The 274,482-nt window shown below is 37.7% G+C and overlaps 11 protein-coding genes, 2 long non-coding RNA genes and 1 pseudogene across 16 annotated transcripts in view; 5 read left to right on the top strand and 9 right to left on the bottom strand.

The window, feature by feature from the left end:
- Positions 1-2,058: 2,058 nt before the first annotated feature.
- LOC125230396 lies at positions 2,059-7,493 on the bottom strand. The gene is made up of 2 exons (XR_007177514.1): positions 5,523-7,493; positions 2,059-4,571 (listed from the first exon to the last, which is right to left on the bottom strand). It is a non-coding gene; the product is annotated as an uncharacterized LOC125230396 (long non-coding RNA).
- Positions 7,494-7,576: 83 nt separating this feature from the next.
- On the bottom strand, positions 7,577-13,861 carry LOC125230395. The gene is made up of 7 exons (XM_048135535.1): positions 13,668-13,861; positions 12,397-12,508; positions 10,924-11,025; positions 10,245-10,358; positions 9,036-9,184; positions 8,347-8,524; positions 7,577-7,759 (listed from the first exon to the last, which is right to left on the bottom strand). Exons 1-7 carry the CDS (start codon positions 13,755-13,757, stop codon positions 7,584-7,586), a joined length of 921 nt encoding a protein of 306 aa, XP_047991492.1. The 5' UTR covers positions 13,758-13,861; the 3' UTR covers positions 7,577-7,583.
- A 3,454-nt stretch (positions 13,862-17,315) lies between these two features.
- Positions 17,316-27,214, bottom strand: LOC125230607. The gene is made up of 3 exons (XM_048135819.1): positions 27,058-27,214; positions 18,862-18,992; positions 17,316-17,962 (listed from the first exon to the last, which is right to left on the bottom strand). The coding sequence occupies exons 1-3, from the start codon at positions 27,121-27,123 to the stop codon at positions 17,854-17,856; spliced, it is 306 nt and encodes a 101-aa protein (XP_047991776.1). The 5' UTR covers positions 27,124-27,214; the 3' UTR covers positions 17,316-17,853.
- Positions 27,215-84,751: 57,537 nt separating this feature from the next.
- Positions 84,752-86,512, top strand: LOC125230326 (transcription elongation factor SPT4). The gene is made up of 4 exons (XM_048135457.1): positions 84,752-84,951; positions 85,033-85,139; positions 85,845-85,900; positions 86,324-86,512. Exons 1-4 carry the CDS (start codon positions 84,877-84,879, stop codon positions 86,440-86,442), a joined length of 357 nt encoding a protein of 118 aa, XP_047991414.1. The 5' UTR covers positions 84,752-84,876; the 3' UTR covers positions 86,443-86,512.
- LOC125230327 (TP53-regulated inhibitor of apoptosis 1-like) lies at positions 86,482-87,299 on the bottom strand. Its single transcript, XM_048135458.1, has 2 exons — positions 87,067-87,299; positions 86,482-86,980 (listed from the first exon to the last, which is right to left on the bottom strand). The coding sequence occupies exons 1-2, from the start codon at positions 87,211-87,213 to the stop codon at positions 86,882-86,884; spliced, it is 246 nt and encodes an 81-aa protein (XP_047991415.1). The 5' UTR covers positions 87,214-87,299; the 3' UTR covers positions 86,482-86,881.
- A 370-nt stretch (positions 87,300-87,669) lies between these two features.
- LOC125230243 (ESF1 homolog) lies at positions 87,670-99,574 on the top strand. Its single transcript, XM_048135345.1, has 9 exons — positions 87,670-88,367; positions 88,587-88,710; positions 89,650-89,752; positions 90,548-90,668; positions 91,083-91,273; positions 95,094-95,180; positions 96,321-96,441; positions 98,157-98,360; positions 98,894-99,574. Exons 1-9 carry the CDS (start codon positions 87,917-87,919, stop codon positions 99,550-99,552), a joined length of 2,061 nt encoding a protein of 686 aa, XP_047991302.1. The 5' UTR covers positions 87,670-87,916; the 3' UTR covers positions 99,553-99,574.
- Positions 99,575-100,127: 553 nt separating this feature from the next.
- Positions 100,128-112,719, bottom strand: LOC125230454 (DNA (cytosine-5)-methyltransferase PliMCI-like). Its single transcript, XM_048135592.1, is given in 12 exon segments — positions 100,128-100,336; positions 100,976-101,157; positions 102,630-102,801; positions 103,519-104,229; positions 104,657-104,806; positions 105,173-105,299; positions 105,301-106,864; positions 106,867-107,294; positions 107,412-107,625; positions 110,494-111,016; positions 111,570-111,669; positions 112,514-112,719. Coding segments are annotated over 12 exon segments (4,347 nt in total). The 5' UTR covers positions 112,603-112,719; the 3' UTR covers positions 100,128-100,249.
- A 252-nt stretch (positions 112,720-112,971) lies between these two features.
- LOC125230544 (serine--tRNA ligase, mitochondrial) lies at positions 112,972-115,773 on the top strand. Its single transcript, XM_048135725.1, has 4 exons — positions 112,972-113,693; positions 113,944-114,131; positions 114,752-114,919; positions 115,451-115,773. The coding sequence occupies exons 1-4, from the start codon at positions 113,097-113,099 to the stop codon at positions 115,764-115,766; spliced, it is 1,269 nt and encodes a 422-aa protein (XP_047991682.1). The 5' UTR covers positions 112,972-113,096; the 3' UTR covers positions 115,767-115,773.
- Positions 115,774-115,775: 2 nt separating this feature from the next.
- LOC125230545 (KRR1 small subunit processome component homolog) lies at positions 115,776-117,451 on the bottom strand. The gene has a single exon (XM_048135726.1). The coding sequence runs from the start codon at positions 117,310-117,312 to the stop codon at positions 116,269-116,271; it is 1,044 nt and encodes a 347-aa protein (XP_047991683.1). The 5' UTR covers positions 117,313-117,451; the 3' UTR covers positions 115,776-116,268.
- Positions 117,452-118,659: 1,208 nt separating this feature from the next.
- On the top strand, positions 118,660-164,859 carry LOC125230550 (NFX1-type zinc finger-containing protein 1-like). 3 transcript variants are annotated; one of them, XM_048135732.1, is made up of 27 exons: positions 118,660-118,770; positions 119,053-119,111; positions 122,882-123,022; positions 126,445-127,125; positions 130,752-130,974; positions 131,959-132,004; positions 137,661-137,886; positions 138,581-138,751; positions 140,968-141,930; positions 142,005-142,157; positions 143,212-143,359; positions 144,451-144,534; positions 146,456-146,724; positions 151,142-151,288; positions 152,127-152,301; positions 153,623-153,765; positions 154,237-154,388; positions 155,000-155,192; positions 155,970-156,098; positions 156,924-157,046; positions 158,353-158,511; positions 159,580-159,823; positions 160,709-160,871; positions 161,759-161,870; positions 163,084-163,304; positions 163,678-163,961; positions 164,044-164,859. In XM_048135732.1, exons 4-27 carry the CDS (start codon positions 126,847-126,849, stop codon positions 164,778-164,780), a joined length of 5,544 nt encoding a protein of 1,847 aa, XP_047991689.1. In that variant the 5' UTR covers positions 118,660-118,770; positions 119,053-119,111; positions 122,882-123,022; positions 126,445-126,846; the 3' UTR covers positions 164,781-164,859. The 3 variants fall into 3 exon arrangements, with proteins under 3 accessions (XP_047991689.1, XP_047991690.1, XP_047991691.1); XM_048135733.1 differs by lacking the exons at positions 118,660-118,770; positions 119,053-119,111; positions 122,882-123,022 and adding an exon at positions 123,936-123,960; XM_048135734.1 differs by lacking the exons at positions 118,660-118,770; positions 119,053-119,111; positions 122,882-123,022; positions 126,445-127,125; positions 130,752-130,974 and adding an exon at positions 131,050-131,384 and having other exon boundaries at positions 164,044-164,858.
- Positions 164,860-171,042: 6,183 nt separating this feature from the next.
- LOC125230306 lies at positions 171,043-212,162 on the bottom strand (annotated as a pseudogene).
- Positions 212,163-219,181: 7,019 nt separating this feature from the next.
- On the bottom strand, positions 219,182-219,629 carry LOC125230586. Its single transcript, XR_007177535.1, has 2 exons — positions 219,437-219,629; positions 219,182-219,346 (listed from the first exon to the last, which is right to left on the bottom strand). It is a non-coding gene; the product is annotated as an uncharacterized LOC125230586 (long non-coding RNA).
- Positions 219,630-232,353: 12,724 nt separating this feature from the next.
- LOC125230585 (tropomyosin-1, isoforms 33/34-like) lies at positions 232,354-236,320 on the bottom strand. Of its 2 annotated transcripts, none has more exons than XM_048135780.1 (2): positions 236,127-236,320; positions 232,354-235,762 (listed from the first exon to the last, which is right to left on the bottom strand). In XM_048135780.1, the coding sequence occupies exon 2, from the start codon at positions 235,746-235,748 to the stop codon at positions 233,889-233,891; it is 1,860 nt and encodes a 619-aa protein (XP_047991737.1). In that variant the 5' UTR covers positions 235,749-235,762; positions 236,127-236,320; the 3' UTR covers positions 232,354-233,888. The 2 variants fall into 2 exon arrangements, with proteins under 2 accessions (XP_047991737.1, XP_047991738.1); XM_048135781.1 differs by lacking the exon at positions 236,127-236,320 and having other exon boundaries at positions 232,354-234,949; positions 235,382-236,047.
- Positions 236,321-268,640: 32,320 nt separating this feature from the next.
- Positions 268,641-274,482, top strand: part of LOC125230313 (NFX1-type zinc finger-containing protein 1-like) — a 5,883-nt gene continuing 41 nt past the window's right edge. The window contains exons 1-6 of the mRNA XM_048135442.1: positions 268,641-268,701; positions 269,572-269,734; positions 270,915-271,026; positions 272,168-272,388; positions 273,233-273,516; positions 273,599-274,482. The exon at positions 273,599-274,482 is cut by the window's right edge and continues 41 nt beyond it. Of these exons, the coding sequence (XP_047991399.1) occupies positions 268,692-268,701; positions 269,572-269,734; positions 270,915-271,026; positions 272,168-272,388; positions 273,233-273,516; positions 273,599-274,335 (1,527 nt within the window). The 5' untranslated portion in view covers positions 268,641-268,691 and the 3' untranslated portion in view covers positions 274,336-274,482. The remainder of the gene's footprint in view (positions 268,702-269,571; positions 269,735-270,914; positions 271,027-272,167; positions 272,389-273,232; positions 273,517-273,598) is intronic.

Genomic DNA, 274,482 nt, shown 5'->3' with positions numbered 1-274,482 from the left:
ACATTATTGATCTTAAATTCAAAGTCAATCATGTTTGGCTGTGTTGAACAAAAAAATACATAACAAACTTTTCTTCCAAGATACTATGAGGCAGTTTAAGTATTTTATTTTCTACGGCAAAGCCAAGTGGAAACTTCTTAGCATAATAAACGACCTATAAGTTAGCGTGCTATTTTATAATATTGTATTTTATTGGAAAATTATGATGTTGTATGGACCTGACACATCGAGCATAAGAATTTATGTTAATCAATTCACTGTTAGTTCTAGACGACTCGGATTAATATTATCCATACAATTTAATGACATACAGGTCGATTCATCGAAGAAAATTAAAAACTTTAATTTTCTTTAACTACCTCGGGACTGTATACACCGTGTTTTTATTGAATTCCGTTAACTTCGGCATATCGTCACTACTTTTAAAAAAACTTGTATCTTCGTCTGTCAATGAAAAGAAAATTGTAGTAAGTATGTATGGAATGCATATATACTGCAACTAAGCAGCGTGAGATACGAGATTTTTTCAAAGTAGTGACGATATAGTTAGGTCCATTGGGCAACAGAATAGCATAGTTAGTTTTTTGATTCGTAACTTTTTTGAAAATCACCATACACCTGCGATAGATGTTACATCGATTTCTGTTAAGAAACGGGCTTTGTGTGTTCGATATGCGATGGACATGTCATAATTTTGACACTTACTTAGTATGAGATAATTGTAAATCTATCGCAGGTGTATGTTTTTTTTAGAAAAACAATTACTAATTAAAAAAACTAAATAAGCCATTCTGAACCATCATAATGGACCGAACTATATGCCGAAGTTTGATATTTTTGAACAACTTTTGTACACTTAACTGTACAATGGTAGATGTCATTTGTTTATCATTCCTTCGGTGAATTGATCTGCCGATCCCATGTCTCTGTCACATCACACAGTTAGAACGAGACAGCACTATAAACTTTAAACATAAGTCTGTTATCACGGCGTTGCCGCGTTGTTGTAACGAATTTAGTGCCACCAAATGTAAACAAAGTCGGTTTAGGCTCTATATACATGTTTATACATATAATTATACACTTTTTTATAGATTTAATGCACTTTATCAGTTTCAATTTCTTTTAATAACTTATAAGACTAGAATCACAATACCAGACTCCAGAGGATAAATGTTTTTGAGGAAATAATAATTCGAAAAAAAAATTGGTTATTTTCGGTCCTTCATAAAACGTTGTGCTCGGACTTTTCGGCGACAATCTTCGCTTTGTTTTAGTGACAATGTCTAAATCGCGTCTTAAATGTTACTTAAACATCCGGTACTTTACGTATTTAACTCTAAGTGCGTTTTCACATTATGCGATCCGATATTGGACGTAGGACCGGTATTCTATACAATAAAGGCGCTATCTTTGATTGTTGCCTTCCTACCTCCTATATATGATATTAAAACGTAAAATACTACGTCCTAAGTCCCTACAAAAACATGGCGTGTAAGCTTATTGGAAGAAATTGAAACCGACGTTAGAAATACTATAGCATAATTTATAAGTATATATTAACGGGCCATAGTTAGCCTAGCGCGGTAAGTGCGTGCGACTTTCGTTCCGGAGGTCGCGGGTTCGAACCCCGGCTCGCACCAATGAGATTTTCGAACTTATGTGCGAAATGTCATTTGTTATTTGCCAGTCGCTTTTCGGTGAAGGAAAACATCGTGAGTAAACCGGACTAATTCCAATAAGGACTAGTTACCCTTCGGGTTGGGAGGTCAGATGGCAGTCGCTTTCGTAATAACTAGTGTCTACGCCAAATCTTAGGATTAGTTGTCAAAGCGGACCCCAGGCTCCCATGAGCCGTGGCAAATGCCGGGATAACGCAAGGAGGATGATGATATTAAAGGGCCATAGTTAATATAATAAAGGTTGGCTTGTCGAGATACTGATTCTGTAAACCAAAGATATTATTGGTTATTTTGGGATAAAAAAACGTATATTGATTAATTAAACTTATAAAATCCTAATGCTACATATCCGAATAGTGTCACACTTTTGCCAATGTATTTTGTGCATGGACAACCAAATTATATAATTTGGCAACCAGAAAAAATACTTAGTATTACTACTGTATGTAACATTACATAATTATGCGTTATACACCGTGGGCCTGAATAACCCGAACAATTTTAACAGTATCATACTTAGAGACCATATTTAGAGACTATAATGTGAAATATCTGGATTTGGCTTAGATTCAGAGATAATTTCATCTTTCTCAAAAAATGTTTTTCGTCATAACTCGGGCAAAAACGCATTTTTGACTGAAGTTTACACCACAATGTATTCTAGGCTTTTCATACAAATTGACAGATATTAGTAAAAAAAGAAAAACTTAGCAAAATCCTCTTACTCAAAAAAATATGAAAGAAAAAAATCCAGAACTTTTTTAGTTATATATGACTTATCAAAAGCCCATAAAAATGTATTTTTTTTTCTCTAAAAAATTACGAGTCAGTTTTTTTGCTTGTTATTTTACATCGAAATTGCGTGGTTAAAATCTTTCGGGTTATTCAGGCCCACGGTGTATATAACACTCGTGTGATCTTATATTGAAACTGACTTCGTTCGTTTTATAAACTTACACTCTTGTTTTAATGCCTTCCATTATGTAACGGTCACATAAATTACCTATTTTGAAACTTATTCCCAAATTAGTTTGTGGGTATGTTTGTTGTTATCTAATTCGTTTGATATGATCATGATCATTCCTTTTATAATGAATAAAAAACTAAATCATTCATAAAATCAATCATTCCTAAAGCATTTCTGTCTAAATATACAACGTGTGGCACATTTAGTTAATCGAATCTCAATTTACATTTAAGTGAGGTTTATTTTTTTATATATTTTTATTTATAATCCTATTTACATTAATCTTGTATATAACTAGTTAAATAACTCACTTGCCAAGATTTATACACAATGTACACATACATAATCAAAATCTTGTTAATATTTTTGTTAACAAACCCCTGCTTGCCAATATTCTATAAAAATTGTTCTTGGATATATAATCAATTTGAAATCCTATGCTATTCCAATATTAATGTTTTGATGAATTTACTCTATCGATTTTAATCTTGGACGTACTGTTATGGCATATTTACACTCATATGACAGCCTCATACGCCAGTCATCCCTGTGTGAATGTGCCTTTAGATTCTTGTTATAACTTTAAAGTAAGGTTGCTAAGCCCGATGAATTGCGAATATTGCTCCACTATTAACCACAGCACGATTTGCCATTATCTGTGTCATTTCATCTCTAATTCTCTATGCATGTCCCCCATACTGGCAAGTTACTTTGAGTGAAATTAGACTTAATTACATTACCTTTTTGATGTTTGTCGAGCTCGCGATATTTCGACGCAGTAACGTGCATCATGATCACGGAAAACTGAAGAAGGCGGGTGGATGTCAAAATTGTGTAGACAGCGTGCGCCAGTTGCGTTTCAACAAAAATCGAAAAGGTAACCATGGTATAAATCCCGGTCAATATGTCTAATGAAAATAACCTTGAATCATTCAAAACTCTCTCAGTGAAATGTTGGTATAGGAATGAAGTTATGTGGATTACAGCGGATATGTCGTATTGTCAAACTCGTGGGGATGCAATCGTGCCTATCTACCCATGCGTGTAATTATGTAGTGATATAATTGCAGCAGGACAGGACAGTGGTCCTGCTCATAATGCTTGCGGTCAGTGACACGATACGAGCGGGATAGCTATATAAATTATACGTGTGCGATTGAGATAGAAACACCCGGATCAATCCACGTAATTCTTTGAGCTTAGCATCTTTATTATACCTATATTATAAAGTAGATAGGTACATAATACTTTTAACCCATAATAAAAATGTCTGTTTGTTGTTAGTGACTGTGTATTTTAGTCTTAATATCGAAAATAACTTGTTTCGCCTGATTGGCTAAATAGGTACTTACTACTATCTACTAGAAGCCACGTGTATTTATAACTTCATAAACATGTGGTTCTCTATCTTATCTATGGAAAGTTTTTTTTATGTTTCATTTGCATAAGGACTTTTTTCGGATACAAAATTTCTTATGAACATGAAGCATAAGGATCTTCCACTAATAAACACACATAAATATACAGATATCGAGGGTTTACTGGTGAAACCCCATAAGTTAAGCAAACTGGTTTTTGAAATTCGAACTATGTGCAAATTCCACAATGTTGTTATTATTTCAAGGACAAATTATCTCGATTTATCGGGTTTCACCAGTAAACCCTCGATATATTAATCCTTTGACCGCCAAACACGTAAAATGACTCGCGCGTCCACAGCTCGATTAAATATAGTGCGCGGCAAACTTTTGGACCATGTAGCCTGACCTGCGCAGACGCGATTTTTCTTATTAGGTAGGATTTTTGCTCCTATGTTTACGATGCGCGAACTTGTCCCTACCACCGCGCCTAATGGCGCACTATAGTGAAGAGTACTATCGTACAGTATGGCCACTCCCGCTCCTCGCTGTAAGCGCTGCCCACTAGACATGTGTAAGTAATGCGAGTAATATCACAAATGTGATATCACTTGAACACGTAATATGGCATTACGTATCACTCCGAGAAATCCACCATCACCTCTAGCATTACGTATCACCCGAACGCAAATGTCGGGAACTACTAAAACAGTGCGCGTAATGTTTACTGCCCCATGTGAAAACTGTAATGGTGTAACAACCGAGATGTTTGAAAGCATCACTTATTACTTTCTTATTTCTTATCCCGCTCTCGCGCTCACACGCGCCGTACTAAGCGCTCGGTCGCAGCGCTCTCGTTCTAACCATCAAAATATCATACGATGCTTTCGGCTATTTCCGGAAGAATTCGGAACACGCCACTCAGCCGAACGCGGTCGCGTTTATGTAGTTGCAAATTTCGCTTGCGAATATGATTTTATAACAGTCCAAAAGATTTAAAACTGTAATGCGTCCTCATAGAGCTTATTTTATTATTATCATTTCTTATAATCATTTTGTGGATGCGGGTAAACAGAGTAATTTTGTCTGTGAAATTGGGCGCGCCGAAAACAAAACATTATTATTATTGTTGTGAACATGTTGTGAAATGTTTAGTTGACTTTCGCGGTTAATAATGTATCTAGATGTACATTACGTACATGTGTGGTAGTGGTATCGTATGAACCAGTAAGTATAAGTATTAAGTAACCATTTTGCAAATTTTATAAAATATACATAATTCACGTAGCGGTGACAAAAAGCAACATGTAATGGAACTACGCGCTGATATGAGATGCGTAGCCTTGTTGATATCTGTGATGACTGTGATGGTGCCATCTCGCGCGCTGTTCAAGGTCGGGTAACGTTTCGAGTGATGTGTGATGTGACATCACAGTGAGATGTTACTTTCTCGGAAAAGTGATGTGATATGGCATTACATTTTGAAGCACTGTTTCGCGCATGTCTACTGCCCACCCCCCTCTCGGTTACCTCACAGTTACCGCCTGTCAAAAACGCGAACAGTCGACCTGTCATATCTCACTGAAGCATGGTACGCGTTCACGTACACAAGCTTAGAATGTGTGCTAGGAACGCGCCTCTTTTATATATTTGATCGCAAGTGTCAGAGATGTGCTAATGGTCTAAAAGTTTGCCGCGCACTGTGAAAACCTACGTTGTATGCCGACTTGGTTCAAGTTGTTTCGCGTGTTTTGATACTGGCGCATTAAGGGTTAAATCAGTTTCCTCTCGTGTCTAAAATAAATCACATGCTTGTACGATGTAACGCATTCCAAACCCTTTAATTTAGCTTTTAAGATATTATATGTGTGTCTGCGGCCGACAAAAACGTCAGCCTGTTGCGTAAGCTCGAGTTTCCTATGTTAGCAGTGCCGTCATATAGCGGCTGTCTTTATATTCCATAAATTTTATATGGAAAATCATAGGAAACTCGAGCTTTAACATAACATAGTAACAAGACTTTTTGCCAGTCGCGGACACATTTTTGCCTGGAAATAGACTGGACAAGTGTAGGAACAGTACCTATTAAAGGAGCGCTTTTGTATGCCACAATACTGAATACTCGATTGTGACGTCGATGTATTTATTGTACTAAGTTGTATTTGAAAATAAATAATTAAATTAAATACTTGTGTTTGAATGAAAGACAATAATAAATGCTCATATTTTATTAACCCACACCCAGAAAGAGTAAATTTTTCATTGGTAAAACAATTATCATATCATTAACATTTGCCAAAGCTAAAATATCAGAAATCGATGTTCAATTATTGCATGTATTAACAAAATTATTTGAAAGAATCAGTATTAGCATTAATTCATTGAATTTGCAATTGTAATGATTGAATTGTCTATTAATCTGAGATGATACTTATAAAATATCTGTAATTTTTCAATTGTAAGTTGTAATATTATTTTTAAATCCCAATGAAAAATTTGAAAGAATTGAAATGTCTAAGGATTTTGAGTTGCGCTCTTCAAACGCAATGCTAAGGTATTCAAAAAGAGTATGACCCGCATACTGATATTTGAACGGACTATTTATTACACTGATTGAAACAAATGTCCCTTTCTACTATTAAATAAATCTTAAGTGAGAAAAGGACAAATGCAGTATACATGCTAGTGTAATGAAAGGTCAGAGATCGCTTTTACTTCGACACTATGCACTATTCTACGATAGCATAGAAAAGGCACCATGCCCAAGCAAATAGTTTTTTCATTACCATCGCTTTGAATTTAGTATTTTGAAATATTTATGATAATTATTTGAGAAATGAAATAACTATAAAAGAGAACGCAACTCAATAGATAATGTACGATTATCATCAAAAACCCTTAGTGCGGTACTCGATGTCCAGCAACATACCATTGTCGTGCCCATGGGCAAAGAAATTCAATTTATCATGAATTAGTTTCATAACTAATTGGCGCTATAACAGCACTTAAAATTACTAAGGCCTTAGAATCTTATTACATATAACAAAACGAAATATTTAGCAATAATCAGTAAAGTAACATTCAGAGTTCAACAAATCTGAATAACACTTTGAAAATTGCAGTTTCTATATCAAACCTAAATTAATACAAATACATTTTAGGCCAACAAAAACCGATTTCAAACATTGGTGCAAATACCAGTGCTCGTGCAAGCTTTGATGTTGACAATGTCAACGCCAATATTGGGACCAATATTTGATATCGGTGTTCATTATAGCCGTTTCCACGTTGCGCGCGCTTGAACATGAAAACGAAATAATGAATATTTGCGAGACTTGGCCTAATAAATAGGCAGGGTTTCCATTTAGACCGGAGCTAACATACGCTCAGTTCTCAGTGGAAATCTAGCTTTTCACATTCAGTGCCAGTGAGCAGGGGGGTTATCATGAAGTGCTACAGCCGTTCCTGGTATAGCTGTGTCCCTTCCTCTCGTAGCACTTCATGGTAACCCCCATCGGTTTGTCATCAGACTCATCGGATACGCTTGTAGCACGTGGCACCGAATGTTCTAAAGTTTTACAAGCCGTAGGAAGACCACAGCGACGGTGAGAAGGCCGAGGAAGGGGACGGCGAGGGGGCGGGCGGCGCGGGGGTCGGCGGGCAGGACGAAGGCCCGCTCGCGGGGAGCCCGGTCTGGCCCAGCAGCAGCGAGGATGGAGGCCCGCGGCGGCGGGACGATAGGCCGTTGCGATCTGTAAAGGTAAACATTTGTATTATCTATTTCCCTCTTTCCGGTATTTATCTTAAACGCTCACAAATGTTTTTGGTAAGGAATTAATTTTGTAGACAGTTCACCTATGAATGCTCTCACGTGACGTGGAAGGCTGGAGTCATTTGTTTGAATCAGTGTTTATGATTTTATTTGCTCTGAAAATTAGTGTAAGCGGTGGAAGCGTTACACCACGGTCAGCTTTTAAGCATGCCATGTCAGCTATGCCAACAGTCTTCACAATTACCTTCATGACCATTCTCCGGACAGTAGGCTAGTGTAACAGTTATGTGCCCTGTCCCCAGTCCAGTAACTCCGCAACGAGGGCATCAGAAGGCTCTCAGCACCGGACATAGTACCTACGCGGCCACACCAGTCCTTCAGAGCATGATAAGAGGTTAGTGTAATAGTTACCTTTATCGCCATTCGCCGGGCAGTACTTGATGGTAAGTGCCCTGTCCCCAGTCCAGTAACTCCGCAACGAGGGCATCTGAAGGCTCTCAGCGCCGGACATAGTACGCGGCAACGCCAGTCCTTCAGAGCATGATAAGAGGCTAGTGTAACAGTTACCTTTATCGCCATTCTCCGGGCAGTACTTGATAGTATGAGCTCGGTCGCCTGTAGCCCCGCATCGAGGGCATCTAAAGGCCCTCAGCACCGGGCATAGTACGCGGCCACGCCAGTCCTTCAGAGCGTGCGAGGAGTAGCACTCTTCGTTCTCGCCATTGTTTTTGCAGAACGCACATTCCTGTATCATTAAAAAGAGTGAAGTTAGGTCACCTATACCATTTATCTGGGCTTCCCGGGTGCAACGAGTTTACTACAAGGGGGTGTTGATTGTTTATCTCAAGAAAGTATCTAGTAATTAAACAAGAGGAACTTTTAGAACAGATTTGGACGACCACAGTCAGCAAAGGTTCTTGTTTAGACAGTGCTGCTGACGAACTAATGTCCATGTACGACTTGAGCATATCCAATGTGGGGCGGATGCTGCTAGCCAGAATGGGCACTTCTAAATCACAGTTTAAATGTTGCAATTCGATACTTACATTAAGTAAGGGACCTCCTGTAGGAATTTATACTACAGGTTGGGTTGGATGCAACGCAGTAACGCAAGCTGTTCGCGCGTCAGGATAGACATAACTGTTGCTGACCAGACACTAGACACTAAGTGCATGAGATGTGTGTCGGTGTGGAAGATGATGAGCGTCAGCATATGGACACATTTAGATATTGCTGACCGTACACGAGGCACTTACGTTGGGCAAGGGGCGGCGTGTGCGCTTATCCGTGCGCGCCTTGAGCACCTCCTGCAGGAATTCGTACAGCAAGCTGGGGCGGATGCAGCGCAGTAACGCGAGCTGTTCGCGCGATAGCATAGATACGTAGCTGTTTGCTGACGACAGACCTGCACATAAAGGTATCTTACTTTATTTTTTAAGCTTTTTAGACGACACTGCTTCGTTGCTTAAGTATATGTATTATTTAAAGAATATGTAGTCCTACATTCTTAATTTTATTTTAGGCCTACAGTCTAAAGCGTGTAAAGCTCCACCGGGATAGTGGATATTTGCGTTTGGTGGGATACATGTAAACAGGACATTTTAGAACTATGTATATGTACGTTCGAAGTATGGTATGGTACTTTGGGGCTGTCTACGTCACAGAAAATTTTGATATTTCGACGGTAGTAAGGATAGTTCGATGTGTTGGAAGGATTTCAATGGAAAAAAAAATAAGATGGCGCCTGAAATATCGGTCCGACATCCGATATCGGATTGGATACCTTAAAACGCACTTATAGTAAAAGTGCTGTATCTACATATTCTACATAACATTCTAAGCTATTGCCTACTATTGGTAGAATGATAAGCGACTGCTACCTACATGAACTTTGGATTTATCGCGTGAAGTAATGACGTCACTTAATATACGTTATTTATTAGTAGGCTCGTTACAATCATCACGAACATAAAGATAATAAAATGAATTTTATTAATTGATGAGCTTGAAAGGATTCTATAGTTGAACCACGAGTTTTTCCTGAACTTGCGATCAGTAAATATAACACAAAACTTTTCCCCTCACTATATAAACGCAAAAAATATTGCTCCATCAGTAATTCCACAGGTTAAATCATCTTCATTACTAGATTACCTACTTTTATCATGAAATAAAACTATGGAAACGGATTAAATCGCGTATAATGAATTTAAAATACATCCCGACGTTTCGAACTCTTTACAGCGTTCGTGGTCAACAGGTGCAATTAGATATGTTGTAAAAGTAATAAATAGGCTTTTATTCTCCGAAACGAGAGTTATTGAATTGCACATAAAGTGTTCGAAAGGGCCTCTGCGTTGTTGGCTTTGGCCCCACGTACGCCTCCCGGAGGTCTGGGACCCCATGGTTCCCAGTACAAATAATAAAAAAATCCTTGAACAGTTTAATGAAGCTATATTACGTACTTTTGATAAGAAACTCGAAGGTGTCCATCATCTCCGACTTGCCCGATGCCACGCCGCTGCCGTTGGTCCATATGTTGCTCGAAGACATCAGGTCAGGCCGGTTGGCACCAGCACCTTATTGAAAAATAATAATATCTTTAACTGGCCTATTCATGTATTTATAAGTATTGGGGAATTGTTGATGATTTTTTTTTTCGATGTAGCTAGAATTTATTTTGGTTTTCCGAGCAAAGCCCGGTATCCCAGGTATTAAAAAAAGTATTTAAATATACGGATGTACTCACGTTAATTACATTTAACGTCTACTCGTATTTAAAAACATTTAAAAATATTATTAGGCATGAATTACACAGTACACACCACCAGTGTTTAGCGCGGCTTCTCAAATTCGCTTTTTTTGAAAAGGTAGGTACATAAATATGGAAGTACGAGTATTTACCTATACATAGTCTCCTAAGTCCCCGCGTACTTGTACAAGTACAAATTAAATTCGAGTTTTGAACTCTTATGGAAATAAAAGAAAGTTCCAAATTCAAAATCGGAAAAATTGGCCTTAAAAATTATGAGAAAATTTAAACAAGGACAAAATTTAAGATGCCTATAATGTAACCCAAGTGTGTGGGGAACGGAGCAAGGGTAATAAACATAAAATCTTGTGACTACTTAGTCAATAACCTACCCAAATAATAATTTGAAGTGTGTTCATCATCGAACAACAGATCGGTGCCGTTCATTCGAAAGTTCATCATGTCTTCAGCCATCATATCGGCAGTTGTTGGTGCTGAAAAAATACAAAATCATTATAATTACATACATATCAGGAATCTAGAGCTGGACGAAGTCTATCCTAGAAGACTGATGACTGACTGATAGAGGATAGATTCTAATTCAAGAATTTGTAACGGCTTTGACAAGACGTTTCGATCGTTATTTAATTTAGCAAGAATCAATCAGAGATTGATCGGCAAGTTAGTATCAAAATCGCGAATTTTGCTCCTGCATATGTTGTTTGCTGCAGTTTGCTGTGGAAAGAAGAGCGAAAACTTGTGTAGAAAATCTATTGCAACCAAAACTGCCAAAGCTTTAATGAGAGAATCCAAACTGATGAAGTCAATTAAAGCCTAGGCCACACCCGATGCGTAATTGCGCATGCAACTCGTCTCTTGTATTATACTTTTTAGTTAAAGTTATGCGTAGCGTTGATTGATAGGTAGTGTATATGTATAGGTACTTGCAACGAAAGGAGCACGCATCATTTAGGTACTACGTAGAATGTGTCGTAGCCGTACTAGCCGTAGACATTACTCTTTTCAGCTTTCTATTGCTAACGGTTACAGGGTGCGTAGCCGAATGGCACAAACGCTCACGAAACGAAACGCTAGTAGATATCTATCCCTATCGCTCTTGCGTATTGGCCCGACAGAGCCGGATTACGTTTCGTTTTCGTTTGGCGTCGGAGAAATGCCATTCGGCTACGGCGCCTGAAATTATCCGCGGACGGACGGACGACCGGACGGACAGACATGGCGAAACTATAAGGGTTTCTAGTTGACTACGGAACCCTGAAAAGTATAGGAGGGACTATAGCCTAACTGCTCTCTCGCATGAGGCCTGTGGTTCAACAGAGGGTATTTCTGCTGTTCCAGCGAATATGCATGTGAGACCCAACACAAAATAACTTAAGGTTTCATTAATAAAATAATAATAGTATTTTCACCACACCAACTGGTAAAGGCTTTCTTTGCTATTCGAAAACAGATAGCAAAATTGCATTTTATCCACAAGGGAGCAAAGTAATTTCATACGAATTTTAACTCGATGTCTTAATCTGGCTGCTAGATTTTACCTATAAAATGATGATTTTGAATCATAAATATTGGATAAATTGATCGATTTCATTTATTTTGATGTTTTATAGTCAGTATTTTGTTCGTGTTGGTGTGGTGAAAAATTTTGTGTTTCACTCGGTAGCAAAGTTTGTTTAACCTTCGTGCCTTGATACCCTCGCAACGCTCAAGATTCCACTTTTTGAACCACTCGCTACGCTCGCGGTTCAATTTTGGAATCTTTCACTTACTCGGGTATCAATATTTGCACGTGCGGTTAAACAACTACTCTGCCCCTTGTAAAACAAATAACTATTGTTTATTACCAGTGTCTCCGGGCCGGGGTTCTTGCTGCGCTAGCAGATTCAGCAGACCGTTGCTGCCGGGGTAGAACTCCTGACTGCCCGCCATTCCTCGGTTCGATGGTGCAAAACTTTCCTGTTTCGAAGTAAGTAGGTAAGGTACAGCGGGACAATTACGACTGGGGGACAATTTTGTAGGTCGATTTTTTTCACGTTTTACATTATTAACTTGAGCTCTATTTGCAGGTATCCACTGAAAACGCGTGATTTGTAGCTGAAATTTGCCACCTAGTCGCAATAGTCCCGCTGTACCTTAATAGATTTATAGTTTCAGCCAAAGTCTTCACAACGCCAAGTATTTATTTAATTGCTATTTCAACATATTTGATCGTTGAAATATAAATTTAAAAATTGTGAAGCAGCTTTCGAAACTAACCTTAATAAGGCCTTTACTGGTGGGAAATTACTAGCGTTGTTTTTAAAATACCTATAAAGTCGATGGAATATATTTATCTGCAACTGAGTAACACACAAAGAAGAGGGTAAGTGCAAGTATTCGCATTACCCGCTCCTCGCGCTAGAACCACAGAAGAATTGATAGTACCTTCCCAAACGGTACATATGCTTAACTTTTTGAAAATAAAGTGAAAAAAAAGACAAAATCGTGTAAACAATTACGTTTTTATGGTCTACAATGTTCATAACTATTCCAAATTTCAAGTTGATAGCATTAAATAGTAGTTCTCGAGATACATATTTAGTAATGTGACAGACGGACAGAGTCGCACCATAAGGGTGTTTGGTACGGAATCCTAAAAAAGAACCCAAAAAGGAACTAACTTAAAATTTTGTGTTGAAGGCAAACATGTACAGTCAACCAATTGGAACCCTAGGCCATTCTACTACCATGTCGAAATGACAAGTAGTAAGAAATTTCTTACAATCTGATTTATAACGTCACTATGACATAGTTCTACAGTGGCCTAGGGTTCCAATTGGTTGACTGTACCTAAACAATTAAGAAAAAATAATATATATAAAAAAATCATTTTCAAAAAAAGAACCCAAAAAGGAACTAATTTAAAGTTTTGTGTTGAAGACAAACATGTAAACAATTAAGATAAAATTATATAATAAAAATTTTTTCAATGTACTCATAGTATGTACGTAAACCTTTCATTTGGGTTTTCTTTTCAATGGTATTTCTAGGTATAGATCGATAAATAGCTTATTATTTTTGGCCACAAACTGTTAAAATAAACAGTATCTCCAGAAACTTATTTAAAAACGCTTACCGTGGTCGTCGTAGATATTGTTTCACTCGCAGTTGTAAAAATCGCTTTAGAGTCTTCCATATTATTAAAATTGAACGGCAAAGAATCCATACTCAGACAAGATCATATAATGAAATAGTACAACCGATCCTGCGCGTCGCCACGGAATGAAAAGATGGTTTCAGATGCCGCGGACTTTATATTGCCACTACATCTGTAGAAAACACTCGTATAAGCAAAACTGGTAAACAAGCAAGCTAAACGGGGGAATTTGTGCGTCTACCCTCAATTTTACAAAATGCGGCGCGGGCGCGACCCCGTATACTGTAAATCCACCCGCATTCTAAAAAAATATCAATTGTATCAAAAAGGTTATAAAATTAAATGTATACTAACGATTTATGTTCTATATGAGATGTAATATGAACTAAATTTGTCTCTTCTGGGAAGAGCTGGTTAGGATGTTGTTGAAATTTACAGAATTGCAACAAACCCAGTAGGATTTCTATTTGTAATTTTCCACATCTTTATGCCATGGTGCATAATGGTAAACAGACAAATAATATTAGGTTTTAGATATGTTAACATTTCTTAAATGCTTATATTTAAATCCTATTTATTAAAGTACATAGGTTTGTCCCAAAACGAGTCCGCAATGGTCAGCATGTAACATGCAGCATGCATTTTTTCATGATCATTTTTTCGAACTACGTTAATGCATATATCAATAGGTAATATGTATTCACCATAGGTGCGTTTTCACATTATCCGATCCGATATCAGATGTCGGAAAGATTTCAAAGGCAAAAATCACAGATGGCGCCTTAAATGTATGGGATATATATAGGTCCTACATCCGATATCGGATCGGATAATGAGAAAACGCACTAAGTATCAGATAACAGTCATGCATTATTCTGCTTTTGAAGAGAAACCTATGTTATATTATAATAACATAATTATAACACAATACTATAATTCAACTAAAACACTGACAGGTACTTTCACGATTTTTACACAGTAAAACAATATACATATATTATGTAATATTACGTTTTTTGTAAAACCACGGGAACAACGCCGTCCTTGAAATTCAATTCAATCTAATCAGTTCAGTTCAAATATATTTATTTCTCTAAGATTACAAATCACTTAAGCGAGAAACAAACAACATTTAAGTAATTACATAAATTACAAGTAAGCCATAATAAATGTTCATTCCTACGTTTAGGGGAGGTAAGTCAAGTAAGTACGAGTAGGTACCAACAATCTAGAACTAACGATCACAGAGCCTTCCTAAGCCTTCGACAGACAGACAGACGGACATAGCAAAACTTTATGGGTTCATTTTCGACTACTGAACCCTAAAATGGGTAAGGCCCCGAATTTTAGAAATTAATTATTTATTTAGATTAGGTATTTCGATTTTTTGAATGGGATTCTATAAAATAAAGGAAACTATAGAAATTACTGAATTATTTATTTTCATTAAAAAATTAAAAAATAATTATTAAGACAATCTTAATTGCAAGAAAATCAATTAACCCTTAAATGCATGAATTTTTCTTTTAACGAGATATTAATATATGTGATAGACAATGGTTTTCTGACTCTGGGAAAAATAATAAAAAAAATATTTAAGATCGATCTTTATACTAAATCAGTGTTAGAAGTTAAATAAGCCAAATCTTATTCATATAAATATATCGTAATTGGTAGATTTTATTGAAAAAAAAATGACTACTATTAAAGGTACACTATTTGTGGAACCTCTATGATACAATGTTTAATAATTACTAACTCCGAAAAAATCAGCCTAAATCACATACTAAAAATCGCCATCGTCCTGTTTTTTCACACTTTTCCGCCATTTCGTCTTAATCCTTAAATAATAAATAGTAAATCATTATATTATTTAATTTATTTAATTGTTTATTAAATAATAATAAATAATGAATAATAATTAAGCAATAAATGTAATTTTGGATAGCTACATATCGAGCCACGGGCCATCAAATATATGATCAATATATACATCACCATGCATTTAAGGGTTAATACGACATAAAAGAAAATTATAATTATTACAAAAACTTGTTTCTAATGAAATCTAGCATTTAATTATAAAATGATTAAAATAAAAATAGGAACTTCGTGTGAATATTCGAAAGACGAACATCACCTTAATATTAAAAACTTCTACTAATTATTAACAACTATTAAGTACTTTAAATATACTTATACATCAGAGTTTGTATCTATCACACATATATTGATGAAAATACTATATTAATAAAAATCAATGAAATATGTAGCAAAGACTTATTGATATTATCAAAGAGGCAAAGTTTAAGAAAAAAATATAGCCTAACCAGGGTGCGTAGCTGAATGGCACAAACGATCACGAAACGCTCACGAAACGAAACGCTAGTAGATATCTATCGCTCTTGCGTATTGGCGCGTCAGAGCCAAACTTTCGCGGCGTTTCGTTTTCGTTTCGCGTCGGAGAAATGCCTTTCGGCTACGGGACCAGATGGCGTTGTATTATTAAAAATCATATAGGCATATTAAAATTAATTACGCAAAAATTCAAAAGCATATTATAATATAGTAGGTAGAGGTAGATAGCCTTTCTGTCTAATCAGACAATATCGCAAATTGCATTTAGAAAATAATGAAATGTGATCTAAATGAGAATATGTTATTTTATTTGAATGTGCGGTGGTGGGTTTTTAATATTTTGCATGTAATCCTTCTTTACCTCCCCAAAAAATCGATACACATTATTACACATTTACTGATGAAATTACTATTACTATATACTTACTCCATTTGTATGCTTTATGCGTTCTAAAGTTAAAAGTTCAAATTTCGGCAATTGAAATTTAATTTAATTTTTCAAAGTAAAAATATATTTGTTTGAACTTTACACACCTTATACAATCAATAAGTCTTTGTTAGTGCCTTGTAATGTTGATTGTATGGAAGCGTCAACAACACGACTTGTTACACTATGGGATATTATTTGATTAAATTAAACTCTTACTTAATGTATTAGGTACCACTCAAAATGAAATTGTTACATTTACAAACTAGATTATCTATGCGTAACTTTCATAACGTCAATTATTTTAATCGTCATTTAACCTGTTTCTTATTATGCCATATGCACCTATAATTAACATTGAGGTCCCTCTAAATTAATCAATTAATTTTCGTGAAATACATACATGTCATGATGGTACTAAATGCACCCCGCATTTAATCCTTGGACTTAGCGGAAAATACATCAAGTATAACTCAATAGTTCTGCTTAATGTAAAAAAAATACTAAGACTACTATGTGAATACAACTTCGCTTTTTCTGGTACTAAAATGAATTGTGCCCTCATGTTATACAAGTTCGGCTTCAGAAACGTCGTGCGGTTTTTAATCAATATTCGTGTATTTAGTTACAGGATTTTTATTGATTTAAAGGCAAAAAGTTTACATTCGCCTGTCGAATACCACTTCCCATTTCAATTTTTTAAATGTAAATCGTGAACTTATTTTATCAGTTGTATCACACGAGTGATTTAACCAAGTCAACATAAAATTAAAATAACAAGGCGGAATACAAGGGAGTCAAATGCTAAAATATCCAAGTCTGCACTAAAAATAAAATAATCTAAAAATATGGCAAATACGTCAACGTGGCAACAGTGGCCTTTGCTAAAAATAGAAGATACTTGTAATCAATCAAAAATTCGTGTCTTATTTTTTTAGTTTGCCTTTAATATTATGTGCTCGAGTATCAATAAGCTTGGATAGTTTCCTGACGTACTCGTATTTGTCTTATAGCTAAAATATGATGCTTTGATAGCATCTGTACTGATAAGTAAAATTAGTGTTTATATCCGACGTAAGCAGCTGTTTTAAGGTCTGATAAAAATCTTTTCTGCGTGAAAACTCCTACATTTTGGAAACATTGCGCAACTTGCACATAAAGAGGGTCTACCGCGAACGTAGTTCTCAAATTAGAGGCTTTTTTCTCTGCCTTTCCTTTTATGATTTAATTGGAGTAAAAATGGGAGATGTGTGTTCGCGTTAGGCCCCCTGTAGTTGCACCAATCGCCGTTGTCAATAACCAGATGACACAGATAGGTTCTTAAACAGGGACGGATGCTTAGTCGTCAATAAACAGCTTGAAATGTTGCGGCGCAGCCCGCTAGCTTTCTTGGGCAGGAGGTGCTGGCACTTTGCACCTCTTGATGATGGCTTTGCCCGTAGAATCGTTCTCGTCTTCTTGACACGTCAAAGTCGTGGCGCATATACAACTGGAAAGCAAATAATTTATATTAGACATTTATAATTTAAATTAATATATGCTACGTACTTACAGTTGATAGTTGAAATTGAAACTCGAATATTCACGAAAGTTGTTTATAGGAGAGGAGAATTTCATTCACGGGAAAAATTAAACAGTTGTTGATTGTTGGAAGTATTTTTATTTTACTTAATTTATCTATTACATGAGCATAATAGAAATTAGTTTTTCCCCTCACTAGCTCGGAAACACGTGTTTTGTCCTTTAATACCAGCGGGTAAAAACGCATTTTATCCACTAGTGGGTAAAGTAATTTGACCTTGAATAAAGTCAAATTAATTGCTTTAAAATTGATATAAAAGTAGGTGAATCTAGTAATAAAGATGATTTACCACCTGTGGAACTACTGGAAGCAGTGATAAACGCATTTTTTGCGTTTTAGTTTCCTCGCTATAGTGAGGGGAAAAGTTTTGTGTTACACTCGGGTGCAAATGTATTTTACTTCTCGTGTGTTAAAAAACTCGCAAGTTCAGATTCTATTCTCGAACCACTCGCTTCGCTCGTGGTTCAACTATAGAATCCTTTCACTTGCTCGTTTTTCAATTCCACACTCGGCGTTAAAATACAACTTTGCCCCCTTGTATAACAAATAACTATTTTAACCGGTCTCTTTTCTAAATATTCTAATCATTACATCACGTTGTTGTTTTTACAGTTTGGCGGCCACCTTAATAAATATAGCCAGGTTATTTTTTTCTGAATAAATGATTTTTTTTTTCATTTTTATTAAAGTAGGTATTGAACGTGCTCCTCAAAATTTTCTTTTTAACGTTTTTTTTTTAGGCTACGTTGTTTGAAGTTATGTTGAGCTGTGTAAAGTGTCGCCAAATATTTTATTGAAATACTCACTAGTCATTAGTCCTCTCCCATCTCTCGTGTAAGAACTCAATGTTCTCCTTGTAGAAGATCCAGCCGCAAGGGGTCTTCGGCTCGCATATCGGCTTCTGGACGGCCGGGCTTTGGTTGTCTTCCATCGCCCTCTGAAAAAAAATATGCTACGTTCAGTATTGTGATTACTGATAAACTTTATCGCATCGGTGCGTCCCTGTTGCACTTCCAAATAGTGAGAAAAGGACGGCCTGACGTTATGTCGTTTATCACGTGACCGTGCTTGTCTGCCTGGATTGCTTTTATTCTGACGTCGTTGATCCAAACCACAATTTGAAAAAATGTTATAAGTATATAAAAAAATATAGAAACTAAGCAGCTACAATTATATTCTTAAAAAACTTTGGGACTGTAATTATTTTTCACATAATGTATTTTAAATATAAACCTACTTAATGCTTTCGAAGAAGAAGTCAATGGCTTGTTTTTTTATTTCAAATTGGCGTCGCTTGGCAAATAGAATTAAAACGGATCATTGTTTTCATATACTTTGGGAAACATTAGAGCTAAACCTTCAATAATATATCAAATAATAATAAAACTAAACGTGCATATGTTTTTTTATCCTGCAGCGATGTTGTTGCAAAGTACACTTTGTCAGTGCAAATACAATGCAGACTTAGCATGGTCAGACTTTAAAATAGACTGCCTCTTTACAATGACTTACATGTTAATGTAATTTGTCTTTGCACGTGTCTCATTTTTTTCGAGTTTTTATTATTCAACCGGCTATTTATATCCATGTCTGAAGTGGGCTGCGAAAGTGATTTTATTTTCAGTTTACACCTCATTAATATGCCAAAAATTGGCTTATATTTTTAATAATATGCATGTTTACAGTTTTTTAAAGAATAAGTTGGCTCGTCCATGAAAAACATCGATGTATCAGCCAAAATGTGTAAATCACTCAATACTTATTTTAGTATTTTTTGAATTCAGATTTGAGCAATTGAGCTTGGTGTAAATGATCATTACGATAGGCAAAATCTAATTAAAATTATTCCTCTTTATTTCTTTCAAATCTTAGGCTAGGTTATTTATAATACGAATATAAAAGTAAAATACAAAACCACTTACAAAACAATAAAAAAATATAAACATATTATAAAAAACCTAACCTAGGGTGCCGCCAGCAGCGGGGCAGGGCCCAAGCTGCCGGTGGTTAGGGCTGCAGAGAGAGGAACCGTCGGACTATCCGCGCTGTGTCCAAAATCACCGCCTTCTGCATCTGACCCTTGATCCAACCACCGAGCGAGAGTCTCTTAAGATGTTGGTCGAGACTCTTCGCTATGAGACCGTTCGCTGAAACGACTATCGGGACAATGATCGTTGAATCAACATCCCACATGGTGGTTATCTCGTGAGCCAAGTCTAGGTACTTACTGGACTTGTCCTTCTCGGCTTTCACGAGATTCTCATCATGGGGGATGGTGATGTCAACGAGCACGGCCCGGCGTTGCGGTCGATCTATTATCACAATGTCAGGCTTATTGGCTACAATAGTCCTGTCAGTGATAATAGATCGATCCCAATAGAGCGTGGCACGGCCATTTTCAAGAACTGGCGCAGGTAAGTACTTGTAGTACGGTACTTCGCGGTCCACAAGGCCGTATTGAAGAGCAAGCTGCTGGTGAATGATCCGGGCTACGAGATTATGCCTGTGCAAGTACTCACCGTTAGCAAGATGAGAACAACCGGAAATGATATGCCTGAGTGATTCTCCGGGACGGCGGCATGCCCGACAAATGTTATTATTAGGTAATTTATCGAGCGATGATTTAATTTCGTTGACGAAGTAAGCGATTACCAGAATATTTACGTCAACACTGACGCCATTCTTATGATAATGATGACGAATACGTATTATTATATTTTTCCCCTCACTAGCTCGGAAACACGTGTTTTGTCCTTTAATACCAGCGGGTAAAAACGCATTTTATCCACTAGTGGGTAAAGTAATTTGACTTTGAATAAAGTCTAATTAACTGCTTTAAAATTGATAAAAGTAGGTGAATCTAGTAATAAAGATGATTTACCACCTGTGGAACTATTGGAAGCAGTGATAAACGCATTTTTTGCGTTGTAGTTTCCTCGCTATAGTGAGGGGAAAAGTTTTGTGCTACACTCGGGTGCAAATGTATTTTACTTCTCGTGTGTTAAAAAACTCGCAAGTTTAGGATTCTATTCTCGAACAACTATAGAATCCTTTCACTTGCTCGTTTTTCAATTCCACACTCGGCGTTAAAATACAATTTTGCCCTCTTGTATAACAAATAACTATTATTTTACCTAATCATTCAAATTAATTAAATTATGTATGACAAATATCTATTGTTAGATGCTAACTTAATATTTAAAAAAAAAACAATGTAGGATTTAATTTGATATGTAGTATTTACAACTTTTCATTCATCAAATCATCTTTCATTGTTGCGATTAAACATATGTCAAATATTAGCTCTAAATGCGATATGGATAGGGTATGTCGTGTCAATGACAAGTTTGTTCAAACAAACGTCAGTTTTTAGAGTTAATACCAGTATTTTGGCGTAAGTTTTTAAGAAAAATGTGCAATGTGCAAGACAAGTGGAATACCACGCTTTCCTATTAGGTACTTATCATGTAAATCAATTAATTTAGGTACTTTAAGAGGATACGGTAGCGAAAATGCTAAAATGGAAAGGAGCCCCCCCTTTCAACTTGGGAATTTTAGTTAAATATACAAGTGTTATTAACTAGATTTATCGAAAAAAAATTGTCCATTAAGAACAACTCAGTCAAAAGATATTTCAAAAAATTCTTTCAAATCGAGGTTCCGCTCTCGACTCTTTCCTCCTTCAAAACTTAATCAATCGGAACAAAATGTGAGAATCTGAATAACAATGAAATAATCTATGTCGGACCGTTTAGCTTTTTTGGTTAATTGTTACCAATCTTGAGTATCACACCTTTTTTTGCGCTACAATGAAAAAGGCCGTTTTTGGAAATTTTTGATTGGCTCTAGAGTCTTTAAAAAGCAGAATATCAAAAAAATCAAAACGGTCCGACACATAAAAATAATAACAATCTGTGTTGAAAAAATCATTGCTCTATCTTCAAAAACCAGGGAGGAAATAGTCGAGAGCGTTTGTATGGAGAATAGGCTAGTTTCCTACTAGTCAAATCAGCTTCTTTTTAAGAACTGTCAAAACGATTTGCTTATATGGAATTACTATGAAATACTGAGGAGTGACGTCACGGTCAATTCACTTACTTTATATCTTTCTCTTTGACTTAATAAATAGAAATTATGTTTAAACATACCTACTGTCCATATTTTTCTTCTAATTATGTGCTGCTTTATTTCGTGCACTGCATAAAATATTTTATTTTAAGTATAGGAAACTAGCCTATTGACCCCTACCGTATCGTTTATATGAGATAGGTAATGAATACCTAATATATGACATTTGACATTTGTCATTAGAATGAATATCTAATGCAGCCGATTGGTGTAATAAACTGTAGTGCAACGTAATACGTCCTTGAGCGTATCCGGGACCGCGCCGTGAATGAACGGGATCGGGCGACTATTCCACCGGCCACCACGTGGAAACGCGATACCACGTAAACAGGAAACAACGTAGTTCATTGACCCATTCATAATTTGTTTACTGCGCAGAAATGTCAAGTTTCCCACCCGTATGAGTCAGTGCGTGTGTTAGCGGCCCGTGCAAATAGAATGTGAAAGCATGAAAGGGCTATCGGAAATAGACGTGTCCTCGCAGACTTGCACCAGACGCTTAGTTTCATTACGTGAACCGCTCCTATCCCCTTTGATCGGCCGACTTGTGGTGTGGATGGCCCATGACGCATCGGTTCATGCCAACGGTCTGAAATTTCGATGGTTACGCAATAATGTGTACGTATGTCGCTAATGCCGCTATATATCCGACAGAGTTCTTCGTAGATTCGTATGTAATGGCAAAAGTAAATACCGTAAGGCCGTTTTTACATTATCCGATCCGATATCGGATGTCGGAAGGATTTCAATAGAAAAAATCCAAGATGGCGCCTGTAGTAATGTGAAAACGCACTAACAACAAACGTAAATAACAAAAATATATGCTGGAAATAAAAGTATATGCTGCAATAATGTGGCCTCTTCGATCGGTGGCCAAAAATATGTGACACGCTCATAGTTTTACTAAAGACCGTGTCAGATATTTTTACGGCAATTTTTACTGTAAATAATATTTCAAATTATATTCTCGGTATTCCTAAAGATTTTTCTAATTTTTATGAATTCCCCGTGTTTTTATGTACCTAATGCAAATTTTCGCTGATGCTCGATGTGAATTTAATATCTCATTTTGCATTTCATATTATGTTTTTTTTGGCCGACAAATAAATATGTCAAGCCCAAATTTAGGTATACTTTTTTTTTTTCTAAAGGTAAGGTTTCGTAGAGGGTGCCATTTTAACGCAACCCACTGGTAATGTTTTTCGTGTTTTGCAGAGATTGTAGTTCTAATTCTAACCTAACCCAGGGTTCAGACAGCAGTTTGTTTTTCTAGTGGTTGCAGATTTAACTTAATTTATCCTAAATTTTTTCGCCTCTGTTCATAAAAGTTGTATGGCAAAATGTAAGGGCATACTTGTTGTTTTAGGTGAAGAGATCTCAGTAATAAAAAGTAGTGTCCGACAGAAATTTCGGTTTCCGTAAGTTTTAGCATAAAACCGTGTTTCGGTGAAACGTTCTGTTTCACAGTCAAAAAAACGTTGCGATCGGCGATTTTTAGCCCAGAAAGTCCCCATGCAGTTCGTTTTTTGGAAATAATTTGAGCCGTTTCCGAAATCCCCGAAATATACACATGCCTCTCTGATGTATGGACTCGCGCGCGACAAAGCAAGACTAAAGGGTATGATTACAAAAAAAATGGATAGATTAAACTGCTGATGGTAATCATAAAAACTATTTATCTATATCTACCCACCATTTACGAGTTTAATTGTAAGCTACTAGAAAGCTATAAAAGTACCGTGAGACTCACACATATTTAAAAATATTTTAAGCGGGTTACTCACGTATTAAGTCGATATAGCGTTTGACATGTTTCGATCCAATTTTCGAGGATCTTTCTCAAGAGTAGCGACCCCGCCTTTACATGTCGAGAGCGCGACGCATACTGAAAATTGGATCGAAACATGTCGAACGCTATATCGACTTAATACGTGAGTAACCCGCTTAAAATATTTTTAAATACTAGAAAGCTCTCCTAACGGTATGCGAAGTTACTTGTGCACAAAAATTTAAATTCAACGAAATAATATATTATTTATAATTTAAATTTTACTGCACGAATAAGTAGAAATAACCACAAACACGAAGATACCATTCTGCTGAGATTTATTTACTGCATTCAAGAGCGGCATGAGCAAATATTGAAGATATTTTCAAGAGAGATTGCAAACAGTTCAAGTAGTTCAATTATTAAAAAGTTTCAGCCCCGCCAGACAGAAAAAGAGAGAAAGCGTTACAGGGAATAAATTTACCAGAAAAGCAGTTTCATAAACAGTAAGCATTACAACTATGTATATTTATACTGAAACAAAGCAGACTTCTTTTAACATCAGATTGGATAAAAATTTTGAACGTTGTACGTTTATCTAATATCAGGTGCCGTAGCCAAATGGCTTTTCTGCGACGTGAAACGAAAACGAAAAACGCCGCGAAAGGTAGTCTGGCTCTGTCGCGCCAATACGCAAGAGCGATAGAGATAGATTTCTACAAGCGTTTCGTTTCGTGAGCGTTTGTGCCATTCGGCTACGTATCCAGTTCACCCATAAATGTTATGGCAATTATATCATGGTGTATTTTTTTTAATAAGAAATAACAAAACAACTAATGTGTGGAAGTGTAACAATCTGTTACTTAAAAATAACATTAGGTTATACACTTTTAGGTTAGGTTACTAACTGTTGTAATTATCATAGTTTTATAAAATTAATTAGGTAAACCGAAACATCCGAAATTATCCAGAGAAAAGGAAAATTATGAAAAATGAATGATAGTGTACAAAAATTGCTCTCTATAATATGTCCAATATTTCTTCGTTGTCCTGACTGTGAGACATATTTTTGCAACTTTTGTATATCCATACGATTGCACTTGATTGTAAATACCTCGTGTGGTAACTACTCTTCTCACTTTACATAATTTTTGCCTTTTCTTGGTTGATTTTCAGTCAAATAAAAAAAAATCTTAATTTTTTTTACCAATTACATAAGTTTAACCTTTATTATAGTCTATAATTATAGATATTTTACTATCACTATTTTATTCTCCACTACCTAGGTAGGTTGTCTGGAAGAGATCGCTCTGTAGCGATAAGACCGCCTCTTGTTTTACCTCTTAAGTTGTTGTTTATACTTGCTATGTTGTTTCGTGTATTGAGGTGTGCAATAAAGAGTATTTGTATTGTATTGTATTGTATAATTGGATTACAATGACAGTAAGTTCATTTATGCCTACTTAAGTATTTTTTTTAACTATACCTTGTGTAGTTTAAAAGATACAGACGTTTTTTGTAGAAAGTTGTGGATGCGCAGTGCGCGGCGCGCGTCGTTTAAAAACCGGACACCGACCGGACTGACGGTTGACCGGAAAATGATCGCACGGGCTGGACGGTCAAGTGGTTAAGTTCAGTAGTTACTGTTCCTAGCAAATCGAGATCATATCACTTTATCTACTCATTTACCTAGGTATAGGACTTAGGTCCTCATAATCTTAGTTTTGTCGTCACTGGGCAAAGAATTTCACCACCCCCCCTTTTCTTCTGAAACTTGGGCAGTTTTATGGGCAGCTTTGCCCTTTTGAGAATAATGGCATAACCATTTTTTACGTAGGTACAATAGGTATATATACCAAAATAATGTACCTATGTACATATATGTACCAAGGTGATCGTCTTGTGTAGATAGTAAAGTAAATGATGTCTGTAATTTCCAATGATTTCAAAAGTGCGAAGTACATAATTATGTACAGTGATAATTTTACGACCGTGGAGTCGATAGTCGTTTAGAATTCAAAATTTGAACTCGCGGCCTAACAGAAGGAGCATGCGTTAAATATGGAGGTTGCGGGTTGAGAGTTGAAACCCCAGCGCGTACTAATTAAATAATAAAAATATTATAAGACATTCTTACACTGACTGAGTCCTACGGTAAGCTCAAGAAGGCTTGTGTTGTGGGTACTCAGACAACGATATATATATGTATAATATACAAATACTTATATATATAGAAAATATCCATGACTCAGGAACAAATACCTGTGCTCATCACATAAATAAATGCTTTGGTGCCATCATGACTGTCGTGTTATTTTTTATTTTTTGAAGAAAATCGTATGAAGCCCTAATTGTACATAGTTTTTGACAGTAAATATGTACAAATCTTAACAAGTCCTCTACTACTGTTTTATTACTTAGAGTCCAGAACCCTTTGCGACCGTGGTAGTTTAATTTCAAAGATGAATGTTTCAAAATAAATAATTTAGGTACTTATATCTGACGGATTGAACTTTTTTTTTGTGTTTTTGTGTAAGTTACATTCCAATTCTGTTTGAAGTGTTAGAAACAGAGGCTGGTGGGTTGAAAAAAAAAACCTTTTTCTACCTAAATATTACCCACCCTATTTTCTAGATGTATAGTCATGTTTTCGTACTTCTTGCACTACTAACCTCTGGATAAATAATATGCGTATATTATTGTTATTTGCGTTTCTCATGATACATACGTCCATATATTTACGTCGGCGTTTCTAAAGATAATGATAACGAACTTGCACTAAAACATTGTGTAGGTCAAGAGTACTAATAATAACTGTTTTGTTTTTTTCTCTTCAATAAATTACACTTACTACTTTGAATAAAATAAACTATTCCTTGAATAACTCACACATATTCAACTACCTTCAAAATTACATTCACTTTCAAGCACTTGTAACCGTTTTCGAAATTCAAAAAATCCGTTATCCAAATTCAATTAAATTAAACTATAAATCGTTTAATTTAAATACGCCAACGATATTTGCCAAATGCGTAGTTTAAAAAATAAACGTAGAATAATCCGTAATATTTGCGTTTTTGGTAATAAAAATAGGGGTTGTACTCACCCTTTGTCTAGGTACCATGGCCGCAGCGACGGAGCACAGAGCCACGAGAAGTAAAAGTAGTTTCATGTTCACGATTTTCAAGTGTAAAGTCACAGTGGAGAGTTTCAGAGTGCGTAGTGAGTCGCGCGAAGTCGGAACGAGTTGTGATGGGCGCGCTACGCTCGCCGGGTATATGTAGGCATCGCCAGTCTTAGATTGTAGAAACCCCCAGATGACAAATATGTGTTGTCATCATGGCACCACTTTTTTATCACAATAATATATTTATAACGGATAGGTCACCAAACGTATATTTGATTTTCATAGAAATATTGAGTTGCTGGAGAGAAATAGTATTTTATGCAACAGGATTTTAAAGGAGGTCAAAAAAGACGAGTGGCGTGGGTAACAATTATTTGAGACGAAGCTGAAAATTGTTAATAAAAAGTACAGATGCCACGAGTATTGTTTTACTCACACCGTTGCATACAATACTTTTTCTACGACCATGCACTTAGTAGGGTAGCACCTCTGGTTGTCGGCCACTACGTATTAAAATTGAAATAACTTGTCAAATTTACTGTATTTATTGAAAAAAGTTAGGTAATCAGATAAATTGAGTTGTCTTTGACATATCCTAAAGTTGTTTGCTTGATGACGTTTTTATTGGCTCGTCAAAGGCTCAAAGCAATTTGGACAGTGTGAATATTGCTCAAATTGCAAAAAAAAATTTTGATTGAACATTTTTTTCGAGGTGGGTAAAATATTATTTCCGTGAGTATTAGGATATTATTAAGGGATAATGTGCTTTGTGGATAAGTTGAATTAATAATATTTTAATTTTAATGTACACATTATTTGATATAAGTCAATAAAATTAGGTGGTCGGGTAACTAAATGCAATTTCACATTGATATTTAGTTGTCGGCCACCCGGCCGGGAACGGGCTGGAGACACGTCATTTTTAATCGATTAATTTAATCATTAAATGAAAGCTAAAAGAAAAAAGAATCCAAAATACGACTTAAGTCTATCATCATCTTTCTTATATTTAGCAGTCGGCCGCATGTTTATTAACAAAAACTTGGTTAAAATGTGCTTTAATTTATGTTGCATTTGGCGGCCGAGAACGGGATTATAAAAAGTTAGTTTTCGGCCTAGGCAACTTCGTATGTAAAATTTATTAAGTTCCCGAATCTTGAAATAAAATAAATTCTGTCTGGCTCCAGATCAAAGTATTGATTGTATGGCCTGTATCTTATTAATTACATTGATTTTACTATAGATCCATCCTGTTTAATATGAATTTGGCATTTCCTCCTAACTTATACGATGTTACATAAGAGTTTCCTTTAACGTTCCTTATTATATTACTTGTAATGCATTATAACATTGAATTTGTATTGTTTTATTCAAAATACATCTTATTACTTGTGATTTAAGACTCATTTTAAAACGTTAATAACAGTGGCCGACAACTAGATTAACAAGCGACCGAGAACCAAACAAAGTGGCCGACAACGGGCTAAATAGGTTTTTTTTCATATTTTTAATTATATAAACAAAACATTGTTACTTATAACTCATTTTAATACAAAAATGGCAAGTGTAGTATATTTTAAATCTAAAAATCTGCAAATGACTAATATTTGTTGAATAATTGTTCAGAAAATCTATTTGAATTCGAAGTTTTGCTAAACTGGCCGACAACCGGCAAACCACCCTATTTAAGTTTTCTATAATAACTTTCGTGAAATTCACACTGTTTCGCCAGCGCAGCTGCCCAAAGCCATCCCCCGCCGGCTTACCGCGCACGTGCGCAGTATCGTTATAACAATGCGTTGCCATGGTTACAGAGCCAAACAATGCGTTTTAAAATTTTTCGTGACTGCGCGCGTGCGCGGAAAGCCGGTGGGCGCTGGCTTTGGGGAATAGACTTTTATGTAGGGTTTTAAAGATCTATGCACGACCCTGTAAATGACAAATAACAGTTCAGAAGTAGAAAAAAGCGGTAACACATCGATCGAGTAAAGTAGCTATAACTACACTCTGTACTTTTAGGTATTTAAAAGAACGTTAACAAATAATTTGTACATTTTCGAGTAGTTATAACATTGATCGTTTAAACAACCAAATACAAAAACCAAGCTGGTCTGTCACTGAGAGATTGGTCTGTTTAACCTTCTTATTTGATCATGTAATGTATTTATTTACCCTCAAGTGGCTTAAGGAGCCTTTTGAGGGTAGATTTTATTTAAGTACCTAAAGATACAGACTTGTATCTGTCCCATACTGTAATGGGTGTACTTACACGATGACATTAATAATAAGGTCACTTAGATCCCCGGCTATTATGCTTGCAATTGTAGCACTAATCCACTTGGATACTGTCACTCTCACACTGACATACTTGCCAGAACGTGACCGACGCTTTGTCCACGCAGATAAGTGATGAAATTGGAAGCATGATAACCGGCAAGCTGAAAACCTTCCGTCTATATTTTTTCCTGTGTCTATGGTGGAGGCCCGCACATCGCCGCACTCTTTACCAGATTTTTTAACGAGATCTATGCCTCGCGCTACTACGCTACGATACGACGCGACACTATGGTTACCATGCTTTGGCAATTTTTTTAATAGTTTTTATGAGTACGTAAATATAGGTACTGTATTTTTTTAAACATAATGCTGTGAGAAGTACTTACTGACAGTGTAATTTTATTTCATTAAATAAAACAACAGAGTTACTTACCTCTAATGATTGTCTACTGTCTGAGAAAATAGTGACAAATACTATCTATTTTAATACTTAGTCTGTAAATTTAGGTCAGTATTTAAATAAACGTAAACAAACTAGACCCCATCTGGGCATTTTCGAGAAAAAAGATTCAAAAAGTTTTTTTCTAAAATAGGTAAATTTAATGTTTTTTTTACTCAGAATCATGAGCCCTTTCGATCCTACTAGGTAAAAGAAAGCGTCCCAAATTTAATTTTTCCTCTCCGTTACCATTTTTCAAACACTGTACAGCGGTTATAAAGTGGAAAGTATGCAAAATACTATGTAGAAAATTTTGGGAACATTTTTTTCCCCTCACTAGCTCGGAAACACGTGTTTTGTCCTTTAATACCAGCGGGTAAAAACGCATTTTATCCACTAGTGGGTAAAGTAATTTGACCTTGAATAAAGTCAAATTAACTGCTTTAAAATTGATAAAAGTAGGTGAATCTAAGTAATAAAGATGATTTACCACCTGTGGAACTACTGGAAGCAGTGATAAACGCATTTTTTGCGTTGTAGTTTCCTCGCTACAGTGAGGGGAAAAGTTTTGTGTTACACTCGGGTGCAAATGTATTTTACTTCTCGTGTGTTAAAAAACTCGCAAGTTCAGGATTCTATTCTCGAACCACTCGCTTCGCTCGTGGTTCAACTATAGAATCCTTTCACTTGCTCGTTTTTCAATTCCACACTCGGCGTTAAAATACAACTTTGCCCCCTTGTATAACAAATAACTATTTCCACTTGCTTTTTACCCTAGATCGAAAGGGCTCGTGATTCTGAGTAGGAAAAACATAAATTTTACCTACTGTATAAAAAATATTTTCCCCTCACTAGCTCGGAAACACGTTTTTTTTTTTTTTTATTTATTTATTGTTATTAATATACAGTGACAAACTTATGTCTAACATATAGTCCCACAAAACTCTGGAACAGAACGAGTTTGTCTGTGGGATCAACAGTCTCTCAATTACATAAACAATTAAATTAACTTAAAGAAAAATCATTAAACTTCTTAAATAATAGATAATATAAATTATTGTAATATATATAGGAAATGTTTTTTTAGCATAGTTTTAAATTTGTTTGGGTGCTTTTCACTTCGGATGGCTTCAGGTAAGCTATTGAGCAGATATGGAATACGCTTTTTTAGCGATCTGTCACCAAAATAATTATGAATTCTAGGCACAGATAGCTTACCTGTAGCCACCGACTTAGTGTTTTGTCCTTTAATACCAGCGGGTAAAAACGCATTTTATCCACTAGTGAGTAAAGTAATTTGACCTTGAATAAAGTCAAAATAACTGCTTTAAAATTGATAAAAGTTGGTGAATATAGTAATAAAGATGACTTACCACCTGTGGAACTACTGGAAGCAGGTGATAAACGCATTTTTTGCGTTGTAGTTTCCTCGCTATAGTGAGGGGAAAAGTTTTGTGTTACACTCGGGTGCAAATGTATTTTACTTCTCGTGTGTTAAAAAACTCGCAAGTCCAGGATTCTATTCTTGAACCACTCGCTTCGCTCGTGGTTCAACTATAGAATCCTTTCACTTGCTCGTTTTTCAATTTCACACTCTGCGTTAAAATACAACTTTGCCCCCTTGTATAACAAATAACTATTTTGGTGATTGTTCTCGCGAAAATGCCCATATCTATTCTTAGAGGCTCACTTGAGTTAAGTAACTGAAAACATTACACTACGAAAGAAGAAGGTTAAAGTTAGGTCGCTTAGTCATTTGTGTTTGATTGGTTAATCGACCAATATTGTAACTATTCTAAAATGCAAAAAAAATGTGTTACGTTCTTTTAATAACCTAAAAGTGTGGTTGTGGGGAAACTGCAGTATTTGCCTGTCTTAGGAGCCAGACATCCTTGAGAGCTCCTCAAGGATATTTGTAACAAAGTCGTACTGATAACGACGAGAGATCAAAGCTCATGGATGAACAGGAAAACGTCTATTACCAAAATTTTAAGAGACAAAGAGTAATTTTATCTGATACCTTGAAACAATTTTGAAACAGCATCACTTCCTTCGAAAAAACAAAGCGCGCATTTATTATAAAATGTTTCCCAAATAAAAGACCTACATAATGGTCACTCTTATCACTACTTTATGAATGAAATGAATGAACATACTGGCTGGTATGTAGTGACCGACACTGACCAATGAAATTGACCTGCATGTTAGTAACAGTTATGATAAATCAGAGCTCAGATGTGTATTGGTTTTGCTAGCACCGACCGGCCATATCTACATTGTATGTAGATCACGTACTATGATTACGACGAAATTGTTTGTTATTATTGTATATATACTTGAGTGTTCTTTCAATGACAACGCCTTGAAGAGTTGAACGCCCAGCCTAGCCATTTAAGCGCGTAACGATTATTCTATTTTATCAGCGATTCTAGTATCAAAATTACACTGGCGAGCGCACACGATCGTGTCTCCTATCTTTGGGAAGCATACCATATACCTAACGATATGTTTGTTATTGTGCACCTACTTATATTTTATGTACTGGAGGGACGAGCCTCCATATCACTAAGTGGTTGCTCGAATCGCTTTGAAATGTTTTTATGGAAAATTACGAGTTGAGGAAACGGTGATAAACAAAGCAATTATATTTTTTCTATGAGATGACAATTTCAATGCAATCGCTCTGTTCAGTCAAAGTAAATAGATGATGATGATGACTGCATTTCACAGTTGGTATTTAGGTACGACCCCCGGGCCCCGACGCAAAAACGACGGGGTGTTATAAGTTTGACGTGTCTGTCTGTCTGTTTTTGTGTGGTGTGTGTCATCGTAGCTCCGAAACGGATGAACCGATTTAGATTTTCTTTTTAGGGTTCCGTAGTCAACTAGGAACCCTTATAGTTTCGCCATGTCTATCTGTCCGTCCGTCCGTCCGCGGATAATCTCAGTGACCGTTAGCACTAGAAAGCTGAAATTTGGTACCAATATGTATATCAATCACGCCGACAAAGTGCAAGTGCAAGTAGTTGACTACGGAACCCTAAAAAGTGGAAAAAAATGTTTTATTAGGGTACCCCCCCCCCTACACGTAAAGTGGGGAGGACCCCTCTAAGTTTTGAACCATATGTTTAAAAAATATGAAAAAAATTACAAAAGTAGAACTTTATAAAGACTTTCTGGGAAAATTATTTTGAACTTGATAGGTTCAGTAGTTTTTGAGAAAAATACGGAAAACTACGGAACCCTACACTGAGCGTGGCCCGACACGCTCTTGGCCGGTTTTTTATTTTGTTTGAAAGCTGAATTAGTCGATATGAAATTTCATTTCTGAATTGTATAACAATTTAAATTTTGTAACTAGGAATGACTTACGTAACCAACCAGTTAGTTGTTCTTGAAAATAATACAGAAGTCAACTTATGCTGTGAGTTTAATTTAAAAATATCTATAGGGCACGCATTGTACCTACTGGTCTCTGTCAATACCTACATTTATTTGCATTCGTTAACATCAAACGGTATTCAATATTTAAATAATCCTACTTACCGATACGTAAGTATATTTACTTAAACTAAACTCATGCAAATTATAATTCCTGGAAATGAAGCGGCAATCTATGTTGATCCATTTAGAAATGCGTACATCAACAAATATTAATATATTGTATCTATTGCGTAACAATTCGTCACATCACATGACAATATATCGTGTATGTTAATTTACTTTAGCCTTTAGTACAACCTTTGCATCTGGGTATACTAGACATAGGTATATTTAGATACCTACCTAAGTTGTTTAACTTTGCGAACACAAAGCGACAATTGAGACAGGTGAACGTTTTAGATGATTGATAAAATCATAGCATTTAAAACTCCACTTTAAATTAGAAAAATGTATCTAGGGAAATGGCTAAAATTAGTAAAAAAATGCTATATGCTATTGAGCGAAACCAGAAACTTACAAGTAAAAAATTAATGTAAATAATTCTAGGAAACTATTTTAAATTGACATTAAAAGACGATGATATTGCTGGCTGGAAATATATCTGAAGTATAAGAAAATAGTCCCCAATAATAAATGTATTTTGATATTCAATAAAATCCCTAATACAAGCAAATTAGAATCTCTAGAAATCTCAAGAAAATCTAGAAATGAATTATTTAAAAGCAAATTTAAAAAATTACTAATTGATTAATGCTATTTCTCGGTTAAGGATTGCCTTAATGACAATGGTTTGGATTGGATAGCATACCATAATCTTATAAATATTAGAAAATTTAATTAATTGTATTTATTGAATGTCATCAAATGAAATCATTAAATTAATTGTTATTTATAGTAATACCTAAAGTTTAGTTTTTAGTCTAGTTTTAAGTTTCTGTTGCATGCCCTTCTAGGGTATCATGGCATTACTTGTACCTTATTATGTAACATCTTAATTTTATTGTACATGCCTACAACAAATAAAATGAAATGAAATGAAACTGCTGCATAACTTGAGAGCAAGACCAAAAAAATATCAAATCGGGAATCCCGCACGGAAACAATTCCATCCTATCCTTGACGTTCGTCTGTTTCACAGAAGTACGTAAAATTCGCATAGGGATTTTCGAAAAGGGATCACTGGTAAAAACTATCGCTCGCTGTGTGCTCACGGGAGTTTCCATTGTACGATTTGTGCGATGCTATAATATTATAAGTAAAATAAAAACAATATCGCTGGTGCGTCACGTGACATTAATTTTAACGTCAATTATTTTATCTCTCATTTGATAGGTGCCTCAATGGTGATAATAAGACTTTTTCTAAAATTATTCTATTAAACAATAACACATGTACTTATATGTAAATAAATAGGTAGGTATATAACTGAGTTCTAAATAATTTTTAAGAAAAAAAACCGTCGCCTTTCGGGTTCTGGTGAAAGCTACTTGCGAATGTTGGATTATGTAGAAATGTGTAAGTATTTTTTAAAACTGCTTTTAATGCTTTAATTATTAGATGGCAACACAAATGAATATACCTACGTATAACGTTAAGGTTTGAGGAGTTTCCTCAATTCCTCATGAATCCGATTATAAGAAATCGAAGCTTGACAAACTTTGACTTGAAAACTCAATATGCTTAACAAACATAACTAAGTAAATGTCACTGTTCTGAACTTAAATGTATGCTTTTCTTACAAAAATACCAAAGTCACTATGAGTGTGCCGTTCAGATTTGAGGAGTTCGGTTCTGACTTCTGACTATCATCAGCAGTTCCACTGCACCAAATGTCGCTGTTCTGGACGAACGTGCATGCTGTTCTTATAAAAATACCAAAGTCACTATAAGCGTGCCGTTCAGATTTGAAGAGTTCCGTTCTGGCCATCATCAGCAGTTCCACTGCACCAAATGTCACTGTTCCGTACCTTTGCATGCTGTTCCTTTAAAAACACAATAATCACCATATGTATGCCTTTCAGATTCGAGGAGTTCCCTCGATTTCTCCAGGATCCTATCATCAGAACTGGGTTCTGAGAAAAATGGGACCAATCTGTATGCATATACATTCAATCAAAAAAAAATTTTCAAAATCGGTCCAGTAACGACGGAGATATCGAGGAACAAACATAAAAAATAAAAAAATAAAAAAACATACAGACGACTTGATAACCGTCCTTCTTGACTGTCTTGACTTGACTTGACTTGGAAAAATAAATATTTCATTTCATTTCATTTCATTGAGAGATATGAGGCGACGGTTAAAATAAACGGATGGGATCGTTAAAAAACCTCATTAAAATGTAGTAGGTATGTCTATGTTATGATGCCGTAATACGTAAACAATAATATGCTTTCAATTCATTAATGTACTATTTAGATGAAGTAGCGTTTAACGAATTGTCATGAATGTAACGTAAGACTAACATTGCATTGCATCAGATACTTATGACGAATCGTACGATCGCGCGCCGCTGTCTGCTGATGCCAGCGACTGCCCGTGTGCCGGTCAAGCCCCCATTTCGTAGCATTGTAGTGAGCGCACTTTAATTACCGGGAAAAACTAAGGGTGCGCGCCCACGGGCGACAAAGTTGCTCGGCGACTTACGTATTTGTATGAAAAGTTGCGTCGCTTCGTAAGCGCACTTTCATACTAGCCCATGGTCGCGACAAAAAAGTCGCTTCGAAAAGCCGCCCGTGGGCGCACCCTCTTAGAAAATCAGTAAACTCTTATATAAATACCTATTTTGGTAATTTAAAATGTGTAGCATACTCTGAAATAATCAGTCTGTGATTAACATTTTGAATTATAAGAAATTAAATACTAGAATAATGACAATCTGTTTCAATTTGCTTTGGACAACGACTTTATATTGTAAGGTTATTAAAATTAGATGAAGTCTTGGAGCACAATGTCATATTATAGGCATTATATCCTGAATAAAGTTAGACTTAAACATATCGTCACTACTTTTAAAAAATCTCGTATCTCACGCTGTTCCTCAAAGTTAAAACGCAGTAAGTTTATATGCATTTCATACATACTTACTGCAATTTTCTTTTCATTGACAGACGAAGATACAAGTTTTTTTAAAAATAGTGACGATATGATTCTTTAATATAGAGGTGTAAAATTTATACATATTTATGAAGGCATATAAATTATGATTCGAAATGAAATAAATTATGATTAAAACTGCACGAGGCCATGCGCTTGGCGAGGAACAGACGCCTATGGAGCGACCTGGGGGCCGATTTTTGAATCTCACGGCGTTCGAATTCAGAAAATTGTCACCGAAATTGCCTACTATTTTCAGTGACAATTTTCTGAATTCGAACGCCGTGAGATTCAAAAATCGGCCCCCTAGTCTTCAACAGAATGACATGATGTCACGATCCTCAACATTAAGGGAACGACTAAAGAAAAAAAATAGGTTTTAAGAGGATACGATACAGGTCAATTCTCCATACAAACGCTCTCGACTATTTCCTCCCTGGTTTTTGAAGATAGAGCAATGATTTTTTCAACACAGATTATTATTATTTTTATCTGTGTCGGACCGTTTTTATTTTTTTGCTATTTTCATTTTAAAAGACGCTAGAGCCAATCAAAAATTTCTAAAAACGGCCTTTTTCAATATGGCTCAAAAAAAGGTGTGATACTCAAGATCGGTAACAATTTGCCAAAAAATCTAAACGGTCCGACACAGATTATCGATTAAATAAGTTTTGAAGGAGGAAACAGTCGAGAGCGGAACCTCGATTTTAAAGATTTTTTCGCAATATCTTTTAACTGAGTTGTTCTTAATGGACATTTTTTTTTTGATAAATCTAGTTAATAACACTAGTATATTTAACTGAAATTCCCAAATTGAAAGGGAGACCCCTTTCCATTTTAGAATTTTCGCTCCCGTAGCGTCTTAAGAGTAGGTAAGTTTTAATGATTTCATAAACTTTCCTTATTATATGCAGCAACCCATTAAAATGGATTTGCAAGTTGTCAAGAAAACTAGAGAAGTAAACATAAAAATGTGTGAATAATTAGGAGTTCCAAGAAAAAAATCAGTATGAATCATTACGTCACCTTGTTTCGAACATACTTGTATACACAAACAAAATCATGATATTGCAGTGACCCTATCCCTTCGCCCACACCACAATTGATCCCATATGTGGGATATCCCACAGCCAATAGGCAACTTGACTGTACTTAAAATAAAATATTTTATACCATGCACGAAATAAAGCATCAGATAATTATAAGAAAAAGAGGGACAGAAGTTATTTTTAACTCCAATGAATATTTTCTAAATCAAATAGAAATATATAAAGTAAATCAGTTGACCGTGACGTCACTCAATTCGATTTCATATTAATTCCATATTAGCAAGTCGTTCAAAATCGTTTTGACAGTTCTTAAAAAGAAGCTGATTTGACTAGGAGGAAAGTAGCCTATTTCTACCACATCCACGGGCGGAAAAGTTGGTGAAATTCTTAACCCGTCACCACATGTCAATCATATTTAAAATTAAATATGTATATCGGAAGTTTTCCTTTCGGATAAAAATAACAACACATAGCCCACATACATAGTTGTCATTAGAAATTGAAGTCACTCCTAATTTAACCGTACTTATTAGGTTTTCTGTGGCATTTGTGGCATTGTCATTAGCTGGGTATATAATTGTCACAAACCGAGTTAGATTAGGTCAGATGAGCTATGGACTCCATTTGGCGCGAAGATCTGGAAGGCAAGCAGAACTACCAACTCTTGACACCAAAAGTGCTACAATCGATGTTGAAAACTTCCAGCTGTACCTACTTATGAAAATATTATTTATTTAGATATATTGATTCTTTTGGTGTTACCTACTACTATTAAGCTTCATCCGCTCTTCACTCACATTAATAACTCGATGACTCAATCAATTTCATCTTATTGCGCAAAACATGTCAGGACAGGAAAATGAACTCATTTACTCGTCTCCGAGTAAATTTAGAAAACACCGGAGGCCTTGAAACGTGACCGTGGAAAGCCAATACTCGGGAACAGGCCCGAAATAGATGCATCTCTGCACCTGTCGGTGAGGGCGACCAAGTGCATTGAAGTGCATCACCCGCTCAGACGGGATACGGGTTCGGAGAAAAGGGATTAAGCGCTTTAAACTGGGCGTGAAGGCATGAAATTAGAAGGGAAAAAAGATGAAGTTTCGTGTGAAACTTACGGCTCAAGATAAGGCCGCCATACGTGTTTATCTATAAGTTTGAAACTTTACTTATATTGACATAACTAAAATATATATTTTTTAATGTTCTTGTACCTAAGTGTGAAAACTAACTTTTTAGGGTTTTGATGAGAGTTGATCTACCTTTGTGAAAAAGGCCCGATGTGGGTGATGGACACGATATGAATTCTTCCAAGAGTAGTTCAGCAATGGAAAAAAATTAAATATTCTGATACCAATTAACTAATAACTAACTAATTTATTGCAAAAGAAATTCAGGATTATAACAAGTTGTGTTCAAACTATCTACATAATTTTATGTAGACGCCTAGACACTCAATACACAATCATTTTAAATACCAGTTATTGCTAGTGTTAGATTTAATCTCGACCGCCTAGGACAGGACCAGGCCTCGGGCCCAGCAGGAACTACTTACTAGCCGTTCCTTTCTGAGCACCCGTCATGCAGACTGCAGTCTTGCTCCTGGCTCATATGAAATATCAGGGCGCCTACTTGGTAACCGTATCGTAGCTATACTCTGTATTTTAAGGTATTTAAAAGAACGTAAACAAATAATTTGTACATTTTCGGGTACCTTAGTCACAAAATTATTCGGTTTAAAACCATCCAAATTCATATTATGTACCAAGTGGCGGATCTGTCACTGAGCAATCTGTCTTTAACATTCTTATTTGGTCGTGAATTTTTTTTAAGTAAGTACCTATGCTCAATTGGCAACAAAGAGCCTTTTGTGGGTAGGTTTTGTTGAAATACCTAAAGATACAGATTACAGATTATCCTAGCTACTTCGCTACTTGATACTTGATAACTACCCCTAGCCACAGTATAAAGCGCTCTTCTAGTGGCGCAACAGAATCAGATTGCATTTTGATCGCCACGTAGTGTCATTAAGTGTCAACGATTGTCACTTAGCTTGGACCTACTCCTGAAGTAGGATGACATGATAGAAAGGAAGTAGGATAAGCGTAAGAGAAATGGTAGGTCTATGGGCCTCAAAACAAATGCGCAACTGGCTGTATTGCACAACGTAAAATAAAACTCATAAAACGCAGTATAAAACAATGATAAGTTTCAAGAACATTGATACCAGGCCCCGTAGCCGAATGGCATTTCTCCGACGCCAAACGAAAGCGATACGCCGCTGGCTCTGTCGCGCCAATACGCAAGCGCGATAGAGATAGATATCTACTAGCGCTTCGTTTCGTGAGCGTTTCGTGAGCGATTGTGCCATTCGGCTAGCCACCCAGGAAATGTATAAACATTTATTACTCATAAAAAATTTAACTTTATTCCTAGATTAACTGGCAATAAGGCAACTAATATTTTTCTTAGAAATTGAAGTTGATGGTTTTATCTTAATTATTTAAAAGAATGTGTTATGTACCTACTAGCTACCTACTTCTAGAATCGCACTAATTCTTGTGTGTCTTATGGAAAGAAATTGCAATAAGTGCTTAAATGTAAGATTGTATTCCTACTAAAGATTGGAATTCTTATTATGACTTAATGCAGTGATTGTGACGAGAATCTTTTTGCGGAAATTGAAATATATTTTGGGTAGGTATTTCATTAAGAGAGCTTGATTAAAAAAAACTGAGTGGTAATCTACTTCTGTGAGTTTCTTTCTGACGCTAAAAAAGTGAAATACATCATTGTGTTTAATCTTAAAGAAATACCTACCTATGATGATGTTTGCTTGTTTGTTAGAACAACATTGAAATAGGTATATTAGCAGCATTAGCAGTGAAGATTTTTTTTGTTTCAGATTAACCTAAATGTCAGCTGAGCGAAATATGAGGTCAACAAACAAGTGATTTTAATTAAATTATCTGAGGTTTATTCTTATTAATGAAAAGGCCAGATATAGATAAATCCAATACCTACCTACCTACCTACTACTTTTCTGATCGACGAACCCTGAAAACTGTAACTTCAGTTAGAAAAAATAAAAAAATCCCCATTTTATCCTCTAAACGATTTCAACAATTTATCTCTTATTTTACAGCAATCATAATATTATTTCTGTCAATTAAATGTCTCATTACAGATCATTAACGATTCGTTATCTAAGGATAATTACGAGTAACTTATTGAAAAGTAAACACATACATAATATACAGATGTAGGTAATAAATCATGCTATAGCTATACATATACATAGGTATATCTAAATAAATAAGGAAAATACTCCTCGGAACACTATCTCCCTTAGTGGGCGGGGCCATGTAATGCAGTCCAATGCGTGCTCTCGGTTCGATTTGTTTATGGAACTTACGTGACCAATTGCGAGCGCCGTTTAGGGTTCTGTAATAAACAAGGAAACCTTATGGATTAAGGGAAAGGATAATTTTCATAAAAACGTATCAAGCTTTTTGTCGATAATCATTTGTTTATGATGCTTTTTATAGTAGATTGTACAACAACGGCATAAAGTGACCCATTAATACACGAGGCAAGTTTTTGAATAGTAGACGATGTAAAAATGGACATTTATGCCCTTGTTCTACACTCTGCTTTTCACTTCGGTTGCGAGGAATTAATTATATTTTTCACGGCAATTTACACCACGAAATTGTCGTAAAGCGAAAGAACATATAACGTAACCAATTCCCGCCAAATAACTTTTGAATTTTTTTCTAAATTTCAACATGTCATGTCATCAGAGTTTCAAACGCTTGGTTTTCTGCCAAGTCAAACATTTTTGAACGATAATCGACTCCTATTTTTATGCGATTTACTAAATTTAATGACGGAATTGTAATGAATTGTAGCAAAACTAATAGTATTTTATGCAACTGGTGGTTAAAAGAGGTCAAAAAAGGTGAGTGGCTTGGGTATTAACAATTTGAGGCGAAGCCGAAAATTGTTAATAAAGACGCCACGAGCATTGTTTGACCCAGTTAAACACCGTTGCATACAATAATTTTTCTACGACCAAGCACTTACTTTGAAAGAAAATTATAAATTCAACGAATACCTACTTTCAGTCATCTTAGTGGACCGCCTACCATTTTGAATATGCAGTTTGAGTGCAAACATGAAAATAAAACTGTCTATGGTATGGTTCTCTGAAGCCTGGCCACTAAGACGAATCGAGCCGCGTTGAATCGAGTTCTCATACATTTGAATGTGATTCGACGCGTCGCCAATGAACGCAGCAGAAAACGAACGAGACTCGACTCTGCGAATGCCAGGCTTTATCTGACATTCTAAGGTTGGCAACAATGTATTTCATACAATATTTTAATTTTCTACGATGAACTGATTGGTTTGTTAAGTTGGTAGCAATGTGTTACAGAACTTTAACAGTTTTCAGGGTATAGACTAGATAGACTTGTCCTGACATCTTTTATGTAGGGTTTTAAAGTTACGGGAGTAGGGAGTAGTAGGATAACAGTACGGGAGTAGAAAAAATAATATAACAAGTTGTGTAGGTGACACACAATTTTATTGCTCAGTAAAATTGTGCAATATGTTTTAACTGTTTGGCTGTTGAGACCGATTACCTTAATCTTAGAAGAAAATTTTACTTTACGCACTAGAGCATAAAATGCGATTTTATGTCGTCTACGCACGACTTAAAGGTGCACGTTTTGAGCATGAGAAGTGAAAAAGCTCTTGCAGTTCTATCTTCGCCATGTTCGTACGCGACTAAACTGAGTAACTGTTAAAATCAAAACATACTCGTATCATAAATAAAAATTTACTAAGGTACAGCGGGGTAAATCTCGACTGGGGGGCAAATGTAACTGGTCCATTTTTTCCATGTTTTACAATGTTTGCATTATTAAATAGAGTGTCCACCGGTTATATATGGTAGGCGTGTTCAGTAGATACATATAGAACTCAACATCATAGTGTAATAATGGAAAAAATGGATTAGTTACAATTGCCCCCCAGTCGAGATTTGCCCCGCTGTACCTTAATTCAATTGTAGTTTTGAACATAAAAAAATAATTAAATACGATTTTTAACCGCCGCACTCAAGGAAGGTGGTTCTCAATTCGACTGTATTTTTTTTTTATGTTTGTTCCACGATATCTCCGTCGTTAATGGACCGATTTTGAAAATTTTTTGTTATTGAATGTATATGCATACAGCTAGATTGGTCCCATTTTTATCAGAACCCAGTTCTAATGATGGAATCCTGGAGAAATCGAGGGAACTCCTCAAATCTGAAAGGCATACATATGGTGATTTTTTATATACGGAACAGTGACATTTGGTGCAGTGGAACTGCTGATGATGGTCAGAACGGAACTCCTCAAATCTGAACGGCACACTTATAGTGACTTTGGTATTTTATAAGAACAGCATGCACTTACATCCAGAACAGTGACAATTGGTGCAGTGGAACTGCTGATGAAGATCAGAACGGAACTCCTGAAATCTGAACGGCACACTTATAGTGACTTTGGTATTTTTATAAGAACAGCATGCACTGACGTCCAGAACAGTGACATTTGGTGCAGTGGAACTGCTGATGAAGATCAGAATGGAACTCCTTAAATCTGAACGGCACACTTATAGTGACCTTCGTGTTTTTATATAAACAGCATTAAGCATTTAAGTTCAGAACAGTTACATTTTTTTGTTAGGAGATTTGTTCTCTTTGTTATGCTTACATATTGAGTTTTCAAATTTTGACAAGCTCGATTTATTATAATCGGATTCATGAGGAAAATCTTCAAACCTTACTTATCATAGATTTACATTAAAAGCAGTTTTAAAAAATACCTACACATTTCTACATAATCCAACATTCGCAAGTACCTACCTTTCACCAGAACCACAAAAGCGGCGGTTTTTTTTCTCAAAAATGATGTACACTTATTTTTAGACTGCTTTAAAAAAGCTTATCTATAATAACGGTTTCCGTGTAGTTTCAATTTCTTTTATATTTTTGGTCGGAATAGTACATTGTGCAACAAGGGAGGTAAGGGGGTCATGAAATACGAGTGTCGTGATATATTTACGACAGCCGCAGGCTGGAGTAAATATAGACACGAGTATTTAATAGCCTTACCTCCTGAGTTACACACAATGTTTTTCATCATATTTGAGAGAAAAATACAAGAGGAAAAAGCCATAAGGCAAAACTTCAACGCAACGGTAGCTTTGCGACCAGTAGTGTATCCTCATATATTATATTAGATTACCTCAGCAATTCCCGTCAACTTTGTACAATACCACGTCAGCAAATTTTAATTGATCCTATTTTGTTACCAACATTTAGTAATATAATTCGACTTTCGTAAGATATATACAGGATAATTGTTATAATTAAGAAAATATAGATACTAGAGAACCTCAATAATGACCTACACAACATAAAATATAAAATATTTGAAATAAAACTTAATAAAATCTCAATTCATCAACAAAATCTTGGTAACAAAATAGGAATTAATAAAAACAAATTTAACTTTTCCCTTAATTTTTGTACAAAGTTGACGGGAATTGCTATTATTCATATTAAATCCATTGTTATTGATAACAAAGACTTTTTGAACGAAAACAAACACGAAAATCCTGCATATAACTTAAATGCAATGTTCAAAAAAGCATATAAATCATAATTATAATTGAACTAAAATTTTACTTATTTTTCATGCATTCAAATATTTTTATCTGTTGTACTCTCCGTTGTTAGGCAACGGTGGGTGCCTCGCGTATGCACGCGGTCAAGCGCGAGTAGAGAGCATATTGTCAGATTGTAAATTATAACAATTTATCCGAGTTAAATTTACGAAATAAATGCAAAACACACTGAAATAATTGTAAAACATAAATAAAATGCATTTTTCATACCGTATAATATCTTTTATAGCTTAATAGTAAAATTTTGGTTGTGCAACAAAAATCCTTGGCAGATTGAAACATCCTTTGCCTGAAGTATTGTACGGATTGTATTAATATTTAAAACTAAATCCATTATTCCCTTGGGAATAAAATAGTACATTATGCTTCAGTACACGTAGACGCAATGAGACCTTTAAACAGCAAATGTGATGAAAAAGTTTATAAATAGGTACACGGTGTGACATGAGTGTTGTAACTAAACCCCTCGCTCACCTACTTATTTACTTACTTACTTGACTAATCAATGGTATGACAAACCTCCCTTTAAATATACCCCGTAAATTTGGCCTCGTGATCATCTAGTGTGTGAATGTAGAACCCTTCGATGTGATCGCAATAACCCAGATCCTTTAATGAGTATCAGCTGTATTTTTGACTAATATTAAATTTTTTATTTATTTATATTTTAAAGAAGAGTATAGGTTATTGTAGCATAATAATATAACGTACATGGAAGAGTAATTTAACAGATTTAGGAATAGAAAGTTATATGGAATAAAATTAATGACGTAATGCAGAAATTTTTAGAATAGAAGTTAGTGAGTGAAACATACATGAAATAAATATTAATAAATATTAAAAATATTTTGGTAATCATCCGCTACGCCTTATTAGTGGTCCTGGCTTGGGCAAGAGCTTGCGATGCGGAATAGGACCCCTGACCCGACCAAACCACTTTATCGGGAACCTAAGCAAGTAAGCCAGAAGGGCTATCTATCTACGAACTAACCCCCTTTTTTTGTTTTGTTTCTTTTCCCTAGCTAAACCCCCCTTTTCCCAAATACTGAGAATAGACCATAACTTCTCGATCTTTCTAATGTATTAACGAAACACCGAGCAGTCGCTAACTTTTATGAGAACTAAGTAAGTCTACTAACTCCTCTAAGCTTTTGACTTTCCATCAGTGGACGGCGCTCGCATGCCACTGGTCCCTATAACAAACAAATTCTTTTATTCTAAAGATAGTTTGTTTACCTAGCCAACTTGATTTAATTTACCTTGTAAACCCAGTTAGCAACACTTAGCGTCCCGTCGCTACACCAAAAGATCAGAAATTGCTACCACATTTATTAATTACACTCAGGTAAATTAAGTAATATGAGATTTTATGAGTTCAAAGTTTTAGCATGCAGTTTAAGATAGTATACACTACATTTAAAGTCCATTTAAACCATATAAATACACTTCGACCAATTATATTTTAAAACCAATCGTAAAGGAACCCTAATTTTCATAGAATTAGTGTGTGACGCTACCCTAATCCTATCGTTTTCCCTACTCTAGCATATCTGAAACACAGACCGTCACTTACCATAGATCTTGTGTTCAGAATATGCACAAGTGTATCCCTACTAGAGCTGTACAGTTCAGCCAGCGAAGCTGAGATGAGCAACCTATAGGCTTGAGTTGGTTAGACACCCCCCCCCCCCCCCCCCCACCCCTCTGCTTTTGCCCGCAGGCTAGGGTATCAGAGAGTAGATCGCCCTATCTGTGTATATATCCAGTATTCTAGGACACACCAGTACCAGCCACATGGGAGACCCAGCTGCGATCAAACTTTACTTAGATATGGATCAATCACAACCGAAATCCCAGCGGCCAACACCAACATGAACCAGAGCACAGAGTAAATAATTATATATATATATATATATATATATATATATATAAATATATATAGGACCCCAGCCTCAAATACTGCCGACTTCAGTGAGCAAGGATTACTCCTAATGTCTTTCGTCAATCGTGAAAGTCCTCACTTCCATCTAACAGTTGGACTCTTTGAGACCGGTGAGAAAGTACGCCTTTTGTAAGTATAAATAAAGGCGCCCAAGCCTCCACTTGGAACAAAAAGACTCCTAAACGCCTTATGTTTAACAGCCGCAAGGTATAAAGCGCTTAGCCGGACAACAGTCTGTCACAAACAATGATCTGGCTTATAATTTTCATAAAATAACCACATAGAAAATTACTAAAGTCAATTTTGCTGACCAACTACACAAACGCATGAAGTTTCCTTTACGTGCTATAATATAAGCTTAGTTTTGCAAGAATTTCTCCTTACAAAACCAAACACAGACTTATCTCCAAGCACCAGCCATACATCGACCCAGTCTTTGTGACCCTCTCTGACTTGTAATTGGAACCAAGACGCAATATCGGAACGCCATTCGTTTGACAGATCAGGCCGAATGGCATTTCTCCGACGCCAAACGAAAGCGATACGCCGCTGGCTCTGTCGCGCCAATACGCAAGCGCGATAGAGATAGATATCTACTAGCGCTTCGTTTCGTGAGCGTTTCGTGAGCGATTGTGCCATTCGGCTAGCCACCCAGATTGTTAGTGTCAACAATCCATCCATGTGAATATAGTTTGTAAATAAGCTTTTTCCAATAAGTTGTGCATCAAATAATAGTGAATTTTATGAGTGATGACGTAACTAAACATGTGGAGTTCCGTCCGACACGCCGTCGAGGACGGACGCATCCTTGTCCCTTAAAGGCTGTAAAATCCCGGCCGCCAGAACAAAAGAGGGCCCGCAATAACGCCACAGGCAAACTGACCGACCGACGGTCCAAGTTCGTGTTTGTATTTTCTCGGGATAGTGATAAAGAATACGCGTAGTAGTGCAATCTGTTACTAGTAACGAATTAAATCAAGTGTGTGTGGTTCTCGTCTCCATCATCATCCTGCGCTAGCGCGGCGGCGCCGCGGCGCCTACGATCCAACTCTGATGCGCAGTGACTGCGGTCAGCTCCGCCTCTTCAACGGCCAAATTGGTGAGCTCGTTCCATCTCTGATGTTACAGGCATCAACATCCTAGGTGCACTAAAACCAGTGTCCCAGGGCCCATGCCTAATAAGTCTATATAGGTATAACTAGTATTTGAGTGATTGATTAGGATGTACTCGTATTACGCGTGACGCGTGATCCTGTAACGACGCTTTTCTGGTTCGCTTCATTTTTGTATCTAGCCAGAGTTGGTTCCTAGTACGACAGTTTAAATTATTCGTTAAGTAAATGTACCTAGTTTCAGCTTATCTAGTAGTGAGACTTCAATTTAGCCAGCTTTAATCTACAGCCTACATACAGCAACCTGAGAGACAGTCTTGGCTTTTAGCACGGATAAGTTGAATTAGGTAATGAGGCCGATTAAATACATAATTTATTTCAATTATATACCTCATCATCATCATTTTAGCACAAGATTACAAAAAACTCTTAGGCATTAATTGGTATATGCTACGTATCTAGCCAATGCAAGTTCTTAGCACTGTCATCGTATTAGGAAAATAAGGCAGATCACATACCTAGCTTACTTCAAACTCAATACATTCCTAGTTTTATAATTTTTATAGTAAATAGCCTTTTATTTTTTCAGTTCTATTTAGCTATATAATATCTAGCGGATACAGTAACGCCCGAACTATATATATTTATAGTGTTGGATCTTGGCACGGTTATATTGTATTAGGCATATAAGACTAATCACATGGTAACTTATAATTATTTACCTAGTTTCATTCGGCTTATCATGTTACTTAATTATTACTCTAAATAAGAAAGTAGTGGCTTCTACGGCAAATCCGTATTATGATCCAGTAAGGATGATAATATAAACAAATATCCTTTATCATCTAATATGAATACCTATAAGTAGTTTATAAAAAAAGTTTCCGTAACACTTACGAAAAATGTGCCAAATACTCCAATATACCTCAAAACCTGCAATTAGCGAATAAGTCCGAACTCTAAAGGATTACATAACGTGAAAGACAGATTTTTGGATTTGGATTTGGCCCGAACAAAAGAGTTCCTCTCTGGAAAGTTCCAGTTAAGGCATCATAAATTTATTGTGCACCATAAAACTATTACCCCCTATAAAAAATAATAGGTATAATAAAAAAAGTCACATCTGGCATCAAGCTGTGGTGTTTCTGCAAACTGGGGTCACTAACAAAGATAGGCTCATTACGTAAGACCCTTTTGATGCAAGGATTGTTTTTTGCCCATCGGAACTATTGTCTTCAACTACAAAATACCAGCGTGACCATAAAGAGAAGAGAGCGATATAAAATAGGAGTTTTTTTAGTCAAAATTTATTACGGAAATGGACCGGTGATACTGGTGATAGACAGGACCATAAAACGGTAAAACAATAACCAAAAGGATAAAATATCTTCTACCTTGTTATCCGAAAAAATATAAGACACCGTAAACCTTGAAGCCACACATGGCAGTAACGGGCACCAAGGCAGGCGTGGGAAAACTCATTGATTCAAGACATGGAATATTACATCCTTCTGAGTGGCTCGACATGGCCGACGACAAAAGCGTATTCATCAAAGCAATAGTAGCAATATATAAACCAGAAGAAAATCATACGACAGCGAGTCAGCGGGACTTCTAATCCTCAAGCAAACAACATCTCAAGATGATATTGATCCTACTGGATACAAGAGATATATTGCGAAGACGGAAACTAAAGCGACGAGTAGCATATCATCAACGCTCTCCTTCGACGACATTACCTACCCCTCCTACCTTCCAATATTGGCTCAAGGCTGCATAGCCGGTCGATTGCTATCCCTACCCCATCCCTGAGCGTGTCACTCCCTACAAAATTACGTCCCCTGGTACGCCGGCTAGTCCGGAGCAGGCATGTCCTGGCTGGGTGTGGCGTCTCTTGTCTTGTCTTGTCTTGTGATGACGTAACTAAACATGTGATTAACCATCACAGATATTATTTGTTAAAATATTCAATGAAATCCCGAAGGAAATATGCACCAAAAAGTTGGTCAAGGAAAAGTTGATTCGCCGTAAGTTTTATATGTAATAACGAGTCCATTTCTCCATCATGGACGCTTGTTCTGTTATAGTGTGACATTCGAAAACCGGAAGATTTTAACCGGGAAAATATATATGGGTTTAACGAAATTTCTCCAAAACAATTTTAGTTTTGTATAGTTATTATTTATTAAGTTTTATATTGTATATAATTAAGTTTTTTATTGTAAATGTTGTTATCCGAAATAATTATGAAAAACTAAATATACCTACCTAAATTTTTTTTTTTTAATTGCTTCTACGGATCCTTAAGCCATATGCTGCCCGATTCTCGGCCGGATTTTAAAATGTGTGATAGGATGCGGACATGAGCGCATACACGTACGTAATGTCCTAATTTCGTCTCCAAGCTCAATATCATATAATTACCTATCTAAGTATATTTGATTTAGGCTATTGTGCATTACCGTTACAATTGAACCCAAATCCTATACTATACTATACTATTTGCCGATGATACAACAATTGTGGTCAAAGGTACTGACATAAATAATTTTGAATCGAATATTAATACAGTATTGCAAGATGTAATCACCTGGCTGACCTACAATAATTTAAAGATAAATTTAAATAAAACTAAATTTATGCAGTTTAGATCTTACAAAGCTAAATCACATAGTGTGAAAGTAAGCTATTGTAGTGTTAACGTAGAGGAAGTAAATTATACCACATTTTTGGGCCTAACGACATAGACTACGACGACTAGACACATACTGCTGTTGGAAAAATCATATTGCGAAGATATGCCAAAAAATTAATAAGTTTCGTTTTGCTCTGTGGAAACTGAAACGAACAGTGTCCTTGGATACAGCCTTAATGACCTACCATGGCTATGTCGCGTCCGTCTTACGTTACGGTATCATCATGTGGGGTAATTCAGTAAATGCCGATCAAGTGTTCATTGCACAAAAAAAATGTATTAGGGCAATCTGTGGAGTAGGATACATAGAAACCTGTAAGCCTTTATTTCCTAAACTTGGACTCCTAACTCTGACCTCCCTTTACATATATGAAATGTCACTGTTTGTCAAGCAGAACCCAGACCTGTACGGCAATTCCAAAATGACAGTGCCATCGCATAATCTACTAGTCAGAAGGAAAAGTGCCTACATTATGGGTATTAGAATATATAATAAAATTCCAGCATATTTAAAGACTCTTACTTATACGGATTTCAAAAACAAACTGTATAAGTTATTGTGTGATTGTTGCTTTTATTCCCTAGACGATTTCTTTAGTTTTAAGTTTTAATATTAGATTTGGTATCAACTGTTATTTGGCATATATGACAGCAGTCAATGTCAAACCTGTGTTTGTGCACGAAAAGGTAGCTCAGGACTTCTGTTTCTTGCATGAATACAATCGAATTTCACATGTCGAATGGCAGAATATAGTATATAAATGCATGCCCTGTATCTGTATCTTATATGTATGTTCTTGTGAATAAATCATTCGTTCATTCATTCATTCATTCCACACTTGACTTCCACGATAGGTACCTATCCTCGCCTCGCCACGAGTGGTGAAATTCTTAGAGTTCGCGATGTGCTTAGAAAACGTAAAAGTCAAGAACACATGTCATATCATCCTCCTCCTTGCGTTATCCCGGCATTTGCCGTGGCATAGGAGCCTGGGGTCCGCTGTGGCAACTAATCCCAAGATTTGGTGTAGGCACTAGTTTTGCGAAAGCGACTGCCATCTGACCTTCCAACCCAAAGGGTAACTAGGCCTTATTGGAATTAGTCCGGTTTCCTCACGATGTTTTCCATCAACGAAAAGCGACTGGCAAAATATCAAATGACATTTCGCACATAAGTTCCGAAAAACTCATTGATGGGACGAGCCGGGGTTCCTCTGAATTAAAAGTCGCACGCTCTTACCGCTAGGCCACCAGCGCTTATCAAGAACACATGTCATAGGTCCCGATTTCGTTTCCAAGCATAATATATCATAATTATAATAGTGTACCTATTGTACATTTCCTACTCGTGTGAATGGGATTTAACGTAGTGAAAGTTGACAATTTCCACGATGAAACACAAACAGAAAATATACCTGGGTACGCTGACTACTTATAGGTACGATTCAGAGTGCACGATTCATAAGAAAAAAATAAAAAATGAGAACATATAAGCCACAGTCAAAGACCAGCGCCACCGGTAATCGAGGATTACATAAACGTAATAATATGGATGAAAGCACCGTTTTGTTTATAGTCCGGCGAGACTTGTTGTCACGGTGCCAGCTCGTTAATCGTCCCTCAGCACCCAAACATGTCCGCAGCCCTTTCACACTGTTGGCCGACCGTCTAATATAGGATACCGGACGGGAATGGGTCGAAAAATGGTGGTAATAGCTAGAAGTTGATAGTTGTTACACCTAAAAATGATAAAAGTAGGTGACAAGAAGGATATAGAAAAAATACGGACTGCCCTGGAATGGATTCCCGGTGACATTTTCACTAATTTTAAATAAAATATATTTCATACAATCATATCCCTAATTATACCTCCCGTCTCGTGTCCGAAAGTGTGAAAGCATTTTCAGTTTAACGACTCAACAAAAAAGCTTACACACGGCGGATAAACAACAATATTTGTTAAGCGGGTTCTATATGCGTAAGCGTCTGGTGAGTCAGGCCCGTCTGCCGCCTTGTCTCTTAATGCCATAAAGCTTGCCAGTTTACTATACCTATACACAGACTGACAATTTGACAGTCGACTTCGACTATTGTCCCAGAGCTGTAAGAACCTCTTTTTGACACATGACAGCGTCCACAAAACGTAAATTCGCGCAACCTAATGAAATTTTAAATAAAATCCTGTAATAATATTTTTAAAAATCAAGTACTTAAAAACAATACTTCGCTTACTTTAAACATAATCTAACACATGTTACATTTTTGCGGATATTTGCGAGTATTTTACGATATTAATTTATCACGCAGGATTTACTTATTATGTCATTTATCATTCATTTTTATTTTTAAACTAGTGCTGTGGCAGAGTCTATCATTTCGATTCATATGACATTTCAGTAAGTTGATAGAAATCGTAATATATTTGTTTAAGCGCCTCCTTGTACATAGGGCCTAATCGATTCAACCAATTCGAAATAAATCGTTAGATTTGGCAAACGATACGTCTTAGCCACATCGCAACATACTTCAAAACAAGTGTGTCAAAAATGTGAACTTACAAATCCGGGACAATATATATATTACGTATGTACGTGTAGATTCATAATCTTTGAACTATCTTGCGCCCTCGCAGACTTCGCGATACACATCACATACATTGTATATTCATGCCTGTACTCCCAAAAGGGGTTTGCAGAGCACAAGAAACTACTAACTTATTATCAGTAACATACTTAATTATTAACGGGTTGAAAGATACCAAGATTGTGATATTTCAGTGACAGGTTGTTAGCCCATTGTAGTTCATCACCTTGCCACGGATTTTCGCATTCAGAAAAATATCCAAATTTATTATCGAAAAAATATCTATAAATCATAGAATCTTGCCTCATAAAATTCATAATTTCAAGTAGGTACTACCTACTTATCGGTTGAGATCTACCTGTAGAGTAAAACACCCGGTCATAAAATCAAATTGCCTGAGTAAAACCGTAGCCGCGTTCTATAAAAAAAAATATAGCGCTTCGGTCACAAGTTCGGTTCGGGGGTTAATCCAGTCAGACAGTGTAAAATAATGTGATAATCTATTGTAGATAACTAAATAAACACCCTGTATAATTATGTTTATTAGGTATAAATAACTCTCGGTCATTTCACCTCTTTTTTTTTAATTGGGCCCTTATCACAGTATAATAAAGAGTACTATCGTACAGTATGGCCACTCCCGCTCCCCGCTGAAAGTGCCGCCCACCCCCTCTCGGTTACCTCACAGTTACCGCCTGTCAAAAACAGTCGACCTGTCATATTTCACTCATACAAGCATAGTACGCGTTCACCTACACGAGCTAAGACTGTGTGCCAGGAATGCGCCTCTTTCAATATATTTGATCGTCAGTGTCCGAGGTGTGCCCTTATGGTGGTTATAAATACCTACCGACCGACTTTAATATGTAGTTTGTTTAGGTATTTGTTTTCTACCGAAACAGATGACGGCAAACGATGTAACGTGCGTCGTTTAGCATCCATTGCTTAAATTGATTCAATTGCTGCAAACAAGATTGTTTTTGAGTGAAAGTACTTTGCATTGTTTAGTAAACAGTTTAATTTCAGGGCCATTGCCTGGTATAGAATTTGGTCTGAGACGTCGTGTCAAGTGTTACAGGACTTAGGTATAAATTTGACACATCGCCTTTATAGGCACGTGCTTGAAATAAAGAAAAAGTTTTAATAAACCGGTATAGACGTCATCTGCGCGGACTCTCATAATTAAATGAGGGTAGATTAAAAATAGTAGCAGCAAAATTAAAAAAAGTCGTAGGTCGTGGGTACTTACCAATATGCCTGAACAAAGGAGTCAGTTAAGACTGATAGTTGATTGTGGCAAGGTAAAACCGTCCGAAGGGAAGGTACCGTAAAATATGCCTACTTTTGTCCCCTTTACTTAATTATGGCCCCTACCTTGTAGGTATCCATAAATACATTATTATAAATGGGAAAGTGTGTGTGTCTGTTTGTTTGTCCGTCTTTCACGACAAAACGGAGCGACGAATTGCCGTGATTTTTTAAGTGGAGATAGTTGAAAGAATGGAAAGTAACATTGGCTACTTCTTGTCTCTTTCTAACGCGAGCGAAGCTGCGGGCAAAAGCTAGTGGTTTATAAATCCGTGTATCGTCGGTATACGAATAGCATAGTTACCAACATTTACGATAACATTTCATTACATAATTACCTACAATTTTATATTTTTGAATTTGGGAGAAATATTTGCTGCAAAAACCCTTAATATGTTTTTTTTGTTTGTGTTCACATTTTTGCTTTTTACTAATAATAAATAAACGCCAATAGGTTTACAATAAATCAAGAATGATTACGCCACGATGATAACTATTAAGTTTCTGAAATTAAGAATTAAACCAAACCAGCAAACTACCTACAATATAAATTTGTGTCTAATAATATTTGTTAGTGTCAGGTGGATTTTATGGCCGATGTTTTTGGTAACAAATGCACAATCTAATAAAATTTTATGTAATAATAAAATAGGCTCTTAAAGTTGAAGCGTTGCGGGCAGACAGTTGCTGCTGTCGTTATTAAAAAAGTCTGCCGAGTTCAAGAGGCATTTACGAAGTTACATTTTATAGCCGGCAAATATGCCTCAGTTCAGTACCTATTGACAAAAGTTACTCTTTAGGCCGGCAACAAGACAGTCTTAATAACCTAACCACAAAATTAAAATTATGAAAAAACCCCCGACCGCGACCTAGTGGACCGATTTTCATGTAACATGGCCAAGAACACTCCCGATTAACACAGCTTTCAAACAAAAAAAAACTAAATCGAAATCGGTTCATCCGTTCGGGAGCTACGATGCCACAGACAGACACACACACAGACAGACAGACAAACAGACAAACAGACAGACAGACAGACACGTCAAACTTATAACACCCCGTCGTTTTTGCGTCGGGGGTTAAAAAGAAGATTTGTATACAATCTGTCAGATCAATCTGAGAATTCATAATAAGAGTGTGTGTGGACAGTTGCAAAATTGTATGGAATTCCGTGCATTATGATTTTTCAGGCCTGACGGCCCAGCCACGACATTGGTCTAAGCGCGGCAGCGGTGAGCGGCAGCCATACGTGCGAATGAAAAGTCCCATCGCTGTGTCTCGCTCCAATGTATGGCCGCCGCTCGCCGCTGTCGCGCTTAGACCATTGTCGTGGCTGAGCCGTGATAGTATTTTTCACCAGGGATGACTTCTGTCTTCTGCGACAGTTGATTTTTTTCTAAATTACGCATAGGCACTACGTTTGAAAAAAAAATTTGAAGAATAATTGACAGTTGGACGTAAAATAATGAAAAATAAATTAAAATAATTAATTATTTAAAAAGAGAAAATTATAATTATTTTAAATAACGCAATGTATGAAACCGGACAGGCTAGGGGCGGACGTTCCGTTTCAAACATGGTTTATTTAAATATTTTTCTCTCATATCTGATGGGATATATTTAATAGACACTGATCCATACCACTATATACTATATATATATATATAATATTAATTTTAATATTATAAATGGGAAAGTGTGTGTGTCTGTTTGTTTGCCCGTCTTTCACGGCAAAACGGAGCCACGAATTGTCGTGATTTTTGAAGTGGAGATTGTTGAAGGGATGGAGAGTGACATAGGCTACTTTTTGTCTCTTTCTAACGCCCCACTTCCCTAACATGGGGGGTGGAAGTTTGTATGGAGCATTTCGCAATTTTCAAGCCGCGGGCAAAAGCTAGTAATGCTATATATTCGAAAAAGTATAGTTTTTATATTTTTTCAGTATTTTACTTTAAATATTATGGTGCTCCCACACTGCATATTTTGCGAACATAGTATGCGTAACTCTAAAAATACTATAGTGCCTTACCTACCTTCATATAAATATGTAATCGTGCATATGAATATCGTCCTTAGAATTTCAAAGTTGATTTTATTTTGTATAATAAATTTTTACCTACTGAATCTACTGATATAAAGGTTAAGGTTAAAGGGTGGCATAAAAATTTGTAAACCGTATAATGTACCGTGTAGTGAGCTTCGAGTATACTTTTTTTTTTTCAAATAAGTACATAAAAAAAATATTAACTTAAAATGTCTGTAATGAATGGTCCATAAGGCGCTAGCATTTATTGCCAGCAATATATTGTAAATGTGAAAGAAGAGAGTTATTTTACTGTGAATTTTACAACTTTCAATATTGCGGAGCGAAAGGCGCGGTGAAGCGCGGCCACAATACAAATAAATACTTATAAATCAGTATATTGACTTTATTTGGAATCAATTTATAATTTTAATTTTTTCCCGGTGCAAAAGCTGTCCATTCCATAGTAATCCAGCATGGAAACGGCGGAAATGCTGTGAGCGTCATTGCCATGGGCACTTTTGCACCGGGAACGACAGGGAACAGTTTATTAGGATTTTTTTTACTTATTAGTTATTAGGTATTGCTTTAGGTGTATATAACATTTGTTAGGTTATTTAGTTTAGTTAAATTTACCTTGTCTATAATCTTTTATTTATTTATGTAAATAATTAAATATAATTATTTTTTAATTGAATAATAATTCAATATTTGAAAACGAAATTTTAATAAGCCAAATTTTATTTATAAGTTTTATTTTTAGGTAGTTTTAGTTTATTTCTTTAAGTTTTATTTTGTAAGTAGGTTATTTTCATAAACGATTGTTGTTTTTTTTTTTTAAGTATTAACTAAATAAATGTTTAGCCAAATTTAATTTTAATAAGTCTACAGCTTGTATTTTGAATATTACCGCATCTTTAGCTTTAGCTTTAACCCTTAAGAAAATGCGAAGTTTTTAATACACTATCTTCAGGATGCGCCATAGAATTTTTATTTTCAACACGAATGAAGAAATCATATAGGGTCATGGTAGGACCTAATGAGTTAAAATCCTAATAATATAGGGTCATTATCTTTAATCATTGGAGACACAGTAGGAGATTGAAACATTTTTTTTCTAGTTTCTCTCCACCCTAATATTTATGTCAACAAAATTATATCAATACAACTTAGTTAAGTCCAAATACTGCTTATATTTTCCTACTGTTGTAAAGAAAGGTTGTGTAGAGGGCGAAATGCAATGAACTATAAAAGTTCGTATCGTGTAAAGTGGGTTACTAAGGCCCAGATAAGCTCCAATATTCAGTCCGACGACGTAAATGCTGACGTAGAACTTGATAACTGTGAATTGTACCTATTTATTTATGTGAGTCTGAGATAGAAAATTATGTATAACAGGCGTTTTGTAAAGTTGTCAGTATTGTCAAGCTTGACTAGTTAAGTAACGTTATTTATTTTATTCTGTGCCGTGTGCTAGGTGACATTCGATAGAATAAGGCAACTTGCTTGTAGTTAAAACAAAATATTTTTCCCCTCACTAGCTCGGAAACACGTGTTTTGTCCTTTAATACCAGCGGGTAAAAACGCATTTTATCCACTAGTGGGTAAAGTAATTTGTCCTTGAATAAAGTCAAATTAACTGCTTTAAAATTGATAAATGGGGCTGCGGAATAACTTACCGAATATTTAGGTCACTGGTTTGCTCCTTGGCGACTGTTCTCACTGACTTTGGGTTTAGTTGGTTGAATTTAGATATTAATTTTAGGATCCTTTTAATTATATATGATTAACACAATCTTCGCAACACATGAATTTCGAGTTTTTCTTTCGTGACACTGACGTTACTGTCACCTTTTTCTTTATTTCAACTCCTTGTTGACAACACCCGACGAGGAGGCCATAATAGGTTTTTAACAAGAAGTTTTGAATTGAGGCGCAAACATTCCCCCGGCCTTGAAAGAAGTAGCTTTCAAAAGTTATTAAAATAAATAATTACGTAATAGCATCCTCATTGCTCAAAGAAATTAAAATAACATAAACAATTTAGGCCTAATACATAACCTAAGATTAATAACTAATATAATATATAATTACTGAGAAGGCAAAGGACATAATTTGACTAAAGGCCTTTTTAGTATGCCAGATTTTGTTTTAACCAAAGCAACTCTGGCAATACCATCCCTGCCTGGAATGAGCTGAGTTATAAGACCTAACGGCCATTGTAGAGGCCTGACATTTTCTTGAAGAATGATTACAACTGTTCCTTCCTTAACAGGCTTAGAAGGAGTATTCCATTTTTGTCTGGTTTGAAGCGTGTGCAAATACTCATCGCGCCACCTCTTCCAAAATGATTGCGTTAAGCGATCTAATAATTGATATCTTTGTAAGAGATGATCAGAGGTTACCTCCGCAATTGACGCAGCTGGGAGATAATTTAAAGGAGTAACATGAAGAAAATGAGCCAGTGTCAAAGCAGAAGGTTCCGCGGGATCAGAACTTAACACGGATAGTGGCCTAGAATTTAACAAAGCCTCAATTTGACTAAGAACTGTCATTAATTCTTCAAATGATAATATTTGTTTACCTATAGTGCGAAACAAGTGGGATTTGACACATTTGATATTACTTTCCCAACAGCCTCCAAAATGTGGAGCGCTGGGAGGGATAAACCGCCAAATTATTTGATTGGCAGCTAGTTCATTTTCCCAAGCTTCACGGTACTCATTTCCCAGAAAATCATGAAGCTCTTGCATATATGTGTTGGCTCCTGGAAATTGGTTCCGTTATCACTGTACATATATTTTACAGGACCGCGTCTGGATAAAAAGCGCTTAAATGCCGACATAAAACTTGCTGTACTTAAGTCAGTTGCAAGTTCTAAATGAATGGCTCGCGTCGTGCGACACGTGAAAAGGCATAAATAGACCTTTTGACTCTTCACACCTCTACGTCGGACAGGTGTACAATACAAAGGACCCGCGTAATCACAGCCAGTATGTATAAAGGCCTTTTCAACTTGATTTACCCTGCATGCTGGTAAATCTGCCATCATTGGGCAGTTAGCCCTTGGCTTGATTCGGAAGCAATAATTGCATAAGTGAATCCGATGACGAATAATACATCTAGCTGCTATAATCCAGAACCGATGTCGCAGAATAGATATAAGAGCTTCAGGTCCTGCATGTAAATGGCGTCGATGATAATAATCGACCAGTAAGTTAATGATGTGATCACGACGTGGCAATAACAAAGGATGTTTATAATCGTAATCTTCATTAGAGTTACTGAGACGCCCTCCAACACGTAGGATTCCATCTTCAATAAACGGCTTCAGGCTTGTAAAGGCCTTTACAAACCCCTTCTTCAAGGTCGAATCTAATATATGTCTACTAAAATAAACTCTTTGTAGAGCTCGCACTATTTCCAATTCGGCTGCTATTAAGTCATCAGCATTAATAGGACCTATAGATATTTTTTTAATGAATTTCAAGATATAGGCAACTGTGCGTACATATTTAATCCATGAAGAGAATCGTTTAGACAATTCATAAATTATGTTATTTTTCGAACTATCACATGTCACTAAGGAAACCGTTTTTTCTTCAGGAACATTGACTTCATCTGGAATAAACGGCTGAACAGGCCATTCCTTTTTCGGAAACTTCATCCACGGAGGGCCTGAAAGCCATAGAGGATGATTTACTAGTTGAGATGGAGTTAAACCTCTGGACAGACAGTCGCTAGGATTCTCCGTTCCCTTAATATGGTAGAAATGATTACTTGACAAATTCTCTTGGATCTTGGTAACACGGTTTGCCACAAAGGTTTGCCATCGATGAGGCGACGAATGAATCCAACAGAGTGTTACTGTTGAATCGGAAAAGGCTAACACAGAGTCAATATTGAATCTGGTCGAGTATGTGTCAACCACCCTTTTTATTAGTTGTGACAGCAGCAGCGCTGCGCATAATTCCAGTCTTGCTAGGCTTATAACCTTTACAGGTGAAATTTTAGATTTAGCGCAAATTAAATTAATAACTCCTCTGTCGTTATTGGGCAAGCTGACATAGGCATAAACCACTCCACCATAAGCCTTTTCACTAGCATCTGAAAACCCGACGATAGTTAATGAACAGCTTTCAATAACACCTATATGTCTGGGAATGCTAATGTGAGATAACAGCGGTAGTTCGCTCTGGAACAGTTGCCATTGGCGTACAATATGATCAGGTGGCAATTCATCCCAATCGATTTTCAAAAGCCATAACTCCTTTATTAGAAGCTTAGCGTACACGATGACAGGAGCCACCAGGCCTAGAACATCAAATAGTCGAGCTACCGATGATAAACTGTTCCTTTTACTACACGGTCGGTCATCGGAACTAACCTGGAATTTGAATACGTCTTCACCAGGATACCAACGTAGACCCAAAATCTTCAACGTTGTATCATCGTCGAAGGTGACACTTTTCGACAAATGTAGCTCTGTTGGTATTTCTTTCAGAACAGCTTCAGAATTTGACGACCACTTTGCTAGTTGGAATCCACCCTTTAAGAATAAATCCAGCAGCTCTTTAGTCGCTTGTACAGCTTGGTGTTCATCAATAACTGAACTGGCTACATCATCCATATAAACATCACGAGATGCAATTTCTTTTGCGAGTGGGTATTTGTCGCCTTCATCATCTACTAACTGTTTGACAGTTCGCAGCGCTAGAAAGGGACTGCTGAGTAGGCCGAAAGCTACCCTATTATATTGAAATATTCTTATAGTTTCTTCAGGATTAAACCTATAAAGTATACGCTGATAAGGACGATCCTCCCCCCGTACGTCAATACACAGATACATTTGACGTACATCAGACGTAATAGCTATAGCAAACAATCTTAGGTTTAGTAGAATGCAAAACAAGTCAGCTTGAAGACTTGGTCCTGCGTGAAGAATGTCATTTAATGATAAACCGCTTGTGGTCTGTGCACTAGCGTCCAGCACCACTCGAACCTTTGAAGTAGTTCTGTCATTTTTGACAATTGCGTGGTGGGGTATATGATAAGCAGCATTAGACTTATCATTTGGAACTTCAGATAAATATTTTTTATCAATGTGTTCACGAATAACTTCATCGTAAGCGGGTTTTAATTCTGGTACTGCGCGGAATTTTCTTTCAAGTGCCAAAAACCGGCGTTCGGCTGTCTTGTAAGAATCGCCTAAATTGCTTGGTTCCAATTTAAATGGGAGTGCTACTTCGTAACGTCCATCTTCTAAACGCTTGACTGTATTGTTGAATATATCTTCAGCCTTTTTCTCGTCAGCATTATAAATCACGCCTCCATCTAAATCTTCAATTTCCCAGAATTTTTGCATTAGATTTCCCACATCAACTGAAGTAAAATATCCTGCTGCTGAGTAGGAAGTGTTTACTGCGGGAGCATCGCCTAATATGATGTACCCCAGTGTAGTTTCCAAGGCGTCAGGAAAACCAGGTTTGTTTTCAATCTTCTCTGACATTAACAATTTGGTGAATAACTTGACACCAAGAAGTACGTCAATTTCACCTGGAATCGCCCAGGAGTCATCTGCAAGATGTAAATTATCAAACAGATCAGTTGTAGATTGATCAATATGACAGGTAGGTAAATCAGGCGTGATCTCGTCTAAAACAAGCGCTTCGATAGTATATTGACGATTAGGATCATATCTTGACCTAAAGGTTAAGTTGACAGTTCCTCGAATGGGTTGCGTTATTGCTGTTCCACCTAATCCATTTATTGAAGTTACAGGGCTGCTGAGTACATGAAGACCCAAACTCTTGCAACACTTCAAGGTAACGTAATGTTTCTGAGATCCTGGATCCAGCAGACACCTCAAAACCTTGTCCTTGCCGTTACGTCCACTAGCGAGTACCTTAGCAGTGGCGAGAATCTCCGTCAAGGGTGATTTATTCTGTCCCGATGCCGAATGCGTGCATACAGAGGCACTGTTGTCCTTAACTGATGAACTTGTGCTAGCTTCACTATCATCTTTAGATGAGGACTTGGACTCGTTTCTATTCAATGCGGGCTTTGAGTTATCGAAGTACAACATGGTGTGATGTTTTCCCTTACATTTACGACAGGTTTTGTATGAGGAACATTTTGATGCAGTATGGTGCGTGTTTAGACAATTAGTGCACGCGTGATTTTCCTTAACGAAATTAAATTTTTCGTTAGGCGTGAGTTTCACGAAAGAGTTACAATTATAGAGTTGCAAGTGATCATTACTCTTGCACAAAGCACATGGGTTTTCGTCCTTATGCCCTTGCGTGCTAATATACGCCTGGGGCGTCCGAGGAAGTGGAGCTCGCACGCCGCTAGTGCTGGCAGCGGATACGCTTTCAAGCTTAGTTGGCGCTCGTTGCGATGTCCGATATAAAATCTTTACTTGCTCTCTAACGAAACAAATGAATTCATCATATGTAGGCATCTTAGAAGAATTCCGAATAGACATCTCGAAATTCTTGGTGGTGTCCGAGTCTAATAACTTAAGACCCAGGTGAATGAAAATAAAATCACTTAAGTTTTCGAGCTTGAGTTGTTTTATTGCTGAAATAGTAGCAGCAAACGAATCAATTGTTTTTTCTAAAGTAGATGCCGAAGGACCGTTGACGTTGACAGGCTTCATCGAAAACAGCTGGTTTAAATATGACGTAGCCAATGCGCGTTTGTCATCATATTTCGCGATTAATGCTTCCCATACTGTGTTATAGTTTTCTGCGGCAGGTATTACTCCAGCACAGATCGACTTAGCTTTATCTGTCAGATGACTAAATAAATAGTGAACACGCTCAGAATCCGTAAGGTTTTTATTCTCATGAATAACACGTTTAAATGTTTCATAGAAGAAAGGAAAATTTTGAATATCTCCATCGAAAGACGGAAGATCAATCCTTGGGATTTTAATGGAGTTGTCCTTACAGGAATGGCTCGAATCCCTGGATGTCGGGGTGCTCTGAGAAGGTGCATCAATTTTTCCAATTTGACATTTTATTACGCAGTAGATATCATCAAACGCGTTCATTGCGCTGTAGTTGACGATGTACTCTGGGTTCAACTCCAAGTTCAGAAGATTGACTTCATCCATCAAGTCTATAAATTCTTTCCTTAGTTGATCGACCAATCGAGCTTGCGCGATGAACTGAGAGAAACTTCTTGTGACTTCTTGTCACTGCTTAGCTTTGGAATCATGTCGAAAATGGTTTGCAAACGCATGAAACATTGAGCACGTTTTGCTTCCGCGAGCTTAAGTCTAGTTGCCATGGTTACCTAATTGTTACTATGACAGCACGAGAAATATGAATAAATGCCTAAGATGCACCAATTATAACGAATAATATTCAACTTGTATAGTACCTTAATACAAGTCGAAGGAAATTAAATAAGTAGGAACGGTCCGCTTGTGTAATATCTTAACACAAGTGTAACTTTCGCGAAAATATAATTAATTACAGTGAAAGAAAAACTGAGGCTTTTAGGAATAATTTACCCGTAGTATTCAGTTTAGTTTAACTTAAATACACCGATATTATGTTACGAAGATCGCTATAAAACTTCCCGTGAAAATAATGACAAATGTCAAAAACAAATTTTGAAAATTTATTTGAAATTTACGAATATAAGTAACGCGATGAATAGTCCCACGCGCTCCGCGTAAATTAAGCCACAGAAAATAACAATAACTTAGTATGACTGTGCCTTAAGTAACACGATGTATAAACGGGAACATTTTTATAAAACAATTTAAATAAAGGAAGTTAAAGGAAATAATTTAAATCAGTGAGCAACAAGGAATACTTATTGAGAAATAAATTTAGAAAATCCGATTCGGTAGGCCAAAAATATGGGGCTGCGGAATAACTTACCGAATATTTAGTCACTGGTTTGCTCCTTGGCGAGTGTTCTCACTGACTTTGGGTTTAGTTGGTTGAGTTTAGATATTAATTTTAGGATCCTTTTAATTATATATGATTAACACAATCTTCGCAACACATGAATTTCGAGTTTTTCTTTCGTGACACTGACGTTACTGTCACCTTTTTCTTTATTTCAACTCCTTGTTGACAACACCCGACGAGGAGGCCATAATAGGTTTTTAACAAGAAGTTTTGAATTGAGGCGCAAACAATAAAAGTAGGTGAATCTAGTAATAATAGTTATTTGTTATACAAGGGGGCAAAGTTGTATTTTAACGCCGAGTGTGGAATTGAGAAACGAGCAAGTGAAAGGATTCTATAGTTGAACCACGAGCGAAGAGAGTGGTTCGAGAATAGAATCCTGAACTTGCTAGTTTTTTAACACACGAGAAGTAAAATACATTTTCACCACACCAACTGGTAAAAAAAAGGCTTTCTTTGCTATTCGAAAACAGATAGCAAAATTGCATTTTATCCACAAGGGGGCAAAGTAATTTCATACAAATTTTAACTCGATGTCTTAATCTGGCTGCTAGATTTTACGTAAAAATGATGATTTTGAATCATAAATATTGAATAAATTGATGGATTTGATTTATTTTGATGTTTTATAGTCAGTATTTTGTTCGTGTTGGTGTGGTGAAAAATTTTGTGTTTCACTCGGTGGCAAAGTTTGTTTAACCTTCGTGCCTTGATACCCTCGCAACGCTCAAGATTTCACTTTTTGAACCACTCGCTACGCTCGCGGTTCAATATTGGAATCTTTCGCTTGCTCAGGTATCAATATTGGCACGTGCGGTTAAACAACTACTTTGCCCCCTTGTAAAACAAATAACTATTGCACCCGAGTGTAACACAAAACTTTTCCCGTCACTATAGCTAGGAAACTACAACGCAAAAAATGCGTTTATCACTGCTTCCAGTAGTTCTACAGGTGGTAAATCATCTTTATTACTAGATTCACCTACTTTTATCAATTTTAAAGCAGTTAATTTGACTTTATTCAAGGTCAAATTACTTTACCCACTAGTGGATAAAATGCGTTTTTACCCGCTGGTATTAAAGGACAAAACACGTGTTTCCGAGCTAGTGAGGGGAAAAGATGATTTGCCACCTGTGGCACTACTGGAAACGGAAATTATATGAACAAGGACAGAAGTCATTTTTAAACTCAATTTCTATTTTATAAGTCGAAGAAAAAGATAAGTAGACCGTGACGTCACTCGGCACAATTTCATATTAAGTCCATATTAGCAAATCGTTCAAATTCGTTTTGATAGCACTTAAAAAGATGCTGATTTGACTAGAAGGCACAGCCTATTCTAATAATATAGAAACGTAGAATAGAATACGCTTTATTGGCAAACCTCAGCAAAAGATACGGCAGAGACAAAACAACTGATTATAAATAGAGGCAGACAACAGGCTGCCTTATCGCTAAGAGCGATCTTTTGGGGTAGCAGACAAATTTTGGGTAACAGGAATAAAAAACATAATCAAAAAGAATAGGTGATACAAAACGAAAATCTATAACATCTACCTATATATATAAGTATCCTTCTATGTCTATAAGTATGTATTTATCTATTTAAGTATGTATATCGTAGCTTAGCACCCATAGTAGGTACAAGCTTTGCTTAGTTTGGGGCTAAGTTGATCTGTGTTGATGTGTGTAAGTTGATGTGTGTCCTCAATATATATATATAGTTAATTATGTCATGCTTTTTTCGAGCATGGAATAAAATATTTTATTTTAACTACAGGCAAGTTGCCTTATTCTATCGAATGTCACTATGTTCTAGAAGATGACCAGCTGGAGTGGGCTTATATTTGCCATAAAATACCTATAATCAAAGCAAACCAGGCTTTTCTAGGTGTTCCAAGCGAGTTGAGTTCTTTTTAAAGGGCCACATAGTTAAATTGAGTTTAACCATTTTAATACTACTTACCTACTAGTAAGTGCGTTTTCACATTATCCGATCCGATATCGGATGTCGGACCGATATCACGAAATCCTTCCGACTTCCGATATAGATACGTACGTTTTTAGATTTTCTGTGTCAATATTTAGGTGAATAGACCCTTTATTTCGTCACGAGAATCTATTCCGTGTTATTTTGCTTCAAATACCTAACATAAATATTTAAACATGGAAATAAAGTAAATAAACTGCCAATTTCAATAATATTATTTACCGTTTGGTTATGTCGACCGTACTGAGGATAGTTTATTTGTGGTTTTGACACGACCTTGACGCTCACACGGATTAAGACTTATTGAATCCGAAATGAAGTGGTGCGTAAGATAAATGTAAGCCAATCTTCAAGACGTCTTCAAATGGTATCAAAACCTGCCAACAAGTTCTTAAACCATAATAGGCTAGTTTCCTACTAGTCAAATCAGCTTCTTTTTAAGAACTGTAAAAACGATTTGGTAATATGGAATTACAATGAAATACTGAGGAGTGACGTCACGGTCAATTAATTTGCTTTATAGCCTTTATATATTTCTCTTTGACTTATTAAATAGAAATAATGTTTAAACATAACTACTGTCAATATTTTTCTTCTAATTAATATGTGGTGCTTTATTTCGTTTAGTTATTAGTTAAGTTTCGTTTCGTTTAGTTATTTGTTTTACGAGGGGGCAAAGTTGTTGTTTATAAACAACAACTTTGCCCCCTCGTAAAACAAATAACTATTATGTAGTGCATAACCGCACGTGCCAATATACAACGACACGAAAGTTAAACAAAATTTGCCGCCGAGTGCAATACAAATTTTTTCTCCACACCAACACGAACAAAATACTGACTATAAAACATCAAACTAAATCAAATCCATCAATCTATTCAATGTTTATAATTCAAAATTATCATTTATAGGTAAATTCTACCAGCTAGGTCAAGATGTTAAAATTTGTATGAAATTACTTTGCACTCTTGTGGATAAAATGCAATTTTGCTATCTGTTTTCGAATAGCAAAGTAAGCCTTTACCAGTTGGTGTGGTGAAAAATATTTTTCCCCTCACTAGCTCGGAAACACGTGTTTTGTCCTTTAATACCAGCGGGTAAAAACGCATTTTATCCACTAGTGGGTAAAGTAATTTGACCTTGAATAAAGTCAAATTAACTGCTTTAAAATTGATAAAAGTAGGTGAATCTAGTAATAAAAATAATTTACCACCTGTGGTACTACTGGAAGCAGTGATATACGCATTTTTTGCGTTGTAGTTTCCTCGCTAGCTCGCTACAGTGAGGGGAAAAGTTTTGTGTTACACTCGGGTGCAAATGTATTTTACTTCTCGTGTGTTTAGAAAACTTGCAAGTTCAGGATTCTATTCTCGAACCACTCGCTTCGCTCGTGGTTCAACTATAGAATCCTTTCACTTGCTCGTTTTTCAATTCCACACTCGGCGTTAAAATACAACTTTGCCCCCTTGTATAACAATTAACTATTAAGTTAAAATACTTACTTAAGTATTTTTGGCAAACATTCTTATCGTGCATGGTATGTCCTGAACTAGCTACACTCGCGGTTCAAAATTGAAATTCTTCTCTTGCTCGGGTATCACTATTGCCATTGGCACGTGTTATTAAACAACAACTTTGCCCCTTTGTAAAACAAATAACTATTAGATAGCAACAATTAGAAAGATCTTCGCGCATGAGTTCGACCGATTGAGTCATTGTCATCAACTCTGTAAGCGATTGTAACGAACCCTCTTGGCCAGCGGTCAAACTGGCCACGTGTAGGTGTAAGACGATCGCAGACTGCTGGGCGGCAGCGACAACCGCAACCGCAGTGGGCTCGATTCGACGCCTCGTCTAACACATAATACTTCTTTGATGTGTATGGTTGAGATATACATAACAATTGGGGGTCAGGGTTCCTAGACAACGCCAAAATCGCTTACGATCCATAGGGAATAAATATTATAATATTATTAAAATAAATAAACTAAATTTACTTTTAAACGTCATTTTAAAAAATATCTTTTAGAAAAACAAAGTTTGGGTATCCCTTATGCTACCTGGTTGCAGATCCATAGCAATTATTTTACTATCTATCGATCTAACAGATCAAACACACATTTCTTTTCAATCTCACTCGTTTCATAAACAATATTATATCTGATATTATTAAAATAGTACGCTATGGTAAAAATCTGTGTAATAAATTGTGATTATATCTAATAATAAATATTATAAGACATTCTGACACAGATTTACTGAGTCCCACGGTAAGCTCAAGAAGGCTTGTGTTGCAGGTACTCAGACAACGATATATATAATATACAAATACTACTATATACATAGAAAACATCCATAACTCAGGAACAAATATCTGCGTTCATCACACAAATAAATGCCCTTACCGGGATTCGAACCCGGGACCGCGGCGTAGCAGGCAGGGTCACTACGCGCTAGGCCAGACCGGTCGTCCAATAAATGAAACGCAACTATCAAGTATTTTTTAAAGCGCAAGTGATTGTCGCCTAGGCACCAGTGGCGGGGCGTGAAAATTTTCGTTGGTAAAGCCGGAGGGGTTTTTGGCATCTGTTTTGTGTGGACTTCTACCCCCGTTGGGAAAATCTCCGCCACTGCTAGTCTCTCGTGTGTGTATATAATTAGTACAAGTAGGTATAATACTTACTTCTTTTGATCGCCTATAATACAATAAAATAAGAAAAAAAATAAGGCTCTGTAATTATCCGTAAGTAAGTATTTCATTTCATTTATTATGAACCAACTTACACTAATTAGATATATTTATTTCACAACATGATTACAGTACAAATTACATTTTTATGTCAATTTATAAGAATCTATATTGTGATCGTCAAAAAAGTAAAAGAAAATGGTATCAATATAATTAAAATAAGTTAAATTTACAGAATATGAAATGATCACCAAAAAAGGATCGTCAAGTAATATGAATAAAAATAAACACAACAATGTCAGAATAACAATAGGATAAGTGAGAATAATAAATTATACAGTTATGTCAAAAAAATCACTTATTGAATACAGTGGGTTATCCAGTAAAAAGTTTCTTAATCGACGTTTGAATGTTTCATCCGATGTCTCTAAACTTATTTCTGCCGGTAATCGCTCATAATAAGTCGGACCGATGACACGCGGATTCTTTGTTGCAAGTGCCATGCGACGTGGAACTGTTCTTAGTCGACCTGTAGTTCTAATATTTATACCGGATACCTCAACGCGTTTAAACGAGGATAAGTTATTCCTAACATACATTATAACTTCATATAAATATATTGAATAATGAGTCATTATTTTGTGCGTCACAAACAGGTCCCTGCACGAGTGTCTAGGCTTCACACCCGCGCTAGCGTTCGTATGGCCTGTTTTTGCATAATGAATACTCGATTGGCATCCGTTGAGTTTCCCCAAATGAGTATTCCATACGTCATTAGCGATTGGAAGTGAGCATAGTAAACCGATTTTAATGAAACATGCGAAATAAGGGGTTTCAACTTCCTCAACGCAAAGACTGCACTACTCAATGCTATATAGCCTGTCGTACTCATTTCTGTACGTCTTTAGTCGAGATCAATTTATTTTGGTCCAATAAGAAAGTAGCCAACCTTGCCTTTTTTACCACCAACTAAAACACACCCGAAAATACATTATTGTGAAATCGCGAAGAATAAAAATAATTAAGGACGTGCTGGTAATTTTATCCTCTTAATGATATATTTATCTAGATTATGAAGGTTACCTTCATTGGTCAAAACTTACTCTTTTCCTAAGGCTGATATTTCAGTCCATGGTAGGACCTAATGAGTTAAAATCCTAATAATAAAAAAAAACTCTGAAAAAAAGAACCTGTTATTAATTCTATTTTTCCTGTGCCAAAACGCAACACGACCGCCGCTTTTAGATCTGTTAGGCAACGTTCGCAGTTCAATGCACCGAAGGGCCGGCAGATCGAAGTGATCAATTTAGCATGATCTTTCGTTGATTCGTCTAACCGGTGTCTGTCCAACTGAGTCTGGCTCGGCTGCCGACCCAGAAACGTTTGGCAGGTGCCGGCGGCGTAGTTCATCGACCTATCACGTGGATACAGGGCTACAACCGCGAAAATCGTTCTTAAATTTCACCCCATCAAAGGTGTGACAGAAAATCATGTCCGCGATTTGCCAATTTCGATGTTCCCGGTTGGCCCTGGATACACGCGAATTGCGATCAAGATGGCAGAGTTCTGCAAATGTGTTTTTTTTTAGGAGTTTTTATGGTGCTCGTGCCAAGATACATGCTACTGAGGGTCTACCGCGAGCATCGGCTCGATCGCTGCGGGCATCCCTCTCCTTTGGAAAACGATGTCCGTGATTGATGTTCGAATTTCGGTATTGCCTTCAGGTTGTCGGCAGGGAAGCCATCAAGCTTGAGAACTTTTGGCCGAAGAGTGGCGTGTTTCAGAGTTTCCAGAGCAAACTGCCAAATCCGGCAAAAGAGCAGGCGATTTTTACCTGCTCGTATAATTTGATCTCTCCGCCTTAAAAGTGGCAAAATAGGTTGAATACCAATTTCAGCATAGATCGAACCTATTACTAACGAACGATAGAATTGATCCAATTGCAATTGCAATCACAATTGATCCAATCTTTGAAAACAAAAAAAAAACCGGTCAAGTGCGAGTCGGACTCGCCCACCGAGGGTTCCGTACAAACTTTCAAACTCCCCAGTCAAATAATCTCATGTTTTTACATAACTCTAACGACTTGACTAGAAGACAAAAGTATAGGTACTAATGAGCATTATTGTGTATAGCGCCATCTCTCGGTGAATTCGCAAACTAATTTGCGCGACCATAGTATGTTGGTTTTTCAGGGATTATTCTTTATAATGTTAACCGATTTAAACAATTTTTACTTTATTGGAAAGAAGATGATTTGCGTAACATCTCGTATTAATTTGAAGTACTATATACATCCGCAAAGGTGGGTAAATTAAAAGTAAAAATCTGAAAAGTTTTTTGTGAATTAAAAAAAAGTTTTCAAGATACAAACACGATTATATTTTTCCTGTAATATTTAGCATAAAATCAATGTTTCCTAAAATTTTCATAATTTTTCGTTGGTAAACTTCGAAGATAAGGGGGGGGGCGGTATTTTTTTTACATTTTCCTTCAAAATTCTTTTTTTTTCCACAACAAAAAAATTATAAAAAATAGTTTATTTACGTTCAATTTCAGCTCTTTCTAACGATACCCCACTTGACCTAGTAACTTGAAATTTACAGTTTGCCCCCCTTTCATTTTGGCCATTTTCTACAATTAAAATTAATAAATTTAAAAAAATTATACCTTCTATTCGTAGAGGTTCACAATGTTCACAACTATTCCAAATTTCAAGTTGATAGCATTAGTAGTTCTCGAGATATTTAGGAATGTGACAGACGGACAGACAGACGGAGAGAGTCGGGTAGGTACCATAAGGGTTCCTGTTGTACCTTTTTGGTACGGAACCCTAAAAACAGGAAATTTATTGTCAAGGCTTAAATAAACGGTACTAGGTAGGTAGAAGTATAAAATTCAAACTTCATACCTTTAATTTTATGAACACCTCAAATCGCAACTGAAGTAATTACTCTTCATTTAATCATCCATTAATTTAACTAATTTTCACATGGCCCAGAATAACTAGAGAGCTAGGGAGGCTAGGTTACACGTGCCTGGGTTATTAGACCTAGACTACCTAGGTTATAAAAGGCAACCGTAACGTTGAAACAGGTGGGAGTTGTGTCATTTTGGTTTTGTGTTGATGAGCTATTTGTTTGGTCACAGTGCCCTGAGGGATATGTTTATTTAGAAAATAAACAACTTCGACCTACATGTGTTAGGTCCCTACTTACTTATTCATATAATTTCAAAATTTCATATTAGACGAGATTTTAGTTTAAATTCCTTTTATTCCTTTTTTCTTATCTTTTATCTTTTTAGGGTTCCGTACCTCAAAAGGAAAAAACGGAACCCTTATAGGATCACTTTGTTGTCCGTCTGTCCGTCCGTCCGTCTGTCAAGACCCTTTTTCTCAGGAACGCGTGGAGGTATGAAGCTGAAATTTATATCAATTACTCAGGTCTACTATCCCTTGAAGCTGTGAAAAAAAAAATGGAAAAAACTTCTAAGCCAACGCAATCAAAAGATACAGCTGTTTATGCCGCAAATTTTCGACACTTGCAAGGGAATCAAAACCTACAGGGTGCTTCCTAAGTGAACTCAGATAATCTTGAAATTTGGTACGAAGCAACGTCTTATAGCATAGATAAAGGAAAAATTACGAAAACCATAAATTTTTAGTTACATCACATAATATATTTTTTTTGATAATTTTAATGTTTGTACGGAACCCTCGGTGCGCGAGTCCGACTCGCACTTGGCCGGTTTTTTCTTTTTGATAATGATAATATGGCGATGGAGTTATGGGGATACACCCTATGTGTAAGTTTTTAGGGTTCCGTACCAAAAAGGTACTCTGTCTGTTTGTCTGTCTATCTGTCACATTATTAAATATCTCGAGAACTAACTTATGCTATCGCTTTGAAATTTGGAATACCTACTTATGATCATCGTTAACCCCTAAAAAGTAAAATTCATAATCCTACGGACTAAATTGACAAATGACTGACAGGTAAAATGATACCAGGAACAGCAAAATTAAAATAGGGAAGGGTATATGTCGATAACAATATATCGACAAGTTGTAAATTACATACAACAGACAAGTTTAAATAAAGAATAAAGTGTTTAAATGAAAGAATAGACCTTTAGTCTTGTAGCAGACTACTGTCAGTAAAATCAAGAATAATTAGTATTTTATATGAGTTTAAAATAAGAGGTACACATTTTGGTTTGTTCTATGTATCTTCGAGGTAGTGGATGGATACCATGCATTTTTACCCACTAGTTTTAAAACATAAAAAGGTTTCCGAGCCTGTAGGTAAAAAATAAAATACCATGTCCGACGATAATAAATTATCTGTCACGCTATGGCAAGTATATCATAGATATCTATATAATTTTCGAATAATATTATTGCTGCTTCGAAATAAAAAAAAATGTCTCTAATTAGCGGTCTACAGACCTTTTGATCTGTCGAAATCACAGAAAAAGTTGGTATATTGATTAGCCGATCAAATTGCCAATTTCATTGTACCGTCTGGGTGCACCTTAAATCTACGATATAATAATAATTTTAATATCGATAAGAACGACACTGGCCAAATTGTGGCAACATTCGTTCACACTTACTTGTCAATTTGGTCCGTAGGATTATGGATTTTAGTTTTTTTTTTTACAGATTTTTTATTTAACTCATTTGGATACGTAAGCGTTTATGATATGTATAATGCAACTTTTTATTGTTGATTGACTTGTTGATTGATTTGTTGATTGACAACTGCTAGGTACAGTCAGCATCAAAAGTAAATCAAAAAGTGAATATAGTAACCTCTAAACGAAAAGATGTGTGTAGACACAGTCACAGTTTTTATACCTACTTATTTAAAAAGTTATTTAAGATATATTATTTAGGATGTCAAAGTGGACCCCAGGCTCCCATGTGCCGTGACAAATGCCGGGAAAACGCAACATTGAGGATGATGATGATTTAGGATGTCAGACTTTTGGTGCGTTTTTTCATCGGCATCGGGTAGTGCGAGAATAATGCGAGGGTATATTTAAGCGAAGTTCTACAAATAGGGTCTGTAGGTATATACACCGTGTTTTTGTTATTCCGTTAACTTTAACTTCTTTAGATCAAATACAATTAATTTCTCTAAGAAACTAGCATCTGAACTCTTACGTTACCTATAGAGTTATTAAAAAAATAAAAATGATTACTGCATACGTGTGTGACATCCTTTACCACTTCCTAATGTTATTTGTTTTGACATGTGCTGTCAATCGCTTGACACTAACTTGAATGTTATTTTTTTAAGGGTCACACTGATTAATTAATTTTATTTATTACTAGCTTTTGCCCGCGGCTTCGCTCGCGTTAGAAAGAGACAAAAAGTAGCCTATGTCACTCTCCATCCCTTCAACTATCTCCACTTAAAAAAATACGTCGATTCGTCGCTCCGTTTTACCGTGAAAGACGGACAAACAAACAGAGACACACACTTTCCCATTTATAATATTAGTATGGATGTATGAAAATGATAAAAAATCTTTTTTTGCAAATTTAAGTTAAAGTGATATACAGGGTGGTTCATTTATATTCTTTGCAATGCACCTAACAGCGTGTCGAATTTAACGGAAAACAAAAAAAACACGGTGTAGAAATTTTACACAGAAGATTTGATGACCGGTGCTGAAACATCAACTATCAACTTTAAGTAACAATAAGAAGTTTCCAGCAAATCACACAAATATGTACTTAAGTACAGTGTTATCAAACCAATGACATTACATAAATGAACTTTATTGACCGATATCGTTACCCGTACTCGTAACGTAACCCTGCGTAGCTTGAGCCACGATATGATAATAACTGTCAATATTATGAGTATGTTCTCAATGATATCACATAATGGGTGTAAAATATTATACCTACAAATCGTAATCTAATCGTAGGTACCAATTACGATTGCTTTTATATCATTAATTTTCCCTATATATTGTGAAATGTGAAGGAGGCAACATTCGTAATGGAGATACCGATGGGGAGGGGGGAGGGGTAGAAGTCTCGACCTAAACACAGACCGTATTAGGCACATACGAGCACTAGACAAACAAATGGCACTAGACGACCGGTTTGGCTCAGTCGGTGACCCTGCCTGCTAAGCCGCGGTCCTGGGTTCGAATCCCGGTAAGGGCATTTATTTGTGTGATGAGCACAACTATTTGTTCCTGAGTCATGGATGTTTTCTATGTACATATATAAGTATGTATTTAAGTATGTATATCGTCGCTTAGCACCCATAGTACAAGCTTTGCTTAGTTTGGGGCTAAGTTGATCTGTGTAAGGTGTCCCCAAAAAAAAACATAATAATAACAGACCATCGCTTTCAAGTTTCAATCGTCTTTTTAGGTACAGTCTGCAGACCTTCCCGAAAGGCAGCATCTCATCGATGTGATCCCTTGGGCATAGCGCCATGCTCTAAACTAAAAAGCATATGGCACGGGACAGAGTGCCACGGCGAATTTTCCACAACTGACAAAACAAAACATATTCACAGGCCGATTCGGACAAGTGGTGAAGTGAAAACACCTCGATCCCAGTGCGCTCTCACGAACGGAAAAGAGGGTGAAACGCCGGAGTGGGTTTAGTGTGTAGGGTCGTTTCCCCGTTCTCGCCAGAAGGAAATGTTATGGCGAGTCCCACACAGCGTGCGCAACTTGTAAAAAAGACTATGATCAGCTGTTCAGATTGTGTAATATTCTATCAGTGAACGATAAATTTAAGTTATTTGTAGCATCCCATAATTATAGGTCAAAGTCATTTCCATGTAAAATACAGGATAAGAGTAAAGAGGCAAGAAGAAAACCAACCACCTGCTTCGGTACTCATTAAACATATATATAATATTTGGGAAAATTCTTGTGATGCAATTGGCATATTTAGTGATCTTTCAAAAGCCTTTGATTGTGTGGATCATGGAACGCTCATTTTGAAATTAGAACACTATGGTTTGTCTATAAATGCCCTAAACTTTATGTCTTCTTACCTTAGCAATAGAACTCAAACAGTAGTTGTTAACAAAACTCGCTCTAGCGGGACTGTAGTCCAATTAGGAGTGCCACAAGGCTCAATTTTAGGTCCATTCCTGTTTTTGGTTTATATAAATGATTTGCCATGTATAGTAAAAAAACTTTTGTGAAATAGTACTTTTTGCTGATGATACATCACTGCTTTTTAATGTTGACCGAAAATCTACGGATTACAATGTAATTAATAGCACGTTAGCTGATGTACTGCAGTGGTTTACTGTCAACAATTTACTTCTTAATTCTAAGAAAACCAAATGTAAGGTCAGGTGGGGTAAGGGAAACATACTTCATTTTTTATATTTTATATCAAGCTCTAATCACTTTATTTAATGTCGTATGTTCATCTTGACCAACACAAAGTATGCTTCTTTAAGTCTGCTTTCTAGGGTTAAATGAATGTTTAAACTAGCTTTAATGCATGTAGCTGAAAATTGATAAAATGTTTAGGCTGGTCCTGCCGTTTCCCTTTCCCGAGTTTTGGGGTAAGGGAAACACTTCTCTAAAATCTCAAAGTATTGGCGCTAGTGCGGATTATACTGGAAATGTGAATTAAAAAAAACATCATCAATCAAATGGAGACTTTGGTTCTTTGACATATAGTTTAAAATAGAAAATATTTACGTAAATTGAAATTCGGGGTAAGGGGAACATATGGGCTTGCTTGAGACAGGGGTTGTTAACTAAAAAATATAATTATTATTTATAACGATTTTTTTTAACAAGTTTTGTTCAAAAATTCAAATTTCAGAATTGCAAATTTCAAAAACATTTTAACTTATTAGTAATTATTCGTATTTGAAATACTGAAGCTTGGATCAATACAAAATTTCTGTATTTATATAATATGTGTCTCTGAAAATGTTCATGACCCCTGGAATCGGGAAAAGGAAACATATGTTCCACTTAACCCGGCTATGGTAGTTCCCGTTACCCCGGTATGTCATTTGTAGGTTGTGTTATTAATCACGTTTCGTTGTGTTATTATTCGATTTTCTCTGCCGAATGTTAAACCAATCGATACAAAAATACTTTTGAATGATGAATGCTTAGAGATGGTAGATACAACACTGTTTCTTGGTTTAACGTTGGACAAAAATCTACAATGGAGTCCTCATATAAGGAAACTAGCAAGCAAATTAAGTTCAGCCGCATACGCCGTTAGGAGAATCAGGCAACTGACTAATGTTGAGACAGCTCGCCTAGTGTATCATAGTTATTTTCACAGTGTAATGTCATACGGTATTCTGGTTTGGGGCAAAGCAGCTGACATACAGACTATCTTTGTATTACAAAAGAGAGCCATTCGTTCTATTTACAACTTAGGAACACGTGAATCAGTAAGAGAACTCTTCAAAGAAATTAATATCTTAACTGTAGCTTCCCAATACATTTATGATAGTATAATTTATGTTGTTAAGAATTTAGACTGTTTCACTAAGAATTCTGATATCCATAATTATAACACTAGAAACAAAAATAAGCTTGCCATAAAGAAGTTTCGTGTCCGTAAAGTACAGAAGTCATTTGTTGGGCAATGCATTCATTTTTATAATAAGTTACCTGACACTGCTTTGAGATTACCCCTCCCAGCTCTTAAGAACTACTTAAAAAAATCATTGATGTTAAAGGCTTATTACAGAGTCGAGGACTATTTGACAGACAAACATGCATGGCCCGAACCAGAAACTACAAAAAACGAATAGCAATTAAAATAATTGTATTATGTATAGAGGACACAGTTCAGATAAGAAAGCACATCAAATATTTTATATTTTATGTTGTGTAGGTAAATTACATATTTAATGATATTGAGATTCATATTATCTTTTTTCTTCTGTGACAATTTGATATGTTTTCTCTGAAGAAGAACGACGTATTATTAAGCAATAATATAATTTATTGAAATTAATTTCCATAGAGTACCTAGTCTGTTCATATTCTTTGATGAATACTTTTGCATGTTAAATTGTATCTTGTTATTTAATGCATGTTAATTATAAGATGTAATGTTTTGAAAAGAAGTTGCCCGCCGAGTTTCTTGCCGGTCCCATAGAGGATACCCCCCTCCCAACTGAGGGGGGACTGAAATCTTCTCGAGGCTGAGGCGTAGGGTTAGAGCCGGCGTAGCTTTATTTGACGTTCATATGCGCATTGTAATATGCCTACTTGAAAAATAAATATTTCATTTTCATTTTTCATTTTCATTTTCCAAAATTATTTTTAGATAATTTTACTCCCATTAATTATTATGGGGAGCGAACTTTCCAGTATTTGGTACCTAAACTATTTAATGTATTGCCAGAAAAACTGTTTATGCAAGAGACAAGCACACATACTTTTAAAACAAGTGTCAAAAAATATCTAATAAATAATTGTCCATAGGAGCAGCAGAGAGGGGTCAACTTAGTATGGAAAGTTGGAAATCTATAATAATTGGACCTATCTTTGCTGGCCCTGAAGGCGTCATTCAGTACCTATAGCGTAAAATTAGAATTAATTTAAACAATTAACGTTGCATGCTTAGTTAGTATAGCTATTAATGATGATTTAAACATTGCATGATATTATGTATAACTTGACACAACTTGTACCTACTCAGTAATCAATCAAGAGCAAACATAACTGCCAACAAACTGTTTTGCAGTTTGGCGGTATTTTGTAAACTGTAATATCAATGTAACTATTGTGTCTGAAGAAAAAAAAAATAATAACTGCATACCCACTCTGTGAAAAAAAAAGTCGATTCGAAAAAATAGATAGACTGATAATCTATCTCGCATCTAGAGCTAATTCTTGCCGTATATTATAATCCGAATCGGGCTGCCAGCCTCTGGCGTATTTCCATGTCGCGTGTGTAATTGTTAATTCAAATGTGTGAGTTCACCGTTTTTATTAAAATATCAAATCGGTATAATGTTCCGTTTGGGCGAATTAGAAATATTTATGTTTAGAATATATCGTAAACAATCCAGGTGTTCCTAGTTTTCAGGGTTACCACGACCTTCTACAATATGTTATACCACTAAAATGATTTACTCTTAAGTAGTAAAATAACAATTAATTAAACCTTTTAACCGACAAACATTGTAACTACCCGAAAAAGTACAAATTGTTTATTTACGTTTTTAGGTTTTTTTTTTTAGTATAACTTGCCTAAAATATAAGTCAAAAGTTTTAACTGAGCTTACCGGTTTTCTGTGGGTCCACTTGTTGGCAGAAACCTCTGCGGTGGTTGTAGTCTTCTTCGCTGTATTTTATTTTGGATTACACGTTTTTTTATTCGTATTTCTACTACCAGGGCACTTTGCCAATGTCAAATAAATTCAATGTATTAAAACAGTCAATAAGCTTCTTCAAACGAGGCTTTCGCGAGTGGACTTTTGGAGCTCTAGAGTCTGGAGGATACCTGCAGCAGCAGTACAAAGCATGACAGGCATCCGAGACCACGAACTGCCGAATGATGTCCGTAGAACTGGTTATTCACCGTTAGTCGCGTATCCCAAAGAATTTTTCATTATACCTAACACTTTTTAAGTTCTCGCGTTTTGTAGGTCAAAGTTAAAGTAACATATGGGTCGAACACAATTAATTATCATAATTTTACCTTTCTTCCGACGTTTCGACCAGGTTGCATTTTCCATGGTCACGGAAGAAGGTAATAGTTATTTGTTTTACAAGGGGGCAAAGTTGTTGTTTAACCGCACGTGCCAATATTGATACCCGAGCAAGCGAAAGATTCCAATATTGAACCGCGAGCGTAGCGAGTGGTTCAAAAAGTGGAATCTTGAGCGTTGCGAGGGTTTCAAGGCACGAAGATTAAACAAACTTTGCCGCCGAGTGAAACACAAAATTTTTCACCACACCAACACTATGAAAATATGAACTGTAAAACATCAAAATAAATAAAGTAAGTAGTTCAATTTATTTAACATTTATGATTCAAAATCATTATTTATACGTGAATTCCAAACACCCAGCTTTAGACATCAAGTTAAAATTTGTATGAAATTACTTTGCACTCTTGTGGATAAAATGCAATTTTGCTATCAGTTTTCGAATAGCAAAGAACGCCTTTATCAGTTGGTGTGGTGAAAAATAATAATAATTAATCGCGTTCGTCCCGTTACTTAAAATTCTTCATTAACTGCGCCGTCTGCCTAAGCTGTTCGCTGCATAATATGCTATCAAGATTATACATTAAACAACAGATTGCATTATTTTAAATATATTTTCCCCTCACTAGCTCGGAAACACGTGTTTTGTCCTTTAATATCAAAAAACAGATAAAGTCAAATTAACTGCTTCAAAACTGATAAAAGTAGGTGAATCTAGTATTTTAAGGGAAAAGTTATATTTTCAGGATTCTAGAGGCTGGAGGACGACCTTTGCCCCCTTGTATAACAAATAACTATTAGAGGCTGGAGGACGACCCGTCATCTTCCACGGATCAATCGAAAATCCAGCTAAACCGACGAACTGCTTATAAATGAATTTACTGAGTTGACTGATGTTTAAATTTTTTACGATTTGACATTTAATAGATTTTGACTCGCAAGCCAGTAGATATCCATGCTTTATGATTCGGTCAAGTTGTGTTCGAATGTATGGAAAATTAAAAAAAATTAAATCCAGCAAAATTTTAATGTATTATGGTACCTTAGGGTAAAGGCCGGTTCACACGTATTAAGTTGTCAAGTAATTAACTAAATTTTAACTTAATTTTAAGCGACTTAATTTTAAGTAAGCGTTTACACGTCGTAAACAGCTAAGCTCTTTAGTCATCCTGAAATGGACGATCAACAGCGCGTTCAAGTCATTCATTCAGTAATTACATTCGTATTCAGCGAGGTTTTAGATGAACTGAAGGATGAAATAGACAGGGAAACGAGAGCACCCACAAGACTGGGTGAGAAACTGGATAAGCAGAAGGAATGAATATGGCGCTAGTGCAACTTTGTTTAACATAATTATTCTTCAATAAACTTCACTGAAGTGTCTTCCGAACACTTTGACATTTTTCCAAAAAAGATAACTCACGAACATATCGCATATGATGGATACGGATCACGATTGATGGAACACGATCGCAACCGCTCCGCCAAACTTATACAATTAACTAATATTTAACTAAATCATGCCTGTCCAAACGTATCAAGTGGTAGTTCACGCCCACCTACTTAACCGAAAAATAGACAAAATTCTAATTTACTTGCTTAAGTGCACGCTAAATATTAACTTGTAACTTATTACTAAATTGATTGTTTACACGCTTTAAGTCGCTTAAAATTAAGTTAAAATTTAGTTAATTACTTGACAACTTAATACGTGTGAACCGGCCTTAAGGTGCTTTGCGCACACTAGCGTCCCCTACCGTCCCCCTGACGCAACACCCCCTTTTAGCACGAAATAGGTTCCTTTTTACTGGTTTTTCTTCATTTTTGAGAAAAGTATCAGAGTTAGGAAAAAAGTGCCTATGAAAGAATTAATTCTTATTAAATTAAAAAAAAAATGTTATATGCATTTTTTTGTAGCACTTACCATATTCGTGCATTAGCTTGTTGAAGTTCGATATGACTCAGTACTTAATGAAATAATAATATATTTATTAGTGGTTTAATTACGGAATTTTGTCAAAGTTTATCAAGCTACTAGTTTTTGCCCTTCTGAAGTACCTTTTTACCAAAATTTCAGGCCTGTAGCTTGAAATAAAACTTATTCCCCATACAAACTGTATCCAAAAACGCTGAAATTAGCTTCTTTCCATTTTAATTTTACCTTAATAGTCTTTATACGAAGTTTCAAGCTCATATTCTCAAAATAAAGGTAGATCCTCATACGAACTTTGGACACCCATTTTCACCCCCTTAGGAGATGAATTTTGAAAATTCCTTCCTTAGCGGGTTCCTAGACCTTATAAGTAACCTATGTGCCAAATTTGGATTCTCTAGCACCAGCGCTTTGGGCTTTACCTTGATTTAAGTCAGTCAGTCACTCAGGACTTTGCCGTTTATATATATGTAGATAACATGAAAATAGTGCATGATATAAAAAATATTATATGACCTTTCTTATTGGGAATTTTATGAGCATTATTTCTTTCATTGACAACTTTTTCTAAAATGTATACTTCCCCAAAAATTAAAAAAAACTGAATTTTGGGACATATATTAGGGTAAAAGGGGGGGTTGCGTCAGGTGGAGGGGAGGGGACGCTAGTGTGCGCAAAGCACCTTACACTAAGGTATCAAACCGCATTTGTTTTTATTTGGATTTAATTTTTTTTTCCAAAAAACACAGTTTGACCGAATCATTAACCAATAGTTAGCATAGCTGGTGTATTACCTATGCAAATAAGTATATAGTAGGTACTTTGGTAGGTACTACTTTTGTACTTTTTTGGTACAGAACTCTAAAAAGGTTGAATCTAAACACAGTTCAATCCAGTTTCATCCAGTAAACATTGATTGTATGGAACTGCGCACTATAGCAATTAGGCTTTCATTTCTATGATAACTTATAGTTGTAATAGATAGTGGATAATTTACGCAGTTGAATAGTCGTTTATTTGTTAAGGGCACTGTAGAGTACAGGCCAAGTTTATAAACTACATAGGATGTACCTGCCCATATAAATATATTTATGTACCGGCAAAAACGTAGCAATGCAATTAGGGCTATCTGTTGCACCAACAGAACAATGATATACATATAGGTACTAGTATATATAATTTATGTGGCAAGGAAATGATCAAAACGGATATTTGACTAAATCTCTAAGGGCAAATCAAGTGACGCAGGATGTAAAATAATCTACCTACTTTGTCATTCACCTAGAAAAATACGGATACAAAAACACAGAGGTGATTTATAACATACTGCGTCACTTGATCAAATCAAATCCCTTAGAGATTTCGTCGTATCTTCGTTTTGATTATTTCTCTGTGAGACACTCGTATATGTATAGAAAGAGGGATACTTAACTATGACACGGTAAGGGGTAAGGACCGTGGTCAATCGTGACTTTGGTTAAGCCGGCGATTAAACGACTAAACATCCGTTTATTTCTGCGATGTGTCAAGAAGTTGTTTAGCCTTCCTTTGTTCAGAAAACTTGGCGCATTTTTCCCATATTCTAGGCTTATCAGAAGCAGCTGCCTATGACGTCACTTATCTGAGGGCTGACCCCTGCCCAGCGTTCATTCACAGATCCTCACAACTATCGAGTAATAACCCTAGCGATTGTTTTCAACCGTTGACTTTTCATATCGAGCCGAATGAGAATCGTTGCTCTTGTTTACGACATCAGATAAGACATGAATGAATATTTACTACCCCTCCATTATGTATGACGTTCGAGAAAAATATTTTTAGCTGATAGAAAAGCGAAACGTACAGGCATATTAATAGGTGGTTAATAAGAAAATTATGATAGAATGTCATGCCTCCTCCCAGCTTAAGGTCAAACCAAATTCCGAAGAATTTAAAAGGGTCGTAAATGTTTTATGTACTTACCTACTTCGTGAAAACTGCAAAAAAAGAAAAGCTACGATTATTTCACGGGGAAACGAATCACCAAATTTGAGACATTCAAGGACACCTGCGACACCAGAGGGTTGTAAGTGCATTGCTAGAATTTTAAATCGATGTAAGCTGTTATATGACAGACGACCGGTCTGGTTCAGTCGGTAGTGACCCTGCCTGCTGAGCCGCGGTCCCAGGTTCGAATCCCGGTAAGGGCATTTATTTGTGTGATGAACACAGATATTTGTTCCTGAGTCATGGATGTTTTCTATGTATATAAGTATGTATTTATCTATTTAAGTATGTATAAGTATCGTCGCTTAGCACCCATAGTACAAGCTTTGCTTAGTTTGGGGCTAAGTTGATCTGTGTAAGGTGTGTCCCCCAATATTTTTTTTTTTTATATATATATTAACACCACAGGCGGTTCATTCCATTAACTGATCAGTTAAGTATATTGTGTAAAACGTGACATCCGACCCTTTCAAAACCAATTGATAAGAAAACAAAGATTAACAAATTGTATGTAGAATTTTATCATCAGAAGAAATCATATCGAGTTATGAACTAAAATGTAAAAAAAAATAGTTTCGACCCAGCCCTTTACACCCCAGCACAGCTCCTACCTCCAAGGACTTAGGTAGTATGTTCATGTATGTTCATCTGAGAATACCAATAGATGTGAGTAACTGAGGAGTGTCTTTTCAAAAGGGCTTATTTCCATTTTTTCTTTTTTTTAAACTATGAACGCAGTTTTTCTTAGTATAGAAAATTACGCGTGTTTTGAGATAAAAGTTTAAAAAGTCTCGCATTGAACTTTAAAAAAAGATATAATCAAAGTTTAGAACACATTTTGAAAAATGTGTAATGATTATTTATGTGGATAAACCAATGTATGTATTACAACAACATTCATATCAACTAACGTTAATACAAAATCCAAAAATAAAATAAAACTATTTTAAAATAATAACATTTACGCTACAAGGCCACAACAAAAGGGCTTAATTCCCAAAAGTTCGCATCAAAAGTGCTTAATTCTCAAAAACATATGGTAATTAAATATTTATTTAGGTACACATGTTACGTTTGATGTAATCATAGCATTAACGTCAACTTACAATATTACAATTTTGCAAATTAAATATTAATTTCAAAACCAATACCGTGGAATTATGTTTTTCTCGATTTCCCAAAAAAAGTTCAAAGTGGAAATAAGCCCTTTTTAAAAGACACTCCTCAACTGTGCCCACTGCCCATTTACAAAACTACAAGATTTATTTCAGCTGATTGCCAATTTTCGCTTTAATTTGACGAGATTATAGTAAAGTAGGGAGGCCATACACGAATTGTAATTTAATTGTGGGTACTTTAATAAATTCACACATGTAAAACAACGGGTAAAGGAAAGCCCCAACATCGCCATCTAGTGTAGAATGTGGACATGAAAATAACCATAGACAAATAACAACGGCGTCAGTGCTACCAACTGTACGATTTTTAGAGCGAATGAACGAGCGCTCTCAGATATCAAAACTGGTTCAAAAAACTAAACTGCATAGGCTGAAAACAAAATTTTAGAACATGATATATTCGTATAAGTTATATTTTAATATATGTTCACGAGGAATTATATTGTAATATTGGTGGACTTGTTTTAGATTCCAAAGTTTAACAACCTGTCAAAACCACCCTACAATCATTTTCTATGCTGTCTGTGCATTGCATTCTTGTATTTCTATAGTCTATGGGCTCTTAATGTCAATTGAAAGTGTCAGTATTGTGTTGTCGCATTCGCATCTTCTAAACAAAATTATAAAATATTGCTCCCTAGAATATTACAGCGCTAAATTGGACAACTTATAAAGTAACAGACACAATGTCTTTAAACTTGGATGTGGTGCCAAAAGATTTAAGAGGCCTTCGGGCCTGTTTAGTTTGCTCTTTAATAAAGGTAAGCATGTCACCTCGTTAGAAATTTAATATTTTCATTTCAATATAACCAAGTATACTATTTTTGCACTCTTCATTTCAGACTTTCGACCAATTTGAGTACGATGGATGTGATAATTGCGACGAGTTTCTTCGAATGAAACAAAACAAAGACAATGTTTATGATTGCACGAGTAACAATTTCGATGGGTTGGTAAACTACTAAGTTCAGTAGATTTTACTCTTTTATTTCTTCCTTTTAGCGAAGTAGCTTCTATCTAATATAGTCAAAATGCCTCTTATATGGCAGGCTTTCACAATTCACAAACCAAGCTGCTTTAAGGGAGCCAATATTCACATAAGAATCAAACTTAGCCCCTAAGTCAAACTAAGATTTTAACAGCCCAAATGATGCAAGTGATAAGTAAATATCATAATTCCATAGAAGTTGGATGTTTAACACATTCAACAGCGATAACCTGCCAGCCGCCAGTTGGGCACTCATAAACTTTGTTCAGATGTGGAAGGGTTCTTGCCATACAAGCGGTTATAAATTACGACCAGTTTCTGACATAGTGCGCCATTTTTTGTGTCACTACCACACAAAAAATGGCGCACTACGTGTTAAAATAAAATAACACTTCTATCACTACATACTTAAATAGCTCTGACTACTCTAACAGAACAGTTCTGTGTATGATAATATTGAAATTCCTAGCCATATTATACCTAGCCTATTTTACTTTTTTTGTATTTTTTATGAAGTGTAGTTCCTCTCTATGTTGTGAATTATTACACTTATCTCTTTTCTATTTCATTAGTAACTAAAGTTACATTACTAAAAATTTCTGAGGACTTTCTTCTTCCTAATACCTATAATTTAACAATTCTGATTTGAATTAAATTTATTTTCAGTATGATAGCAGTAATGAGCCCTGAGGACAGTTGGGTGTGCAAGTGGCAACGCATCAGTAAGTTCTGTTCATCTATAGAATTATCTATAACCACTCAACTGTAGTGATTTGGATTTACATGAGTTTCACTGGATTTATAAATCATTAATTCCTATATCACAATCCCACGAAACCAGATTCTGGTGAATTGGGAAGTAATTAAGAGAATATACTCCATGGTGTCCCATACGTACCCACAGTACCCATACCCATTTGTCACTGCCCTTTGACTCTAGGCGCCATTAAATATTGTAGTACATTAAGGTGGGATAAATGAGAATGATTTGTATAATGCAATCTATCCCCATCAGTTCCCAGTGGGATGTTTGGACTAAATGGAAATACAGTCAACACCATGTACAACTATGTGTTATGGTCTTATGGTGTATCCTCTAAAAGTGTTCTTCCAAGAATCCAAAATACTGTTGTTTTTTTCAACAGGCCGGTTTCGCCAAGGAGTTTATGCAATCTCAGTATCTGGACGCCTTCCAGCTGGAGTCATCAGGGAAATGAAGAGCCGTGGAATTGTGTACCGACCAAGAGATACCAGCCAGCGATAATAACCAATAATTTACTTATTCCCTATATGTATCAACTCATTTTCAAAATAAATCCATTTATTTCATAAAATTTGTAGTATCTATTATCTATTTACACAAACATACATTCTAACAACTATGTGCTTAAAAAGGATATGCCACAGAATGCAATTCATAAGCATTTATATCAATATTTAAAAAAGGAGTATGCTCTAAGCACATCAATAACTTTTTTGCCTACTGATAGATAGCACTTAAACAAGAAATAATTACGGATTATTGTGTAACACACATTGCTTTTATATTACTGTAACTAATGTAGTTAAACTTTACGACGGAACAAAAAACATTGTTCTCAGACTAGTGAGGTATTGTTCTTCACATTGTACTCCAACTGTTGTGGCTTTACTGGTTTCCAACATGTCATGGAACTCAAAGCACAGATGCAACGATACATCTGTCAACTGCTCCCAGATGGGGGTGCTTTGAACTCGAACTCTGTGCCCAGGACGTCTTTATCAATTTCTTTAAAATCGATGTTCTGCGCCTTCATAGCGTTCTGAAACAAAGCAGTAAGAAGATTCAGATAAGTACATTACAAACTCGAATAACCAAATCGATCTCGACCTATTTAATCTGATCTACCTTAACACATTCTTGATAAATCTTGAATATTCCGGCGCACATTGAATCATCGTGGTCGCCCTTCAGAAATCTGTCCGAAAACCAAGAATTAAAACAATCGTCATATTTCTTCTTAAGCTCGGTGCACTCTTCTCCGATACTATTCATTTTGTATATTTTAATAGGTAATATTTACTTATTATTATTTAAATCTGATGAAATCTCAAATCGATGAAATGCTGTAGTGCTAGTGCAGTGCAAGTAATTTGACAATGACATGACATGTTTGATTTGACAGAATGGAGTGATATTTCACTGTTTTTCTTTTTCAATTCAAGTATCTAGTGATCTAGTAGATTTTTAGCTAACAACGTACACAGGAAAGTAAAATAAGCAATTTTACGAGTATTATTATTCCATCCCTTAAAGTTGTGTACATAACATAGAGTAAGTACATAAAGCAAAATTACGATTTCCCTCCGAATTACGCAAGAGAAAAATACTGCTTTCGACCAGCTGTGTCATTATACAACAATCCAATCTACGCATTTCAGCTACACAGTGAATTCAAAATCTACTTACTATAATACCCCTAATTTAATGATTCCTACCTAGTCTCATACAACAGTGGTTACTACACTAATAATTCTGTGTTTCATGTTAATCTGTAATAAAAATTACAATAAAATGCTAACTTACCTGGATCCAAATCGTAGCATGATATAATTATTATTGCGTTTATAGGAGTAAAGCATCTTCGTTCACGTTTTTCTGACGTTTTACATGTTTTAGGTTTTAGGTTATGTTTCTTGAAGATTTGGAAGAAAATATTGATTTATTGTAATATTTCCAACGTTACCTTACGGTAATTATGGATGATATACTTAAAGATAATCGTTTTGTAAAATATCTAAACGATCCACGTTACAGACAAATACCTAAACATGAAAGGAAGGTTAAAATCGACAAACGATTTCAGTCTATGTTCAATGATTCTAAGTTTAAAGTGAAATATACTGTGGATAAGAGAGGCAGACCTGTAAATGAGACTTCCACAGAAAATTTGAGGAAATACTATGAGTTGGAAGAGTCAGACGGGAGTTCCGATTCTGAGGATGAGGAAGTCGAGGACAAAAGTGGTGCGGAGTCTCAAAAGGACGAAGCTAGCCCTGGTAGATTCGTGAAACGGCCACAGAGTGACGAAGAGCAGAATGACGATGCTGGACCCGAGTTTAAGAATGATAAATTAACGCGAGGCAAACTAAATGCGAAAACGAAAGATAGGCTGTTGGATCTAGACATTGATTATGCTCGAGGAGAAGGTATATATTGAATGATTCTGTATTACTGTTAAATACGATTCGTCGACTACTATAAGTATAGTAGTCACAGACATCCCTAATGTGGATACAATAGTGTTTATAACAAAACACAAGTGAATAATACTGTGTAACCTTTTTGTCTAAAAAAAATGTATAATCTATATAATGAAGAAAGCTTTTAGCTTCTTGCAAACATTATAATGTTCTTGGTTGCTCCAGGTGTCCTTTTAACCGACAGCTCTTCAGATGAGGAAAGCAGTGAAGAAGAGGGGGAGAGTGAAGTAGAACATGAGTGGGGGGAGCTGGATGCAGAGGCGGAAACCACTGAGGAATCAACTAGAAGGTGGGTTTTTTTTTAAACTTTTTACTTTTACTGCAGGAGGGTTTTTGCCAATGAAAACATTCAGGATATACCGCACATGAAAAGGTGGGTTGTTGTTATAAACAAGTTTTTAGCCCTTGCATTATAGGTTACGGTGACCGCTTTACATCAGGCGGGCCGTATACTTGTTTGCCACCGACGTAGTATTAAAAAAAAAAAAAAAATCCTGAATGCCGGGATAAGGCGTCATCCATATATTACGTCACAGTGTAAGGGGGGGGGTCATACTAAATGTGACAATCCCTGTTAAAGGGATACAAAAAAGCGTGACATAGGGGGGGGAGGGGTCCAAAAACCTGAAATTTGGTGTGACGTAATATGTGGATGATCCCTAACGTAAGGAGGATGATGATGATAACACCAAGAAGAGCAAGATTGGTTCAACATACAGTCAGATGCAGAAAGAGGTGATCCCATCTGCATAGAAATTTGTACGCAGGGAGTTTCACCTTTCCTTACATTTATATACAATATACATCATTTGGAGTTCACTAATTCATCAAAAATAAACAAAACCTTTGGTGCAATCCATGGATAGCTATTCAATAAATGGGTTTAATTTGCAATAATTCTACAAGCTTCTGTGTTTCCATTGTTATACAATCTGTATGTATAAGGGCCAGTTGCATCAACCACATTTGACAGACACATTATCGTCACACAGCAGACGTCTATGGAACTTCCCATACAATAAAATTTAACAAAAGCTTTAACGGTGACAGGCGGTTTGATGCAACCGGTCCTAATTCTACATGGAGTAGAGTTAACCATTTTTATTTAAATCAAATTTTTCCAAAACTTGAGTTACAACCATTGAGCAGACATTATGGTCATTATGACATTACTAGGTTAACATTATGACATGACATTATTAGGTCAACATTATGTTTTAATTTTCAGAATAGCAATTTGCAACATGGACTGGGACAACATAAAGGCAGCAGACATCATGGTTCTTCTCAGTTCTTTCCTACCTCCAGGAGGCATCATATATAAAATAACAGTAAGTAGCATGTTATAAATATGAAGTAGAGATTCTTTTATTCACCAACATGTGTGTTGAGGCTATTGTGTGCCTATACCGTTGAACTATATACCATTGTAAATGACATGAAATAGTATATTTCGATACAAGTTCGAAAAAGAGGAAGTTCGAAACGAGTGGCAATAAAAAACCTGCCATATAATAAACCACTTCTCGCACTAGTGCGTAAAAAAAACACCATCTGTACTGAAAAATATATTATATGTATGTGGTTGTATGATGATGTATTTTTCACACAGATGTCATATATACCATAGATCAAGCAAACATGTCTACTTAGCGTGTCAAATGAACTCAGTAAAATCCACTGAGTTGTCCGTCTTTAATCACAGATTTCGGGCGTCAATTTTTGTAAGTTGAAGTCAACAAAAACATTAAAAATGCCTCGTTACGTGATATTTAATTGCAACAACACTTATGAACATACAACAAAAATTATGAACACTCAAGGCCCTGAGACATATTTAAAACCACAGGCAAGTAACAACTTCAGTACAAAAACTGACATGCTCGGCCCCTATACAAATAGATGAACTTTTTCTTCTATCTAAATCTAGTTCTGTGATTTTTCATGTCAATCAATGTCACTTTCAACACTAGTGCCAGTTTTGCAGTTTTGCATGCATCCTTATAAAATATCAGACCAAGTATATTTCACACAGGTGTTACAGCAGGCTGCATATTATAATCATTCCTAGTTGTATGCTGTTCAGCAATGAAACTATTCTAAACTAATCATGTGTACTATTGCAGATATATCCGTCCGAGTATGGTCTAAAACGCATGCAAGAGGAAGAAGTTCGAGGTCCTATTGAACTCACTGAGCAACGCGAGGTGGACAGCGGCTTGTCTGACGACGGCGGAAATGAAGAAGGTTAGTGCTATCTAATTCACGAAACTTAGCAAACCTCTGTTAATTTTTAATTTGCGTACATAAGAGTCAAAATGATGCACATGCCTCAATAGGCCCAATGGCTGGGTTGGCACTTTTTGGAATGGTCTAACTCCAGTGTCACTGTGTAGTGATGTTTATAGGACACCCTGTGGATAACGTAATGCCATTACTCATTATGATTGAAACCTCATCCTACGTCAACTTAGGTTAAAGATTTTACATATTACATAGGGACAATACAACCATATCTGTCAGCTGGTATATGTATCATCCCTGTACATTATAATGTATCATTTCCAACGGCTGGTTTGGTGAATCGTTCGCGCAGAGGACCTGATCCAACACGCTATCTGTTTCACGCGTTTTTCTAATATATTGAAATAACTCCACCAGGATCAACATACCACATGGAGAAACTGCGCCGCTACCAGCTGAACCGCCTAAAGTACTACTACGCGGTAGTGGAGTGCGACTCAGTGGCCACCGCCGACAAGCTCTACAGCGAGTGCGACGGCATGGAGTACGAGAGCAGCGCCACGCGGCTCGACATGCGGTTCATTCCCGACGACGTCACTTTTGACCAGGTCAGCTCTATTATAGGGGCATTGGGTTTAGAATAACTTGGCAAAGTAAAGCGCATAATTATATTAGTGTTAGGGATGTACCGACTAGTCGGGAAAGCCGACTATCCGGCCACCTTTATAGTCGGCGATTAGTCGGCGACTAGTCGGCAAAAAAGGCCGATTAGTCGGCACTTCATAAATGATAGAAAAACAGTACAAAAATAAATCAACAGCTGATGTGGTTGTATTATGTACCTACTAGCTTTTACCCGCGGCTTCGCCCGCGTAATAAAAGTATTCTTATTGAAACGTTTACAAAAACTAAGATTTTCATTTGGATCCGTAGGTTTCTTTGTAGGTACATCTGTCCGCGATTATTTCGATTAAGGTAAAGCGGGGCAATTCTCGACTGGAGGGCCATTGTAACTGATCTATTTGCTGTACGGTCCGGTTTTGGCTGACTGTACCTTACACATATTACTATTGTTTTTAAAGAAATTCTTGCAATGATTGTAGAATTGTTACACAGCGACCACAGCGTAGGTAGTAGGTATTAATATGTATGTATTTTACCTATATAAATATTTATACTGGGGAAACTTCATACAACCCACATAGCCAGTATCTCGACGCTATGGTCGATAGGGTAAAAAGTACTTCCTTGCATTATCGCTTACAATTTTTTCCATTTTGCTTAATACTTATTGCAAACGTAAACATATAAAAGGCAAGCAAACAACGATCTTCTTACAGCACATTGAATGAAATAGTTATTACGGATGCAGGATACTCGCCGATGCCTACTTACTAATACCTTCTCACTGAGCCACCTGCATTTTACACTGACTAGATATCGATTGCCGACCGATTATTCCGACCCCAAACCCTATTCTTATCCCCGTCCCTATCTCTATCTTTGTCCCCGTCCCCGTCCCCGTCCCCGTCCCCGTCCCCGTCCCCGTCCCGTCCCGTCCCTGTCCCCGTCCCTCCCCTATCCCTATCCCCGTCCCCGTCCCCCATTTTTATTCCTATTACTATCCCTATCCCGATCCCTATCCCGATCCCGATCCAGATCCCTATCTCTATATCCCTACCCCTATCCCGATCCCTATCCCTATATCCCTACCCCTATCCCGATCCCTATCCCTATATCCCTATCCCTATCCCGATCCCTATATCCCTATCCCTATCCCTATCCCTATCACTATCACTATCCCTATCCCTACCCCTATCCCCACCCCTACCCCTACCCCTATCCCTATCCCGATCCAGATCCCTATCCCTATCCCCACCCCTACCCCTACCCCTATCCCAATCCCTATCCCTATCCCTATCCCTAACCCTATCCCGTTCCTATCCCTGTCCCTGACCCTGTCCCTGTCCCTGGCCCTGTCCCTGTCCTTGCCCCTGTCAAATTATCATGCTAGGAGGTGAACTTTGAATAAGAATAAGAATAAGAATAAGAAAACATTTATTGACACACAAATAAAAATTGAACATTTACACAAAAATATTAAAAAATAAAATAGACAACTAGCATGCATGTCAAAAGGAACGGGCTCAGCATGTTATGCTGCGCAGCCATTTTGATACAAATTGACGGCGCAACGCTGATTTTCAGTCCGTCCCCTTTTCTGAACCTCATTAACAACTATGCGGTGTAGGTATGTATTTAACACGAACAGTATTGATGCTGAAATACGTACTTTTACATAATTAATAGGAAACTTTGAAAAATCCTTTCTTAGTGCTCCTCTAAGGAACTTCCGTGTCAATTTAAAATCTCTTGAACCAGAAGTAAAGATAAAAACTAAAGCTATACTTATGGCTATTTTGGATATTTTAACCCCATTGCACAACAACAGGGGAGAAAATTTCTTTTCCACCTCGTTAGATTTTAAAATCGTTGTATTTATTGTAATCAGCGACCCGATAAACCATAAAAACGATACCCATATTGTGTTTTTGACTTTACCCCCGTTGCACCCCTTTAGGGGTCAAATTTTCAAAAACCTGAAACATGTATTTAGTAATATGTCCTTAGGAATCCTCCTGTGAAGTTTCGAATAAAATAGTCAAACTAATCTTGTTTCCCCATACAAACTTTGAACCCCCATTTCACCCTTTTAAGAGGAGAATTTTGAAAAATCCTTTCTTAGTGCTCAAATTTGAAATCTCTAGGACCAGCGGTTTCGGCTGTGTGTTGATCAGTCAGTCAATATCTTCTTTTATATATTTAAATCCCATTGCACCACAACAGGGGAGAAGGTATTTCACTTCCGCCTCGTTAGATTTTAAAAAAGTTGTATTTATCGTGACCAGCGACCCGATAAACCATAAAAACGATACCCATATTGATTTTTTTACTTTATCACCCCCTTTTCACCCTTTTAGGGGTTAAATTTTCAAAAAACCGGAAACACGTATTCAGTCATATGTCTTAAGGAATCTTCCTGTGAAGTTTCGAATAAAATAGTCAAACTAATCTTGTTTCCCCATACAAACTTTGAACCCCCATTTGACCCCCTTAGGAGGTGAATTTTGGAAAATCCTTTCTTAGTGCTCCTCTACACTATATAAGGAACCTACGTTGCAAATGTGAAATCTCTAGGACCAGCGGTTTCGGCTGTGTGTTGATATGTCAGTCAGTCAGTCAATATCTTCTTTTATATATTTTTTTGATATTTAAACCCCATTGCACCACAACAGGGGAGAAGGTATTTCACTTCCGCCTCGTTAGATTTTAAAAACGTTGTATTTATCGTGATCAGCGACCCGATAAACCATAAAAACGATACCCATATTGGTTTTTTGACTTTATCACCCCCTTTTCACCCTTTTAGGGGTTAAATTTTCAAAAAACCTGAAACACGTATTCAGTCATATGTCTTAAGGAATCTTCCTGTGAAGTTTCGAATAAAATAGTCAAACTAATCTTGTTTCCCCATACAAACTTTGAACCCCCATTTGACCCCCTTAGGAGGTGAATTTTGGAAAATCCTTTCTTAGTGCTCCTCTACACTATATAAGGAACCTACGTGCCAAATTTGAAATCTCTAGGCCCAGCGGTTTCGGCTGTGCGTTGATATGTCAGTCAGTCAGTCAGTCAGTCAGTCAGTCAGTCAGCTTCTTCTTTTATATATTTAGATTTGTTATGCCTTTCTTAGTCAAAACAACAAATATCAGATATCACAAAAATAAATGTCCTACTTAGGATTATCAATTTCATAGGCAGGATTACTAATTCAGTACCTACTATGCCAAACCGGTTGTTAAATGGAAAATTTATCTAAATATTCTCATAGACATTTGCCCTGTAAAAAAATTATGAAAAGCGTGAACAAAGGACCAAAAACGACATTCTAAATGTGAACTTAGTTGAAAAAACTGTTTTGGCCGACTAAATCGGCTACCCCAGCGTCGACTAGTCGGTAGTCGGCCTAGTCGGCCAAATCAATAGTTGGTACATCCCTAATTAGTGTACGTCATTTTTAGGGTTCCGTAATCAACTAGGAACCCTTATAGTTTCGCCTTGTCTGTCTGTCCGTCTGTCCGTCCGTCCGTCCGCGGATAATCTCAGTGACCGTTGTTAGCACTAGAAAGCTGAAATTTGGTACCAATATGTATATCAATCACGCCGACTAAGTAGTAAAATAAAAGGTGGAAAAGCGATAGAGAGCGCAGCAATAGCGATATAATAACGTGAATACAACCGTAGATTCATTAATTATTTGCATATGTCTCACGAAAGTTTAACGTGTACGTGTATGTTACCTTCATTTTTATTCACCGAAATTGGTTCACGCGGTAAGCGGTCTAAATAAACGCTTATTTGTTACAGGAACCTCGAGAAAGTTGCTCCCAACTGCCGGACATGTCGAAGTACAAACCTCGGCTGTTCACCACGACAGCACTGCAGCAGGCTAAGGTTCAGAACTTTATTGTAGTAACATTTGAATCTCACGGGAAAAAGATCCTATTGCCAGCCTTCGAAAAATTATAGTGTCACCAATCCTGAAACCGCGAAAACAAAGTTGCCAGTTCCATAGAAATGAGCGGCGTCAGTCTGAATGTATGGAATAGCCAAATTTTTTTTTGCGATTTCAGCTTTGGTCCCATAATAAAAGTTGTTCAATATGACCTCAAAAGTCACTGCAAAGTTTGATATAATCGTCCCTGTTGACCGTAAGTATTTTTTCGTGTAAGATAGGCCTCGTTTTACCATACTTATCGTGTTTTAAGGCTGCTTTAAAAAAAAACGTCAAAATAATGTAAAATTGATAGTTTTAGGGCCGGTTGCATCAAACCGTCTGTCATCGTTAAAGCGTGTAAATTTTATTGATAGTTTCTGCTGCGTGACGATGATGTCTGTGAGGTTGATGCAACTGGCCCTTAGTCGGTGAAATACTACACTTTCCGTTATCCAATAGATTTATTTAATTCAAATTTCCGTTAGAGCATCTTATTATCTTGATTTTTTTAAGACTGGATTTTTGAAAACCAAGTCACTAAATTAATTATGAATTTTTCTCTAAAGCACGTTTAGAAAAACTCACGTATAGAGCTGAATTAGTCGATCTTATTTGTAAAATTTGGACAATTTTGATTACTAAAACAGGTAAATTTATAATTCGTATACCCTGTATTACAAACTTCTCAGACTACATTTTTATAGGTTTTAAAAAAGAGTAAACGAGGCTAAGACGGAATCAATTTTTTTTCAGAAATTACTTAAAATTAAGTGACAATTTCTTTGAAAATCTACATCACATCGAAATATTGTTTGTATTTAATGAATCTGCAACGTTTACTTAAATTGCTGTTATGCCTTAGTGATTATAAATTGCTATTATTTATTTTTGGCAATTTTTTGAAAACGAGCCTTCACCGGTACAATTATTACCACTTTTGGACATTTTCTCATATTTTGTTAGACCAAGTAGAAAAAGTCCTATAATGTGTTATATATTTGTAAACTACTCGCAAAGCCCTTTAATTTGATACCACACACGGTATGATCAAGCGCTCGGTTGCGATTTCAATGTTTTTCACACAAAGCCCTTTTAAGGTGGAGTTAACGTGGGACGCGACTGCGCCGGCGCGGGCGGAGGCGCTGCGGGCCGCCGTCACGGGCAACGTCGACGAGGACTGCCTCCGGGACTACCTGGCTTCCAATAGCGAAGACGAAGGTAACTATGTCTTTAAGACGATACTGGAGGGGCCAATTCTCCATACTAACGCTCGACTTTTTCCTCTCTGGTTTTTGACGGTAGAGCAATGATTTTTTTCAACACAGATTATTATAATTTTTATCTGTGTCGGACCGTTTTGATTTTTTTGATGTTTTATTTTTAAAGACGCTAGAGCCCATCAAAAATTTCCAAAAACGGCTTTAATGATTATGGCGCAAAAAAAGGTTTAGTATTCAAAGTTGGTAACAATTAAGCCAAAAAAACTAAACAGTCCGACACAGATTATTTCATTGTTATTCAGATTCTGAAATTTCGTTACGATTGATTAAGTTTTGAAGGAGGAAACAGTCGAGAGCGGAACCTCGATTTTAAAGAATTTTTCGCAATATCTTTTAACTGAGTTGTTCTGTAGGGACAGTTTTTTTTTTCGATAAATCTAGTTAATAACACTACTAACACTAGTATATTTAACTAAAATTCCCAAATTCAAAGGGAGGCTCCTTTCTATTTTAGCATTTTTGCTCCTGCGGCCTCTTAACGCTTTCGAAACCAAGAACTCGTCTGTCGGGCACTCGTGAACTTTGCTCAGATGCCGGAGAACCCGCCTAGCGGGTTCTCGGCATACAAGCGGGCGGTTGTAAATTAAATAAATAAATAAATATTGGGGACACCTTACAGAGATCAACTTAGCCCCAAACTAAGCAAAGCTTGTACTATGGGTGCTAAGCGTCGATATACATACAATAAATAGATAAATACATACAAAACATCCATAACTCAGGAACAAATATCTGTGTGCTCTTCACACAAATAAATGCCCTTACCGGGATTCGAACCCAGGACCGCGGCTTAGCAGGCAGGGTGACCACCGACTGAGCCAGACCGGTCGTCAGAATTACGACCGGTTTTGACGTGGTGCGCCATTTTTTGTCTGGTAGTGGAATTGCCCGCGTCTCAAGTTTTGTTCTATGACATTTGTTTTAAAGGGCTGGCAGAGAAGGAAGGGCAAGAAAGCTCCCAATGAAATATTTCGACTGGCCAATCATTGCCATTGGCACAGTATAATAAATATCGCACAGTATGGCCACTCCCGCTCCCCGCTGAAAGTGCCGCCCACCCGTCTCGGTTACCTCACAGTTACCGCCTGTCAAAATGTTTCGACGCCAATTGTTTTAATTTTAATACACCTTTCTATGCCAAACTTTTTATTTTCCGAAACTTACTACATCACACATTATGATATCGTAATAGAGATTTGTACATAACACGTTAAAGTATGAAGGCAAAAAGTTTGCAGTCAACTTTATTTATCAGCAGGATTAGCACATGATATGTCGCCGCGAGATAGACTACCCGTCCTTATGTCATTAATACAATTAGAAGACGTGTGATCCATCTCACGGCGACATACTCTCGCGGCAATCATGTGCTTCGCCTACTGCGGTTGTATAGGTGATAAAATCTATGAAATATAAGTAAAATCTGTATTATTCTGCATATTAATATTCCAATTTAATTCAAACAAAACTGTTTCTACTAAACATTATTATATTTCTTTTATTTGACAACCGGTCTATTATATTTTTGTTTCTGAGTCATGGATGTTTTCTATGTATATAAGTATTTTTATATTATATATATCGTTGTCTGACTAAACATTACTGTTTCTACTAAACACTAATGTTTAATTATTATATTCTTTCTTAAAACAGACTCGGATACGCCAGAAGGCGAGAAACAAGCCGACTCGCAATCGGACGACGACGAGGACCCGATCCAGAAGTACAAGAAGCTTCTAGAAGAGATCGACAAGAAGGAAGAGAGCAAGAAGAACAAGGACATGGAGATGGAGATCACGTGGGGGCTCGGGGTCAAGGACAAGGCCGAGCAGCTTGTCAAGAAGAAGATTAATCAAGGTACACTTCATTTTTTCATTCATTATTGTTTATGGAAAGATAGTGTTGCAAAGTCTGTTTTAAAGCTGAGTTTAGACCAGCAAGTTATTGCTGCAAGTTTTGAGACGCGACTATAGGTAAGAGTGGTCAATATCTGCATCTCTTTCTTGCATATACTTCTGTCTCAAAACTTGCACACATAGTGTGCTGTGTGGACACGCCTAATCTAATCAAACTTTAACCTTGGAATAATATTACAACTAAGATTTTAGTCTATTCTTCTATTGTGTCTAAAGCCGAGTTTAGACGAGCAAGTTATTGCTGCAAGTTTTGAGACTGAAGTATATGCAAGAAAGAGAGATATGTGCCACTCACTCTTACCTATAGTTACGTCTCAAAACTTGCAGCAATAACTTGCTGGTCTAAACTCAGCTTAAGAACATAATCTTAAAGTACACAAGTTGAAGAGTTAGTTCGTGCTTGACGGATTTACACGAAATGAGTAGTTTTAATCTTATGTGATGACGTATTAATTACTTCATTTTCATTTTTAGATGACAAAAATCTCACACCCTTCGAGAAACTAATGAACAAGAAGAAAGAGAAGGCTAAACAGAAAAAGCTAAACAAACAGAAAGCGCAGCAAGATAAGGAACATTCATCAGAAGCAGAATCTGACGATATCCCCTCTGACGTTGACATAAACGACCCCTACTTCGCCGAAGAATTCAACAAGCCAGAGTTTAAAAACAAGAAATCTAAGAAAAAACAAGAGACAGAAACTGAACCTAATGCGGAAGACGAAAAACAGAAACAAGAATTAGAACTGCTACTAGACGATGATGATGATGGCAAAGTACATTTCAGTCTCAAGAAGATCCAAGAAGCAGAAAGCACAAAGAAGTCCAAGCGGAAAAAGAAGTTAAAACAAAAGATGTTAGAACAGAAGCAAGCACTACCAGATTTCGAGATAAATTTGAACGATCAGAGGTTCTCTGCGCTTTATAATTCACATCATTTCAATATTGACCCGACGGATCCTAACTTTAAGAAAACGAAGAATATGGAGAAGCTTATTCAGGAGAAGTTGAAGAGAAGACCAGCGGATAATCCGGCGGAGGAGGTGCAGCCTAAGAAGTCTAAGGAAGATGCTGAGTTGAGCTTGCTCGTTAAGAATATTAAACGCAAAACTAGAGATGTGCTGAAGAAGTAAATGGTATACTATAATAATTCAATTTGTGTTTCATTTAAGACATTCCTTTAGGACTGAAATAGTACATTAAGATACAAGTGAGAAAAAAGTTCGAGACAAATGGCGATAAAATGAAACACGACCGAAGGGAGTCCGCAAGTGTATCGTACGACGTTTTCCAGTACAGATGGACCTCCGAAGTTTCGACATAAGAAAATGAACCACTTCTGGCACTAGTGCGTAAAAAAAGCACCATCTGTACTGAAATAGTACATTACGATACAGGGGCGTAAAAAAGGAAGTTCGAAACGAGTGGCGATAAATTAAAACACGACCGAAGGGAGTGTTTTAAATCGATACGAGTTACGAATTTCCTTTTCGCACGTGTATCCTACGAAGTTTTTCAGTACAGATGGCACGCTGGAGTTTCGACCTGGCATATAATGAACCACTTCTCGCATTAGTGTGTAAAAAAAACACCATCTGTAGGTACTGAAAAATATTATAATAAAATCTTGTCCAAAGTATAAGCTTGGTATAAGCTGATATAAAGGACAATTAAATAGGATAGGTATTAATTAAGTCAACAAGTCATCTAGAATTTACAAGTCATTTTATTACAAAAATAAATCCTTACACGTATAACAATGGTGTTGATGTATATTTAAACTTAATTTCACTATCGCCATCTCATAATCTAATATAACAATAAGGCACGTCACGATTTCGTTGTACTGAGCTGGAATGCTTTCTTGATTTCTCTTCCTAACGCTTCTCCTAAAGGAGGGGGTACTGCATTGCCAACCTGAAAAAAGTAAAAATAATTAGTTGCCAGTTTCAATATCTCATTATCTGAAAAGAAGACAAGTAGTTAATGTAGATAAATCATGTTATATTATATTCCCATGGGTGTAAATCGTTTCTTTCACAAAGTCGCGTGTTTGGCTTGTATTATTGTTGTATTAAAGGTTGGATTTAACTAATCTGACCAGGGGCAATCTTAGACGCACTTTGGTTACCTATCAAACTGTTTTTGAGACGCAAGGTAAGTATAGTCCTTCCGTTTCTCTAAGGCAGAAAAGCCATAAAACTCGTTAGTAGTGTCCGGGAAGCCCTGGGAGCGCGCGCACTCTCGCACGGAGACGACTCGCGGTTGTTGCGGGTGTGTTGTCAGACTATAGCACATACCTGGCGGTGCTTGTCGAGCACGGAGCCCGCGAACACATAAGTGTCCGGGAAGCCCTGCGAGCGCGCGCACTCTCGCACGGAGACGACTCGCGGTTGTTGCGGGTGTGTTGTCAGACTATAGCACATACCTGGCGGTGCTTGTCGAGCACGGAGCCCGCGAACACATAAGTGTCCGGGAAGCCCTGCGAGCGCGCGCACTCTCGCACGGACACGACTCGCGGTTGTTGCGGGTGTGTTGTCAGACTATAGCACATACCTGGCGGTGCTTGTCGAGCACGGAGCCCGCGAACACATAAGTGTCCGGGAAGCCCTGCGAGCGCGCGCACTCTCGCACGGAGACGACTCGCGGTTGTTGCGGGTGCAGCACGCGACCTTGCTTGCCCATTGGCTCGGGGTCCGTCACTGTTGTGCTGAAGTAACCGTCCCAGGATAGACGACCTGAAGAAATTGTTATATTTATTGGTAAGGTACAGCGGGGCAAATCTCGACTGGGGGGCAAAGGTAACTGATCCATTTTTTCCATGTTTTACAATGGTTGCATTATTAAATATAGTGTTCACCGGTTATATATGGTAGGCGTGATCAGTGGATACATGTAGAACTCAACATCATAGTGTAATAATAATAATGGAAAAAAAAATGGATCAGTTACAATGGCCCCCCTTATTTTAACCTCTAGCGACCGACCATACAAAAAAATTGCCAATCAAGAATGCTAGAAAACAGGGCTGAATTTATTTTTGAAAATCGAAGGAATCAAAACAAAAACAACTCGTAGATTCAAATTTCATTGGAGGTATTTTGTCCTAGTATTACGACATTGAACCCCAAGAGGTTAAACCTGTAAAACGAAAAAGAAGTGTCTAGCGTAGTTAAGTAAGTAGTTTTCAAATAAATTTTAAACGACGAGGTGTTATAAGTTTGACGTGTCTGTCTGTGGCATAGTAGCTCCCGAACGGATGAACCGATTTAGATTTAGTTTTTTTTAGTCTGAAAGCTGAGTTAGTCGGGAGTGTTCTTAGCTATGTTTCATGAAAATCGGCCGACTATGTCGCGGTCGGGGGTTTTTTCAAAATTTTAATTTTGTGGTTTGGTTATAACGTTAGAGGTTGGTAGATGAAAAACATATCACTGGAATCACTGGTAGCTGGCCCGCTTACCTGCTTATATTGTACTCCTGTTGCCGAGATCCTGACGAATAATGGACCTCGCAGAAGTACCTGCTCTTAACCATAAAACATGCATGCATAACCAGCCCTAACTGTTATTAACAGTGATCGGAATCTTGGCGTCATCATAAGGTTCATTATTTCAAATACGTCAAACGACACCCAATTGTCCAATCTCTGGTTATTAACCATAGAGGCTTGCCCAGTTGTATCGATTCTGATTTTTTTATACTACGTCGGTGGCAAAAAAGCATACGGTCCGCCTGATGGAAGGCGGTCACCGTAACCTATGGACGCCTGCAACTCAATGGGTGTCACATGCGCGTTGCTGACCCATCAGAAACTTGTACACTCCCTTTTGCTGTGTTAAGCACACAGCAAAAAGGCGTGTACAAGTTCTAAGCAGGGTACGGGGAGCCGACGACTCAAAGGACAATAGACAGAACCAATTAGTTCCGTAGGTCCTCCTGTCATCAGAAAACCGCACCGTCGTTGAGCTCTGGCAGCCTTACTCACCGGCAGGAACACAACACTATGAGTAGGGTCTAGTGCTATTTGGCTGCGGTCTTCTGTAAGGCGGAGGTACATTCCCAGTTGGGCTCTGCTCTAGATTCGGGCGAGATGATATCCGCTGTGCTGTGCCCTACCACACAAAGCGGAATATCATTCGCTATGCCCTTCCTCCTCCCCAAGATGTATTGAATGTGTTTGTAAAAACTGTCTATACGATGCAGTTCTTACCATAGAGTCCAGCCCAGTTGTTGTGCCTGTTGGCAGTGTGCGGCAGACACCACGGGATGAGTGTGCTCTCCTGCCGGTCGGCCGGGTCGCACGGGCCGCCGCTGGCGCAGGCACACACGCCGCGCCGTTCGCCATTCTTGGAACTTTTGTCTATGTGACGATATTGCAACACCTAAAAAGAAATTATACATTTTGTAATTATAAATAAATTAATAAATAAATATTATAGGACATTCTTACACAGATTGACTGAGCCCCACGGTAAGCTCAAGATGGCTTGTGGTGCAGGTACACAGACAACGATATATATAATATACAAATACTATATACATGGAAAACATCCAGACTCGGGAACAAATATCTGTGCTCATCACACAAATAAATGCCCTTACCGAGATTCGAACTCGGGACCGCGGCGTAGCAGGCAGGGTCACTACGCGCTAGGCCAGACCGGTCGTCATTATGTTACATTTAAACACACATAATAATTAGATTACATTTTTTTCTGCATAAACGCAAATAGAAGAACATGGAACATGTTCGCATTCTGGCATCAACGTTCAGAAGTATGAAACCCTAAAACCTGCATGACATGAGTATTATTGCTCGTAGTAATCTATCATTTGTGAGTGTGCACGGAAAAACGTCCCACTTTGTCGATTGCTATAAAGCTGCTTTGCTTTATTCATATAAAGATACTCTAGTAAATCTCGCCTTAATGTGTAACCGACAAAGTGGGACGTTATACTAAACACACTCACTTTGTTAAAAAGAAAGAAAGTCAGTCGAATGTAATCCTAGAATAAAAAGAGTAGTTATGGTTACAAGGAAAAAAAAACATGATCGAGTCTAATCTAACTCTAGAAAAAACTATGTAGTACTTAAATACCTTGCATTTCGTCCCATCAGAAAGCGTAACCGATATATTCGGCAGGTCCCTCCAGTCGGAACCAGGCGTCGTCGGAATCCTGCTGATCCGAGCCACGATCAGCGGCGCCATGTTCTTACAAATATGGTCTCGAAGCTTCGCGTTCTCATCCTTACTCCTTATCATCCTCTGAAAGTGGCTCTCAGGCATGGATCCGTACTCTATCTCGATTTTACTGGCCCCGTTGCTTATATCTGGTAAGTCGCTCATAGCGTCACGGATAGTGCAAGTCCGTCTCGGGGCGGAATCGTCCCATTGGATGTTTGAGACGAAGCGCTTGCCGTCTATATTAATAGTTAGCGAGCAAGCGCGCCTGCTGAACACGTGAGTCGGCTCCGGGTATAAAGGAAGCTTGAATCCCGGCGCGGCCGCCATGATAATAAGTCGCCTCCGAGTTTGTGGCACCCCGTAGTTCCCCGCTTGTAAAACACCAAATGTACACTGATAGCCCATGTCTAGTAAAGTCCTCAGGGTCAGTTTTAAGACCATTCCTTTTTTGAATGCGACGAAATTGCGGACGTTTTCTAAGATGAAGTATTTGGGGCGGTAGTAGTCGCAGAAGGAGAGGTAGGTGGCGACGAGGGAGTTCTTGAAGTTGGAGTACTCGCGCGAGTTGAAGCGGTTCATGCCGGAGAAGCCCTGGCACGGCGGCCCGCCGCACATCAACTCCACCTGATCGAAAGAAGTTTTTGTACACAAATCACATAAATCACTACAAATCGAACATCACGAGCTTTTAGCCGAGTAACAAATTTCACCCATAACCCATATCATTCAGGAGCGTGTTGCAATCCTCGCGGACGCAGAACACCTAGAGTTGAGAGTGTATACTACACTTATTGTATGGAACAAGGAACAACCAGCGATAACATGTTGCTTGTCAAACGCCGTATAAATATGTCACATGCACTTATGGCTCTACAAATTAGATCATGACAGAAATTTTATGCGCCTGCAATTTTTCTCAATTAATGAAACTATTCATCGATTAATATATTTTTGTTGGTGACTGAACACATGGTGTTGTTGACGTAGAACGCACTTTGAACGTTGGAACTCTTGAGCGGTCAACTCACCAGGACGCGGAACGATAGCTTACTTACAAATTAGCCAGGCGGCCTGCAGTGGGCAACCGTAGTCCCGCGGCGGTGTGCGTGGCGCCGGCCAGAGCAGCCGCCAGCAGCGCGTTGCAGTCCTCGCGGAACACGGAACACCCTGGGTTATTGAGAGCGTAGGCGTGCGCTGCCGCCTGTAAAACATATGTTTTATTAATGTTATTATTGACAACTTACGTCTGACTGGAAACAGTAAATTTAAAATGTTAGCGGAGATAACTTCAAATCAATGTCGCAAAACGAGAAATCTCATCAAAAGTTGCCTTTTTAATATCTTAAAATGGAGATCAAAGATGTTAAATCTGGACATGTGATCATTTATATGTCGTGACTATACCAACAAACCGTATTTTCGACCACATTTGGGATAGATGAAGTAGCTATTATAGGCAGCAACTTTTAGAAGAATTTCGCCGAATTTGTGGGTTTTCGGGTTCCGAACCGGATGTCGCCGTTGCTAATAAAAAATGCAGTCAAATTACTAACGTGTATATTATTACCTCAACGTGTTCGACAGCCCAGCGACACGAAGCCACGCCCGCGGCGTGCAGCCCCGCCGACAGGCCGCCGCAGCCCGCGAACACGTCCAGCGTGCGCAGCGCCCGCGCCCGCGCCCCTCCTCCGCCCCCCCACCCGCCTCCGCTCGCCCCCCTTCCCTTTCCCCCTCCCCTTGCCTTTGTCCCTCCGCTCCGAGCGCCCGATACTCGCCGCGTACTCCGGCACGTCCGAGAACTTTCCGGAACCCTTATCATACGCTTGCCTAAAGTAGAATCTGTTCGGGTCTTTCGATAGCCACTCTTGATGGTCTCCCGGTATGTTGTCTTCGTAAATCAGCTGACACGGGCCCGCGACCGCGCTAAAAGGAACTTCCCGGATGTCGTCGGTCCAGTATACGAGATTTAAATCGCCGTGTCGGGCTTCGGGGAGAATATTTTCCGGTCGCAGGAGCAGACGAACTTTGAGCAGGATGTCCTGAGGCGCGACCAGCCGTTGATCCCCACGGGCGACCACCGCCGCTATGTGCCCTACGCAGAACGGTTCCCCCGTATCGACGTTTGAACCCCGTAAGTTGTTATCGCTCTTACGATAGTATTCTGTGTAGATAGACTCGTCCACTTTTTCTAACTTCACCCTATCGGGATTTAGCTCTTTAGTCTTTAGTTTAAAAGTGTCCGGTTTGAGGAATACACCGCTGCCCTTCTTGTATATGTGGTCCTGCCACGAGACGTAGCTCCATTCCGATCTATTCGACTCTTTCACGAATTCAGACTTCACTGCTAACTTCTCAAAGAGTTTCGGAATGTTCTTGCCGTCTCGCTTAGTCTTACGCTCGCAGGAGGGACAGAAGCGATGTTCGCGTAACGCGTTAGGGCACGCTGGATCTGCCGGTAAATCCTCGAAGCGCGCCGTAAATCGCTCGTAGTACTTCCTGTAGAAGTAAGTTTTGCCATCATCTTCAAATCCGTCGTCTTGCACCTCTTTCCCTCCCAACCCGAACCAGTCTTTAGGTATCTCTCGCTTTTCGACATTGGCTTTCCTTAAAATAGATGATAATGGAGCTCCATGGCAACATCTGTCTCCTAGAAAAACTTCTCTTGGATTACCTACTTCCCCTAAAACAGTGTCTGTCGCTCTTATAAATACTTCTGCATGGAAGAAGCCTGATTTAGGATTACTAATCTCCATCCACATATAGACAATTCTAGCAACCAAAGCTGGGATTTTCGCCTGAGCAGTTTCTACCATAACATAATCGCCGTTAGACAATTCTGATCCGTCAATCTCAACTTTATCGTAATAAACTTTGGTGGCATCAGCTTTGACAGGTTTGCTGATCCATTTGATTTTTCTGGTGCCCGAGCCGGTGAGTTTGACAGGCACGACGTCTTCGACCCGGTCGTCAAGTCTGTCAGGCTCATCATCCTCATTGTCCGAGTCATCGGCCTGTTGTACGGCCATGTTAGGGCACCTTCGACGCACACAAGCCTGTTTCGAGCGTCCCTGCCCGCCGAATTTGACCATAGCGCGACACGCGTTACACTCCCCACAATCCGGCAGTTGGCACGCTTCACACACTCCGCATTTTTTCCTTCTTAACACTAACTCATGGTTAGTTTTATCGAGTTGATCGGTAAAGAAGCTTTCGAAAGTTTTTCTGACCAATGGCGTGGTCGTCGCTTTTGTCCATGCTTTTTGTCTATCTTTTTATAATCGATTTTGGCGCGTATTTTCCGTTTGCCGAATTTAATACCCATGAGCTTGATAAGCTCGCGCATGCAAGGAAGTGTGATCAGTGGGGCTTCATCTTCATCAGCCTCTAAACTAACAACTTGATCACACACAAATTGAGCATGTTTATGCAACATCTCTTCAGTCATTTGTTTATCGCCTAACTCCGGAATAGTCGCTTCTCTTATAACCTCCAGAAGATCTTCGTAATTCGGCTGGAGGTAATGGAACTCTTCCAAGTATTCTACGACGACTTTACTGATCCATATTTTCTCGTATAGGTTGTTCATTAAGGGCGTGTACTCGGGACTAGGGTTCATGAGGTTGTACTCTCCAAATTCGGTAGATAGAGTGATGCAGTTCTTGCTACCGCCATCAAAACCATGAATAAACCTGGAAATACATCATTTTTAATTATTATTTTTTAGCCTATATAAGGCACCAAACAATCATACGGCTGTAGCTTATGGACGCCTTAAAGAGATGAGCTATATAATGAAAGAGATTTACCATTCAATAATAGGGCCAACATCCTTAACTGGTACCGATTCTTCGTCTATCTCCGGTGACTCAGAGCATATAGACTTCAAATAGCCGGACATGTATATGCGCGCGTCGCTCTCAACTAGGCCTCCATCTATAGGCACGAGATGGCCCTCTCGGTCGAAGATTGAGAAGCCGGTTATGTTTGTTTGGGGCCGCTCCATGATGTCACCTTCGTCACCTGTAGAAACCATATTTGTCCTTTACAATATGCTTACTTTATCTTAACAAGAAAGGATTAAAGGTTTAAAATAGAAAAATAACCCTTTAGGCAGTGTCTCCACTTAGGCGTCACGTGTCTCGCGGCGCGCAACGGACGTCTCCGCCACGCCGCCTGAATGTAATTCAAAAAACGTCTCCTCAGTACATTTTGTATAGGAAAGACGCGCCCCCTGGAAATGTACTGAGAGACGTTTTTTGAATTACATTCAGGCGGCGTGGCGGAGGCGGCGTGGCGGAGACGTCCGTTGCGCGCCGCAAGACATGCGTCTTATAAGTGTGGATGGTCCCTTAAACACATTTTTGGGGATAAGTCAATGTTTTCTATGAAACAGCAGGTTTTTCGTTCCGATTTCGGCCATAATCATCATATTTAGCTGCGTCATTTTACTCTTATTAATTTTGGATAGATATCAGCTTCATCAGTTTGTGAATATTACAAATCCGATTACGATTATTTTTCAATTCTTCGTAAAAAATCAAAGATAATGATAGACAAATGCTACAGGGCGTTTGTATCGTCGGTGGAGGATGCGCTCCGTGACGACGTTAAAGCCTTTTGGCGATATGTAAAGAATAAGAAGGGCCACTCAACAATTCCGCAAAGAATGAGTTACGGCAACACCTTTGCCGACGACTGCTTAGGAATATGCAATCTTTTTTCCTCATACTTTGGGTCGGTTTTTGAGCCTGTTATGTCTCCTAACTCTAACTCTTATACCAACTTTTTAAAAAGTAGCTGTAATATAAGCAATGATTCTTTGTGTAGCATTACTATTTCGCCAGATAATGTCGCGGAAAAAATTAAAGAGTCGTTGGATAAACATAAAGGCTCAGGACCTGATGGTATTCCCCCGTCTTTTGTCATTTCCTGCGCTAAAGAGCTTAGTTTGCCACTCAGTCTACTGTTTAATAAATCTATACAGACTGGTACTTTCCCAACTGCTTGGAAGACTGCGTACATTGCTCCTATTCATAAATCGGGTGATAAGCCCTGTTGCGAAAATTATAGGCCCATAAGCATCCTGTCTTGTATTCCAAAACTTTTCGAATCACTAGTCTACACACATATTTATAATCATTTTAGTACATTATTTTCTGACAAACAGCACGGTTTTGTAAAAAATAAGTCAACGATTACAAATCTCTTAGAATATAAAAACTTTATATGTACCAGTTTTGCGAATAGGGGACAGGTTGATTCAATTTACACAGACTTTTCTAAGGCCTTTGATAAGGTAGATCACTATATACTTTGCGAAAAGCTTGCGTTTTACGGGATTCACGGTAGTTTGTTTAGGTGGATATGTTCGTACTTGAATGAGAGGAGTCAGCTCGTTGCTATCAATGGTTCAATTTCTATCCCCATGTTAATTACCTCTGGGGTGCCTCAGGGCTCGCATTTGGGGCCATTATTATTTGTCGTATTTATAAATGACTTAGCTGATAATCTATCTTGTTCTTCACTCTTTTATGCTGATGATTTGAAGGTGTTCACGAAGGTACATAATATCCGCGACTGTACTCAGCTACAAACCGATTTGCGTACCATTTCTGACTGGTGCCTTAGTAATCGCATGTTTTTAAATGTCAGCAAATGTTTTGTAATATCGTTTTCTAATAAAAAGCAGAAACTTTACTACGACTACGAACTGCACGGTCAGAAATTGGAGCGTAGGTCGGTTGCAAAAGACCTGGGTATTTGGTTCGATGAACAGCTTAACTTTCGGTACCACTACGAGTACATAACTAAGAAAGGCAACCAAATGCTCGGTTTTATCCTTCGTGTTACCAAAGACTTCAAAAAACCAGACAGTCTTCTCTGCCTATTCCAGAGTCTCGTCCGTAGTGTTCTAGAGTATGGCTGTATCATTTGGTCTCCTCATTACGCTGTGCACTCTGGCAACATTGAGCGAGTTCAAAAGAAATGTCTCAGACTGTTATCCTATCGGTATAAACCTGACCTTACAGGTCTGAGTTATGAACAGAGACTACAGTCACTTAACCTCCTCTCCCTTGAATCTCGTCGCCGTCTACATGACTTTTTATTCTTACATAAACTGCTACATTATAATGTTCACTCTCCTAGTTTATTATCCCTAATTACTTTCAATACTCCTCGTTTTAGAACCCGTGCTCCTAAGATTTTTGCCCTTCAGGTCTACAAGAATAATACCTCTTTCTATAATCCGATGGTTAGATTGTGTCGTCAGTATAATGATTTGGTCTCAAAATATAACGATGTCGATATCTTCAACTCACGGTTTGCCGTATTCAGGAGGCAAGTTGTCAAGGTTCTTGGCCATCGTACACCACAACAACAACATAACTAGAATTGATGATTTAATTATGAATTGTTTAATTTATTTATTAATTTTAATATAATTTAAAGTGATAAAAAAAATGTAATTTGTAATTTTAGGATAGGTTTTAATACTCATTTATATTTTTTCTTGCTGTGCATACATGTTTTGGACGGCATTCTTATTTGAGACCTGTAACTTGTAGCTGCTATAATAATGTATTGAATGTTGTCTGTTTTGTGTGCCTTATGAATAAAATAAATATAAAAATAAAAATAAATCCAACTTATTCCTTTACAAGGATTTTTTGTACAAGAAAAAAATTTGGACCAGCCTTCTTTAAATTGGAATCACAAGTTTAGTTGACTCAGAAGGCTCAAAACTACAATACATGGAATAACTGCCATGAGGTAGAACATCTACAAGGTCTACAGGGCCACCCAGCAGGTGGGCTGATCATTTATCACATTAATTCAGCCCAATAAGTGCCAACTGGGAGTACAATGACAAAAGCATGATTTACTTACCAGCAGCCAAAACAAGTTTCTCATTAGTCAAAGCTATAAATTCTTCCACAGCATCCTGTGGGTGTCCTTGGAAATATATAATGTCAGAATTATTTATAAACTGTCTGCAGGTGTTACATCTCTCCATATCAGGTTCAGGAAGACTGCTTTTCTGATTAGATTGGAGACCGCTCTTTTCATCTTGACCATCTGTCTTGTCATCATTTTGATTTTCATCATTATCAGTTTTAATAACACCATTTTTGCCATTGGGTAAACTTTCTTGAGCATCAGGAGTATCTTTAAGTGTAATATTGATGTTGTCTTTAGGTGTAATATTCATGTCAATTTTATCATCAGATGAAGTTAGATCATTTGGCTCTTGACCATTATTTTGACTATGATTTTCATCGTCTAAACTGATGTCTTCATCTTTGATTGGGTTGGATTCAGCATCAGTTTTAACATCTTTGATATCAGCTACACACTCCACATCATTTTCATTACCATCAAGTGATTCATCCAAGTCTGTTTTCAGCTTTTTCTGTACAAAAATATTAATTGTTGATGAAATACTCCTAAATGACTGATAAACATAATTATAAATGATCTCAATTACCTACTTGATTGCTAAGTGGTACTGGAACTTGAGAAGTTTCATGTGCTCTGCCTAAACCTTTTGGGAATACAGGTATGTATGGGTAGGTAATTAGGTATAAATCATCAAGACCTAATTGATAATAATTATAGATATATACCAAGTACAAGTTCAGTTGGGCCCAAAAGAGGGTTAGTAATATAAGTACTACAAATTTTTTGTAGCTCTAGTTACCAGCTGTCACCTTTATTTTACTAGTAATAGACCATCCATTGAAAATTTTGAAGCAATTGAGTGGGACATTTGTTATAATTATATGGTATTTGATATCTCACTTATTGTGCTCCCACACTGGGCTGTTATATAACATTTATAACAGCCAGTGTGGGAGCACCATTAGATATTTCTCTTTGTTGCCATTTTTGGGGGGAGGCTGAGTAAATTATTTTATTTCTAAAGTATTAAGTGTGGGTTTTAATGAAAATGGTTTCTTACTCACAGGAGTAAGTTTAGCATCTCCTGATGGACTCCGGCCTCTCTTCACGGCCAGCATACTGGTAATGGACAGCTGTTTCCCATTAGATGACCTTAACTTTGCCCTGTAATTACAAAAACAATAAAAATATATTGTGATTAGAGATCGAAAGAATATTCGGTATTCGGCAAATTCAGCAATTTTTTCAATGTTCGTATTCGGCCGAATAGTTCGGTTACATTGCCAAATATTTTCTGAATAAATAAAGTTAATAAATAGCATAAGTTGTTTTGTAATTCGTTGCATAATGACATCTTATTTCAGCAATGTGTTAAAATATAAAATACAATAATTTTGTAAAAACGTTAAAATAATGTATCTGAATCTTAAGAAACAAAAACCAAAATTTTCTTATGCACTAAATTATAGGAACATTAGTAAGATAAATGTATACTTATTACCGATAATTGAAACCGAATATTCGGCCAAATGTTCGGTTCGGTAACAGCTGAACCAAATGTTCGGCTGAATATTTGTATTCGGCAAAGCCTGTATTCGGTCCATCTCTAATTGTGATACTACAGGCGTTGAATAATCAAAAAGATACACGGGTACTTAGGAGGCCACATTATGAAATATAATGAAAAACGCTGACTTAAGCTGACATAGTAATCATATCTTGGATCTAGACCTCTCTCTCTTCCTCTTTATAAGAATTTTCCATAAGTATTAATTGCTGTTCTTATACTATAATCGAAGTTTCCCAGTACAATAGTGTTGGGACTAGAAACCCCATTAATCGTCAGAAAGTAATCGCTTTTCATTGCATTTTTAAACGTTGTTATGATATGCAGATTGCCTTTCTTAGCTAATTTTACTATTGTTCATTATGAGGCAGGCGATCAAGTGGTATTTATTTAGCACAATACATGCATGAAATACGAAATTTATTATCCTTATCGACTTACTTGCTTGGTGTGGTTTTTACGTTCTTGTTTGATTTAGGACTGCCACCGTTGTCATGATTTTTCTGAATAATATTCGCCTTGGAAGGCATGGTTTCCTAAATACTGCAACCACAAGTGTGAACTGGAAATGTACATGTGAACAATACAAATAAAATTACAAATTTCAACACCGTATTTATTTTAATCTTTAATCGTACATGTTTTGTAAAGAAAAGGCGCGAATGTGTTTTGACAGCACCTAAGCCACCTAATGCCAAAATTAACCACAGACTAGGGAGACACGCATGTCTTTTCTGGGGTAGTCGGTATGATAAAACGTGGATAAAATCATATTAAAACAGGCTGACAACATAAAGCACAAAAAAGCGTTCGGATTTCACCTATCAAGAATAAAATTTGGAAATCTATTATAATATTTATAATATGATTGAATTTTCGAACGCCCGACGAAGTTTTGACACTGACCTGCCAGGTATAGCTGAACATCTTCTTCAGATCTTCTTAGTAGTTTGTGAGCTGAACCGAGGACTGTTTGAATGTTCATGGATTTGTAATTCTATTCGCAAATTTCAAAATTTCTACAATGATTAGACGAAAACTAATATCGCTGTGCCGGTCCAACTATAATAGACTGTGTTCTTCTATGACCCAGCCAGATATCGATTTAGGATACTACTGTGATGTAAGCAACTCCTCCGAGGTTAAGCAAAACATAAGTTCAAGAAAAGGTGTTGGAAATATAGATCGCGTTTTAGATATTTATAATCGCCTGAAAGTTATAGATGTGGCCGACGAAACCCGCGACGCTTTGAAACAGGAGTTGTACCGGGAGCTTAGTAAATTGCCGAATAAAACTCACCCCTCTGTCCAAGGACATGAAGACGATCCTATAGTAGTACATGAGCTCAATAAAAAGCGGGACTTTGGAAAGCACTCCCCACTTGAATTTAGTGAAATTACACGCCTTATGAACCTTATGAGGACAGATAAATTGGGCCAAACTTGTGGACACAAGAGTTATTACTTCCTTGGTGAACTAGCTGAATTAGAGGAGGCGCTAATCAAGTATGCAGTTTCATACTTGATCAAGGAGAATTTCAAATTGGTTTCTGTTCCTGATATTTTACCCAAAAATGTTCTCGAAAGCTGTGGCATGTCAATAAACAGTGATAGGACTCAGGTATGTTTTTAGTTTTGTACTAGACTCACTTCCTATATTTTTATTGATCTGAATCTTCACATGTATGTGTGAGCTGGGTAACAACACAATGTTATGGTACTTTCAAACTGATGTGTTGATTGACCATGTAGGTGACCATAAAAACTGAAATAGTGTTTGCATTTTTTATAATTTTCTCTGTGAAGAGTTTGTATTGGCTTGTTAGTGCTAAGGTTAAAAGTAAGAAGTTGTATGTTTTATTTTTTTACAGATATACTCCCTAGATCCTATTCATCATGGCCCAGACTTATATCTCTCTGGTACCGCAGAGATGTCACTGGCTGGGCTGCTCATGAACACTGTCCACTCCAGCACAGACCTTCCCCTGAAGCTGGCAGCTGTGAGCCGATGTTTCCGGGCTGAGACGTCTAGCATCATAGATGAGCGGGGAGTCTATAGGTACAGTTACAACTGAATTTACTCTACAGTTCTAAATTATATCTAGCTTATTAAACATTTTTTACAGCCAATTGTAGAATTTTCAATTAGTTTGTAAGCATGCCTGTGTACTTTTATAATGTACCTGTGTTCAAACTTTTGAATAAACATCTTTATTATTATTATTTATTATAATTTATGCTAGTAATGCAACCCAATGGAGTTATCTGAGTTATAAACTTGATGTACAATTTTTTAAGCTTGTTTTGTATTGTAGTACACATAATCCTATAACCCTGTCAGATCACATATCATAGAGCTAGAAAATGTACATAAATTTAAACTCCTATTACTAGCATTGCAAGTTATAGTTATCCATACTAATATTATAAATGGGAAAGTGTGTGTGTCTGTTTGTTTGTCCGTCTTTCACGGCAAAACGGAGCGACGAATTGACGTGATTTTATAAGTGGAGATTGTTGAAGGGATGGAGAGTGATATAGGCTACATTTTGTCTGTTTCTAACGCGAGCGAAGCCGCAGGCAAAAGCTAGATTTTTTATGAATTAAACATACTTGGTTCTCAACAAGATAAGATTTCTGTACATAGATAATCAAGTTTACCTCTTATCTCTGTTCTAGAGTACACCAGTTCACAAAAGTGGAAATGTTTGCTGTTACCACACCACAGCAGTCGGAGGAGATGCTGGAATACATCAGGACCATGCAGGAACAAATGTTCATGCCCCTCGGATTCAACATGAAAGTGCTGGATATGCCACCGCATGAGTTAGGAGCTCCTGCTTACAGGTTTGTGTAGCATCATGTCTAAGTATTTGAGCAAAATGTTGCTAATGGTAATATTTGAGAAATTAACCACCAATGAAGTAAAGGTAGGTTAAATTGTCAAAACGGAGGGTTTAATGTTTAAAAGAGACGGCAGTCTCTGCACTGTGACGTCTGTGACTTATTTTACTCTTGATGACAATAATTCTCTATATACTTGATTCTCTTTGTTTTTATGAGTTTTATATCTATATGGAAGCTTTGATCTAATATTACTTTAAATTGAAGTGACTGTGTTTTTGCAAAAAGCCCTCAGTGTTTATTTACAGTATGGACTATAATTACATGACAGAATGAATATATTAAGGTTCATGGAATTTTCTCCAGCTAGAACCCCTAAGACCGGAAACAATGGAAAAACGTATAAAAAATCTAATACGCGAAAATGCTTATACTGGCTTGCTTGTGCTAAGGTTTTTATTTGAATAATATATTTGAAACATAATAATTCTTCATTGTGACAGCATTTTTTATCCAAATTTTTTTTTTCTTCAGAAAATACGATATTGAAGCTTGGATGCCAGGCCGAGGAAATTACGGAGAAGTTTCAAGTTGCAGCAATTGTACAGATTACCAATCAAGAAGACTGAACATCAAATACAAACAGGACAACACAACAAATTATGTGCACACATTGAACGGGACGGCTTGTGCAATACCAAGGATGCTGATCACTTTACTTGAAACGCACCAAGACACAAAAGGCAAAATATTTATTCCGGAAGCTCTTCAACCTTTTATGAATGGAAAGAAATATATCACAAAAAATACTGCAATACCAGATTTAAAGTTGACAAAGAAAACAAAATAAAAATATTTTAATACATTTTTTTTATTTATTTATCCAAAAATCTGTCTTTTCTTAAAACTAAGATTATAATTATTAACACTTCCATCATTTGCCTCAGGCTATTTCTTTTATAGGTGACAAAGTAGTGTATTTTGTATGAATGTAAAAATATATTAATGTCTACAAGGTTCTCTATATGAAATAGTAATTTACATGCCAAATTTGAAGTTATTTCTTACAATGAAAAGGCAGTATGTTCTGTTAATGTAGTAGCAGCAAATCCCTGATGTGAGTGATTTTCATAGACAATGAAGGTAGGTTTTGATTTGAGATTGTGTGCACAAAGTAAGGTAGTTGTATAAACCAGTCTGTCAATGCGAATCTGGACCAGTACATGTGCTTGGACTAACTGTGAGTTATAATAGTCATATTAGTAGTAGAGCATTTTCAATATAATGGTCCACATCAATTAAAAATTCCCTATATTTTGTTGTAATAAAGAATCAGCAACTTTTTTACTTTACTATTGACCATTATCCTGTGCCTTAGATTTTTTCAGTCCTTTGTGCTGTTTAGAGAATTTCTTCATTTTAGCCTTAAACTGTTGGATATCCACTGTTGTCTCTGTGGATGTAGATGGTGCAGCAAATTTTTCTTCCGGTGGAAGGAAGTCCTTCTGCCGCTGTTCCGCACGAGCCCGCTTATTTTGTTCTTGCTTCTCCTCTCTGGCATGCCTCTTCTTAGCCTTCTTCTGCTCGTCCTTGAGGAAGTACTCTCCAGTAGCCAGCTCCTTGTCAATCTTGCTCTCTGCTTGCGGCGGTGGGAATGGGGTGTAAGGTTTCTTCTCAACTTTCTTTTTCGGCTGTTTCCTTGGCACATTTTTGCTTTTAAATGTTGGCAGGAACCTGTCCCAGCTTTCATTTTTTAGTCTAGGATCTTTCATTAGTTCTCTCTTAATCATTAAACTTTTTATGTTATACATTGGGTGGATGTTTTTCATAGTATCCTCTACTATGCGTCGGACTTGAACTAAACCCTTGTATGGGCCCACAGCGGACACAGTATTGCCTTGCACAAGGACGTAACACTCGGTCAATAATTCGATAGACTTGAGGGTGACTCCATTTGGTCCTATCAATCGCTGTCGTCTCTTCAGAAATGTTTCCTTCTTTCGCACAAATGAGTTTATTTTAATAATGTCACATCCTATTTCGTCCTCTAGAACCCTAACTGCCTGCTCAAATGGAACGCTTCTGGATAGCAGCTTCATTAAATCTCTTGCTTTTATTATTATATAAGGGTCCCAAGTCTTTCTCGTAGTTTTCACAATAATGCTACCTTCAATAAGGTCCAATTCGGCAACAATGTGATGTTCTTTTAACACTTTCTGCACGAGAGGCCAGCATTCTTTAAGGTACTGTTCACGATATTTGGGAAATAAGGTTGCAAATTTACTTTCTTCTAACAGACCATGAGGGTTATCTTCAGGGGTGAACTTGGGTATTTTCATAGCCCATGCATTATCGACGGGCCCCGTGTCGGCAACTTCGTTGTCTGATTCTTGCATGTTAATATTTGTTCTGTTGTTATTTGGTTCAAAGTTACTACGTAGAAGAGTTCAGAAAAGTAAAAATGTTAGACAAACATGACAACGATCGTAGACATACATACACACGAGCACGAGGGAAGACTGGAATGAGAATGACGTCTGTCACTGTCACTCAACGTAACGAAAATACCATGCTAGGCAACATAACGGAATAGAAGAGGAACACGCTTTATAACTTTGTTTCCAAAAAAGGACCCTGTACAAAATCAGTAGTTCAATTTTCTTCGGCGATTAGTTTTATAAGTAAATATATTATATAAAAAATATATTTCGTATATTGCTAAATTAAAGTTCCTATTTTTAAGCTAGGAACACACTACGCGGACGTCCGTCGTAAATCGACCGCGGACGGGAATCTGGACAATGGAAATACACATAACCGTGCAAACTATCGGTCGACGGACGCGGACGTGGCCTTGAGCGCACGGACGTCCGATCGAAATCTGGCTCTCTGGATGTTTTGTTCCGTGCACACTGATAGGTCGCGGTCGCGGTCGTTTTACGACGGACGTCCGCGTAGTGTGTTCCTAGCTTTAAGCTAGGAACACACTACGCGGACGTCCGTCGTAAATCGACCGCGGACGGGAATCTGGACAATGGAAATACACATAACCGTGCAAACTATCGGTCGACGGACGCGGACGTGGCCTTGAGCGCACGGACGTCCGATCGAAATCTGGCTCTCTGGATGTTTTGTTCCGTGCACACTGATAGGTCGCGGTCGCGGTCGTTTTACGACGGACGTCCGCGTAGTGTGTTCCTTGCTTTAATCTAATGTTACCAGAGATAAAACTACCTTCAGACATGCGTGTAAACATTGTAAAGAAACTAAAGAAAAGTTGGAACACACACAATTATATTAGCATAATAAGGACGAAATTGAATATTTCACACATTTAGATCAACGAAGGAACCTAAATTATGCATTATTGTCATAATACTTATTAATAATAATATACTTAACCAAGTCTGTCAGTAAATAAGAACAAAGAAAACTATATGCATCCTTTTCTTTAGGGTGCTAGAGAAAAGGATGCCTATAGTTTTCTTAGTTCTTATTTACTGACAGACTTGTTTGACAGAATATATACTTTCAGGGATCATTTTAATTTTTTACATTGGTCACACTCTTCATGTACAGTATTCGGGGAATCCACTTGAATGAGCCATTGCTGCTGAAAGTAGCGCAACCAAAGGGATTTTTAACCAATCAGCAACCACAATGGGAGTTTGAGTACAATTTGTACCAATCATATATACTTGCGTGTCTAGATTATTTTCGTGCTAAAATCCTGTGAAGTACCAGTACCCGTTCCAGTGACAAGACAAGACTGACTGAGGCTGACAGAAATATTTTGAGATTTGCATCAAGAGGACGTGATCGTTAAGTTAGTTGGAATTTGCTTTGTTTATTAGGTACGTATAACTTTACAATAATCAGGGGGTACAATACAAATAGGTTTTTCAACTGAGGTTCCTCCCTCACTAAAGAATTTCATCTTGTTTGAGTCTTGAATTTTGTACATAAGCAAGTGAATTGACTATTGTGTTATTCTCATTAAAATTAAGATAAATGTTTTTCCTATTGATGGTTTAAATAATTTTAGTTGTACATTGATAGTTTTTCTTATCATATTAACCTAGTACTTTTTATCTTTAAATGTATATTTACTTAGGTACCTATCCTTTTTCTTGCAGATCAGTTTTTAAAAGGCGTCCTACGTAAGGGACAGAAATGAGTGACTTTGGCGGTCCAGGTAATTTGTTTAACATTTTATACTCTACCTGTCTTTTAAATTATTATACATACGTACTTTTCCCTGTAACTTTAGATTCCATCGTAAAACATTGGGAAATTCTTAACCAGATAAAGTATGTGCCTAATAATTATAAATTAAATTAACGGATTGAATTTAATTGTCAATTTCCTATTTCTAGGAAAATACTTATACATATATATATAGAGATGGGCCGAATATTCGGCATATTCGGCAAGTTTTTCAATGTTCGTATTCGGCAAAGTCCCTATTCGGCAATGGCCCATCTCCAATATATTATATACAGGGTGGAAAAATCGAATGCCACATGGATGGCAACTACCTTAAATATTGTAAATAGCACATTTTGTGTAAGTCCTTTGTTTTTAAAAACAATATTCACAAAATCGCTTAGTCGGGACTCGAACCGGTCAAATGTGACAAAAAATAACGTGCCAAATTTTCGTTATTTTGTTATTTAGAGAAAAATGAACCTTATCAGTAACGACAGTAACCCTTTCAATCTGCATCATAAAATACGGCACGTTATTTTTTGTCGAGTCCCGACTGAGGCAAGCGATTTTTCATAAATCCTTAAATGCAGAATTTATTGTTTTTAAAAACAAAGCAAAGTCTCCCTTACACAAAATGTGCTATTTACAATATTTAAGGTCAGGCCATTGATGTTGACATTCGATTTTTCCACACTGTATATACCTACCCTGTACCCTACAAGTACTTACATACATTCTGCAATTTCTGCATCCGGTTATCTTCTAAATAACAAACTTGAAATTAAATGAACAATTGATTGTTTAAACATACCGCCCCTGTATCAATTACCGCGAAAAGCTAACAATGTTAATTATTTATGTTCCTTTAAGTATGACGTAGGTACAAAGTTGATCTATGAAATGAATCGTGTTGTGTTTGTAATAACGCTTATACAATTGGTAGTTGGATGCCTACATAGTAACAATGTTGATACTTTGTATCACGGATGAAACAATTAGTACAATAATGACGTAAGTACCAGTATTTATAAATGTTTTATTTATCGATTACCCAGTTAGTTCTATCGACCTCTTACTAAAGTTATCTTTGTTAATATACATACATATAGGTTTTGTATGGACGACTTTCGAATACCTACTTACTAAGAGAACGGGTAATTATGTATTTGTAATTCCTATATAATATTGTCATAGGTTTCGCAGTCTGACATCGGTTTAGAACAATAATGTTATTATAAACATACTTACTATAGTGAATTATACTATTACGACGTTATCACTATAGGGACAAATCTAAAGTGGGTTCTAGGGGGTTCAACCCCCCACTTAGGACTAGAGACACCAAACCCTATGCCAAGTTGGCAGAACACTGTCCAAACTTCTCCTTTCTCTTTTTGATAGATATCCCCAAATTGTGTTATTAAAATGGAAAAAAAACACGCTCGTTACGCTCGCGTTTGCACTTTTATTCTGTATGGCACATTTGACTCGAACCCGACCCCCTGAACTTTTCATGCGGGCAAGCACGCACGGTCCCGTGATAAAGCCTTGCACGTCAGGCCGTCCTTTTCGTGCTATTTGTAAGTGCGATAGGGACGTATCGACGCGATAAGGATTATCACACTAACTAGTACGCTACGCCCGCATATCTTCGTGGTTGGTTATCATCATAATTGTCCCCATGTCACACCTGTACGGGAAGCATGGTCGCGCGATAGACGATAAAATATCAGGCCGTCCCTATCGCACTTACAAATAGTGCTGGATGATAAGTTGCTTAAGAACGTATCGCGTAGCTAGATTACAATTTTATTAATGGAAGAACAATGGACATAATATTCTAATATCTGGGCAACCGAGCTTCGCTCGGTTCTGTTTCGTATCCTTGACATGTGTCGCCATCTAGTTCAAAAATGAATAGTACCTACATCGAGCGAAAGAATTCTCAGCCTTAACAACACAACTACTCCACACGAGATGGCGCGCATTTCGCCACAAAAAACTCAAATAGTGTATTTTTCTATTCGTTTTAGCCTTGACCTGTGTCGCCATCTAGTGTTTGCAATAAATAGTACTTACATCGACCGAAAGAATTCTGTCTTAACAGTACAACTACTGCACACGAGATGGCGCGCGAAGAAAAACGCATGAAAACTCGAAAATTCGCGTTTTCCGGGACCTAAGGATAAGTTAGACCGATTTTTCACCCCTAAAAACCCCCACATAACAAATTTCTGCGAAATCGTTAGAGCGGTTTCCGAGATCGTCAGTGTAAATAAATATATATATAAATAAATAAATATACAAGAATTGCTCGTTTAAAAGTATTAGATTACTCTATGCAAGCGCGGATCCAGCTTCGTGCCCAGGGGGGGGGGTCACGTGGTAAAGGCCCGGGGCTCCAGGGGGGGGGGGGTCACGTGGTCTATTTGTATGGCCAACTTAGGCTCCAGGGGGGGGTCATGACCCCCATGACCCCCCCCTGGATCCGCGCATGACTCTATGGAGTCTATGGGAAGAACTGCATTCCCATTAAAAAGTGTAAAGGCCTGAGTGCACGCTCATATTGGGCGTGCAGCGGGGCGGGCGTGCGGTGTGTTGACAACATTTGATTTTTTTATAATGGCTGAAAATTAAAGTCTATTGCTAGATTAGGGCTTGCTACAAATTATTTTGGTGACAGATTCCAGAGCGTATTCCATATCTGCTCAATAGCTTACCTGAAGCCATCCGAAGTGAAAAGCACCCAAACAAAAAAACTATGCTAAAAAAACATTACCTAAATATATTACAATAATTTATATTATTTATTATTTAAGAAGTTCAACGACTTTTCTTAAAGATAGTTGTTATGTTTATGTAATTGAGAGACTGTTGATCCCACAGACAAACTCGTTCTGTTCCAGAGTTTTGTGGGACTATATGTTAGATATAAGTTTGTCACTGTATTTTAATAGCAATAAATAATAATTAACAGCTTTTAGCTAAAACGCGTGACTCAGCTCACGGGTCTCGGGCCTAGCGCGAACGCAAAATAAATTGCCGCTTATGAATCCGGCAACGGAGTTGAACAATCTTACGACGATGGCGGAGTTGAACAATCTTATGCAATATTTTTCTGTTCATATTAAAAATAAATATATGTATTTAATTTACTAGTTTGTTTTGGAGGATTCAAATTCCGGGTTAAAAAAAATCACAAAATACGAAATCACTGAAGAGCAGAAGTATAAAGTAGCCAACGAATAATAAATCGTGACTAAATAGAATTTGCCATATTACTCTAAAATATATATCCTAATAGATGGATAGAAAAAATCATTTCTTGAGTTTTTGTTAAAAATACCGCGTGAAAGATAAGACGGCCGCTTAATCCGCCGCAGTTAAAAAATATTTCATACAAATTGTATGGGAAAAGTATTTCGCGATTTGTGACTTTTCTAGCCGGAATTTTTTTTGGTCCCATATTAAGCTTTTGATCCTGGATAGGAATGGGATCGATTGGCGTCAAAAAAAAAGTTTGTCATAAATGCCCATTTTCTCGCACCCTGTATGTTTTTTCCAAAATATGGGTCTCTTAACTTTTTGAGTACTATTAAACACCATACTAAAAATCAGGGGTAAGAAAACTGAAATGTTGTCAATTGAAGCTCATACAATACAAGTGTCCAGAGTCGACGCAGTGTGACGCCCGCCCCGCCGAACGCCCCGCACCGAGCATCCACTCAGGCCCTTACACAATGCTTTCTTGTCTAGGTCCTTCACGGCAAGGCCGTGGAGGCAACGGGAATAAACGTCCATGGCGGCAGAGATCTCACGACGGCAGGGGCCGCGGCGCGGCGCGCGGGGGCCGAGGCCGAGGCCGAGGCAGTGGCGCAGGCCGCGGGCAAGTCAACAGTAAGAACTGCTCAGTATACTGTCTAGATATTCACGGTTACCAGGAGCAACGGGAATAAACGTCCATGGCGGCAGAGATCTCACGACGGCAGGGACCGCGGCGCGGCGCGCGGGGGCCGAGGCCGAGGCAGTGGCGCAGGCCGCGGGCAAGTCAACAGTAAGAACTGTTCAGTATATATACTGTCTAGATATTCACGGTTATCAGGAGCAACGGGAATAAACGTCCATGGCGGCAGAGATCTCACGACGGAAGGGGCCGCGGCGCGGCGCGCGGGGGCCGAGGCCGAGGCAGTGGCGCGGGCCGCGGGCAAGTCAACAGTAAGAACTGTTCAGTATACTGTCTAGATATTCACGGTTACCAGGAGCAACGGGAATAAACGTCCATGGCGGCAGAGATCTCACGACGGCAGGGGCCGCGGCGCGGCGCGCGGGGGCCGAGGCCGAGGCAGTGGCGCAGGCCGCGGGCAAGTCAACAGTAAGAACTGATCAGTATACTGTCTAGATATTCACGGTTACCAGGAGCAACGGGAATAAACGTCCATGGCGGCAGAGATCTCACGACGGCAGGGACCGCGGCGCGGCGCGCGGGGGCCGAGGCCGAGGCAGTGCGCGGGCCGCGGGCAAGTCAACAGTAAGAACTGCTCACTACTGTCCAGATATTCACGGTTACCAGGAGCAACGGTAACATATGTTGATGGCGGCAGAGATCTCACGACGGCAGAGGCCGCGGCGCGGCGCGCGGGGGCCGAGGCCGAGGCAGTGGCGCAGGCCGCGGGCAAGTCAACAGTAAAAACTGCTCACTACTGTCTAGATATTCACGGTTACCAGGAGCAACGGGAATAGACGTCCATGGCAGAGATCTCACGACGGCAGGGGCCGCGGCGCGGAGCACGGGGGCCGAGGCCGAGACAGTGGCGCAGGCCGCGGGCAAGTCAACAGTAAGAACTGCTCACTACTGTCTAGATAATTCCCGGTTACCAGGAGCAACGGTAATAGATGTTCATGGCGGGAGGTATCTTACGATAGCAGAGGCCGTGGCACAGGACGCGGGTATGTCAATGGTAGGATCTCAACTTCTCTCCTGTTGATTACTGTTTAGATACTTTACGGCTAGTACTAAAGATCTCATGATGGCAGGGTCCGAGGCATAGCGCGCTGGGGTCGAGGCCCCAAGTCACTGGTAAGAACTGGGTGCGTAGCCGAATAGCACAAACGCTCACGAAACGCTCACGAAACGAAACGCTAGTAGATATCTATCTCTATCGCGCTTGCGTATTGGCGCGACAGAGCCAGCGGCGTTTCGCTTTCGTTTTGCGTCGGAGAAATGCCATTCGGCTACGGGGCCTGGTGCTCAATTGCTCATTACTGTTTTAAGTGGCTAGAATAGTCTAGATACTTCACAGCTACCACGAGCCATGGCAAGTGGCAATATATGTCCATGGTGATGCAGATCTCATGACGGCAGGGACCTAGACGCAGGCCACAGCCTGACACTGGTAAGAACTCATTGAATTTGAACCTCTGATCACCTGTATAGAATACGACCCTGATGGCAGACGATGTCAAATCTAATCTTTAATAATATGATAATAGTTGTTTTCCCCTCACTAGCTCGGAAACACGTGTTTTGTCCTTTAATACCAGCGGGTAAAAACGCATTTTATCCACTAGTGGGTAAAGTAATTTGAACTTGAATAAAGTCAAATTAACTGCTTTAAAATTGATAAAAGTAGGTGAATCTAGTAATAAAGATGATTTACCACCTATGGAACTAGTGGAAGCAGTGATAAACGCATTTTTTGCGTTTTAGTTTCCTCGCTATAGTGAGGGGAAAAGTTTTGTGTTACACTCGGGTGCAAATGTATTTTACTTCTCGTGTGTTAAAAAACTCGCAAGTTCAGGATTCTATTCTAGCCAAATTTTCTGCCTTAGAATTGATAAAAGTGGGTTTATCTAGTGATGAAGATGTTTTACCACCTGTGGAACTACTGAGAGCAGTGATTAAACGCGTTTTTTGCGTTGTGCTTTCCTCGCTATAGTGAGGGAAAAAGTTTTGTGTTACACACGGGTGCAAATGTATTTTACTTCTAGTGTGTTAAAAAACTCGCAAGTTCAGGATTCTATTCTCGAACCACTCGCTTCGCTCGTGGTTCAACTATAGAATCCTTTCACTTGCTCGTTTATCAATTCCACACTCGGCGTTAAAATACAACTTTGCCCCCTTGTATAACAAATAACTATTGTTTCACAAGGGGGCAAAGTAGTTGTTTAACCGCACGTGCCAATATTGATACCTGAGCAAGCGAAAGATTCCAATATTGAACCGCGAGCGTAGCGAGTGGTTCAAAAAGTAGAATCTTGAGCGTTGCGAGGGTATCAAGTTACGAAGGTTAAACAAACTTTGCCACCGAGTGAAACCCAAATTTTTTTACCACACCAACACGAACAAAATGCTGACTATATGAAACATGAAACTAAATCAAATCCATCAATTGATTCAACATTTATGATTCAAAATCATCATTTATAGGTAAAATCTAGCAGCCAGATTAAGACATCGAGTTAAAATTTGTATGAAATTACTTTGCCCCCTTGTGGATAAAATGCAATTTTGCTATCTGTTTTCGAATAGAAAAAATAGTTATTTGTTATACAAGGGGGCAAAGTTGTATTTTAACGCCGAGTGTGGAATTGAAAAACGAGCAAGCGAAAGGATTCTACAGTTGAACCACGAGCGAAGCGAGTGGTTCGAGAATAGAATCCTGAACTTGCGAGTTTTTTAACACACTAGAAGTAAAATACATTTGCACCCGTGTGTAACACAAAACTTTTTCCCTCACTATAGCGAGGAAAGCACAACGCAAAAAACGCGTTTAATCACTGCTCTCAGTAGTTCCACAGGTGGTAAAACATCTTCATCACTAGATAAACCCACTTTTATCAATTCTAAGGCAGAAAATTTGGCTATATTCAAGGTAAAATTACTTTATCCACTAGTGGATAAAATGCGTTTTTACCCGCTGGTATTAAAGGACAAAACACGTGTTTCCGAGCTAGTGAGGGGAAAAAGGCTTTACCAGTTGGTGTGGTGAAAAAGTCTTTACGAATAGCACCATTCAACAGTAGGTTGAATATGTTCTAAAACGGCAGGGTATGTACTATTAATACACATGTTTGGAGACTAAACTTACAAAATAACACTCCTTTGTGTTCGGCGCTAGTTTGTTGTAGGTACGTTTGTACCTATCTACTCTAATCTTCTCACATTTCCTTAATACCGTAAATATCCTGTATTTCATAAATATCGACTCATTGTGCGTGTACCTATATGCTGTTGTGCAGTTATACTGCTTTAATGTTTGTTTGCTAATCTATTTATAAACATGTTATTCGCAATACATTCATTTTCTGGTTGATTTCAGCTGGCCCTGGAATTCTCGGGGAAAGGCCTCCTCTTATTACGGGTACACCTGACCAACAAAATATGCTTCAACAAATCGTGAATGACAACACGGGAGGATCTCAAAGTCAACCAAAGAAGAAAAATAACAACGGCCGTGGCAGAAGAGATGGCCCGATGGGCTTTAAAATGCTAGAGGAGATATCGAAATCGGAAAGTGTCGACATAATCGAAAAAATAAATCGGCAGAAAGCATACTTCACCCTTCTATTAGACACACCCGTCGACAGGAAGAAAAGCGACGTATTCTTTTTGGTCCTCGAACTCGTTACAAACGTTTGGAAAACATCTTTCGAAGAATCTAAGAAGCTGCTCCTACTGGATCTGCAACACCAAGTTTATCGACCATTTGCAACTATACTTGATGCAGTTGCCATACACAGTAAGCAGGGAGGACAAATATTTCAACAAGTACTATTGGACTAGGGAGAAAGAATTTTGGAATAATTTCATGAATTTTTGCGAGTGTCTTATAAACGTTTCGCCGGCGACGGCGGTGCATAAATGCAGGGCGCTCATCGAAGCTACCAGCAAGAGCTGTTTGGAAGGCTTGAAGGAGCAGCAAGGGTTCGAGTTGCCTGAAGAATACACGGCAAGAATGACGAAAATTCGGGAAAGTTTAAAAGTCTGCGAGCCGGTAAAGGTAAGGGTTTTCTAATAAATTTTGTAATCTCAAAGAACCCGAATTCGAACAATCTATGTAACTACATACACACCTAAAAATTCAGTCAAGATGTATAATTTTTTGTTGTACCTACTATACTTAAGCTGCTGATATATGAAGTACTATACTACCATTTCACGCCACTTGAGATGGGCGACGTGCGACCCTTAGCATGTTGTTATCGCTCTCAGTCGGCCAAGCCGAAATTACAATAGTTGACGCTAGACGACAGTAGGTACTATTACATCACGTCAATACGGAAGAGCGACAGGGATAACGATAATGACATAATCGTAAGCGTTTGTGTATTTGGCTAGGTACGTACCCGTACCTACAGCCAACTACACAAAGTTGTTTGTGTAAAGTTAGTGAGAATGCCGGAGTACCTACAGTTAGTTATTATAGTAGTCCTTTGTTACAAAAACAGAATTAAGGGTCAGTAACCTAATATGAATGATAGGAATATAATAATATCTGTAATAAAATAAATAACAATGTTACAACTTACAATAACTTAAAATATAAGTTTGTAGACCTTATAGCCATTTCGATATTGGTCTATTACCTAATTACATATTAAAACCTAGGTATATAAATAGGTACCTAGACGTAGCGACTGCTCATCACCTGGCGACATTCTGGACGTGAGACAAACAAACAAACACACACACTTTCCCATTTATAATATTAGTATGGATTAATATTATTATCTACGCGTGATCCGATACATTGTTTAGGTAGGTATGTTTCGTTGTATACACCGTGTCCAATAAGTCCGAATACTCACATTTTACCTCAGTTCTAAAGATATAGGGATCACAGGCCATCAAATTCTTATTTAAACTAAAGAGTATATTCCTCTTAATAAAATACAAGCACAAAGTACATGGAATTTCCGAAGTGTCTAAGAAAAACAAAGAGGTAAAGTGCCAACAAAATACTTGCTCGGCACGCAGGTGACGAGTTATTTTTTATAAGGAGAATCTGTATATAAAAAAAAAAAAAATCTGTATGTGATAAAACAGACGCCACGTGTCCAAAATAAACTATTATGGGTACCGAGGATAGATAACGTTCCGGGCAACTAGAAAAATGTGCCTAGGTTCCAGAGCTCACCATCGGCCCAGGTGTGGGATGCAGTATGTAAGCTAGGTAAACTACCTTCAGTACTTACAGATAAAAGCGTTAAAATCAACGTTTTTTTCTTTAAAACCAAGGTTTTGGAGAAAAAAATGCCTTAAAGTTAAAAAGGATGCTTGGGAATGAGTATCATGTGTCCCAACAGGACGCACCTCCAGCACATTCGGCAAATGGTATTCTAGCGTAGTTTCAGACTAATTTGGCAGTTTTTTATCCGAAACATGAGTGGCCACCCAGGCCTCCAGGTTTAGGCGTATTAGACTATTTTGTATGGTCATACATGCTTTGAAGACTAAATTTTTATAAAATCATAAACCTAGATCATTTCAAAAAGGTTATCGAGAGTATTTGGGATGAAATGTGAAGAAAACGGTGCGTGCCGCGTGTGATCCGTTTGAGAAGCGTTTGAGGCTGGTAAACAAGTTAATGCTGGAGTTATTCCAAAACATTTGTTGTGAATGTAGTAAATAAGAGTGCCATTCATAAAATATAATAATAATGTAGTAACTATTTGTTCATTTTGTTTTATTGGCTATTTGTGCTGTATTCAAACTTATTGGACACGGTGTATGTGTATATCTATAACATAACCACAAAATTAAAATTTTGAAAAAACCCCTGACTGCGACATAGTAGACCGATTTTCATGAAACATGGCTAAGAACACTTCCGACTAACTCAGCTTTCAGAAATAAAAAACTAAATCTAAATCGGTTTATCCGTTCGGGAGCTACGATGCCACAGACACTCACACAGACAGACAGACAGACAGACACGTCAAACTTATAACACCTCTTCGTTTTTGCGTCGGGGGTTAAAAATCATGCCAACCGGAACCGAAACAGTAAATTAAGTAGGTGTACTATATTTATATGTAGCAATATGTAGCTGTATAAGGTCGTTTTCACATTATCCGATCCGATATCGGATGTAGGAAGGATGTAAAATGTAAGATTTATGCGCTTCCAGCACGGGTAGCATGGTCGCGCGATAGACGATAAAATATCAGGCCGTCCCTATCGCACTATCAGTAAGTGCGATAGGGACGGCCAGATGTTTTATCATTTATCGCGCGACCATAATTGCCTGCCAGGTCTTCATTTATGTATTTAATAGATCATTATTACTAAAAAACGATATAAAACGCAAAAATTGCGGATTTAATGCCGATGGCACTCTCCTACAACAGTTTTTGTCCGAGGCACCATGGAACTGCCGATATCGGCAGGACGGTTCCGACATTTTTTGGCATGCCGGACCCCCCGCCAGTTGTCGGCCGATAATATTTGTTTGTGTGCGTATATAATGTATGTATATTGTATACGTTTGTAGTAGTGTGCGTGACAAAAATGGCGTCTAATTAAACAGCTGCTAATGATCGAAATTCAAATTAGTTTACAATTTCCATTGAAAAAACCGGCCAAGTGCGAGTCGGGCTCGCGCACAAAGGGTTCCGTAGCAGCAAATATAATAAACTTATTATGTCAATTTATACACCTGCCAAAATTACAGTTAAATCAACCTATCTCAAAAACTATAAGAGATACTTTGATCAAACCAAAAATCGTTGAAAGAGTTAATTAGCATGCATCACCTCTATTTTTTTTAGAATTTTATACCCCGTAGTTATAAAAATAGAGGGGGGGGGACATACTTTTTACGACTTTGAGAGCTGATATCTCAAAAACCGTTCACTTTAAGAAAAATGTTTTTTAGAAAACTTTATATCATTTTAAAAGACCTTTCCATTGATACCCCACACGGGTATGTACATCGAAAAAAAAATTTTCATCCCTCAGTTACATGTATGGGGGGCCCCACCCCCAATTCTTTTTTTTACTATTTAGTGTCATAATTTTGTAGCGGTTCATACAACACATATTCCCATCAAATTTCATCACTGTAGTACTTATAGTTTCCGAGTAAATCGGCTGTGACAGACGGACAGACGGACAGACGGACAGACGGACAGACGGACATGACGAAACTATAAGGGTTCCGTTTTTGCCATTTTGGCTACGGAACCCTAAAAAAAAGGTTGTAATGCATCGGTCCGAATTGCGGATACTAGTTTTTTCATCTTTTTATAGATATGGTTGAATGTAACATTATTTATTTTGCCTGACACCCTGAGTATTTTTTATGCTCGTTATTTTAATTTTACAATATAATATTTAGGACATAGTGCTTATAATTATTAAAAACAAAATATTTTTTAAATATTTTTTGACACAAAATCATACTTCATTAATTTGGAACAATGCGTTTTATCGGACCGACATCTGACACTATCGGAAGCGTTTATCGGATGTAGGATGTCGGTCCGACATCCGATATCGGATCGGATAATGTGAAAACGGCCTAATACATACGGAAGTGAAACCCATTATATGGTTCACGCAGTTAGGAATTGAAGAATCAATGTACTTACCTACGAAAATCAAACATGCTTTTTAAAATTCCAGATTCAAAATCAAAATAGAGCAGAAGGAATTGACGAGGTCGGTGAGCCCCAGGAGAGCTTTCGTGAGCTGAGCGTGCTGCCTTCGGGTGCGGAGCTGCTGCAGCGGCGGCCGTTCCTGCGCGCCAACGTGGTGGAGGGCGCGTACGCGGACGTGGACCACTACCTGGACGTGCAGTTCCGCCTGCTGCGCGAGGACTGCTTCGGCCCGCTCAGGGAGGGGATACGTAAGTCTCTACATGAGGTCGGTGGGCCGCGAGCTGAGCTGTCGTGAGCTGAGCGTGCTGCCGTCGGGCGCGGAGCTGCTGCAGCGGCGGCCGTTCCTGCGCGCCAACGTGGTGGAGGGCGCGTACGCGGACGTGGACCACTACCTGGACGTGCAGTTCCGCCTGCTGCGCGAGGACTGCTTCGGCCCGCTCAGGGAGGGGATACGTAAGTCTCTACATGAGGTCGGTGGGCCGCGAGCTGAGCTGCCGTGAGCTGAGCGTGCTGCCGTCGGGCGCGGAGCTGCTGCAGCGGCGGCCGTTCCTGCGCGCCAACGTGGTGGAGGGCGCGTACGCGGACGTGGACCACTACCTGGACGTGCAGTTCCGCCTGCTGCGCGAGGACTGCTTCGGCCCGCTCAGGGAGGGGATACGTAAGTCTCTCCATGAGGTCGGTGGGCCGCGAGCTGAGCTGCCGTGAGCTGAGCGTGTAGCGGTGGCCGTTCCTATTTTTTCAGTTTTTACCACACCAACAAGTTAATAAATAAATAGAATAGAATATACTTTATTTAACATCAAATTGGACAAATACAAGATAGATGTACATAAAAACACAAACTAGATACTAAATGGGACCCCACTCAGCATGTTGCTACGGCAAGCCGAGGCGCTGATTTTCAGTGGGACCCTGATTTAATAAACTAAGCTAAAACAAGTGACAGCACAAACATCAGGGAACACTTATGAATGTACATAGTTTTACAATTCTCTGCTTTTACTGTTATATACAAATTATATAATTATAAGTTCTTATAAACTTCTTCAAATTTAAGCAAACAGCTAAACTAAAACTAAAACAAGTGACAGCACAAACATCAGGGAACAGTTATGAATGTACATAGTTTTACAACAATTCTCTGCTTTTACTGTTATATATAAATTATATAATTATAAGTTCTTATAAACTTCTTCGAATTTGAATAACAATACGTCCGTATTTTTCCACAGATCAATACATTGAAGACCCCAGAAGAAAGAAATATGATAACATACGGTAAGAAAATGTAACCAACTCAATCAATTCGATTAAAGGAATGACTTTCACGTTTCACGTTTCACGATAAAGGAATAGGAACCGTGATTACCTTTTTGATTTCTATTGAGGTCCCGATATTGCGACGCAGTTGCATGCATCATGATCACGGGAAACTGAAGACGGCGGGTGGAGTCTTATGAAACTAACCTTGAATCATTTAAAACTCTTAAGGAATAAGAATTTTACGTACTTGCGTACTAAGTAGAGATGGACCGACTACACACTTTGCCGAATACGAATATTCGCCCGAACGAAACGAATATTTATGTTCAGCTGTTACCGAATCAAACATTCGGCCGAATATTCGGTTCCGCCATATTTTAAATCCTGGCTTAGATTTAAAAACTTTTCAATAATTGGTAATGGGTACATGTATCTTAAGGCTCTTAATCCATACTAATATTATAAATGGGAAAGTGTGTGTGTCTGTTTGTTTGTCCGTCTTTCACGGCAAAACGGAGCGACGAATTAACGTGATTTTTTAAGTGAAAATAGTTGAAGGGATGGAGATAGTGACATAGGCTACTTTTTGTCTCTTTCTAACGCGAGCGAAGCCGTGGGCAAAAGCTAGTGTTCCTATAATTTAGTGCATAAGGAAATTTTAGTTTTTGTTTCTTAAGCTATATTATTTTTACTTTTTCACAAAATTATTGTATTTATATTTTAACGCATCTTTACCTCCCTTTGGTAGTTCCTTAGAATGCTGAAATACGAGTATGTAGGAAGTCATTATCCGACGAATTACGAAACAACTTAGGTACTCTATTTATTTACTTTGTTTATTCAGTAAATGTTCGGCAATGTAACCGAACTATTCGGCCGAATATGAACATTGAAGAACTTGCTGAATACCGAATATTTACCGAATATTCTGCCCATCTCTAGTACTAAGATATACTTAGATTTTATTTTATCGAAATATTCCTGAAGTTTCAATATTTCTAAAATTAATAAAATATTATAGTCTAAAACACAGAACTAAATCAAGATAGAAGGAAAATGCTCGGCGATTAACAGCGAAACCGAGCGTGTAACGTTTTGTGTCGAGCCTATGACGTCACGAGTGTACTGTAGTGATGGGAACGTTGTCGCCGCGTAACCCATTCGATCGATTGTGGAGGTTGCGTACGGGATGCCCGCCGAAGTTAAAAATATCGGATGTTCATCTTCGTTGTGAAATGAAGTAAGTATATACCTGTATTCGTGTGATGACAAACAATTCACTAGTAGGTATATAATTTGCCTAAGGCCAGGAACAAAGATTTTAGTAGGTAGGTATTAATACTAGTTAATATTTCGTAATATTTTTAAGAAAATCGACCATGTACTCACTTCATTATCCTCATGTTATTTGTTACAACTTTTAGTAATATATAAATATAATTAACCCTTAACACATTTTTAGAGTTATTTTTATTCATAATAAATATAGAGCGTATTATGTTTGTATTTGTTTTTCTGCCGACCACAAATTCAACGTTAATACCGTAACTGTAACCTATTTTAAAGTTAAATTTACTTTTCACTCGTACTTTATATGTATAGTTTCATAACAATATAAAAACATAATTATAATTTCCACTGCTTCGCAAAATCGATTTAAATCGAATAAGGAAATCGCAGCATACATGACGATATAGTTCCGTGGTGCACCCATCGATTTAAACTTTCCTAGATACACTATCACCTACAAATTCGACACTCAAAAGTGTCCGATCGCTAAGTTGCAAATGTGTGCGTCTAGTTGACAAACGAAAACTTCGCAATGTAGTAAAAACAACTTTCATTTTTTTACAAAAACAACGTTATTTCTTAGTACTTAAAGTTCAATTTCAAATGCAAGCAATTGGCGGTTATGACATTAATGAATGTGATCATCGCGAAAGCCATAAAATTTTATTACCGCAGATCGCAGGTGTGCATATTTTTAAACAAATCTACGTCTTATTGCAACCAACATAAGTTTAATTTCGTTCGCGCTACAACAATCTAAACGCCATTTTTACATTGGGAACGAGGATGGACAGAGGCATCATGGGAGTCGCGCTATGAGATGAAAGGCGAGAATGAGGAAATTTGCGGTATTTTTGCGAAAAACTGTTTTAAAAAAATCCTATTAGATAGAAAATTTCTTAAGGAACAAATTGTTTGGTATAACATTTTTCGAGATTTTGCGTATTTTAAGCGAAAAAAATGAGTTTTTACTGTATGATATTTTTATTGATATCATCTCAAACAAAAAAATATATAAGGTACGGCGGGACAATTTGGACTGGGGGAAAATTGCAACTGATCAATATCTCCACGTTTTGCAATGTTTGCATTATTAAATAGAGTCAACTGAGGTATATACAACAGGGTGTCCCACGGCGATGCCACATGGAGGGAAAATACCTTAAATATCGTAGATCGTAAATATTTTTTTTGACGCCAATAGATCCCATTCCTATCCAGTATCAAAAGCTTGTATGGGACCAAAAAAAATGTCTGGCTAGAAAAGTCACAAATCACGAAAAACTTTTCCCATACAATTTGTATGAATTTTTTTTTTCCACATGGTATTTTTATGATGCCAATCGATTCCACTCCTATTCAGTATTAATAATTGCTTAGGGGTCAACTCAAGACAATGCACCAAAAAAAAAAAGTTTGTTAAAATGCCCTTTTTCTCGCACCCTGTATATTTTTTCCAAAATCTGTAAATGCCATTTTTCATCAATTTGAAATTGATGGATGGTCCCCTTAGACTAGTTTCATGTAGGACTACGGGATCTCATACCGGCTTTACTGACCCGCTTTGAAAATACATCCTGTATAAGGCCTCATAGTAAAAATTAAAAAAATTTGAATGCACTTGTTAGACGCGCACCTGGCTCACTACACAACGTCATGACTACGTCATCGAGATACGTCACAGCGTCGCATCATCAACACTGCATCACGCCTGCGTATGCGCCGCACGTCACCATGATGTCACTCCGCGCCCGCGCATCGCATCTTCGATATTGGGCAATTGGTCCAACTGTGTTAATAAAACGGAAGTGCAAGCTCACTCTGAGCCTTTTTGACACCTAACATCGGGTCTTAGGACAACTCGTTAGATTAAGTTATAAATGTAATCTTTAATATTTTAATTAAATCTCTTATATCCGACGCAATCTTGTAATTTATCTCCTCCACTGCTGCCTCCCTATATAATTGGCGCAGTAATTTACTAAGTTTTGAAAATAAAATAAAGTCGCCTTTCAGCAAAATATGCTATCTACGATATTTAAGGTATTTTCCCTCCATGTGGCATCGCCGTGGGACAGCCTGTATATATATATATATATATATATATATGTCTATATATATAACATACGTGTGTGTGTGTGTGTGTGTGTGTGTGTGTGCGTGTAGCGATTATGTGAAGGTAAACAGTTGAGGGATTGTATGTGGTGTGTGTGAGGGATGGTGCACTTGGAGAATATGAATTAATTAAGTAGCTATTAAAACAAAGAAGAATTGAATGATGACATTAATTTATTATTCTACGTAATTTCTTTCAAAGCTTTGTGTGGGTAAATCTTCTCTCCGCTCCTCAGCTATAATCTTGCGCCATTTTTCCCTTTCAACGTCTTGTTTTGGGAATCTGGAATAAAAACCTTTTTAGGGTTCCGTAGTCAACTAGGAACCCTTATAGTTTCGCCATGTCTGTCTGTCCGTCCGTCCGTCCGTCCGTCCGCGGATAATCTCAGTAACCGTTAGTACTAGAAAGCTGAAATTTGGTACCAATATGTATATTAATCACGCCAACAAAGTGCAAAAATAAAAAATGGAAAAAAATGTTTTATTAGGGTACCCCCCCTACATGTAAAGTGGGGGCTGATATTTTTTTCATTCCAACCCCAACGTGTGATATATTGTTGGATAGGTATTTAAAAATGAATAAGGGTTTACTAAGATCGTTTTTTGATAATATTAATATTTTTGGAAATAATCGCTCCTAAAGGAAAAAAAGTGCGTCCCCCCTCTAACTTTTGAACCATATGTTTAAAAAATATGAAAAAAATCACAAAAGTAGAACTTTATAAGGACTTTCTAGGAAAATTGTTTTGAACTTGATAGGTTCAGTAGTTTTTGAGAAAAATACGGAAAACTACGGAACCCTACACTGAGCGTGGCCCGACACGCTCTTGGCCGGTTTTTTATTACTTAAAAACGAATTTGCTATTCCCGGGTTGTTTCTTTTTATAATTAAAGTAATTTATAAGATATGTATTAATGTTATTGAATTGAAATCATTTATTTCAGACTTATTGGTCCATAATAATAAATAAATACATACATTATTAATATGAAATAGGCTTCTTTTACAAAAAATATAAATTAGCGACTCCATCATTCCATTTTTAACTATGTTCCACTTCAACCATCTTTTGTCGCCGTCCGCTCATTACTAGTACAGCGCGAGAGAAAGAGACAAACTGCGTAAGACCAAATCAAGGAATTTACTTCAATTATTCTAGAAAATAAATGTTTTTAGTAAGTTAGGAAGCCATTTTGGCCACAAATGCATAACATTATAAAATTATTAACAATTACTTACCTGAAATACGATACGTCATCCTTTTTTAACGTATATAAGGTGTTATTTTTGCACTTTTTTACGGAGCACTTAGGCATGTTGCCGACACGGCGGATGAAGCGCTACTGACCGCCCAATTGTGCTTAGAACATTTTCAAGCACAATTTGCTGCGGACACATTCTAAGCCGTGATGGTGCATCTAGGTAGTTTAGATCGATGGGTGCACCACTATTGTTAAGTTCGACGTGAGTTCGACGGACAAAATAACAAATCTACCTTCACTTTGTCTCGACAGTTTGAATAGCCTATTTTTATATCGCTTGTTTTAAACGCACGCCAAGTCGGACTCGTCAAATTAAAGCCGCAATGGAAAACTAGTTTGACGGCCGTACGTCAGCTAATGTTTTGATGATAAAAATAGGAAAATCGTGTTTTTTATTTAATAAAAAATATTTTAGGACAAATGGTACTTACCGATGAAAGGAAACACTTTGTTTTTTATTATTTTTTTATTTTTTTTTATTTATTGAATTACTATACAGTCGACAAATATTACAATTTATCACAGGCCCTGCAAAACTGTTTAACAGTTTGACTGCAGGATAAGAGTATCTTATTAAGAATAGTTACAGGAAGTAATATCTAAAAACATTTAAAATTAGGACTGAACAAGTTACTATGGCAGGCTATTTAATAAATACTTTTTTAATTTTCTCTTAAATTTATGCTTGTTTGGTTCGAGACGGATGTCCACAGGTAGACTATTGAGAGTGTATGGTAAACGCTTTTTTAGTGTTCTGTCACCGTAATAGTTCTGTTTAACACCATTGCTTTTATTGGTGGTGTTTGAACAGTTAATTATCGAATACCGACCCATTTTGTATTTTTCACTGTATGTCACTCGCGGGCAGCGGTCGGGAGCAGACTGACTTGCGCGGCGAACAATGTTGCTCGCTATTTAACTTTTCCGCACGCGAAGTAGATACACTTTTTCCTTCTATCTTGATTTAGTTCTGTGGTCTAAAACGACTGTTGTAACTTTTCAGCGTCTACCGAAACGTGAAATTTTCCGAACCATATGCTTCCCAGCAAAAAATTGGTTCCATCGTGCTGTTCGACGAAAGCACAATCAAGTCCTTCAAAAGAGTCAAATGGGCTCACAGCAAACGGCTACTGTTCGGTTCCCTCGTGGTCTTCACCAAGGACAACTGCAAGAGCTTTCTGGTTGGAACCATTCTGGAACGTGATGAAAAATTCTTGAACAAGGGACAGGTATGAAAGACAAATTCCAATTATTTGTAAAAATTGTAATGTAGGTGGCTAAATGACCTAGCTGCAAAGTTTTACAAGTTTTTGGTGCCACTATTAGTTAAATATGAGAGTGCAACTTCTATCTACCTTTTAAATGCAATTAAATCTACAAAGAAAAGTGCCTCCCTGCGTCGCAGTATGTATGCAGAGTTGCTATAAAGCATTTATAAAGCTAATAATAATTGCTGACTATACACAAGATATTGTAAGACACAATTTATAGGGTGTGGTATGTGACACGAGCAAAAAATTAAACTGTACCCTGTACTCTTTACACCCGGTGTTGTACACACGATTCGTAGTGTCATTATACATTTACCTAACCACAAAATTAAAATTTTGTAAAAACCCCGATTTTCATAAAACATGGCTAAGAACACTCTCGACTCTCGACTAACTCAGTTTTCAAACAAAAAAAAACTGAATCTAAATCGGTTCATCCGTTTGGGAGCTACGATGCCACAGACACACAGAGAGAAACTAACAGACAGACAGACACGTCAAACTTATAACACTCCGTCGTTTTTGCGTCGGGGGTTAAAAACATTTGTTCCTGAATATTCAAATAGGTAAATAGGTTGTCAGAAGAATGTTAATAATAGATGTCAGCGTCCTCCCTAAAACAACGTTTCACAATATTGTTCCTCTCTTTCAGTTACCAGTGAACATTGTAAACGAGGACAACTCTAACATATACAACGACGACCGATACATTATGATAGAATGCGAAGTATACTTCGAGCCGTACTACCACGTGCTGAAGGCACTTCAGGACCCCGGCTTTCCGGAGCACTTGGCTATGAACAAATACATTGTTGATGTTGAAGTAAGTATACCTACAACGTGTACTGAATAGCCCGAAAGATTTTAACAGTTTCGAATTATTCAGGTCAAACCCACGGTGTACCTATTTATACTGTACATAAAGGGTTACCCTCATCTGGCAGAATAACAATCGCACCCATGAACTAGTTCGCTCTTTTAGGTCTTTTGCTCATTTAGTTCAGCCAGACCAGCGATCACTGCGGTCGGAAAGATCAGAACGAATGGGACCGAATAGTGTCAAAATTATACGAATAGTCCACAGATAGTAACATTCGGGGCCGAAAGGTTGTAAGTAACCGAAGTTTAATATGAAAACTTGAGTTTTTTGTTGCTCTGCTAAGTAGCACACATTCGTTCTCGATCCAAACCGCTCGCGCTCGCCGATCCTATACTGAACTAAATGAGCAAAGACCGATTCTCAGACCACGGAAAGATTCAGTTCATTTCGGTCATTGATGGGGATTTTATTCCTAACAGTTCATATAGTTCGTGAACGACACAAGCCTATCCGACTCGCTTTCAAAAAGCAAATTGGAAGGAGAAGTGCAACTATGCCGCCTAAATATTATGCACAAATATTATGTGCGAAAGTACTATTCGACTAGAAGACCATTATGCTCATTAACATTATGCCAACATACCATTCGCTATTATAAAAATCTGCGAAATGATTTATTTCAAAGTATATTCTGCGTAATGTGTTTGCCAAGAACTATTATCCGGATTACGAATCAAATATATGCAAGAAAAGTTCCTGCAAGACATTATAGTACAGGGAAATTAGGTAAAATTACGGCATAATTAATGGAAGATTTTTTTTGATTGGAGTTTGTACGTTATAGACAGAAGTTATTTTTCATCAACCCTCCCCACTCCTCCCCCTCTGCGTCACCCCTCTACTCTCCCTTAAAGTGCCGAAAATGCGGTTTTTTTCGATTTCTGACAAAACTGTTGAAGATACAGAAAAAGCGCGTAGGAACGAAGTAATCCTCAATAAATTTACTACAAATCATTAATTGACACTTTGGTTCTAGCACTTATAGTTTTCGCGTGATCCATCACGAAAGTTGGTCCTGTGCTGCAATTTTCTTTAACGAATGTTAAGTTTTCGCCCAAAATGCTTACGAAATCGTCGAAATTTGTTTGATATGATGGCTAAAATGTTGTAAACTCATGACTAAAATAAAATTAAGGGGAAAAAATCACTACCATGGGTGGAATTTCTAATATGTCTTGGAACTCCAGTAACTATTTAAGACGTAATATTTTCACGATAGAAGTCGCTATAGGAGTACCATTGATCCGTATATTATACCGCTGACTGGGGATGAGCTTTTGGTAGCTGTTGGTAGAGCCCTGGAGTATCAATCCAGAAACCGTGAGTTCAAGTCCCACCCTTCGTAGTGATTTTTCCCCTGAAATTCATTTTCAGTTTATAATATTTTAGTAATATCAAACAAATTTCGACGATTTCGTAAGCATTTTGGGAGAAAACTTAACATTCACTAAAGAAAATTGCAGAAAGGAGCAACTTCCGTGACAGATCGCGCGAAAACTATAAGTGCCAGCACTAAAGTGTCAAAAACAGGTTTGTAGTAAATTTATTAAGGATTACTTTGTTCCTAGACGTTTTTTCTGTATCTTCAACCGTTTTGTCAGAAATCGAGATAAACCGCATTTTCGGCTATTTAAGAGGGAGAAGAGGCGTGACGCAGAGGGGGGAGGGATGGGGAGGGTTGATGAAAAATAACTTCGGCCTATAATGTACATATTATCCCAATCAAAAAAAATCTTCCATTAACTATGCCAAGATTTTCATACATAACTTTCCAGGAGCAACGTACTATTAGTGAATATAAATAATACTATGGTAACTTAGGTTATGCGGCGGTATTGGCGAGGGTATGTATGTCGCGTATGATAATAGGTAGGTACTGCAATCATTATAAGTATACTAAACTTATTAACGTTTACCTTCGTATTATTATCGGATAACGCCTTCTGTCGATAACAGAAAATACAAGCCGCCGATCAAAAACAGCTAATTAAATTATAAAACCAAGTTATCTAGGAGGACATTATATCCTTGTAAGTTATCAACAGATGTATGGTCAGCTGGTATGATCATTATGATCAACCTTTAGAGCGTTTTCACACTCTTAAACCTAATTTGCCTATTATATCAAAAACGTATGTTTAATTAATTGTAACTTTCAGAAAGTCCCTGAGAAACCAGGTTATCTGACTCCTGGCACAGTTTATGAAATGCAAAATAAAGATTTCGAAGACGTGAAATTCGAAGTTTTGGACGATCACAGCTGGCCCTCGCAAACTGAGCTGAGTTTGAATAATACACAATATGAAGCACTTAAACTGGCGCTGACCCACGAGTTCGCCGTGATCCAGGGCCCGCCGGGCACCGGCAAAACCTACCTCGGCGTTAAAGTCGCGGAAATCCTACTTAAATACGCACCATTCCCTAAAATCAAGTGTTGCATGCTTGTCATCTGCTACACAAATCACGCCTTAGATCAATTTCTAGAAGCTCTTTTACCTATCACCAGGTCTTTGGCTCGCATCGGCGGCAGATCACGAAACGAAGCATTGAATGAATTTAATATTAATAATTTGAGACGTAAAGACCACAGCAGCTATTACCATGAAACAAGGATCGAACTTAAAACGCAAATCAGTGCATTAGATCATGCACAAGCTCGTGTCGACGCCTTGAACTCTGGAGTGTTGAGCTACAAAAGTATTGTGGCCTACAACCCAGAGTGTAGGCTTCTTGAAAACTTCTACAGAGGAGGGAACATTAAAGATATTTTAAAACATTGGCTCTTTGAACATGTGGATGATGTCCAAATTGATCCAACACTGTTAGAACAAGTTGAAAATGAATCTGATGAACCAGCAAATAACGCAGATATCGACGAAGACATATTTGCTAGACAAAGACCTGTATTCGATATCGATGATTTAGATGATGACGGCGATCCGGTTATAAATCCAGGCTATGACTTTGTTACTACATCTTTCTCGTTGTCCGATAAAGAGGATCACATAAAATCTCTACTGCGAAAGTTTCAAGATCTACAAAATAAGGGTACATCCCGCTATGAATTAAGAGAGTTAGAAAACGAGATATGTCGTGTGTACGCCGAAGTTAAACTTTTTAAGGTAAGTGCTTTCAAATCATCTTTAAAGGTTTTAGTTTACTTAAAGTGGAATGCCGAATTATTAATATTTTCCAGGAAATGATGGAACACCGGTCGCGTGCTCCAAGGATACGCCTAACAAATACACTAGATGTAACTATTGTGCCCCGTGTAGAACGTTGGGCATTGTACTTTAAATGGGCCAACGTAGTCATGGAGGATGTGAAGAAAAAAATTAAAGAAATTGAGGTTAGTATTCGAAGCAGAAACAAACTTTTACATAAGTTCCTCTTAAATATAGTCTTCTTGTCTCCTTTTTTCCGGCAGCAGTTTTGTTATCGCCACTCGTCACCGTCGTCCTGTTATTTAATAAATTAAACTTTATTCTTTTGCATGCAATTGTGTTTTGATCGGTTAAGCATTTAAAAGTAGGGTTGTAATAAAACGGTTTTTTTTTCTGGCTTGAAAAAAAACCGTGAAAAAAAAAACAGTTTTTTTTCTGGAGTATGTTTTTTTTCTAAAGTACGAAATCTCAAAATTTGCAAAGTAGTTAATACTTTTATACGGTTTTTTAGACTTAATGTTAACTATTAAACGAATTTAATCAAATAACTTTAATTTCTGGTCTTATAAAAGTAACATTTACGAAATCTGTAGTTTGTAGTTATCACTATTTACTGTTGGCAACACCACCGCCTCTCCACGCTACACGCCGCATCGGGGATTCCCCAATAAACGTTTGTATACTGAATTAAAATGTATGTTATTGAAACACGTTACAACTCACGAAAAACCGTTATTGTCGTATTATTTTTTCATCTGAAAAAAAAAACATTATTTAAAAAAAAAACCAAGGTGCTCGGTTTTTTTTCATGTTTTTTTTCATAATTCTGAAAAAAAAAGCATTTGTTTTTTTATTTATTTAATACAACCCTATTTAAAAGTTAAAAAAAAATACTTCGTTGAAGGCCAAAACAGCCGGCTTAGCCGAAATGACAATCGTTGCCGCTACTTAGACAACGATCGAAACGCAGTCTGGCTTTGTCGCGTCAATATAGAAGAGCGATAGCTAATATACAATAACGATCTTATCGTAAGCGTTTGCGCATTTGGCTACGTTTATATCACACGATTGGTGCGTGAGTATGTCGCTGCGTGATAGGCTACCCGTCCTTATGTCATTAATACAATAAGAAGAAGACGTGTGATCCATCTCACGGCGACATACTCTCGCACAAATCATGTGCTAAGGGTGCAGATGACCCTTTGTCTCATAAGTCGCTTGTTTTGTCTGTTCCTTCAGGAGAGGTTGCGCTCTGTCGCAGTGGCCTACGAAGAAGCGAAGATGATGGTCGACCTCTCCGTATTGAAGAGGACTAGAGTCATCGGGATGACCACAAGCGGAGCGGCGAGACTGCGCAAGTTGTTAGCTGAAATAGCACCTCGAATAGGTAAAGTTAAAGAAATAGTTATTTGTTATAGGTACAAGTTGTATTTTAACACACGAGAAGTAAAATACATTTGCACCCGAGTGTAACACAAAACTTTTCCCCTCACTATAGCGAGGAAACTACAAAGCAAAAAATGCATTTATCACTGCTTCCAGTAGTTCCACAGGTGGTAAATCATCTTTATTACTAGACTCACCTACTTTTATCAATTTTAAAGCAGTTAATTTAACTTTATTCAAGGTCAAATTACTTTACCCACTAGTGGATAAAATGCGTTTTTACGCGCTGGTATTAAAGGACAAAACACGTGTTTCGAGCTGGTGAGGGGAAAAGAAAATTGCGTTGCCAAGCGTAGTTGGTAATGATTTTGATCGTCGCTCCTATGCAATGAAGGTAAGCGTATTAAGTTCATCGGAGTCAAAATCATTACGAAATTAGCTTGGAATGTCTTCATATTCATTTTATGGATTTCCATGACTTGAAAGTGCCACAAAGATATTACTAAACGTTACTTCTATCGAGTTCATAATATACAGGGTGAAATAGAAAGGACCGTTCAAACTTTGCATAGAGACTTTTGAGGTCATAATGAACAACTTTTGATATGGGACCAATGCTGAAAACGAGAAAGAAATATCCATAGGAATGAGCGGCATCATAGTCGAAATGAACTATTTAACATCCAAATTTTTTTTGCGATTTCAGCATTGGCACACCTCGGACACTGGCGATCAAATATATGAAAGAGGCGCGTTCCTAGCACACAGTCTAAGCTCGTGTAGGTGAACGCGTACTATGCTTGCGTGAGTGAAATGTGACAGGCCGACTGTTCGCGTTTTTGACAGGCGGTAACTGTGAGGTAACCGAGAGGGGGTGGGCGGCACTTACAGCGGGGAGCGAGAGTGGCCATACTATACGATAATACTCTTTATTATACTGTGGCATTGGTCTCATAATATCTTGTTCATTACGACCTCGACCTCAAAATTAACTATTACTATTATGCAAAGTTTGAATGGTAATTTTTATTTCACCGTGTAATTACATGTTAATTAGGAATCCTACTTCATTTGACAAATTGATTGTTTCAGTGGTGGTAGAGGAGGCAGCAGAAGTCCTAGAGTCACATATAGTGACGTCTCTTACAAAAAGCTGCCAGCACTTGATCCTCATAGGTATGTTTAAGTGCGTTTTCACATTATCCGGTCCGATATCGGATCCGATATCCCACAGGTACATTACAGGCGCCATCTTGGATTTTTTTCCATTGAAATCCTGACATCCTTCCTGATTCCTGATCGGATAATGTGAAAACGGTCTAATCTAAGGTTATAGTTATTTGTTATACAAGGGGGCAAAGTTGTATTTTAACGTCGAGTGTGGAATTGAAAAACGAGCAAGTGAAAGGATCCTATAGTTGAACCACGAGCGAAGCGAGTGGTTCGAGAATAGAATCCTGAACTTGCGAGTTTTTAACACACGAGAAGTAAAATACATTTGCACCCGAGTGTAACACAACACTTTTCCCCTCACTATAGCGAGGAAACTACAACCCAAAAAATGCGTTTATCACTGCTTCCAGTAGTTTCACAGGTGGTAAATCGTCTTTATTACTAGGTTCGCCTATTTTTATCAATTTTAAAACAGTTAATTTGACTTTAATCAAGGTCAAATTACTTTACCCACTAGTGGATAAAATGCGTTTTTACCCGCTGGTATTAAAGGACAAAACACGTGTTTTCGAGTTAGTGAGGGGAAAAACTCTTTTCTTGCTGTACAGATACCATCCGATATTAGAGTGGCCAGGGCGCTCACAAATATCTAGGTAGGCGAAGGCGCAGACCTTAGCTGAAGGTGAGGTGGCTGTGGAGGTGAGAAGACTATGCGACGAAGCCTGGTTTAATGCTTTCTTTAGATAGCAGAAGGTGTCGCAGAAAGCAAACCGAGAGTGGAACCTCCGGTGGCATGAGTTTTCTCAATTTCAATTTATTTATTGTATAGAATTAACACTAAGGGTTAAACCTTACGTGCTAATTGGCATTATATTTCTTAATATCTAACATGCATTAAACAATAACAAGTGCAATGAAATTATTATTATAAATAGGTAAAGGTATTAAATTTAATTCAATGGACATTGCAAGATAATAATAGTTATCGTCCGTCCGTCCGTCCGTCCGTCCGTCCGCGGATAATCTCAGTAACCGTTAGCACTAGAAAGCTGAAATTTGGTACCAATATGTATATCAATCACGCCAACAAAGTGCAAAAATAAAAAATGGAAAAAAATGTTTTATTAGGGTACCCCCCCTACATGTAAAGTGGGGGCTGATATTTTTTTTCATTCCAACCCCAACATGTGATATATTGTTGGATAGGTATTTAAAAATGAATAAGGGTTTACTAAGATCGTTTTTTGATAATATTAATATTTTCGGAAATAATCGCTCCTAAAGGAAAAAAAGTGCGCCCCCCCCCCTCTAACTTTTGAACAATATGTTTAAAAAATATGAAAAAAATCACAAAAGTAGAACTTTATAAAAACTTTCTAGGAAAATTGTTTTGAACTTGATAGGTTCAGTAGTTTTTGAGAAAAATACGGAAAACTACGGAACCCTACACTGAGCGTGGCCCGACACGCTCTTGGCCGGTTTTTTTTAATACACGAGAAGAAAAATACATTAACGTAACACAATACTTTTCATTAAAAGTAACACAATACTTTTCCCCTCACTGTAGCGAGGAAACTACAACGCAAAAAATGCGTTTATCACTGCTTCCAGTAGTTCCACAGGTGGTAAATCATCTTTATTACTAGATTCACCTACGTTTATCAATTTTAAAGCAGTTAATTTGACTTTATTCAAGGTCAAATTACTTTACCCACTAGTGGATAAAATGTGTTTTTACCCGTTGGTATTAAAGGACAAAACACGTGTTTCCGAGCTAGTGAGGGGAAAAATAAATAAACCGAGGGATAACATGTGAAAGGATAAATATGTCAAGGAAATACATCAATGATTAATTTTTTCTGTACATTTAAGCGGCATAGGCGTCATGATGGAACGACTGAAGTGATTTTGGTGTCTTGTGCAGGGGACCACCAGCAGCTGCGGCCGTCAGCGGCGTACATGCGGCTAGCACGGTTCTACCAGCTGGAGGTGTCGCTGTTCGAGCGCATGATCCGCAACGGCGTGCACAGCCGCCGGCTCGGCGTGCAGCACCGCATGCGCCCCGAGATCGCCGCGCTCATCTCACCGCACATCTACCCCGACTTGCAGAACCACCGCTCCGTCGAAGACTTCCCGCCCGTGCGCGGCGTTGTGAACAATCTCTTCTTCTTTTCGCATGACTATAAGGAACAGGTGAATTGAAGATTCCTATTCTATATTCTCTCATCAATCTAAATTTATTTCACGCCGCTTGGTGAATGCAGGTCGGATGCGAGCGATGTTTTGTCCCACCTAAATTATTTAGTGTACACTCTTTCTCCCATTGAGTGCGTTTTCACATTATCCGATCCGATATCGGATGTAGAAAGGATTTCAAAGGCGAAAATCAAAGATCGCGGCTTAAGTATATGGGATATCGGTCCTACATCCTATATCGGACCGGATAATGTGAAAACGCAGGGTGCGCGCCCACGGACGACAAAGTTGCTCGGTGACTTTTTTGTCGCTCACATCTAGTCTATGAGATAATATGAAAGTGGACAGGCCAGCTAGTGTGCGCACTCTCATAGACTAGATGTGAGAGACAAAAAAGTCGCCGAGCAACTTTGTCGCCCGTGGTCGCGGGTGCGTATCGATCAATATAACTTTTTTTGATATATTTTTAGTCGTTATAACGATCATTTGATATAATTATTGAATCATATATACAACAAATAATATACTAACAAATTGTATAATTCTTATTTAATATAATGATAATTTTTTCGAATAACATTTATTATAACATACTTTGAGTATAATGCTTATTTCCGATAATAAATAAATTGTAGAACACAAATTCTTTCTAAAGCACAGATAGAATAAAAAACAATTGTACAATAAATTAGATCCATCATTTACCAGAAAAGTAGATTAGGTTAGAACTGTGACCCCTACACACAACGCGCTGCTACCAGAAAAATAGGTTAGGTTAGGTTAGAACTGTGACCCTTAAACATATGTACTGCTATCAGAAAAGTAGGTTAGGTTAGGTTAGAACTGGAATCCCTTCAAAAAAGAATAAAATTAATTCATGAAATATTTTATACTGTTTGCTAGTTATATTATACTAATATATCGTATATCAATAGATAGTTATACCATATAACGGTTATTATAAAAAATTGTTATACGAAATAATGATTATACAAAATAAAAGTAGATATTTTGTGGTTATACCAAATGTTAATTACCCAAGTAACATTTTAGTGCTATAATTTTGGTTTTCGACGCCAAAAGCTACTATAGATGTCGTATAAAGGTTTTCGGCGTGACCGCTTGTCGTATAAAAGCCTCCAGTAACACCTTTTAGCACTATAAGCTTATACCGCTAAAAGGTGTTATTAGGAAGTGATGTAAACGTTTATATCACCATTTTATAGAGCCGCTATAGGCCTGGTCTATAACAGGATCAAATATGACTACTATAGATCTATATTATTGTATAATAGTGTTAGGAATCACTGCTATGCAATCAATTTGCGCTATTAAGGTTCCCGACAAGCCGCTATAGTTGTTGCGTTATACAGCTAAAAGGTGTTATTAGGAAGTGATGTAAACGTTTATATCACCATTTTATAGAGCCGCTATAGGCCTGGTCTATAACAGGATCAAATATGACTACTATAGAACAATATTATTATATAATGGTGTTAGAAATCACTGTTATGCAATCAATTTGCGCTATTAAGGTTCCCGACAAGCCGCTATAGTTGTTGCGTTATACAGCTAAAAGGTGTTATTAGGAAGTGATGTAAACGTTTATATCAATTCAATTCAATTCAATTCAAAATATCTTTATTCATGTAGGCCTAGTTACAAGCTCTTATGAATAGTTCATTACATATATATTATGATCTTAATCTAACCTAATTATCAGAGCAATTTATTGTTGTAAATTATTGTTCATAATAATATTGAGTCTATAATATACAATTTCATATAAAAATAATCGTTAAACAAAAAATATATAATTAGGTATATGTATGTATAAAAATACATGTCTAGAATATTTCTAGGAAAAATCCAATGTCCAAAAAAATACAATATTAATTTCATCAACAATAATAATAATAAAAAACGTAAAAATAAGAAACCATTTCGAATAACAATTAATCCCACGTTGTTTTATCATTCATGTAGTCTTGTGTTGTATAATAAGCTTTGGAAATGAGTACACGCTTTACATGATTCTTAAATTTATTAATTGACAAGTCAGTAATATGATTCGGAAGTTTATTATAAAATCGAACACAATTACCCATGAATGATTTTTTAATTTTACAGAGCCGTGTGAAGGGCACCGCGAGTTTATGTTTATTTCTAGTATTTATATTATGTACATCACAGTTTTTCTTAAAATTACAAATGTTTTTATGTACATACATAATATTCTCATAAATATATTGACAATGCACTGTCATTATATTAATGTCCTTAAATTTATCTCTAAGTGAGTCTCTATGGTTCATTTTATATATTGCTCGAATAGCCCTCTTCTGCAGAATAAATATGGTATTTATCTCTGAAGCACTGCCCCAAAGTAAAATACCATATGACATAATGCTGTGAAAGTAACTAAAATAAACTAATCGAGCTGTTTTCACGTCTGTTAACTGACGGATCTTGCTCACTGCAAAAGCTGCAGAACTAAGTCTATTCACCATTTTATAGAGCCGCTATAGGCATGGTCTATAACAGGATCAAATATGACTAATATATAACAATATTATTATATAATGGTGTTAGAAATCACTGTTATGCAATCAATTTGCGCTATTAAGGTTCCCGACAAGCCGCTATAGTTGTTGCGTTATACAGCTAAAAGGTGTTATTAGGAAGTGATGTAAACGTTTATATCACCATTTTATAGAGCCGCTATAGGCCTGGTGTATAACAGGATCAAATATGACTACTATAGAACAATATTATTATATAATGGTGTTAGAAATCACTGTTATGCAATCAATTTACGCTATTAAGGTTCCCGACAAGCCGCTATAGTTGTTGTGTTATACAGCTAAATGGTGTTATTAGGAAGTGATGTAAACGTTTATATCACCATTTTATAGAGACGCTATAGGCCTGGTCTATAACAGGATCAAATAACCTACTAAAGAACAATATTATTGTATAATAGTGTTAGGAATCACTGTTATGCTATCAATTTGCGCTATTAAGGTTCCCAACAAGCCGCTTATAGTATTTTTAGTAGTCGTATTTTAACAGAAATTAAAACCTAACTATACCACTATTTTGGGATATAGTGGCTTTGGAAAACACTGCTACAGTATTTAACACTGTAGTAGTGATATGAATACCATTATAGAGCTATTTTGATGTATAATGAAGTTTTCAGGATACGTTTATATAGCTTTGAAAAGCGTTAATAGTCGTTTTCTAATGCCTTTTATATCTCATCGCCGTATACGTCACAATTACTCTTTTATATCACAGAACTGTGGAATAATGGTTTCGGTATCTCTTTTAAAACACAATAGCGTTATAGCTGAGTTTACTATATGTTTTAAAAAAAAAATATTAATATTACCAAAAAACGATCTTAGTAAACCCTTATTCTGTTTAGAAGATCTTTCTATAGTAAAACATTGAAAACAAGTATTGTTTTCTATATTAAGAACTTATAAGTTAAACTGGATCATAGTTAAAGTCTCATGCAACCCTAATTGAATCCACAATGGCGGGCTTATGGCAGTGAATGCGTATGATAAGTGACATAGTCGAACTATAAAAGCGTATGTTTTACTTCTTGGATCCATAGTAGAAACTATGGTGCCAATAATTTTATTGTATTAAATTATATTTATTTATTTTATTCAAAACAGGTATAAATCGAGGGCGCACTTAAAATACTCCATTAAACTAATATTCTTTTAACGGTAAAATTTCCATCGCATACTTTTTTGCAGTAATGATGGAATTATACGAAATCCAAATTATATTGATTGACACTAAACTTCACAAGTTCACACGCCACTTTTCATAAAGTTCCTCGTTTAGAACAGTTTTTGTTAAATATTAGAAATTTCATTCATTCGCATTAAAAGGGACGGCAACTGCTATTACAGAACAAAAAACCTGTATAACGGAATCTCAAATGCTACTATAGCATAAATTGATACTATAATAGCGTTACTGTGTCCTCTATGTCAACAAATTAGCACAATAGTCATCATCACATCACCATTATAGACCTTAAACGTCACGGATGATACTGCTATAGCCCTATTATATCACTAAATGGCTGCATAATTGCGCCAAATCGGCTCTACATACCAATATAGACTATTTATAGGACCATTTAATGTGATTTAATTTGGTGCTCTCGACCACTATAGGACCAGAAATTGTTACTTGGGTATGTCAAATGAGTGATTATATCCTTTAAATATATACGAAATGTTGTTATATCAAACGTTATTATACCAAAAAAAGTTATACTAATCATTACACACCCCCGTGGTCGCACCCTCTAACATGTAATTACATACTATTTACCTACAGGCATTCTAATATGTACCTACTAGTTTAAAATAATCTATGTTTTCAGTGCGAAGACGACAGTTCAAGTCGTTCGAACCCCCAGGAAGCGGACTTGGTGCTCCGCCTGGCGAATTACTTGATGCAGCAGGGCTACAAACCCGAGGAAGTCACAATTCTCGCCGCTTATTCCGGCCAATTGTTCTACATGCGAAAAGTAAGCGTATCTGAGAAACCCTGTTTCTCTGTACACCAATATTTCCAAAGTTGAAACACAGTATAAATCAGTAATAACTCTTCTAAAAAATATACGCCGCGCGGGGTGCACACAAGCGCGTCGTGTACGTACGCAACACATGCAAGCGGATTTGGATAAACGTGGATAAGAATAATATGCGTAATGATATCTTTTGTGTTTTCTGACTGATATAATGTGGTATTATTATACTAATACTTATAGTTAATAGTATTAAATAAAAACATCGTACTTTGGACGATGTCGAGTAACATTTATAGTTTTGTTCAACCACGTGCTTTCGAACGCAGTAGGTAACAAATCAAATTATTTTATTAAATATTTTTTTTTGTTTTGTACTTAGCCTTCAGAGATAACATACACTAGAGAAATTTCGACGGGTACCTCGGCGGTCGAGGTGGTGTAGTGGTTTATCACGTCAGCCGCGTTAGGTGGAGACCCGGGTTCGATTCCCGGCTTCGCCACCAGTGGGCTTGATCGCTTTTGTCTTTAGTGTATGGTATCTATTTCAGTTTACAGTAGGTATAAGTATATTTCGCGTCGCCGCTGCCGGAGAGTAACTACTGAGTCGTCCTTATACTGTGGTTGAGATCAAATACTAAGTACCACTTGAAGTTCCTTATCTTTTTTATTTAGTCTCCCAGTCGGTCACGGACACTTAGAAATTTAAATCCCTTGCCCTACTCACTTGGAATCATCATCAGAGCCAGGCTTTTGTCTGTGGAGTAATCGCCATTCCATTCTTCTCTCTACCATTTTTCTTGGAATACTTGAATAGAATCAATCTTTTTATGTGTAGCAACGGTCACTGTACGACCACCTGTCAAACGTGAAGATCACAGTCCTGGACAACTACCAGGGCGAGGAGTCGAAGATAATCCTGCTGTCGCTGGTGCGCAACAACGACCACGACAGCATCGGCTTCCTGGGCACCGAGAACAGGATCTGCGTCGCCTTGTCCAGGGCCAGGGAAGGTAGGATACCAAAGTACTTTGATGATCGATATTAAGGGGAATACCGGTCTGCGCCAATGACCTTCGATTTGAATCCATTGATATTATGATAGTTTCTAAAGCCTATCATATTATTCAAGATCGAGTGAGAAATGTCGAGATCCGACGCCGCACCAAGGTGCGGGACGTGGGTGACGTCATTTCCAAACTCAAATGGGATTGGGCGGGGCATGTTGCGAGACAGAGTGATGGCAGGTGGACCATAATGTTGACCGAATGGTGGCCGCTATCGGATGTAAGAAGCGCCTGGCATCCGTTGGCTCGTTGGGTGGACGACATTCGAAAAACAGCGGGGCACTTCTGGATGAGATTAGCCCAGGACTAGGATAAGTGGCGTACACGAAGGCAGGCCTATGCTCAGCAGTGGGCGATTAATGGCTGAAATGATGATGATGATGATGATCATATTAACAACATCGTGTTTTAGCAAAATGGTACCTCATTAATTACTTCTCAGCTCGTTGTTTCTGTGGTATTTGGCATCAATTTTACTTAGTCCCAAAAACTGATTTTTTGCTCATAACTTTTTTTTTAATTAGTTTAAAATTAAAATCTCTCTTGGATTTTTTAGGAAAGTCAAAGGTAAATCCAAACATCGTCGATTTCTTACCCCTTCACTAAAATCAAATTTGAAAAAATTGATTTTTAGACCATGATTTCAAAAATAAGTAATGTTGATTTTTAATATGGCTCTTACGAATTGAGATACAAGATTGAAGAACCGATGGCCGCGGACGTTTGTGTTATAAAATAAATGATGTATAAATGTTATAATTCTATCTGAAGTGCAAAAGGAGTTTCAACTCAAAACTTGTCAAAAATCGATGAATAACGTGTGGAGCCTACGCTCCCAAGGGAAAAGTGAACGGTAGAGCAGGAGATAATATTATTTCGAGATTTTTTAAGAGTTCAGACTCTTAAAAAATCTCAAAATGATTATTTCCTGCTCCGCCGTTCCCGTTTACCTTGGAAACGTAGGTTCGTGTCCTACCGACTGCGCCAATGTTATGTACTTTATAGGGCGATATCAGAAATGCGATGTTACTTCAATGGCGGTTTATTAATAACTAAAAACATGGTGGTGGTGGTGGTGGCACTGAAGCTTTAGTAGTTTCATGTGTTCTGCCTACCCCTTTATGGGATACAGGCGTGAGTGTATGTATGTATGTAAATACATGGTCAAACGCGAGCGGCTTACCAACCTATTCACACTTATCTTTCATTATTGAAAAGTGTGCCTTCCAAAATTTCATGATACCTACATTTAATTAATTTATTACAGGTTTCTATATATTTGGAAACATCGATTTACTCAAGAGGAAATCAGAGCTGTGGAAAAAAATTGCAGCGACTTTGGAGAAAAATGGATCTCTCGGAACGAGTTTGAAGCTCAAATGTGATAACCACAGCGGACAAATCACTACGGTAAGATCGAATTTCAACTTTCATAGATACACAATACTACACTCGCGTCTGTTTTTCTAAACGGGGTAGGCAGAGCACATGCAACTGCTCAAGATTCTATGCCGCTCTTAGCAATAAAGGGGTTGAGGTGCATTCCATCATTGTATGGCAGCTACTTCAATCAAATCAGTAAAGCTCGAGAAAATACTACCAATTTGTTGACCACGTCATAAAAGATTATCGGACACAAAATCTCTTTCTTAGCGTTTTCAGAAGTATTAGAAGAATTGTATTTCATAAAGGACATTCTCGTTTAATGAACGAACACGAAATTGTGATATTACAGTGACAGCCCACACCACAATTAAACCATATTAACCATATCCCACTTTCACTTTCTGTTTCTTCGACGAGCCCCACTTGAGGATAGAACAACTTTCAGTTCACTTTTTCATTGGGAACTAGTATTTTAATCCAAATTTTTGTTCACAGATAACGTCAGTAAGTGATTTCGTAAAAGTTCCCGAAGGTGGTTGTCTATTGGACTGTAAATATAACTTGCCATGCGGGCACGCCTGCCCTCGCGTCTGCCACGCATACGACTTGGTACACGCCAAAATACAATGCACCAAGGATTGTGAAAGGTACAGTCGACAAGTTTTTTGAAGTGAAACTTCGAATGCGACTTCTAACTGACAGCGTTAAACGTTTAACGCTCAGTGTTGCCAACTCCACATTACGAAGTTTCACTTCTACCGCACGAAGGGACTCAATGCACTACTTTTTTGAAGATAAATTTTCTTAACAAGAGCCCTATGAATGTCTCTGTGTTTCTGAAACGTGCTTATGTAAAACTATCTGTAGAGTATACCGTTAGACCGACCAGGACCTTCCGGCATTCATGGAAAGCATGACCCTGCAATTCTTCTTCTTCCTCGTTCCCTCAATGCTGAGGATCGCGACCACAAGTAGCGTGTCTCCATTGAACGCGGTCATAAGCCATGTGGACTGCACGGCATAGGCTGCCGCCAGTCGACTTCTTCACAGTCAGACCATCTCTTACGAGCCTGCAATAGAAAATTGTCATTCATAGGCTACGGAAACTGCTTGTCATCTGGCAGCCCGTATGCTTGTTTGATACCGGCGTAGTTTTAAAACAAATTAAACGGCGCTCCGACCCGGCTTAGTATAATAAGAGTCATTCTTTATTCCCCTGCAACATAGATCATACCCTGTGATGATTTAATTCTTTCAGGAAAATCTGCCAAATCGAAGGTCACAAATGTCCATTCAAATGCGCTGAAGTATGCAAACCGTGCAAGCGTCTTGTCAAGAAGTCGCTGCCTTGCGGGCACGACAAAGAAGTTCTGTGCTTCAAGGAGCCTGGCGATCCGTCTATACAGTGCTTAGCACCTGTCGACGTCACTTTACCTGATTGTGGACATCAGGTAAGTTATACTTGCAACTTCAGGCGACTTACAAATCTGTCTTTGGAACGATTTGAACTAATTGACCGCGGAGCGACAGTGTAAGTCAACAGTTCAACTCGATTTTGGTTTTGGGTATGTAGATGTTCTCTGTGCGGGTCCGCAAATCTCTTCAGTTGATTATGCCATTCCAAACCAAAGGTTTCAAATCTGATTTGGTGACTAGGTAACTAATGGGATCTGAATCACCCTCTATTACCCTAAACTTTTGGGTCCCTTCCACTATATTATTGCATTAAAGATATATTTTGTGTAAAAGAAAGTTTTTGTAGGCAAACTTTAAAGCAACGTAAGGTAACATAGGACAATATTGAAGTGTTTTGTGAGGGGTAAGGTGAAACATGTTTCGTATAACCAAAGAGGATCGAGTACTATGGAGAGTTACTGGCAAAGTAAAATGTGTAATCACAGTGCATAGACTGCCATCTCTTGATACAGGCTCATAACTTTTGAACATCAGTTTTGACAATTTGGCCCATATTCTTAGCTTGATATGTGTTAAAATGTCAAATATTAATATTAGCGCCATCTAGCTGAGCTGAGCGTACCCCAAAGGTGTAATGCCATCTAGGCCATCGTACCTTTTACTGTATGGTACTGAGGTACGTTTTTTTCTTAGACTTTATCTGTCTATACGGAGTTATATATGTCTTTGGTATAACCAAGCACTACTCCGCAAGAAAAACCCTTTAATCTTACCCCATATATGTCTCTTACTTATTAATGTAAATATTTCAGGCATCAAAAGCGTGTTACATGAAGATACCCGATGTCAAATGCCAAGAGAAGTGCCCCAACGGCAGACTCAAGTGTGGCCACGCGTGCCGCAGGACTTGTCATGTCAACGATGACCCGGACCATTTACGGGTAAGGTCCCTTAACATCTCTGACACACACATGACGAACGACAATGACATGGGAAGGATCTAGCCGGATCCTTCTTTTCCCTTTCACAATTAATCGTAGATAGTTTTCCTCTCAACTTATAGGGAAAACTAGGCTCCATAAGGATCCGGTATCCTCTCAATATCTTCCTTCGCTGAAAAACAAAGTTATCAGTGTACTTTACTCAACAACGCGTTAGCTACAGATACTGCGCCCATTTCGTTGAGTACCTTATAAAATAACCTAGAGAAGGGCGTGGAAGTGCTCCGTGAAAGACAGCAGACTCGCGAGAACAGTATTGTAGGGGTACCTCATTTGTATGTACACTAGCTTTACCCGCGGCTTCGCCTGCGTACTAATACTAACATTCAGCGGCTGTCAGAAGGTGTTGATGTCATTTCAAGCCAGTCTTCTCCGAGACCACGGGGACAACGCCGTCCTTGAAACGTTGGAGGTCAGTTTAATATGTAGTTATACGCGATTAAGTCCCGATTTTAAAAATAATAATACTAACATTGTTCAAACTTTCAACCCCCATTTCACCCCCTTGGGAGGTGAATTTTGAATTAAATCCTTAGTGCTCCTCTACACCATAAAGACCTTGCTTGCTAAATTTGGAATATCTAGAATCTGTGGTTTCGGCTGTGCATACACCACACACACTTTTGCTTTCTGACATACTAAGTCAGTTAGTCAGTCAGTTTCATCTTTTATATATTTAGATACTGATTTAGCAGTACAAGTGCCCTAACATCAGGGACGTTAATCCTTATGATTTTCATTTCTTGAAACCTATTTCTTTTCCAGTACACTTGTCTGAAGGCGTGCCCGAAGGCAAAGAAAGGCTGCACGGCTAACTTGGAAGGGGACCTCGGCGAGCACAAATGTCTACGTTCCTGTTTCGAAGAGTGTCTCGATTGCAACGTTCAGGTATGTTATCCACAACAAGAGTTAAAGGTTGTACAGTATACTTTCTCATCTTTGGGAGCATTCCATGGGCTGTCCCGTACAAACGCATTGTTATTTCGTGTTGAGATTTTTTTTCGGCTTATAAAGTAGGCGATCATTTTTCTGACTTCATAAAATTGGCATTCTGCTTAGTCCGTTAGTTAGATTGTCCAAAAATACTGAACACATATTTTTCTCTTTTTATAATCAATGAAAAAATGCAAAGATATAGAGCATCAAAGTTCCGGAGTGGGGGCTTGTGATGTCACTTCCAAGTAAAAATTGTACCTTAGGCGTGACGTCATGCGAATCAACGCACTGTACCGTCGTAATTTTTCGTTTACGAGAAAAAAAATACGTGTCTAAAATTGTTTGATAATATAACTGACGGACTAATTCGTTTTTAGGGTTCCGTAGTCAACTAGGAACCCTTATAGTTTCGCCATGTCTGTCTGTCCGTCCGTCCGTCCGTCCGTCCGTCCGTCCGTCCGTCCGTCCGTCCGTCCGTCCGTCCGTCCGTCCGTCCGTCCGCGGATAATCTCAGTAACCGTTAGCACTAGAAAGCTCAAATTTAGTACCAATATGTATATCAATCACGCCAACAAAGTGCAAAAATAAAAAATGGAAAAAAATGTTTTATTAGGGTACCCCCCCTACATGTAAAGTAGGGGCTGTCATTTTTTTTCATTCCAACCCCAACGTGTGATATATTGTTGGATAGGTATTTAAAAATGAATAAGGGTTTACTAAGATAGTTTTTTGATAATATTATTATTTTCGGAAATAATCGCTCCTAAAGGGAAAAAAAGTGCGTCCCCTCCCCTCTAACTTTTGAACCATAAGTTTAAAAAATATGAAAAACATCAACTTCTTTTTAAGAACTGTCAAAACGAATTTGAACGACTTGCTAATAATATGGAATTTATATGAAATCAATTGAATGACGTCACGGTCAACTCAGTTACTTTATACATATATTTCTACCTGACTTATTAAATAGAAATTGGATTTAAAAATAACTTCTGTCCATGTTTTTCTTATAATTATCTGATGCTTAATTTCGTGCATGGTATACCCTATTCAGGGGTTACAATATTTTGTCATGTCATAGTTAAACTATGACGTGTCCAATATAAAATGGGCTAGAAGTGGATCAACAATTAAAGTCCGTGTCCGTACATTCTCTCTGATACTCAGACCACAGTAAAAATACCTATATGTGAAAATTCCTATCGTGAGTTGTACTTCAAATTACCTGATGTCTGCATTACACATGTTATGTCGTTAGGTCATCAAGAAGAGGTCCGGCTGCACGCACTCGCGGAGAGTCGCGTGCCACGAAGATGTGAACGCGAAGCCTTGTCGCGAGAAGTGCGCGCGCTCGCTACCCTGTACTCACTTCTGCAAGAAATTGTGCTTCGAGAAATGCGGGGACTGCAAGCAAAAGGTACTCGTAGGTCTCATTAACCCTTTCAATACGAGCTGATACGATCGTGAGGGTTATCAACAGGGCCCGTAACTTTCATGCCGATGACATCAATTTGACGTCACTCTGCATATAGGTGATTGAAATAGATTTATTGTAATAATTAATCATTACTCATTAATCAATTTAATCGTGTGCAATGACTTCAATAGTTTAATTAAATAAAAAAAAATAAAAAAATAAAATTAAAAATTGTTTATTCAGTTTCAAGCTAAGTATTCATACGTGGAACAATTAATACCTACTTGATACGTGAAACGAAAGAGAAACAATTTGTTTTATTTTATAAATTGTTGAAATGTGGTAACAAAACTATATATTAATGTGTATGTATTAAAAATAAACAAAAACTTAATTTACTTTTGACGTATTAAGTAGGTATTAATTATTTCACCTATGAATAGCCTAGTTTTGAAGTCATGATTAAAATGATTGATGAATAGTGATTAATTATTAAATAAAACTCTTGAATCACCCCATATGCAGCGTGACGTCAAATTTAAGTCATCGGCATGAAAGTTACGGGCCCTGGTTATCAACATATAAATGTCAATTTTAACACATGTCATTAAAATTCGAAATTAAGTTAGCAAATCTCGATTTCTCGTTTTAAAAGGGTTAACTGCAGTACCTAATAAGCTAATAACTGCTGAGGGTGAAACGCCGGAGTGGATTTTGTGAGTAGGGCTAAGATTTCCGTCTTTACTCGTGATATTACTCCAATATTGAAAGGGTGTGTGTGTCCAATCCTAGTGTGCCCTGACCCTGACGAACGGTTGCTGTTGCACCAGGTAAAATAAATATGTTAGTGACAATTTAATAGTACGCGTTCACCCTTTTACCTCACTTGGTCTTAAAAGTTTATGTTGTGGAGAGGTACTCATTCTACTGTGTTTCGACAAGTATTTATGTAAGAGACGACTCTTCCGTGGTTCTTCTAAGATACCACGAGGTATTTATATTTTATTTAGTTGATTTATATTATTCATTTATATTATTATGTACTTAATTGTATTATTATTTTTTCAGACGAAAAAACCCATACCAGGATGCAACCACGAAATTGAGATCGAATGTGGACGAGAGCCCACCCGTGCTCTGTGCAAACAAAAATGCGAACGCATTATGGCGTGTGGACACGTCTGTCAGATGCGGTGCGGGGAGCAGTGTGACATGGCTAAGTGTACGGAGATCACTCCGCGCAAATTCTCGTCTCCTTGCGGACATAACGTGCAACTGCCTTGCAACGTGTCTCGGCAAGTTATGCAACAAGGTAAGTTTTTAAAGAGAATTTTAATGTTAGTTCAGACTGAAGTGTGAGCGCATCATGTCGTGTGGACACGTCTGTCAAATGCGATGGGGCAGATTTTCATTTCCTTGCGGCATTAACGTGCTACTGCCGTGTCTCGGAAAATTATAAAAACGAGTAACTTTTAAATGGTTCACCTCTGTTCAGAAGAATGGAATGTGAATGAACTCGGTCATGTTTGCCAAGCGCAGTGTAGCACCAATATGGCTGAATGTACTGATTGTCTGATTCTCACTTTTTATTTTGTAGTGTTTCTACTCTCTTTTGCCAGGCTGTAGGCCATCAGCGTTGTTTTCAATAATTTTACCCGTGCATGGTGAAACTATATCAGCATGGACCCACTCTTAGGTTACCAATTTTAGCGGATAGTTTTAAACATGACATGATATTGAATTAGGGAACAAATCAATAGTTATTTGTTTTACATGGGGGTACAGTTGTTGCTTAACCGCACGTGCCAATATTGAAGCCCGAGCAAGAGAAAGATTCCAATATTGAACCGCGAGCGTAGCAAATGGTTCAAAAAGTGGAATCTTGAGCGTTGCAAGGGTTTCAAGGCACGAAGGTTAAACAAACTTTGCCGCCGAGTGAAACACAAAAATTTTCACCACACCAACACGAACAAAATACTGAGTATACTGACTATAAAACATCAAACTAAATCAAATCTATCAATTTGTTCAATATTTATAATTCAAAATCATCATTTATAGGTAATTTCTACCAGCTAGCTCAAGATATCAAGTTAAAATTTGTATGAAATTACTGGCACTCTTGTGGATAAAATGCAATTTTGCTATCTGTTTTCGAATAGCAACAATGCCATGATATGATGATATGATGTTTAAGGATCAGTGACAGACGGGACGCTACTATCCGCGTGCACGGCGCTATGCGGCGCGCTGCTCCGCTGCGGGCACTCGTGCGGCGGCTCGTGCGCGGGCTGCCGCCAGGGCCGTCTGCACCAGCCCTGCGCCGCGCGCTGCCACCAGCTCAACATCTGCGGGCACAGGTATCCCTAATCCCTATCACTTGGTATATCGGTAGGAGGTAAGGCATAGCGAAAGATATTCCGCTTTGTGTGGTAGGGCTCAGCACAGCGGATATCATCTCGCTCGAATCTAGAGCAGAGCCCAACTGGGGAAGTACCTCCGCCTTACATAAGACCGCAGCCAAATAGCACTAGACCCTACTCATAGTGTTGTGTTCCTGCCGGTGAGTAAGGCTGCTAGAGCTCAACGAGGATGCGGTGTGCTGATGATGGAAGGACCTACGAAACGAATTTGTTCCGTCTATTATCCATTGAGTTGTCGGCAACCCGAACCCTCCTTGGAACTTGTACCTACACTCCTTCTTGCTGTGTACTTCTAATGGGTTGGCAACGTGCATGTGACACTCCTTGAGTTGCAGGCGTCCATAGGTTACGGTGACCGCTTTCCATCAGACGGACCGTATACTTTGTTTGCCACCGACGTAATAGTATTAAAAAAAAGCCGGGTATTGATTAGCGAGCCGCAACTGTAGCCGAACAGATACGGTAACGGAGTTCTAGTCTAGTGTGTACGCATGTTACAGTTCAGGCTCGCCGAATCCATTTCCTCGAGCGTATTCATGTAGCGAGCTGTAACTGTAACCGAACCTTAGACTAAATATATACCTAATGATACATCAATGAACCGAACAGATACCTGCGATGCGACCTAAGTGACAGCTGAGTGTAGCGCTGCTAGGTCGCATCGCATCTAGGGTTGCAAATAGAAAAAAACCAAATGTTTTTTTTTTCAGAATTATGAAAAAAACATTCAAGCCAGAAAAAAAATCGTTTTCTGCAACCCTAATCGCATCACATGGAAATAAATTATTAATTCGTTCATTCCTTCCTTCATGAATATGTTACAGGTGTGAGGAGCCGTGCAACCAGGTGTGCCCGCCCTGCCGCCGTAAGTGCGAGGTCAAGTGCCAGCACTCGCCTTGCTCCAACTTGTGCGGTGCGCCTTGCACTATGTGCACGGTAAAACTTTAAATTAGCTTTTACTTCTGTCTATGTTTGTGTCGACTGGTTATTTTAATAATTAAGTAGTGGCTCTTTGAGCTGTAGACCTTCGCGATATGTTTAAAAGTGAACAACACGTAGTCCTTGATGTCATTGTTATAGTCAAGTCACGATGGTCTTAAGCGCCGTACGCACTACTGGCTTTGAAATCCTAAATGTCATTTTGGAAATTTTCGAAAATCTGGATCTTAATCGACAAAAAAAATATAAAGTCAATTTGCTTACAATCGGTTGAAAATTGCGACCTGTAGAGGAGACTATCCGGGTACATTAAAAGCAAATAGAGTTGTAGACCTACGATGTCGCTGCGGTCAATAAGAAGCAAGAAATTGAGACGTTTTATTGGCAGTAGACATATTCAAGGTCAAGGTTGCAACGATGAAAGAACCCTCTTTCCATCCGCCATACAGCAAAATGTTTGATTTGAATTTAAAATTGGGTCGAAATTCAACTTTATTTTATATACATATTTTACTCACTAGCTCGGAAACACGTGTTTTCTCCTTTGTCTAAAAGGGTAAAAACGCACTTTATCCACTAGTGGATAAAGTAATTTGACCTTGAATAGAGGCAAATTTTCTGCTTTAAAATTGATAAAAGTGGGTTAATCTAGTTGTACTGGAAGCAGTGATAGGCCAGACAACAGACAGTCTTATAAATTCATAATCTTAAAAAAGATCTGTATGCAAACTGATAGTTCAAACTGACACTGACAGATCTGTCAGTGTCAGTTTGCATACAAATCTTTTTTTTGTGAGGGGCTAATGAAAGTTGAACCCAAAAAACAGCAACTCTGTTTTGTGTTACACACGAGTGCAAATGTATTTTACTACTGTAAATAAATTAGAAATAATAAAAAAGAAACCATGTGTGTTGAAAAAATTGCTTTTTTCGGGCTCAAGCTCAGGATTCTATTGTGTTGAAAAACTCAAACCACTCGCTTAGCTCGTGGTTCAACTATAGAATCCTTCCGCTTGCTTGTTTTTCAATTCCACACCCGACGTTAAAATACAACTTTGCACTCTTGTATAACAAATAACTATTTTTTGCAAAATATCCTTTGTATTTTTTTTTCTTTACTTTGGTCTCAGAAATGCGTGGTTAAAATCTCTCGCAATGTTCACCAGCACCGAGTATAGTGAAAGTAATGTATACGCGTTTGTATGTACAGGAGACACCGTGCGTCCGCGCGTGCGTGCACGGTGTATGCACGCGTGCTTGCGGCGCGCCGTGCTCGCGGCCGCCGTGCTCGCAGGCGTGCGCGCTGCGGCTGGCGTGCGGGCACGGCTGCCGCGGGCTGTGCGGGGAGCCCTGCCCGCCCGCCTGCCGCCTCTGCCGCCCCGGGTCCTTCCCCACCGACCTGCTCGGAGACCCTTACGATGACGACGCCAAGTATGAACCACTTTATTTTTTCCTGTTCTTCTATTTCATTTTGCTACGGCTCATGAGACAGAGCCTGGGATCTGCTTGTGGGTTGCTTTAGCGACTACTTCATGAATTTATTTACGAAGGTCTTTTAGCGTGTTTTTTTTTCTGTATTTGGCCCTTAATTCACGACATTTAATTCATATAGTCATATCAAAAAAATATATCTATTCTAATTAATTTTAGACAATAACTTTTAGATAATTAAGTAGTTGGATAGTTTTTCGATACAGTATCTATAAAATTAACCTTATTCAAACATACTAATAATGTTACCTGTTACACAAAATAATAGATGTGGTTCAAAGCGTAATAACAACTATGAAATTTATAATTTCAGGTTAATTCAGCTACAGGATTGTCCACACATTTTTGACGTCGATACCTTGGACACTTTAATGAACAGCAAAGACGAAACTGTTCAGCTTAAGGCATGCCCCTGGTGCCGTCAACCTATTGTTAATACATATCGGTACAAGGACCTGATCAATAAACTATTGAAGAACGACATCAATCCGATAAAAGCTAAGGTGTATGGAACGGACGCTGAAAGAAGGGCGAAGAAAAAGGAAATGCTGCAGAAAGTTACCGATCTAGTGGTAGCACATAGTAGAACTTGCATTGGTATGTTTTTAAATATTATTAGTTTTGTAATATTCTTGTTTAGGTAATGTAAAATTTTACGATTTAAATTTTTATTTTACAGCCAGTATTGATTGGAAGCACGCGTTATATGCCATTTTTAAGATAATAAAGCAGGCGCAAAATGACAGAAAGATATCACTTCTGCAATTAGAAATGAACGATATATACCTGAACTTCCTGGATACTATCGGAAAATACTATATGAAGTACAAAGATGCACATTTATCACGACTGGAAACGTCGATGACATCTCAGGTGAAACTGCTTTGCAACGTACTCATTACTAATTCGCGCAAACTGAGCCAGCAACAACAATTGGACATAGATAATGAGCTGAAACGTATGAATTCGATGATCCAATTAGCTAAGATATTGAGCCACGAGATTTACAAATCTTCGAAGACTAACGAGACCGTGGTGCGAGCGACTGCCGCTGCAAGAGAAGCCGTTTTGAGTTGGCGCGTGTTTGACGAAAGTAGGGGGGTGGAATGCTTGAAGATGCTTGAGAACGCGGTGAAGTTGTCGGGTATTGCTAGCAGGGAGGAGCGCGCGATGATAGTACGAGCGATTGGGCTGAAGGCGGGGCACTGGTACAAGTGTCCCAACGGACACTTCTACTGCATCGGCGAGTGCGGCGGCGCCATGCAGCTGTCCACGTGCCCGGACTGCGGCGCGGCCATCGGCGGGCAGCGCCACGCGCTCACGGCGGGCAACCAGCACGCCAGTGAGATGGACGGCTCGCCGTATGCTGCCTGGTCGGAGCTAGCCAACAATATGGCGAACTTCAATTTTGATTAGGATAAGCTTTCATTGTGTAGGATCACAGAATATATAATAGTACAAGTACAGAAGGCCCACTGCTTTGATGTTCACGAAATGCCGCCATTTTAAATGCCTACAAAATTCTAACAAAGAAACGAGCCGCACGTGGGCAGCGTCGGACGATAGGGTTGCCTATGGATTAAAGCGAATTAAGAGGATACGGTAGCGAAAATGCTAAAATGGAAAGGAGCCCCCCTTTCAACTTGGGAATTTTAGTTAAATATACAAGTGTTATTAACTAGATTTGTCGAAAAAAATTGTCCATTAAGAACAACTCAGTCAAGATATTTCAAAAAAATCTTTAAAATCGAGGTTCCGCTCTCGACTCTTTCCTCCTTCAAAACTTAATCAATCGGAACGAAATTTGAGAATCTGAATAACAATGAAATAATCTATGTCGGACCGTTTAGCTTTTTTGGTTAATTGTTACCAATCTTGAGTATCACACCTTTTTTTGCGCCACAATGAAAAAGGCCGTTTTTGGAAATTTTTGATTGGCTCTAGAATCTTTAAAAAGCAGAATATCAAAAAAATCAAAACGGTCCGACACAGATAAAAATAATAACAATCTGTGTTTAAAAAATCATAGCTCTATATTCAAAAACCAGGGAGGAAATAGTCGAGAGCGTTTGTATGGAGAATTGACCCCTACCGTATCGTCTTAATACTCAGATAAAATGTTATACTATGTATTCAAGTCTTGGGTACTTTCTAGGTATATATACAGTATTTATATATTTTTGTTTAAGGGTTTAGCATCACAAGCCTTATTGAACTTTTCCGAGGGACAATCAATAGTATATCTGTGTAAGATTGTCTTATTTTATTCAAGATGTCTATTTAACACTTTCTAAACCGGGCTCTACGCGGCGCTACGACATTTTCGCTACATACGGGGAAACCCATGTAATCGGCTACGCTTCTACGAGCGGTGTGCCCGACAGTCGGGTTCTTGGTAGCGAAAGTGTTAACTAAGCATTATCAGCCATTCCACACGCGAACATCGCATTATGAACCTTAAAAAAACTCGAGACGTAAAGTAATAATAGAAAATGCGAACTTGCGTTCCGTGAGAACGCGCGCCACCCCTGATTAGGCCGCGAACTCGCGGCCGCCAGAAAGTACTTATAGCACCGCGATAGATTCGCGGAGTGAGCCGCTCCTGGTAGGATTGAGATGATTTACACATCGTGTGACACAGAAATATCGGCAATAGGCTACTAGACTCATAAATTTGGCACAATAAATGATTGTCTTCTGTAATATTTGACAAAAGAAACCAATATTTAATGATTTTGGGTATTAAATGTGTATGATGACTACCTACGTATTTTTAATTAAAAAATGTGAGTATGTGAGTATGTGAGTGATGCGTTACTGCAATAGCTGAATTTAATGTTGCTAATTTTAACACATAATAAAACTACCGTGAGGTCCGTAGGGTTTGCAAGATCCGTCGATTTTTCGGATCCGGATATTTCGGATCTTAAGATTTGCCGGATCCGGATATCCGGATATTTCGGATAAAACGGATCCGTGTTGAAAAGGTCAGTTTTTATAGGGGTTTCGTCAAATCAAAGCTGCTGTTACCGAAATAAAATAATTTAAACTCACAAAACGACATAAATATGGTCTATTTTTGCTTCATTAACTTTTTAGACGAACTTTTAACATACAATTGTGTCGTTTAACTTCAAACTCGCGTAAATCGATTCGGTTTTAAGGATAATTATACAAAAAAAGCAGAATGGATTTATCCGAGTTTGAAGTTAAGAGACCCAATTAATGTCACTCCCATTGTACAGTACAGCATATAACATTAAACAGTAGGCCAATATGTTTGTTTAACATACATAAGCTAATGTAGGGTAATGTAGTGTTGTTCACTAATACCTCCGTTTTACTGGGGCGTCTATCCATAACCACAGCCAATAAATACATCCATGCGAAATTTCAGGTGTAGGAAAAAAGATAATATAATATAATTTCATTGTGTTACACGTATTAGACGTGTGAAGGGTCAAAAAGATTTAGTAAAACTTCTGTGGACAATATTATAAAAGTTAACGACTCTGGTACATTCGTATCCCGTTTTTCCTATTTGAGTGTCAAGAACTAAAAAAATGTTTCCCGTCATTAGAATGTCGTCTAAAAATTAGCACTAGATTTTCTTAACTTTTGTAATAAAATAAAAAAAAGATATTTTATTTACCAACACAGCACAAAATGGACATGTAAGGACTTAATGTCCACAGGAGAGATATAACCAATTACCCATACATTAAAATCTGTTTGACCCTAAAATATGTGACACATATTTAGTTATCATCTACCATTTTCAATTGTTTTTCTGAACTTATGTGCAAAATGTCATTTGATATTTGCCTGTCGCTTTTCAGTGAAGCTCTAAGGCTGGCAACGCACCTCCAATCCTTCTGGTGTTTTGGGTGACCATAGGCAGGAGTGATCGCTTACCATCAGGCGACCTGTCTGCTAGTTTTCCTCCCATCTTATTAAATACAAAGAAAATGGATCTGGATTCAGCTTATAAAATAATTACGGATGTAATTATATTAATTACTTCCATGATCTCAGAATTCATCATTAAGCTTAAAAATATCCATGGCAATCATTTCTGCTTTATAGAAAATCAATAATTTATCGTTATTCCTGCGGGATGCATCCAGTTAGAAACGAAAGCAGTTTTAAAAACAATGGTTTACTGTTCATTTTATTTATTTTGTTAACATATAGTTTTATGAATTCATCGCATGGCTTGATATTCTGGAGTATTTGAATAAATTAAATGTAAATTAACATTTTAGGCGACAAAATACAGGAAATAATTCATAAATGCCATCGTTTTCTTTCAACCCCTTATTTGCCAAGAGTGGCACTGACGCTTTAGTAGTTTCATGTGCTCTGCCTACCCCTTTATGGGATACAGGCGTGACTGTATGTATGTATGTAATTCATAAATTTGATTCGAAAATTCTTTCTGGCGTGGATAGATACCCATATTTAACGGATCCGTATTATCCGTTTTATCCGGATCCTACTAGACCTCGGATCCGGATCTCAAATTCAACGGATAATTCGGATATCCGGATATCCGGATCTCAAACCCTAGGTCCGTGAGCCACTGACATATTAATTAAACATGTAAAATCGGGTAACTCACGTGAAATTGTCGTTACGGAGCGAAACATGTCGAGCGATCTTCGACAATTTACTCGATTTTACATGTTTAATATTACTGTTGCTAACTAAATAATTATGTTGATAGTTTTAGGTTTGAATTTTCACGATTTTTGCACATTGTAATTTTAAAACGGAATTTAATCGCTTATAATTTTAGTATATGAATAAGAGAAGTTACCTACTAGTTTTAGGGAAGAGCGGTACCCCTTACCACAGGTATTTGTTTACTTAAAAAGGGGTAGGTATCCACAACTAAAATTATGTAAGTAATTCTTAAAATGAATAAAGAATTTTAATTTAATTTAATAAAAATAATCAGATTCCGTATTTAACTTTTATTAGTATTTATATATTATATATATCGTTGTCTGAGTACCTGCAACACAAGCTTTCTTGAGCTTACCGTGGGACTCAGTCAATCTGTGTAAGAATGTCCTATAATATTTATTTATTTATTTATTTATTTATTAATAGGTACTGTCCATAGTAAGTGTGTATTTAAATTTTCTTGAATTAAATGACCTTACTCGGACGTTTACTTTCATTTATAGTAGGATATATCATATACCTACACTCTCTCTCTCTCTATATATATATATTATACAGTATGTAAACCAACCATTTACTGAAGCCTGTTAATATTTAAGTTACACAGAGCAATTTTACTATGGGACCAACACCCAAAACGCGAAATAAAAATTTATATACTCTCCCATAAGAAATACTTACTATAAAATAAAACTACCTATGAAACTGTCAGAAGATATTTTCGTGATTTCGGGGTTGATCCCATAGTAAAAGTTTCTCAGTATCACCTGGACATTTACGGGTTACAGTAAATGGTTTTCGTTAGTTTACATACTGTATATATATATTTATCTATTAATTATGTATATTTCAACTTTTACGAACTTGTAACTAAGTCCGTTTTCACATTATCCGATCCGATATTGGATGTCTACATCCGATATCGGATTCCATAAAATAATTTGATCAGATTAAAAGTAACTACTTATATTCTACTAGGTTCGTTACCTATCCCATATTACAATTATTAATATTATTATTTAGGTATATATTTCCCATCACGGAACAATGGTGTTCCGGACCGGACCTTTGGGAGGCGTGCGTGGGGCTGAAGCCAAATCGTAGAGGCCCTTTTGACACTTTAATGAAATGTAAGGTGTACACCGAGCGGATGTTGCCCTTGCCCGTATCATGGGACACACGCAGAGGCAGCACCCGCCAGGGTGTAAGGACTATTTGAGAGTTAATGGAATCTAAAATGAACTGGGCTATTGGATGAAAGTGATGGACTAAATACTGGGCTATAGAAAACTATAAAACGGTACCTATCCAATTTTATTTCCGGCAGACGGTGACTCGTCCCCACAAGATGGGCCCCCACAAAAAGCGACATCCACAGAGTGTCCACTACTAAACCCAAAAAAAATTCCCTGACTTTTCCCTGACTTTCCATGACCATTTAAGAAAATTTCCCTGACCAAATTTTCATTCTTTAATGACATTTTTACCAGTTTTGCTTAGGGTAGCAAAAAAATGTTTTTTTTTCTGTCTTGAAAAAAAAAAGCTAAAAAAAAAAACAGTTTGTCCGTCTTTCACGGCAAAACGGAGCGACGAATTGATGTGGTTTTTTAAGTGGAGATAGTTGAAGGGATGGAGAGTGACATAGGCTACTATTTGTCTCTTTCTAACGAAGTGAAGCTGCAGGCAAAAAGCTACTTTATACCTACGTTTTTTTTATCTTTAGGTTAACTATTAAACTTTAATTTCTGGTTTTAAAAAACTAAACATAACGAAATCTGTTGTTGGTAGTTATCACTATTTATTTTTGGCTACACCAGTTGCCGGCCCGTGCACTCTTATCAAGTAATCAGGATAGAGCGAGTTTGAGTTTCGGCGCCCTTGGATAAGGTGCGCTAGAAAAAAATCGCGAGCGTAGCGAGCGCGAAATTTTTTCCCCTCTTATACGTTACGTCCCTGGGGCTGATAGTAGTTATTATGTACAAAAAATAACAAACAAAATGGAGTACCGAAGTACCGAGGTACTATCAGGGCAGAGTCAGGAAAGCAAAAGCTTGAAATGAAAACGAGATTTCGAGCGTAGTGAGCGCGAAATAGTGACTAATATATTAAAAAGAAGTAAAACCTAGGTATTACCTATGTAGAAATAGTAAACGCGAGCGAAGCGAGCGCGAAATTTTTTCTCTGTTGTCAGCGTCGGGATGCCCATTTAGGTGTTTTGCCACTAAGTACATGCCTTTAGGTTTCCAAGTGCTTTAAAGTTTTCTCATCGTCACGCTTACTATCCTCCTATGCTCCTTTGACTCATACAAAATTGCGCCTCTATGTGACGTTTTGCGCCATTGGCTTTATGAGGAACTCCGCTTTAGATTGTCGGATAGATACTTAGAATTTGGACAGCGACGTTTGTCTTTGTCGTTCGGCCTCGCAACGTGGTTCGTCAAGGGCTAGAATCCCCCTTTCACGTCGCCCTAGCAAAACCACCACCTTATGAATGTTGTACATGGAGGTGCAACTTTCTAGTTAATCTGAATCACAATAACTCAATTTATTCCCTACCCCCCTCGGCATTTTGGAATATGTGGGTGGGGCACGCAATGTAAAAAAAAATATCTGGATTTTTCCACATTTACGATTTTGGGCTGGACAGATTAAGGTCAGCTAAAAGCATGAAGATATCCCTCATTCATTAGCCATCACTGGGATACTAGGGCAGGTACTATATTTGTCAAAAAAGTCACTACTAGGAAGATCTTTGCTGTCATGGATGTGGCCAACCCAAGAAATCATATTATTTTTTCAATACTTTTTAATTTTTTTTCTTGGTGTCAAATTTTTCCCTGACCTCCAAATCATTTCCCTGACTTTCCATGACCACTATGTGCTTCCCTGACTTTCCCTGACTTTCCAGAAAGTGGACACCCTGCATCCAATATGGCTCAAGGGCAACAATTTATGTATATTATTAATACGTAAGGAAAATAAGCTCTCGTTTACTCAATCTGTTTATTAATTAGCAAACACAATTAACATACAGCAAACCGACTGATTTACAGGTAAGTCTACGGTAAATAAAGTAAAAAAAAATAAGTAGGCAAAGTATACACTAACGTAAGTAGGTAAACTTAAATCACAATAGATTCTTAAGCAATCTAACAAAACAATCGAGACAGCATTTCTTTAACAGCTGAACACTTTTCATTTTTGAGATTATCAAAGAGATTACGAAGATATTTAATACGAGTAGAGTAGTGCTAAATCAAATTTAAACATTTTTGATAAAATTACTTCGTTTAAAAGCTATAAAACAAAGAAAACGTAAAGAGTACTAATCTAAGTGAAAATTGGCCATGTTGGCTGCCGTAGACCAAGCGGGGAAGCGCGAGCCGTCCATTTCGCCGGCATGCTGATTGCCCGCCGTGAGCGCGTGGTGCTGCCCGCCGATGGCCGCGCCGCAGTCCGGGCACGTGGACAGCTGCATGGCGCCGCCGCACTCGCCGATGCAGTAGAAGTGCCCGTTGGGACACTTGTACCAGTGCCCCGCCTTCAGCCCTATCGCGCGCACTATCATCGCGCGCTCCTCCCTGCTAGCAATACCCGACAACTTCACAGCTTCCTCGAGCTTCTTCAGACATTCAACAGATTTTTCTTCATCATACAAACTCCACGTCAAAACAGCTTCTTTAGCGGTTTTAGCTACAGCCAACACCTCGGCGTTGGTTGTATTCTTACTCAGTTCTAGAATCTGAGCTAGCTGAACGATGGAGTTCATACGCTTCATCTCTTGCCCGATATCTACCTGTTGCTGTTGGCTTATCTTCTGTTTATTCGCGACCAGAGCTTCACAGATCATTTTTACTTGGTCTTGCATCTCACTTTTCAGTTCTGTTAAATTCTCAGCAACGTATTTGGTATAATATTCCCCGACATCAGCCAGAATGTCGAAGTAGACGTGATACATTTCGAGATGTAAAACGGAGAGATCTTTGCTTTTACCACCGACGGCATGTTGCAACGCATTATATGCAGTGTTCCAGTAATTGTTTTCTGTAAAAAGAAAATTCAATGACAAAGTTTGTTTTTACATTTTATCAAATGCCAAAAGGTGGAAAGATTTACCCTACTTTTATACTTAAAACGATGAATACCTAAGTTCGAAAATAATATTCAGAAAACATATTCTGTTGGTATACCTACTCCTGCATCTTTTATTACTAGGTACTTAACCCTTAAACGCATGATGATGTATATATGCATCATATCTTTGATACCCCGTGGCTCAATATGTAGCTATCCAAAATTACATTTATTACTTAATTATTATTCACTGTTTATTAGTATTTAATAAATAATTAAAAAAACTTAATAGTATTATGATTTACTATTTATTTTTTAAGGATTAAGATGAAATGGCGGAAAGGTGTGAAAAAACAGGATTATGGCGATTTTTAGTATGTGATTTAGGCCGATTTTTTCAGAGTTAGTATTTATTTTAAGTTTAAACATTTTACCATAAGGGTTTCACAAATAGTGTACCTTTCTAATAAATAGTAGTAAAAATTTTCATATAAAATTTACCAATAATTATATATTTATATAAACATGATTTAGCCTATTTAACTTCTAACACTGATTTAGTATTAAAATCGATGTTAAATATTTTTTTATAATTTTTCCCAGAGTCAGAAAACCATTGTCTATCACATATATTAATTTCGCGTTAAAAGAAAAAATCATGCATTTAAGGGTTAATCCTTTTTAATAGGTATTATAATCAATTCCCATTTGATATCTAAATGGAATGGTAAAAAGCAATACGTAGGTATTTAGGTTAAGCATCAGGTAACCTACGTACGCAACGCAAACAAATTAAATCAGATAGAACTACTTCTAGTATCTGAAAACTCTGAAACTCCACGTATGCTACATAAATGTACACATGAAAACAATAACTTAATTACCTCTGGGTAGTTTCCAAGTTTCTCCCAGGTCTTTTACTTTTTTATAGAGCTCAACTCGTTTTTTTGACCTAAGCTGTTCAGTTCCATAAACCTTCTCCTTGATAGGGTTGATGTCGTTCTTCAGCATTTTATTTACCAGGTCTTTGTACCGGTAGGTATTGATGATAGGTTCGCGACAAAGCGGGCACGCCTTGATTTGAATGCTTTCATTTTCACTGTTCATTAAAGTATCCAACGTGTCCACGTCCCAGATGTGAGGACAATCCTGTAGCTGGATAAGCCTGAAATTACAACATTCAAAATATCAGCAAGATTTGTGTGTCGAAATGCGGGAGGCATTAAATACAATAATAGACACATACTTGGCGTCGTCATCGTAAGGGTCTCCGAGCAGGTCGGTGGGGAAGGACCCGGGGCGGCAGAGGCGGCAGGCGGGCGGGCAGGGCTCCCCGCACAGCCCGCGGCAGCCGTGCCCGCACGCCAGCCGCAGCGCGCACGCCTGCGAGCACGGCGGCCGCGAACACGGCGCACCGCAAGCACGTTTACACGCTGAGTGCTCGCACGCCCGTCCACATGGAGTTTCCTGCACACAGGAATGCTGCATCACAATGGGGCCTTAACCTGACATATCTGTATGTAAAATTTGGATGGAACTTACCGTGCAAGGCGTGCATGGCGCGCCGCACGGTTTACCGCAGACAGAGTGAGGGCATTTAACCGAACATCGCCGGCTGCACGGCGGGCACACTTGGTTGCACGGTTCCTCGCACCTACAACAGAAGCGAAATCAAGAGTCTGAAACCCTGCAAGAATTCCGGTTACCAGTTGGTACGCAAACGTACCTGTGACCGCAGATGTTGAGCTGGTGGCAGCGTGAAGCGCAGGGCTGGTGCAGGCGGCCCTGGCGGCAGCCAGAGCACGAGCCGCCGCACGAGTGCCCGCAGCGGAGCACGGTACCGCACGGCTCCGTGCAAACAGAGAGCAACTTCGCATCTGGCACCGAGCCTGAAAACCCGTTGGATATTTAAATGACTAGGTGGGTCCTCACAGAGCGAGGCATGTCGCGAGGCAATGTGGTTGCGTGGGAAATGTCCAGCTAAGACATGGGTTGCAAAATAACGGTTTTTCTTTCTGGCTTGAAAAAAAAAACATGAAAAAAAAACCGTGAAAAAAAAACCAGGTTTTTTCTGGAGTATGTTTTTTTTTCTAAAGGACGAAATCATAAAATTTGCAAAACAGTTAATACTTTAATACGGTTTTTTAGACTTTATGTTATGTTAACTATTAAACGAAATTAATTTAATAATTTTAATATCTGGTTTTATAAAACTAACATTTACACAATCTGTAGTTAGTAGTTGTCGCTATTTACTGTTGGCAACATCATCGCCTCTCCACGCTTCACGCCATAAATCACGCCGCATCAGGGATTCGCCAATAATTTATCTCACCACAATAATATTTCATCTGAAAAAAAAAACCATGGTGCTTGGTTTTTTTTCATAATTCAGAAAAAAAAACATTAGTTTTTTTTTTCTATTTGCAACCCTAGACATGCCTCGCGCGTTTTTTCCCAAGTGGAGCGTCCAGCGTAGGTACCTACGGACTGTGTTTCCACAATATTAAAAAAAATCAGCATAGCTCATTGATTTACCTGACTGCATAGCTTGATACATGTTACAAGGCAGCTGGACCATGTGACCGCACGGCGCCTCTGAGCTATGCTCCGTGATCTGCACGCACGTGGTTGGGTCACACGGCTTGCGGCAGTTCGCCGGGCACGGGTGACCGCAGGTCATGTTCCGTTCACATTTCTCTTTGCAAAGTTCGCGAGTCGGCTCTGTATCGCACTCGATCTCTATCTCATGATTGCAGTCGGGTATCCTTTTCTTCACCTATTAATAGAAAAATGTGAGAGTAACGTTCTATTGTGAAATTTATGTAGTATAGAAGCAAAAATAAGTACCTGAACAAGTTAGAAAAATTGAGAGTTTGAGAGACTGCACCACAGAAAACTGAACACTTTTTTCAGGGCAGTCGCGATTTTGTAGCATTAGGCCTAGGGCCCATTTCTCGAAGCTACAAGTTATAATTTACAAGTGGTAGTCAATGTCTAATATGACAAGTTGGAAAGAGACTTCCGCTTGTAACTTGTAACTTTCAGTTTTGAGAAATGGGCCACAGGTCGTCTGGAAACGTGTAGCACTGCAAAGCCCTCGTATTTGTCACCCATATATTGATCATGTGGTCACCAGTGGAGTACATAAGTATGTATATCGTCGCCTAGCACCCATAGTACAAGCTCTGCTTAGTTTGGGGCTAGGTTAATCTGTGTAAAGTGTCCCGCAATATTTATTTAATTAACAATCATTGGTCAAGTAGCGTAAAATGTTTAAAAGTAAATGTTGATAACAAGTTTATATTATAATATAAGAAACAAAAGATATAAGAAACCTTTTGTTTGCAATCGCCGCACGTGTCAGAGCACCGTTTCTTGCAGTGGTGACCGCAGGGCAGCGAGCGCGCACAGTTCTTGCGGCAAGGCTCCGCGTTCACATCTTCACGGCAGGCTACTTGCTTCCAATGCTTACAGCCAGACCTCTTCTTGTACACCTGGGTATATAAAAAGATTAATGATGGAATCATTCGCTTTTATGCTACTGTAAATTATTGCCATCAGTAAAATCACTGATATAGGATTTGTATTCAACCCACACATACAAATTCAAACGGCCGTACATTTCTCTAAGATACAATTTACAAGTGGTAGTCAATGTCTAATATGACAAGTTGGAAAGAGACTTCCATTTGTAACTTGTAACTTTCATCAGTTTTGAGAAACGGGCCCCATCGAGTCGTTTCATCATGCACGCACACAACGACAACCGAACAACTGCTACATTATTATATGCCTCATCTCTCAATATTTATTCTATTCTATTCTATTATAGGTCTCATCTTACCTGAACTTCACATGGAAGACAAGATTCGCCACAGGTTAGTGTACATTGGTGATCACCAAGATCACCTTCCAAGTTCGCTGTGCAGCCATCCTTCGCTCTTGGGCAAGGTTTTTCGCATTTGTACTAAAAAAAGAAGACAAATCACATATGTAAATACCTATTACACATCACATCTTATTCTTAAAATGAATTCATATTAAAACCTTTGTTTGACATTGTAATATATTTTCTAAGGAAATCAATGGTGAGATGTGAGATAGCAAACACTATATTCATCAATTGGACTATTTTTTTCTGTAGAGTCGAATCCTGACCTGAGAACCACATTCATTGGTACTTAGTGAAATTCTTAAGAATTTCAAAAGACACGTCTCAAGCTGATGCTAAGCTGATGTGTTTGGTCTTGTCCAGTGTTTAACTTTACTATTAAATATATAGTATATTTTTTTTATACCACGTCGGTGGCAAACAGGTATACGGTCCGCCTGATTGAAAGCGGTCACCGTAACCTATGGACGCCTGCAACTTAAGGGGTGTCACATGCGCGTTGCCGACCCATTAGAAACTTGTACATTCCTTTTTTGAAGAACCCCATTCTGTAGTTCATCGTGAATACCTCGGCAGGGAGCTCATTCTACAGCCGGAGCGTCCGCGGGAGGAAATTCCTCTGAAACCGCATGGTACGCGACCATTTAGGTTGCAAGGTGTGTGGATGAGCACCCTGTCGATGGCGAGCGATGCGATGATGAAAAGTGGACTTTAGCATCATGTCAAACAGTTCCTCAGAACACAACCCATTGTACAGGCGATGGCGAGGCACACAAGGAGGCGAAGTTTCTCCTTAGACTTAAGGGTTCAATACCGCCTGTAAGTTTGGTTATAGTTACATTTACTACAATATAGTATTTTGGTACTCACATTCTCATGATCGGGGTCATCATTGACGTGGCACTTAAGGACGCAAGCGTGGCCGCACCGGAGCCGTCCAGCTTCACACTCCTCTACACATTTCACGTCTGATATCTTCTTCGAACATGGCTTGGTTGTCTGAAAATTCCAAGTTGGTAAATTATATTTTCACTAGTTTATCTATATTCAATTATTCACACATGTATACGTGGTACACGGCATGGCTTTCACGTTTCTATTGCAAAAGGTTAAGGTTGCATTCTTCACAATAAAAGGTACGTTTTATTTCCACACACAGGCAACGGTAATTCACTTCTCGCCGTAGACTGTCACTGTCAGGGGCCCATTTCTCGAAGCTACAAGTTACAATTTACAAGTGGTAGTCAACATCTAATATGACAAGTTGGAAAGAGACTTCCGCTTGTAACTTGTAACTTTCAGTTTTGAGAAATGGGCCACAGGTCGACCAGAAACGTGTAACACTGCAAAACCCTCCTATTTGTCACCCGGTCAGTCGGTCACCAGTGGAGACTTGATCGGAGTCAATAAAACATACCTCATGCCCGCAGCCAGGCAAAGAGACAGTAACCTCCTCGGCGCAGTAAACGGCTGGATCGTCCGCAGCCATATAGCACTGCAAGGCCTTCGTGTGCCCGCAGGGCAGCTGCTTGACCATGTAACGCTTGCATGGCTCACATGTTGTACTGCAGTCGAATGGACACTTGTGGCCTTCGATTTCACAGATTTTCCTAGAAATGCACTCAATTTCAATTTCGCTACACTGGAATTTATTTTGGATGTACCTAATTAATTATATGAACTCGACGCATAAGTTACATTTTATTTTCTTTAGACAAATAATCATGCTGGTGGCAATAGCATGCATTTCCTACTTGTCCGATATAAACATGGATGTTGCAGGTATCATTGCAAAAATATAGGTACGCCACGGCGTCATAAGTTATAATCATAACAACATACTTAACTCTTCATTAATTTACTATATTTAACCAGACCATTTGTAAGGTGTTTAAGTTTCACAACAATGTAGCTGCTCTTTACTAGATAAGCGTTAGAGTAATTAATAAAATAGGAATTTTATTTTCTAACTCCAAAGATCTTTCAGTTTATTTCTTTGGAATGACATTATAAAAATATACTTATTTAGGTATATAAAAACTAAAAAGGAGACGAAGTCATCCAGTATTGAGGCCGGAGATAAAAAGCAACAGTATACAAACCTTTCGCAGTCTCTTGTACACGATATGGTGTAATGGGCCCTATCGTAGGCGTGGCACATGCGCAGACAAGGATGGCCGCACCGCATGTTATATTTACAGTTCAGTAGGCAGCCACCTTCGGGAACCTTTGCAAAATCTTTTACCGATTTAATCTGGAACAGCAACAATTAAACAATTTGGACTTATTGAAGGCGTTAGGTGCTTATAAACTTTTTGTACCTACAACTGTTGACTTTGTATTTGGATGGCGAATTTAGCGACGATACCTACTAAGATATTTTATAGTGAAGTGGCTGTAACGCTAATTTTGCCATCTGAATGCAACCAAATCTTTAAAATATGGTATGAATAAGTATGCAAAGTAGGTACTTATAGCAAAGATTTCTTTGGAATAAACTGAATTGCCAATGGAATAATAGGTATACAGTACCTCGGCAATTTGCCCGTGATTCACGCATTTGAGTTTCAAAGTTGACCCCAACGATCCGTTATCTTCCAGAGTCTGAGCTATATTTGTCCATAGAGTGGAATTTCTCTTCAGCAAATCGATGTTGCCAAGTATAAAGAAACCTGTTGCCAAACAAATGTTATGTTTTATTGTTATTCCAGATAAGTATATTATGTAATATGTACATTAGATACTATTACATTTCGTATTAATTATAAATACTTAAAAATATAGGTATAGAAAATATAGTACTGTGTTTGTACCCAATATAAACGTCTGATTCTATGGCAGAGCCGGATTAAGTCATTTTCGTGCCCTGAGTACATATTTCTGGACAAATGTACTACTTTATTCCTTTCTGTTTTTGTTGTAATGTGTAATTTGTCTGTGTTCAGTGTTCACGAATAAGGGTTTCACCTGAACCATGCGGCATGAGTAAACACAAGTTCTCAACGTAAATAAAGGGCCAAGTGAACGATTTTCCGCCGCAACGCGAGACTCTCTAACACACACTGGCGGAACACAATACATCTTGTCGTACCTTCCCTGGCCCTGGACAAGGCGACGCAGATCCTGTTCTCGGTGCCCAGAAGCCGATGCTGTCGTGGTCGTTGTTGCGCACCAGCGACAGCAGGATTATCTTCGACTCCTCGCCCTGGTAGTTGTCCAGGACTGTGATCTTCACGTCTGACAGGTGGTCATATAGTGACCGTTCCTAAACATGAAACATTGGATACGTATTTCACATGTTAAAATTGTGGTTCGTCACTGACCACATATGACAGGAATTTACAGCTCGATCATGATCTGATGGGGTAAAGTGAGGTAATTGAATGCTAGATTACTTACTTTTCGCAAATAGAACATCTGTCCAGAATAAGCAGCTAGAATAGTAACTTCATCAGGCTCGTACCCTTGCTGCATTAAATAATTCGCCAGGCGGAGCGTAAAATCTGCTTCCATGGTGTTAGTGCGCGAAGAGCTCTCGTCTTCTTGCTGAAGAAAAAATTAAATTATTCGTTGAAATATCTACTTACTCGAAAATTTCGTGACAGACAAAGAAAGTAAGTAATACAGAAATTTAACAATACAGCCAAGTAAATTAACGCACCTAACCTAACATTAAACTCGTATTTAAATGATAGAATGTGGCTACTGTAGTGTCATGTTAATATACAACCTTTGGAGATAAGGCAAACCTGTTCCATATAGTCATGCGAAAAGAAGAAGAGATTGTGCGTAACGCCGCGCACGGGCGGGAAGTTTTCGACGGAGCGGTGGTTCTCCAAGTCGGGGTAGATGTGCGGTGAGATGAGCGCGGCGATCTCGGGGCGCATGCGGTGCTGCACGCCGAGCCGGCGGCTGTGAACGCCGTTGCGGATCATGCGCTCGAACAGCGACACCTCCAGCTGGTAGTGCCGAGCCAGCCGCATATACGCAGCCGACGGCCGCAGCTGCTGGTGGTCTCCTGCACGTGATAACAAACCATTTGCTTCGATTATTCTGTCACCGTCTCATGACTGACATGGGTGTGTAATGATTGGTATAACTTTTTCTGTAGGCCTAGCACATGATGGCCGCGAGAGTATGTCGCCGCGAGATAGACTACCCGTCCTTATGTCATTAATACAGTTAGAAGAAGACGTGTCATCTATCTCGCGGCGACATACTCCCGCGGCCATCATGTGCTAGGCCTACTGGTATAGTAACATTTGATATAACAACATTTGGTATATATTTAAAGGATATAATCACTCATTTGACATAATTAACCTTTGGTATAACTACAAAATATCTACTTTTATTTTGTATAAACATTATTTCGTATAACACTTATTTATAATACCTAACCGTTATACGGTATAACTGTCTATTGATATACGACTAGTATAATTTTATTTATTTAAAAAACTTTATTGAACAATATAACAAATAAAGTACAAATGGCGGACTTAATGCCTAAAGACATAATATAACTAGCAAACAGTATAAAACATTTCATGAATTAATTTTATTCTTTTTTTGAAGGGATCACAGTTCTAACCTAACCTAACCTACTTTTCTGATAGCAGTACATATGTTTAAGAGTCACAGTTCTAACCTAACCTAACCTATTTTTCTGGTAGCAGCGCGTTGTGTGTAGGGGTCACAGTTATAGCCTAATCTACTTTTCTGGTAACTGATAGATCTAATTTATTGTACATTTTTTTTATTTCAACTGTGCTTTAATTAAAAAGAATTTGTGTTATACGATTTATTTATTATCGGAAATAAGCATTATACTCAAAGAATGTTATAATACATGTTATTCGAAAAAATGATCATTATATTAAATAAGAATTACATCGATGGGAACAAATCAAATTATTTTATGAAATATTTTTTGATTTGTTCTTTTTTAACCGCCTTCCAAATCTCAAGGGAAGGGGAATTCGTCTGTATTTTTTATTTTATTTTTTTTAATGTTTGTTCCTCGATATCTCCGTCGTATACTGGACCGATTTTGTAATTTTTTTTTGATCGAATGTATATGCATAGTAAACAGTATAAAACATTTCATGAATTAATTTTATTCTTTTTTTGAAGGGATCACAGTTCTAACCTAACCTAACCTACTTTTCTGATAGCAGTACATATGTTTAAGAGTCACAGTTCTAACCTAACCTAACCTATTTTTCTGGTAGCAGCGCGTTGTGTGTAGGGGTCACAGTTATAGCCTAATCTACTTTTCTGGTAACTGATAGATCTAATTTATTGTACATTTTTTTTTATTTCAACTGTGCTTTAATTAAAACGAATTTGTGTTATACGATTTATTTATTATCGGAAATAAGCATTATACTCAAAGAATGTTATAATACATGTTATTCGAAAAAATGATCATTATATTAAATAAGAATTACATCGATGGGAACAAATCAAATTATTTTATGAAATATTTTTTGATTTGTTCTTTTTTAACCGCCTTCCAAATCTCAAGGGAAGGGGAATTCGTCTGTATTTTTTATTTTATTTTTTTTTAATGTTTGTTCCTCGATATCTCCGTCGTATACTGGACCGATTTTGTAATTTTTTTTTGATCGAATGTATATGCATACAGATTGGTCCCATTTTTCTCAGAACCCAGTTCTGGTGGTGAGATCCTGGAGAAATCGAGGGAACTATTCAAATCTGAAAGATATACATATGGTGATTTTTGTGTTTTTAAAGGAACAGCATGCATTTACGTACGGAACAGTGACATTTGGTGCAGTGGAACTCCTGATGATGGTCAGAATGGAACTCCTCAAATCTGAACGGCACACTTATAGTGACTTTGGTATTTTTATAAGAACATCATGCACTTGCGTCCAGAACAGTGACATTTGGTGCAGTGGAACTGCTGATGATGGTCAGAACGGAACTCCTCAAATCTGAACGGCACACTTATAGTGACTTTGGTATTTTTATAAGAACAGCATGCACTTACGTCCAGAACAGTGAAATTTGGTGCAGTGGAACTGCTGATGAAGAGTGAGCCGCCCCTGGTTAGAGTTCCGTTCTGATAATCATTCTCATCTGTAAGTACTTCAGAATCATCCAAATTTCAAAATTGGTTAAGAAATGACGGAGATATCGAATAACAAACATTAAAAAATATAGAGACGAATTGATAACATAATCCAACATTTGAAAGTATTTATCACCCGAACCCCAAAGGAAGGCGGTTTTTTTTTCTTAAAAATTATTTAAGTAGTAACACTACTATATATAAATTATAAACTGAATTAGATACCATACACTAAAGAAAAAGCGATTAAGCCCACTGGTGGCGAAGCCGGGAATCGAACCCGGGTCTCCAGCTAACGCGGCTGACGTGATAAACCGCTACACCACCTCGACCGCCGAGGTACCCGTCGAAATTTCTCTAGTGTATGTTATCTCTGAAGGCTAGGCGCCTTTGACCAACTCTAAGGGCGAGCAATTTGTGCTTGCACCTCCTATATGAATCCTTTTGCAGGATTACGATATAGCGAGAGAGATGGTGCTGCCATCTATCGATGTAGGGAACAAATCAAATTATTTTATGAAGTTTTCTTTAGTGTATGGTATCTAATTCAGTTTATAAGAATAATACATTTGTTGTTATATGATTCAATAATTATATCAAATGATCGTCATAACCACTAAAAATATATCAAAAAAAGTTATATCGATCGATACGCACCCGACTGACATTTACAACTACAGTTTCAAGGCATGCCAACTATTTGTATGCACAAGCAACAAGTTCTTCTAAGGTATTTAGACTGTCATTTTATACTTCTTGAGTCACGTCGGTTATAATATTTGAAATAACGCAGGATCGGGAGAAGTGGCGTGGCGTGCTCTCGTACTGGAGGCCCAAATCATCTTCTGGTCACGGAGCCTTATTAGTTAGTTATACCTAATGTTTGAAATCCAACGGACATACCAATCAGGATCAAGTGTTTGCAATTTTCCGTCAGAGCCGTGACTATGTGCGCTTCTAAAACTTCCGCTGCTTCTTCCACAATCACTGAAAATAATCCGTCGTTCATAATCTTGTCAAAATAAACTATTTCCATTACGTACAGTTGGGTGGATCAACTTTACTTTGCTAGCAAAATTTCGTATAGGTACTTCGACTAAATGTGATAAGAAAATTTTATTTGGATTTAGTGTAATTACATACAACAAGCTACGCAATACAACATGGTTTTTCAGGTTTTTATATTTTACTACTTTGTTTCAAGCAGTGACCCAGTGAACATAGCTGTCCCTCATTTTTGTATGAAAACAGTGTCTCTTCCACTGGGATACATTTTTTTTAATGGATTGTTTTTTAATTTTTGCCCGATCTGGTATGTAAAATAAGAATCTTTGTCCACGATGGGCAGGTTAAAACTCACAAAAGTAGAACTAGTAATAAATAAGGGCAATTCTTGCAAAAAGTAAGAAAAAATTGATTCGGCCAGTAGCACCATTTTGTAGGTATTTTGTAGGTACTTAAATAAAGGTGGAGGAATCCTACCTATTGGTGGTGACACTTCTACGAGTAATTTTCGCAATCTCGCTGCTGCGGTTGTAGTCATACCAATAACGTCGACTCCTCTTAAGAAAGAACGGTCAGCTATCATACGCGCCTCTTCGTAAGCCTCCGCAGCAGACTTGACCATCCTCTGAAATCAACATAGAAATCTGTAGTCAACCAATTGGACCCTAGGCCACCGTAGAACTATGTCATAGTGACGTTATAAATCAGATTTTAAGAAACCTCTACTGCTTGTCATTTTGACATAGTTGTAGAGTGGCCTAAAGTTCCAATTGGTTGACTACAATGTTATGTACATTGTATATTGAGGTACATAGGTATATTGAGAGTATTGAAACCATATATGTGTCATTCGGTTGTGAACTCCATCCAGGTATGACCACACGAATGTGTGACATCCAAAGGTGGCAAAATTTGTGTGTGTTTGATAAGTAAGTAATAAATTTTCACTTCTAAAGACAAAAACAAATGCAAACCTCTCTCATTGTGTCCTGTCTTCTCAGGTATTTTTTGGTGATGGTGGCCCATTTATAGTAATATGACCAACGTTCTATAAGTGGAACTGTATCTAAATCCTCCACTTCGGCGAGGTTTATTCTGGGTGCACGAGACTGGCATCTCTTCATGTCCTTGAAATAAATGTTAGTTCAAATATATGGACTAAGAGCCCAGAGCCACCAGACCTTCCTCAAATTCTCAGTGTGTGTGTGGATTGAGTGAGCACCCTCCGAAAGTAAAAAAAAATATGCTGATCATTTAGTAAAAGTTCTAAAACAATTGTAAAACGAATCTCTGAATTTGTAAAAATATAAATCAAAAGATACAGCCATTAACATGTGCTCACTCAGTTCTCACAAACTACCAACGAAAACAGTGAATATATTCATTTAACATATAATATTTATATACTAACATTTAGTAAAAAATAGGCCAACCTACCTCTATAAATATTAGATCACCTAGTGACGTATTTAATTTTTTACAAATAGTTTCTTATGCTCACTCAATCCTCACACTTTTGAAAAGCCGAATTTTGATGAAAAACATAAGATTTAGACCGCTAATAATAGCTAATATAAATGTGTATAGTTTAGTAAAAGTGAAATGGGAATTTGTAAAATACAAATCGAACCACTAACGTGTCAGGTTTTTTTATAATAAATTTTTGTAAGTGCTCACTCAGTCCACACGTTTTGAGAAAGTTAAAAATGTAAATATCTTACGATTTGTAGCACCTAAGACACTCGAAAGTACTTCAACATTTAGTAAAAATTTTTACTAAATATCCACCATCTAATATTTTATATTCGTTGTCTGGTTTTAAAGATATTCAGACATAACTTTTCTCATACAAATGTATCAAGTAGGGTGACCACACTATGTCGGCTCCTGATTTTCCCCACCTTCCCATTGTCATATTGAGATTGGGGAGTTTCGTTCAATTTTGATAACAGTTTATATTAAACTAATACCATATTAATTCTCCATCTGCAAACTGTTTTTAGGTTATGTTCTTGGCCTAGTGATGATGTGTATTGTGTAATTTTTATCGACGTCAGGATAATAACCATATCGACATCTATATCGCTCGTGCGTACTGGCGCGACAGAGCCAGACTAACTGGCACGGCGTTTCGTTTTCGTTTGGCGTCGGAGTAATGCCATTCGGCTAACACATGACCGTACGAGCACCGTACCGCACCAAGGTCATCCATATGGATGCTTGCTAGCTTGTAAATGGGAGCGAGAAATAGTTATTATTTTCTCGCTCCCACTTACAAATCCGGTACGCTCATCTGTTAGCACGATTAGATTACCAGGTTCTGGTTTCTTACTAGTGAAGAATATTCTTTGTTTCTTACCAATTATCATTCATGTCCTTTTTAATGCATGAATGTCGATATGGTTATTATCCTGACGTCGATAAAAATTACACAATACACATCATCACTAGGCCAAGAACATAACCTAAAAACAGTTTGCAGATGGAGAATTAATATGGTATTAGTTTAATATAAACTATTATCAAAATTGAACGAAACTTCCCAATCTCAATATGACAATGGGAAGGTGGGGAAAATCAGGAGCCGACATAGTGTGGTCACCCTACTTGATACATTTGTATGAGAAAAGTTATGTCTGAATATCTTTAAAACCAGACAACGAATTTAAAATATTAGATGGTGGATATTTAGTGAAAATTTTTACTAAATGTTGAAGTACTTTCGAGTGTCTTAGGTGCTACAAATCGTAAGATATTTACATTTTTAACTTTCTCAAAACGTGTGGACTGAGTGAGCACTTACAAAAATTTATTATAAAAAAACCTGACACGTTAGTGGTTCGTTTTGTATTTTACAAATTCTCATTTCACTTTTACTAAACTATACACATATAATAGCGGTCTAAATCTTATGTTTTTCATCAAAATTCGGCTTTTCAAAAGTGTGAGGATTGAGTGAGCATAAGAAACTATTTGTAAAAAATTAAATACGTAACTAGGTGATCTAATATTTATAGAGGTAGGTTGGCCTATTTTTTACTAAATGTTAGTATATAAATATTATATGTTAAATGAATATATTCACTGTTTTCGTTGGTAGTTTGTGAGAACTGAGTGAGCACATGTTAATGGCTGTATCTTTTGATTTATCTTTTTACAAATTCAGAGATTCGTTTTACAATTGTTTTAGAACTTTTACTAAATGATCAGCATATTTTTTTTTTTTTCGGAAGGTGCTCACTCAATCCACACACACACAATTCTCAAGTATGAAACTTTGGGATAATGTAGTTCTTATCGACGTTTAGTGCCTGCATAGGTACCTAGTTCGGCCAGTTGGCCATTTTTTTGCTATACCATAAATTAAATATAACAAGATCATACCATCCCATACATTAAAATGCGACCGGCTACGAACGCGCTTACACTCCACCACACATAGATGGCGCTACAAAAAATGCCTTGTTGCCACCGATTATTTGTAGATTGGCATTAACTCACATTAAGTGTCAATTCCGAGCCGTAAATCTATGTCAAAAGTGACACTTAACGCCATCTGCAAGTTTAATCGAAAGTTTTACCAACATAGTAATTAAGATTCCAAAAGGGGTCCTTCGTGCTATTTATTATTATTTTACAAATCGTCACAGAAAACAAAGTTCACTTCTTTACGCCGAGAAAACTGACTGACAGCTCGCCTTCGCGCGCGAACCGACTGACAACCCTCTTGGGGTTGCCAACATACAAAAATTATATCAATGTTTGGGTAAAATTATGTGATATTTAACATTGTCTTACAAATATTATATAAATAATTTGTGAAGTTACGAGATTCTTAACAGTCGACCATCCTGACCCAGTGCCTGTCCCAGGCACAAAACATAGATAAAAGGAATCAAACAAGCTTTAACAATTGGTTTTAAAATTAGCTTGTAAGTAATCTACCCAAAAACTTGGAATGAACGTACCCTTGAACCATACTGATATTTAAAAAAAACTAGTTCAGATCACTCGAACCCAGCTGGATTAAAATGTTCTACAATCAGTCTAGTATCAGTTATTCACGAATCAAGCCATTTTGTCAGGTGTCATAGTAATTCAATCAGGATGATGTTAGTAGGTAGCGACGAACCACTACCTAATTGTCCAACTCGTTTAGCTGTCAGGCAATTCGTCTATGGAATGCCCTCCTCTGCCTATCAGGCAAGCTCTCTTTTAAAAGCGAGTTGCGTAAGCACTTATTTGCAAACATTCGAAATTGAAGTCTACTTGATGTCTCGCACTAGGTACGTTTATTTATTTATGTATATGTGTATTATGTTTATATATGTGTATTATACTAATGTATATGTAGGTTTATTTGTTATATTTGTGTATGTTTATTTTATAATAGTAGGTATCGATTTGTATTTAATCATCACAATCTCATACTGGCTTTATAATCTTGTGCACCAAACTATCTCTGTTTTGCCCAATGGTTGACTGGTAAAGAATGCCTTAAGGCGTTAAGTCCGCCATTTGTACTTTTTATTGATAATTTGTGCAATAAAGTTTAAATAAATAAATAAACGACAATACAGTGAATAGAAAGAGAAAAAATATTTGTATATATATGTATATATCTGTACATCCAGTGCCACTCAACTGTAAATACCTCTGGCCCTCTCGGCCATCCTGCTCTGCTAGAATGCCCTCATTCGATGGACATTTCGTAGCCTATAGCGTATTATACCTGCGCTATAGCAGTATAACGACCTTCTTTTGCTGAGCTGAATGAATCCGCAGACATATCTTATAAACTTATTTGGGACATATTAGGTAAATTTATTCTAAAACGAGAAACAACACTCAGCAAAATATATAATAATCATAATAAGCAAACGAATTATATTGCACGGACCATTACTTTGACAGCTAAAATGCTACTTAAAATAACTTACTTACTTAATGTTACTTTAAAACTCGTTAACGTCCCGGCAACGGCTACTATTCCCATCCATCCCCGGCCACTTCTGGTGTGCCACGGGAACCCAATCTAGAACCTCATCTGTTTTCATTTTTGACGTATGTTAAATATCGATCATACATCTCGTATTAATTATAGAAGATCTCTTTACTAACGATTTCTAGCGTGTCCTAAACCATGTCGTAACCTTTTAGTTCCTAGGTTCCTGCTACTTCGAGTGTGTTTTACAGCCTAGCTAACTCGCATAAGTATTTACTTTTTTTCACAATAAGTTTTGTAATGATGTGGACACTCTTATTTAAGTTGTAATAAATTTAGAAGCCGTGCATTTAAATCTATCACATACTCATTTAAGTATGTGATCTCATTTTAGTTTCATTATAGCCTATTTAATATAATTTCTAATTAATCTTGCGCTTCGCAGTTAAAGAAATGTGCATTTAGTCTCATAAATGTACTACAATATCGTGAAATATGCACCCAATTTACATTTTGCTGTCACCTCGACTACAAAAAAAAATACAATAAGAGAAGTAGTCTAACGGATAGGCGTCTGTCTACAGTTTTGAATAAATATGATGATAAAGTACGATCGCTGTACGTCAAATGTGCCGCGATGCCGATGGGGATTACCGCTCCATAAATGGTTTTCACATGTGCAATAAGCATATTAAAATCGGTATCTTTCTTGACGTCTTCCAACGTGCTAAAGTATTATTTATACAGAACAAGCTGTGTGTATTTACATCCATAGTGAATAATTACAGACATGGGTCGTTAATATCTGCCATAGCTCAAGTATCATAGCCTGTCTTCATTCCGATTCAGTGATCCTAGTAGGATGTAAAATTGTGTAGATTAGCAGATATTATTATTGAAAATTAGAATATTACAACATACGGAATCAGTAAGATGTTGTTCCTAATTTTAATGACTATAATGGGAATGAAGTCTTTACGCTTTACCTATAACTAAAACAGATTCCACTTGTTTCAACGAGGTTGTCACGAGTTAGAACCGTACCTAGTACAGCCAATCGTAGCATAAACACAACATAGATTGACCTTAAGACCCGTTTGTTCATTAGAATCTACGTAGCTTGTACACTTTTTTCTTTAATAAATAGTAAGTTTTATCAAACGCTATGCAAGTGTGGAGAAAGAGTACTAGTGTAAACAAAATCATAATTGTAAATAAATAAATACATTTTAATTCTATAACAGGCTACATCTCATCTGAATCAACTGCTAAATTTTGATTAGTTTTAGGTAATAAATAATACAACAACTAAAATATTGCACCGTCCACCAGGTAATATCTACGATTCTGGGAACCTCAGAGTATTCTCAAACAGTTTAGCCCTTTATACAAAATAGATTCTAGTTCAAGATCTTTATAGATGGGTGAATTAGGGACTTTTTTTTTGTGAAATATTATTGTAAAAATAAGAATAGTTTATTAATAGGAAATATTTTGAAAAACCATGATATCAATATCCTACGGCTCCACAATTGGCTAACCCTGTCACGTGGCAGCCAGAATCGTATCAATAATCAATATAAAATAGTAATCGTTTAAGATGTTATATATGACTCAAGTCACTTGTATTTTATGAATACACTATAAAGAAGCTAAAACTACATTAGTGCCATAAAATTACGTGCAGATACGCAAAATCATTGTAAATTATAATAACTATGGAGTTAATTAAAATGGTCATAGGTAATACTAGTATTAATTTAATATATTTATGTAAGGTTAATGCGGTAACACCAGTATGTCCCGTAGATGTGATTCTTCAAGTGTGGTTCAAATTTTGCTTATGTGCCACTCTCAAGCAAAAGGTACCATATTATCGCTTAATCATAGGTAATTTGTATAAAAATACGAGCTGGCTGATACTAGAGCAGTTTTATGCTCACTTATAGTGAATTACGCCTACAATGCAATGCTAAAGCATTGTCATCTGAAAGGCAAATCCCCAAAATGAGCCCAAAAAGCTCACCTATACTTTTCAATCACTTAATTACAAGGAGACAGAAGCTATTCTAAGTAATGGTTTTGTAATGTACGTAAATAATAAAAATTTTGCGAATAACAAATGTCCTGTAAATTGCAAGTTATATTTAAGTACCAAAAGTCAGATCTCCGATAGTATATAGATCTAACTCGCCTCGTTATAATGCCCAAAACTTTATTTCCGTTGTAGATTTTTTTTTTTTTTTTTTGCATTTCGCATCTCATATAAAATATTATCATTTCGTCACTACTTCATGACTATGTAAAAGTGTTTTATCTTTGTTCTTTAAATTTACTAGTAATACGAGGTTTTTAAAGGAAATCCCAAATACGAATACCGCAATTTAAAATTAACCTAATAAAAAGACAAAAAAAACAGCAAATTGAGTATCTAAATTTGACATAAAATTTAATTTACTTTAGGAGGTGTACCTCCAAATAATTCTGAAAATAGTTTGTTTCATATGCTAACTTACAGTGAAAAATGACCATACAGTATGCAGCATTCGAATTATAAGGGAAAGACTTAAAACTGCGACTCAGTCGATATTCCTAAATATTGTATTATTAGTCGATATTTCAATATCATAGAATTTAAGCTTGTTATGGACGCAAATTAAAATTGTAGATTATCATACATAAAATAGTACGAAAACGTCCTGCGCTAAGCCAACATGCAGTCTCAGCGTTTACGACCAATGTTTTTTTTCTTCACCCCCCTTCAGCCAGCAACTTATACAACTGAACGCTGAATACAAGAAACACAATAGCCCATCGTATCCGCTTGTTTAAGGAAATATCTTGCCGGCTTGTAAGAAAGAAGAAAGACACAAAATAATCATATAACAAATCAGAGACATTATGTTCTGTGCAACGAACGTCTCGTCATGATATGATCAACATTAGTAAGTAACAACTTTCAGGGCTGGACACCACGAGTGCTCTTGCGCAAGCAGTGTTCCAACTTATTTCTAGAAAAATAACAATCTGGCTACCGCTTGTAACCAGCTACTTCAGTCTCCGTCCAGTTAAAACACGAATTTAAGGAAATTTATCGAACCTCCTCGTTAGTTATATTTCTCTGAAGTAAGGTACTCTTGTGTGCCCATTTTAGGATAGAATAACAAATGTTGCAAAATAGAATTACCTACTAAATAAAATAATAACATATTCGTGGTGTATAATGTCAAAATGACCAAAAATCAAACAAGATGAATACCTAATTAAGCGAGAACATGTCACTTGGTTCAGATCAAGTTCTAAAATGAACATTTATATTATTAAAAGAAACATCATCAAGTTATCCATAAAGATGTTAAATTCTTCAAGAATTTCAAGACGATATGAACTCTGAAATTTCATTCTTGAATATAATACTGATTAGTCTGCTTACCGTTTACCATCACCTCACATGTATAAACCTTTAGGTGTCGTTCAACGTTAACGATAGAATGTCAGACTACCACTTACACAACCGGTGGTGCTGTGGCCTCAGTCCTGTGTTACGGTGAGATGACTGGCTACCGTTTGCGCATGCTTCGGTCTCATCCAGTATGATCTAAATGATCTGGCTAACGCTTGCACACACCAGGTGCTTTGGCCTCGTCCAGTAAAAGCTAAATAATCTGGCTACCGCTTGCACACACCAGGTGCTTCGGCCTCGTCCAGTATAAGCTAAATAATCTGGCTACCGCTTGCACACACCAGGTGCTTCGGCCTCGTCCAGTATTATGATGAAATAACTGACTACCGTTTGCCACACAAGGGCTCCGGCCTCGTCCAGCATTATGATGAAATGTCTGGCTACCGTTTGCCACACAAGGGCTCCGGCCTCGTCCAGCATTATGATGAAATGTCTGGCTACCGTTTGCCACACAAGGGCTCCGGCCTCGTCCAGCATTATGATGAAATGTCTGGCTACCGTTTGCCACACAAGGGCTCCGGCCTCGTCCAGCATTATGATGAAATGTCTGGCTACCGTTTGCCACACAAGGGCTCCGGCCTCGTCCAGCGTTATGATGAAATGACTGGCTACCGCTTGCCACAAAAGGGCTTCGGCCTCATCCAGTACAACTGTAGTGGTGTTATCTGAGATAAATTTCAACAATTATAAGTAGACACAAACATAACAACTTCACAGTTTCACATAAACTTAAGCAGTTCAATATTCAAAACAATATAACAATATAAAAAAAAACAATCAATTTCCTCAAATTAAAACACATTGTGAACTATATGACGGTGTCGATATTTATGACGTTTATCATGAAAGTCACTACTACTCTCACTACTACTAGATAAATGCTTTCGAGAATTACTTCTCCTTCGACTATAGCGCTCAGACGAACTTGAACGACCTCTACTTGTTTTCACGTATTATTATGGCCCACCCTGTATACGTGCGATAAAAAGAATTGTATTCAGTATAACCATTTGCACTGTGTAGGTCACCATGTATGAACGCATTATGGCCCACCCTGTATACGTGCGATAAAAAAATATTCGTATCAGGTATAAACATGGCACTAAGTGGGTCACCACGTGCAAACGCATCATGGCCCACCCTGTATATACATGATTAAAGAAAAACCTTATTTATTATAGTCATGGGAACTATATGGGTCACCATTTATAAATGAATTATGGCCCACCCTGTTTGTGTGATCAAAAGAAACCTTATTTATTATAGTCATGGGAACTATATGGGTCACCATGTATAAACGCATTATGACCCACCCTGTATATGTGTGATTAACAATTTGTATCAGATTGTTTGGTTGTACTAAAATTTTATTTGACGGGTATAGATTTATTTTAAACTACTTGATGTTAAATCAATTTAACCCTTAGGTACCGCATGCAATAGTTCGTTTATCATTATACATTTATATATATATATTTTTTAATGCAGTTTTGAGAATTTAATAATGTGTAATACCAACAATATGGGTCGACCCGTGGACTGTAGGAATGTGGACATCCAATTTAATAAAGATGGACGAAAACATTATGTATAAGTGAAATTGTTCTGTCTTCGTTTTATTAGAATCTTAATGTCAGAATGTAAAATATATTATTTTTTTGTTATTGTTTTGAGTTGAGGATGATAAAACCCAATAAGCACTAGTTATTGAATGTAGTTAGTATAATAAGTACTTGATCAGTTTAATCCACTAAAATATTCTGATGAATAATTCGTAAGTATAACTAGTCACTTTTATTTTAGTTCTATATAAACGTTAAATGTAAAAATTCCTATATATAGAAATAAGTAAATAAATAAAAACTAAAACTAAAAGTCCCTGCGGTAAGGTGTCGCAGGCGCTGGCTACATTACCTCGCTGGACTGTCAAACTGATCCGTATATATTACATGATAATGTCATAAGCTTTTGGCAGAATCACTTAATTGAAACTGTGTGAAGCCACCATTAACAAAACCAAATCAATAACCAACGAGTAAGCCGCTTTCCCGCTATGCTACTGTTTGTAATGGATCGTCTTGCTATATTCCTTCATCTCAAATACTATTTAGGATTTGAAAAATTGTACACTAGCATCTTGACTTCTTGCGGTAGCAATTGCAAGCAAAATTTCATTAGCCCAAATTGGCCCGTTGAATAACCGGATTTCATAAGAACTTATTTATCATTATTGTATTTTTATTATGAAATCATAACAATTTAACCGAAATATATGCTAAAACCCTATAAATATGAGCTCTTTATGCAGCTCTAAAGTTTTTGTAATGACAGTTAAGTAGATAATGTACGCTTGGCACATTGTGCAGGCTACTATGCAGATACAGTTTTTATTATCTATTACAACTCAGAGGACTTCATATTGTGATTTATTTACTCAATATAATTTCATTTGAATTATTTAGAGCATTTTACATTCCTGTTGTTTTATTCATTGACAAATTGTATGGCTGTAATTACAATCATCCAACATTCATCAATGATATTATTAACCATTTTAAAGTAAATCAGTGTGTAAGAATATTACAATTATGGTTTAATAACAAATAAGCTTTGGTACGTAACACTGACTACAAGGCCGTAACTGAAAAGTAGGCTACTACCGAACAACAATATGAAAGGAAAGAACTCTTTGACAAAGCCGGTTATTACCAAGTGTGCTAATGAAAATAAAGTTAAATATAAATCATTGCTAATAGTGACATGATTATTGTTGTATTCACCATGTTTCTCAACATAATGAATAGGTAGAGCACGCTCAGTTCGCTACACATATTATCGATATTCGTGGGTGACTTTTCTACGTAATTTAGTTACTATGCTACGAGAATATCTTAACCCGTAAACAATAACACAAGTTACTTGATCCACCTTATGTTGAATCGAGGCTCTAGTTTGTCCGAGCTAGTAGTAGAACATAACTATTTTCTTGCAAATAACCTCAAATATTACGACATTTTCTGTTTGCTTTCAGGGCACAAAACATGTTATTTATGTTAATTGTTCAGTATATCAGTAACCCCCGATAACTACGATCGATAATTAAGTACGAAATCGTATGAGTAGCAAGCCGGCTCAGATTGAAAAAAACAATTCTTACATACCAAGTTGTCCTTGATCCTTTACTTACAAAACACAATTCTGTGGGTTTGAGAACTTATGTCACTTCTGAATTTTTACCAACATAGTAATTAAGATTCCAAAAGGGGTCCTTCGTGCTATTTATTATTATTTTACAAATCGTCACAGAAAACAAAGTTCACTTCTTTACGCCGAGAAAACTGACTGACAGCTCGCCTTCGCGCGCGAACCGACTGACAACCCTCTTGGGGTTGCCAACATACAAAAATTATATCAATGTTTGGGTAAAATTATGTGATATTTAACATTGTCTTACAAATATTATATAAATAATTTGTGAAGTTACGAGATTCTTAACAAAAGCTACAAGACATTTTTTGTGTGGCGCCATCTATGTGTGGTGGAGTGTAAGCGCGGTCTTAGGCGGTCGCATTTTAATGTATGGGATGGTATGATCTTGTTATATTTAATCTATGGCTATACTTAAGGTTTTTTTAAATTAACTTTCCTTAAATTCTCAAGGCTGTAAGGATTTGGTAATCGTCATTTCCAGACCATTTGCGCCGGCCGTAACTTTTACCAGACACTTGAAAGTCTTACCCTAATTTCTCAAGCTATACGACTGGCGCTAATGGTTAGGAAATGATGATTATCAATTCCTAACTGTATTTTCTAACACATATATAAACACTAGCTTTTGCCCGCGGCTTCGCTCGCGTTAGAAAGAGTCAAAAAGTAGCTTATGTCACTCTCCATCCCTTCAACTATCTCCACTTAAAAAATCACGTCAATACGTTGCTCCGTTTTGCCGTGAAAGACGGTCAAACAAACAGACACACACACTTTCCCATTTATAATATTAGTATGGATTAGCTTTGAGAATGTAAGGAAAGTAAGTGTATTACAAAAAAAAACCTTATATCAAAAAAAAAAATGGGCGACGGGCCGAACTAGGTATAATATCCAGACATTAAACGTCGATACGAACTCTATATTATCCTAAAGTTTCATGCTTGAGAATTTGAGGAAGGTCTGGCGGCTCTGGGGCTCTTAGTCCAATACTATTGAGCTTGTTTAGTTCGTCAGTCTGTTTTGTTTGTTGTTTATGTTACTTTATACAGGGTGTAAACCTAATACGGGCGAACCTCTTAACGGTGGTGAGTATATATAGGACATAAAAAATGGAATTAGATAACTTTTACTTAAAATTGAAATATTTTTTTTATCCATACAAATTAATTCGGCCCGCAACGTAATGCAAACACACTCGCTTTAAACGCTCGTTGACAGTTGTCATTGATTGTCATTGCAACCACGTTTACAGTACATTGCTGCTGGGAAATTTTTCAAAAATTAATTATGGGCTGAAAATTAAGAGTAACTCAAAAACACCTCTTAATTAATGATAACAATATTGAAATATATGCCTGGTTTCATTTATCGCCCTTATTACGTTTACGCACTGTATAACAGGCTAAGTTGATATACTCTAGGAGCATTAAACATTGTACTCTATCCACAACATTAAAACATCATATTTGAAGAAGGGCCTCTGTTTTTTGTTGTCAGGTAGGTGACTCCACTGACTTGGCTATGTGGAAGCGCGACCAATAAACAGCATGGATAGTGGCTTTTACACACTTCATCAGTATCGGGTGGGTGCAGAATGATCTTAGACGGGTTGTACCTAATTTATTGGAACATTCGCGATTGGATGATTTAAGATTCAATCTAGAAATATGGACGGTCAACCAAATCTCGGCACTAAACAAAGATCGAAAGGTGCGAAATTCAAAATTTCTATGGGAATTACACTTTCGCCCATTACATTTTCAATATTTTTTAAGTGTTATGGCTCCTGATGATTCCGCCAAAGTCAAGGTTAGGAAGGCACGCGTTTCATGAAAACAATTGGTCGGTGAGTTCTACCGTTTTTTAAATTTGCCGGAATTTTAGTGCCAAGATTTGGTTGACCGTCTATATATTTGGATTTTTTTTGTGACAAAATTGATCTTACCTTGAAAGTATTTATCTGCGAGAGCAGTTGATATATCTTGCGTTGTATATCTTGTGATTCTTGCAATTTCTTCTGTATTCTACGATAATTCTTTTCATCTTCTTCTTTCTGCTCCTCTAGGTTGATAGCTTCAATTAATCTATGGTATGATGCCACGAGCTTATTCTTCTCCTGTTCTGCTTTTGGCAATGAAAAAGATATTAATGTGCTCGCATACAATTTTCGATAAGACTCTTCATCAAATTCATTATCATCTATATCCAGATCATCCCTGGCATAGATGTCATTGTCCACATCATTATTTTCATGTAAATGTTCTTTTGCGTTACTTTGAACTTGTTCTTCTGAACGTGGAATATCAATATTAACATTTTCTACGTTTCCAAACAGCCAATGTTTCAGTGCATCTTTGCATTTTTCTTTATAAAATGTTTGAACGATTTCACACTCTTCAGCGTAATTAACAACAGTATTGTAGTTTAATAAAATATCAGGAGATGTGCAAGCTTCATATAAATCTTCTAGCTTGCAAATATAATACTCGAGGTTTTCTCTTTCGATATAGCATGACCAGCGTCTGAAATTGCTTAGGTTATGTTTTTCCAAGACCTGACTTTTTGATCTTCCACCGATTCGAATAAGAGAGCCTGTAATAGGCAACAAAGCCTCTAAAAATTGATCCAATGCGTGATTTGTGTAGCATATGACAAGCATTGAACATCCATTATCAGAATGTGGTAAATTTTCTAGTAGAGCCTTAGCAACTTTGACTCCGAGGTAGGTTTTACCAGTGCCTGGTGGACCCTGGATCACGGCAAACTCATGGGTGAGGGCAAGTTTATACGCTTCAAATTGGGTTTTATTCAAGCCCAGCTCTGTCTCTAATGGCCATGTTTCATCCCGAAGGACTGCAAAATCTATTTCATCCTCTTTTAATATGTACCATCTATAAATAAACCATTCATCCTCGTCTTCATCTTCATCTGAATATGAATAACGGGATCGATAACCTCTGTCCCGTTCATTACGGTTCCTTTTTTGTATACTCCCTAAAGTCTTTCTCGGACGGTATTTATTATTTAAAGTGTAAACGGTGCGTTCAGTGAGGTAGGCTGGTTTTTCGGGCTCCTTCTGCAATTAAAAACGAATATACTTAAATATTTTTTGTGGTTAGTAATTTAATTACTGTTGGCCTAATAGACGATGATTTCTTGAAAATATTGACTATCCTTATTTACCTACTTCAATCAAAAGTTAAGTAGCTCAAAGAATGCACTTACCTGCACGTCTACTATGTATTTGCTCATTGCCAGGTGTTTAGGGAAGTTGGGATCCTGCAGCGCTTTTAGCACATGGCGGTACGGCTCGAAGTACACTTCGCATTCTATCATGGTGTACAAATCTCCATTGTATAAGTCGAAATCCATTGCGGAGTCAATAATACTGACATCTAGCTGTAATGAAAAAAACAGCAATCTCACTTGATCGGAGCTCAAAATCGGTGACTATTCGTATCGCGATATTGAAAATTAAGGTTTTCGTTGTAGCATATAGACAGTTGTACCGTTCTTGATAGAGTATAGTACGAGTAGGTACTAGATGAAACTTCGAGGTTTGTTGGCTATCGCCAATTTTCACAGAAAGGTTTGTTTCATTGTTGTTTTAATCCAATGTGTACAAATACAAAGTATTACAGATTACACGAGATACCTACTTACTTACGTGAAAGATTTACTACTGATGTTTTTGTATTACCAAAGACATACGTAACTCCGTATCAAAGAGGATCGAGTATTAAAGACGAGAGTTACTGTCAAAGTAAAATGTGTAATCACAGTGCATATACTGCCATCTCTCGACACCGTCCTAAAACTTTTGAACCTCAGTTTTGACAATTTGGCCCATATTCTGAGCTTGATATGTTTTAAAATGTCAAATATTAATATTAGCGCCATCTAGCCGAGCGTACCCCAAAGGTGTATCGCCATCTAGCTCACCGTACCTCTTTTTGTATTGTTTTGGGGCACGTTTTTTTCTTAGATTTTATCTGTCTATACGAAGTTATATAGGTCTTTGCTCCGTATAGACCGATAAGGTCTAAGAAGAAAACGTACCTCAAAGCCATAGAGAAAAAGGTACGGTGGCCAAGATGGCGTTACACCTTTGGGGAACGCTCGGCTAGATGGCGCTAATATAAATATTTGACATTTTAACACATATCAAGCTAAGAATATGGGCCAAATTGTCAAAACAGAGGTTCAAAAGTTTTAAGCTTGTGTCGCGAGATGGCAGTCTATGCACTGTGATTACTGATTACACATTTTACTTTGACAGTAATTCTCTATAATACTCGATCCTCTTTGGTATTACTTAGTGACTCAGTTAAAGGGGTAGGATACCATTCATTACACAATATCAGGTGCATGGGTATGAACAGAGCTACATTAACTGTCATGCAGATTAGAAGCAGATTGTTAGCAATATTGTAAATAAAAGTAATAGGTAAGGTACATACAATTCGTTTCCTCAAAAGTTCTACGTCACGTTGCAAAATAGTTCCGAATAGAAAGCTTTTGCAATTATTTTTTGTGAACAATACGAGAGATCCAAATATAAATCTTTTGCTTTCCTTCCAATTTGTCTGCGTGAACATCTTTTCAGTGTCCTTGCCCAGTAACACAAGAGACCCAAATTGTTTTTGTGTGAAAAATGGTCTTAAAAATTTCACATTGCGGTAGACTCTGAAAAACATAGTTATTTTGATGACGATACCAACATACGATTCATTGTCTCGCTTATTTGAGGAACTTTTAAATACCTTAGTAAAATTGGGCTTTATATAATTTTTATTTACATTTTATGGATAGTATTATTAGAAATAGGTACTTAATTAATGTTCTTACCGAATGTGGTCATATTTTCTTTTCTTTGGGTCTTCCATGTATTGATCTGTGGAAATATGAAGGAATTAAGACAATACAAATTGGAACTTATACAGAACTAAGGAAAGTATATTATGTTAAGGTACTTTTTCCGAACATTTAATGCAGCATTAAGTACCCAATTTTAATTATGAAACAAATCAAAAAGTACCTAATTGAAATAAAACGAGTTCTGTTTTTCAGATTTTCTACATATCAGTTTTTCACAAGTGGCTCCTAGGTACTTGTTCATTTCCTGTCCTGTGCAGGGCTCAATGTTGGGACCATACTATATATACGGTCGACCTACAAAATGATGGTATCACTACGGCCAATATTGCATTATCGCAAAATTTAATGCATCAAAATGCACTGGAGGATATAGGTAACAAAATGGATAGGTATACTCACCTAAATGAACAAAAATAAATGACATAATTTTTAAGAAAAAAAAACCGCCGCCTTTGGAGTTCTGGTGATGAAAGCTACTTGCGAATGTTGGATTATGTAGAAATGTGTAGGTAGTTTTTTAAACTGCTTTTAATGCTTTAATTATTTAATGGCAACAAAAATCAATATACGTATACCGTTAAGGTTTGAGGAGTTTCCTCAATTCCTCATGAATCCGATTATAAGAAATCGAAGCTTGTCAAAATTTGACTTGAAAAGTCAATATGTTTAACAAATATAACTAAATAAATGTTACTGTTCTGAACTTAAATGCATGCTGTTCTTATAAAAATACCAAAGTCACTATTAAGTGTGCCGTTCAGATTTGAGGAGTTCGGTTCTGACCATCATCTGCAGTTCCACTGCACCAAATGTCACTATTCTGGACGTAAGTGCATGCTGTTCTTATAAAAATACCAAAGTCACTATAAGCGTGCCGTTCAGATTTGAAAAGTTCCGTTCTGACCATCATCAGGAGTTCCACTGCACCAAATGTCACTGTTCTGGACGTAAGTGTATGCTGTTCTTATAAAAATACCAAAGTCACTATAAGCGTGCCGTTCATTTGAGGAGTTCCGTTCTGACCATCATCAGCAGTTCCACTGCACTAAATGTCACTGTTCCGTACGTAAATGCATGCTGTTCCTTTAAAAACACAAAAATCGCCATATGTATGCCTTTCAGATTTGAGGAGTTCCCTCGATTTCTCCAGGATCCCATCATCAGAACTGGGTTCTGAGAAAAATGGGACCAATCTGTATGCATTATATACATTCAAACAAAAAAAAATTTCAAAATCGGTCCAGTAACGACGTCTGCGTCAGATATCGAGGAACAAACATAAAAAAAAATACAGACGAATAGGGAACCACTTTCTTTTGAGAGATTTGAGGCGGCGGTTAAAAAGTACTTACCTACATTACATTTTACGCTGAGGAAAGGAAGGAGATTACATTTTATGCACTTTTTCAGGATAACTTCACTTTGCTCTGCGGCCTACAACTGCATTGCATGACAACACAGAAAAATTAAAATTAAGACGGCAGCACGCTCAGCTCGCGGCAGCTCAGCTCGCGGCCCACCGACCTCATGTAGAGACTTACGTATCCCCTCCTGAGCGGGCCGAAGCAGTCCTCGCGCAGCAGGCGGAACTGCACGTCCAGGTAGTGGTCCACGTCCGCGTACGCGCCCTCCACCACGTTGGCGCGCAGGAACGGCCGCCGCTGCAGCAGCTCCGCGCCCGACGGCAGCACGCTCAGCTCACGGCAGCTCAGCTCGCGGCCCACCGACCTCATGTAGAGACTTACGTATCCCCTCCCTGAGCGGGCCGAAGCAGTCCTCGCGCAGCAGGCGGAACTGCACGTCCAGGTAGTGGTCCACGTCCGCGTACGCGCCCTCCACCACGTTGGCGCGCAGGAACGGCCGCCGTTCCAGCAGCTCCGCACCCGACGGCAGCACGCTCAGCTCACGGCAGCTCAGCTCGCGGCCCACCGACCTCATGTAGAGACTTACGTATCCCCTCCCTGAGCGGGCCGAAGCAGTCCTCGCGCAGCAGGCGGAACTGCACGTCCAGGTAGTGGTCCACGTCCGCGTACGCGCCCTCCACCACGTTGGCGCGCAGGAACGGCCGCCGCTGCAGCAGCTCCGCACCCGACGGCAGCACGCTCAGCTCACGGCAGCTCAGCTCGCGGCCCACCGACCTCATGTAGAGACTTACGTATCCCCTCCCTGAGCGGGCCGAAGCAGTCCTCGCGCAGCAGGCGGAACTGCACGTCCAGGTAGTGGTCCACGTCCGCGTACGCGCCCTCCACCACGTTGGCGCGCAGGAACGGCCGCCGTTCCAGCAGCTCCGCACCCGACGGCAGCACGCTCAGCTCACGAAAGCTCTCGAGAGGTTCTATTGTAGCAGTAGTATCCTTTTTTCTCTGAATTTGTGACTGTAAAAGGAATTTAATTATCTTAATACGTACCTAAGTGCCTACATCTTCAATGTTTTAAATTGTGCTTTTGGTTTTACGTTCTATCAATTTTATTTTTATTAACATGTGCAATAAAAAGTAGGTAAACTAAATGGAGGTACCTGCTTTTTGATTCGGTCCCGTATATTAGTTATTCTAGCCGCATATTCTTCGGGTAGTTCAAAGTCATGCTTTTCTTTTAAGCCCTCCAGGCAACTCTTGCTAGTGGCCTCAATCAGCGCTCCACATTTTCTGACCGCAGTCGCCGGCGACACATTTATGACACACTCACAAAAGGTCATAAAGTTGCTCCAAAATTCCTTTTCCTTCATCCAGTAATGCTTGTTAAACAGTTTGTCTCTACGGCTCTCTATGTAAGGCAGTTGCATTAAATACAATTGTAAATTATCAATGAATTTAGAGTTACATATTTCCAAAAGCAGCAGTTTTTTTGATTCTTCGAACGAAGACTTCCATACGTTTGTTACGAGTTCAAAGACTAGGGCGAATACATCTCGATTGCGATAATCTGGGGGCGAATCGATAAGTTTCTTGAAGCCTTCCTTTTGGCGGTTTATCTTCTCTATTATAATAACACTTTCAGAACGGGATATCTCTTCCAAAGTGTTGCAAGACATGTCCCGAACATAGGTGCTTTGCTGGCGTTTTCTTTGAGGATGTTCATGCTCATTACTATTTAGGCTTTGGTTAGAGAGACAAACTAAACTAGATTTATTTGGATACTTGCTTTCTTTAGCGAATGGTTCTTTTATCTTCTTTTCCTTGGTTTGCTGAAGTAAAAATTGCTCAAATGTTGGCACAGTAGGGACAGATGCATGTGTTGTTTCGAGTCCAGCTGCAAAGTTATGTTATGAATGTTATATTAATTGACACATTTTTTTTTAGTTTATGCTTGTTGTAAAATCAGCTACGGAATTGGTTCATGTTTGCAGTTGCACTAGGTACTACAAGGTCTACATCTCTACAAGGTACCTACAAGGCACAGATAAAGTATTGTCATTAAATATTTTCCAAAAATATTATGAATAAAACACTGTACAGATGTAGTGCGAAAAGGGCTTCCTTCATAGTCTTCATACTTCTCAATATCAGTACATCTTGTACTGAGACTGACTGAAATAACATGACACATTCGTACGTTTCCGTAACAATACGAAGACAAATATTTTCGTACTACATCTGTATTTGATTTATCGGATATCTATTATGACTATACAAGCAAATGATAAATTGTTACACTAAATATTATTCATAGGTATTTTGTTTTCAAAAAGGTTAAAATGATAATTCAATTCAAATTTACCTTCATTCTGTTTTTGTTGTCTAGCGCGCATGGGTGGGGGCCTATAAAATTTGCTAGGACCTGAGCTGCTGGACCCAGAGGTTGGAACCGTGGCTTGGACTCCAGATCCTGAATTGGGGTCTTTATTTTCAGACTCAGCATTATTCTTATTAGCTCCAGGAGTTTTAATCGCAAGATCTTCGGTAGTTACATTAGGCTTTATGTTGCAGGTGCTATTAGAGTTAACAGCTGTTCGCCAGTTGTGTATTAGTTTTTCGCCACCTGTTCGCCAGTTGGTTCCAGGGCAGGGAGCCGCGAGATCTTTAGTACTTTCAGCAAGCATACTAGTATCTGCTTGTACACCTGCGATCCCATCGGTATCTTCATTTGGGCTACTGCTGACAGTTTCCGGGCCTGTAGTTGACAGTACCTCGTTATCTTCACATGTATTACTGCTGATGTCTTTATGGCTTGTAGCCACGATTCCATCGCAACATTTATTAGGGTTATCGCTGATGGTTTCCGATCGTATAACCGATAATCCTTCGTTAGCTTCATTTGTACTACAATTCTTGGTTTCAAAGTTTTCAGCTGCGAGGCCTTCGCTGTCTTCGGTTGGGCTACTGATGTTGATTTCAGGAGCAGCTGCAGCTGGCTGGTCTCTGATAACTTCATTTGCATTATTGTTGTCGGTATCATGTCTTACAACAGCGTTATCTTCGCTGCTTGCATTAGGGTTCAGGTGTCCCGATTTTGGACTTGCACCTCTTAGTTCTTGGATCTCTTCACTTGTGCCTCCGAGTTCAAAGCATGCACCAGCGAGAGCATCGCTACTTCCGGTTTTAGAACTTGTAACAGGCAGTACTTCACTATTTTTATTTTTAGCACTGCCGCTCATTTCGAGACGTCCTTCACTATATTTCTTACAAATCGCTTCAGGAGTCGCAGTCACAGCTGCGACCTTTTCGCTACCATCATTTAGGCTACAGCTGTTGGTTTCAGATCTTGTATCTGTCAGTCCTTCGCTAACACCAGTTGTGCTGCTTCTTCTAGTTTCAAGATTTACAGCTGCAATGCCTTCACTACCTTCATTTGGTCTAATACTGATGTTGCGAGGGTTTTCAGCAGCAAGTTCTTCACTGCGATCATTTAGCGTAATACCTTTAGCTTCTTGCCCTGGCGGACCTGTAAAGTTGATCAAATAAATATAGTTTGGGTGCTGCTATAGATATTAAAATTATTTAAATAGAGCGAACAATTGGCAACAGGAGATAGAGGCTGCATATCCTTGATATCTCTGTCTGATTTTTGTAATTGTGTAGGAGACACATATTACCAGAGGATCTATCATGTAGTTGCAGTTACATATACATACATGTATATTAATTGCAAAGAAATTGAAACAAAGTACACTGGCGATAAATTCAATCAGACAGGTATATTTGACCAATTCCCGTTAAGTTCCATTAGGTTTCCCAAAATGTCCCAGGTTGATTGTATGAAACTTTTCTTTTTTGTTACCGAAAATGCATAGAAATCTGGTAACAAAAAAGGAAGCTTTCATACAAACTACATAGGACATTTTGGGAAACCTAGTGGATCTTGCTCAGCATCATGGACTCTATCAGCCTACCAATTTTTATCAAAATCGGAGACGTGATCCAAATGTACAAACATAACGGGAATTCCTCATTTAAGTATCTTACTCTTTATTTTCAACCCACAATTAATTGTTGAAAAAGTTCTCAGAATAACATACAACAACAACAACAACATACAATCACGCCTGTATCCCCAAAAAGGGGTAGGCAGAACACATGAAACTACTAAAGCTTCAGTGCCACTCTTGGCAAATAAGGGGTTGAAAGAAAACGAAACTGTGACATTGCAGTGACAGGTTCTCAGAATAAATGTACAGTAAACATTATTGTGATGTTAGTTAAATGACGTTTCCTTCCTGCTATTATGAGCTTGTAAACGACCCTTATAATAATTGTTTTGTATGAAAAAAAAAATATTTTATCTAAGTACGTTTCTTATGTCCTAAACTGGTGGTATGTACAGTGTGTAAACATATTTATTAATAGTAATGTAACGCCATGTCTGCTGAGTTGCAAAGCGGCCCATTGTTTATCGAAGGTACCTCTATACTCAGGGCACAAAGGAACGATTGTTATGGTGAGGTTCTGAGTATAGAGGTACCTACGATAAACAATGGGCCAGTTATAAAACATTTGATAGTTAATGTAGTTATAATAATATTATAATAATGTTATAATAATATTAATAAATAAATAAAATAAAAAAGCCTTTTATTTCGAGTCCAAGTTAAGCCAGGGGCGGCTCACTCCGCGATTCTATCGCCGCGCTACAAGTACATGCCGGCGGCCGCGAGTTCGCGGCCTAATCAGGGGTGGCGCGCGTGCTCACGGAACGCACGTTCGCACTTTGTAATGTTGCTTTACGTCCGAGTTTTTTTAAGGTTCATATGCGATGTCCGCATGTGGAATGGCTAATAATACTTAGTTAAATAGATATCATGAATAATAAATACCATAGGACATTTTTAAACAGGTCTACTACTGATTAACTCCCCCAAAAAGATTCAATAAGGCTTGTGATGTTGGAACTCAAACAAAAATATATAAATACTATATATATACCTAGAAAGTAACCAAGACTTGAATATAATAGGATAACATTTTATCTGAGTATTAATGCGTTTTAGTCCATAGGCAACCCTATCGCCGGGCGCCGCGCACGTGCGGCTCATTTCTTTGTAAGAGTTTTGTAGGCATTTAAAAAGGCGGCATGTCGTAAACATCAAAGCAGTGGGCCTTCTGTACTTGTACTATTATATATTCTGTGGTTAAGCTATTCTATTACATATCATCGAATGTCGTCACAATTTATAGTTATATTCTAATTACCTAATTATGTCAATGTTAATTTAATTTAATTTATAATTTAATCTTAATTTAATATTTAATAAAATTGTGATATAAAATTGTGGTATTTATTTATGGCGGACAAGAACCCCTCATCGGGTGAAGGCCTCCTCCAAGGACTTCCATCGATCCCTGTCTGTAGCTACATAGTTCCAGTTTTCTCCAGCTATTTTATTTATGTCATCAGTCCAACGGCTATTCGGCTTGCCGGCGCGTCTTTTTCCTGCAGGTCCCCTCCACGTGGTAGCTCTCAGAGTCCAGCGCGAGTCAGACAGCCTGGCAACATGCCCTGACCATCTCCATTTTTAGGGTTCCGTAGTCAACTAGGAACCCTTATAGTTTCGCCATGTCTGTCTGTCCGTCCGTCCGTCCGTCCGTCCGTCCGCGGATAATCTCAGTAACCGTTAGCACTAGAAAGCTGAAATTTGGTACCAATATGTATATCAATCACGCCAACAAAGTGCGAAAACAAAAAGTGGAAAAAAATGTTTTATTAGGGTACCCCCCCTACATGTAAAGTGGGGGCTGATATTTTTTTCATTCCAACCCCAACGTGTGATATATTGTTGGATAGGTATTTAAAAATGAATAAGGGTTTGCTAAGATTGTTTTTTGATAATATTAATATTTTAGGAAATAATCGCTCCTAAAGGAAAAAAAGTGCGTCCCCCCCCCCTCTAACTTTTGAACCATATGTTTAAAAAATATGAAAAAAATCACAAAAGTAGAACTTTATAAGGACTTCCTAGAAAAATTATTTTGAACTTGATAGGTTCAGTAGTTTTTGAGAAAAAACGGAAAACTACGGAACCCTACACTGAGCGTGGCCCGACACGCTCTTGGCCAATTTTTGTGTTTGGGCGTGCTTGAGTGCGTCTATTAATTTTGTTACAGCTCTTATGTTTATGTGAGGTATTCTCTGCACTTTTTTAATATTTAGCAAGCCTCTCTCCATGGCTAGAGAGCCTAGCTAGAGGGCATGTGGTTATTTTTGACTTAACTTTTGCAGTAAACACCCAGGTTTGGCTTGCATAGGTCAGCGAAGGCAGGATACACATATCCATGACTTTTTTCTTAATTTTCATATTCATATTGCTTTTCAGGATTTCTTTCAGGCTCCAGAATTTATTCCAGCTTATTTTTACTCTTCGGTTTACTTCTTCTTCGTTACGTTGGCTGTTAAACGATATATTATGTGTTCATAAAAACTCCTACCGTTATTTTATACCTACCAATTTATAACACTTAACCACTCAAAACACTGTTTTGAAAACAGAATAAGGGTACATTCAGCCACTTCATAAGTGGCTCGAATTTTTTAACCATCCGGCGTAGCCGAATGGCAATCGTCGACGCCAAACGCCGACAGAAATGTAGTCTGGCTCTGTCGCGCCAATACGCAAGAGCAATAGAGATAGCTAATACGACACAGATATTATCGTGAGCGTTTGTGCATTTCGGCTACGCACACAGCGTGGGAAGCGTTTAATACCATGCATGACGCATGATAACTTGGCAAGTAATGTAACTAATGATCTACACTCTACTCTACAGGTAGGTGTAGGTTAGGTATGTAAGTATTAGCAAAGACATATATAACTCCGTATAGCAGTGGCGGATTTGCAGTCCTAGCCGCTCTAGGCCCCAGGCCATGTGCCGCCCCTTTCTCAACACCCATAATTATAAACTAGATGCGTAGTTACGTACACGTTGCGTTGCGATTTGCGAATGTCGTTACCAAATTGGCGTACCAAACCAAGTCATCGCGTAATAGATAACAATAGGTAGGTACCATCCTATATATTTAACTAAAACGACTTAACTTTTATATGTCGGAGCCGGTAGCTCTACGACATCAAGGGGCAGGCACCAGCTCCATGGTGGGCGGAAACGGTGGGCATATCACGCACACAAGTCCAACAAATGTTTATGCAACTGGTAACGAATATTACTAATATCAAAACAAACACAATCACTTAAGTTCCAAAACACAAAAAAATCACACCAACTCAAAGCTACTAAGTTATCAGAACCGGAAACGAATCCGTGGGTCAAGTGGTACACTACTAGTTACTTAAAGCGCACACGTAATCTCACGGCACGGTTATGGGATAGCGCGCGGTCGCGTGTCTCTATTCATCCATGTCCCAAATCTTAATGCCCTCTCGGCACCTTAAGGAATGCTTACAACAAATATTTTAATTAATTTCATTACGTACCACATCGGACCCACGGCTACGTTCGGCGGTGTTTACAATATCCGCCCCGTCTCAAAGTACAAAGACATCACTGTTACAATTCCGCTAATGCTGTTAACGTAAACATTGGACCAGGAATGTGGGCCGCCTCCACGGGCCTCAGACACTATAAGGTTACAGGTGCCTTGCGCCGACATATTATATGTACGATGTACGAATTAAATATTTATACCTTGATACGCAAAAATGGATACGATACTTACGCGAGCCTATATAATATTAAGATACTTTGCATTCGAGTTCTTTGTTGTTAATCTTGTTATCCTCAGTGATTTTTTTTTGCCACGATTTGCCGCCCTTGTAATCTGGCCGCCCTAGGCCCGGGCCTACTGGGCAAATCCGCCACCGCCGTATAGACAGATAAAGTCTAAGAAAAAACTGGCCAAGAGCGTGTCGGGCCACGCTCAGTGTAGGGTTCCGTAGTTTTTCGTATTTTTCTCAAAAACTACTGAACCTATCAAGTTCAAAACAATTTTCCTAGAAAGTCTTTATAAAGTTCTACTTTTGTGATTTTTTTCATATTTTTTAAACATATGGTTCAAAAGTTAGAGGGGGGGGGGGGGGGGGGACGCACTTTTTTTCCTTTAGGTGCGATTATTTCCGAAAATATTAACATTGTCAAAAAACGATCTTAGTAAACCCTTATTCATTTTTAAACACCTATCCAACAATATATCACACGTTGGGGTTAGAATGAAAAAAAAATCAGCCCCCACTTTACATGTAGGGGGGTACCCTAATAAAACATTTTTTTCCATTTTTTATTTTTGCACTTTGTTGGCGTGATTGATATACATATTGGTACCAAATTTCAGCTTTCTAGTGCTTACGGTTACTGAGATTATCCGCGGACGGACGGACGGACGGACGGACGGACGGACGGACGGACGGACGGACAGACAGACATGGCGAAACTATAAGGGTTCCTAGTTGACTACGGAACCCTAAAAACCGGCCAAGAGCGTGTCGGGCCACGCTCAGTGTAGGGTTCCGTAGTTTTCCTTATTTTTCTCAAAAACTACTAAGCCTATCAAGTTCAAAACAATTTTCCTAGAAAGTCTTTATAAAGTTCTACTATTGTGATTTTTTTCATATTTTTTAAATATATGGTTGAAAAGTTAGAGGGGGGGGACGCACTTTTTTTCCTTTAGGAGCGATTATTTCCGAAAATATGAATATTATCAAAAAACGATCTTTGTAAACCCTTATTCATTTTTAAATACCTATCCAACAATATATCACACGTTGGGGTTGAAATGAAAAAAAATATCAGCCCCCACTTTACATGTAGGGGGGGTACCCTAATAAAACATTTTTTTCCATTTTTTATTTTTGCACTTTGTTGGCGTGATTGATATACATATTGGTACCAAATTTCAGCTTTCTAGTGCTAACGGTTACTGAGATTATCCCCGGACGGACGGACGGACGGACGGACGGACGGACAGACAGACATGGCGAAACTATAAGGGTTCCTAGTTGACTACGGAACCCTAAAAACGTACCTCAGTACCATACAGAAAAAGGTACGGTGGCCTAGGTGCATGGCTGAGCGTACTCCAAAGATGTAATCTTTGGGATACGCTCAGCTAGATGGCGCTAATATTAATATTTGACATTTTAAAACATATCAAGCTAAGAATATGGGCCAAATTGTCAAAACTGAGGTTCAAAAGTTTTAAGCCTTTGTCGATAGATGGCAGTCTATGGACTGTGATTACACATTTTACTTTGACAGTAACTCTCTATAATACTCGATCCTCTTTGGTATTAGCTGTGGTATTAGTCATATTGCTATCGTGATCTATAGGTATTCATTATGTGCAATAATAATCGTTTAAGAACAATAAACTGCATTAAATCAGGATTACAAGAAAAGCTTTGTACCTACGCGGGCTGCGTGGCACGCTGTCTAAGGTTTCGCACTCCGTCCGATCGGAATCCGATCCGAAACCGTAAAAATAAGATCCGTAGTAGCCATAGAATATGTATATGGTAATTTACGCACTAGATCCGAAGAATAACGGAAAGAAATCAGATGACGGAGATCGGATCGGACGTAGTGTGAAATCGCTCTAATGGTAGGTATAATAAGATCTTACTTTTAATTCAGGTAAAAGTTGCATAAGTAAATACTTAGAAGTAGATATATAAGATGTAGCGACTGTAACCTTGTTGGCTAGACCCAAAGACATATATAACTCCGTATAGACAGATAAAGTCTAAGAAAAAAACGTACCTCAGTACCATACAGGAAAAGGTACGGTGGCCTAGATGGCATTACACCTTTGGGGTACGCTCAGCTAGATGGCGCTAATATTAATATTTGACATTTTAACACATATCAAGCTAAGAATATGGTCCCAATTGTCAAAACTGAGGTTCAAAAGTTTTAAGCCTGTGTCAAGAGATATCAGTCTATGCACTGTGATTACACATTTTACTTCGACAGTAACTCTCTTTAATACTCGATCCTCTTTGCTAGACCGGCAAGTCTAGATTATTAATTAAGCGGAAATCATCCATAAATAATCTAGACTTGCCGGACGAACTCGCGTATGTTACGAAACTTTCAGAACATAACTATTCATAAACATAATTATACAGTGTGTAAATCTTAATGGTGGTAAGTAAAGCACATAAGAAATGTAATTTGACAACTTTAACTTAGAATTGTCAACGTTTCAAAATTTTCAATGTCCCTAAATAGAAAACCATTTCGAAATATACGCCTGTAAATCACAAAAAAAAAAAATTTTTTTTAATTAAGAGGAAATCCTCTTAATTAATAATCTAGACTTGCCGGTCTAGCCAACAATGTGACCTTGTCGCTATCTCTTCGAAAACGAAACGCTTTCTCTCTATCACTCGTCCATATTAGTGGGACAGTGATAGTGTGACGATATAACAGCCATTTAGAGGTAGTGCATTTAGTTTGGTTTAGTTTATTTATTTCATAATGGTAAATTACACTATAAATTATTCTACGTTAACCTATAAGAATTTACATTATGATGGCAATTATGTACAGTGCATACAAAACTTTATCTACATTCGGGATATACCAAAAGGCGGAAATACTATTCCTACAACTTCATATTCTTTAAAATTACCTGATCCGCCATGGTCTTCGTCCATGGTGATGAGTTTTCACCGCGAAAGCCCCTTTTGGGCGAGGCCGGCGAGGGGTTACCCGGTACCGGTGAATGTATCTGTAATAATGTAGTTATTTTAAACGAAAATCTCATTTAAGTATTTCATCACAGCTATTTGTAACGAATTAGATACTATTTAATATTAATTAAATACAAATTGTATATAATTTTACGTATTTAGGCCACAGGCGGTCAAACATTAGTCTTGACGCGCAATAGAAGGTACCTAAAGTACAGAACGATTGACTAAGTCGCAGATAAATTAACTGTAAGAGAACCATAACTCAGAGCTAGGTACAAATAATATACCTAAGTTTACAAGCATTGCAATAAGTACACCTAGTTTTGTTGCCGGTTTTAGTTTTTTTATCGCATTTTCTGTTTTATAATGTCATCATTAAATATCTAATAAAAAAACTCACCAAAACAGTAACTGATGATATTGAAGTCTCTGAAAATGTCAATGCGCACCAGCTCTGTACGAAACATCAAACTGAAGAATGAAATGAAATGAAGACTCAACGATTGTTTTTGTTTATATTTTACTAGAACAGTTTTAGTCCCCATCTGATTGGTTCAAAGTTATCCGAAGTATTTCACGGGATTGCTGATTGGCTGGTTGACTCTATGGTCCGGTATTCCCCGAGGCTTGAACATTATAGACACCTATGTTGCCAGAAACAAAAAGTATGTTTTGGATACTTGCAATTTTAGCACCTTATTAAAAAAATGTCTTATTTCTTCAGAAAGTATTGCTTTCCATTACTTTTTATGTGGTTGTCGAGATCGAGATTGTTTTTATAATTTAATATCTTAATATTGTTGCGATATGGATAGCAAAAAATAAATCCAATAAAATTGTAACGTGATTCAATGCTCAATGATTGTAACGCTAACGAAATAATATTTACACATTACCTATGTGTAAGCGCCATATTGACAATCAAAATGCCATTTTAAATTCATTAATATATAGGGTTAATCTGATAAAATAAGTTGGGTTACGTTCCATTTGAAAAATCGGCAAAATGGCGTGCAGAGCGAAATTAACCCACGTGACAATTGTACGCGCGCATTTCATTCGATGTGTATTAACAGCAAACTCATTTATGATTTATGATCGAGGTAGGTTAGGTTCGTTAGGTATCTTCAAATGGCCGAAGGCCAAACTGCACAGAATAGGAGCGGGGCTCCGTCGAAACCGCTTTAAGTTAAGATAAAATGGAAAAAATATTGTTGTTATTATGATTATGAGCATTTTTCGTTCTAGACCGTTTGCGATGTAGAATATTATAGCTAGTAATTTTGCGTTCTAGACCATTCAGTTTAATCTCTGTGTCGAGACCGATAGCAGAAGACTGTGACTACAAAGTTTACAGAGATAATCTTATATATCCATTATCTTTAATAATAGGTACACGGGTAAAATAAAACAAAGCTTTTAATAATTATTAGAATTCATTATTGTATTACAAACCAAGTACTGTATACACACAAGACTTCTTTTGAAGTAGGATACATTTTTGAGCGTAAAAATCCATTGTCTACTTTTAGCCGTATATATTTAGTCAACCCTTCAACCGCCAAAGACGTTCACTGATGTTCGCGATAACAGCGTTACATAGGCGTGGCGTTCAAAGGGTTAAAGGTATTTAAAATAAGTAGGTATATAAATCAAAAGAGACTAAGTATGTACTCTTATCTATTGATGATTGTCATTCCCATCAGATCAGATCTTATATTAATGAACAATTACTTACTAACTTAGTATACATTTGAGCATCATTTGAGTACCTACAGATGTTACTAAATGTCAATCAAAACTTACAAATCTTATAATTTAAATGGTCACCTCCTCCTTCTTTTGGGGTAAAGAAGTCGGTTAAAAAATAACATGCAACAGCAGTACAAAATACAGTATATTAAACACTAAGTCTAAGCTGCAGTAGTCTTTCGAACGGCATAGAGAATACGAAACTTGCCTGTATTCAAGTAGGTACTAAAATAAAATATTTTGCACTAAATAAAGGATCAGATAATAGGCTACTTTCCTTCTAGTCAGCTCTGCATCTAAGATGCAGCATCTTTAACTATGAAAACTAATTTGAACGATTTGCTAATATAGAATTAATATGAAATCGAGTCGAGTGACGTCACGGTCAACTTATTTATTTTCTATCAGACTTATTAAATATAAATTGAGTTCAGATATAAATACAACTCCGTAAAGATAGATAAAGTCTAAGAAAAAACGTACTTCGAAACCATCAAGAGTAATGTACGGTTGTCCAGATGGCACTACACATTTAATTGATTCTCAGCTAGATGGCGCTAATATTATTATTTGGCAACTTTAAATCAAATGAAGAATATGGACCAAATTGTCAAAATTGAGGTTCAAAAGTTTTAAGCCTGTAACGACAGATGGCAGTCTCACTGTGACTTAATCTTTTGTAAATATGTAGTCAACCAATTGGAACCCTAGGCCACTCCACAACCATGTCAAAATGACAAACAGTAAGAGATTTCTTACAACCTGATTTATAACGTCACTATGACATAGTTCTACAGTGGCCTAAGGTTCCAATCGGTTGACTGTATATGACGTGTAAAAGTGCCCCTGTGGCCTATTTGCTAAATAAATCATTTTGATTTTTGACTACTCATTTTACTTTCGACAACAATTCTATATAAATACTCGATCCTCTTTGTCAGGTTTAGAAATAATTTGTTCCTCGGTTGGTATTATTATAATGTGAGTCACGTGTAACCGGCATCATAGATTAAATATAAGATCATACCATCCCATACATTAAAATGCGACCGCCTAAGTCGCGCATACACTACACCGCACATAGATGGCGCCACAAAAAAAATGCCTTGTTGTCATCCATTAGCGTTTTGTTATTAGCGTTAAGTCATTAAGTGTCACTTTCGAGCCATAAATCTATGTCAAAAGTGACACTTAAAGCCATCTACAAGTATAATCGAAAGTTGGAAGACATTTTTTTGTGGCGTCATCTATGTGCGGTGTAGTGTATGTGCGACTTAGGCGGTCGCATTTAATGTATGGGATGGTATGATCTTCTTATACAGCATGTATTTGAACGAAAAGCCAACACAAACCCGTTAACGTTTAGATCATACTGAGCGACTTTTAATATGGGACCAAACCCGAATTCCCAAAAAAAAATTGGCCGTTTCTTATATTTTGGTCGTGTGAACGCGAATTTTTCTACGGGAGCTACAATATTTTTTTCGCGAGGTCAGTCTCGGTCCCATAGCAGAAATCACTCAGTACGGTCTAAACGTTAACGGGATTAAGTGTTGGCTTTTCGTTCAGATACATGGTGTATTTAATCTATATTCTGTCAAACAAGTCTGTCAGTAAATAAGAACTAAGAAAACTGTAGGTATTCTTTTCTCTAGCACCCTAAAGAAAAGGATGCATATAGATTTATTTGTTCTTATTTATTGACCATGCGCGGATCCAGGGGTCCGGGGTCAGGGGGGGTCCTAGGTATGGCCATACAAATAGACCACGTGACCCCCCCTCCGGGGCCTGGGCCATTACCACGTGACCCCCTGGGCACGAAGCTGGATCCGCGCTTGTCACTGACAGACTTGGTTGGCAGAGTATATGCCGGCACGTGAGATCGGTCGTTTATCTGGGCCAGACGACGCCCTCGATCCAGTCGAGGTAGTAGTCTAGAGCCAATTTGGCCACAAGTCGTCTCCTTCACGATTTTCGTCGACATCTCTTCTAAATACCTAAAACAGGTATGGATATGTTCCTCGTTCTCTCCAGATTACGAATTGACCTGTTTTAGTTTAAGGAGGGGGGACGGGTCGAAAAAAGGGGGGAAAGATGGCGACCGACCATCATAGATATTTATTTACATCTCGAGTCCTATGGCACCAATCTGTTCGTGCGATGTGTCATTTGAAAGCTTATTAAACCTACTTTAATTGTTTTCAAATAACTATGCTCATAAAAGTAACCGTTTAGGAAATATTTGAAAATATGTGTTTTTTTATCGCGCATGAATTGCACAAGTACTAGTAAAAAATGCGTCTAACTCAATAAACAATAACTTTACCGCAATTGATGTTATTATAAAATTTTTGCGTCTATTCATGTTCTTTCTGAAAATATAAGTTTCATTGGTATATGATAATATATAACCATATAATTAAGAATTTTGTTTGGCAGGGGTTATCCCCCAGGTCGCTTAAACGGGCGCTGACCGTAGTAAAGTATTCAATATTTTTGAGGTCTTATTTTACGGATCCATATGTGAGAGGTATCGTTTGAAAGATAATTAAACCTACTATAATTGTTTACACATAACTATAGTATTAAAGGTAGCTGTTTACATAATATTTGAAAATATGTGTTTTTTATCGAGCATGAATCGCACAAGTACTGGTAAAAAATGCTTCTAAGTCAATAAACAATAACGTTACCGCAATTGATGTTATTATAAAATTTACGCGACTATTCATGAGCTTTCTAAAAATATAAGTTTTATTGGTAACTGATAATTTAACCATTAAATTACGAATTTTGTTTCGTAGTGGTCACTCCGCCGGTCGCATAAAAATGAGCGCTGACCGTAGTAAAGTATTCAATATTTTTAAGTTCTTATTTTACGGATCCATATGTAAGAGGTATCATTTGAAAGCAAATTAAACCTACTATAATTATTTTTGAATAACTATAGTTATAAAGGTAGCTGTTTACAAAATATTTGAAAACATGAGTTTTTTTTTCGAGCACGAGTTGCACATATACAGATAAAAAATGCTTCTAACTTAATAAACAATAACTTTACCGCAATTAATGTTATTATAAAATTTACGCGAAATTTCATGCGCTTTCTAAAAATATAAGTTTTATTGGTGTATGATAATATATGACCAAGTAATTACGAATTTGGTTTAGCAGGTGTCACTGCGCCCTGTCACGATATTGGGTGCTGACTGACGTCGCCAAATTTTCTACGTTACTCAGATCCTATTTTACTGATAAATTTGTGAGAGGTATCATTTGAAAGCATATTATGCGTACTATCTTTATTTCTAATATTTCAAGTCGAAACTGTAGAAGCAAGGACGATTATAAAGGACCAGCAGAGTCCATACTAAATACCGTACCCCGTTGGCAGCCGTAAATCTATGTCGCTAGATGTCACTAAGAGTGTCATTTGAATAAAAATGTTGTTTTTTTTTTAAATACGCACGCGGTAGTTCAACGGCATTACAAGTGATGCACTGAAAAGTATATAGATGACGCTAGGGGCCCGTGTCATGTTTCAGTCCCTGTTTACAACGCAAGCCATCGTTCTTATTTTGAATTATGACAATCATGCAAAAGAGTACCATATTGTCAAATTTTCTATCTCTTTCATTTTGAGCGTGACGTCAATGATTAGTAATATTACTTTCAATATATTTAAAATTTAGATTTTAATGAGGCCATTTCGAACGGTGTTTATGATAGATATCATGTTGACAATCAATCTCCTGACCGTCTCGCTCACACCAATATATTCCCCTATATTTGAACGAGTGCGACCGAAACAGTGAGTATTATTGAAGATTTTTGAATGTCTAAATCTTATTGGTGGTTGTCGAAAACCCGCTTTTTCCATAAAGTGTTGGCGCGACGTCAAGTGGGTGATAGGCGTACGAGCAAGTACGCGTTGGATGGTCGACTACTATGCGCGGCGGTTTTTACGCGTACTTAGTGCGTTTTCACATTATCCGATCCGATATCGGATGTCGGACCGATATCCCATACATTACAGGCACCATCTTGGATGCTTTCTATAGAAATCCTTCCGACATCCGATATCGGATCGGATAATGTGAAAACGACCTTACACAATCGAAAAAGGTCGTCGAGGCCGTCGAGCCTTAAGTACGCATACTTGCTCGTATCGTACGTCTATCACCCACTTCAGACTACGTTTCGATCGGCGTTTAGCGTCAATGATTATCAGCTCGGCTTCATGGATTTACGAACCTTAGCTCGGACCATCGAATATGAACTTCTTTATACACAAGGGTATAAAGAAGTTTATAACCAGGTGCTCCATGACACCATTGCACCAATCTGTCGCCAGCATCGCTACACTTCAACGGCCCACACAGTCACACAACATCCATACTAATATTATAAATGGGAAAGTGTGTGTGACTGTTTGTTTGTCCATCTTTCACGGTAAAACGGAGCGACGTATTGACGTTGAAGGGATGGAAAGTGACATAGGCTACCTTTTGTCTCTTTTTATATCCCCCCACTTCCTTAGAATGGAGGATGGAAGTTTGTGGAGAGATGTTCGTATTTAATGCGAGCGAAGCCACGGGCAAAGGCTAGTTAACTATAATAATAGAGAAATCGCAGTAAGGAACTTTATGTAGATTTCATTACTTTTTAGAGATAAACAAGCAGCTCCATCGAGACGGCTATTTTTTACAGAATGTTTTTGGTGGGATATACATAGGCATAGGTATATAACACTAACAAGGTATCTATTGTCTTAGTCCGTTTTCACATTATCCGATCCGATATCGGATGTCGGAAGGATTTAAATGGAAAAAATCCAAGATAGCGCCTGTAATGTATGGGGTATCAGTCCTACATCCGATATCGGATCGGATAATGTGAAAACGCATTTAGTCTCATTAATTATTACTTATGTCAAAGTTTCACTAATTATTTCTTTTTATTCATTTATTATCTCAGTTTAGGTTTTATCACAGGGTGCCTTATTGTTAAATAAACTTAAAGCTCCGGCTGTACAAAATTAAGGACACAAGTGATAATAATAGAAAAAAAATACTAAAACTGAAAATAATAAAAACCGGTGTCGAAATAAGCTTGCTAGGGGAAGTATATGGTGGAGATAAATAATTTAAGATTTTGTATATTTTATAACATTTATTTATAAAGAAAATTCTTGCCAAAATGTGTTTGTTCAGTTGGTTCTTAATTTAGTTACTTACTGCGCTAACCGTGTGAAAACTGACCTATAATTCTCTTGTTCGTCACCAATGAAATGTACAGAGCTCAGCGGGAAGCTAGGTCGCTTAAAAGGGTTCTAAGTAAATTTTCACACAAGTTATCTTAATTTTTAACTAGAAATTATACTATTAAAATACCTAGGTACCAGTTCTCAAAAATATTTGCTTGCTCTAAATTACTGCTTCTATGAATTTAATCTAACTAAATTTCAGCTGACGCAGTTGCCCTGACCATTAGAAGGATAAATTTGACCGACCTCTAAGAAGGTGAACCTTCGGGAAAGCTGTGGAAGGTGGCACGGGACCTCCCGGGGAATGTTGGCTGCACTGCGGAGACTTTTCAACCCGGAACGCGTGCCACGTGGACACCGAGACAAATGCGGCAGAGGCAGGCCGTCTTCCAGCAAACAGGACTCAGAACTTGCGCCGGTCACAAGGATTTCCAGAGTTAATAATATATATATCTATAAATATAATCCCGGCTCCTGAAAGCGACATAAAAATACATTAGTCTAATGCTCTCAAGACCAGCATGACAAAATAGAAGACAATCTAATAAATTAGCTCACCGCTAAAGGTCAAAGAAATTTCCTAGCGGAGCGCTCCCAATCCCACAGCAGAAGACAGATCATCCCTGTGAATAACCAAGCACATGGATGGTTAGGAACAAACCCACAACGTTTCACGCCATTATGGAGTTGATCAGAACAATTCAGATACTTACTCAATCCGAGGATTATTGCAGGCCTTCTGCTTCCACCGTTTTGACCACCATGCGGTATGGTCTTGTGGAGAAAGTGCGTGTGCACCCAAAAGGGTCAAAAAAGGAAATGGACCACCCAAGATCATTAACCTATTTGCATATGGAGCAATCAAGGACATAGGGTGACAAACCCAGGAAGACATAATATATCGAATTAATATATTATATATATTTGAGACTCCATCAGAGTCATGAAAGATTTACTATGATGTACATAGCAAAATTGTCACTCCAGACAGGCCTCTTATTTAGAGTATTAATATTACAGTATTTTGTTATGTATTTAAGATAAATTTCTGCATTATTTCTATATAATTATATTAAATTTATTTATAAAAATGTACTGGAGTAACAATTAAAAAATCTCATACAACGCGTTATTTTTAGCTATCTGGCAACCCGTGCACAGATTATGCAGAAAAGTGCATACATGCGTGGATGCAAGTATTTTTGCACTAAGACAGGATTTGAAACAAAATAAAATTAAAGAAATTTCGATTTTAGATTTATAAAAAAAATATTAATTACGACCAAGAAAATGTACTACGTTACAATACCTCCCTCCCCGATTTAAAGGTTCAACGTAGGTGAACCGCCCGCTGTCCCCAGCGGCTTTCATCACATTGAACTGTGAGGAACCAAGGCAACAAACAACCCTAAGGCAAGAAAACTAAACTATAATACTAAAAGAGATAGTATCCCAGAAGGACAATGAAAAAAAGGAAAAACAAAACGAGGCTTCGAGATTTTATTTCAAAAAAATGTCTACACAAACCCATCAAAGCTTCCTAACTTTTAAACAATTCTACCATTTTCAACAACTTGCCTGAAAGGCCATATCCACAAAACTCAAAACTAAAAAAATCTCGAACCCACGTAACCAATAACGGCAGGTAAAAAAAACTATGAGGCCAACCGCGCAACACATAGAAAAAACCTCCGTAATACCTAACAACCAGTGAACGAACCGTTTGGCGTTCTCAGCACAACGCGATGTGAAGCACCTTGTGCTAAGAAAGCCAATATCCAACGCCAGGACCGCTGATCAGCATTCCTTAAAATATACTCTGCTTGTCCGGGCAAAACGAAAATGTCTAGTCCATAAACTATGGGCCGAGTCCGAAATCCAAAGAACCTGAAGTTCAAAAACAAACAAAATCGTCAAAATCTAAGTTTTAGTCCCTCTTAGTTGAAACTCCTAAATATTCCAAAAGCGTGTCCCCGACTAACTTGTCGGAGGAAACGAAACATCCAAAATCATGTTGCACAACACCCACAAAACATGGTATACCGTAAACAAAAACAAGGCGTGGCAACATGCGAAATAGTACCTAAACTAAAACGTTAGGTATTTAGTCTAACGACGCGTTACCTACAAGATACGCTAACAAAATACAAAAAAAAACGTACTATTTCTGTGTTTGTCTGGTATGGTAGTACCTGACAAAATTTGCAACAAATGTTGCTATTTGGTCATATTAAAGACGGCTCTGACCTTGAGGTTGAGAGGCACAGTAGCTGGTGAGTGGTTTGTCGTCCTTGGCGGCACGACGACAGGTACTAGACGAGGGATCGTGCGTCCAAGGATAACTCTTCCAAACTCTTAACCAAACTATAAGTACCTACAGCCCAATTCGATTTAAGACTGAGCACAGTATCGATCGCGCCTAACATACTTCACGCATTTATAATACCTAACATACATCACACAATGCAAACATAGTAACGAAGCAGCTTTTCTGTTCGCCACGTTCCGAACAAAATTCGTGAATTAAATATTTACCGAATATTTAACACTACTAACGATTTCAACCGCATATGTTATGTTACGAGAGCTAGGTGATAGCAGTTGTCAACCCTGGCGGCAAAGCGACAAGCCCTATAGGCTCGAGGCTTTGCGTCCAGAGATGACTTCCACCTCAAAACCTGACTCCCGTTAATACCTACTTAAAGTCTTTAATATGCCACGACCCGATTTGTTGACCGTCCAACCTTTCGAGCTCATAAACTAATGGGGACAAAACCTTCTTAACTCTGCACGGTTCATACTTAGGTGCGAGCTTCGACATAAAAAACTTAGAAGCGTCACTTTGCGTGTACGTACGCTTCTGAACAATATCCCCAACCGAAAATCTCGCCTCTCGGCGTCTCATATTATAATACTTGGCATTTGTTTCATGTGCTTGCAACATACGTACCCTAACCTGTTCAAAAATATCTTTCAAACAACCAAATTCGCCCGCATACTCCTCTCTAGGGATACCTACACCATATTGTTTATCGGTATCTTTATAAAAGGAGCCGTTAATGACCGGTTCCCTCGCGTGAACTAAAAAGAAAGGAGAATACCCGGTGGTTTCGCTGACTGCACTGTTTATGGCAAACCTAATCTGGTGCAGTTTTTCGTCCCATGTACGGTGATTCTCCTTTACGTAAGACGCTACGGCGGTCATTACAATTTTGTTATAACGTTCCACTAAATTCACGTGCGGAGAATAGCGCGGACTGTAAAAAATGTTAGGTACGTTGTAGCGTTTCAATAACTGCTTAAACTCTGATCCCGTGAATTGCGCTCCGTTGTCCGAAATCACGGTTTCAGGTACGCCATGTTCCAAAATGACATGGTTTTCAAAATGCTTCGCCACCAAAGCGCTAGTAGCGCGGCGAAGTGGAAACAGCAGTGTATGTTTCGAAAAGCAACATGTAACAACCAATAAAAATGTATAACCTGCCCGAGAGCGCGGAAGCGGACCGACGAGATCGATACTAACTACCAACCATGGTCGATGACATACCTTTGGTTGTCCCATGAGGCCTGCAGTCGGTTTCTGCGAGTGCTTGTACGCTGCACAGACATCGCAAGCCTTTACGAACTCGACTACATCCTTGTACATACCGGGCCAAAAGTATGTCAACGCCAACCGGCGATGAGTTTTAAAAACACCTAAATGAGCTGCAGTTGCTTCGCAATGGTTTTGCTGCAAAACTCTCTTTCGATCACTCTTCTTCACCACTTCTTTCCAATCAAACTCTCGCAACAAATTATACTTGGCCTTCGAAAGTCTAAAAAGTTTCCCGTCCTTTAAGCAAAAATTCGGAAAATTCGCGGGAAATGACCTACAGCCATTTACAATCTTGTCATACCATTCGTCTGGCTCAGCGTCATCATTCGTAACATTTATAGCGTCAACTTTCATAAGTCTCGAAAGTGCGTCAGGCACAACGTTAAGCGATCCCTTTCTGTGCTCAATCTCAAAATCGAATTGAGACAGTCTGCAACCCCAACGAGCTAACCTCCCTGACGGGTTTTCAAGGTTCATGAACCATTTGAGTGACGCGTGATCAGTGATCACTTTAAATTTACGCGAGCCTAAATATGCCTGAAATTTCTCCACTGAAAATAAAACCGCGAGAGCCTCCCTTTCTGTGGCGCTGTAATTTCGCTCACATTTATTTAAGGCGCGGCTAACGTATGCAACAGGATGCTCAACACCGTCGATGGTCTGAGAAAGCATTCCGCCAATCCCGTAGGACGACGCATCACAATGTACTGTAAATTGTTTATTAAAATCCGGTACCGCCAAAATGGGTGCCGTAACTAAAGCGTTTTTTAAAGTTTTGAATGCTTCCTCTGCTTCTACAGACCATTCGAAAGGTGGCGCTTTCTTGCCCTGTGACGTAAGTTTATTCAGAGGAGCGGCTATCGATGCAAAATTTCGGATAAACCGTCGATACCATGAGCACGTTCCTAAGAATGCCCTTACGTCACGCGCGCTCGTTGGTGTGGGGAAGTTGAGAACGGCAGAGATCTTGTCAGGATCAGTACGCAACCCGAACTCGTCTACGACGTAACCAAGGTATTTTATAGACTGCCTGAAGAACTTAGACTTCTCATAATTAATGGTTAAGTTCGCCTTTTCCAACTTCGCCAACACACGATTGAGCAACCGTATGTGCGTCTGAAAATCTGATGAACAAATAACGATGTCATCGATGTAACAAAAAACTAAACCGTTTTCGATGTCGCTCGTTATATTATGGTCAATAAGGCTGTCCATGAGCCTCTGCTGACGCGCAGGCGCTCCGCAGAGGCCAAAGGGCATGACCTTGAACATAAACATACCACGACCGGGAACGCAAAAACTGGTTTTCTCCTGTGAGGCCTTAGCTAACGGGATTTGCCAGAATGAGGAACTTAAATCGATCGTGGTCAGGTATTTCGCTTCCTTCAAACTGTCCAAAATCTGGGGAATATACGGAATGGAATACGAATCTCCTTTCGTGATCGAATTTAATTTCCTGCAATCTAAACAAAATCGCCAATCACCGTTAGATTTTTTAACTAAAAGAGCCGGATTATTCCACGGACTCTCACAGGGCGTAACTACGTCCAACTTCAACATACGGTCTAACTCGGAGGATAAAGCAGCGCGTTTTTCTGGAGACAAAGGATATTGTTTCGTTTTGATGAGCATGGCGTCGCCAGTGTCAATGGTGTGCTCCATTAAGCTGGTTCTGCCAAGCCCCTTCTCCTCAAACGAAATGTTTTTAAATTTGCCTACAACGGTATCCGCGAGTTCCCTCTCGGCCGCAGTTAAGTGTTCGTAAGACCGGATCGTGTTTACTTGTTCCGCACTTAAACCGTTACACATAAAATAATTTTCAGGTGGAGTCATACGTTTCGCATTTTTTAAAACGTCAGGCAATAAATCGAATGCTTTCCAAAAATCTACCCCCAAAACAACATGATTAACAATAGAGGGTACAACTACAAATTTAATAACCTTGGTAGCATTCAAAAAAGTAACCGGAACAAAAATATGCCCGATTGTCTCACAATCGACTCCATTTGCAACACTACACGACTTGGAGTGTGCCTCTTGAAGTACAAAACCGAATTTCATGAAGTCCAAATGTGCATTGTTACCTAAAACCGACAATGCTGAGCCGCTATCGGCTAAACCGTAAACCTCAAAATTATTTACACCTATTTTTAAATATGGCCTAATATCATCTTTATTTGGTGTAAACAGAATCGTAGCAATCGAACTTAAATTATTATTTTGTGTAATCGATTCTAAATTTAATCGATTCACTTGGCCATTTAACTTGCTGCGATTCTGCCTTAGGCGTTTTTTGATTGTTGTGGTATCGGTTTCTGAACGTTACCCTTTTGACAACAAATGTCACACTTTGACCGCACAGTGTCAGGCTTGCCACAACCGTAACATTTAAACGAACCATTTTTAGGCCTTTGTTTACAAAGCCTGAAATTGTGATTAGTTTTGTTGCATTTGTAACACACCGGCCGCTGTGGCTTTGAAATATTAAAGTCATTAGTTTTAAAATGTTGCTTTCTCTGTTGCAAAGTGTTACACTGTGGCACCGAACCGTCAGACTTTCTCGCGAAGTTTGAGCTTTGTTTTTCAGCAATAGCATTAACTTGTTGATGTTTGGAACTGGAGGCCTTATATACATGATCGCGGCAAAGTGTATGTTCACTAACCTTCGGCGGTTCTACAAATAACTTCGCCCTTTGCTGTGAAAACTCAACCTTTCGACAATAAGTCTTCAGTTCGGCGACAGAATGGATGTCTACCAATGCTAACTGCTGTGTAAAATGTGGTCGAATGTTGTGCAACAAGATGTCTTGCTTCGCTTCCTCCGGTAAGTCTGACTTTAATCTAGCAAACATTCCTGACATTACTGCAAAATACAAATGAATGGGCTCGTTCTCGCCCTGTGTCCTAGCTTGAATTTCCTGTTTCAACCTAAAATCATAATCACCAGGGACAAACTCATCTAACAAGAGTGACTTTAACTCTTGCCAGCTTGAAACCGAACTCTTAATACCACGGAACCATAATAAAGCACCATCAATGAACAAGTGAGGCGCGGCCTTAAATAATTTGAAATCTGACACACCATTTGCCTCCTTCAATTCTTCCACACGCTCCAAAAATGAGCGCGGGTCTGTCAATCCGTTAAACTTGACTTGCCATTTAGAAATGTTCAAGTCACTCGAACATTGTACACGCATTTCTCTAAAACTATCTATTGGCATTTCAGAACTACCGGCCGAAGCTGAAGCACTTGGGTTCGAACCCTCAGCGGCAACTGGTGCTGTAGTTCCCGCAAGTGGACCTTCAACCTCCGCCAGCAGACTCTCCAGCCTGGACTGCAAACTGCACTTCGTAAGCAACAATGCCTGGTCATCCTCTTCGGGCTGGATCCTAGCAAGACGATGATAAATATGGTACCCTAGTGCCTTCGCTCGGCTCAAGGCATACCTCTCCTTGGACTCACTATACTTCGCGACAAGGGACGACAAATCATCAATCTTCCTAGCCACAATATCCAATTCCGTGTCTGCCGCTAGCGAAGTTTCTAAAATGTCTTCGCTTGGAGCCTCGACAACAAGAGCCCGAAGCTGTTTCCTCAGAGCATCTACTGTACTGGCGGGAGTTTCAGAACGAATTTTCACCTCATAAGTCAGCTCATCTTTCAACAATGCGTGAAACTGAATATTTCTCTCCATTTTGCTAAATGTGAATCTAATTCTTGAGAATACTGGTATTACAATGCTCTATTATGTAAAAGTGTGTACTTTAAACTATAAATTTTCTTTTAAAAAATTCAAACCTTGTTTTACTTGAGTTACCTTTTAAAACAGTCAGCTGACTGACAAAATCTAATATTCTTTCTAAACTTGCCAAAGTCCAAACACAAAACAAAAAAAATATGTGTCCTAAACAGTCTTAGGCTCCCCACAGACAGTCTTAAAAATTCATAATCTTAAAAAAAACTTGTATGCAATCTGACAGTTCAAACTGACACTGACAAGACACTGACAGATCTGAACTGTCAGATTGCATACAAGTTTTTTTTAAGATTATGAATTTTTAAGACTGTCTGTGGGGAGCCTTAGAGTTACAAGCCACAAAAAAAACAAAAACCAAATGCTTGCTGGCTCTAAGCTAAATATAAAATCTAGTAACACAATGATAAAGCTCTGGCAAATTTGAAAGTCAGTGCAACTACTTTTAATCAAAACCCTGGTAAACTTTTGCTTACAAGTGCAGGCAACTTTTAGTTTTCCAAAAAATATTGTAAAACGTTCAAAATAATAATAAAAGTTTCAAGGCGACACAAATTATAGAAAATGCACACAAAATTATTCAAATTTCCAACTATGGAAGTCAATGCACACTAACACGTGTTCAACTTTCTTTGACACTTGTATAACCTTAAAAATGGTTACGTAATCACTAAACTTTCTCCTTTCTAAATATATAAAAAAATGTGCAGGAAATCAACAGAAATGCACTTTAATAATAACACAAAAGGAATATTTCATAGTCTAAGAGCAAGCAGCAAAAACAAAAGGTGAGTCATACAAAAAAAATTCTAAATATTTCTCTGGTACCAAAATTCCACAAAATTCCTTCAGCAAGCTTTTAAATTCAAAACTTTGGGCGCCAATTATCACAGGGTGCCTTATTGTTAAATAAACTTAAAGCTCCGGCTGTACAAAATTAAGGACACAAGTGATAATAATAGAAAAAAAATACTAAAACTGAAAATAATAAAAACCGGTGTCGAAATAAGCTTTCTAGGGGAAGTATATGGTGGAGATAAATAATTTAAGATTTTGTATATTTTATAACATTTATTTATAAAGAAAATTCTTGCCAAAATGTGTTTGTTCAGTTGGTTCTTAATTTAGTTACTTACTGCGCTAACCGTGTGAAAACTGACCTATAATTCTCTTGTTCGACACCAATGAAATGTACAGAGCTCAGCGGGAAGCTAGGTCGCTTAAAAGGGTTCTAAGTAAATTTTCACACAAGTTATCTTAATTTTTAACTAGAAATTATACTATTAAAATACCTAGGTACCAGTTCTCAAAAATATTTGCTTGCTCTAAATTACTGCTTCTATGAATTTAATCTAACTAAATTTCAGCTGACGCAGTTGCCCTGACCATTAGAAGGATAAATTTGACCGACCTCTAAGAAGGTGAACCTTCGGGAAAGCTGTGGAAGGTGGCACGGGACCTCCCGGGGAATGTTGGCTGCACTGCGGAGACTTTTCAACCCGGAACGCGTGCCACGTGGACACCGAGACAAATGCGGCAGAGGCAGGCCGTCTTCCAGCAAACAGGACTCAGAACTTGCGCCGGTCACAAGGATTTCCAGAGTTAATAATATATATATCTATAAATATAATCCCGGCTCCTGAAAGCGACATAAAAATACATTAGTCTAATGCTCTCAAGACCAGCATGACAAAATAGAAGACAATCTAATAAATTAGCTCACCGCTAAAGGTCAAAGAAATTTCTAGCGGAGCGCTCCCAATCCCACAGCAGAAGACAGATCATCCCTGTGAATAACCAAGCACATGGTTAGGAACAAACCCACAACGTTTCACGCCATTATGGAGTTGATCAGAACAATTCAGATACTTACTCAATCCGAGGATTATTGCAGGCCTTCTGCTTCCACCGTTTTGACCACCATGCGGTATGGTCTTGTGGAGAAAGTGCGTGTGCACCCAAAAGGGTCAAAAAGGAAATGGACCACCCAAGATCATTAACCTATTTGCATATGGAGCAATCAAGGACATAGGGTGACAAACCCAGGAAGACATAATATATCGAATTAATATATTATATATATTTGAGACTCCATCAGAGTCATGAAAGATTTACTATGATGTACATAGCAAAATTGTCACTCCAGACAGGCCTCTTATTTAGAGTATTAATATTACAGTATTTTGTTATGTATTTAAGATAAATTTCTGCATTATTTCTATATAATTATATTAAATTTATTTATAAAAATGTACTGGAGTAACAATTAAAAAATCTCATACAACGCGTTATTTTTAGCTATCTGGCAACCCGTGCACAGATTATGCAGAAAAGTGCATACATGCGTGGATGCAAGTATTTTTGCACTAAGACAGGATTTGAAACAAAATAAAATTAAAGAAATTTCGATTTTAGATTTATAAAAAAAATATTAATTACGACCAAGAAAATGTACTACGTTACAGTTTATACGAGTAGAAAATATATTACCAAAACAATACAAACTATCATTAATTTATTATAAAAACGTAATCCAAAGTGCCACACCTAGTCGGCCAGTGCATGGCCTACGCTGCCGATGGTTAGGGTGCTCGGAGTGACATACAAGAAACGCTGAACTATCCGCGTTGTGTCCAAGACGAAGCCCGACCGACGAAGCTAGCAAGTCTCTCTACATGTTAGCTGAAATACTGTCAAACCGTTCACTGTGATTACTCAGATTATTATAAGCAGAATGATCTTCGAATGAACTTTCTGGACAATTGAGATGCATGGGCGCAGTCGAAACCAGCTCGCCCCTTCAGCCGTGTCCCGTTGAAAATCGGAAAGATTCTTTTCCTTAGCATATTTAATGTTTACAAATTGGATTCGCCTTCTGTCACCTAAACTGGTAAATTTATGTGTGAGGTCATTGGTCATACAATTATTAATTTACATATACAGTTATTAATTCTGTATCTCTACTCGCATTGCTGCTGCGATTCTAAAATATTTTTTCTACTCCAGCACTTAAATCTGTCAATTAGATTATTGTCAGCGGTATCCAAATTAAGTTCATTTGAGTAACGATGAGAAAGTCTATTTGTCTATAGGTTCATAGGATTACTGCTAGCAGTAATCATATGAATATAGGAGTTCTGTTAATTTTTTTTTAAAAGCACAACTTCCATTTATCAGGTATGTTTTCATTTACAGTAATAAGTAACTTTTAATAAATAATATAATATTTATTTTCATAATTTAAATCAAGATGAAAAAAATAAACTTAAATGCGTTTTACATATTAGATATTGCAAAACAAAGGTAAAAATCATAAGTTTATCCAATAATTTTACATTCGACATTTAAATAGTTATTCTTGAACGCAACCACATTTTTCGTAATTGAAAACCGGCTTATTTTCTATTTCTCTTGTCTATGGTATGTTTGACATTTGTAAACTTATCACGAAACTATTTGAACTATTTCGGTGGTGTGTAGTTTGTTTTAATTCGACGTTATTGTGCAAAAACATAAGTAATTATGAGTGATTCTGGTGAAAAATGCACTTCCGAAGAAATCAAGGCTATGGGCGCTCAAAGTGACTGACAATTTGTTACATGAAAAGTCAGATAAAGCGTACCAAAAATGTTATGATTGTTTTGACATGGAAATTGCAAAAAAATGTTTCAACTTTCTCTGAAACGGCGTTGTTGGCATATTTTGAAGAATGAAATGAAATGAAATGAAATGAAATATTTATTTTCCAAGTAGGCATATTACAATGCGCTTATGAACGTCAAATAAAACTACGCCGGCTCTAACCCTACGCCTCAGCCTCGAGAAGATTTCAGTCCCCCCTCAGTTGGAGGAGGGTATCCACTATGGGACCGGCAAGAAACTCGGCGGGCCACTTCTTTTCAAAACATTACATCTTATATTTAACATGCATTAAAAAAAAACAAGATACAATTTAATAAGCAAAAGTATTCATAAAAAAAAATATTAACACAAGAAATTATACAAAGTACAAAGCTATTATGATTATTAATAAGAGATGTTAGAGATGTATAGAGTCTCTAAGTGTCAAAGTACATCTAAAAAAATTATACATGAAGAAAAAAACCGAATAACTAAAATAACTTTAGAGTTGTAAAAGACTCTTGTTGTCTTAAGCAAAGGAAAAAAATATATGTATACTTAATCTACTTTTTTCCTTGGAGATGTATATGGTCTCCAAGAGTCAGAAAGAAAAATAAACAAACAAGGACCGAACAGAGTGCCTCAACGTAATCTCATTCAAAATTAATGTTACATAGAATAGCATAGCCCCTATTAGCCGAAACAGACCGGTCTTCACAAACAGCACCCGTTCACGAATATGGCGCGCATCTCAGCCATCGCCTCCCTCAACCTTCATTCGGGAAGGTGGCGACCCGATCAACGACGTCACCGTAAGCAAAGACTTTTTAGCGAGCATGACATGTTCAAGCTGTCCGGGCTGCATTAAATATTCCAATAATAAGTGAATACGGTATACCTAGATGTAAGACACAACATTCCGTGCTTGTATGTTACATAGTTTAAATTGACTTAATTGAAAACAAGATCTTGGGAGATGTAAAAGGTCCCCACAGTCAATTATAATTAATGGGATATAATAAAAAATAAAAATTTGGAGGTGTAAAGGTTCTCCAAGTGTCAAAAGAACTAGAAATAGAAAAAAAAATGCGTATGAAATACAAATTTCACGTCAAGAGACTGTTAAGCTAGCAATCTCCAACTAATTCTACAGAATACATAACTAGTATGTACTCAACAAGTCAATATATATATATACCAAATTATAATTATACAATAATAAGGATCAATAATTTAAACAGCCAGTAGCAACAGCGCCTTAAGCATGACACAATGTCTCCCCGGGACACTGCTAGCAAAACTATGACAGATTTTGAGCCTGGATAGTCGGCCATGGTGTAGTATCTCCCAGGTAATCATCAATTTTGTAGTACCCCTTTTTGAGAAGTGCACTTTTTATGTACTTCTTGAATGAAGTAAAGGGCAGATCCCATGCCTCTAAGGGTACCTTATTATAAAATGTTACACAGTTTCCCAGGAACGATTTCTTCACTTTCTGTAGACGAAACTTGGAAACCGCTAGCTTATGTTTGTTCCGTGTATTATAACTATGAATATCTGACAGTTTCTTAAAGGACTCTATATTCTTATGAGTATACATTATCACATCTAGTATGTATTGTGAAGCTACTGTAAGGATGTCTATCTCCTTAAAGCGTTCCTTCAGTGAGTCACGTGACGCCATGTTGTAGATAGATCGTATTGCCCGTTTCTGGAGAACGAAGATGGTTTGAATATCTGCTGCTTTTCCCCAGGCCAATATGCCGTAAGACATAACACTATGAAAGTAACTGAAATAAACTAGGCGAGCTGTCTCCACATCAGTTAATTGCCTAATTCTCCTTACGGCATACGCGGCAGAGCTCAACCTTTTTGCTAGGGCAGATATATGAGGACCCCATTGCAGATTGCAATCTAAAGTAAGACCAAGAAAGAGCGTATTCTCGACAAGGTCCAGGTTTTCGCCATTCAGCGTGATGGTAGTATCTGTCTTCCTTACATTGGGTAAAGAGAATTTAACACATTTCGTCTTCTTGGCATTAAGGAGCAAGTTATTTGCTGTAAACCATTCTAGTACCTCCTTCAAAGTTTCATTCACATGGCTATAGTCACTCAGTTGCCTATCAACTTTGAAGATTAGTGAAGTATCATCAGCAAATAAGACTATCTCACATTTGTTCTTTACAAGACATGGCAAATCATTTATATACACAAGGAAAAGAAAAGGTCCCAGAATAGAACCCTGTGGTACTCCAAGCTTTACAGTTGTACCGTTAGATTCAGTACCATTTACAACCACTTTCTGGGTTCTTTCGTTTAAGTAAGATTCAACAAGTTGTAAAGCTTTAGAGGATAGACCGTAGTACTTCAGCTTGTGTAGTAGTGTGTCGTGCTCCACACAATCGAAAGCTTTGGAGAGATCGCAGAAAATACCGATAGCATCTAACGAGAGTTCCCAGGCATCGTATATGTGCTTGATTAGCACAGAGGCAGCATCTGTCGTCGAACGACCTCGTGTAAAACCAAATTGCTGATGCTGAAGTAATCCATTCGTGTTAAAATGTCGAAGCAACTGGTTCAATATAATTTTCTCAAACACTTTGCTGAGAACGGGAAGTATGGAAATTGGTCTAAAATTTCCAAGGTCATCCTTGCTGCCTGATTTAAACAGAGGAATAACCTTACTATACTTCATCAGATTGGGAAACACACATTCCCTAACACAAGCGTTAAACACATCGGCTAGATAAGGTGCCACGACGTCAATAATTGAATACACGACTTTCACAGATATCCCCCAAATGTCCTCACTGTTTTTAACTTTTAAGGACTTGAAAGTTTTAATAATCTCTTCGGGGTCAGTAAATTGGAAATATAATTCCATGCTGCATTTCTTAACATTGTAATTGTCCAAGTAGAGACCTGCCTTAACTACAGAGGAGTTTAAATTCCGTGTAGTATCAGTGGCTATGTTGGTGAAAAAGTGTTGAAAGGCGCCAGCAACATCGTCGTCTGCAGACAATACTTGGTCTTGAACTTTTAGTGTGTAATGGCCATCACGGGGTTTCGTCTTCCCGGTTTCAGCGTTTATCATATTCCAGGTAGCTTTTATTTTATTGTCTGCCGACCTGACCTTCTTGCTTAAGAATGCAGACTTAGCCGCGGCGCAAACTTTCTTAAACACTTTTGAATACCTCCTTACATATTCAGTAAAATTTTCATCATGGTTAAAATTCCTCATTTCATACAGGTCATACAATCTCTTCCTGCTTCTGTGGATACCGACGGTGGCCCAGTCACTAAACTTTGACTTCAATTGGCCTTGCTGTACAGTCTTCGTCTTAAAAATATTCTTGTGGACGTCGTGGATGACACTCGACAGTTCCCCGTATAATGTATCAGGATCTTGCTTGCTTATACCTGTCAAAGTAGGTACCTGCGATATAATAGATTCTCTAAACTTATCCATTCGGCTAGCAGTGATAGGCCTATACGTAATCGCTTGCTGTTGTTTTACAATGTTGACTTGGAAATAAGCTTTCTGACCACAGTGATCAGAGCTGAAACAACTAAAGACATCTTTCTTTTCAACTTCACAATTACAGAATATATTATCCAAACAAGTCGCCGTACTGGCTGTAATTCTTGTGGGCTCGTGGAAAAGCGGAAACAAGTCAAAAGACTGAAAAAGATTTAAGAATCTAACTGTGTGTCCATGCGTGGGATCTAGTATATTAACATTAAAGTCCCCACAAATTATTATCTTCTTGCTGCTAACAAACACTCGTCTCAACGCATCTTCCATCACAGACTCAAAAACGCTAAAATCCGCCGAAGGTGGTCTGTAGACGCACATTATAATGTGATCCTCCAATTCTATACATGATATTTCTATAGTTCGCTCAGTAGAAAGTTTAACTATGTCATTTCTTTCTTTACATTTAAATTTATTTTTTACTATAATCAATGATCCCCCGTGAATGGCGGACTTTCTACTGAACGAGCTAATTATGTCATAATTACAGATATTAAATACTAATAATTCATATTCTTTGAGCCAGTGCTCCGTAACGCACATGACATCAATATCTTGTGATTCTAAGAAAAGAACCACCTCTAACTCTTTGCTGGAGAAGCCCTGTAGGTTTTGGTGAACTAACCTAAGCTCACGGGGCCTCTCCGCTGTCTCAGCCGTCAGTTTAAATGCTGTGGGCGGCCCGCGGGGGAGGCTGCGCACGCGCCGGCGCTCACCGCGCGGCCGGCACCGTTGCCACTGGCCGAAATGTCAAAAAACCCCGGTTCTACGTTGTAAGCTAGTAATTTTGCTGTCGTCACTTTACAATTCCGTGGTACATTCAAATAATTATCTCTTAGTCTAAAACGGTAATTATTTCTTTTATACATAATGTTCAGATCAATAAAATGGTAAGCGCTTTCGTAACAAGTCGCATTGTACAACATGGAATTTAACTCCGACACTCTAACGTTGTGCTCATGGGAAACAGAGTCGGAATACGGAAAAGAGCATAAAATAATTTTATAAATTCCATGTCGCTCAATGTCGGACAGCGTGCGTATGAGGGATCCCACGTGAGATCTCTTCACACCCACACTATCGCCGAGGTGTATAATCAGAGTGGTGCCACTGTCAAACTTGTCCCTCGCCAGGCGGCGCACGACCGATTCGACGGAGGCACCACGCAAACACACATTTGTTACACTTTGCCGGAGACATTCACCCAGCAGCACGCCGAGGCCGGCCCCGATTGCGTCAGAATAGATGACCGTCGACCGCGGAGGGTCCCGGCTCCGAGCGCGCGGAGCGCCGGGCGCCGCGCTCGACGCGCGCGCCGGCGACGGGGCCGGCGGCCGAGGCTCAGGCTCGACGGTCAGCCGCTCCAGAGCCAGCCGCAGGAGGCTCGACGGTGTCGGGGCCGGCGACCGCGGCTCAGGCTCGACGGTCAGCCGCTCGAGAGCCAGCCGCAGGAGGCTCGGCGGCGACGGAGCCGGCGCGGCGACGGCGGGGCTCGGCGGGACAGGGCGGCGGGCGGCGGGCCTGGGCTCGCGGCGCGGAGAGGGCGCGGGCGCGGGCGCGGGCGCGGGCGCGGGGCTCGGGCGCGGCGCGAACAAGGCACGCAGCGCGGGCGACCCCGGCGCCGCCAGCGCGGCACGGAGCGCCGGCGAGTGCGGCGCGGCGGGGCGCCGCCGAGCAGGCGCAGGCGAGTCCATGCACACCGGGTACCCGCTCGATGGATCTAGAACATTATTCATAAAAGATATGTACTCGTGTAATGCTTTACTTGTCAATTCATATCTATTATTCAGGTCTTTCAGTTTTGATTCTAATTTGTACAATTCATCGGAGCGACTGTTCAACTCCTGTGCTGTCAGGTCGAGTCGGTGTTGACAATTTAGAAGTTCATCGCTTAAGGCGACACTGTTACATCTGGACTGTATTGTCTTAAACATAGAATTTTGTCGTTTAACTAAAAGCTTTGATTTCTTTATAAATTTGCTTAACTTTAAGTATTTTTTAATTTTATTTGACCCCTTCAATGTCACTCTGGGATCACTGCCGCCCTCTAAGTGCACAGACTCCTTTAAATCTACATGGTCCTTCATTGGGGAGCACGGTGCACTGTCATGAACCACATCTAAATCGAAGCTATTAAATTCAGCAAATATACTTAAATTGTTTTCAGCCGGAGCGGAGTTCCCGGAGCAATACTTGCAATACCGTTTTGAATCCGACTCCTGCAGTTGCTGCTCGAGGTCCCGGATGCGTTGTAATGCCTGCTCATGTATCTCTTGGCAATGCTGGAACCTTTCTACGACTGCCTGGAGTTCATCTCGTTGTCCTTGCAGGTCTTCATACTCGACATCTTGATTGGCTAGCTGATTTTTGAGGCTTGTGTTTGTTCTTACAACACGCTCAATCTCCTGCTCACTCTCCTCCTGTTCCTGAAGGAGCTTTTTGTTGAACTCATTAGCTAATTTAAGTTCTTCCTGTAGTTGCTTCATTCTAGCCATTATCACATCCCGACGTGTTGTCATCTTAGTAGTTTGTTCTGTAACATTATTCATCATGTGAGATATTTAAGCCTAAATGTATTGTTAAAATATATTAATTAGGGCTTTGACAGGATATATTGTAACTAAGATAACAAGAATATGGAATCACTGCCTTGATAATAACAAGATTTCATATAACAAACTTTGTAATTCACTTTGTTGCAAGTTACACGGGATACCAGTGAGTAAGGTTTTATTAGTTTGAGTTGGTTTAACAAAGAAAATATAAATATGGGAAGTTAAAATACTATTATGTAGATCAAGTGTTTAGAAACATAAAACACAAAACCTATAACAGTTACTAGTTCAATACAAATACACTGTAAAACTACACTTAAATATTAAGTAAGCAATACTCATCTGTAAATATCTTCCAAAAAACACCACTAAATACGGTGTAATTTTAAATCTTGAACGTTACTCCGTTGACAGTTGTCGTACTTTTGTCGTCAATATTTGGCTTCACAGGCTGCATGAAAACTTATGATAACACTTTCACACTTTAATTAGGATGTGGTACATCCATTTATCACTGTAATTCCTAATATTTTACATTTTTAATCTTGTTTTAATCAAAATTATCAATCAAATAATCATTTTTAATCAAAATTTAAATTGTGCAACAAGTTCTCGCCATCAACATTGTGGACAGAATACTCAATGCTACGACGATCCACACAAATATTCCCATTCATTACATGAAGTAAGTAACTAACCCATTTTATTATTCTCGAATAGGTATGTATGTGGCTGTCGTAGAAAAAGTATAGTATACAATCGTAACATTATGAAGGCTATAAAAGTCTCGTACCTTACTTAGGCCACTCGGCAAGCCTTCGTGGCCTAACCGCGGTACTCAACTTTTATAGCCTTCATAACGTTACCGTTATATAATATACTATTTAATATCCATATTATGAATATTCAATAAATCATACAATGACATTTGTGATGTGACATGGATGTCACATCTGTTGGCACAATGATTGCGTTTTGTTGAACGTATTTGAGCTCAACATATAGGTTTATTATCACTAAGTATATTATATTAATGAATAACGAAACGGATGTGACATTTTCCTAGTCCACCAACGTCATCTAGTCATTTTATTTGGCAATAATTAGACAACATGCGAACAAACTTAGCCAGCGAAGCGATCACAACTACGTCGAGGCCGACCAAAAAATATAATTTGTAAAAATTGTGTTTTGAGTCAATATTTTGATATTAAAATAAAGTTTTTTGATAGTTATTCATAGTATAATATAAAAACAAGTAAAAATATGGGTGAAAATATGTTTTTTTCCACTCCCGGGTTACGAAACAACGCCATCTAGTTTTAAAGCAAAAAATAAGCTTTTTTCAGGGGTACGCTTTTTTGTATGGGCTATATCAGTCTAGTATTAAATGGTCCTTGGTAGAAGTTTACAAAATATTTGATTAGTAATATGTGTATTTTACTGTGCATGAATAGCATTGGCATTGATAAGACACGCTTCTAGCTCAATAAATTATAGTTTTCCGCAATTGAAATAATAACAAAATAAACGGAAAATGTATGACTTACACAAAAAATAAGTTTGGTTTGTTTGTATTGTATTCAAAAGGAAAGTGACAAACTGGGTATCACATAGTACCATATACAGCCACCAATACCTTAAAATGCGTAATATAATATATTATAATAGTTACCAAATAACCTGTCTTCTTTTTTTTTTGTATTGAAATGTAGGTAGTAAAACTATTTTTTTTTTGTAATTTAATGGACCGGTATTAAATTATGTACTTATTAGGTAATAATAAGTTTAGGTATTATTGCATGTTTAGCTGTAGTTCACTGGTAAAAGACACCTATGTAAGTTGTGGTTACCTATAATTGGATAAGCATCAGTTTAAACTTTTGTAACTAGATTTAAGAGCATGTAAGATGTATTATCTGTTGGTACTCCTAAATAAATAAAAAAAAAAAAAAAAAATAAACAATTAATTTGAATTTGTTCAGCTCACCTACTGCGCACCATCATATAAATGGATGTCCACCGTCTTTGCCTTTTTTCATGATTTTTCAGATTTTATTTCACTAATCGTATATTCATAATAAATATAATCTATCACGTATCGAATTTACTTATATACTTAATTGATCAGTAAAATAAAATCTGTAAAATGATGAAGAAATTAAGGCAACGGCGGTGGACATCCGTTTATATGACGATTGACCGTGCGCAGTGGGTATGGTGGACAAATTAACATTAATTGTTTAAGCAAATCTAACAAAACTCATTTTTTGTAAAGGCCATACATTTTGCGGTTCATTTCGTTATTATATCAATTGCGGAAAAATATAATTTATTGAGCTAGAAGCATGTTTCACTCGTATCAGTGCGAATGCTATTCATATACAGTAAAAATACACATATTGTCAAATATTTTGTAAACTTCTACAATTACGACTAAAATTATTAAAAAGTAACGATAGTACGCATAATATGCTTTCAAATGATACCTCTCACAAATTGATCGCTAAAATAGGATCTGAGAAATACATAAAATTAGGCGACGGTCAGCACCTATTTACGTCACGGGGGTGCAGTGACACCTGCCAAACCAAATTCGTAATTACTTGGTTGTATAATATCATACATCAATAAAACTTATATTTTTAGAAAGCATATTGTGACAGAACAAGCATTTGTTCGTGGTCTTGTTCTTGCTTCTTTCTTAAATAAGACTTACATTGTCAAAGGCAACTGGAGACTTCTTTGCTCGACCCTTGGAAAGCATTCATCCAACGTTATTTCACTGGATATTTTAATTAATTCACTGTGGTACTTGGTCGCATGTTTCATCATATTATCTCACATAAAATTTCACTACCATTTGATGCAAAACAGGCTGGAAAAGCTTATTTATCAACAAGCTACGTTCACGTGTACGGAATACTGACACTGACAGCTGTCGTCTGAGTAGCGTTCCAATATTACATCTTGGTTTCAAATACATGTTAGGAAAATTGGTAAAGGTTAATTTTGAACATACTTCCTGGGAAATATATTTAGAATGCAATATTTGATGTAACTTTTAGAAAGAAATTTGATATTTTACCACGGATTTGATGTACAAAACTGGATTAAAACCTTTGATAAAGTAATATTTGTATATTTATATTTACCACAATATAAAATGTTTCCTTATGTACTAGAAATCAATAAAAGATATCTCCACCTCGCTCTAGAACACGTGCAATCATGCAGGTGTTACTGTTGAGAAGCAAAAACCTATATGCCAAACTGTCTTGGACATTAATACCTAAGGCATACGGCTTAGTAAACAAAGCAGTTATGATCTTTTTCTTATGCGCGTAATTTAGTTGTTATCCATTGTCCCATGTCTCCGTTAGGTCTCTGGTATGTCTCCAGTCTCCATTATGTATCCAATATGTCTCTGTTAGGTCTCTGTTATGTCTCTGGTATGTCTCTAGTCTCCAATATGTCTCTAGTCCCCATTATGTATCCAATATGTCTCTGTTATGTCTCTGGTATGTCTCTAGTCTCCAGTATGTCTCTAGTCCCCATTATGTATCCAATATGTATCCAATATGTCTCTGTTAGGTCTCTGTTATGTCTCTGGTATGTCTCCAGTCTCCATTATGTCCCCAGTCGCTGCTATGTCTCTAATAGATACTATAAAAGGGCCGGGGCAGGCCGTCGCAGGTCATTCTTCAAATATCAACGAGACTAACAGTGTCCCTGGCTATCGTGTATTATACTGGTGAGTGAAGTTACTCTGCTATTGTTTCTCTGTTTGTACTTACTTGGAAATTATTCTAAGTGATTGTAAACTTTGAAATTGTGTCTCTGTTTGGTTGTGCGAAGACAATATCTTTGTACAGTTGAACTTAGGCTTGTAGTGGAGTTACTTTACTGTCAGTTGGGGGTTATTTTAGTGTTCTATTTATAGTGTAGTGTTACATTTTAATTAAGTGCAGAGTTATTTGTAGTTTAACGTGTATAGTGAAGTTTCTACGCTGTGATTTCCTAAGTGTCATTAAGCAATACAAAGACTGGGTCGATGTATGGCTGAGATTTGGGAAAGCATCTGTGTTTGATTTTATAGGAAGTGATTCTTGTAAAGTTAAGCCCAGATCATAGTAATTAAAGGAAATTTCACTTGTCGGTTTATTTATTTGATTTTACAAAGAGTTGTGTTAGTAAAATTGAACTTAGTTTTCTATGGGGTTGTTTTGCTATTTTACTAAGCCAGGTCATTGCTTGGGCAGACAGTTTGCCCGACTAAGCGCTTCTTACCTAACGGTGCCAAAAAGGAGCGATTAGGAGTCTTTTGTTCCAAGTCTGAGGAGGCTTGGCGTCTTTTTTTATACTTACAAAAGGCGAACATTCCTCCCTGGTCTCAAGGTCCAGCTGCTAGATGGAAGTGAGGACTTTCGCGATTGAAGAAAGACATTAGGAGTAATCCTTGCTCACTGAAGTCAGCAGTAATTGAGGCTAGGTCTTGTATTATATATATTTATTTACTCGGTGCTCTGGGTCACGATGGTGCTGGTTGCTGGGGATTTCAGTTGTGATTGATCCATACCTAAACGACAAAGTTTTGATCGCAGCTGGGTCTCCTCAGGTGACTGGCGTTGGAGTGTCCTAGAATACTGGATATATACACGGATAGGGCGGTCTACTCTCTGCTACCTAGTCTGCGGACGCAGAGGGGGGGATCTGACCGACACAAGCCTATAGGTTGCCTATCTCAGCTTCGCTGGCTGAACTGTACAGTTCTAGTAGGGATACACTTGTGCATATTCTGAACTCAAGATCTATGGTAAGTGATGATCTGTGGTTCAGATATGCTAGATTAGGGAAAACTATAGGAGTAGGGTAGAGTCACACACACTATATCTATGAAATTAGGGTTGTTTTACGATTGGTCTTGAAGTATAATTGATAGGTGTGTATTTCTTTGGATTAAATGGACTTTAAATGTGGTGTTTACTATCTTAAAATATGTGATAAACTGGTAATTCATAAAATCTCTTAATACTTAATTTATCTGAGTGTAATTAATAATTGTGGTAGCAATTTCTGATCTCTCGGTGTAGCTGCGGAACGCTAAGTGTTGCTAACTGGTTATTCAAGGTAAATTCTATCAAATTGGCTAGGGAAACAAACTGTCTTTGGAATAAAAGGATTGTTTGTTATAGGGTCCAGTGGCATGCGAGCGCCGTCCACTGATGGAAAGTCAAAAGCTTAAAAAAGTTAGTAGACTTACTTAGTTCTCATAAAAGTTAGCGACTACTCGGTGTTTCGTTGAAACATTAAAAAGATCGAGAAGTTATGGTCTATTAGCAGTATTGGGGAAAGGGGGTTTAGCTAGGGAAAAAGAAACAAAACAAAAAGGGGGTTAGTTCGTAGATAGATAGCCCTTCAGGCTTACTTGCTTAGGATCCTGATAAAGTGGTTTGGTCAGGTCAGGGGTCCCATACCGTATCGCAAGCCCTTGCCCAAGCCGGGACCACTAATAAGGCGTAGCGGATGATTACAAAAATATTTTAAATATTCATTTTCTAAGTGCTGCAATAAACTAGTTCAAAAACCAAAATATTTACATTACATCATTATTCTTATTATAACTTCCTATTTCTGTAACGTTTTTAAATTATATTATGCTCTGACAACAGGTTATTTATATTTACAAATTAAAAAATAACTAGAGTTCAAAATATAGTCGTTACTCATTAAAGGATCTGGGTTATCGCGGATCACATCGAAGGGTTCTACATACTCTCACTAGACGATGATGAAGGCCAAATTTACGGGGTATATTTAAAGGGAGGTTATCCATACTGTTGGTTAGTCAAGTAAGTAAGTAAATAAGTAAGGTGAGCGGCGGTTTAGTTACATTTTGGTGCCGTGACCAGGATCTAAGATGTGCTCTTTAGAACACATCTTGGATACCAAGGTTTACAAATAAATAATAGAAAGTAGCCGTTACAAGGCTACATTTTGTTGCTGTGAGGCGGAGTGTGTACACTATATTTTGAACTCTTAAATAAAATTAAAACAATAAGAAACATTTATTATTCATAAAAATAATAAAAACATATATAATATTTCCATTTATCATTTTTCATTACTTAAAATTAATATCTCCTTGTTTCCTTGATACCTGAAAAAAAAAAAATAGCAAAATTAATACCCATCTTATTAATTTATCAATTATAATGCTTCATTTAAAAGGGGGTAGGTGTGGGAAATAATTTAACTATAGCTGACCCGGACTTTGATTACATTTAAGGTACAAAAAAGAAAGTAAAATGAACAGACCAGCCCGAAAGCGTGTGGCAACAGCCAAAGCTCGAGAGAATGAACCAACTAGAAAAACCAAGAAAAACACTTTGTCTACAATACCGGAGGAACCAACTCAAACAGAAACAACTTCAGCGGTACCCGCTCCAGTGAGACTACGAAGACCAGTTGCACAACCAGCTAAGAAGAAACCGTCTACCCCAACTACCACGGGGAGAGGGTTATTTTACAATATGTTACGAAGGACTGAGCAAAAAATGGTCGCCGGGTTAAGCCAGTTGAGGAACGAGCTGCAGGCGGCGATCTATCCTCAAGAAGAAGCCCTTATACCTGAGGTCATGACAGAAGACACTATCAATCAAAATGAACACGTCACGAGCGAGCCAGAACTAACTCATGAAGAAAGAAGAAATATAATCTATAATCTGAAAAATATCAACGTGGAGCGGCCTAAATTTGGGAAAACATCGTCGCACCCTGTCACCTTCCTTGAAGATCTAGAAGCCTACCTAAAGAAGACTTCAGCAGAAGGCCATGAACTCGAGACTATCATCGAATGCTTAGAAGGAACTGCAAGAGACTGGGCCAGGGTATACAAGGACCGATGGAACACAGTTGAAGATTTCAAGGAAGATTTTCTAAAATCACATTGGGGGGAATTCGAGCAGAACGAACTAAGAAGAAAGATAGTACATGGATTCTATGACAAAAATGAAGGTTCAATGCACAACTATTTCATCAAGATAGTGGGACAAGCGAAGACACTCAACTACGTCGTGCCCGAGACGCAATTAGTAACTGACATCATGCGCCACTTCCCACGTTACATTCAACAAGCGTTTATTACGTCGAAAGCTATGACCATCTTAGAAGCGGCAGAATTTCTTCGGTCCATGGACGACGTAAATAAGCAGGAACCTCGATTCAACAGCCCCAGCGCTAGTACCACCACAAAACCTGCGGAAAAGAAGAAGTCTCAACCACCAAATAACTACCAGAACTGGCGACGACCTGAAAATCCAGAACGCAAGACATCAGCAATAGAAGTTGAAGACTCGGAAAACTAGAAAAGGCTGTCAAAAACGTCCCCGGATCAGCTATAGATAGGGTCGCTAGTTTAAGAATAATGACTAAAATGAATTGGAAACCCGGGCAGTTACTAGGTGTGAATGGGAGGGGATTGCGGGCGCCCATAGAGATTAAACCATCTAATAGGGAACATAATGAAGGGTTAGGATATCACCAAAATAATGAATCAGACATTATAGAACTAGATTGCATCGTTAACGTCTTGAAACTAAAAGGAGAGCAACTTGAACTAATAGGCAATGAAAAGGTTATTACTTCTGTTTTCGAAGAGTTAGATAATGAAAAAAATAAACGCGATAATTTTAGATCAGAAATAATTATTCACGTTAGGGACTATGATATAGCGGCTTTGCTCGATACGGGTAGTGATGTCACATGCATATCACAGGAATTATGGGATGAAATAAAACACAAACACCCTGATATTCCAATCATGCCGATAAAAACCTTTTTCATAAAATCAGCTTCGGGACATAAAAGTAAAGAAATCAAATACATGGTTTTGCTACCGGTGCGTCTAGAAACTCTTGAATTGGACGTTAATTTTGTAGTAATACCTAACTTGAACTTTCCTTTGATATTTGGGTTTGATTGGTTAAAAGAGAAGGAAGCGACCATTCAACTCTGTAAAGATGATTGCGGTGTAAATATTCGTCATAATGGTAAAAATGAGTGGGTTAGATTTCATACTCAGGAAGACGAATTAAATTGGGTAAATCAAGCTCAAATAGAAGATCCTAGACCACGTGGTTCTTATACAACTGGAGTAGTCTTACAAAATAATGAACAAAAAGCCTTGCAAAATGTACTGGGAAAATACAATAAACTATTTGAGGATAGGCTCGGTAGAGCAAATTGTTACAAACATGTCATAAAAATGGAAAAACATACACCTATTGTCAAAAGAACCTACCCTGTACCTTATGCTTATAGGGATAAAGTCGAAAATAAATTGATAGAACTGGAAAACCAGGGAATAATAAGCCGTTCACAAACAGAATACTGCAGCCCACTAACATTTACTCTAAAAAAGGATGGTTCTATACGGGTATTACTAGATGCCAGGGAAATAAATAAATATATGATTGCAGAAACAGAGAAACCGACACTACAACTTGATGTACTAAACTCATTTCATGGGGCTAATTACATCAGTGTAATAGATTTGAACAATGCATACTTCCAGATCCCCATATCGGAGGAAAGTCGGAAATATACCGGTTTTACTTTTAATGGAAAATCATATGTGTACAACGTACTACCACAAGGGCTTAAGACTTCTGTCGGTAGCTTTAGCAGGGCGATGGATCGAATATTAGGACATGACGTGAGAGATTTTTGTGTCAATTACCTAGATGACCTCGCAATTATAACAACCGGCACATTACAACAACACTTAGAGCACCTGGACATAGTCTTGGGAAAGTTGCAGAAAGCAGGGCTTACTTGCAATTTAGAAAAATGCAAATTCCTTTGTAAAGAGGTTAATATGCTAGGATATATAATATCCACAGATGGAATTAGGACTGATCCTGAAAAAATCAAATCAATACAGGATTTTCCAGTCCCAAGAAAAATTAAGCATGTTAGGGCATTTTTAGGTCTTTGCAATTTCTATAGGAGATTTGTACCTAACTACAATAATTACATACAACCCCTGTGCAACCTTTTAAAGAAAAACGTAGTTTGGAAATGGGATTTCGAAGAGCAACAGGCATTTGACAAAATAAAAGCTAGCTTTATTGACATAGTACAGCTACAGCATCCCGACTTTAAAAAGCAGTTCTACCTGAAACTGACAGTTCAGGTATAGGCTTGGCCGGAGTGCTATACCAACTGGATGAAAAGGGACAAAAAAGAATACTAGGCTTTCATAGTAAATCCTTACGAGGGGCCCAACTCAACTACACCACGACTGAAAAGGAGTTTTATGCAGTAATAGCATGTCTAGAGAAATTCGAGACTTATCTGAGAGGATCAAAGGTCACTATAAGAACGGATCATAAGGCTTTGTTGTTTGTAAAGAATTGGAAGTTGTACAATGCCCGCGTCATAAGATGGATAAACTATCTAGAACAATTCCAGTATGAAATACAACATGTCAAGGGTAAAGAAAACGTGGGGGCCGACGTTCTATCTAGATATCCTCCTCATAGCGACCTATTGCAAGAAGATAAGGTACGATTGCCAGAAATACTTTATACAGAAACCGGTGTAAACAAAGCTTTAATAAACAGAATGAAGAAGATACCCGAATTACAGAAAAATGATCCTGAGATTTGCCAAATAATTCAAGAATTAGAAAATAATACCCATTCGAACAGAGCCGGAAGAATAATACAGAGATGCTCGCTAGAAAATGGGATCTTGTATTTCAGCCCAGGCGGGACGGCAGAGAAGGTCATTTACTTGCCACAAGAATTGATAAACGAAACTGTACAACAGGTGCATTTAGAAATGGGTCATCAGGGTGCTTATAAGGTCATAAAATACATTAAGGACCGATTTTACTGGAGGGGTTTAACAAGACATATTAAGTATATACTAAAATGTTGCCCTGTCTGTCAAATGGTGAAAACTGATCATGTAAAATACGTAGGACCCTGTCAATCGATAACTACTAGCAACATTGGAGACCTAATTATGGCAGACTTATACGGACCCTTACCATCAGGGCAATTCGGTATGAACTACATCTTAGTGATTCAGGACTCTTTCAGTAAATTCGTTAAACTATATGCCCTAAGAAAAGCAACCGCTGCAACTGTAGTAGGAAAAATGAAACAATTCTTCAAAATTATCAAACCAAAAGCAGTAATGACAGATAACGGCAGTCAATTTGCAAGTGACCAATGGTGTAAATTCATGAAAAATGAAGGAGTAAAGGTCATTTACACTACAGTTCGCAATCCAAGGCCGAATACAACTGAAAGGGTGAACAAAGAGCTTGGAAGACTGTTTAGGACATATTGTGAGAAAAGGCATCAAAGCTGGGTTAAAATCCTACCAAAATTAGAGGTATTATATAACAACACCTTTCACGACAGCATAGGATACACACCATGTGAAGTAATGTACGGACAACCTACTCAACTATCTTTTGATAAAGACATAAGAAAAACAATTCAGTTGAACCTTGAAGATATTAGAAACAAAGTAAAATTAAATTTAAAAAAATCCGCGGAATATAGACAGGCTAAGTTTAACCAAAATTTTAGATTGATTCAATACCAAGTAGGAGATTGGGTGAAAATTAGGAAAATCAATAAGTCAAACGCTCAGCAGAAAATCACAAAAAAATTTGAGCCTATCTATGAGGGCCCGTACGTCATCGCCGCAATCCCCTTCCAAAATGTTCACATTCTGGTAGATCCGTATACTAACAAGGTGAGGGGTAAGTTCAACACGATTCACCTCTCCAGGTACTACACGGGAAAGGCTGATCCGGGGGCCGAAAGACTGAATTAAACCAGGACTATGAATAAATAATAAAAAAAATTTTTTAATTACATATTGTGATTAACTGTTGATTGAATTAATGATTGTAATTTTTATTTGTGTAGCTTAAGTTCATGTGTGTTTTATAACTGTGTTTTTGGGTAAAAATTGATTAATGATTATTTGACAGCTTGTAGATTTCTTTTATTTTTTTTTATTTTAATTGTGTTAAAGTGGTATGTACAACCTTATAATGTAAGAATTGATTAATTTTGTATCCATTAAGCCTGATTAAAAATAATTGGAACATTGAAAACAGAAATATTATGAATATTTTACAATAATTTCTACTAATGTCGACAATTCCCATATTTCACAACATTTTGGAATGTGTCCTAACGTCGAAAGTTTCACCACTGATGTGTATTTGAAATAAATAATTTGTTTTCTATATTACTTTGTTTCCCTTCACTCCCAGATAGAGAACCCTAAACTTTACGTTGAGGCGAGAACATGTTTGTGAGCTAATACATCTATGAAATAAAAGGATTTGAGAACTTTGAGAATCACAGACATGTTTTCGTTGATCAAGTTTATCGAAGAAAAAAAGAAATGATTTTAACATTTAAGTACCTGAGAACCGTTATGGATAGGTGTGTGACAAAAAGGAAATAACAAATAGAACGAGAGCGGCGTTCCAGAATCTACTGAAGCAGAGGGGCCGGTGAAAAGAGAGAAATTATACAGGGAAGTATGAGTAAGAGGTGAGTAACTACTAAAAGAAAGTGTATGAAGCCATAGACACTCTCAAAATATCTTCTTCAGGACCAATCGACTACTAAGAGTTGGTTTAGGACCACTACTGAATTACTAAAACAATATAAGGTCAAGTACCTGATTGAAGTTGTTATTGCACTCCCAGTTGAATACATCCCGCAGCGACAAGTTGTTATCACACTCCGAGTGGAATACATCTTTCATGAATGCAGCTTCTTGAAGTCAGGAAAAACACCGGCATCACACACTTGATTTTCAGAACATGCAAAATAGTAGTACTTGATGATCTGAAAATAAATAATAGTCCTTGTAAGACATATTTCCTAGTCCATTTGTTAAGGAAGAAATGAGTGCAAAATAAACAAAATGGTTTTAAATAATAGGGGTAATACTTACTCAGGGCTAGACGAAAGATATAGACAAGAATAGTATCTGAAGAAAGATGTCAAGTATAGTTGACATCGCTTTCATCATGCTTGTAAAATTATAGAACGTCAACTAAATATAATAGGATTCTTCTCTTTCCTGAAAAGTACAACAGAAAATATTTATTAAAGTACAATCAATCGGTCTAGATACAAGTACAGAAGGATCGCTGTCAGCAACTACTCAAAGGACCGTGTGCGCCATTGAGTTCTGTGGTGAAACAAGGAGGCTGTTATCCTTTAAGGACAAGACAATAAGCACGCGGCCATCGGGAAGTTTAACAGAAACATTGAGTAAGTCAGATAAAGGTTAAGTAAAAAATATAGGTAAAAGTGTAAAAGAATTTATTGTATTAGGACACACAACAATACGTGGCGCATCGCATCGCCATGACACCCAGAGTGATAGAGTGAGATAGCAAGAATACCTATCTCACATGCATAGACAAACACATATAGAAACTTATTACATTGTTTATCACACCCCCTTTCAATGTAATAATGTTTACTAACTAACAAAAAACAATACCATTATACCTTTAACTTAAAAGCAATTAACAACTTGACACATTCTCAAAATAAAGAGCACAAAAAAATTAGTTATTCAGGCCACACATCTTCACAAATTTTGACAACATGTTATTTTTCAGGCACTTTGTGAACATGTCTGCAACCTGATCCTCCGTTTTTACATATTTAACAACAACCTTATTATTTTCTATTATTTCCCTAATAAAATGGTGTTTAATATCAATGTGTTTCAATCTTTTTACACTGTTTGTATGAGCCACTTTAATCGAAGACTGGTTGTCACAATAAATCACAACTGGAGACACATTTCTGAAATTTAGATCATGACAGATATTAATCAGCCAGCAGGCTTCAGTACCAGCCATCGTCAGTGATACATACTCACTCTCCGTAGATGAAATGCTTACTGTGCTTTGCTTTTTCGAGCACCAAGATATTAAACAATTACAAAAGCTAAAGCAAAACCCAGTTGTCGACTTTCTATCTCGAAGATCTCCTCCCCAATCTGAATCGCAAAACCCTACAAGCATTTCATCATTGCATTTAAACACCAATTTATAATCCAATGTGTGTTTGATGTATCGCAATACTCTTTTTAAAGCTGTTAGCAACATTTCACTAGCCGAGTCTTGGTACCTGCTTAGTATAGACATAGCAGCACAAATATCAGGCCTAGTACCTAAAGCCGCATACATCAAGCACCCAATGATTTGTCTGCAAATATTTACAGTACTACTGTTACATTTTTCACCTTCAAGCACTTGAGTGTTGAAATTATAGTCCATGGGGGTACTAACAGGTTTGCAATCATACATATTAAACCTTTTAAAACTTTTTCAAGATATTTCTTTTGACATAGTTCAGTAACTCCAGTCTCTAAATTTTGGTTGACATTTATTCCCAAAAAATCTGACACTAAGTCCAAATCTTTCATTTCAAACTCCTTTTTCAAAACTGTTTTTAACCCCATGACCTGTTCCTCATCAGTACCAAAAATCAAAATATCATCAACATATATCAGTAAATACATTTGTTTCTGACCTTCACATTTGGAATAAAGACAGCAATCAGCCTGAGATCTCTTAAACCCTTCCTTAATCATGACAGAATTGAATTTGTTATTCCAATATTTGGGTGATTTCTTTAAGCCATACAATGACTTGTTTAATTTCACAATATTTTTATTATCTTCAAATGCACCCTCTGGCAATCTAATATAAACATCTTCCTCAATTTCCCCATACAAAAATGCCCCTGTCACATCCATTTGATGGACCGGCAGACCTAGTTTAGTGGCTGCTGCCACAAACAGTCTGAAAGTTGCGAGCTTGGCAACTGGTGCATAAATGTCATTCAAATCGATATCATCATTCTGTTCGAAGCCGCGAGCTACTAATCTAGCTTTATATTGACATGATCCATTATTTGTTTTTATTTTAAAAACCCACTTACTACTAATCACTTTGTCTCTAACCTTTTGATCACAGACTGTCCAAGTGTTATTGTCTTTCAGGGTTTGCAGCTCCCTTGCATTGCACTTTTCCACTCTGACACATTTGCACTATTAATTGCCTCACTATAAGTTTTAGGTTCATCACTATCACTCATCACATTATTACAATTACACAAGACAGAAGGCTTCTTGACTCGCTTTCCCCGACCTAAAGGTTCCTCAACTTCTCTTGTCTGGACGTGGTCATCACAGTTGTCAACCTGGACAGAACTGTCCTCAGCCTCATCATAGATAGAGTCTGAATGGTTTTTTGAGCTATCTTGAGTATCATCAGCATTTTGTACCTGACAGCTGGAGTCATTTGTCCCATCTTGACCCTGCAGTTGAGTCTCTTCATCATCTTGGCTAAGCACTTCACATGGTATCATTAAACTATATGGGATAAGTGAACTTTTCTTTACATTGCCTTCAGTCACAAAAACAATATCTCTTTTTGTTTCAACATCATTCTTCTCGGGAAAATAAATCCTATACCCTTTAGTGGTTTCTCCATATCCAACTAAAAAGCCTTTTTCTCCCTTAGCGTCCCATTTGTGTCTCTTGACCTTCGGAATATGGGCATACACTGGTGTTCCGAACACTTTAAGGAGATTTATGTCATAACTTTTGCCTGTCCATAACTCGTATGGAGACTGTTCTTGAACTGAGCTTTTCCCGGTTCTATTTAACACGTAGGCAGCTGTGTTAACAGCTTCCGCCCACAGACTAATTGGTAAGTCTTTCGATAGCAACATTGTCCTGCCAGCTTCCACTAAAATGCGATTTTCAATTTCAATTTTGCCATTCTGTTCCGCTGTATATGGTATCGAAGTCTGGTGTATTATTCCCTTTGCAGAAAGGAACTCTTTCACATCTCTATTTAGAAATTCTGTTCCACAGTCACTTCTGAAAATCTTCACCCTGTTACCAGTCTCAGTTTCTGCTTGATTAATGAAGTTTTTGACGCACGCCTTTATCTCATCCTTGCCTTTTATGAAATACACTTTCCTGTACTTAGAGTAGTCATCTTTAAATACTACGTAATATCTGGATCCTCCAATTGACGGTTCTTCCATTGGCCCACAAGTGTCCGCGTGAATGATCTCGCATGTTCTTGTGCTCACATTTTCGCTAGCTGGGTAGGGCAAGCGGTGAATTTTGCCCTTTAAGCAGCCCTCACATGTATCGATTTGGGTTTTATTTACTTCGATATTGTATTTCTTGAGCACATCTTTCACATACGTCATATTTTGGTGAGCTAACTTTTCGTGCCACTCGTGTAAATCAGCGTATTTAGAACCAGCTACATTGGCTGTACATGTATGTAAAAACCGAAAATTAAAATAATACATGCGTCCACTTCTTTCGGCAATAGCCATCAATTTATTATCTTTATAAAACTTGCTTTCATTTTCGCCGGTAACAACAACATAACCTTTTGACGTAGCACAGAAAACAGAAAACAGGTTGGTTTTCAATTCCGGAACGTGAAGTACGTTCTCTATGGCAGTCTCGATCCAGTCCGTTCCGTTCCACACTTGCACTGCCATCTGTCCTATACCGTGCACACGAACTTTCGCGTTGTTTCCTACAACTACGAATTTATTGTTAACGCGCGAATACGACGAAAACAGTTCAATGTCACGACACATATGCTCGCTCGCACCTTGGTCGACGAGAAATTTGGTGGTTTGGTAATCTTCACTGTCCATACTATCGACCACAAAAGCATTTCTTTCTTTGCTTTTTCTAAAACGACACTGGCTTTTTAAGTGTCCCGGTTTATTACAAAAATAACATTTCAAAACTTGTCGACTATCCTTGTGATGCATATTCTCATTCTTATTGTACCTGCATTCACTTTGGTAATGTCCGACGCGGTTGCAAGAAAAGCACTTAATTGACTTATTTTCCACTTTCTTTGCCACGAAAGCTGACGTCGACGGCAAATTCTTATCTTTTTCTTTTATTCTCTCTTCTTCAATCTGAAGTCTGGCCGCTAAGTTATCATACGTCTGCTTCTCCTCGGGAGCAGACTCCCATGCCGAAACAAAATGATTATAGGCTTCAGGCAACGACATGAGTATCTTCGTTATTACGAATTTATCAGATATGGTTTCGCCAAGCTGTTTCAGCTGGTTCTTCATCTCCTGTATTTTTGATAAAAAGACGGCCATTTGCACACCCTCTTCAAATTTGTACTGGAAGAAGCGCTGTTGAATTATGTGTATAGAAGTTTCAGACTTCTGTTCATACACACTCTGCAGTTTTTTTCACATTTCTGCTGACGTTTCACAAGCCAATATGTGTAACATGACTTCTTCCGTCATTCTTGTCACCATGAGCGCCTGAGCTTTCGCATCTTGCGACTCCCAACGTGCTCGTAGCTTTTCATCTTCTGGCTTCACGGTCGTCCCGTCTACTACTTTAAACAGACCCTGCCCTTTCAGTGACACCGAAGTTTGGAATTTCCACACATTCCAATTTTTGGAACCTTCCAGTTTAATTGCAGTACCTACTGCTCCTGCACTCTGTGAAGAGATCTTCTCTTCTTCCATCCTGTAGGCCCTCCTTCCTTGGTCGAATACTTCGACCAAGTATTCCCTTCCCGGTGCGAAAATTCAAGATGGTCGCCGCCCCGCAAACCGGTATTTTTGAAAATGTTTTGGCGCTACAGTTTTCCCCTTTTAACCTATATTTTCTTTTCTTTATTTAGTTAGGTGCCTGGGCCCATAACCAGATAAAGGTTAAGTAAAAAATATAGGTAAAAGTGTAAAAGAATTTATTGTATTAGGACACACAACAATACGTGGCGCATCGCATCGCCATGACACCCAGAGTGATAGAGTGAGATAGCAAGAATACCTATCTCACATGCATAGACAAACACATATAGAAACTTATTACATTGTTTATCACAAAGTCACACTTGGCGTTATGAAAAATTACTATTTTGCCAGAGCATTCATGATATAAATAACTAGGTACATATTGTTACAAATAGCAGGATACAAAAGGGTAATTTAAGAGCAATTAGAACTAGGTGGAGAATTAAAGTTTCATTGTTCCGCAAAAGATTAAAGAAATCTAAAAAAAAAGAAAATATTTACCTGTGATTTGATTAAAACATCGTGGTCAATTAAATGAAAATAAAATTGATTATAATGTTCTTCTTCAAGTGATTAATTTGATTGAAAAATAGCAAATCTGAAACAAGAACAAACATGAATTGAGTGTAAGAGAATTACTGTAAAGTTGTTTAGAAATCGAGCAAAACTGGTACATATTGACACACATAAAAGGAAAATTGGGACATTATGACAGTCTAAAAGAGGAATCGGCATTTAAAGTAATAATCATCAAGCATAGTAACCCAGGGAAAAACAAAGAGAGGTTATAAGTATTATAAAGCATTTTGACACCAATTTGGCTCGAAAAGTTCGTTAATACGTTGTCCATAGAATATAATTAGAGAAAATGTATATATAAATACGATAACATATGGTTGAAATGCAATAAAAGATGAGATAAACACACAGCATCAAATCTAGGCAATCTGTCATAACCTCAAACTTCACTATGAAAATATTTTGCTTACAAAGGCAATTTATGCTTACTTTCACGATTTCCACATGTTGTGATAAAGGAACAATTAGGATAAACTCGCTTGGAACCTTCTAAAGAAGGAATTTCCGTCGTTTTCACATTTTCCTATTTTTACAATGGCGCAGGAGTTCAAGGAGTTGAAACTGACATGACATTGTTCGTCCTGGGACATGGAGAATAAAGATAAAGGAGCAACCTTTTTATGTATCAGGAGTGTACATATGAAAGAAAAAAGTAGATGGCACTGCATTTGCAAGTATTTAAGGGTTCAACGATTTCTCAAATCTCTCGATAGTATCATCACTTACGGAGCAAAAGGTTCCGGGTTCAAAATCCTGATTAAAACTTTAATTTTTATTTCTATAAGTTATCCTGAAATATTTGTTACAGCTTTTCGAAGTTTCATTCGCAAGATTTACCTAAAATGGGGCAGACAAGTGAAATAAATAAAACAACAACTAGACATATTTAAAACGTACAAAAAGACCGTTGTCAGAATCGAATCAGGGAACATCTGCAAGCGAAGCCGGCGTGCAGCTGCGGTAATACATCTTGAGTAGCTCAAACAACATACAGAATAAAACGTCTAACACCAATACGCTGAGCATTGAGAGAGATATACACTCCTAGCGGGGAGATTTGTGACTACAATTTTTTTTGCGGCTGTTTTACTTCGATGAATTTTCCTCCCTACTTGTATTCTCCATAATCTAAGCTTTGTGTCGTTCGGAAATTTATAAACGTCAAATAAATTCTAACATAGCTTGATGGATTAAAAATAAATAATTAATGAAATTTTACACTATATGGCGTTCAATATCATTAGAAAGGAGTGATTTCACATTAACAATTATGTATCAATAAAAATACGGAACAAAGAAGTAAAACAAGAATCACATTCCTGAACTATTATCATGTTTAGAGTTTTTGGACGAATTGGGTCTGTTCGAGGTAATTAAAAAACCGTCCTGAATTGTCGAAAGAAGATTTCACAGAAATATCCTCAAATGAAATAAAGAAACAAATATATATTGAAATAAAAGAAAGGGAAATAAGTTTGAAAAAATAAGAAATTCAAAAGGAATTGATGCCGTATGTTGCATGAAAGACTGTCAAACATGACAGTTGTCAGACTGTTTGATCTAATAATCTCTGTAATTTTAAGAAGATTTTCCGATTTTCTGATATTATAAAGGAAAAAATAGTTACCTTCTATTTGATTGAAGAAAAGATGACATGTAATTACATCTGTTGAAAGGTTGAAAGATCCTGAAAGCAAAAGATATGATAAGAGATGAAATTAATAACGTATGATTGACAAGGAGGGGAGGTTATTGCATGGTTATTAGGACAATCATGTAGAGAATGTACTTTTAAGAACTATTATACGATTATGGACCAGTCAAGAGGGAGAAACAAGGAACATCAATATCACATTTCTTGTAAACTACAGACAGGAAACAGTGAGACCTTGGCATTCTGGAAATACCATGGTGCAATGAAACTCAGTCTACTAGAAAAATAGGAGTGATTAAGGAAGGAATCCACATGAGAGTACTTGTATCATTTGCATCAATGATGCGTGCGTTCAGAAAAAAAAAGAGAAATACAATATATATGGAAATATACATACTTGTGGTGGCCAGACTGTGAAGTTATCATTGCCAAGTATGCCCAACTGAAAATGAGAAAAGAACAATGTTATATAATGTTGAAATTTAAAGAAGAGGACAGGAGATACAAATACATTACCTCTATCTCGAATAAATTATCTATATTTGTGCTATTTCCACCTTGTGGCTCGGCTACCTGGCAAAAGAAAATTGGTGTTTAGTTTTAATAAATAAATGAGAAGTGCTAAAATAGAAAAATTGTAGTATAATTTCCCCTAGAATACTATAATTAATCAACGGTGAACTAACATGACAATGTGACCCAGTGATGGTGCTACAATTATCACACATATCTGTATGCATATTTTTGTGTATACTCACAGTAACTAATTGCTCTAAAAGAAGCTCTTCAGATGGGTCTAGAAATATTTCTTGACTTGGCTCTTGACAAACTTGGTGTGGAATAATTGTCATAGGATCACAGGTCGGCATCGCTTCGGGCTTGTTTGTCTATAAAATAAAATAGATTAGTGATTATTAGTTTATTTGTATTCATAATTTATGTAAGGGAAGATGGTTATATTACTTACTTCAGTTGTGAGTCCTCGGTTAAATTCATCTATAGTCGGAAGGAAAACTTCAATCTCCGTGGTCTAAAAGAAAAGAATATATTTTGTAATGATTAAGTAATGTACTTTGTCGAATGTAAGCACAAGTAAGGAACACTTTTTTATACTCAAACTTTTGTAGACAACCTGGTTCAGTACAGCAATAAAGATAGCATATATTTTGAACAAATGCTTACCCGAAGTGTATTGTAGGTTGTGGGTTCTTCGGTAACCGACAAAATTTTTGGAAGGTGTTTCATTTGTTTCTAATAGAAAAGAAATATATATATATATATATTGTATACATAACAGTATTCAAGTTAACCATACTGTTTATGAATGTCAGTCGAAATAATTACCTTTTTGCGTATTTGTCGTTTTTGGACAGTACGAATAAATTTGTTCACTTCTAGAATACTATAATTAAGACCAAATCTCGAATAATATTCAGTTATAAAATTATCTTTGGCTTTACGCCGTAGTAGATTTCTTCTTGAGTCGGGGTGGGTCACATCCCACAGCATGGGATAATTTTCTTCCAAAAAGTCCTGAGGTTTCATTTTTTACAAAGAAAAAAAAAAATATCGGAGACTGGAATTACTCAAGATTTGTTTTTTTTTTAGTTTGAAAATTAACCGAAAGTGCATTTCGTTTATCAACAAAATGTTTTTGATTAAAAGTTTGGCGCTAAATTTAATTTACAAAATGGTTGTCATTTTTAGCAAATTAAAAATTCATTTTTTATAAAAATTGACATTAGTTCCCCATAAAATTGCTTTATTTAAGTTTTAGAAAGTAAATTTCTCTAAAAATAAACAAAATTCGTTACTATCAAAGTAAGTGGTGCTCACACACAACCGTACAAGCACCAAACCACTACACTGAGACCATTTAATTACAGGTGTGGTGTGGCCGTGTGTTGGCCATTTTGATAACAAAGTGATGCTGCTACTCAACGCTAGATGGAGTAAAATAATCGATAATCCATGAAATATAACAGTTGACGTATGACAGCTGACAGTTGACGTATGACAGTTGACGTATGACATATGACGTATGTCAATGTGACAGTGTCAGCTTGACATTGACAGTCGCAAATGTTTTGCAAACAAGAATCGGTTTCGTTTATCGTTCCTTTGGAAGATAATAATATTTGGAGCAGTTTTATTCAGGAACTTCATAAGTAAAATTAGTGTAGTTATAGAAAAGTTAATGTCCGAAGTGCGAACAATAAATTAGATCAAAATATGCGATGTCGGATTACGGAGGCGCGGAAACCGAAAAGACCGTGTTTGAGGTTATGGATGTTATGTTTATTTTATGTTGTGGACGCAATAAGGGAAAGTAAAAGAGATAATCGATCACAGAAAAGTTTACCAGACAGTGAATTAATGTAAAAGTGTCTCTATAAGTGAAATGTTCAAGTGAATAAGTCCATAATGGTATATTAAAATTTTAAGTGTGAAAAGTGAATATACGTTCAGGCTGGTCTTTCTACATGAACATGGAGCCAACAAGTTTTGAAGACATTGGAAATCGCAGGTCAATACCAGTGTAATGTGTCAGTTTTCACAATAGAATGTTAAAATCCAGTTTTGGAACTGAATTTGTCGACTGAAAGGAAATAAATGTGGTAAGTGCTCAGAAATTTTATTAATGAGTTTTATTTCTGTTATATTAAGCAAACGAGACAGAAAGTTGTGTATCTTGTACAGTAATTTTGTGTTTTTAAGGAAAATTGAAAATAAATGAAAGCTAATAGCCAATTCTGAAATATTATTGCGTATATATAATGAAATGCTCCGATTCCTTATTCTGTGTAAATAGCGTAGCTTGCCGTTCATTTTCATCATTTTTGCGTTGACTAATTAAACCCTCCAATAGTGACTTTTAACATAGTTGTTTGAGACATGTTCAAGATACCACAGGAATATTAATTTCTGGGTAAAGCGTGCGCGGTATGGTGGGGAATTGGTAAAGATTGATCGGTATGTTAAGTGTGACTAAAGTAAAAATTTTAACAGTGAGATGCCAACATTTAGTGAATGTGATGATATTATATTTGTGTAGCATTTCAGTTTGTCAAAGAGTTTGAGATACGAGGAAGGCGTTCAGAAGAAAAGGTGACAGTATGGTTTTGGAGTCACTGTCCTATTTGTTAACAAGTTACCGAGTCTATTGGTGGTGCGGAGTGCCAAAATGTTAGTAGATCAATGAAAATTTTGAATTTTTTATAATTAAGGAATTAATTTGTAAGAAAACTTGTAGAGGTATCAAAACCACTTCAAAAGGATGATTCATGTTGTAGACCTAAAACGCCTATAAATGCGAAGGGTTTTCACAAGGTCACGCCACACTTTCCTGTCTTCAGCGATCCTTGTGGCACCACTGCAGCTCAAACCAACCACTGGTAGCCCATTGTCAACGGATTGCTTCCATGAACGAACAGGATTCCCGGGTCCACCGCTTGGATGATACAAAATTAATAAAATTTGTTTGTAATATGTGAAATAAGTGTACTACATGTTGGTTTTGTTATTACATGGTGTAATGTAAATTTTATGAATATATTGACCGCATGGGTCAACGACCTTTAATAGAAATGCACGGAAAATTCCAAATAATACATAATTTTATTTATTGCAGCACACAGATATGATAAATTATCTTTTAGTATTTTTCATCATTACCATTTTTATTACTTAATGAGGTTCTTCGAAAAAAAAAATATTGGGATGTAGTATTTAAAAAAAAAAAAAAAATATAGGGATGCTAAGTAGCAATTTTATTATGAATTAATTTTATACTAATCTCTTTGTTTGGTAAAATTTTAGAATAATAAATCAAAAAAAAAAAAACTTAGTGTTTACCTCTCTAACGGTAAGAAATGCCAGTCCATGCTTGGACATATATCCTTTTCAATTTTTTTTTAATATCAGATTAAACAACTTTTTGGTTGGTCTTTGACATAATAATAATTGTAGGTACATAGTAAAGTCCAGGTTGTCTGGAGTAGACATTATAAAAGGATGAGTATGGTTAGGAATGTGTTATATCATTCACGTTTCAATTGTTTTATAAATTTTTCATGAGGGTTTTATAACCTGAAAATGATATTTTGTACCCCAAAAACCTTCCCTCTGTACGATGCTTATATAAGCGAGAGTACAGATCCTTGCTCCTGTCCTTGTTTGCTTAGTTTATTGTACGAACATCAGACTAGAACGAGTCGCTATTTCTGCAGCTGACCGTATGTTTTATATGACTTATTGCATAACTTATTTTGACGTTGCATTATGACTTGTAATAAAGTATAATAAAAAAAAAAAAAATGATAATAGCATGAAATTATTAATAATGAACGATTTATTACAGGGGGGGCAAATTTTATTTTGTACAAACATTTTATTTAAAATATTTGGTTACTTTAAATTAATAATTATGTGAAATAAAAAAAATAATAATAAAAAGGGAAATGTCAGGGGAAAGTGGGATAAGATGGGCTATATATATATATATATATTTTAATTTGTACAATAGTTCATTTTCTTTTGTAGTATTATTTATTGTGATTACTTTTGAGGGTGCTGACTGTGTGTTGATATCGTGTGAAAGCGAAAATGAGGAGGGATGATTGTGTGTGTGTGGTTGAGACTCTATAGACAAATTTGGTGCTTAATGCATGTTCAGAGGTGGTGGGTGCTTTGATTGCATTAGTTACGGAATAAATGGATTGATACAGATAGACAGTGCTGGAAAGTGATCACAACTAGGTTGGTCGGGGTTATTCAGGGGAATAAACAGCGGGGGGCCGAGGGAAACACATTAGCCATAAAAAGCTTATCGGTTAGGTTAAAATCCATTTGGATTAGACCCATTTCAAGGGTAGTTTTTCGTGGTTACTCACTCTACAAGGTAATAAGACCCACACTGAATCCACACACCTCATATTGACTGGGATGTATATGACATTTGACATAGTTATGAGCCACAATCGTCTGGAGAGAACGAAGGCTCTTATGAATTTTGTTTTATTTGTTAAGTATTCAAAGATGAAAAGTGTAGTATCTTCAAATATTGTTTCATTCGATTAAATAAGTCTTTGATGATGAATAAATTTGTACCATGTCGAGGTATATGTTTATGTCATTTAAGGTTTGTTTTATAAAAAAAAAAAATCACACCCAAACAAACCTTAAGTCATTATATTTTATTCAAATATGAGACACGCGCCAAAACATGTGGCTGGGAGTGATTAGGTAGAGAAATTGGTTCGAGTTTCGACAATGGGATTTGAAGGCTTTGGACTTATAATGAGAGCTCAAAAGGTTTTCTTTATTCTGCGTGGGAAGTTCTTGCGAAACTTGTTTACACTAAGAAAGGTGGTTCTGGTCCAACAATGCGGATGGAATGAATATTCGTAGCGAACAGAGACAAGTTAGCGTAGGAACGGGTTAATAGGACCTATCAGATTCACAACCTGGTATCCCTGGCGGGCTGGAGATTACTGGGAAAAAGGTTATCATGGCTCATTGTCGGAATTCTGTTGAGCTGTTTTCAAAGCTGAGTCACTGGCAATCGCATAGTATTGAAATACACACTACACGTTTAAAAGAAAAAAGGGGAGGGAACATTCCTGACCAATCTAGAAAAAATATATTTTATTTTATGGTATCGGTTATTTTGCTAGAGTAGATTGAAAATTCTTGCAAAATTAACTTTGTAATTTGTAAGAATTTATCAATCGGGGCCGAAATGTGACAGAACAAGCATTTGTTCGTGGTCTTGTTCTTGCTTCTTTCTTAAATAAGACTTACATTGTCAAAGGCAACTGGAGACTTCTTTGCTCGACCCTTGGAAAGCATTCATCCAACGTTATTTCACTGGATATTTTAATTAATTCACTGTGGTACTTGGTCGCATGTTTCATCATATTATCTCACATAAAATTTCACTACCATTTGATGCAAAACAGGCTGGAAAAGCTTATTTATCAACAAGCTACGTTCACGTGTACGGAATACTGACACTGACAGCTGTCGTCTGAGTAGCGTTCCAATATTACATCTTGGTTTCAAATACATGTTAGGAAAATTGGTAAAGGTTAATTTTGAACATACTTCCTGGGAAATATATTTAGAATGCAATATTTGATGTAACTTTTAGAAAGAAATTTGATATTTTACCACGGATTTGATGTACAAAACTGGATTAAAACCTTTGATAAAGTAATATTTGTATATTTATATTTACCACAATATAAAATGTTTCCTTATGTACTAGAAATCAATAAAAGATATCTCCACCTCGCTCTAGAACACGTGCAATCATGCAGGTGTTACTGTTGAGAAGCAAAAACCTATATGCCAAACTGTCTTGGACATTAATACCTAAGGCATACGGCTTAGTAAACAAAGCAGTTATGATCTTTTTCTTATGCGCGTAATTTAGTTGTTATCCATTGTCCCATGTCTCCGTTAGGTCTCTGGTATGTCTCCAGTCTCCATTATGTATCCAATATGTCTCTGTTAGGTCTCTGTTATGTCTCTGGTATGTCTCTAGTCTCCAATATGTCTCTAGTCCCCATTATGTATCCAATATGTCTCTGTTATGTCTCTGGTATGTCTCTAGTCTCCAGTATGTCTCTAGTCCCCATTATGTATCCAATATGTATCCAATATGTCTCTGTTAGGTCTCTGTTATGTCTCTGGTATGTCTCCAGTCTCCATTATGTCCCCAGTCGCTGCTATGTCTCTAATAGATACTATAAAAGGGCCGGGGCAGGCCGTCGCAGGTCATTCTTCAAATATCAACGAGACTAACAGTGTCCCTGGCTATCGTGTATTATACTGGTGAGTGAAGTTACTCTGCTATTGTTTCTCTGTTTGTACTTACTTGGAAATTATTCTAAGTGATTGTAAACTTTGAAATTGTGTCTCTGTTTGGTTGTGCGAAGACAATATCTTTGTACAGTTGAACTTAGGCTTGTAGTGGAGTTACTTTACTGTCAGTTGGGGGTTATTTTAGTGTTCTATTTATAGTGTAGTGTTACATTTTAATTAAGTGCAGAGTTATTTGTAGTTTAACGTGTATAGTGAAGTTTCTACGCTGTGATTTCCTAAGTGTCATTAAGCAATACAAAGACTGGGTCGATGTATGGCTGAGATTTGGGAAAGCATCTGTGTTTGATTTTATAGGAAGTGATTCTTGTAAAGTTAAGCCCAGATCATAGTAATTAAAGGAAATTTCACTTGTCGGTTTATTTATTTGATTTTACAAAGAGTTGTGTTAGTAAAATTGAACTTAGTTTTCTATGGGGTTGTTTTGCTATTTTACTAAGCCAGGTCATTGCTTGGGCAGACAGTTTGCCCGACTAAGCGCTTCTTACCTAACGGTGCCAAAAAGGAGCGATTAGGAGTCTTTTGTTCCAAGTCTGAGGAGGCTTGGCGTCTTTTTTTATACTTACAAAAGGCGAACATTCCTCCCTGGTCTCAAGGTCCAGCTGCTAGATGGAAGTGAGGACTTTCGCGATTGAAGAAAGACATTAGGAGTAATCCTTGCTCACTGAAGTCAGCAGTAATTGAGGCTAGGTCTTGTATTATATATATTTATTTACTCGGTGCTCTGGGTCACGATGGTGCTGGTTGCTGGGGGATTTCAGTTGTGATTGATCCATACCTAAACGACAAAGTTTTGATCGCAGCTGGGTCTCCTCAGGTGACTGGCGTTGGAGTGTCCTAGAATACTGGATATATACACGGATAGGGCGGTCTACTCTCTGCTACCTAGTCTGCGGACGCAGAGGGGGGGATCTGACCGACACAAGCCTATAGGTTGCCTATCTCAGCTTCGCTGGCTGAACTGTACAGTTCTAGTAGGGATACACTTGTGCATATTCTGAACTCAAGATCTATGGTAAGTGATGATCTGTGGTTCAGATATGCTAGATTAGGGAAAACTATAGGAGTAGGGTAGAGTCACACACACTATATCTATGAAATTAGGGTTGTTTTACGATTGGTCTTGAAGTATAATTGATAGGTGTGTATTTCTTTGGATTAAATGGACTTTAAATGTGGTGTTTACTATCTTAAAATATGTGATAAACTGGTAATTCATAAAATCTCTTAATACTTAATTTATCTGAGTGTAATTAATAATTGTGGTAGCAATTTCTGATCTCTCGGTGTAGCTGCGGAACGCTAAGTGTTGCTAACTGGTTATTCAAGGTAAATTCTATCAAATTGGCTAGGGAAACAAACTGTCTTTGGAATAAAAGGATTGTTTGTTATAGGGTCCAGTGGCATGCGAGCGCCGTCCACTGATGGAAAGTCAAAAGCTTAAAAAAGTTAGTAGACTTACTTAGTTCTCATAAAAGTTAGCGACTACTCGGTGTTTCGTTGAAACATTAAAAAGATCGAGAAGTTATGGTCTATTAGCAGTATTGGGGAAAGGGGGGTTTAGCTAGGGAAAAAGAAACAAAACAAAAAGGGGGTTAGTTCGTAGATAGATAGCCCTTCAGGCTTACTTGCTTAGGATCCTGATAAAGTGGTTTGGTCAGGTCAGGGGTCCCATACCGTATCGCAAGCCCTTGCCCAAGCCGGGACCACTAATAAGGCGTAGCGGATGATTACAAAAATATTTTAAATATTCATTTTCTAAGTGCTGCAATAAACTAGTTCAAAAACCAAAATATTTACATTACATCATTATTCTTATTATAACTTCCTATTTCTGTAACGTTTTTAAATTATATTATGCTCTGACAACAGGTTATTTATATTTACAAATTAAAAAATAACTAGAGTTCAAAATATAGTCGTTACTCATTAAAGGATCTGGGTTATCGCGGATCACATCGAAGGGTTCTACATACTCTCACTAGACGATGATGAAGGCCAAATTTACGGGGTATATTTAAAGGGAGGTTATCCATACTGTTGGTTAGTCAAGTAAGTAAGTAAATAAGTAAGGTGAGCGGCGGTTTAGTTACAATATGAAATGTCCTGTAAATCTTATCATAACATTATTTGCGGTAAAGTTATTGTTTATTGGTCATGCACCAAGATACAATCTTAAAAATTATGAAAACGGCAACGAAAATGGTCATCCATGTATATGACGGTGCGCAGTGAGTATGATGGATAAATTAACATTAATTCTTTATGCAATACTGACAAAACTTATTATTTGAAAAGGTCATACATTTCGCCGTTTATTTTGTTATTATCAATATGTTTATATCAATTGCGGAAAAAATATAATTCATTGAGCTAGAAGCATGTTTTACTCACATCGGTTCCAATGCATATTTTCAAATATTTTGTTAGCTACTACAGTTACAACTAAAATTATTGAGAACCAATGATAGTACGCATAATATGCTTTCAAAAGATTCCTGTTAAATAAAATAGGATCTGAAAAATATAGAAAATTTGGTGACGGTCAGCATCCATACGTGGCCGGGCGCTGTGGCCCCTACTTAACCATATTTGTAATTACTTAGTTATATAATATCATACACCAATAAAACTTATGTTATTAGAAAGCACACGAAATTCCGCGTAAATCTTATACTAACATCAATTCCGGAAAGTTGTTGTTTATTGATTAAGAAGCATTTTTTACCAGTAGGTACTTGTGCGACTCATGGTCTATAAAACACATATTTTCAAATATTTTCTAAACAGCTACCTTTATGATTATAGTTATTTATAAAAAAATATAGTAAGTTTAATTAGCTTTGAAACGATACCTCTCGCATATGGATCCGTAAAATAGGACCTCAAAAATATTGAATACTTTACTACGGTCAGCGCCCATTTCTGCGACCGGGCAGAGTGACTCCTGCTAAACCAAATTCGTAATTACATGGTTATATATTATCATATACCAATGAAACTTATATTTTTAGAAAGAGCATGAATAGACGCGAAAATTTTATAATAACATCAATTGCGGTAAAGTTATTGTTTATTGAGTTAGACGCATTTTTTCTAGTACTTGTGCAATTAATGCGCGATAAAAAAACACATATTTTCAAATATTTCGTAAACGGTTACTTTTATGAGTATAGTTATTTAAAAACAATTAAAGTAGGTTTAATAAGCTTTCAAACGACACCTTGCACGAACAGATTGGTGCCATAGGACTCGAGATGTGAATAAATATCTATGATGGTCGGCCGCCATCTTTCTCCCCCTTTTTCTCAACCCGTCCCCCCTCCTTAAACTAAAACAGGTCAATTCGTAATCTGGAGATAACGAGGAACACATCCATACCTGTTTTAGGTATTTAGAAGAGATGTCGACGACTTTTTGTAAAAGAGGTCGTTTGGTCCCTGACTATAGTGCGCGAGGCGGGTGTAGACGCCGGGCACGGCGGAGCCGCAGCCGCGGCCGAACGACGGCTCTGGAGCGGCCCGCCCGAGTCGCCTTGTCAAAAATACTTATTTGTTATACAAGGGGGCAAAGTTGTATTTTAACGCCGAGTGTGGAATTGTAAAACGAGCGAGTGAAAGGATTCTATAGTTGAACCACGAGCGAAACGAGCGGTTCGAGAATAGAACTCAGGATAAAGTTCGCTCGGAACTCGGAGGAGAATAGAGTTCAGGAGAACTTGCGAGTTTTTTAACACACGAGAAGTAAAATACATTTGCACCCGAGTGTGACACAAAGCTTTTCCCCTCACTATAGCGACGAAACTACAACGCAAAAAATGCGTTTATCACTGCTTCCAGTAGTTCCACAGGTTACCATCTTTATTGATCATCTTTATTACTAGATTCACCTACTTATACCTATCAATTTGAAAGCAGTAAATTTGACTTTATTCAAAGTCAAATTACTTTACCCACCAGTGGATAAAATGCGTTTTTACCTGCTGGTATTAAAGGACAAAACACGTGTTTCCGAGCTAGTGAGGGGAAAATATATTTACCATATAGGAAGTCAAAGTTTACTGTCAAAGTAAAATGTGTAATCACAGTGTGCAGTGCATACACTGCCATCTCTTGACACAGGCTTATAACTTTTGAACATCAGTTTTGACAATTTGGCCCATATTCTTAGCTTGATATGTGTTAAAATGTCAAATATTAATATTAGCGCCATCTAGCTGAGCTGAGCGTACCCCAAAGGTGTAATGCCATCTAGGCCACCGTACCTTTTTCTGTATGGTACTGAGGTACGTTTTTTCTTAGACTTTATCTGTCTATACGGAGTTATATATGTCTTTGGTATAACCAAGCACTACTCCGCAAGAAAAACCCTTCAATCTTACCCCATGTCTCTTACTTATTAATGTAAATATTTCAGGCATCAAAAGCGTGTTACATGAAGATACCCGATGTCAAATGCCAAGAGAAGTGCCCCAACGGCAGACTCAAGTGTGGCCACGCGTGCCGCAGGACTTGTCATGTCAACGATGACCCGGACCATTTACGGGTAAGGTCCCTTAACATCTCTGACACACACATGACGAACGACAATGGCATGGGAAGGATCTAGCCGGATCTTTTCCTTTCACAATAGGCTACTTGCCTCCTCGTCATATCAGCTTCTTTTTAAGAACTGTCAAAACAAATTTTAACGTCTCGCTCTTATGGAATTAATGTGAAATCGAATTGAGTGACGTCACGGTCAACTCAGTTACTTTATATATTTCTACCTGACTTATTAAATATAAACTGGATTTAAAAATACTCCTGTCCATGTTTTTCTTATATTTATCTGATGCTTTATTTCGTGCATGGTATAAAATATTTTATTTGAAGTACAGTCAAGTTCCGTATTAATCGTAGACAGTTTTACTCCCAACTTATAGGGAAAACTAGGCTCAATAGGGATTAAACCGGTATCCTTTTAATATCTTCCTTCGCTGAAAAACAAAGTTCTCAGTGTACTTTACTCAACAACGCGTTAGCTACAGATACTGTGCCCATTTCGTTGAGTACCTTATAAAATAACCTAGAGAAGTGCGTGGAAGTGCTCCGTGAAAGACAGCAGACTCGCGAGAACAGTACGGTAGGGGTACCTCATTTGTATGTACACTAGTTTTACCCGCGGCTTCGCCTGCGTACTAATACTAACATTGTTCAAACTTTGGACCCCCATTTCACCCCCTTGGGAGGTGAATTTTGAATTAAATTCTTAGTGCTCCTCTACACCATAAAGACCTTACTTGCTAAATTTGGAATATCTAGAATCTTTGGTTTCGGCTGTGCATACACCACACACACTTTTGCTTTCTGACATACCAAGTCAGTTAGTCAGTCAGTTTCTTCTTTTATATATTTAGATACTGATTTAGCAGTACAAGTGCCCTAACATCAGGGACGTTAATCCTTATGATTTTCATTTCTTGAAACCTATTTCTTTTCCAGTACACTTGTCTGAAGGCGTGCCCGAAGGCAAAGAAAGGCTGCACGGCTAACTTGGAAGGGGACCTCGGCGAGCACAAATGTCTACGTTCCTGTTTCGAAGAGTGTCTCGATTGCAACGTTCAGGTATGTTATCCACAACAAGAGTTAAAGGTTGTACAGTATACTTTCTCATCTTTGGGAGCATTCCATGGGCTGTCCCGTACAAACGCATTGTTATTTCATGTTGAGATTTTTTTTCGGCGTTTAAAGCAGGCAATCACTTTTCTGTGCATAATTCTGCACATTTCCTTAGATAAAAATCCTCTTACACCAACCAATTTGCGATAAACAATAGTACATTACATCAGAGGCCGGGAAAATGAGGATTTCCGGCCAAGTGGGTATATACGGCCGAGCGAGCGTGCGAGCGAGGCCGGATAGGGATACGAGGCCGGGAATCCGTTTTCACGCCAAGGCATGTATAGTGCTTTTCTCAAACATACAATGAAATAAAAAAAATGCTCTAAAGGACAATATTTTATTAAAAAAGTTACTTTGCAGGCCTAGGCCTAAAAAATAATATGAAATCCCTTTACAGTCCTCTCGAGTTGTTGCGCCCAAAAAGCGATACTTCCCAGCCCATTTTAAGGAACGTAAAGACAATATTTCATTGCATGTTTGAGAAATATTTTAACTACAGTCAAGTTCCCTATTCAGGGGTTACAATATTTTGTCATGTCATAGTTAAACTATGACGTGTCCAGTATAAAATGGGCTAGAAGTGGATCAACAATTAAAGTCCGTCCGTACATTCTCTCTGATACTCAGACCACAGTAAAAATACCTATATGTGAAAATTCCTATCGTGAGTTGTACTTCAAATTACCTGATGTCTGCATTACACATGTTATGTCGTTAGGTCATCAAGAAGAGGTCCGGCTGCACGCACTCGCGGAGAGTCGCGTGCCACGAAGATGTGAACGCGAAGCCTTGTCGCGAGAAGTGCGCGCGCTCGCTACCCTGTACTCACTTCTGCAAGAAATTGTGCTTCGAGAAATGCGGGGACTGCAAGCAAAAGGTACCTACTCGTAGGTCTTACGAACGGCAGTAAGAACTGCTCAGGGTGAAACGCCGGAGTGGATTTTGTGGGTAGGGCTAAGATTTCCGTCTTTTCTCGTGATATTACTCCAATGACCTGTATCCTAGTGTGCCCTGACGAACGGTTGCTGTTGCACCAGGTAAAATAAATATGTTAGTGACAATTTAATAGTACGCGTTCACCCTTTTACCTCACTTGGTCTTAAAAGTTTATGTTGTGGAGAGGTACTCATTCTACTGTGTTTCGACAAATATTTATGTAAGAGACGACTCTTCCGTGGTTCTTCTAAGATACCACGAGGTATCTATAGCTTTGTAGTTGACACCTAATTATAATTTTTTCAGACGAAAAAAGCCATACCAGGATGCAACCACGAAATTGAGATCGAATGTGGACAAGAGCCCACCCGTGCTCTGTGCAAACAAAAATGCGAACGCATTATGGCGTGTGGACACGTCTGTCAGATGCGGTGCGGGGAGCCGTGTGACATGGTTAAGTGTACGGAGATCACTCCGCGCAAATTCTCGTCTCCTTGCGGACATAACGTGCAACGTGTCTCGGCAAGTTATGCAACAAGGTAAGTTTTTAGAAAAAGTTTTAATGTTTGTTCAGACTGAAGTGTGAGCGCATCATGTCGTGTGGACACGTCTGTCAAATGCGATGCGGGCAGATTTTCATTTCCTTGCGGCATTAACGTGCTACTGCCGTGTCTCGGAAAATTATAAAAACGAGTAACTTTTAAATGGTTCACCTCTGTTCAGAAGAATGGAATGTGAATGAACTCGGTCATGTTTGCCAAGCGCAGTGTAGCACCAATATGGCTGAATGTACTGATTGTCTGATTCTCACTTTTTATTTTGTAGTGTTTCTACTCTCTTTTGCCAGGCTGTAGGCCATCAGCGTTGTTTTCAATAATTTTACCCGTGCATGGTGAAACTATATCAGCATGGACCCACTCTTAGGTTACCAATTTTAGCGGATAGTTTTAAACATGACATGATATTGAATTAGGGAACAAATCAATAGTTATTTGTTTTACATGGGGGTACAGTTGTTGCTTAACCGCACGTGCCAATATTGAAGCCCGAGCAAGAGAAAGATTCCAATATTGAACCGCGAGCGTAGCAAATGGTTCAAAAAGTGGAATCTTGAGCGTTGCAAGGGTTTCAAGGCACGAAGGTTAAACAAACTTTGCCGCCGAGTGAAACAAAAAATTTTCCACCACACCAACACGAACAAAATACTGAGTATACTGACTATAAAACATCAAACTAAATCAAATCTATCAATTTGTTCAATATTTATAATTCAAAATCATCATTTATAGGTAATTTCTACCAGCTAGCTCAAGATATCAAGTTAAAATTTGTATGAAATTACTTGCACTCTTGTGGATAAAATGCAATTTTGCTGTCTGTTTTCGAATAGCATGTATTCGATGTTTAAGGATCAGTGACAGACGGGACGCTACTATCCGCGTGCACGGCGCTATGCGGCGCGCTGCTCCGCTGCGGGCACTCGTGCGGCGGCTCGTGCTCGGGCTGCCGCCAGGGCCGTCTGCACCAGCCCTGCGCCGCGCGCTGCCACCAGCTCAACATCTGCGGGCACAGGTATCCCTAATCCCTATCACTTGGTATATCGGTAGGAGCACAGATGTCATATATACCATAGATCAAGCAAACGTATCTACTTAGCGTGTCAAATGAACTCAGTGAAATCCACTGAGTTGTCCGTCTTTAATCGCAGCTTGCAGCTTTCGGGCGTCAATTTTTGTAAGTTGAAGTGAACAAAAACATTAATAATGCCTCTTTAAGTAATATTAATTGCAACAACACAAAAAAATATGAACACTCAAGGGCCTGAGACATACTTAAAATCATAGGCAAGTAACAACTTCAGTACAAAATCTGACACGCTCGGCCGCCATACAAATGAATGAACTTGTTTCTATCTAAATCTAATTCTGTGGGTAGGAGGTAGGGCATAGCGAAAGATATTCTGCTTTGTGTGGTAGGGCACAGCACAGCGGATATCTCGCTCGAATCTAGAGCAGAGCCCAACTGGGGAAGTACCTCCGCCTTACAGAAGACCGCAGCCAAATAGCACTAGACCCTACTTATAGTGTTGTGTTCCTGCCGGTGAGTAAGGCTGCCAGAGCTCAACGAGGATGCGGTGTGCTGATGATGGAAGGACCTACGGAACTAATTTGTTCCGTCTATTGTCCTTTGAGTTGTCGGCTACCCCTACCTCCTTGGAACTTGTACACTCCTTCTTGCCGTGTACTTCTAATATGAGTTGCAGGTGTCCATAGCTAGGTAACGGTGAACGCTTTCCATCAGACGGACCGTATACTTTGTTTGCCACCGACGTAATATGCAGTATTAAAAAAAGCCGGGTATTGATTAGCGAGCCGCAACTGTAGCCGAACAGATACGGCAACGGGGTTCTAGTGTGTACGCATGTTACAGTTCAGGCTCGCCGAATCCATTTCCTCGAGCGTATTCATGTAGCGAGCTGTAACTGTAACCGAACCTTAGACTAAATATATACCTAATGATACATCAATGAACCGAACAGATACCTGCGATGCGACCTAAGTGACAGCTGAGTGTAGCGCTGCTAGGTCGCATCGCATCTAGGGTTGCAAATAGAAAAAAACCAAATGTTTTTTTTTCAGAATTATGAAAAAAACATTCAAGCCAGAAAAAAATCGTTTTCTGCAACCCTAATCGCATCACATGGAAATAAATTATTAATTCGTTCATTCCTTCCTTCATGAATATGTTACAGGTGTGAGGAGCCGTGCAACCAGGTGTGCCCGCCCTGCCGCCGTAAGTGCGAGGTCAAGTGCCAGCACTCGCCTTGCTCCAACTTGTGCGGTGCGCCTTGCACTATGTGCACGGTAAAACTTTAAATTAGCTTTTACTTCTGTCTATATTTGTGTCGACTGGTTATTTTAATAATTAAGTAGTGGCTCTTTGAGCTGTAGACCTTCGCGATATGTTTAAAAGTGAACAACACGTAGTCCTTGATGTCATTGTTATAGTCAAGTCACGATGGTCTTAAGCGCCGTACGCACTACTGGCTTTGAAATCCTAAATGTCATTTTGGAAATTTTCGAAAATCTGGATCTGAATCGACAAAAAAAATATAAAGTCAATTTGCTTACAATCGGTTGAAAATTGCGACCTGTAGAGGAGACTATCCGGGTACATTAAAAGCAAGTAGAGTTGTAGACCTACGATGTCGCTGCGGTCAATAAGAAGCAAGAAATTGAGACGTTTTATTGGCAGTAGACATATTCAAGGTCAAGGTTGCAACGATGAAAGAACCCTCTTTCCATCCGCCATACAGCAAAATGTTTGATTTGAATTTAAAATTGGGTCGAAATTCAACTTTATTTTATATACATATTTTTCCCCTCACTAGCTCGGAAACACGTGTTTTCTCCTTTGTCTAAAAGGGTAAAAACGCACTTTATCCACTAGTGGATAAAGTAATTTGACCTTGAATAGAGGCAAATTTTCTGCTTTAAAATTGATAAAAGTGGGTTAATCTAGTTGTACTGGAAGCAGTGATAGGCCAGACAACAGACAGTCTTATAAATTCATAATCTTAAAAAAGATCTGTATGCAAACTGATAGTTCAAACTGACACTGACAGATCTGTCAGTGTCAGTTTGCATACAAATCTTTTTTAGTGAGGGGAAAAGTTTTGTGTTACACACGAGTGCAAATGTATTTTACTACTCGTGTGTTGAAAAACTCGCAAGCTCAGGATTCTATTCTCAAACCACTCGCTTCGCTCGTGGTTCAACTATAGAACCCTTTCGCTTGCTCGTTTTTCAATTCCACACTCGACGTTAAAATACAACTTTGCACTCTTGTATAACACATAACTATTTTTTGCAAAATGTCCTTCTTTGTATTTTTTTTTTCTTTACTTTGGTGTCAGAAATGCGTGGTTAAAATCTCTCGCAATGCTCACGAGCCCCGTGTATAGTGAAAGCAGTGAAAGTAATGTATAGGCGTTTTTATGCACAGGAGACACCGTGCGTCCGTGCGTGCATGCACGGCGTATGCACGCGTGCTTGCGGCGCGCCGTGCTCGCGGCCGCCGCGCTCGCAGGCGTGCGCGCTGCGGCTGGCGTGCGGGCACGGCTGCCGCGGGCTGTGCGGGGAGCCCTGCCCGCCCGCCTGCCGCCTCTGCCGCCCCGGGTCCTTCCCCACCGACCTGCTTGGAGACCCATACGATGACGACGCCAAGTATGAACCACTTTATTTTTTCCTGTTCTTCTATTTCATTTTGCTACGGCTCATGAGACAGAGCCTGCCATGCCATTAAACGTAACAGTTTGGCAAGTTAATTCATGTACAAAATTAGTTTAAGTTGTTTTTTTTTCAAAATAAAAAAAAATAAAAATAAAAAAATAAAGCTATCTAAGGTAAGCTATCTGTGCCTAGAATTCATAATTATTTTGGTGACAGATCGCTAAAAAAGCGTATTCCATATCTGCTCAATAGCTTACCTGAAGCCATCCGAAGTGAAAAGCACCCAAACAAATTTAAAACTATGCTAAAAAAACATTTCCTATATATATTACAATAATTTATATTATGTATTATTTAAGAAGTTTAATGATTTTTCTTTAAGTTAATTTAATTGTTTATGTAATTGAGAGACTGTTGATCCCACAGACAAACTCGTTCTGTTCCAGAGTTTTGTGGGACTATGTGTTAGACATAAGTTTGTCACTGTATATTAATAACAATAAATAATAATAATAATAATAAAAAAAGCCTGGGATCTGCTTGTGGGTTGCTTTAGCGACTACTTCATGAATTTATTTACGAAGGTCTTTTAGCGTGTTTTTTTTTCTGTATTTGGCCCTTAATTCACGACATTTAATTCATATAGTCATATCAAAAAAATATATCTATTCTAATTAATTTTAGACAATAACTTTTAGAAAATTAAGTAGTTGGATAGTTTTTCGATACAGTATCTATAAAATTAACCTTATTCAAACATACTAATAATGTTACCTGTTACACAAAATAGTAGATGTGGTTCAAAGGGTAATAACAACTATGAAATTTATAATTTCAGGTTAATTCAGCTACAGGATTGTCCACACATTTTTGACGTCGATACCTTAGACACTTTAATGAACAGCAAAGACGAAACTGTTCAGCTTAAGGCATGCCCCTGGTGCCGTCAACCTATTGTCAATACATATCGGTACAAGGACCTGATCAATAAACTATTGAAGAACGACATCAATCCGATAAAAGCTAAGGTGTATGGAACGGACGCTGAAAGAAGGGCGAAGAAAAAGGAAATGCTGCAGAAAGTTACCGATCTAGTGGTAGCACATAGTAGAACTTGCATTGGTATGTTTTTAAATATTATTAGTTTTGTAATATTCTTGTTTAGGTAATGTAAAATTTTACGATTTAAATTTTTATTTTACAGCCAGTATTGATTGGAAGCACGCGTTATATGCCATTTTTAAGATAATAAAGCAGGCGCAAAATGACAGAAAGATATCACTTCTGCAATTAGAAATGAACGATATATACCTGAACTTCCTGGATACTATCGGAAAATACTATATGAAGTACAAAGATGCACATTTATCACGACTGGAAACGTCGATGACATCTCAGGTGAACCTGCTTTGCAACGTACTCATTACTAATTCGCGCAAACTGAGCCAGCAACAACAATTGGACATAGATAATGAGCTTAAACGTATGAATTCGATGATCCAATTAGCTAAGATATTGAGCCACGAGATTTACAAATCTTCGAAGACTAACGAGACCGTGGTGCGAGCGACTGCCGCTGCAAGAGAGGCCGTTTTGAGTTGGCGCGTGTTTGACGAAAGTAGGGGGGTGGAATGCTTGAAGATGCTTGAGAACGCGGTGAAGTTGTCGGGTATTGCTAGCAGGGAGGAGCGCGCGATGATAGTGCGAGCGATTGGGCTGCGGGCGGGGCACTGGTACAAGTGTCCCAACGGGCATTTCTACTGCATCGGCGAGTGCGGCGGCGCCATGGAGTTGTCCAAGTGCCCGGACTGCGGCGCGGCCATCGGCGGGCAGCGCCACGCGCTCACAGCAGGCAACCAGCACGCCAGGGAGATGGACGGCTCGCAGTACGCTGCCTGGTCGGAGCAAGCCAACAATATGGCGAACTTCAATTTTGATTAGGATAAGCTTTCATTGTGTAGGATTGAAATGTATTTACACATCGTGTGACACAGAAATATCGGCAATAGGCTACTAGACTCATAAATTTGGCACAATAAATGATTGTCTTCTGTAATATTTGACAAAAGAAACCAATATTTAATGATT

This window comes from Leguminivora glycinivorella, chromosome 10, assembly GCF_023078275.1.
Source record: "Leguminivora glycinivorella isolate SPB_JAAS2020 chromosome 10, LegGlyc_1.1, whole genome shotgun sequence".
Taxonomy (NCBI): Eukaryota; Metazoa; Arthropoda; class Insecta; order Lepidoptera; family Tortricidae; genus Leguminivora; species Leguminivora glycinivorella.
Note: the sequence above shows the minus strand (reverse complement) of the source record. Positions and strands in the feature narration are given on the sequence as shown.

What these genes read in the sequence shown, in the direction of transcription:
- LOC125230327 (XM_048135458.1), bottom strand. Translation starts at nt 87,213, where the DNA reads ATGAATAGTATCGGAGAAGAGTGCACCGAGCTTAAGAAGAAATATGAC. An exon ending in TTTATCAAGAATGTGTTAAG is followed by an intron (nt 86,981 to 87,066) that starts GTAGATCAGATT and finishes GCTTTGTTTCAG; the next exon opens with AACGCTATGAAGGCGCAGAA.
- LOC125230607 (XM_048135819.1), bottom strand. Translation starts at nt 27,123, where the DNA reads ATGAAACTACTTTTACTTCTCGTGGCTCTGTGCTCCGTCGCTGCGGCC. An exon ending in CCATGGTACCTAGACAAAGG is followed by an intron (nt 18,993 to 27,057) that starts GTGAGTACAACC and finishes ATTTTTTTTCAG; the next exon opens with AGGGCGATGGAAGACAACCA. An exon ending in TGGGAGAGGACTAATGACTA is followed by an intron (nt 17,963 to 18,861) that starts GTGAGTATTTCA and finishes TTTGCTTTCCAG; the next exon opens with TTGTATATGCGCCACGACTT.
- LOC125230545 (XM_048135726.1), bottom strand. Translation starts at nt 117,312, where the DNA reads ATGCAAGAATCAGACAACGAAGTTGCCGACACGGGGCCCGTCGATAAT.
- LOC125230243 (XM_048135345.1), top strand. Translation starts at nt 87,917, where the DNA reads ATGGATGATATACTTAAAGATAATCGTTTTGTAAAATATCTAAACGAT. An exon ending in TGATTATGCTCGAGGAGAAG is followed by an intron (nt 88,368 to 88,586) that starts GTATATATTGAA and finishes TGGTTGCTCCAG; the next exon opens with GTGTCCTTTTAACCGACAGC. An exon ending in CAGCACTGCAGCAGGCTAAG is followed by an intron (nt 95,181 to 96,320) that starts GTTCAGAACTTT and finishes AGCCCTTTTAAG; the next exon opens with GTGGAGTTAACGTGGGACGC.
- LOC125230326 (XM_048135457.1), top strand. Translation starts at nt 84,877, where the DNA reads ATGTCTTTAAACTTGGATGTGGTGCCAAAAGATTTAAGAGGCCTTCGG. An exon ending in ACGAGTAACAATTTCGATGG is followed by an intron (nt 85,140 to 85,844) that starts GTTGGTAAACTA and finishes ATTTATTTTCAG; the next exon opens with TATGATAGCAGTAATGAGCC. An exon ending in GTGCAAGTGGCAACGCATCA is followed by an intron (nt 85,901 to 86,323) that starts GTAAGTTCTGTT and finishes TTTTTTCAACAG; the next exon opens with GCCGGTTTCGCCAAGGAGTT.
- LOC125230395 (XM_048135535.1), bottom strand. Translation starts at nt 13,757, where the DNA reads ATGGATTCTTTGCCGTTCAATTTTAATAATATGGAAGACTCTAAAGCG. An exon ending in CACTTCAAATTATTATTTGG is followed by an intron (nt 10,359 to 10,923) that starts GTAGGTTATTGA and finishes TTTTTCAATAAG; the next exon opens with GTGCTGGTGCCAACCGGCCT. An exon ending in CCCGGAGAATGGCGATAAAG is followed by an intron (nt 7,760 to 8,346) that starts GTAACTGTTACA and finishes TTACCTTTACAG; the next exon opens with ATCGCAACGGCCTATCGTCC.
- LOC125230544 (XM_048135725.1), top strand. Translation starts at nt 113,097, where the DNA reads ATGATTAGACGAAAACTAATATCGCTGTGCCGGTCCAACTATAATAGA. An exon ending in TAAACAGTGATAGGACTCAG is followed by an intron (nt 113,694 to 113,943) that starts GTATGTTTTTAG and finishes ATTTTTTTACAG; the next exon opens with ATATACTCCCTAGATCCTAT. An exon ending in TTAGGAGCTCCTGCTTACAG is followed by an intron (nt 114,920 to 115,450) that starts GTTTGTGTAGCA and finishes TTTTTTCTTCAG; the next exon opens with AAAATACGATATTGAAGCTT.
- LOC125230585 (XM_048135780.1), bottom strand. Translation starts at nt 235,748, where the DNA reads ATGACAACACGTCGGGATGTGATAATGGCTAGAATGAAGCAACTACAG.
- LOC125230550 (XM_048135732.1), top strand. Translation starts at nt 126,847, where the DNA reads ATGCAGTTGCCATACACAGTAAGCAGGGAGGACAAATATTTCAACAAG. An exon ending in ACAGCGGACAAATCACTACG is followed by an intron (nt 153,766 to 154,236) that starts GTAAGATCGAAT and finishes TTTTGTTCACAG; the next exon opens with ATAACGTCAGTAAGTGATTT. An exon ending in TCGGCAAGTTATGCAACAAG is followed by an intron (nt 159,824 to 160,708) that starts GTAAGTTTTTAA and finishes ATGATGTTTAAG; the next exon opens with GATCAGTGACAGACGGGACG.